Genomic DNA, 262,224 nt, shown 5'->3' with positions numbered 1-262,224 from the left:
CCAGTTGCTTTTCTTCTCTTGAGGGGTAAAATTCAGTTCTGCTTAAGAATAGAGCTGCTTGCTTAGTAGCATTTAAGGTTTGAATCAATCACCATGTTTAGTTAATTACCATTCAAGTTCCAGTTATTGATTTCATGGGATTTCCTTATTACTCCATTCCCGAGGAACTTCTCCAGAGCTCTCTGGCCTCAGTGATAGCAGCTTCCTGAGCCCATCTGCTTGTTGTGACTGTATTTCTCCATGGCTCCCCAAACTCTCAACTTTAACCCAAATAGCTTCAGTGTTTCTAATCAGTACATAGTGGGATCTCTAAAGTAGAAGTCAGATGCTTGGATATTTTTTTTCTGAAAAAGCACATCAGAGCAATATCTGGCTTCCTTTTTTTTTCCCCCTGGAGAAACGTTCTAAGCCCATGTTTAGAACATGGGCTTAGAACATGGGCTTTCCATGTTTCTTCATGTTTCTACACTTGAAAGAAATGGAAGTACAGATAAATGGTTTTAGCAGTCAGCCTCACTATGGGCAGGGAAATGTGGAGTGGAGGGGACTGGCAGGTGGAGAGGTTATGTACTATGTAAAGGCAGCATTTATTACAGAACTGGTGTGGGTCCAGTGTGGTCATTTCTCCTACTTTTTCAATAGAAACTGGAAGTCAGAATGTTTATATGAATTAAACCTATTGTGTTATAAAAAACATTAGGCATATACTGTTTGTGGTGTTTCACAAGCACAGAGTTCTGGTGGACCCAGGATGCATGGGAGTTTAGTAAGGGTCACAGCAAGTACAAGCCTTTGTTTTAAAGTCTATTTCATCTGGGGAGAGAGAAGTTGGTGGCCAAGTAGGTGGAAGTTGAGTCCACTTGCTCTTGCCTCCAACTGAGATAATCCTATGACAAATAGTGGAACATTCAATGGAATATTAGCTGATAGGAAGTTTGGAAGCCAAGGAGTGTATAAGATGTTTCACAAAGGGTGCATACCAGATGTGGCAACGGCAAGGTCACTATGTAATACCTAAGGGAGAAGTCCAACAAGAGGATATGACCCTGGTAAACACATATGCGCCCAACATAGGAGGACCTAAATATATAAAGAAAATCGTGGAGGACTTCAAGAAATATATTGACACAGTCACTGCGGGGGATTTTAACACCCACTGTCAAAAATAGATCTTCCAAGCAAAGAATCAACAAAGATATTGTGGCACTGGGCACTCTAGATCAAATGGACTTAATTGATATACACAGAACCTTTCACCTGAAACAAAATATACATTTGTTTGAAATGCACGTGGAACATTTTCTAAGACACCATGGGGTAAGAAGACACAAAACAAGCCTCAACAAATTCAAGAAAATTTAAATCATATCAAAGAGGTACTCAGATTACAATGGATTTTAATCCATATTTCAAAACTAGAAACCAACCTCAAGGAAAAAACTCAAAAACATTAAAATACATGTTGACTGAATAACATGTTACTAAATTATGAATGGGTCAACAATGAGATCAAGGAAGAAGTCAAAAAGTATCATAAAACAAATGAAAGTGAACACACAGCAACCTATAACCTATGGGACAGAGTGAAGGCAGTCCTGAGAGGTAAGTTTATAGCAGTACAGTTCTACCTAAAGAAAATAGAAAAATCTCAAACAACCTAACCCTATAAGAAGTAGAGGAACAACAATAAGCAAAGCTCAGAGTGAGTAGAAAGAAGGAACTAATCAAGTTCAGAGCAGAATTAAATGACATAGAGACTAGAAAAACAATTCAAAGGATCAATAAATCCAGGAGCTGGTTCTTTGAAAAGATAGCACACAATTGATGAACCTTTAACCAGATTTATCAAGAAAAAAGGACAAAAATAAAATCAGAAATGAAAGAGAAGTCACAACTGATACCACAAAAATACAATGGATTGTAAGAAATTACTATGAACAACTATATGCCAAGAAATTGGACAACCTGGGCAAAATGGGCAAATTCCTACAAATATACAATCTTTCAAAACTGAATCAAGGAGAAGCAGAAAGCCCCAATAGACTGATAACAACTAGTGAAAATGAAGCAGTAATTAAAAGCAAACAAACAAGCAAACAAACAACTCCTGGTACACAAAAGCCCTGGGCTAGATGGCTTCACAGGTGAATTGTATCAAATGTTTAAGTAAGAGCTAACTCCTATCTTTCTCCAGCTGTTACAAGAAATTCAAGAAGAGGGAATACTCCCAAACTCTTTTTACAAGGCCAGTATCACTCCAATTCCAAAAACCAGGTAAAGACATAACCTAAAGAAAGAAAACTACCCGCCAATATCTGATGAACACAGATGCTAAAATCCTCAACAAAATATTAGCAGTCCAGACTCAACAATATGTTAAAAATATCACACACCATGATCAAGTGGAATTTACTCCAGGGATGCAAGGATGGTACAATATTTGTAAATCAATAAACATAATACATCACATAAACAAAAGGAAGGACAAAAATCACATGATTACATCAATAGATACTGAAAAAGCATGTGATAAAATCCAGCACCCATTTATGATAAAAACAGTCAGCAAAGTGGGAACAGAGGGAGTGTACCTCAACATGATAAAAGCCATATATGTGAAACCTGCCACCACTATACTCAACGGGCAAAAACTAAAAGCTTTCCCCTTAAGTTCAAGGGTGTCTGCTTTCACCACTTCTATTCAACATAGTACAGGAAGTTCTAACCACAGTTTTAAAGAAGTGAAACTGTCATTATTTGCAGAAGACATGATAGTGTACATAGAAACTCCTATAGTCTCCACCAAAATACTACTTGACCTAGTAAGTGAATTTGGCAAAATAGTGGGATACTAAGTCAATATTCAGAAATCGATGGCATTTTTTGTACACCAAAAATGAAACATCAGAAACTAGGAAATAAATCCCATTTACTATAGCAAAAGAAAAACTAAAGTACTTAGGGATAAATTTAACCAAGGAGGTAAAAGACCTGTACTCAGAAAACTGCTAAACACTGAAGAGAGGAATAAAGGAAGATACAAACAAATGGAAGCATATACCATGTTCATGGATTGGAAGAATTAACACCATTAAAGTGTCCATACTATCCAAAGCAATCTATAGATTCAACACAATTTTTATTAAAATACTAAAGGCATACTTCACAGATCGAAAACAAACATTTCAAAAATTTATGTTAGAACCCACCCTGCAAAAAAACTCTAAATAGCCTCAGCAATCTTGAGAAAGAAAAATGAAGTAGGAGGGATCACAATACCCAATGTCAAACTATACTACAAGGCCACTGTAATCAAAACAGTCTGGTATTGGCATTAGAACAAACACACAGATCAATGGAACAGAATAGAGAACCTAAAAATAAACCCAAATCTCTATGGTCAGTTAATGTTTGACAAAGGGGGCATGAGCATAACATGGATTAAAAAAAATAGCCTCCTCAATAAATGGTGTTGAAAGAACTAGACTGGTATGTGCAAAAAAACAAAAACAAAAAAACCCACCTGAAACTAGACCACCAACTTACACCATACACCAGAATAAACTCAAAATGGTTAAAGGACTTAAATATAAGTCATAATGCCATGAAAGTTCTATAAGAAAACTTAAGAAATTTTCAGGTATCATATTTTTGCCTGAAAAAGAGGCAATATTTTTGCAAATATATATCATAATAAAAAACTTAACCAAGTAAAATAATCAGGAATTTTGAGTCTTTAAACCTTCATAGAATCAGTACCAGAGGAGTTCAGGTTCAGGTGTGAAGTTGCATGCAGTCTTGCCCACACGTTTCTCTAGAGACTGCTTTAGAACAACCTGCTTCTGACTTTATTTGCTCTGTGTCATGTCCTTCATGTCATGCTCTCCGGGAGACCTCTCGGCAGTTTTGGTCTGGATACTCTTTATCACTGATAATTGTGAGGGCTATTGTCATGAAACTTATTAGGCTACTGCAAACTGGTGTGTAATTAAAACGAAAATCAATTTTGGTAAATCAAACCATTTAAGTCACCCAAGTTTACCAATTGAAAAGAACCTTCAATGAATTCTAGTTTAAGGCAGAGGAATCATACCCTCTTTGTTTTATAAATAGATGCTGTTTTTGAAGAATGAGACGAGACTTTCTTGATGTGAAAGACACAATGTGGATGTGATCTAGGTCTGTCCTCTGTTGATGCCTGAAGAATTAACATGCTGGGCAGTACTTGTCTTTGTTGTAGGACAGCAGACAAGCACAAGCTACCTGGTAATTGAGCAGATGGAGCTCATTAATAGAAACACTTCTCCTCTTGGGGGTAGAATGCATTCATGGTTTTCATTTAAGAAGGCCTTCTCTCAAATTACAAGTATTTTTATTGCAAGTAAAATTTCTGTCTCATGTTGGCTGTGGTAATGTACTTCTTGCTCATGCTATTTTAAAATGTGGATTTTACTATTATAAGGGTATGGCAAGGCCAACAGATTAGAAGAATTACCACTGAAAATATAGTTTGTTACTCAGAGATTCCAAGAAAAGAGGAGGGGGTATGTCACACAGGGAAGCACCAGAAGTGGTCAGGAGGAAAAGGGGGATGGGGGAGCTGTTGGCAACAGCCTTCATTGTGTTGCCACAGGGAGGAACAGGTGAGGCAGGGTGAGCAAGTTTAGGATTGGACTGGTTGAATAATTTCAGTGGGCTCTGGGATGCAGAGGCTGGCCCTAGGCTGATTAGGTCAGGGGGACAGTGGCCCAGAATGTGAGAACCCCACAGAGGACGTTGGGGGGTGTGTCTTCTGCATTGTCTGGTTTGTTTGTACAAGCAAGACATGCTCAAAGGCAATTGTTTACTATCTCTAGGAATTGGCTAACCCTCGGAGAAGTGGTCCGTCCAAAGTCAGCAAGGTCCCAAGATGTCTAAGCATTAAATACAGAAACTAGAAGATGTAATTATGACACATACTACCCCTATGAATCCTTGCTCTTTGTTATCTCTTGCTGAGGGCATAGAGAACACCAAAAATGTTGTGTGTCTTTATGCTTCATGCAAAAAACCCTTCTAACAGAAACAAAACTCTGCATACATATAGATGCTCCTTTTTTAATACTCACCCGAGGACATTTTTTCATTGCTTTTTAGAGAGAGAGGTAGAGTGAGAGAGAGGGAGACAGAAATGTTCACATGAGAGAGAAACATCAATTGGTTGTCTTCTCCTACCACACCAACTGAGTACTGAACTCACAACCTGGGTATGTGCCCTGCCTGGGAATTGAACCCATGACATTTTGGTCTTGGGATGACACTCCAACCAAGGGAGATCCTCTGGCTAGGGCTAGATGTTACTTTTTCTTAACTAAAATGTATAATATTACTCCAAAAATCAAAATGATTTAGAAGTATCACTCCTGTCCCTGTCCCTATCCTATCCTGCTCAACACTAATTAGTTCTAGTGTATCTTTCCAACATTTTGAGCAAATAGCAAACAAATATGAGCATATACATTTTAGACAATAACTAAAAAAATTTCTCTATATAATTGAGCTTTCAGGTCAATAATAATGTGTCTTGAAGCATTTCAGAAATAGGTGATCTACTAAAACTTGGTAAGTTTTGCTTCTAATTAAAAAGTATGAGTGAATGTCTAAAGGGCTTGGCTGATGTGCAGTGTATAAAATCTTAGACATGTTTAATTTTTTTTAGGTTTCTGAGCTAAGTGTTCAAATTTCTATTATTCGCACCAGTCTCTCTTGGGAGTGGGTATGAGGGTAGGGATAGTGGGAGCTGGCAGAGTGTTATGAATTTGCCACAAACTGGGATATGTTCTTGATGTACCAGCACTAAATTCTGAGAGCAAATCCTTCTGTGGGATACTCACATTAAACAACCTTGAGGCAAAGGTCTATGAACCATAATTCCTGGCCAGTCATTTATTTACAATACCAACACGTAAATCAGGAATCAGAATACTTAGAAGTGTGGCTGGCCAGTGCAAGTGGGAAAAGTTGAGTAATGATCTAAAGCCGGCTCGTGAATGCGAAAATTAGAAAATGGAATCAATTAGATTAATCAGGGAATAGCATTGTTACCAAAACTAGAGTCTTATGGAAGGTGTTTGGACATCACAAAAAGTCAACAAATTAACAGTTTTTAATTTTGGGAACAGTATTCCAAAAAAACATATGGGGGGAAGGAAGTGGCTACTCTGTGTTTTGTCTCATTTCTCTGTGGACAGGTGAAAATTTGTTATAAACAGGCAACCAGTTTATTGGAGACCTGAATTGATTGACGGGACAACAGGGTTGATCTCACCAGTGGAAATCCATGCAGTAACGCGTCCAAAGTCAGGGTGGTGCAAAGGAGGACCTTCTTCTTGGTCTTACAGCTTCTCCAAGAGGAGTGTGTTGGTGGGGGAATGGGGAACATGCTTCCATCCTCTATGTCCTTTTGGATGGAACAGTTACGGCTTACTACTGGACCAAGCACTCAAAGTTGGTTGGGATGGTAGGATACTCCACAGGGTGGTGCTTGATGGGCACTGAACAAGTCTGCAATGCTGACTCCTCTTTTCCTAGACACATTTTTTTTCTGCGGACACTTCAGACACATTCAGACATATCTTACAGTCACGTCCTGGAATCCATTCTTTCTATTCAAAGAAAATTTGCATATCTCAGTTGTAATCAATTACATGCTGAGTTTGGAGTATGACTCACAGTGACAATCTTTTATTATCATTTTATTTAGGGGGCAGGTATTGTTTGCACATGTTACAAAATTTTTTTTAAAAGACAAAAGAGATATACCTTGAAAAGTAAGTTTCTGCTCCTCCTTGTCCTCTAGCTACCCAGTTCCCCAACATAATCATTATGATCAGTTTCCTGAGTACACTCCAGAAGCAAATATGCATGTAATTTTTCTGAATGTATGCACCTGGAATTTTCACTTAATGATTTAGCTTGGAGATTGTTCATAGAACTGTCTCATTCTTTTGACCTAAATGCATTTATTTAGCTTAGAAACTTTTTCCTTTTTATTTTTCCATAAACTCAATTTCTCTTCCCCTTTCAATTTAATTTTGTAAACAGATACACTATTCACAATTTCAAAATATTATCATTCTATTTATCCACATGCTCTTAATCTAAGAAATACTGAGAGTCCACTATATGCCACTATCCTACATGCTAGAGATACTGCAGCAAGTGATGAAACTTATTTCTAGTGGAGGAAGCTATCAATATACAAAGTAAGTGAATTATATGGAGTGTTAGAAGGTATACTGGGGGACCTGGAGAAAAATAAGCAGAGATGAATAGTTTGAGTATGATAGAAGGTGGCCAGGAACGTGCACCCAAGAAGGTGAAATTTGAACAAAGGTAAGGGGGTAGGTCACGTGGAAATCTTGGGTTGTGATCATGAGGACCTTGGAGGTCATTCTATAAGGCATTAGCTTTACTCTGAGATGGGAACCACTGGAGGGTTTTGAGCAGAAGAATGACAGGATGTGATGTATGTAAGGGTCATTCTGGTAAGTGGAGAATAGCCTGGAGGAGCCAGAGTGGAAGCAGGGAGACTAGTAGGAAGGTGTAGTAATCCAGGCAGCAGATGATGGCAGACTATGGTGGTAACACTGGAATGGTGGTTGGATTACTGTAGGGTGTGGGAGGACAGGGCTCAAGGGTGAATAGATTTTAGGCCTGAGTGCCAGATCATTTTGATTTCTCTGAACTGAAATGCTGAAAGCAGGGCAAGTTTTGGAAAGGAGAACTGGAAATTTATTTCGGACATGTTAAATTTGAGGTGACTGTCACTGTTATTTGGGTTTGGAGTTCAGGAGAGAGAATAGATTTGAGCATGGAGATTTTGGAATTTTTTAAATAAAAGAGACACTAAAAGTAATGGGATTGGATTTGATCACCACAGATTGGGTATAGACAGAAAAGAGTTCTGAAGATTGATGGAGCCCTGGGGGCTGTCTGACATTGAGAGAGAGAAGGAAAGGAGCCAGCAAAGGAGAGTGAGAAGGGCCATTGAGGTCAAAGAGAAACCAAGAGCATGTGGAGTCCAGGGAGCAGAACAGAGAAAGTGTTTCAAGGAGCAGAAAAAGGTCAAGCATGTCTGATAACTAAGTACAGTGAAGATGGAGAAAAGAACGTTGCATTTTAGCACAGCAGAAGTCACTGTTTACCTTGACAGGAGCAATTTTGAGGAAATGAGGGCAAAGACTGGAATTTGGAATAAAAGGTATAGTAAGAGTTTTGCTTCCTGCTCTTGCCAATCAGATGCCATTTCCCTGAGTTGCACCCCCACCCTAAGTAACCACTTTTATTTTTTTGTGTGCAGATCAAGAGTTTTTATGCAGATATAAGTATACATGTTTATATGTATGTGTGTTTCCTTATTCTCCACCTCTTTAACACAAAAGGTAGCATACTTTGCACACTTCTCTACACCTTTTAATACAAAAATGTATCATACTTTGCACATTTCTCTACACATTTCTTTTTCACTTAAGATATCTTGAGTATCTTTGTCTGTCTGTCTTGAAGGAGCTTCCTCATTCTTGATTGGCTTCCACATGACATTACATTGTGGAGGTTCCCTGACCAGTCCTAGGTGAATAGACATGTGGGTTGTTCCTAACCTTTTGTTATTACAAATAATACTGCAGAGAATAACTGTTTTACAATAGTCATGTAGGTGTATCTGTAGGACAATTCCCCCAAAGTGAGGTTGCTGGGTTGAAGAGTAAATTAATTTATAATTTGGTAGATATTGCCAAATTGCCTTCCAGAGGTGTCATATGAGTTTGCATACCCATCAACAAAATGTGACGATAGCCACGCCTCTTTTGATAGATCAGATTGTTTCAAATGTTTTGCCACTGCAAAATAAGCAAAGTGTGTACCTGAACATACAAATACTCTCACAAATAAGTATGTATTAATACAATTGGGCCCTTATTGATTTGCAGGAGCTTTTTATATGTGAAAGATATGTAGTTCTTTTTATGTTGGAAATTAGCTTTTGTATCACTGAACTTTTGCCACATAACAGAAGCTCCAAACTTAGTGACTGAAGAGCTATTTATCAAGCTCCTACTTATGTGGATTAGCAGTATCACACTGCTCACTGGGACCAGGCTTGGCCAATCTTGGCTGGGCTCATGGGGCAGAGCTGGTATAGGAGAGCTCAGTGGATGGCTCATCATCTGTTTCATGTGCCCTCTCCTGCTCCAGCTGGCTAGTCTGGGCTTCTTTTCACACTGCAGCTCATGACTCCAAAGGCAGGAAAAGGACAAGCCCCAGTGTGCAAGTGCTTTTCAAGTCTGTTTCCATCACATCTGTTACACTGGCTTAAGCAACTGGCTTGAGTCAATGTGGGAAGACACTATGAAGAGCTTGGGCACATGGAGGTATAAAAAATTGGGGGCCATTATTGCAATCAATCCACCACATTCCCTAAATGCCTAATTCTCCGTTTTAAGTATTTGGGGTTATCACTCTAGTCCCTTTTACTGGTTAAGCAAAGTACTGTGCTAGGGTGGGAGATAAGTTATGGTCTCCAGACCCTTGATTGAGATTGAAGCAGCTGGTCACACAGTTTCAGGTCCAGGCTATGAGCTGCTTTCTACCTAAGCTCAATTTTTTTTCTGGAGAGAGATAGGTATAGTGAGATTCTTGGAGCCTGTGAGACCCATGGTAGGGGGAAGGCTACCCCCCAATGTGGGATAAATCTCATTTTTGTTGTTTTAAAATTGCATTTTTATTTTGTGAACAGTTCTGCCTTCCTTCACTTAAAAGGAACTGAATGGCCAGGTATCCTGGTATTCCACAGGATCCAGCAGGAAGAGTTTGATTTTTTGACAATTTTAGCTGCTAATGTTTTTAAATGGAAACAGAAAACATTAAAACTAGGGCTTTCAGAAAGGCACTGCAACAATTGGCTGATTGGATTAAAAAGTTCCCCAGTGGCTTGAAATTTTAATTCACTGAGAATAATCTTGAACCTTATGCCCCACCTAATTTATTTTTGTAAATGAAATTGACTTGATTGAGTAGGCCCAAGAGCCTGCTATTTTGTGGAGGGAAGCCTGCAATAAAATCGTGCAATTTTACTCTGAGAGTTTAGGCAGACAGCTAACAATGACTTCCCAGGCACTAAGGTGTGAATGTTACTGTGATATGACTATTGTGACCCATATCCAGACCTGAGAAACTACCAAGTGCTCTTAGAAGGGGCCAGGAAAAGGAGGAGAAATAGAAGTAATGTTTATGGAGCATCTACTATGTCCCAGACACTGATCAAGGCACTGTGTATAGAGATGAATAACATGTCTCAGTCCTGAGTAGACATCAGTAGTATGTGAAAAAAACAAAAGAAAGCCTGAAGGGAAAAAAAAGGGAAAAGAAAGAAGAGATAGGTAGCAAGAAAAAGCAGAAGAAAGAAAAGTAATTATGGTAAAGTAAGGATAAACAGAAGAAATGTTAAGAACCAGCTACCTGTAAGGGCATTTGAAAGTTTCCCGTAACTACTGTAGAAAGAACTTCTGACTATTTGAGTCACTGGTTACTGGTTAGCTTCAAGATAGTCACCAGCTCATGAACGGTGTGAGCTTTAAGTTCAAGTGTGTGACAGGATACACAAACCCATGTGGTCTTTATCCTGGAGTCTTCTGCTCTCTGTCCCAGATCAGATTTTATTTTTTAAAATATATTTTATTGATTATGCCATTACAGTTGTCCCATTTCCCCCCTTCATTCCCCTTCACCCTGCACACCCCTCCCCCCACATTACCCCTCTTTAGTTCATGTCCACGTGTCATAAGTTCTTTAGCTTCTACATTTCCCAAACTACTCTTGCCTTCCCCCTATTTTCTCCCCACCGTCTATGCTACTTATTCTCCATACCTTCTCCCCCTTCTCCTCCTCCCACTCCCCTGTTGCTAACCCTCCATGTGATCTCCATTTCTGTGGCTCTGCTCCTGATCTAGGTGTTCACTTAGTTTGTTTTTGTTTTAGGTGTGGTTGTTAATAATTGTGCATTTGCTGTCTTTCACCGTTCATATTTTTTATCTTCTTTTTCTTAGATAAGTCCCTTTAACATTTCATATTAAAAGGGCTTGGTGATGATGAACTCCTTGAACTTGATCTTATCTGAGAGGCACTTTATCTGTCCTTCCATTATAAGTGAAAGCTTTGCTGGATAGAGCAATCTTGGTTGTAAGTCTTTGGATTTCATGACTTGAAATATTTCCAGCCCCTTCTTGCCTGTAAGGTGTCTTTTGAGAAATCAGCTGACAGTCTGATGGGAACTCCTTTGTAGGTGACTGTCCCCTATTTCTTGCTGCTTCTAGAATTCTCTCCTTCATTTTAATCTTGGGAAATGTAATGATGTGTCTTGGTGCGTTCCTTCTTGGGTCAAATTTCTTTGGGACTCTGAGCTTCCTGGATGTCCTGGAAGTCTATTTCCTTTGCCAGATTGGGGAAGTTCTCTTCATTATTTGTTCAAACAAGTTTTCTACTTGTTGCTCTTCCTCTTCCCCTTCTGGTACCCCTATAATTCGGATGTTGGAATGTTTAAAAATGTCCTGGAGGTTCCTAAGCCTCTCTTTCATTTTTTTGAATTCTTGTTTCTTCCTTCTTTTCTGTTTAGTTGTTTCTTTCTTCCTTCTGGTCCACCCCTTTGATTTGAGTCCCAGTTTTCTTTCCATCACTATTGGTTCCCTGTGCATTTTCCTTCATTTCACTTAGTGCAGCCTTCATATTTTAAATCTAATTTGAAACCAAAATCAACCAATTCTGTGAGCATCCTGATCACCAGTGCTTTGAACTGTGCATCTGATAGGTTGGCTATCAGTTGGTCATCTAAAAGTATTGGCTCTGGGGCTTTGATTTGTTCTTCTGTTTGAGCCATTTTTGGTCAGGTTGCACCTGTTATGTATGAGGGGTAGAGCCTTAGGTGTTCACCAGGGCAGGGCAACTTAGTGGCTCGGTTGTGACACTGTATTTGGGGGCAGGGTCAGAGAGGGAACAATGGCACTTGCTCCACTCTCTCTCAGATTTCCATCCCCTCTGCTGCTTCTCACAAGCAAATTGGGCCCTTCTGGTGCTGGTTCCTAGGTGTGTGGGCTTGTGTACACTCTAGGACCCTGTGGGTCTCTCCAGCAAACTCTCCTGTGAGGCTGGGAGCCTCTTCTGGCACCTCAACCCCTGCAAGTTTTTTCAACTGGTGCTTTTAGGCTTTATTTTCTATCACTGGGGCCCTGGGTTGTGTGGTTTGTCTCACTGCCCATTTCTTGCCTCATTTATCTGAGTGTGAATGTGTGTCTGCGGTCAGCCAACCTCCTCACTGGGTGCCTCACTGGGTTTGCTCATTCCCTCCCCACACCTGGGTCTGCTAACCACCACCTTCTCCCGTGGGGACCCCTTTCCACTGGCAACCGACTCCACCCCTCTTATAGGTCTGGATGAATGGTTCCTTGTTGTCGGACTTTGGAACAGTTCAATTTTCTGTCTGTTTTGGTTGTGTTTTTGTTTCTAAATCTTTGTTGTCCTTAAGTTTGGTTGTGTGAGGAGGTACAGTATTTCCACCTACACCTCCATCTTGGCTGGAATTCTCCCAGCTCAGATTTTAGAGTTAGAGTTTGGTGGTCTAGGAGCTTCTTGCTTTTTATTTTTTAAATTTATTTTAAGTATTTTTTATTGATTATGCTATTATAGTTGTCCATTTTTTCTCCTCTTTGTTCCCCTCCCTGATGCACCACCCTTCCCTCCAGTATTTTCATCCCACTTAGTTCATGTCCATGGGTCATATATATACGTTCTTTGTCTTCTCCACTTTCTATACTATTCTTAACCTCCCCCTGTCTATTTTGTACCTACCATTTATGCTTCTGATTTCCTATACCTTTGCATGTGCTCTCCCCCTTCCCACTCCTCGCTGATAACGAGGAGTGGGAAGGGGGATCTCCATGTGATCTCCATTTCTGTGATTCTGTTCCTGTTCTAGTTGTTTGCTTCATTTGTTTTTGTTTATAGGTTCAGTTGTTGATAGTTATGAGGTTTTGGTCATTCCGCTGCTCATATTTTTTATCTTCTTCTTTTTCCTAGATAAGTCCCTTTAACATTTCATATAATAATGGCTTGGTTATGATGAACTCCTTTAACTTGACCTTATCTGGGAAGCACTTTATCTGCCTTTTCATTCTAAATGAGAGCTTTGCTGAATAGAGTATTCTTGGATGTACATCCTTGGCTTCAGGACTTTGAAACTTCTTGCTAGCCCCTTTTTGCCTGCAAGGTTTCTTTTGAGAAATCGGCTGATAGTCTTATGGGAATTCCTTTGTAGGCAACTGCCTCCTTTTCTCTTGCTGCTTTTAAGAGTCTCTCCTGCCCTGGCTGGTGTGGCTCAGTAGATTGAGCAGCAGCCTTCGAACCAAACGGTCACCGATTTGATTCCCATTCAGGACACAGGCCTGGGTTGCGGGCCAGGTCCCCTGTTGGGAGTGTGTGAAAGGCAGCCANCAGGCTAACTACCAACAGGGGATGCACAAAAGGCAACCATGCATTGATGTTTCTCTCCCTCTCTCCTTCCCCTCTAAAAATAAATAAATAAATAAAATCTTTAAAAAAATGTATTTTAAGTATTTTTTATTGATTATGCTATTATAGTTGTCCATTTTTTCTCCTCTTTGTTCCCCTCCCTGTTCCCCTTCCCTCCAGTATTTTCATCCCACTTAGTTCATGTCCATGGGTCATATATATACGTTCCTTGGCTTCTCCATTTCCTATACTATTCTTAACCTCCCCCTGTGTCTATTTTGTACTTACTATTTATACTTCTGATTTCCTATACCTTTTCATGTGTTCTCCCCCTTCCCGCTACTGGCTGATAGCCCTCCATGTGATCTCTATTTCTGTGATTCTGTTCCTGTTCTAGTTGATTGCCTGGTTTGTTTTGGTTTCTAGGTTAAGTTGTTCATAGTTGCGAGTTTGTCATTTTACTGTTCATAGTTTTGATCTGCTTCTTTTTCTTACATGTGTCTCATTAACATTTCATATAATAATGGCTTGGTTATGATGAACTCCTTTAACTTGACCTTATCTGGGAAGCACTTTATCTGCCTTTTCATTCTAAATGAGAGCTTTGCTGAATAGTGTATTCTTGGATGTACATCCTTGCCTTCAGGACTTTGAAACTTCTTGCTAGCCCCTTTTTGCCTGCAAGGTTTCTTTTGAGAAATCGGCTGATAGTCTTATGGGAATTCCTTTGTAGGCAACTGCCTCCTTTTCTCTTGCTGCTTTTAAGAGTCTCTCCTGCCCTGGCTGGTGTGGCTCAGTAGATTGAGCAGCAGCCTTCGAACCAAACGGTCACCGATTTGATTCCCATTCAGGACACAGGCCTGGGTTGCGGGCCAGGTCCCCTGTTGGGAGTGTGTGAAAGGCAGCCACACACTGACGTTTCTCTCCCTCTCTTTTTCCCTCCCTTCCCCTCTGTCTATAAGTGAATAAATAAATAAGTCTTTAAAAATGTTTTTTTAAAAAGGGTCTCTCCTTTAATCTTGGGTAATGTAATTACGATGTACCTTGGTGTGTGCCTGCTTGGGTCCAACTTCTTTGGGACTCTCTGAGCTTCCTGGACTTCCTGGAAGTCTATTTCCTCTGCCAGATTACTGAAATTCTCCTTCATTATGTTTTCAAATAAGTTTTCAATTTCTTGCTCTTCCTCCTTTCCTTCTGGCACCCCTATGATTTGGATGGTGGAACACTTGAAGTTGTCCCAGATGTTCTTCAACCTCTCCTCATTGTTTTTGAATTCTTATTTCTTTATTCTGTTCTGGTTGAATATTTCTTCTTTCTGCTCCAAATCATTGATTCAAGTCCTGGTTTTCTTCCCTTTACTGTTGGTTCCCTGTCTATTTTTCTTTATTTCACTTCACGGAGGCCTCACTTATTCCTCTATTTTGTGACCTACTCAACCATTTCTGTGAGCATCCTGATTACCACTATTTTGAACTCTGCATCTGATAGGCTGTTTACCTCTTCATTGCTTCACTGTTTTTCTGGTATTTTGATATATTCTTTCATTTGGGCTATATTTCTTTGTCTTGGAACACCTGTTACATAGTAAGGAGTGGAGCCTTAGGTATTCACCAGGGCAGGACAACCCACTTTCTTTTGTTGTGGCGCTGTATGTAAGGGAGGGGTCAGAGATGGAACAATGCTGCTTACTTGGCCCTCAGCAGCTTTCAATCACTTCCACCACTACCCTTAAGCAACTTGGGCCCTTCTGGTTTAGATTCCCAGGTGGGTGCATTTGTGTTCATTCTAGGACCCTGTGGGTCTCTCTAGCAAACTCTCCTGTGAGGCTGGGAGTTTCTCCCACTGCTGCAACTCTCACAGGTTTTTACAGTTAGAGGTTTTGGGGCTTTCTTTTCCCACGCTGGGACCCAGTTGCGCAGTTTGTCTCACTCCTCTGTTTTTCCTCCCAGTTGATCTGTTTGTAAATGTGGGACCACCAGCCGCTCCCTTGCCCGCCCATCCTCCAACCACTGCCTTGCTACTTGTCCTCTTGCCCCTGGCTGCCAGTCTCTGCCCCATCTACCAGTTTGGATGAATGTTTCTTCTTTATCTCCTTGGTTGTTAGACTTCCATACAGTTCAGTTTCCTGGCAGTTCTGGTTGTTTTTTGTTTTTAAATTTGTTGTTATCATCTTTTGGTTGTGACACGAGGCAAAGTGTATTTACCTATGCCTTCATCTTGGCTGGAAGTCCTATTTTTAATTTAAATATTTTTATTGTTTATGCTTTTACAGTTATCCCAATTCCCCCCCCCCTTTTCCCCCTCCTCCCAGTGCCTCCACTTTCACAGTGTCAATCCCTGCACTGTTGTCCATGGCCATCTGTCAAGCATATATATTCTTTGACTAATCCCTTTACCTTCTTTCAGCCAGTCCCCACCTCCCCCTTCCCCTCTTGCAGCTGTCAGTTTGTTCCATGTTTCCTTGCCTGTGGTCCTATTTCGCTCATTATTTTGTTCATTAGATTCCACTTATAAGAGATCATATGGTATTTGTCTTTCACTGATTGGCTTATTTCATTTAGCATTATAGTCTCCAGTTCTATCCATGCTGTCACAAATGATAAGAATTCTTTCTTTTCTACTGCTACATAGTATTCCATTGTGTAAATGTACCACAGTTTTTTTTTAATCCATTCATCAACTGATGGGCACTTTTCTCTTTCCAAATGTTGGTTATTGTAAATAATACTGCTATAAACATAGGGGTACATATATTCTTTTCAAGTGGTGTTTTGGGATTTTTAGGGTATATTCCCAGAAGTGGAATTGCTGGGTCAGATGGCAGTTCTGTTTTTAATTTTGTGAGGAAATGCCACACTGTTTTCCACAGTTGCTGCACTAGACTGCATTCCAGTACAGTGCATTAGGGTTCCCTTTTCTCCACACCCTTGCCAATACTTATTGTTTGTTGATTTATTGATAAGCATTTCAACAGGTGTGAGGTGATATTTCATTGTGGCTTTAATTTGCATTTGTTTGATGATTAGTGACACTGAACACCTTTTCATATGTATTGGCCATCTGTATGTCCTCTTTGAAAAAGTGCCTATTTAGGTCCTTGGTTCATTTTTGAGTTGGTCATTTTTTTGGTGTTGAAATAAAAAAGTTCTCTATAAATTTTGTATAGTAACCCCATATCATATATATCATTGATGAATAAGTTCTCCCATTCAGTAGGTTGTCTTTATTTTGTTGATAGTTTCCTTCAGTGTGAAAAAAGATTTTAGTTTGATGTAGTCTTATTTGTTTATTTTTTGTTTTGTTTCCCTTACCCAAGGATATATGTCACAGGAGCTACCACTATCAGAAATGCCTGAGATTTTACTGTCTATATTTTCTTCTAGGATTTTTATGATATCAAGTCTTACATTTAAGTCTTTAATCATTTTTACTTTACTCTTGTGTATGGTGTAAAATGTGATCTAGTTTCATTTTTTGCCTATATCTGCCAAATTTTCCAAACACTATTTATTGAATAAACTGTGTCTACTGTATTGTATGTTCTTACCTCCTTTGTCAAATATTTATTGACCTTATAGGCATGGATTTACTTCTGGGTTCTTTACTCTGTTCCATTGACCTATATGTGTCTTTCTTTCTATTTTCCTTTCTTTCTTTCTTCCTTCCTTCCTTCTTTTCTTTCCTTCCTTCCTTCCTTCCTTCCTTCCTTCCTTCCTTCCTTCCTTCCTCTTCTTTCTCTCTTTCTTTGCCAGTACCATGCTCTTTTGATTACTGTGGCTGTGTACTATAGTTTAAGATCATGTAGCATAATTCCTCCATCTTTGTTTTTCTTTCTCAAGATTGCAATGGCTATCTGGGGTCTTTTGTGGTTCCATATAAAGTTTTGGATTATTTGCTCTAGTTTTGTGAAATATGCCATTGGCATTTGGATGGGAATTGTATTCTGGGATATTGGTACAATATCAGCAAATCAGTGAAAGTGATATACCACATAAACAAAATGATAGATAAAAATCATGTGGTCATCTTAACAGATGCTGAAAAAGCATTTGACAACATTTAGCACCTATCCATGAAGAAAAAACCTCAGATCTGTCTTGAAAACACTTTCTCTGAGTCTGTGGCTCTTGTTAAAACTTGTTAGAAGACTGACATTCACAAAAATGTCCTCCTCTCCTCTCTCTCTTGATACTCCTTCTATCAGAGGCTTTTCTCTCTTCCTCCAGGTAGAGCCTGGTGAGTCCCCACCTCGAGGGCTTATGTTCTCTGTTTGAGAGAGTCCCATTCTAGGCAGGCAAATGATATGACAGTGACTGTGGCCTAACCTGGCTGCCTCAGACCAAGAGGACTCCACCTGACCTGACTTTGAATGTAACAAGGGTTCTCCCCTTCATCCCCACTTAGCAGAGCCCCCTCACAGAAGCTGGTTGTGTGGGGTGTGTGTGGGCTGGGGGCTAGCACAGGGCCAGGACAGAGATCACTGCTGAAAGACCTCTGTGGTTTGGGTGCTGTGGTCTGCCCCGAGGCCTCGAGCCTGATGCTTTGACCTTCTGGCACTTTTCATGAGGCCCCTTGTAAGGTCCCTTCTTATCACCCACACTCAAGTAGGTCCTGCTGTGGTAACTGAGATCTTCACCTGGATAGAGCACAGTCACAGTGGTCCTATGACTATCTGAGCCTCCACAAACCTGCTTTCCTGACAGAGAGGAATGGGCTCCATGCTTTGAAGAAGAGGTAGCAGGTCAGAATGTGCAGGCCCACAGCCTCCAGGGTCCTGGATGGCAGGGCCAGGCTGCACAGCTCAGTGATGGGGCAGAGTGAGGCTGGTGTAAGGTAGGAGTACGAGAGTGGGTGGTGTTGCATGGGGCAGGTCATGGGCAGGATGGATGGGGAACTTCCAGCTGGGCATGGTCACATTCCCAGGTACTTTCATCTCTTCTGATTGCAGCCCTCCTCCTCCTTCCTTTTCTGAGGCCTCAGCCACAGGTCTCGGCACCCTGGCACCCCTACTTTCCCAAAATGAGGCTCAAAGTGAGTAAGGTGACCTGAGATGTAGGGCTCTGCCTGCAACACCTTAAAATCATGTTTACATTAGGCAGAGAATCTCCACTTCTAGAGACCTGTCCTAAACAAAGATTTATGGACCCAGAAGTTCCCTTTGGCATGATGATGGGAGCGAAAAATTGGAAATGGCTCATGTTCCAAAGCAGGGGCTGCACAAATTCTGATGTGGGGACCCTGAAAATGACGAGGAGGAACGGACTGACTGGCAGTGTCCACCCCTAGGGGAATAGGCTCCAATGGTCTCACACCCAGGAATCCTCTCTGCCCCAAATTCCAACTGTGCATATGTGACCAAGCACAAGCATCCACACATGCTTGTGTGAGTGTGGGAATGCAGGCACACACATGTGTCTAATGAACACAACGTGCACACACGGGGAAAGGACTGGAACAACGGACACCCCTGTCAGAATTCCCCTCCCTCAAAGTGCTTTCTTCTTCTCTTGATTCTGAATTGCTTTAAAATTCATTATTGTACTACAATAAAGCTTTATTTTGGTAACAAATCCTTTAAAAATTAAAAGCTAAATAATGTGCTTTACTCCAAAAATGAGTGATAAGTGGATAACATTGGACATATGACTTTAATATTTTTAGAACTATAAGCATCATACATGCATTATTAAAAAATCTAGACACCACCACAAGAAGATATTTGCAAATCCCACCACAGAGATGACCATCACAAGTGGCTTGGTGGGCATCTCTCAGGCTCCACTTCTCTCATTCTGTTTCTGTCTCTGTCACAGGAAACATAATTTTTACATATGTTTTCCTACCTGTTGAAATCACATGTACGTGGTCTAACATTTGAGATCCTGGATATACATGGTTGGTCCATATGTCTCATGTGAAAGGACCCCTGAACTCTCTATGTTATCAGCACAGAGACCTCTGCACCCATGTTAGCAGCTTCTCAGTTTCTTTCATCCTTGTGGGCAAGGATTGGTGAATCCCATCCCCCCTCCATGGACATTAAAGTTTTTTTCCAATTGCTGGTGATTTCATCAGTCTTCTGATGGGTAGTCTGAAAATACATCTTTGAAAAACTGTGCAAGAATTTCTGTGGGTAACCTCTTAGGATGAGCACTGCCCGGTGAAGGTGTGCACCTGTGGAACTCTGGCAGATCCTGCACCCTGTTCTCCCAGAGGAGGTGGGAGGGGAGGTGCTGGGCATATGTTTCCTCACTTTGTCTTCGAGACTGGTTGTTTCCAGATGGTGACAGTGCTCTGGCCGCAGTGTTGACAGTGCATGTTTCCATCAGGGAGCTCAGGCCTCTCTGACACGTAGAGACATGTGCACTGTTTCTCATTGGAAGTGCCTGTGCTTGCCCTGCATCCCTTTAGAAAACACGGACTTTCAAGGGTTTGCTACGCCACAGAGATGTTAAACCTCTCTGTAGCCTTGGGTTGTGAGGAATGCTTTCCAGCTTGTGGCTTGTCTTTACAGACTTCTGCATTTTTCACTTTTTTATTTTGGGCACAGGAAGAGCCAGCCATTGCCTGACTGGCTTCTGGCTCTGTGGTCACACTTAGCACAGCAGTCTCTACCCTGAGATTATGCACACAAGTACCAAAAGGGCTTCATTTTTATATCAGATTTTTAATCCATCTAGGATTTTCCTTTCAAGTAATAACTATGTGAGCAAACACAAAAAAGCACCTATTGTAAGATTCCAGAATAGGTAGAGAGAGAGAGTAAGAGAGAGCACAGCAGGGAATACCAGAGTTGGGAGGAGTGGAGGGTGAGTACTTTTGGTGCAAGGTTTCCTTTTAGGAGATGGAACATCCTGCAATTAGACACTGGTGCTACTTACACAGCTTCATGAAAGTACAACATGCTCAGAAATGGCACAATTTACAATATAAACAATAACCTTTATTTAATGCTTAAACTTAATCACACCCTGAAGAAAAGAAAAATATAAAGAAAATAAAAGGAAAAGGTCAAATGGGAGAAGGATAAAACAAATTCTGGTGGGAGGGAAAGAGCTGGTTGAATAATAATTGTCTCTATAACTGGCCCTGGTGCATTTTCTAGAGGCAGCTCCTCCTCCGTGGCAGGAGCCAGAGCAGTCGTGAGGGAAGACTCTTCAGACAGGTGTGGTAGGGCATCAGTCAGGTCAGGAGATGTTGCACAAGCTAGCCAGGGCTCCAGAGCTGCAGCTGGAGCAGCTGCAACTGAAGGTGGCATGATCAGTGGAGATGCGTATACCTCCTGTTCTGGAGAGGAGGCCTGGTCTGACCCTGCACTGAGCTCCTCCAGATGTATGACAGGTGTTGAAGCAAGAGCAGGCTCCACCTCCCCAGCTCATACTTGAGTTGCAAAAGGAGAAAAGATCTTCTGTGTGTGCGCATTTCTGTGGGATCCCTATAGACAGAACACAGCCAGAGCCTTCTAGAGAAGCCTCAACCAAGCACCAGCACCACAGGACATCCTCCTTGCTAAAAGTCCAGCAGATGTGTGGTCTGAGGCTGGTCTTTGCTCCTGGTCAGAACCTGTGGGTGTTCCCTGTGTGTCTGGCACCAACTCTTCCCCATAAGCTCACCTTCCACCCCACCCCCACCTCCCCTATCTTCTCACCCTTGGGTTCTGCCTCTGTGGGCTCCAGTTTCTCTGGCTTGGTTTGTTTAGTATGGGCCTGGTGCTTCGGACAGGAGTCAGAAATCTTGAGCTACCTGTGGAGCCTGGCTGGCTTCAGAGCAGGAGTCTTTTTTCTGCCATCCATGGGCCGTGGTTCCTTAGACCCCTGGGTATCCACAGGGACTCCAGGCCTGCTGTGGCCCTCAGTGGTATGGCACACCTGCTCCTCCTTGGTGGAGATGGGCAAGGGTCTTTGTCAACCACTAGTCACTTTTCTATGACCTGGATTGGGCTCTGCAATGACAGTGACTAGCACCCAGTCCAGAGGCCTCAAGCCCTGCCAGGCCATAGTTGTTGTTGGTTTTGCCCACTGTACCTTCCACTCCAGGGATCAGGCCCACCATTGTGTCTGCATAGACCTTCACCAAGGGGGAATGAGATTAAGTTTCAGGCCTCAGGATAAACCTAGGGCAGAGGAAGTCACCCATACTCCATGTATACCAAGCCAGCCTTGGCCTGGTGTGTGAACACGACCAGCCAGCCAGGCTTCTCACCCTCCTCAGCTTGTTCCTGCTTATGGAAGGCCCTCTTCATGAGAATCCCCTTATACACACACACAGGTGGATGACAGGGGGTGCTCATGTGGGATCAGAGTGGTGGCCTGACCTGAACAAAACCACTCTGGGCTTCCCTTTGTGTTACTTCCAGTTCTGCCATGAAAAGAGCTATAGGTGTCTGAGCTGAGTCAGGACCCAGAGGCAGTTGCCGTGGAACACAATATCACTGCTCCTTCCTTTGAGGCTACAGCCTTGCGTCATGTGTAGAAAACAAGAAAACATTCTGCTGGTTCTAATGTCTCTAGCCAAGTGAGCTAGGTGAGGGCTGTTTTAGAATATGGCTGCCTGGTTATCAGGGCCCCAAGTTCAGTGGGGCTCTATCTTCAGGTAGCAAGGTCACACTGCCTCTGTCCCCTACCCAGAGCATCTCCTCAGACAAGAGCAGTGATTTCACTTCCTGACAAGAGCCGTCATCCCAAAGAACCTATCCCCAAACCTGCCCTAGTTCCTGCCACAGCTGAGGAGCTGCCTCTGGAACATGTCTCAGGGCTGCTTGTTGAATCTGTACTCCCTCTCCTACCAGAATTGGTTTCCTTTCACCTCTATGAGCTTTTAAAATTTTTGTTTCCCTTTATTTTCTTGATGGTGTGATTTTTGTAAGTTATAAATAAAAGTTACTGTTTATATTTTAAGTTGTGTCATTCCTGAGCATGATGTACATTCAAGATGCTGTGCAAGCATCACCACTATCTAGTCGCAGGGTGTCCCATGACCTCAAAGGAAACCCTGCACCAAAAGTACTAATTCCCCACTCCTCCCAGCCCTAGCAGTGTGCTTTCTGTCTCTGCTCCTTTACCTACTCTGGACATTTCCTATGAATGGAATCTTATGAAAGGTGCCTTTTTGTGTGTGGTCACATATTTTTGTTTTTATCAGAAATAGCATTTTTGCTATTTTAAAGGGAAATCCCAGATAGACTAGGAAGCAGGCATAAAATAGTGAAGTCTTTTTAGTAAGTGTGTACATAATCTTGGGGTAGAGACTACTGTGCTAAGTATTACTTCAGGGCCAGGAGCTGGTCAAGACTATTCCAAAAACTTTGCCCCAATTGGTGTGGCTCACTTGGTTGTGTGCCATCCCTCAAAGCAAAGCATTGCTGGTTTGATTCTTGGTCAGGGCACATGCCTGGGTTGTGGGCCTGGTCCCCAGATGGGGTGCATGTGAGAGGCAACTGATTGCTGTTTCTCTCACGCATTCATGTTTCCCTCCCTCCTTTCTCTCTCCTTCCTGCTCTCTCTAAAAAGAAATAAATAAAATATTTAAAAAGAAGACTATTCCCCAAGATGCAAGAGGATGGGAGATTCCCAAGCTCATATGAGTCCAGCCTTATCCTAACTCTAAACCAGGTAAAGTCAAGACAAAGAAAAGACTACAGGCCAATATTTCTGATGAACATAGATGCTAAAACCCTAAAAAAAATATTAGTGAATGGGATCTAGCATTACATTAAAAAATCATGTGCCCTGACCAAGTGGGATTTATTCTGAAGATGCAAGGTTGGTAACATATTCACAAATCAATAAATGTGATACACTACATAAACAAAATCAAGGATAAAAGTCAAATGATCATTTCAATGGATGTGGAAAAAGAATTTGATAAAATCCAGCACTGCTTTATGATAAAAACTCTCAGCAAGGTGGAAATAGATGGAATGTACTTCAGCAAAATAAAGGCCATATATGAAAAACTCACAGCCAACATCATACTCAATGGGCAAAAACTAAAAGCATTTCCCGTAAAATCAGGAACAAGTCAGGGGTGTCTGTTTTTACCACTGTTACTCAACATAATACTAGAAGTCCTGGCCACAGCTATCAGAGAAGAAAAAGTAAAAGGTATCCAAATTGGAAAGGAGGAAGTAAAATTGTCATTATTTGCAAATGGCATGATACTATATATAGAGAACTGTAAGGATTCTACCTAGAAACTACTAGAATTGATACCTGGTTCCAGTGAAGTAACAGGATACAAAACAAATATTCAGAAATCAGTTGCATTTTCATATACCAATAATGACATAGCAGAAAGGGAAACTAAGAAAACAATCCCTTCTGCAATTGCATTAAAAAATGCCTAGGGCCCTGGCTGGTGTAGCTCAGTGGATTGAGCTCGGGCCTGTGAACCAGAGGATTGAGGTTCGATTCCCAGTCAGGGCACATGCCTGGGTTGCAGGCCAGTTCCTGGCAGGGGATGCACCGAGAGGCAACCATACATTGATATTTCTCTCCCTCTCTCCTTCCCTTCCCCTCTAAAGATAAATAAATGAAATAAAAAAAAGAAGTGGTCAACATAAAAAAATGCCTAGGGGTAAATTTAACGAAAAAGGGGGACCATTTTTCTCAGTCTATTGAAATCTTGCTTCCAGATGTACCTCTGTTTGGCTCAAATAAATTTTTATAAAAACTCAAAAAATATTAACCAAGTAAGTAAAACACTTGTACTCAGATAATTAAGACACTGGGAAAAGAAATTGAAAAAGATACAAATAAATAGAAGCTTATGCTGGGCCCATGGATAGGAAGAAACATAGTTAAAATGCCCATGGATAACCAAAGTGATCTATAGATTCAAAACACTGTTTTTAGCATCTTAAATTCAGAAACAGTGAAAGAAGACAATTGGTCCGAATAGCTATTTCCTACCAGAAAGAAGTTATCATGTATTAAAATGACTAAAATTCTGTGAACCATTCATTTAGCACATAATTACATCATAGCTAGTATCTACCAAGACCAGTAATACATACAAAAAAAAAAGGAAAAATTACTTGCTCTCTTTTCACTGTCTGTGAGCAAGAAATGTAGACAAATAAGTGTACTTCAGTGACAGCATAATGTAGGAAGAAATCTATTCTATTTTAGACTCAGTGAAGATCCAAAGAAGGGTTAATATTTGAACTGATTTTGAAGGTTGAACATAAGTTCTCTTTATGGACAAATCAGGAAAGAGAATCTAGCCACAGGGATAGTATGCAAAAGGTCATGGATACATAAAATAGAATGATCAATTTCAGTTAAAGTAATAAAAACGTTATTATCTTTAATATAGTGATTACAATATAATGTATCTGTATTACATTATATTAATATCTATCTATAATATAGTGATTATAATAGTTCTCTATCTGTAGTTGGTAGTATAATCTTCATATGCAGACTTTTCTTTCAAACTATTGACCCTGCCTTCTGGCACCTTAATTCTTAGAGTCACATTCACATTCTGAAAATAACCACCTTAGCCTTAGCTGAATTTTTTGATACATTTCTGCATGGCCACCTTAATTTTATTGCCATTTTCCTTTCCTCACTCTATACTGCCATCGTGGGGAACTTTGTGCACTCTTACCTTAAATGATCTGCTTCTTGCTCCAAGTTTTGCACGCACAAAAAGATAGTCACTTAGCTCCCATCTATGAAAAATTGTGAAAGTTTGTCCCCATATACAGGACACCAATGACAATGCCCCTTACTTTCAAAAATAGTTTATTTTAATACCATGCTTGTCTTTTGACTTAAAAATTACAAGTGGAGGTATAGTCTATTTTTTGTCTTTACTAACTTGATGAACCAACAGGAGAATTTGTAGAGAAAACTTATGAAGTATTTGAGTTTTATGTGAAATTCTTATTATGAAATGTTTGTATTTTACAAAATTTACAAATTCAAAATAATAAATAGCACTAACAGAAAGTTAACTGTTTTCATTTGTTTAAAGTGTTGATCCACATTTTTTGTTATTTATCATAATTTCTTCAGCAAAGAGATAAAGGGTAGAGAAAAGAGGGACTTTGTTAGGGCCATTGCGCAATTTATCCATTTATCACTGTAATTAACAAATAAAATATTAGTAATGATATTACATATGGACATACTAACATTATCATGCAACCAGTGAACTATGTATTATTTCAATGTAAGCATTTTCAAAACTAACTTATCAGCTCATTAAATATCACTGTTCTGTTCAAATTCCATTGGATACATTTGAAAAATGTGCAAATATGAATAAACTGAATACAAGTTACATTCTGATATTAAGAGGAGAGATAGAAACATCAAGTTTCTTCACTCTGTTGCCTTATGTTACTGAGTCAATATGTCTATTTGGAGAGGAAAGATAAGCTTAAAATCGATTGGGGTAGAGTGGAATTAAGAGTGGTATAAGAATAGGAAACATATGCAACTGCATGAAATATAATTAGAATTAATGGGAAACAGAAAAGTAAATATAAATAGAGAATCCAATGAAAAGGAAATAATTATAACACTTTTCTACCATTTTTTTATTTTAGTAGAACTGAATTTCTCTGAAAGCCAAAATGCTAAGAGAGAAAGGATTTGTGCATAGAAACAAAACATTTAGAAATATTGCCCCCAAAATAGTAGTTGATGATTTTTTTATTATTTTCTTCTGTGCCTCAGAGTTGAAAAAAAAGTTAATTCAGAAAGATCAATTCCATGTACAATTCTGTTGCTTTCATGAAAGGTGCTTGAGAAAAAAATCATTGTTATTAAGGGTAGCATTTGAGATAAAGGGGCACATCTGGACCCCTGTGATAGTGACCATTGTTATATGTCTCTAAAGTGAGTTAGTAATTGGGTCCTGGCCCTATGTGGATTCAAGATCCCAAACAGTCAAGAAATTCCTTTTCTCTTCCCAAAATATTTTGCAGAATAAAGCCAAGCGAAATAGTAAGAGTTGTCTGAAAAAAGTGCAACTTCAGCATAGGGCCATATGCACCCTGATCAGGGTGCTCAGTGGTCCTGAGAAGGTATGAAGTCTCATGCTAGAACAGGTAATGGGAATTCCCCCTTCTCTGTTAGATGTTTTTAATGCAAAGGCAATTTGACCCGTTAGACAAACAAACGCTCTATAGATTTTATTTATAAGATAAATCAAGGAGTACCTGATGGTGCCATAGTGTAAATTGCTGTGACAATAGTTTCAGTCTGCAGAGCTACAAACTTTAGCTGATCTGGGGCACAAATAAATGCCAGATTAAAACTAGTGGGTTTTTTTTTCTGTCTCTCTAAAAAACAGACAACCGAATGAGAATGCTTGCGTTACATGAAGTGTATGTTAGTGTGTGCCGGCAGGGGGCGGGGAGTAGGGAGTATAGCCATGGGAAAAGGAATGCTGTGGAAATCCAAAGCTAAAGCAACCCTTCCACCTAATAATATTGGCAGCTTCCCCTTCCCTTGTTCTAAACCCTACACTCTGTACATTGGTCATCGTGACACTTATTAATGTTGTTCACAGACATTTGATTCAAATTCACTTGAGGAACTTAGATGACTGAACTCCTAGATCCCTCAGTTTTACCCAATGGGTGGAGTGGAGTGATGTGACAGGACTGTTTGTCTTCCTGATGTTGGCTTGTATAAGTGCTTTGTATATTTTGGAGATCAAACCCTTGTCTGATGTATTGTTGGCAAGTATCTTCTCCCATACAGTGACTTACTTCCCTATTCATTTTGATGATGGTTTTTTTTTAGCTATGCAAAAGGTTTTTAATTTGATGTAGTCCTGTGATGCGGACACCAGCCTGCAGTGTCCATGGCGTTGTGGCCGAGATAAGACAAATTCTCACAGACTACCGAGTCTTGTGGATGAAAAGGGATGGCACAGCCACTGTCTCCAGGGGACAGTGCCTCAGAGCCCCTCGACCATTCTCTCAAGAGAAGAGCACCCTGACTCTTCCCTTAACAAGTTTTTATTGCTTTTCTGGGCACATTACACTGAGGATGGTACTCATTTACTATGCAAAGGTTTGCTTTAGGTGGTTACCTTTTGCAGAAAACAAAGGAGAGGATGTTGCTAATTACATCAAAAAAGAAGGATATTTGCAAATGCAAAGAGAAAAGTGGTTGAACTGGTTACACTCATCCTTGGAAGGTTTAGCATAGATTTTAGGAAGTTACTTTAAAGACATGCAGTAAACCTTTACTGCCTCAATTCAGGGTGAGGGAGTTTTAGCAAAAAGCAAGTCTCAGAATGGCCTAGGTACAATACCTGCCTGATTCCCCATGGGAGAAACTATCCATGGGTGTGTGTCCTGTGTACCAGACCTCACTTTCCACTGACCTTTGCGAGTGGGAGCTGGGCCCACACCATGCAGAACAGTCTCGCATAGTCCCATTTGTGTATTGTTTCTTTGTTTCCTTTACCTTATGAGATAGATCAGCAAAAATATTGCATTGTGAGATATCTGAGATTGTACTGCCTATGTTTTCCTCTAGGATTTTTATGGTATCATGACTTATATTAAGTCCTTTATTCATTTTGAATTTGCTCTGATGTATTGAAGAGCCTATCTTTACTCCATTGCATGCTCTTCCCTCCTTTGTCAAATATTAATTGACCGTAAAGATGTGGGTTTACTTTGGGGCTCTCTTTTCTGTTTCATTGATCTCTGTATCTGTTCTTATGCCAATAATAGGCTGTTCTGATTACAGTGGCCTTGTAGGATAGTTTGATGTCAGGTACTGTGATCCCTCCAACTTCATTCTTCTTTCTCAAGATTGTTGAGGCTATTCAGTGTCTGGTGTTGTTCCACATAATTTTTTGAATATTTGTTCTACACCTGTGAAATATGCCATGGGTATTTTAATAGGAATTACATTGAATCTATACATTGCTTTAGGTAGTATGGACATTTCAATGATGTTTATTCTTCCAGTCCATAAACACAGTATATGCTTCTACTTATTTGTATCTTCCTAAATTTCTTTCTTCAATGTGCTGTAGTTATCTGAATTCAAGACTTTAACCTCCTTGGTTAAATGTATTCCTAGGGGCTTTATTTGTTATTGTTGTTGTTGCAGTAGTAAGTGGGATTATTTTCTTAGTTTCACTTTCTGAGAGTTTATTATTGGTGTATAAAATGACATCAATTTCTAAGTATTGACTTTGTACCCTGCAACTTTGCTGAATTCATTTATTAGGTCTAGTGGTTTTTTGGTGGAGCCTATAGGGATTTCTATGTATACTCCCATACCATCTGCAAACAATGACAGTTTTACTTCCTCCTTTCCAATTTGAATGTCTTATTTCTTCTTTTCTGATCACTGTGGCTAGTACTTCCAGTATGATGGTTGAACAACAATGGTGAAAGTGGACATTCTGACGTCCACATTCTTGTTTCTGATCTTGAGAGAAAGTCTTTTAGTTTTTGCCCGTTGACTATCACATTGGCTGTAGGTTTTTCATATATGGCCTTGATTATGTTGAAATATGATCCCCCTATACCCATTTTATTGAGGTTTTTATCATAAATGGGTGCTGGATTTTATGAAATGCTTTTCTGCATAATATGATCATGTGATTTTATCTTTCATTTTGTTTTCATGATGCATGACATTTATTGATTTGCAAATATTGTACCAATGTGCATTCCCAGAATAAATTCTGCTTGATCAAGCTGTATGATATGTTTAATGTATTGCTGGGTCCAGTTTGTTAATATTTTATTGAGGATTTTAGCATCTATGTTCATCAGAAATATTAGCCTGTAATTTTCTTTCTTTCTTATATCTTTACCTGATTCTGGAATTAGGATAAAACTGACCTTGTCAAAAGAGCTTGGGAGTCTTCCCTCTTTTTTTTTTAATAGTTTGAGAACAATAGGTGTTAGTTCTTGTTGGAATGACTGGTGAAATTTGCCTGTGAAGTCATCTGGTCCAGGAATTTTGTTTGCTGGGAGATTTTAATTACTGCTTCAGTTTCATTAGTTGTTATTGGTCTATTCAGGTTTTCTGCTACTTCCTGATTCAGCTTTGGAACATTGAATGGTTTCAGAAATACATTATTTTGCGCAAGTTGTCCAGTTTCATGGCATATAGTTGTTCATAGTATTTTCCTACAATCCTTTGTTTTTTTATGGTATCAATTGTTACTTCTCCCTTTTTACTTTGTTTATTTGGTTCCTCTTTCTTTTTTCTTTTTTTAAAATATATTTTATTGATTATGCCATTACAGTTGTCCCATTCCCTCCCTTCACTCCCCTCCACCCTGCACATCCCTCCCCCACCATTCCCACCCTTTCGTTCATGTCCACGTGTCACAAGTTCTTTAGATTCTGTATTCCCCATAGTATTTCTGCCCTCCCCCCTGTCTATTTTCTACCTACTGTCTATGCTACTTATTCTCTGTACCTTCTCCCCCCTTTTCCTCCTCCCACTCCCCTAACCCTCCATGTGATCTCCATTTCTATGTTTCCACTCCCGATCTAGCTGTCCTCTTAGTTTGCTTTTGTTTTCGGTGTGGTTGTTAATAACTGTGAGTTTGCTGTCCTTTCACTGTTCATATTTTTTATCTTCTTTTTCTTAGACAAGTCCCTTTAACATTTCATATTAAAAGGGCTTGGTGATGATGAACTCCTTGAATTTGACCTTATCTGAGAAGCACTTTATCTGCCCTTCCATTCTAAATGAAAGCTTTGCTGGATAGAGCAATCTTGGATATAGGTCTTTGGATTTTATTACTTGGAATACTACTTTCCAGCCCCTTCTTGCCTATAAGGTCTCTTTTGAGAAATCTGCTGACAGTCTGATGGGAAGTCCTTTGTAGGTGACTGTCCCCTTATCTCTTGCTGCTTCTAGGATTCTCTCCTTCATTTTAATCTTGGCTAATGTAATTATGATGTGCCTTGGTGTGTTCCTTCTTGGGTCCAACTTCTTTGAGACTCTCTGAGCTTCCTGGATTTCCTGGAAGTCTATTTCCTTTGCCAAACTGGGGAAGTTCTCCTTTATTATTTGTTCAAATAAGTTTTCCACTTGTGGCTATTTCTCTTCCCCTTCTGGTACCCCTATAATTCGGATGTTGGAACGTTTAAAGATGTCCTGGAGGCTCCTAAGCCTCTCCTCATTTTTTTCAATTCTTGTTTCTTCCTTCTTTTCTGTTTGGTTGTTTCTTTCTTCCTTCTGGTCCACCCCTTTGATTTGAGTCCCAGTTTCCTTTCCATCACTATTGGTTTCTTGTGCATTTCCCTTCATTTCAATCAGTTTAGCCTTTATATGTTCCTCTAATTTGTGGCTAAAATCAACCAATTCTGTGAGCACCCTGATCACCAGTATTTTGAACTGTGCATCTGAAAGGCTGGCTATTTCTTGGACACTTAGAATTATAGGCTCTGGGGCTTTGAGCTGTTCTTGAGTCATAATGTTTTGTCTGTTCCCACTTGTTATGTATGAGGGGCAGAGCCTTAGGTGTTCACCAGGATGGGGCAACTCAGTCTCTGGGTTGTGACACTGTATGTGAGGGCGGGGTCAGAGAGGGAACAATGGCACTTGCTCCACTCTCTCTCAGATTTCCATCCCCTCTGCCACTTCCCACAAGCAAATTGGGCCCTTCTGGTGCTGGTTCCTAGGTGTGTGGGCTTGTGTACATTCTAGGACCCTGTGGGTCTCTCCAATGAACTCTCTGGGAGCCTGGGAGCCTCTCCTGGCCCCTCGACTCTGAGAAAGTCTTTCCAGTTGGTGTTTTCAGGCTCTAATTCCCAATGGGGCCCTAGCCTGAGCCATCTGTCTCACTGTTCACTCCTTCACTTGGTTTATCTGTGCGCAAATGTGTGACCGCAGTCAGCCAGCCACTCTGAGCCCTCACTGGGTCCGCCCGTTGCCACCCCACGTCTGGGATCCACCAACCGCCTCCGCTTCCACTCCTGGGTGGGTCAGACCTGAATGGGCTTTTCAGCCTGACCCCGCTCCACTGCTTACTCTGCCCCTATTACCGTTTGGCTGAAAGGTTTGTTGTTGTCGGACTTCGGTACAGTTCATTTTTCACTGTTTTGGCTGAGTTTTTGTTTCTAAAACTTATCTGTCTTTAAATTTAGTTGTGGGAGGGGGCACAGTATTTCCACCTATGCCTCCATCTTGGCCAGAAGTCCTCGTTGTTTCTTTCTTTTTTTCTTGATGAGTTGGTTAAAGGATCACTAATTTTGTTTATCTTTTCAAAGAACCAGCTCCTGGATTCATTGATCTTTTGAAGTGCTTGTTTAGTTTCTACATCACTTATTTCTGCTCTGGTTTTGATTGTTTCCTTCTTTCTACTCACTCTGCTCTATTGATTGTTGTTGTTTACTTGTTCTTTTAGGTGCAGAGTTAAATTGTTCACTTGAGCTTTTTCTATCTTCTTTAGGTTACACTGTATTGCTATGAACCTCCCTCTCTGGACTTAGTTCACTCTTTCCCATAGGTTTTGGGTTGTTATGTGTTCATTTTAACCTCTTTCCAAATAATTTTAAATTTATCCTTTGATCTCATTATTAACCCATTTATTATTTAATAACATGTTGGTTAGCCTCCACGTACTTGAATGTTTTTGTGCTTTTTTATTGAAGTTGATTCCTAGTTTCAAGCCATTGTGATCCAAGAAAATGCTTAATATGATTTCAATTTTCTTGAACTTGTTAAGACTTATTTTGTGTCCTGTCATGTGGTCTATCTTTGAGAATGATCCATGTGCACTTCAGTAGAATGTGTATTCTGTTGCTTTCGGGTAAAATGTTCTGTAAATGTCAATTAAATCCACTCAGTCATGTGTACTGTTTAAAGTAGCTGTTTCCATGCTGGCTTTTTGTCTGGAAGGTTTATCCATTGGTGACTATGTGGTGTTAAAATCCCCTACCTTAGCTTCTATGTATTGCTGTCAATCTCTCCCTTAAAGTTCTCCGCAATTTTCTTTATATATTTAGGTGTTCATATATTGGGTCAATATAGTTTACAAGGGTTATATCCTCATGTTGGATATATGAGGATATATGTTGGATTAGTAATATGTAGTGATCTTTATCTCTTGTCATGGCCATTGTTTTGAAGTCTATTTTGACTGATATATTTATTGCTAATTCAGTTTTTTTGTCTCTATTGACATGGAATATTTTTTCCATCTCTTCACTTTCAGCCTGTGAAAATCTTTTGTCCTTAGGTAAATAGCACATACATAAGTTGTGATTTTGTAAATCCATTCAGCTATCCTACTATGTCTTTTGATTGGAGCATTTAATCCATTTACATTTAAAGTTATCATTGATAGATATTTATGAATTGCCAATTTTCCCATTGTACTTGTCTTTCTCTTTTTCTCTATTTCTTCTTCTTAAAGCAGTCCCTTTAACATCTTTTGCAATGCTGGTTTGGTGAACATGTACTCCTTTAGCCTTTTTTTTTAATTTATTTAACTTTTGTTCAAGTACAGTTTTCTTTCTTGTATTCCCAGCCCTGCACCCAGATCGGAGNTCTCCGCCCCCCGTCTTAGTTATTGTCCATGTGTCTTTCATACTTATTCATGTGAGTTCCTTTAGCCTTTTTTTCTTTTTGTCTGGGAAGCTCTTTATATTTCCTTCAATTTTAAATGAAAGTCTTGTGGGATAGAGTAGTTTCAGTTGCAGATTCTTGCTTTTCATTACTTTGAATACACGATGCCACTCCCCTCTGGCCTGTAGTGTTTCTGTTCAGCAATCAGCTGACAGCCTTATTGGAGCTCCTTTATAGTTAACTATTTGTCTCTGGTTGCCTTTAAGATTCTCTCTTTGTCTTTAAATTTTGGCATTTTAATTGTGATGTGTCTTGGTGTGGGTCTCTTTTGGTGCATCTTGATTGGGACTCTCTGTGCTTCCTGAACTTGTGTGACTTTTTCCTTCACTGAGTTATGGAAGTTTTCTGTAATTATTTCTTCAAACAGGGTTTCTATCCTTTGCTCACTTTCTTATCCTTCTGGTATCCCTATCATGTGGATATTATTACATTTCATATTGTCCCAAAGCTCCCCTAAGCCATCCTCGTTCTTTTCTGAGTCTTTTTCTTTTTGCTGCTTTTACTGGGTGTTTTTTTTCTACCTTGTTTTCCTAATTACTGATTTGACCCTCTGCTTCATGTAGCCTGATTTTAATTCCTTCTAGTGTATTCTTCATTTCAGATATTGTATTCCTCATTTCCTCCTGGTTATTATTCATATTTTCTATATCCTTTTTCATGCTGATCTAATTCCCACTAAGTCCCTTGTAATTCTCACTAAGTTCCTTCAGCACCCTTAAATCTATTACTTTGAACTTTATGTCTGGTAAATTGCTTGCCTCAATTTCATTTAGCTCTTTTTCTGAGGACTTTTCTTTATCTTTAATTTGGCGGAGCTTTTTTTTCTCCCCATTTCAGTTGTCTCTTTTTGCTTATTTCTAGGTATTAGATAGACTCTCTTTGGCTCTCTGTCTTCATGGGGTGGCCTTCTGTGGTAGGAGTCCTTTGGGACCCAGTGGTGTAATTTCTTTGATCTCCTGAGCTGGATGCTCTAAGAATGCCCTTTGCATTAGTTATAGGGGCTCTCGTGTTGTATTTGAGTCTTCATTGTTGTTGGCTCAACCATTTGGCGGGATCTCTCCTCCAGTTGGCTGACTGATAGGCTCCANTTCCCACTAAGTTCCTTGTAATTCTCACTAAGTTCCTTGAGCACCCTTAAATCTATTACTTTGAACTTTATGTCTGGTAAATTGCTTGCCTCAATTTCATTTAGCTTTTTTCTGAGGACTCTTCTTTTTCTTTAATTTGGCGGTGCTTTCTTTTTCTCCTATTTTAAGTTGTCTCTTTTTTATTATTTCTAGGTATTAGATAGACTCTCTTTGGCTCTCTGTCTTCATGGGGTGGCCTTCTGTGGTAGGAGTCCTTTGGGACCCAGTGGTGTAATTTCTTTGATCTCCTGAGCTGGATGCTCTAAGAATGCCCTTTGCATTAGTTATAGGGGCTCTCGTGTTGTATTTGAGTCTTGATTGTTGTTGGCTCAACCATTTGGCGGGATCTCTCCTCCAGTTGGCTGACTGATAGGCTCCACCCCCACTACTTCTTGTGTGTTCTTGTACAGGTGCTGTCAGACAACACAAAAAGCCAAACCAAAACAAGCCCCCCCCACACCACAACAGCAAAATCAATGAAAAAAGAGAAAAGAATAGTGCAAGTTGACAGGAGAAATAGAATAGTATAATAAAAAAGAAAATATATATGAGAAGACCAAAGGAAAGAAAAATGCTTATGAGGACAAAAAGAAGAGAAATAATAAAAGTAAAGGTTAAAATGAAGAGAAATGGGGAGAAGACCAAATGGAAAAAAAGCATATCCAAAATAAGAAAAGGAAAAAAGGAAAAAATGGAGTGAGAAAAGGCAACAGTAATTTAGAGATATGAAAAGAAAAATACTGGTGTAGCTCAGTGGTTTGAGCTTGGGCCTATGAACCAGATGATTTCAGTTTGATTCCCAGTCAAGGCACATGCCTGGGTTGCAGGCCAGTTCCCAGCAGGGGCCAGTTCCTAGCAGGGGATGCACGAGAAGCAACCATACATTGATGTTTCTCTTCCTCTCTCCTTCCCTTCTCCTCTAAAGATAAATAAATAAAATATTTAAAAAAGAAAAATAGAGACACAAAAATGGAAGAAAAAGAAAAAACAATAACAAAAACACTTTGTTAAAGAAAAACAATTAAAATAAGGAAAAAGAACAAAGTGGAATTCATCTCAGCAGAGTTTAGGGCCTGTCTGCTGAGTTTTCCCTTTGGTTATGGCTCTGATATTGTCTGCAGCTGGTGTAAGCCCATGTCAGGTGCCATTCATATCTAGCCCCCACAGCCTATTCAAAGCTACAAGTAATCCACAGTTCGTGGCTGACTATTCTGGACTTGGCTGTGCACAGGGTGTGCCTGGCTATGCTGCAAGGCAGGCTTTTATCAGCACTGGGCCCAGGGGTGGGTCAGCAATTAAATGCTTCGGCCCGTTGGCCTGCTGTCAGCCTTAGACTAGTTGCAACATGCCTGTTTCTGACATGGCTTCTGGCAGAAGCAGGGGGATGGGATCCCTGGATCTCTTATGGGAAGTAATGCTCAGACTTCAGGGGGGACACTGGGAGTGCTTTCTCCCATCCCCATGCCACATGTCTAACTCTATCCCAGATTATCTCACTGAACTTGGCAGGGCAGTGTCCCTGTTAGGCAAATGGGTGGGGCCTCCAGAGCCCAGAGTTTGGATCTGCTGAAAACCAGGGCAGTGTTTTTATGGCTCTCCTGTGAGGAATGAGCACCAGTCTGGTCCCTAGGAAAGTGTATGGAATGGCTGCACCCTAAAGCCAGTCTCTAACACCTCCTGTGTCTGTGTGTGTTGCTGTCTCCTCAGCAGCAGTTAAGATGCAGGATGGGGAAAAATAAGAAGCAAAGAAAAGGATGCAGGGCAGGGAAAGCAGGATTCCAGAGGGTGGGGTGAACAGTATCACACAGGTTGGGGTAATGGTTTCTCCCAGGGAGAGGCTTGCTCTTTTCAAGAAAGATGATGGCTAAGGTATCGAAGTATGTCCAGGCACAGAAATCCTCACAGCCAGTCCCCCATGTCTTTCCTCAATGCCTCTCACTCCACACTCTCCTCGGTGACTCCAGTCCATACTGCCTTCATGTCACTGGAGCCCAAGGTCAGTTTGCTGTGAATGAGTAATCTGTGCTTTGGTCCCTTTGAGAAGAAAAATAATGCACTCAGTGCATCTTTGCTTGTATATGGCAATATTACCATTATTAGTCATTATTACTTTGAATCTAAGTTCTTTGCCCCTTGAACAAAACAGAAATTTATGCCTGCAGATAGGAATCAAAGAAAATACAAATAAAAATATTCAATTACTGCAACCAGGATTAGCTAGCCTTTACAGTCCAGTGGTTGAACTGTAAATTGATGAAGCCTTTATGACTTGGTAATACATATCAACTTGAAGTATGCATAATCTTTAACACTGTTGTCTCCGTGTTAAGAACTCATCACAGAGATAATTAGAAAAGATGTCTGTATAATATTTATGTGGTTCAGGGTCCAGTCAGAGAAATACAAGTGCACGAGATAGTTTAAACATAAATAACTTAATTAATACAGATGTTTGGAGAAACAACTGGGAAGAAGGGCAGGTGATAAGGACTGGCCAATGAATGGAAGAGCCCTGTCAACATCAACCATCATTAGTAGTAGGGGTGGCCTGGCTCTTGTGAGGGGGCAGTGAAGCTAGTGCACAGAACATCTAAAGAAGCTCTAGTGTCTCTAATTGGAAGTACCTAACAGGAAGTCATCTACTGAGGCAGTATGGAAAATATAATTTGCAAATTTGTAGCTCTGGGATCTCAGAGCAGATTGCAGGATAAGCTAAAAGCTAGGAGATAGTAGGTTAAATAATGAGCACCAGGATGTTTATGACTTGTTGTTGTTGGGTTTTTTTTTTTGACTTGTTGTTGTTGTTGTTGTTAAGGTTTACATAAAAAATAAAAAGACCATCCGAATGCTGGTCAGTACTAGACTGGGTATATTGGTTGTCTTATAGCATACACTCTGTGGTAAAGAGCAATATGACCATTAAAAATAGAGTTTAGCACCTGACAGTATGAGTTCTCTACAACATTGTTAGGTAAGGAGATGTTTCCAAATGATATTTTTATCTCCATTTATTTAATGTATGTATGTTTGTATGTAGATATGTATGTATGTATAGAGAAACTTTAGAAGGATGTTCACCAACATGTTAACAAGTAATTATGTCAAGGTAGTGGAACTTTGAGATTTATTTTTGTTTTTAATGTATTTTTTGGTTTTGTTTGCATTTTATATATGTTTCTGATTATCACTGGAAGAAGGGAGAAACTTGAATTTGAAAGAAGAAAATAAATTTAATGAGGGAATTCAATTTGAAAAGGATTCTTTTCTAATAGAAACATTTTTTCGCTTTATTTTTTTTATAATTTCTTAAATTTTAATTGTTGTTCAAGTACACTTTTCTGTCTTTTCCACCAATCCCAGCCCACCGACCTACCCAACCATCCCCCGCTCCCTCCCATGTCCACCCCCCACCTAGTTTTTGTCCATGTCTTTTATACTTATTCCTATAAACCTTACCCCTTTTACCCTGAAATTTCCCTAAAGTTCCCTTGAAACTTTCTCTTCTCTTCCCTCTGGACACTGCCAGCCTGTTCTCTATTTCAGTTTCTTTGGTTATATTTTGCTTGTTTGTTTGTTTTGTTGTTTAGGTTCCTGATAAAGGTGAGATCATATGGTATTTGTCTTTCACCAGCTGGCTTATTTCACTTGGCATAATGCTTTCCAGTTTGATCCATGCTGTCACAAAGGGTAGGAGCTCCTTCTCTCTTTTTGCTGCATAGGATTCCATTGTGTAAATATAACATAGTTGTTTGATCCATTCATTTACTGATGGGCACCTAGGCTGCTTCCAGCACTTGGCTGTTGTAAGTTGTGCTGCTATGACCATTCAGGTGCATAAGTCCTTTTGGATTGGTGTTTCAGGGTTTTTAGGGTATAATCCTAGCAGTGGAATTGCTGGGTCAAAAGACAGATTCATTTTTAGTTTTCTGAGAAAATCCCATACTGTTTTTTATAGTGGTTGTACCAGTCTGCAATCCCACCAACAGTGATCTAGGGGTCCCTTTTCTCCACAACCTGTCCAATACTTGTTGTTTATTGCTTTGTTCATGATGGCCATTCTGACCAGTGTACAGTGGTATCTCATCGTGGTTTTACTTTGCATCTTTTTGATAGCTAGCAATATTGAGCATCTTTGCATGCGTCTCTGGATCCTCTGTATACTCTCCTTGGAGAAGTGTCTGTTCAAGTTCTTTTCGAATTTTTTAATTGGATTACTTGTCTTCTTAGAGTGAAGTCATGTAAATTCTTTATATATTTTGGAGATTAAACCCTTGTCTGAGGCATCATTGGCAAATATGGTTTCCCATATGGTTGGTTGTCTTTTTATTTTAATACTCTTTTCTTTAGCCATGCAGAAGCTTTTAATTTTGATGAGATCCCATTTGTTTATTCTTTCCTTTGTGTCCTTTACTCCAGGGGACGTATCAGTATAAGTGTTGCTGTGTGAAATATCTGAGATTTTCCTGCTAGGTTCTCCTCTAGGACTTTAATGGTGTCATGGTTTATATGTAAATATTTTATCCACCTTGAATTTATTTGGCTGTATGGTGTAAGTTGCTGCTTGAGTTTCATTTTTTTTGCACATAGCTGTCCAGTTTTCCCAACACCATTTGTTGAAGAGGCTATTTTTACTCCATGTTATGTTGCTGCCCCTTTTGTCGAATATTAACTGACCATAGAGATTTGAATTTATTTCTGGGCTCTTGTTTTGTTCCACTGGTCCATGTCTCTGTTTTTATACCAGTACCAGGCTATTTTGATTACAGTGGCCTTGTAATACAGTTTGGTATCAGGTATTGTGATCCCTTCTATTTTGCTCATCTTTCTTAAAATTGCAGCAGCTATTCAGGGCCATTTATGGTTCCATACACATTTTTGAAGTGTTTGATCTATGTCTGTGAAATATGCCATTGGTACTTTAATAGGTATTGTATTGAATCTGTAAATTGATTTGGGTAGTATGGACATTTTGATGATGTTAATTCTTCCAACCCTGAACATGGTACATCTTTCCATTTGCTTGTGTTTTCCTTGACTTCTTTCTTCATTGTTGTGTAGTTTTGCACATAGCTCCTTTCTTAGGTTTATTCCTAGGTATTTTCTTTTTGCTATTTCAAATGAGATTTACGTCTTGATTTCTGCTTCTGCTGTTTCATTGTTGATATACAAAAATGCCTTTGATTTCTGGATATTGAATTTGTATCCTGCTGTCTTTCAGAATTCATTTATTAGTTCAAGCAGTTTTGGGGTGGAGTTTATAGGATTTTCTATGTGCACTATCATGCCATCCACAAACAATGACAGTTTTGTTTCCTCCTTTTCAACTTGGATGCCTTTTATTTCCTTTTCTTGTCTGATTGCTGTGGCTAAGACTTCCAATACTATATTGAATAGAAGTGGTGAAAGTGGACAACTTTGTCTTGTTCCTGATCTTAGTGGAAAAGATTTTAGTTTTTGAGTACGATATTGAGTATGATGTTGGCTGTAGGTCTCCTATATGTGGCCTTTATTATGTTGAGGAATGCTCCTTCTATTCCCACTTTGCTGAGTGGTTTTATCATAAATGGGTGTTGTACCTTATCAAAGGCTTTTCCCACACCCATTGATATGATTATGTGATTTTTGTCTTTGCTTTTGGTTATGTGATGTATTACATTTACTGGTTTGTGAATGTTGAAATAGCCTTGCATCCCTGGGATGAATCCCACTTGGTTATGGTGTATGATCTTTTTAATATATTGTTGGATTCAGTTTGCTAATATTTTGCTGAGGATTTTGGTGTCTATGTTCATCAGCAATATTGGCCTGAAGTTTTCTTTCTTTGTTGTGTCTTTATCTGGTTTTGGGATTAGGATGATGTTGGCTTCATAAAAAGAGTTTGGGAGTGTTCCATCATTTTGAATTTTTTGGAATAGTCTGTGAAGAATAGGGGTTAGCTCTTCCTTAAAAGCTTTGTAGAATTCTCCTGTGAAACCATCTGGTCCAGGGCTTTTGTGTGTTGGGAGTTTTTTGATTACTGCTTCAATTTCATTTGCTGTTATTGGTCTGTTCAGGCTTCCTGCTTCTTCTTCATTGAGTTTTGGAAGATTATATTTTTTCTGGAAATTTGCCCATTTCACCTAGGTTTTCAAATTTCTTGGCATACATTTCTTCATAGTAATTTCTTACAATCCTTTGTATTTCTGTGGTGTCAATTGTAATCTCTCTTCTTTCATTTCTGATTGTGTTTATTGGGTTCTCTCTTTTTTCTTGATGAGCCTCCTTTCTGTGGTGTCAATTGTAATCTCTCTTCTTTCATTTCTGATTGTGTTTATTTGGGTTCTCTCTTTTTTCTTGATGAGCCTCCTTACGGGCTTTTCGATTTTGTTTGTCTCTTCAAAGAACCATCTCCTGGATTCATTGATCCTTAGAATTGTGCTTTTAGTCTCTATGTCATTTAATTCTGCTCTTCTCTTGGTTATTTCCTTCCTTCTATTTTCTCTGGGCTCTTAGTCATTGTTCCTTGAATTCTTGTAGACATAGGGTTAGGTTTTTTGTTTGAAATATTTCTATTTTCTTAGGTAGGCCTGTATCACTATGACCTTCCCTCTCGGGACTGCCTTTGCTGTGCCCCATAAATTTTGAGTTGTCATGAGTTTATTTTCATTTGTTTCCAGGAACTCTGAGTTCTTCTCTAATGTCATTCTTGACCCATTCATTGTTTAATATTATGCTATTCAATCTCCATGATTTTGAGTGAGTGGGTTTTTTTTTCCCTTGGGGTTGATTTCTGGTTTCAGTCCCTTGTGGTCAGAGAAAATGCTTAGTATGATTTCAATTTTCTTGAATTTGTTGAGGCTTGTTTTGTGTCCTATCATGTGGTCTATCTTTGAAAATGTTCCATGTGCATTTGAAAAGAATGTATATTTAGCTTCTTTGGGATGAAGGGCTTCATATATATCAGTTAAGTCCATTTCATCTAGGGTGTTGTTCAATGCCACAATATTTTTGTTGATATTTTGTTTGGAAGATCTGTCCATTTTTGACAGTTGGGTGTTGAAATCCCCTACTATAATTGTGTTGCTTTCAATATCTATTTTTTCTTTTTTATTTAAAGAGAGGGAGAGAGACATCAATGTGTGGTTGCCTCTCACACATCCCCCACTGAGGACCTGGCCCACAACCCAGGAATGTGCCCTGACTGGCAGTTGAACCAGCAACCCTTTTGTTCACAGGCTGGCACTCAATCCCCTGAGCCACACCAGCCAGGGCTCAATATCTTTCTTGAGGTCCTCTAAGATTTTCTTTATGTGTTTGGGTTCTTCTATGTTGGGTGCATATATATTTACAATGTTTGTGTCTTCTTGGTGGATTCTTCCTTTGAATGTTGTGAAGTGAGTTTCTGGGTCTCTTCTTATGGCCCTTTAAAAAAAATCTATTTTGTCTGATGTGAGTATTGCTACCCCAGCTTTTTTTTCCTGTCCATCTGCTTGTAAAATTTGTTTCCAGCTTTTTACTTTCAGTCTGTGTAGGTCTTTTGTCCTGAGGTGGGTGTCTTGGAAGCAGCATAAGTGTGGGTCATGCTTTCTTATCCATTTAGGTCTTCTATATCTTATGATTGAAGCATTTAATCCTTTAATGTTTAGGTTATTATTGATAGGTACTTATTCATTGTCATTTTTGTACCTGTGTTCCTCTCTCTCTCTCTTCCTTCCTTTCGTTAAAGCAATCTCTTTAGCATGTCTTGCAGAGCTGATTTGTTGGAGATGTATTCTTTTAGACTTCTTTTGTCTGGAAAGCTCCTTATTTGACCTTCTGTCTTGATTGAGAGCCTTGCTGGGTAAAGTAGCCTTGGTTGAAGGCCTCTGGTTCTCATTAGTTGGAATATTTCTTGGCATTCTCTTCTGACTTGTAGTGTTTCCATTGAGAAATCAGCTGCTAACCTTATCAGGGCTCCCTTGTACGTTATTTTCTTTTTCTTCCTTGCTGCCTTGAAGATTCTCTTTGTCTTGGAATTTTGCCATTTTAATGATGATGTGTCTTGAAGTGGGCCTCTTTGGGTTCCTCTTGATTGGGATTGTCTGTGCTTCCTGGATTTGTGTGACTTTTTCTCTAATCAAATTAGGGAAGATTTTCATCATTACTTTTTCAAATAGGTTTTCTATCCCTTTCTCTTCTTCTTCTCCTTCTGGTATCTCTATTATTTGGATATTATTACAATTCACATTGTCTTGTATTTCTCTGAATTCCTCTTCATTCTTTCTGAGCCTCTTTTCCTTTTCTTACTTACTCTTTCTGGGTGGTTTTTTCTACTTTGTCCCCCAGCTTGCTGATCCAATCTTCTGCTTCATCTATCCTGGTTTTGATTCCTTCTACTGTGTTCTGCAGTTCAGATATTTAATTCTTCACTTCCTCTTGGCCCTTGTTGATAGTTTCTATTTCCTTTTTCATGTTGATATAGTTTTCAGTGAGTTCATTGTAGTTTCCCTGTAGTTTCTGGTAATTCTCTGTGAACTTGCGGAGTTTCCTGATAACCACTGCTTTGAACTCAGTATCTGATAGTTGAGTTGCCTCTATTTCATTTAACATTCATTCTGAGGAATGTTAAATTCCTCAGAATTCCTCTTCTCCTTTCATTTGGGGATTGTTTATTTGTCTTACCATTGTTTGTGAGATTCTTCTTGTTAGCCTAAGCTTTTTACATTGATCTGTTCTGACTCCCTGGGTTTATGGTGTGAACTTCTGTGGTAGAATACCTGTGAGATTCAATGGTGCAGTCTCCTTCGGATATCCTGGTGGTCACCGCTTCCACCTACTCTTTTTGTGATCAGTTGGAGGGGTAAAGCAAAATTGACTTAAGACAGCAAGAGAGTATTCTATACTATTTACAGTAGCAGCTGGTAAGGAAGAGATAGGAGATCCTTTGGCTATAGTGTTAACCTTGATCTTCTGCCAAACTAGCCACCTTTTAGAATGGATGGAAAAAAGGTAAGACTCTTATTAGGGAGGGAAGGATTGTGAATTGGATCTAGAAAGCAGCGAGGTTGTGGGGGGTCAGATTCTGTGGTACTGTGAGAGTAAAGGATAGTAAATAGGTGTTTTGTGTGAAAGAATAGAGTTAACCATTACAGTAAGAGCATTCAGGAAGCCACGAAATGGGTTAAGATCTTGGAGGGGTGTTGTGTAGTATTTACAATAGTATGGCAGCTATTATTTACAATAATATCAGAGCAACAATCATATGCCAGAATTTATGAGATCTAGATAACAAGAAAAGGGAGTATAGGACCTTCAGTAGGGTGATAATGGAACACAGGTGAAGTGAAGGACAGTAAATTAACAATACACTATGAATGAAAGAACAGGGGAAACCTGTCAAATGATACAATATAACCAGCCAAGGAAATAAGACTAAACAGAAGAGGAATACAAAAATATTATTCTAATAAAAGATGTAAGAATAATGAAAAAATGATAATACAAATATGCGATATCTTTCAGCTTCTCTGTAATAACAAAGTAAAATTTGTCTCTGTCTCAGCTGTTGGGATGCCCCCTCTTCGGGTCTAAGTCTGGTGTTTTCACATTCCGGGTTTTTTTGTCTTACTTGTGGATATTTAAAAAAAAGTAGACTAAGGAAGGAAGAAGAGATAAAATTGGAAAGGAAGGAAGAAGGAATAAAACTAGAAAGAAAGAAAGAGAAGCAAAACAAATTGAGAGATAAAAAATAATAAAAATTAAAAAAATACTTTTAAAAATCAAACAAACAAAAAATAAAAGTAAAAAAAACCCTGTTGCTCGTTTCAAACTGGCCAAAGAGGTTTTTCTGTTCTTGCTGGCTTCAGCAGGCTGAGGGGCAACTGGTATGCTTTTCTCCCTTCCTGTTCAGCACTCAGCCTCTCGTGCACGTTCCCCTGAGCTAGCCTGGTGCCCCTCAGCAGGGCCCTGGGTGTGGGCTCTGGGTCTCCTGAGGCTCACGTGCTCTGTCCGGGTCCAGGGGTATGAGCTACAGGCATTCCACAAAGCTCTCCCTCCCAGGGTTGTGGGCATACGCCCCCAGCCAGGCTACCTCCAGTTGCACAGGCTCGGGTACAAACTCTTCCCAGGGTTATGTGTGGGTACTCACAGCCCCTGTGTTTGCCACTTAGTCCTTACTCCCCTCTCTGCGACTTCAAGCAACCAAGTTGCTCCCTGTGGTGCTCAAATCCTGCTTGGCTGGGGAGGGAGCGCCAACCTGGCTCTTTCCCAAGAGCACTGTGGCTGGCCCAGCAGGTGCTAGGCCTGGGGCTGCAGCCTTCCTGGTCCCCGCGATGATCCCTGGGCCCTTATTGTCCTGAAGCCCTCTCCTTACCATCTGGTTTTACAATGTCCGCTACAATTTTTGATCTCCTATTTTTATATATGCTGTGGTACTGATTGCTGTCTGCTCTATTCCTCCATAGATCGGCCAGGTTTTTCTCCTGTGTGTAGAGGATAGTGGAATTCACTCCATGTTACCTAGCTGCCATCTTTCCTCTCCTTCAAATAGAAACTTTATAGCAAAAGCAGTCAGAAGGTAATTGTTTTTGCTTACCTCTTGCTAACTTCTAAGACTGCTTTGTACTTTAGGATTTTTTAAATTTTTTCATTATTGCTATGGTTTAGTTTTGTTTTCTGTTTAAATTAGTACATAAAACATTGAATGAGCTTAAAATTTCTCATAATATCTTTTTAAAAGTATAATTTGTATACAGTATTATATTAGTTTCAAGTGTACAACATAGTGATTATACATTTATATACCTAGTATATGCTAACCGCAGTAAGTCTAGAAACCATCTGTCACTGTGCAAAGTTTTCACACTATTACTGATTATATTTATCCTCACCTTTTCACCTATTCCTAGGTAGTAGAAAGAATAGGCCAGGTGCAGAGGGCTAGGTAGGTGTCTAGCAACAGGCAAAACTATTAGCCCTCGCACGACCACTACCTTAAGCATTAACGCATGGGAAGAGGACATCTATGCTGCAGCTGTGCTTAAGCTCAACGTCCAGAGAAGCAGAAAATCAGACAGAGTGATGCCATGGCTGGCATCAGGACCAGCTGCCTTGACTAATGACCCTCTGGTGCTATTCAATCAGTGGAGACCACAGGGGCCATACCTGTGTTCTATTGGATTTCTTCACTTCTTCCCTAAGGCTTCCAGATAAAAGCACTTGGTATAGGCCCCTCTGCCCTCTCTCATCTCTTCTCTCTCAGGCTGAAGCCTTTCCCTACCCTCTTGCCCCAGGCATGTTTTCCTTGCCTCTCTCTTTCTCCTAAGATCCAAAGGCCCTTCTTTTGCTTCTATAACGAATTTCCTGAGTCCATTTCTTCTATGACTCACTTCTTCTACCTCTGTGACTTTTTACATAAACTTTTGCTTGTATTTGAGTCTTGGCTCTGAATTCTTTCTTAGCCAGAACTCAAGTATTGAGGTTGTTGAACTGAAGTCTGGCCTGACCCGTTGCTAACACTTGTTTTTCCACTGACAACACCTCCACTTCTCTGCTCCTCTGGCAACCATCAGTTCTTTGTTTCTATGAATTTATGTGTTTTTATTTTGCTCATTTGATTTTTTTGAACATTTCTCATATAAGTGACTCCACATGACATTTTTCTTTCTCTGTATGACTTATTTCACTTAGCATAATATCCTCTAGGTCTATCTTTGTTGTCACAAATGGCAGACTTACATTCTGTCTTACTGCTGAATAATATTCCAGTATGTATGGCATAAAATCTTTATCCATTTTTTTCATTGATAGAAGACTAGGTTGCTTCCATGTATTGGCTCTTGCAGATGATGCTGCACGTACCTATCAGAGAATGTGTTTTTGCTTTCTTTGCATGAGTACACAGAATAGAATCGCTGAGTCATATGGTAGATACATTTTAAGTTTTTGGTGGGATCTCCATACTGTCTTCCATAGCAGCTGCATGAATTTGCAGTCCCACTAAGAGTGCCTAAGGGTTGCTTTTCTGTACATCCTTGCTAGCACTTATTAGATGATATTTTGGTGACACCTAATATGACCTTTGAGAGGTGATATTTCATTGTGATTTTGATTAGTGTTGTTGAGCATCTTCTCAAATGTGTGAAGTCCATCTGTCTGTCTTCTTTGGGGAAATGTCTCTTCACACACATTATCTGCCATTTTTTGTTCATATTGTTTATTTTTTGTTAATGGGTTGCATGAGTTCCTTATCTCACACTATCTTAGACAATCCCAAGCAGAGTTGCTTCTTACTTGCGTGTAGCCTTTAATTTTTCTCTGGACAACTGAGAAAAGAGATTCTGGTGTTTATGTTGTACAAGATGATGTGTGAGAAATAGGTCTTACCTGAGGAGTTTAGTTACTGAAGTAACCAGAAAATAATAATTTCTTATTTCCTAAACAAGCCATGAACTGTAGACTAAACAATAGCATTTTGGTGAGGTTCTAATTGTTTTTTACATATTTTATTAAAATTTTCAAACACATATAGTAGACAGAATACTATCATGAATTCCCATGTATCCACCAACAAACCTATAAATGAGTAACTTACAGCTACTTTACTTGCATTTATAATTCTACTCACTCTCCCTGTTCCCCTTATATTGGAAAGACAACCCCAGACTCACTATACCATTTCATTTATCCATCTAAGTATCTCTAAAGACAAAAACTCTTAAAAATCAATTATAATACCTTCATCACACACACAGTTAAGAGTAGTTGGTCAATGTTAATAGTATCCAATTAATTTTCTGAAAAGTGTAGTAAATTTTTAAATAGCTTTTTTGAATCAGGATCCAAGTGAGGTTTCCACATTGTTACCGGTAGACATGTCTCCTAAGCGCCTTGTCTCTCATAGGCTCCCCCTCCAGTTCTCCTTCTCTGTGTGTTTGCTAAAGAAACCAGGTGGTTAAACTTGCAGAGTTTCACAGGGACAGATTTTTGCAAGTTGCTTGGTTTTGAGGCACTTGATCAGTGTTTATATTTTCTGTGAAGTGATAGATGTGTCTGGATGCCTGATTGAATTCTGGTTTTATTTTTTTCTTGTTCCAAGGCCACTTTAGAGGAGGTAGTATGCTGTTCTATCAGGAGGCACATGATATCTGGTTATTTTCCTTTTTATGATGTTAGCAGCTGATGACACCTACTAATCAATGGTGACATTCTATTCTGTCATTTCTTCATCACTTGTTAGCTGAATACTCTTATAAAGGGGACTTTCTCATGTATCCTTTGGGCTTCCAGTGTTGTGTTGATTTTGGAAAGGCAGGATAAATGCTTAATCTCCTATGTTATTGAACACTGTTCAGAGTAAAGTGCAACTTTACTAGCTACCTCCAAATGTGGCAACTTAATTTTTTGTCCTTTACAGGTAGCATTATAAATGCATGCACTTGTGTTTCAGTCAATTACAGATATCACTGTCAGTGATGCTCAGATTCTCTTACCTACACCTGTTGGGGACCACCCTGCCTGATTTAAGGAGCTTAAACTCCCCACAGCTAAGGCGGAGTGATCGACTTTTGGACCATAAGCCACTAAGGAAACAAAGCTTATCTCCCTGGCAGGAGCACCACTTCGGTTCCTTTTTCCATAACTGGCCTCCACATGCTTGATCAGTTAGCCAGTGGTGGGTAAGATTCCCCAAGGGGGGAATCACCTAAGACAGGCATGATCACATGGAGTCCCCAGGGAAGAACGTGGGGGGCTATGGAGAAAGGGGATGATGGACCCTCGGCCCCAGCTTTGACAAAGTCTGTGTCCTTTGTCTGTCTTCGAGAAGTCTCTGAGAATTCTTTGGCTATTTGCCTCCTCTGCCTGACTTAAGCCTGAAAACAATGACAAAGGGTGGTGCAGCCTAGTGCTTGGAATGGCAGGTTCCCTGGGGGTAATCAGGCATAAGAAAGAATTCCTAAAAGTCCTGTGGAACCTGCTTTGCTAAGAGTGCTTTCATTCATATGATAAGGGTCCAAGCAGGAAGTGAGTATGTCTCCCAAAGTTTCTGCAACCCCCTTTCCTGACAATGACTAGACTAAGTCCCCAGATCTCTTTGAAATGTTATCTACTGTTTGATCCTTGCCACCCTGTATTCCTGTGTATTACAACCCAATAAAGGCCCCTGGAGGAAGGGGCTCCTGGCCCTTCCCCTTTGAGGGATTGGCCACCTTTCCTCCCCAAGCAGATCATGTCTTGGTAGTGTTTACTTTCATACGTGGTGGACAGAGGGACTTGCGGGCAAAGTCATCCCCACATACACCCAGGAGCCCCTGTGTGTTGACCCCCAAGTCCCTTTGCACAAATTCACTAATCTTTGTAATCCTTTGCAATCTTGTATGACAAGATGTTCTAGGTCCATCCTAACCTGGAATCAGACATTTCCCTAAGGAGCCCTGGTTCCACTCGGTGGGAATGGTATTGAGAAATCACAGCTTGTGAGTCCTGTGGAGGACTAGTTGCTAGTGTGTGGCTCACTTTTGTAGGGTGACTTAGTTGACACAGCTACAGGAAGTTATTTGGAAGATAAAATACACTGTTTACATTGGTTATTCCAGCTGAAATTTATGAATATAGGGTTTTTCTTTATTGACCCTTTTCAGTTTTATATTTGTATCACTTTCCCATGCTAAGAAAACACAGGATGATAAACTATGATCCTATGAACTCATTTAAATTATCCCATGATAAGCTTTTAGTGCCCTGGCTAGTGTGGCTAATGGATTGAGCACCAGCCTTGGAAGCAAAGGGTCGCTGGTTTGATTCCCAGTCAGAGTACATACCTGGGTTGTACGCCAGGTACTCAGTACAGGGTATGTAACAGGCAAATACATATGGATGTTTCTCTCCCTCCCTTCTCCTCTCTAAAAATAAAATCTTTAAAAATAAATAAAATTTCCCACGATAACTGTGTTAAGTCTCAGAATAGCGACACTAGTAACGTTATTCCTAAACACATTTACTTGTTTAGGCAATTCTCTTTTCTATTTAAGGTACATCATATTATGATTGTTTTACAGTCAAATTTCTGTGTTTTATAGTTACTTGGAATGATATTTCTTTGTGTAATGCTGCCACCAAATAGATATTTATTTTAAAGATACCACCAAATACATACATATTTTTAAAAGGTTACTCTTTCAAAATTTAATTTTATTTCTTAATTACATGAACCATTCACTGATTTTAAAGACAAGTCTAAATGCTCCACTCAAGTTTTTTAGAAATTGAATTTGTCAACTGTCCCTGGACTCATGCCCACTGGCCAGGGCTGGCTTCTGGCCCTTCAGGAAGAGCAGCCTCCTCACTGAGGGAGCCTGTGGGTCCATGGAGGCCAGGCTCAGTGCTGCCCCTTACAGGACAGTCCAGGCGCAGATCCTGCTGCCGTGGGCTCTATACTCAGGGCCTTGGCAACTCCATGGGCTATGTGGTGCTTTCTGCTGCAGATGCTTCTCAGGACCCCACAGGGGCCAGTGCTGTCTTACTGCCTCCAGAGAATGGAGGCGGGCAAGGGTGGCAGTGGAGAGAGGATAACAGGGTGCACTGAGGTGCCTTTCCAGGTGGGGTGGCTGGGAAAACAAGCCCCTCTCAGGAGATGCTTGGGCCATGAAGGAGCCTGGAGTTTTGGGGGACTTAACCCCATGGTAGGTTTGAAGATCAGGGAGCAGCAAGTGAGGCCATGCCCCCAGAGCTTGGGGGCCCCCCTGCAGGGGTGCAGCAAGCACCTGGGTAGAGCATCAGTTAGGGAAGCGGGTCCATAAGAAGCACCGTGCTCAGCTGGCCACCTTCCCACGGGACTAGCAGAGGCTACACACCCATCTCAACCCTCCAGTCCACTTCCGGCCTCCCTCCTTCCTCTGGAGGCAGTGGGCCTCCCCTGGTCACCTGCATGAAAAGTGCCATCCTGAGTCCTCATCCATTTTCCCCTCTTTTCTCTTCTTGGGGGCACCTGCTGCTGCTTCCTCACCTGGCCTGCTCTGCAGGGGGAGGGACTGTGTGGGCCTAACAGAAAGTTTTTCACCAGGATGTTCTGGACCAGGATGACAGGGAGGCACTGGTCTAAGTGGTAGGGGACTTAAGGGTTGGAAGATTTTAGTCTAAGGTAAATAGTTATAGGCCTAGTAATACATATGTTAAAGCTTTGTTTCAGATCATACAGATAAGGCCCATCCTGGCTCCTGGGGAAAACGGCCAACCTCCTGGGGCACTGCGAGAGATTACCCACTGGGGACAAGTGGAGGCATCTAGGCCTTTGTGTTCCAGGGAGAGGCAGATGACCCCCCACCCCTGGGAACAGCTAACTGACCAGGACAAGAATGCTGTTGTCTCTTTCACCTAATTCTCCCTGAATTTCAAAACCCCTCACTGCACCTTATTCAATTCCCTGTTATAAAAAGTCTGGCCTGGAAAGAAAATGTGAGATTGTCTGTTAGGGTATGAACCCACCAACTTCTCAGATCACCGGCCATTTGAATAAAGCACCCATAGAGATTCAGTCTCTGTCTCTGCTTTTTTGGTTTGGGAGTAACAGGCAGCCCAAATGCTAGTGTATTTTCCAGTTTCACAAGTGCTGGGACTTGAGGTGCAGGGGCCTCTTCCTCACCCTCCAGGACCCTTCCAGTGGAGCAGGTTTTCTCAGGCTGTTGAGAGCCCCAGCCTCCAGTGGGAGGCTGGCCTGAGGCCACTTGCAGCCTCACTGCTGCAGATCTTTTGGAGCTGGCCAAGGACCCCCATCTCAGACTCTGTCTCCACCACCCTGGCTGAATGCCCAACCCCAAGGATGCGTACTGACACATACTCCAGGTATGTCTGGCTGTCTGCTCCTCACTTGAACCAGAAGTGGATGTCTACTTCCTGCCACCCTGGAAGACCCAGCGTGGATGACAAAAAGCAGTAGACAACAGCCAAAATGTGCTCTTAGAAAAATTCCTCAGGGAACTAAACCCATGAGAAAGAATCTTTGAATACTTTTTAACATCATTCATATTTTGTGCATTTTATCCTGAAGGGACAATGTAGGGCTCTACACAGCATGATGTGGCAAGGTTTTCTAAAAGTCCGCCTGTAGCTGCTGTGAAATATCACTCAGCCCCTCGCCCACACCCTCAAATGCTCTGCGGTCTCCCTCTTGACATGTCCTTTTCTTTCTGGATGACCTATGCTTCCCCACTGGCCAGATGGGGCCACGGATCCCTCCCAGCTGCACTCTCTGGGCCATACTAGGGGCCCAGAGGTCACAGGGCTCTTGTGACCCCACAGAATAATAGACACAGAACATCTCCAGAAACATAGCCTCTGGTTCTGACAGTAACCTGCACAAAGAATACCCCAGGGAAGATTTCTGTCAAGTAAAAGCATCGGCTCATCACACCAGCCCAATTTGCTTTTCTTATATTACCCTGCATTCTTCAAGGAAGAGCACCTGGTGCTGACCCAGGTTTTCGTCTCAGACTGATGGGTCTTCTGATGAGTCCATGTGCATTATAAGAAAGCCCCAGACTTGTTTCCAAAGCTGCTCCTCCCAGGTGATGTCCTGGGCCACACTCCAGATCTTGGCCTCAGCCAACTTCAGCATGGCTGCAGGCTGCCCCTGGTCCCTGGTTGCTGTGGTGGGTGGATTCCCCTTCCGATTCCTCAGCCCTCTGGGCCAGAGATCAGAGGGGGAGCTGTTTCCCACAGCTGCATTGTGGCTGTGGCCTGGCTGGACTCTGCAGGGGTTCTCTGGATTCCCTTGTGGAGGGTCTTTTTCCCACTCCACCCCAGCCCCAGCCCGGCCACCTCTGCTACCAACAGTGGCACTAGGAAATGCAGCCTTCCCAGGCTGTGGGAAGGAGGCCCATGGATAGCCTTGCTCCCCTTTTATGTCTTGCAGGTGGACAGCTGTGGCAGGTGCCAGAGACAGGTCCTCCCAGAACCTGTGACCAGCAGGGTGAACAGACCTTGTCTCCTGGCCTTTATAGGAAAAATGGCTGGTCGAAACCCATCCACATCTACCAGCTGGTATCCTGGGGAGTGTTCCTAATCTTGACCTTAGCCATGTATTCCATCTTCATTCCCATGCTTCCCAGTGAGGGAAAGCACATCACTCATGGAATATCCATTTACTGGGGCAGCACCTGCGTGTTGTCCTGAGTGGGAAGGGCCTCAGAAGGACTCCTCTGCCAGAGCAGCTCCAGATACATACTGGGGATGCTCTTGCTCTGAGCTCTGTCCTCTACACCGAGTCAACCTCAGACATCATCTCCCCATCCCAAGTCCTCATGCCACGCACCTTCCATTCTCAAGGTGTCCAGTCCCCCCCAACCCCACACTCTCTCTCATTCTCTGTGAGGCTCAGTACTTCAGTGTCCGGAATAGAGTGCAGATGCTTACACAGGAGCACCTGCCCTCACCTGCAGCGAGTGCAGAGAGAGGGCACCTGGCTTCATGGGTTGCCAGGGGGCCCCAGGGAGCACCAGATTGGGGCCAGAGAGCTGTGGAGACAGGAAGGAGGTGAGACCTGGACCACCGCAGCTTTCTCAATGATGCAAGGAGTCAATCTTTTTACCCAATAAAGAAGAGTGACCCAGCTTTAAAAATGCCATAGCTTTTCAATGTGCAGCTGGAGATTGCCCTCCCCAAATTGCAGGACCCAGAGGTCCTGCAGAGCCTCTGGGCTGGCCAGGGGGCTCCTGGTTGGTATGAAAGTGTGACCAGCAGCCCCCTTCCTTTTTCTCTTTATAATTAGCTGGGGCCTAAAATAAAATTACCTCTGAAAGTAAAAGCAGGGAACTTGACAAAGTGACCTTTCCACTCCAGGGGCTCAGCCCACCCTCAGTGAAGGCCATTGAATGAGACTGGCAAGGTCATCTTGGGCAAAATGTGTCCAGCTTTCCCTCAGCCCTTGTTCCTGTGGGTGACCAGCATGTCGAGCGGCCAACTTGGACCTGGTTGAGTGCTGACTGCTGGCTGAGACATTTGGTCAGACAAGTAGGTGCTTCTCCTCCATACATAAGTGCAAGCTGTGCTTATGCTTGTCCTTGTTTTGGACAGCTTCAGGTCCAAGGGGGCTGTGTGAGCCAAGTCCACTTCCTGTGGGTGGGACACTGCCCTAAAACCCTGCTTGTTCCAAAGGGACAAGTTCCAGGAGACATCATGTCCACAGCACTGCAGGTCTGGGAGGGCGTGCGAAACTGGCCACAGGCAGGTGTACAGAGCTGACCAGGCACCAGGCCAGGTGCCCTGGAATCTCCAGTTTTAAGCTCAGGGCCTGAGTGTAGGGAATGCTGTTCCCACACTCCCTGGACAGTTCTGTCATGGGAGCCAAGTATGAAGGCAGGAGCAATGGTTTGAGCCACACATCTCAGTTCCAGCCTCCCCCACTACACTGGAGCAGGTCCCATCTAGCCAACCCACCTGTCCCTCACCTGTGATGCCGGTTACCCCTCCCCCACACAACCCTCACTTGGAGAGCAGCTTGGTGCTCACCTGTGCACAGAGGCCTTTCCCTTAGTAAAGCACTGGGAGCCACACCCTTAGGTTCAAAACTCTTTGCCTCTTGTGGAACCTGGGCTCCCATTGAAAGCCTCCCCCTAGCAAGCTCTGCCTTGTCCTTCCTGGAGGGAGAAAGGAAGGGCAAGAGGGGCTGTCCACAGTCCCTGCCACTAGGTGGGCCCCCATCTCCAGGTCAGAGAACCAGAGCCAGTACACCTTGCTAGGTGCTGACTGGCCCCGGGGCTGAGTTTTTCCTTGACACACTCCCCCACAGATTACTGGCACAATTTTATTGTGCCAGGTAATAAGTTATATTGGCTGTGTTTCCATTGACCCTGCAGAGGAGGCTGTGAGGAAGAAATTTTTATGTCAGCAGCCACTTTCCACCTTTCACAGATCTGAACAACAGCGAGTCACCAATGATCTGTACTGCTCTCTGTGTGAGGTCTCCGTGTGAGTGCTGGGACTTGGGGCCTCTGCCCACTGGGTGGGTTCCCAGATGTAACTCACCAGCCACTTGTGTAGGGGCAGCATGGTGCTGTTTCACCACAGAAGCAGGGGCTGCTTTCATGTAGCTCACTGGTGCAGTGACCCTCTCACACACATCCCCTCTGCAGCCCTGAGCAGATCTAGGAGCAGGAGAGCACTGTCTTTCTTGGGGTTCCTCAGATGAGCCCCTGCCCCTACCAAATCACAGGGCTGGTCAGGTACATGGGGTCTTCAGTGGCCCTGGGGACATAGTGATGGCATGGGAGAATAGCCCAGTGGCTCAGGGCTGGATCCTAGTATGATCTCCTGTCCTCCAGGGCTGTATGTGGCAGGTGGGGCTGAGAGAGGTCACCCCCACCACAGGGACACAGGTCCTCTGTGACTTTGGCAGCTGCTGCCTGTTTTTTCCACTCTACACTGAGTCTTAACCTGCACAGCTTAGCATCAGGATGGATGTCCACCCAAAAGTTTCCTTCCAGGAGCATGAAAGCCAAACATTGCAGGGTGCGCAACAAATGTACCCCTAGTTCTACAGGGCAACAACTGCATTGGAAGCAGGAAATCCTGGCAAAATGGCTAGAAGGGGTGAAGTGGAGGGGTAGGGTAACAACGTAGGGGATCGGTAGGCTGGAGAACTTGTGGGTCAGAGCTGGGAGGCATGGGAAATGGGGGCTGTGCCCCTCACCCAGCACAGCAGTGCTCAGTGTCCCTCTTGTCTCCTAGTCTGGTTCTGAAACATGTTTAAATGGAGCTATCCCTGGACATGGCATGTCAAGCCCATCCTCACAAGTTAACTGGCTGGAGACTCTCAGTAGGATTTGTGAGGGTTCAACCGCTGTCCACAAGATGCAAACTAGAATTATGAGTCCTTCACCTTCTGGGCTGGGTCCCACTACTCTCTGGCCACCAAGGCAGTCAGGCCCTGAGTGCAGAGGATGTGGGCTGAAGTGTGCACAAGAGGCATTTGCTCTGTGAGATCAGAGTGCAGGGCCCTGATGTGCACAAGAGCCTCAGAAGTGCATTCCATCTGCAGGCATAGACTGGTCCAGGTTTTCCAGTGTGGCCTGTGGGTACTGAGACCAGCTGTGAACCTGCACCTTGGCTGGATCCCTTCCAGGGCACACCCCTGGCTTTTGAGTCCCTCCTGGGGCTCTTGCTGGTATCACAGCACTGAGGAGCCCCACCTGCTCTCACAGGGGTTCTGTTCAACTGCAATGGTCACTGCCCGACTCCAGGCTGAGCCCAAAAGGCTCATTTCCCATGATGCCAGAGCTGAAGGGGGGTGAGTTGGGGACTGAGAAGGTCCTGGTAGGAATAAGTGGGAGCATGGAAAAAGCTGGCCTGTGGCTGGCAGGCTGAGGATGCCATGAAATCTTGCACTGACGATTAGGTGGGCCCAGGCTGCTTGGGTGGGCCCAGGCTGCTTGGGCAAGTAACGCCCCATCTCTGGGTCAGTTTACCTTTGTGAGTTGAGGATGGTTCCCTCCTTAGAGCCCCTTGTGGGGATTCAATGAAGTCACATTTCAATGTTGTAAGGTGATATAAGACTGCAGTTGTGGTCACCAGTGTGGTCAGTGGTGGCCCCACATCAGTGGTGTCACCTCGAACACTGGGATGAACTCTCAAGGGACAGAGAGCAGTAGAGCAAAGGGATACACTTCACGGTACAACCAGAGCAGAGTTCAGGGTACGCAGGGTACTCAGGGTACCCATGCTGTGGGGACGCTGAGGCACTTGTCCTGGGTGCCCTGGCCCCTTACACTGTGGGGACATGCAGGTGCTGGTCGCTGTGTTCTCAGGGCTTCTGTCACTAGCTCTGGCCATGTCTGCCCTCCCCACAGGTGGTTCTTCAGCCTCATGGCCTCCACAATAGCCTGGTTGCTGAGTGAAATTTCCGTCATCCTATACCTTGTTCATTCAGCACCAGGTTGACCCATGTGTGCTCTGCATGGATCCCAGCTGTGGAGGTGTGAGCTGCTCCTTCTGGTTTGCTTCCCCTCTGGTTTCTCTTGTGTCTTAGTCTCACCATCCATCTGTCTTCTGAGTCAGAGTCTTCATTCCAGTGTGTTTGCCCAGCTTTCCCCAGGCTGAATGAGAGCAGTGGGGTGCCAGAGCAGGAGGGTGCTCAACCCCAGGACCAGGGGCCCAGTGTCCACACTGCAGCCCAGCAGCTTCCCAAGTACACAGGAGGCAGGTTTAAGGTCTGGAGGATCAGGCATCAGAGAGTGCGTCCCCTTTGGTCATGGATGGGAGCAGGATGGGACAGGAGGGCTGTCTGGAAACTGGGCCTGGGTCATGTGTGACTGCAGGCTCCGTGGGTGTCAACACAGCCTTCTGCTCAGACTCTACCCTGGGTGCTGCCCCCAGCCACACAGTACGGCCGTTCGTGACTATCACCTTTGGATTCCACACTGGGGACTGGGCTCAAGCCCTTTTCTACAGAGAGAGANGTCCTGGGTGCTCTGGCCCCTTACACTGTGGGGACATGCAGGTGCTGGTCGCTGTGTTCTCAGGGCTTGTGTCACTAGCTCTGGCCATGTCTGCCCTCCCCACAGGTGGTTCTTCAGCCTCATGGCCTCCACAATAGCCTGGTTGCTGAGTGAAATTTCCATCATCCTATACCTTTTTCATTCAGCACCAGCTTGACCTGTATGTGCTCCATATGGATCCCAGCTGTGGAGGTGTGAGCTGCTCCTTCTGGTTTGCTTCCCCTCTGGTTTCTCTTGTGTCTTAGTCTCACCATCCATCTGTCTTCTGAGTCAGAGTCTTCATTCCAGTGTGTTTGCCCAGCTTTCCCCAGGCTGAATGAGAGCAGTGGGGTGCCAGAGCAGGAGGGTGCTCAACCCCAGGACCAGGGGCCCAGTGTCCACACTGCAGCCCAGCAGCTTCCCAAGTACACAGGAGGCAGGTTTAAGGTCTGGAGGATCAGGCATCAGAGAGTGCGTCCCCTTTGGTCATGGATGGGAGCAGGATGGGACAGGAGGGCTGTCTGGAGACTGGGCCTGGGTCATGTGTGACTGCAGGCTCCGTGGGTGTCAACACAGCCTTCTGCTCAGACTCTACCCTGGGTGCTGCCCCCAGCCACACAGTACGGCCGTTCGTGACCATCACCTTTGGGTTCCACACTGGGGACTGGGCTCAAGCCCTTTTCTACAGAGAGAGAGAGAGCGAGAGAGGGAAAATGTTATACAAAAATGGGAAACTGAAGAAGGTCTGTAATCTAACTGACAAGGTCATATCACTGTCGATTTTCTGATTTGATATTGTACTGCAATTACACAAGATGTCACCACTGGTAGTGGATGGTGAGGGGCTCATGGGAGTCTGTGTACTGTTTTGCAACTTTGTGTCTATAATTACTTCTAAGAACGGGTTTCCAAAGCAAAAAAGTAAATTATATTCATATGAATACCAACCAAAAAGTTTAGAAATACATTTACATCGAAAAACACAAACTACCTAGGAATTAATCTCACAAAAAGTATATGTTTACAGAGAAAATCATTAAGTTTTACTGACAGAAATAAGGAAAACTTGCATAACTGCAAAGATATCATGCTCATGTATATTTAGAAGTTTAAACAACTGTAAAGAGAACAAATCTTCCCACTCTGATTATGGAGTCAGTACACTTCTAATTAATACCTGGTTCCCATTTTTAAAAAACATGACAATAGGACTTCCGCCAAGATGGAGGCGTAGGTGGAAACACTGTGCCTTCTCCCACAAGCAAGTTTGAATACAACAAAGGTTTGGAGGACAAAGACGCAGCCAAAAAACAGAAAATTGAACTATACGGAAGTCCAACAAAAAGGAACCTTCCTACCATACCGGTAAAAGGGGCGGAGCCAGCAGCGGAGCAGGGTAGGGCAGGAAGGATCCCTCCACGCCAGGCGCCCAGGAATCCGGGTAGCGTCAGGCGGACCCAGTGAGGGCTTGGGACATCGGGAGTGAGAAGTGAGACGGACTGCACAGGCGCCAGCAATGAACCCAGCAGCGGCTGACCACTGTCGCACATTCTCGAACAGTGGGACGAATCGCGCAGCCTGCAGTGGCAGCAGGAGGAAGCCAAGGGTGCTGACCATTGCTTTCCTTTGGCCCCGCCCCCACATATAGCGTCACAACTGAGGGACCAGGTCACCCAGCCCTGGTGAACACCTAGGGCTCTGCTCCTTATATGTAACAGGCACGAACAATCCAAAATGTGGCTCAAGAAGAACTCAAAGCCCCAGAGCCGATAACTCAAAGTGACCAGGAAATAGAGAACCTCTCAGATGCACAATTCAAGACACTGGTGATCAGGATGCTCACAGAAATGGTTGATTTTAGTCACAAATTACATGAAAAAATGAAGGCTACACTAAGTGAAATGAAGGTAAATGCACAGGAAACCAATAGTGATGTAAAGGAAACTGGGACTCAAATCAAGGGGGGGGACCAGAAGGAAGAAAGAAATGCCCAAACAGGAAAAAGTGAAGTTACAAGAATTCAAAAAAATGAGGAGAGGATTAGGAACCTCCAGGACATCTTTAAACATTCCAACATCCGAATTATAGGGGTACCAGAAGGGGAAAAGAAACAGCCACNTATAGAATCTAAAGAACTTGAGACACGTGGACATAAAGTAAAGGTGAGAGGGGAATGAAGGGGGAAATAGAACAACTGTAATGGTATAGTCAATAAAATATATTTTAGAAAAAAAAAAAGACACTGGTAATCAGGATACTCACAGAATTGGTTGATTTTAGCCACAAATTGGAGAAACATATGAAGGCTAAACTAATTGAAGTGAAAGGAAATGCACAGGAAACCAATAGTGATGGAAAGGAAACTGGGACTCAAATCAAGGGGGGGGGGGACCAGAAGGAAGAAAGAAATGCCCAAACAGGAAAAAGTGAAGTTACAAGAATTCAAAAAAATGAGGAGAGGATTAGGAACCTCCAAGACATCTTTAAATGTTCCAACATCCGAATTATAGGGGTAGCAGAAGGGAAAAAGAAACAGCCACAGGTGGAAAATTTATTTGGACAAATCATACAGGAGAACTTCCCCAGTCTGGCAAAGGAAATAGACTTCCAGGAAATCCAGGAAGCTCAGAGAGTCCCAAAGAAGTTGGACCCAGGAAAGAACTCACCAAGGCACATCATAATTACATTAACCAAGATTAAAATGAAGGAGAAAATCCTAGAAGCAGCAAGAGATAAGGGGACAGTTACCTACAAAGGAGTTCCCATCAGACTGCCAGCGGATTTCTCAAGAGACATTACAGGCAAGAAGGGGCTGGAAAGAAGTATTCCAAGTCATGAAATCCAAAGACCTACATCCAAGACTGCTCTATCCAGCAAAGCTTTCATTTAGAATGGAAGGGCAGATAAAGTGCTTCTCAGATAAGATCAAATTCAAGGAGTTCATCATCCCCAAGCCCTTGTTATATGAAATGTTAAAGGGACTTATCTAAGAAAAAGAAGATAAAAAATATGAACAGTGAAAGGACAGCAAACTCACAGTTATTAACAACCACACCTAAAACAAAAGCAAACTAAGAGCACAGCTAGATTGGGAGCAGAACCATAGAAATGAAGAACACATGGAGGGTTAGCAACAAGGCAGTGGGAGGAGGAGAAGGGGGGAGAAGATACAGAAAATAAGTAGCATAGATGGTAGGTAAAAAATAGATAGGGGGAGGGAAAGAATAGTAGGGGAAATATAGAATCTAAAGAACTTGAGACACGTGGACATAAAGTAAAGGTGAGAGGGGAATGAAGGGGGAAATAGAACAACTGTAATGGTATAATCAATAAAATATATTTAAAAATTAAAAAAATAAAACTAACCCTAATGCTAAAGCTAACCCAAACTCTAGCTCTAACCCTAAACCTAACCCTAAACCTAGACTTAGCCCTAAAACATAATCCTAACCATAATTCTCACCATTCTTGCCCTAGCCCTAACTCTAACCCTAGTCCTAGAACTAGCTCTAACCCTATCCCTACACCTAATCCTAACCCTAACCCTAACCCTAAACCTAAACCTAAACCTAACCCTGACCCTGACCCTAACCCTAACACTAGCCCTTGCCCTAAACCCAACCCTAGCCCTAACCCTAGCCCTAGCCCTAACCTTAATTGTAAGCCTAACCCCAATCCTAGTCCTAGTCATAGCCCTGGCAGAAAACATAACCCTATCCCTATCTCTAAGCCTTAGCCTAACCCTAAAATAACCCTAACCATATCCCTACCTCTAAACCTAACACTAACAATAACACTAACCCTAACCCTAACCCCAGACCTAACAATAACATTAGCCCTAGTTCTAGCCCTAGCCCCAACCCTTACCCTAACCCTAACACTAGCCCTCACCCTTACCCTAACCCTAACACTAACCCTAGCCCTAATCTTAACCCTAAACCTAAACATAACCCTAATTCTAGCCCTAAACCTAAACCTAGCTCTTCCCCTCCCCTCCCCCTAACCCTACCGCTAAAGTTAAACATAACCCTAAACATAATCCTAGCCCTAAGCCTAACACTAGTCCTAAGCCTATCCCTAACCCTACACTTACCCCTATTTGAAACCCTAACCCTATCTCAAAACCTAACCCTAGCCTGAACCCTAACACTGAACCTAACACTAGCCCTAGCACCAACCCTAACCCTAACCCTAATCTTAGCCCCAACCCTAACCCTAACACTAGCCCTAACCTTAACCCTAAACCTAAACCTATCTCAACACCTACCCCTAACCTGAGCTCTAACCCTAACCCTTGCTCTAGTTATAGCCCTATCCCTAACCCTCACTCTAGCCCTGGCCCTAGCCCTAAACCTAACCTTAACCCTAGCCCTAACGCTAACGCTACACATTAACTCTAAGCCAAAGCCTAACCCTAACCCTAGCACTAACACTAACTCTTGCCCTAGCCCTAATCCTAATTTTAACCATAATGCTATCCCTTGTTGTAGCCCCATTCCTAACTGTAACCCATGCCCTAGCCTTATCCCAGACACTAATCCTAACCCTAACCAAATCCCTAACACTAAGCCTAGACCTTCCCTAGCTTTAGATGTAAACATAATCCTAACAATAACCCTAACCTTAAACTTATCCCAAACCGTAGCCCCAGCCCAAACCCAAACCCTAGCCCTAGCCCTAGCCCTAGTCATACCCCTAGCCCTAACCCCAACCCTAACCTTAGCCCTAACACTAACCCAATACCTAACCCTAACCTTAAAGCTAGCCCTAACCCTAATACTAACCCTAACTCTAGTACTTAGCCTAAGCCTAAAACTAACCCTAATCCTAAGCCTAGGCCTAACCCTTACCCTAGACTTAGCCCTAATGCTAACCCTAACCCTAATTCTAACCATTACCCTTGTGCTAGCCCTAACCCTAACCCTAGCCCTAACCCTAACCCTAGCCCTAACCCTAACCCCAAACCTAAAATTAACCCTAACCCTAAACATACCCATTGCTCTAACCCTAACCCTACTCCTAACCTTAACCGTAGCCCTAACCCTAAGCCTAACCCTAGTCCTAGTCATGGCCCTAGCCATGCGGATAACCCTAGCCCCAACCCTAGCTGTAGCCCTCCTAACTCTAACCCTATTTCTAAGCCTTACACTAACCCTGACCATAATCCTAACTCTAACTTTAGCCCTAAACTTAACGGTAGCCATTGCACTAACCCTAAACCTAACCCTAATTCTAATAACCCTAGCCCTAGTCCTAACCTTAACTCAAGCCATGGCCCTTACACTAACCCTAACCCTAACCCTATCCCTAGCTCTAACCCTAACCCTAACCCTAACCCTAACCCTAAACATAACCTCAACCCTAGCCCTAAACCTAAACCTACCCCTACCTCACCACTACCCCTATCCGTTTCTGTACTTTTAACCCTCACCCTAAACCTAGCCCTAGCCCCAAACCTAGCCCTACCCCTACCCCTAATTCTTACCCTAACATTATCCCTAACCCCAACACAACTCCACACCCTTACCTTAACCCAAACCCTAGCCCTAGCCCTAGCCCTAGCCCTAAACCGAACCCAATCACTAGCCCTAGTTGTACACCTAGCCCTAATCCTAACCAAAACTCTAAACATAACCCTAGCCCTAGCCCTAGTCAAAACCCTAGCCCTTATCCTAACCGTTACCTTAGCCCTAGCCCTAATCCAACCCCTATTTCTAATGCTACCCTAACCCTATACCAAACACTAAGCCAGAACCTAACTCTAACCCTAACACTAGCCTTAAACCAAATCCTAACCCTAACTCTAGCCCCTACCCTCACCCTAACCCTTGCCCTAAGCCTAATCCTAACCCTAGTTCAAGTCATAGTCCTAGCAGAAACCCTAACCCTAATCCTATCTCTAAGCCTTACCCTAACCCTAAATGTAACCCTAACCGTAACCCTAGCTCTAAACCTAACACTAGCCATAACACTAAGTCTAAGCCTAACCCCAATTCTAACAATAACCCTAGCTTTAGTTCTAGACCTATCGCTAACCCTAACCCAAGTCCTCGCCCTACTCTAACCCTAACCCAAGCCCTAGCCCTAACCCAAGCCCTAGCCCTAATCCTAACCCTAACACTAAATGTAACCCCTATTCTAGCCCTAAACCTAAACATAACCCTACACCTACTCCTAAAGTTAGCGCGAGGCATACCCCTAACCCTCACCCTAAATCTAGCCCTAGCCCTGCTTCTACCCCTACCACTAACCGTAACCCTATGCCTAAAGCTAAACCTAGCACTAAACCTAAACTTAGACCTAGCCCTAAGCCCAACACTAACCCTAACCCTACCACTACCCATACTCTTAACCCTAAACCTATCCCCAAACCTAGCCCTACCCCAAGGCCTTACCTTAAACCTAACACTAGCCCTAGCTGTAACCCTAACCTGAGCCCTAACCTTAACCCTAGCCCTAGTCATAGCCCTTTTCCTAACCCTCACTGTAGCCCTGGCCCTAGCTCTAAGCCTAACATTAACTCTAGCCCTAACACTAATGCTGCACTCTAAGCCTAAACTTAACTCTAAGCCTAACCTTAACCCTAGCACTAACTCTAACACTTGCCCTAGCCCTAACCCGAACCCTAATTCTAACCATAATCCTCTCTATCCCTGTCCTAGCCATATGCCCAACTCCAATCCAAGCCCTAGTCTTAACCCTGACACTAATTCTAACTTTAACCGAATCCCTATCACTAACCCTAGACTTAACTCTAGCTTTAGCCATAACCATAACCCTAACAATAACCCTCACCCTAAACCTAACCTTAAACATCCCTAACTGTAGGCCTAGCCCAAATCTTAACCATAGCCCTAGACCTACATGTACCCCTAGCTGAAATGCAAACCCCAATCTTAGCCCTAGTCCTAACACTACCCATATTTCTGACCCTAGCACTAACCCTAAACCTGACCCTAACCCTAACCCTAACTTATGCCCTAACCCTGCCCCCTAATGCTAGCCCTAACCCTAATCCTGACCCTACCCCTACACCTAAATTTATCCCTAGCCCTAACCCTGCCCTAGTCATAACCCTATTCCTAACACTAACCTTAGCCCTAGCCCTAGGCCTAAACCCAACCTTAAACATACCCCTAACCCTAACTCAAACCCCAACTCTAAGCCTAACCATAACCCTAACCATAAACCTATCACTAACACTAACCCTAGACCCAGCCCTAACCCTACCCATAACCCTAAACCTAAACCTAACTTAGCCCTAACGCTAACCCTACCCTACTTCTAACCCTAGCCCTAGCTCCAACTCTAAACTTAGCCGAAGTCATAGCCCTATCCCAAACCCTTTCCCTAGCCATAAATCTTAACTTAAGCCTAGCCCTAACCCTAATGCTACATTCTAACTCTACGCCTAAGCCAAAGCCTAAGCTTAACCCTAGCACTAACACTACTCCTTGCCCTACCCCTAAACCAAACCCTAACCTTAATTCTAACCATAACCCTATCCCTTGTCCTAGCCCTATTCTTAACTCTAACCCAAGCTCTACCCTTAACACTGACCCTAATCCTTACCCTAGCTCAATCCCTAACATCCTAGACCTAGTCCTAACTCTAACCCTAGCCCTATCCCCAGTCATACCCCTAGCGCTAAGCCTAACCCAAGCCCTAACCCTAACCCTAACCCTGGCCCTACACCTATCCCTAACCCTAACGCTAACCCTAAACCTAGCCATAGCCCTAAACCTCACCCTGACTCTAACCGTAAAGCTAACCCCAAATCTATTTCTAACCTTAAGCCAGGCCTTAACCCTAACCCTATCAATAACCCTAATCCTTACCCTAACCCTAGTCCTAGTCATAGCCCTAGCCATAATCCTAACCCTAGCCCTAGCTGTAGCCTGAACCCTAACCCTAATTTTAGACATAACCCTAACCATATCTCTAAGCCTTACCCTAACCCTGACCCAAACCCTAGCCCTATATTTTTTTCTCTACAAAAGAACAGAAGCTGAAATTCATGGACTGTGTAGTACCTGCGTGGAAAAAAAAAAAACCTGTTTTGTGAATGTCCAAATGATTATGATGCTAACAGTCTACTTTTTGTGACCAAGTGCATAATCCATGAGATATGCACTTTGTGGTCACTTTTTGTGACCTCTCTGATATAACAGTAATAAGTTCTTTGAATTCTTTCAAATCACTGAGGAATGAACATGCTTTGTAAGAAGTGTGTTTTAAGCTAACTCTGTGTGCTGCATTTATGATGTTCTGTCAAAGTACTCCTCTAAGGCAAAGTTGAAATGCATGATGTTTCTTGTAATACACACTGTTTTAACCCCTCGTGTTGAAGTATTTTTCTGAAATGTCACTTCTGTTATAGGTTGTTATCAAAAGAGCTCTTGAATTACCTTTTTGTCAGCCAGTGAGTGAACTAACAGGCAGAAATATATCCTCTATAAAACACAGTCAGCAACTATACCACAGTTTTCCAAAAGTGTTCTTATAGGAGGAATGTGTAGCCTAAGTAACTAATGCATGTAGATGGTGCTGTGTAAGCTTGAACAGGATTGCAATAGTCTAAGTGAACATGAAAGTAAAGTAACAACCTTAAGACCTTTCCAGCATCAAACACTGATAATACAGTAGTGAGGAATCTAAACTTTTCTAAGTTACCCAGAAATGAAAACATTTCATATGAAGCAGGATTTCAACCAACAATATATACACTGTTTGGCACCTTATGAGTGGGCTCACTTTACTAGAAGATGAACTGAGTGGTGTCTCAGAGTATATGTGCCACTTTCAGCACTCTGTTGAAGTATCTTTCAGAAAAATGTTTTAAAAAATGTGTTTTGCTGTAAGATTGATACTGAAGGGCTTTTGAACATACCGTTCTCTCATCAAATAATTGAATAGCTTCTTAAAACTGAAGCGTATATTCAGTGAATTACCGTATGCGATAAACTTTCCACCAAAGTATTTTTTCTCTACAAAAGAATATAGAAGCTGAGATTCATGGATTGTGTAGTACCTGCATAAAAAACAAACTGTTTTGTCATGTCAAAATGAATATGACGCTAACAGTCCACTATTTGTCACCAAGTGCATTTCTCTCTGATTTAACGGTAATGAATTCTTTGAAGTGTTTTCAAATCACTGGGAAGTGAACATGTTTCATAAGAATTGTGTTTTAAGCAAGCTCTGTCTGCAGCGTTTATAATGCTCTGTCAATGTACTCCTCTAAGGAAAAGTTGAAATGCATGGTGTCTCATGTAATAAATGCTGTTTTTACCTCTCTTTTTGAAGTATTTTTTTTGTGAAATTCACTTTTGTGGTAGGTTGTTAGAGAAACAGCTGCTGAACGACCTTCCTGTCAGCCAATGAGTGAACTATCAGGCAGAAATATATCCTCTATGCAACACAGTCATCAACTATATCATAGTTTTCTCAAAAGTTTTATTATAGGAGGAAAGCGTAGCCTAAATAAGAAATGCAAGTACACGGTAACAAGTAGGTTTGGACAGAACTGCAATAGTGTAAGTGAATATTAAACTAAAATAACAATCTTAAGACCTTTACAGCATCACACTCTGATAATATGGTGGTAAGGTATTTAAACTTTTCTGATTTACCCAGAAATGAAAACATTTTGTATGAAGTGGGCTTTCAACAAAAGATATCTACACTACTTAGCGCCTTGTGAATGGGCTCACCTTACTAGAAGATGAAATGAGTGGTTTCTCAGAGTGTATGTACATTTTTCAGGACTTTGTTGAAGTATCTTTCAGAAATATGTGTTTTGTGGTAAGATTGATAGTGAAAGGCTTTTGAACATACTGTTTTGTCATCAAATAAGTTAATAGATTCCAGAAACTGTAGCATATTTTAAATGAATAATATTATGCAAGGCACTTTACACCTAAGTAATTTTTTCTGTACAAAAGAGCAGAGAAGCTAAGATTTTTGGACTGTGTAGTACCTGAGTAAAAAAGAAACTGTTTTGTGAGTGTCAAAATGAATATGACATTAATAGTCCACTTTTTGTCAACAAGTGCATTTCTTTCTCATGTAACAGTAATGAGCCCTGGCTGGTGCAGCTCAGTGGATGTAGCGCGGGCCTGTGAACTCAGGTATCATGGTTCAGTTCCAGACAGGGCAATTGCCTGGGTTGCGGGCCGGTTCCCAGCAGGGGACACACGAGAGGCAACCACACATGGATGTTTTTCTCCCTCTCTCCTTCCCTTCCCCGCTGGAGATAAATGAATAAAATCTTTAAAAAAAAAACACTAATGAATCTTTGAATTCTTTCAAATCACCGGGGAATGAACATGTTTTGTAAGATGTGTGTTTTAAGGCATTTCTGTCTGCAGCATTTATTTCATTCGGTCAATGTACTCCTCTCAGGAAACGTGGAAATGCATGGTGTCTCTAGTAATACATACTGTTTCTACCCCTCCTGTTGATGTATTATCTGAAATGTCACTCTTAGATATGTTTAGTAGCGAAAGACCTGCTGAATGACCTTTCTTTGAGCTAATGAGTGAAAGCGGGCACAGAAAAATGTCATCTCTGATATACAGTGAGCAACTATACCTGAGTTTTCCAAAGAGTATTTTTCTAGGAGGAAACCATCAGGTAACTGAAAAATGTGTGTAGAATGTACTATGTGACTTTGAACAGAATTGCGAAGGTCTAAGTTAATATGAAACTAAAAGAACAATTTTGGGAATTTCAGAGCATTACACTCTGATAATACAGCAGGAAATTGTTTGAGCTTTTCTAAGTTGCTCAGAAATGGAGACGTTTCCTATGAAGTTGGTTTTGAACCAGAGATATGTACACTATTTATCACCTTATGACTGTACTCACTGTAGTAGAAGATTAAATGAGCAGTATCTCATGGATTATGTACTGTTTTCAGCACTCTGTTGATTTCTCTCTCTTAAATACCAATTCTCAGGTGTGTGCGATAGGAAAAAAGAGCTGCGGAAATTATTTTCTGTCAGCAAATGTGAGAACGCTAATCTAGAACTATGTCTTCTTTGCAGTAGAATGCACTTTCAGTGTACAGTGCTTTTCCTGAGTATCTTTTTCACCAGAAATACATAGCCCCACTCAGACATGTAGGTACAGCATAATACCTGATTTGCACCAGTTTCCTTACTGTCAAAATGCATATGATACTCACAGTTCACTTCCTGTCATTGAGTGCATTTCTCTATGATAAAATAGGAATGAATCTGCAAACCTTATAAATCCCCCAGAATGACACTGTTCTTTTTTCAAAGCCACTTTAATTCATACACGTTCTGTAGTATTTATAACCACAGGACTAGGAACTCATTTGAATAGAAGTTTAAATGAAAGTTGACTTTGGTAATACGTACTGTTTTCATCACTTCTATTGAAGTATCTTTCAGAAATATGTGTTTTGAGGAAGCTTTGAGAGCGAAGGCTTTGGAAAATACTGTTCTGTCACCAAATAAGAGAGCACATTCATTAAACTGTAGCATATTTTAAGTAGAATAATCTTGTACTGTACAGTTTCCTCCATAGTTTTTTTTTCTGTACAAAAGGACATAGAAGCTAAGATTCATGGACTGTGTAGTATCTGACTTGAAGATAACAGTTTTGTGAATATCAAAATAAATGTGAAGCTAACAGTCCACTTTTTGTCACTAAGTGCCTTTCTCTCTGATATAGCAGTAATGAATTCTTTGAACCCTTTCAATCACTCGGGAATGAACATGATTTGTAAAGTGAGTTTTAAGCAAACTGTGTCTGCAGAGTTCATTTTGATCAGTTAGTGTACTCCTCTAAGGAAAAGTTGAAATGCATGTTGTCTCTAGTAATACATACAGTTTTAACCCCTTGTGTTGAAGTATTTATCTGAAATGTCACTTTTGTGTAGGTTCAGTAGAGAAAGAGCTGCTGAATGACCTTTCTGTCAGCCAATGAATGAACTAACAGGCAGAAATATATCCTCTATGCAACACAGTCAGCAACTGTACTACAGTTTTCCCAAAAGTATTTTTATAGGAGGACAGCGTAGCCTAATAAGAAATGAATGTACATGTTACCATGTAAGTCTGAACAGAATTACAATACTCTAAGTGAATATGAAACTAAAATAACTATTTTTAAGACCTTTACAGCATCACACTCTGATAATACAGTACTGAGGAATTTAAACTCTTTAAGTTACATTAGAATGGAAACATTCCATAAGAAGCAAGTTTTCACTAAAAGATATCTACATGGTTTAGAGCCTTATGAGTGTGCTCACTTTACTAGAAGATGAAATGAGTGGTGTCTCAGAGTGTACGTACTGTTTTCAGCACTCTGTTCAAGTATCTTTCAGAAATATGTATTTTTCGGTAGGATTGATAGCGAGAGGCTCTTGAACACATTGTTCTGTCATAAAATATGGGAATAGATTCTTAAAATTCTAACATACTTTAACTGAATGATTTTATCTGGTATAGATTCCTCCAAAGTATATTTTCCTATACAAAAGTACTGAGAATCTAAGATTTATGGACTGTGTAATACCTGTCTTGAAAATAACTGTTTTTTGAATGTCAAAATGAACGTGAAGCTAACAGTCTCCTTTTTGTCACCAAGTGCATTTCTCTCTGATATAACAGTAATGAATTCTTTGAATTCTTTCAAATCACTGGGGAATGAACATGCTTTGTAGGAAGTGTGTTATAAGCCAACTTTGTGTGCAAAGTTTATAAGGCTTTGTCAATGTACTCCTGTAAAGAAAAGTTGAGATTCCTGGTGTTTCTAGTAATGCATACTCTTTTTTACCCCTCCCGTTGAAGTATTTTTTTTGAAATGTCACTTTGGGAATAGGCTTTTAGCAAAAGAGCTGCTGTATGACCTCTCTGTCACCCAATGAGTGAACTAACAGACAGAAATATATGCTCTATGAAAACTGTCAGCAACTATACCACAAGTTTCCCAATAGTATTATTACAGGAGGAAAGTGTAGCCTAACTAAGAAATGCATGTAGATGCTACCATGTAACTGTGAACAGAATTGCAATAGTGTAAGTGAACATGAAACTAAAATAACTATTTTGAGACACTCTGATAAAGCAGTAGTAAGGAATTTAAACTTTTCAGAGTTCATGGGAATACAAACCTACCATAACCTTAACTCTAACCCTAACCCTAACCCTAAGCCTAACCCAAAGCCTAAACATTATCCCTAACCATAGCCTGAGCTCTAGCCTTAATCCTAATTACAAGCCAAACCCTAGACAGAACCCTAGCCCTGACCCTAGCCCTAGTCCTAAACCTAGATCTACCCTTAGCCCTAACCAAAACCCTAACCCTAACAGTAACCCTAATCCTATCTCTAACCTAAACCCTAACCTTAACCATAACCCTAAACCTAGCCCTAACACTAACCGCAGCCCTCGGTCTATGCCTACCCTAAACCTAATCGTTAGACAAGCCCCAAACCTATACCTAACCTTAACACTAGACCTAGCCCTAGCCCTAAACTAATCCTAAACCTAGCCCTAGCCATAGGCCTAACACTAACTCTATCCCTAAACCAACCGTAAAACTAACATTACTCCAAACCCTAAACCTAACCCTAATGCTATGCCTAAGCCTAAGGCTAACCCTAGCCCTACCCCTAACCCTAAAACTAGCGCTAGCCCTAACCCTATCCCTAAATCTAAACATAACCCTAGCACAAGCACTAGCCCTAACCCTAACCCTAACACAAGCCAGGGCCCTCACTTGACCCTAAACAGAATCCTAACCCTAGCCCTATCCTAAACCTATCCCTACCTCTAACCCTAACAATAAATGTAACACTACACCTAACCATAGCCCTAACCCTAGCCCTATCCCAACCCTAACAATAACCATGACCCTAACCCAAAATATCTACCTAACCATCACCCTAGCCGCAGCCTTAACCCGAGTCATAGAACTAGACACAGCCCTAGCCCTAGCTGTAAACCGAGTCCTTCTCTAATCATAAACATAACCCTACCCTAGCCCAAACACTGGCCCTAGTTCTAACAAAAAGCCTAACTCGAGCACTAGCCAAAACCCTAACCCTAATCCCTAACCAAAACTCTAAATCTAGTCTTAACCATATCCCCAATTACAGCACTAATACTAATCCTAGCCCTACCCCAAGACTAGCCCTAGCCCTAAACCTAGTCTTAAACCTTACAATAACCCTAGCCCTACACCAAGCCCTAGACCTAATCCTAATCTGAACCTTAGACCTAATCCAAAAACTAACCCTTACCCTACCCCTAGCCGTAACTGTAGCCCTAGCCCGAACTGTAGCCCTAGCCCTAACCCTAGAACTAGCACTAACTGTAACGCTAGTCCTAGCCCGGGCCCTCGCCCTAACCCTAACTGTAACCATAACTCTAACCCTAGCACTATCCCTAACCCTAAACCTAATTCTAGCCATAATTCTGGCCCTAGTCATAACCCTAAACACAGCCCTAAACCTGACCCCAGCCCTCACCCAAACCCTAACCCTAAACATATCCTAAGCCTTACACTGACCCTAACCTTAAACCTAACCCTGAAGCTAGCCCCAACCCTAACCCTAGCCTTAGCCCTGACCCTGATTCTAACCTTAACCCTAACCCAAGACCTAACCCTAACACTAACCCTAGCCAAGCTCTTGCTGAGCCCAAACCCTAACACTAACCCTAGTCCTACCCCTAACCCTAACCCTAATCAAAACCCTAATCCTAGACCTAACCCTAACACTAATCCTAAACCTAGCTCTATCCCTAGCCCTAGCCCTACACATAACCCTATCCCTAATCCTAACCCTAAACCTAAACTAACCCTAACTCTAACCCTAACACTATACTTAGCCCCACCCTAAACTTATTCATACCCCTAAACCTAACAATAAACCTAACCATAGTCCTAATTCTAGCCCTATCCCTAACGCTAACAATAACCATAACCCTAACCCCAAATATCAACCTAACCATCACCCTGTTCCTAACATTAGACCTAAGCCTAACACTAACCCTGGCCCTAGCCCTAACCCTAACCTTAACTGAAACTTTAACCCAAACTCTAGCCCTACCCTAGCCTTAACCCTTACCCTAACCCTAGCCCTAGCCCTTAAGATACCACTAGCCCTAACCCTAACACTAAACTTGACCAAAACCCTAACCCTAACCCTAACCCTAACCCTAACCCTAACCCTGACACTAAAATTAACACTTGCCTAACCCTAAATCAAACCCTAACCTTTACCCTACCAATAACCCTATTTCTAGCCCTACTCCTGAACTTAACCATTACCATAGACCTTGCCCTGATTCTAACCCTAACCCTAACCCTAGTGCTAAACCTAATGATGTACTGATTTCTTACCCTTAACAATAAAATTTACCCTAGACCTAGCCCGAGCCCTAACCCTAAACCTAATCCTAACCCTGACAATAACCATAGCCCAAGCCCTAACACTAACCCTAACCCTAGACCTAACATTGGCAATAACCATAGCCCTGGATCTAGCCCTAGCCTAAACCCTAATCCTAACTCTAACCCTATTAATAAGCATAGCTCAAACCCTAACCCTAAACCTAAACCTAAATTTATCACTAACACTAGCTGTAGCCCTAACCCCAGACCTAATGGTAACCTTAACCCTAACCCTAGACCTAACCCTAAAATGAACCCTAGCCCTAGCGATAGCCCTAGCCCAACCCCACCCTAACCCTAGCTCTAACCCCAAACCTACCCCTAACCTTAACCAAAACCCTAACCCTAACCCTAGCCTTAGCCACAACCACAACCATGACGAAAAACCTAGCCCTAGCACAAGCCCTAGCCCTAACTCCTCCTCTAACCCTAAACCTAACCCTACACCCAAACCAAAACCAAAACCTACTCCTAAGCCTCAATCACACCCTAGTCCTAACCCTATCCCTATCCCTGTGCAAAACCTCACCCTAGGATTAACCATTGACCAAGCCCTAACTCTAACCCTAACTCTAAACCTAAATCTAACCCCAGCCCCAGCACTAACCTTATCCCTAACCCTAGCCCTAGCCCTAACCCTAACTCTAGAGCCATTCCTAGGCCTAACCTAACCCTAGTCCTAGTCCTAATCCTAAACTTAACCCTAACACATACCCTACTTCTAACCCTATCCCTAACGCTAACCCTAAATAATACCTAACCCCAAACCTAGCGCTATCCCTAATCCTAGTCCTAAACCTAACCCTCAATCTCACCCTAGCTGAAATCTAGCCCTAACCCTAACTGTGGCCTTAACCATAAACCTATCCATACCCCTAATCCTAGCCCTAAACCTAACCCTAAGCCTAACCGCACATCTAACCCTAACAGAAATCAGAACACTAGCTCTTGATCTAGCCCTAACCCTGACAATAGCCCTAGGCCTAACCCAAATGCTAGCCCTAACCGTAACCCTAAACCTAGACCTAACCCTAAAATGAACCCAAACACTAGCTCTAGCCCTATCTCTAACCCTAAAAACAACCCAACCACCACCCTGAAACCCAACACTAACCCTAGCCCTAACCCTAACCCTAATGCTTAACATAGCCGTAACCCTAGCCCTAGCCCTAACCATAACCCAAGCCCTAGACCTATCCCTAACCCAAGACATAAACATAACCATAGGTGTAGCCCTAACCCTAACCCAAAACCTAGACTTAACCCTTACACTAAACCTAGCCTTAGCCCAAGTTGTAGACCTAACCCTATCCCTATCCCTAGCCCTAACCCTAACCCTAGATCAAAACATAAAAGTAACCCTGTTCCTACCACTAGCCCTACCCTATCCCTAACCCTAGCCCTAAACCTATCCCTAATCCTAACCCTAACCCTAACACTAAAACTAACCCTAGCTCTAACCCTACCCCTAACCCTAGCCCTAAACCTTACCATGTCCTAGCCCTACTCTAGCCCCACATCTAACGCTAGCCTTAAGACAAAGCCTAACCCTAACCCAAACCCTAGACCTAACAATAACACTAACCCCAGCCCTAGCCCTAACCATAGCCCTTATCCTAACCCTTAAACTAACACTAATTCTAATCCTAACCCTAAACCTAGCCCTAAACCGAACCCAATCCCTAACTGTATCCCTAGTCCTAGCCCTGGCCCTTGTCCTAACCCTAACCATTACAATAACTCTAAACTTGGTTCTAGCCCTAACAGTAACTCTAATCCTAACCCTAAAACTAATTATAGCTCTAGATCTGGCCTTAGCCCTAACCCTAACCCTAGCCCCAACCCTAACCCTAACCCTAACCCCAACCTTAACCCTAACCCTATCATAAACCTAACCCTAACCTTACACCTAGGCCTAACCCTAGCTCTACCGACTATCCTAGCCTTAGCCCTAACCCTAATCCTAAACCTAGCCCTAATCCTAACTGGAACCCTAGACCTAACCCTAAAACTAAATCTATCCCTAGACCAAACCCTAACACTAACCCTAATTCTTGCTTCAGCCCTAACCCTATCTCTAACCCTCACCCTAGCCCTAGCTGAAATTCTACCCCTACACTTAAGCGTAACTCTAACCCTAAGTGAAACCTTAACCCTAACCCTAACCTTAGCCCAAACCCTAACCCTAGCCTTAACCCTAATCCTACACCTAACCCTCACCAAAATCTTGACCTAACCTTAAAACTAATCCAAACCCTCCTCTAGCTCTAGCCCTAACCCAAAGGGTATACCAAGTCCTAACCATAACCCTAGCCCTAACCCTAACCCTAGCCATAAACCTAACCCTAGCTCTACACCTACACCTAGCCCTTACCCTAACCATAGACAAAAACCTAACCCTGACCCTAACTCTTGCCTTAGCCCTAACACTAGCCCTAAACCTAACCCTAACCCTAACCCTCACCCTAGCCCTAGCTGAAACTCGAGCCCTAAACTTAACCTTAACACTAACCCTAAACAAAACCTTAAACCTAATCCTAGTGCTAGCCCAAACCCTAACCCCAGCCCTAACCCTAACCCTAACCCTAAACCTAATCTTAGCCCTAACCTTAACCCTAGACCTAACAGTAACAGTAACACTAACCCTAACTCTTGCTCTAGCACTAACTCTAGGCCTAACCCTAAACCTCACCCTAGCCCTAGCTTAAACTCTATCCTTCAACTTAACCCGAACCTTAATTAAACCTTAACCGTAACCCTAGCCCTAGCCAAAACCCTAACCCTATCCCTAGCCGTAACCCTAGCCCTAACACTAAACCTAACCCTAACCCTTGACCTAACCCTAAAACTAATCCAAACCCTAGCTCTAGCTCTAGTCCTACCCTGAAAATAACCCTAGCCTTAACCCTAACCATAACCTTAGCCCTAAACCTAACCCTAGCCCTATACCTAAGGCAAACCCTAGCCATAACCCTAACCCTAGCCCTAGCCATAAACTTAACCTTAGCCCTACACCTAACCCTAGCTCTTACCCTAGCCCTAGACTTAACCCCAACCTTAAACTCAAGCCTAATCATAATCCTAACCCTAACATACACATAGCCCTAAACATATCTCTGTGGATACACATAGCCTTAACCCTAACCCTAACCCAAACCATAGACCTAACCTAAATAATAATCCCTACCCTAGCTCTAGCTCTAGCCCTATCCCCCAAAATAACCCAAGCCCTAACCCTAAGTCTAACCATACACCTAACCCAAACCTTAGCCCTAACCCTAACCCCAACCTGAGCTTTAACCTAACCTTAGTCCTACACCCAATCCTAGCACTTACCCTAACGCTACACTTAACTCCAACCTAAGCCTAACCCTAATCATAATCCTAACACTAACCTTACACCTAGCCCTAACCCTAGCTTTACCGAATATCCTAGCCTTAACCCTAACCCTAACTCTAACCATAGACCTAACCGTAACGATAATCCAAAACCTAGCTCTGGTTCTAGCCCCAACCCTAACAACAACCCTAGCCCTAATCCTAAACCTAGCCCTAACCCAAACCAGAAACCTAGACCAAACCCTAAAACTAACCCTAGCCCTAACCCTAACACTAACCCTAGCCATAAACCTAACCGTAGCCCTATGCCTACTCCTACAATTTACCCTATCACTAGCTCAAACGATAACACTAACCCTAACTCTTGCTCTGTCCCAAACCCTAGCCCTAACCCTAACCCTCAACCTAGCCCTAGCTAAAACTCTACCTCTAAACTTAACCCTAACCCTAACCCTAAACAAAACCTTAATCTTAACCCTAGTGTTAGTCAAAACCCTGACCCAAGACCCAAATCCAACCCTAAACCTAATCCTAGCCCTAACCAAAACCCTAACCCTAGACCTAACCCTAACGATAATCTGAACCCTAGATCTAGCTCTACCCCTAACCCCAACAATAACCCTAGCCCTAACCCTAACCGTATCCCTAACCCTAAACCAAACCATAGACCTAACGCTAAAACTAACCCTAGCCCTAGCCCAAAACATCACCCTGACCCTAGCCACAAACCTAACCCTAGCCCTACACCATCTTAGCCCTTACCCTAACACTAGACCTAACCCCAACACTAACCCTAACTCTTATTCTAGCCCTATACCTAACCTTAGACCCAACCCTAACCCTAGCCCTACCTGAAATACTAGCCCTGAACATAACCCTAACACTAAACTTAATTAAACCTTAACCCTAAAACTAGTCGTAGCCCAAACCCTAACCTGAACCCTAACCTTAACCCTAACCCTAATCATAATCATACACCTATCCTTACACCTAGCCCTAACCCTAGCCCTACACCCAATCCTAGCCCTAAACCTAACCCTAACCATAACCCTTAACCTAACACTACCACTAATCCAAACCCTAACTCTAGCCCTGACCCTAAACCTAGCCCTACCCCTAACCCGAACTCTAGACATAACCCTAAAACTAACCCTGGCCCAAGCCCTAACCCTAATCCTAACCCTGGCCGTAAACCTAACCTTAGCCCTACACCTAATCCTAGCCCTTATCCTAACCCTGGATCTACCCCTAACACTAACCCTAGCCCTAATCCTAACCTTAAACCTAACCAAAACTCTCACCCTAAACCTAACACTAACACTGTACTTAACCCTTGACCTAACCTTAAACATAACCCTAACCCTTACCCATTCAATAAGCCTACCCCTACCCATAATCTGAACAATAACCATAGCCTTAGACCTTACCCTGATTCTAACCCTAACCCTAAACCTAACCGTGGCCTTATCCCTAACCCTAACCCTAAAACTTACCAAAACCTAGCCCTAGCCCTAACCCTACAACTAACTCTATACCTAATCCTAACCCCAACCCTAGACCTAACCCTAACACTAACCCTAAACCTAGCTATAGCTCTAGGTCTAGGCCTAACCATAAAACTAACCATATACCTAGCCCTGGCTGGTGTAGCTCAGTGGATTGAGCACGGGCCTGGGAACCAGAGGATCGAGGTTCGATTCCCAGTCAGGGCACATGTCTGGGTTGCAGGCTGGTTCCCTGCAGGCCAGCTCCCAGCAGGGGATGCACAAAAGGCAACCATACATTGATGTTTCTCTCCCTCTCTCCTTCCCTTCTAAAAAGATAAATAAATAAATAAAATCTTTTAAAAAGTCATACCTTAAAAAAAATAAAACTAACCATATACTTAATCCTAACCCTAACCCTAGACCTAACCCTAACACCTATCCTGCCCCTAGCCCTAACTGTAATCCCAACCCTAACTAAAAACTTAACCAATCCTCTAGCCCTGGCCCTAGCCTATAACCCTTACCCTCATCCTAACACTAGTCCTAACCATAGTCCTCGCCCTAAACCTAGCCTTAACCCTAAACCTAACCCTAGATCAAAACCAAACATTAACCCGAACACTTGTTCCAGATCTATTCCTATATCTAACACTAACCCTGGCCCTAAAGGTTACCCTAACCCTAACCTTAACCAAAGCCCTAACACTAACCCTAAACTTATCCCTAACCTTGGCCCTACACCTAACCCTAAACCTGAAGCTAATTCTAGGCCTAACCCTAACCCTAGTCCTAATCCTAATCTTAATATTATCGCTAACACTAACCCTACTACTAACACTATCGCTAACAATAACATTAATGCAATCCTAACCCTAATCCTAGGCACAGCCCTAATCCTAACCTTAAACTTAGCCCTAGACCTAACCCTAACACTAACCCGAGCCCTAGCCCTAAACTAACCTTAACCCTAACCCTAGACTTAAACCTTACACTAACCTAGCACTAACCCAAGCCATAGACCTAACCCTAAACCTAACCCTAAACATTAGCCTAAAATTAATTGTAGCGCTAGCCCTAGCCTTAATTAACCCTTACCCTAACACTAACCCTAACCCTAGACCTAACCATAGCCATAACCTGGGCTATAAACCTAAACCTAACTGTAACCCTAACCTTAAACCTAATACTAACCCTAACAGTAAACCGAACCCTAGATCTAGCTCAAGCCCTAACCATAAAATTAACCCTAACCCTAAACCTAACCCTAGCCCTAACCTTAGCCTTAACCATAACCCTGACTCTAACACTAGCCCTAGCCTTTATCCTAACCCTAACTCTAATCCTAACCCTAAACCTAATTCGAGCCATAGTTCTGGCCCTAGCCCTAACCCTAATTTTAACCTTAACCCTAAATCTACCCCTAACCCAAACCCTAAACCTAAACAAACCCTAACCTTAACCCTACCCCTAACCATAAACTTAACTTAACACTAACCCTAGCCCTAGGTTTTGCTCTAGCCTAACCCAAACACTAACCTTAACCCTAATCCTAGCCCTAACCAAAACCCTAACCCTAGCCCTAACCTTAAATCTAACCCTAGACCAAACCCTAACACTAGCCCTAAACCTAGCTCTAGCCCTAGACCTGGCCCAAGCCCTAACCCTAGCTGTAATCCTAACCCTAAGTCTAACCCTAGACCTAACCCTAACACTGACCCTAAGTCTAGCTCTAGCTCTAGCCCTAACTCTAAACTAACCCTATACCTAATCCTAATCCTAATCCTAAACCTAAACCTAATCCTAATACTAACCCGAGCCTAACCATAGCCCTAATCCTGTCCTTAACCCTAGAACTAACCCTAACACCTACACTGGCCCTAGCCCTAAGCCTAACCCTAAAACTAGCCCTGACCCAAACCCTAATCCTAAACGTATCCTGAACCTTATCCTAACCCTAACCTTAAACTTAACCCTGAACCTACCCCTAAACCTAACACTAAACCTGTCTTTATCCCTAAAACTAAACCTAAACCAAACCCTGGCCTTAGCCCTGACCCTGATACTAACACCAAACCTGGAGCTAACCCTAACCCTAACCCTAACACTAACCCTAACCATAACCATAACCCTGGACCTAACCCTAGCACTAAGCTTAACCCGTGCCCTAACCCTAAACATAACCCTAACACTTACCCTATCAATAACCCTATTCCTAGCCCTAATCCTAATCCTAACCACAACCTTAGACCTTACCCTGATTATAACCCTAACTATAACCCTAACCCTAAACCGTAATCATTGCCTTATTTCTAACCCTACACCTAAACCTTACCCTGGCACTAGCCCTAGCCTCAACTCTAAACTTAACCCTTACCCAAACAATAAATATAGCCCAAGCCCCAACCCTAACCCTAGACCACACTTTAGCACAAACAATAACCCCAGACCTAGCCCTAACCATAACTCTAAACCTAACTTTACACCTTTCACTAGCGCTCACCGTAACTCTGCATCTAACACTTATCCTAGCTCTAACCCTAATTCTATCTGTAGCCCTAACCCCAGTTATAAACCTAACCTTAACCCTGGACCTAACCCTAACACTAGCCCTAACCGTAGCCCTAACCCTAACCCCAGCCCTTACCCTAGACTTAACCTTAGCCCTAAACTTACTCATAATTCTAACCTTAGCCCTAACCCTAGACCTAAACCAAACACTAGTCCTAACCCTAGCTCAAGCTCTAGTCTTAACTCTAACACTAACCCTAGCCCTAAACCTTTCACTAACCCTAAAATTAGACCTGACCCGAACAATAACCCTAGCCCTAGTCACAACCCTATCCCTAACCCTAACACTAAGGCTAACTCTAATTCCAATCCCAATCCTAAACCTAAGCCTAGCTGTAGCCCCAAGCCTAACCCTAACCTTCAACCTAACCCTAACACTGACCCTATATCTAACCCTAACCTTAAACCTAATCGAAACGCTTAACCCAAGCACTAACACTAAACTTAAACCTTGCACTAACCCTAAATGTAACCCTAACTCTTACCCTATTAATAACCCTATACCTATACCTACTCTGAACCATAACCATAGCCTTAGACCTTACCCTGATTCTAACCTTGACCCTAAACCAAGCACTAAAACTAACTGTAGCATTATCTCTAACCCTAACCCTAAAACTTACCCTAGACCTAGCCCTAGCCCCAACCATAACCTAACCCTAACCATAAACCTAGCCCTCACCCAAACCCTAACCCTAAACATATCCTAAAACTTATCCTAACCCTAACCTTAAACCTAACCCTGAACCAAGCCCTAACCCTAGACCTACCCCAAATTCTACTCTAATCCCAAACCTAATCCTAGACCTAACCCTAACCAGAACCCTAGACCTAACCCTAACACTACCCTGAACCCTATCTCTAGCCCTAGCCCTAGCTCTAGCCCAAACCCTAAACCTAACCACAGCCCTACCACAAACCTTATCCCTAATGCTAGCCCTGGCAATCGCCGTAACCCTAAAGCTATACCTAGGCCTGACCCTAACCCTAGCCCTAGTCCTAATCCTAACCCTAGAACTAATTCTACACTTAACCCTATCCCTAACCCTAAATGATATCCTAACCCTAGCCCTAGACCTAGCCGTAAGTCTTACTTTAACCCTAACACTAATCATAATTCTAACCCTAACTGAAGCCAAGGCAATAACCCTAGACCTAAACCTAACCCTCAACCTCGCCCTAGCTGAAACTCTAGAACTAACTCTACCCCTTACCCTAATCCTAACCCTGGTCCTAACCCTAAACCTAGCCCTACCCCTAATGCTAGCCCTAACCTAAAACCTAACCCTGACAGTAACCCAAACCCTGGCTCTAGCTCTAGCCCTAACCCTAACAATAACCCTAGCCCTAGCCCTAACCACAGCCCTAAGCCTAGCCCTAACCCTTGCCTTAAACCTACTCCTAACCCTAAATCTAGACCTAACCCTAGCCCTAAACCTAACTCTAGCCCTAACCCAAAACCTAGACCTAACCCTAACCCTAGATCTAACCCTAGCCCTCACCGTAACCCTACCCCTCACTTTAACCAAAGTCCTAGCCCTAACCCTAGCCCTAGCCATAAACATAACCATAACACAAAACTTAGCCCTAACCCTAGCCATAACCCAAAACTTATCCCTAACCCTGGCCCTAACCCTAACCCTAAACCTAAAGCTAACTCTAGGCCTAACCCTAACCTTGGCCCTAGTCCTAAACTTAACATTAACCCAAACACTAACCCTACTACTAACCCTATCCCTAACGCTAACTTTAATGAAATCCTAACCCTAATCCTAGCCCTAGCTCTGACCCTATTCTTAACCCTAACCCTAGACCTAACACTAGCCCTAGCCCTAACATTAACCCTAAGCCTAGACTAAAATTGTACACTACCCTAGCCCTAGCCCAAGCCCTATATATAAGCCTAAGCCTAACCCTAGACATTAACCTAAAATTAACCTTAGCACAAGCCCTAGCCCTAGACCCTAAACTAACCCTAGCAATAATCTTAGAAACTAGCCCTGACCCTAGCCCTCGTTCTAAACCTAACCCTAGCCCTAACCCTAGACCTAAACCTAGCCATAACCCTGGCTCTAATCCTAAACCTAACTGTAACACTAACCGTAAACCTAAAAATAACCCTAACAGTAATCTGACCTCTACCTCTAGCTCTAGCCTTAACCCTAAAAATAACCCTAGCCCTAACACTAACCCTAGCCCTATCACTAATCCTAGCCACAGCCCTAATCCTAGCCCTAACCCTAGCCTTACTCTTAACCCTAGCTCTAACCCTAACCCAAGCCCAGACTAAAACCTAAAAATAACCCTCACCATAGCTCTAGCCCTAGCCCTAATCCTAACACAAACCCTGGCCCCAAACCTGATGCAAACCCAAAACCTAAGCAAAATCCTGACCCTATCCCTAACACTAAACATAAACCATGCCCTAACCCTAAACATAATCCTAACACTTATAATATCAATAACCCTATTCCTAGCCTTAATCGTAATCCTAACCATACCTTTAGACTTTACCCTGATTCTAATCCTAACCATAAACCTAGCCCTAACCCCTAACCATAGTCTTATTTCTGACCCTAAACCTAAACATTACCCTGGCACTAGCCCTAGACTTAACTCTAAACCTAACCCTAACACAAACAATAACAGTAGCCCAAGCCCTAACCCTAACCCTAGACCAAACTTTAGCATAAACGATAACCCCAGACCTAGCCCTAACCATAACCCTAACCCTAACTTTACACCTCGACTTAGGCCTCATTCTAACTCTACACCTACCACTTATCCTAGCTCTAACCCTAACTATCTGTAGCTCTAACTCCAGCCATAAACCTAACCTTAACACTAGAACTAACCCTACCACTAGCCCTAGCCCTAGTCCTAGCCCTAACCGACACCCTAATTCTAGACTTAAACCTTACACTACCCTAGCCTTAGCCCAAGCCCTAGAACTAAACCTAAACCTAACCCTAACCAAAGCCTAGAACTAACCCCTAGCACTACCCCTAAACCTTACCCTAACCCTAGTCATAAGTGTGGCCCAGGGCCTAACCCTACCCCTAGCGTTAACCCCAACCCTAGACCTAACCCCAGCCCTAAACTTAGCCCTCATCCTAACACTAACCATAACACTAGACCTAACCCTAACACTACCCTAAAACCTAGCTCTAGCTCTACCCAAATCCTAAAAATAATCCTACCCCTAACCCTAAACATAACTCTAACCCAAACCCTAACAATAACCCTAACCCTAAACCTAAAGACAAGCCTAACAATAGTTCTAACCTTACACTAAAGTTGAACCTAACACTAACCCTAACACTAGCTCTAGACTTAGCCCTAGCTCAAGCCCTATCCCTAGGTCTAATCCTAACCCTAACCCTCACCCTGGACCTAACCTTACAATAACCTTGTCTTTAAACAGAAACCTAAACCTAACCCTAACCCTAGCCTTAGCCCTAACCTTGATACTAACCCCTACCCTTGAGCTACCCCAAACATGAAACCCAACCCTAAACCTCACCCTAATCCTAGAACTAACCCTAACCCTAACCCTAGCACTTGCACTAACCATAACCCAGGCACTAACAATGATCCTAACCCTAAGCCTAACCCTAAAACTCATAAAGCCTTACCCGAGTTCTAACCTAAACACTAACCCTAGACCTAACCCTAACACTAGCCATAATCCTAGCTCTAGATCTAGCCGTAACCCTAAAGCTAACCCTATTTCTACCCTAACCCTATCCCGGGTCCTACCTTTAGCTCAAACCATTCCCTAAACCTAATTTTAATTGAAAACTTACCCCAAGTTCTAGCCCTAGCCCTAGCATTAACCCTAACCCTAACTATCGCCCTATCCCTGGCCCTCTCCCTAGCTCTAAGCCTAGCTCTAGCCCTAAACCTAACCCTAGACCTAAACCAAACACTAACCCTAATACTAGTTCAAGCTCTATTCATAATTCTAACACTAACCCTAGCCCTAAAACTTACACTAACCCTAATATTAGACCTAACCCTAATACTAACCCTAGCTCAAGTCATAACCCTATCCCTAACCCTAACACTAAGGCAAACTCTAATTCTAATCCTAATCCTAAACCTAAGCCTAGCCATAGCCCAAAGCATAGCCCTAAACCTAACCTTAACACTAACCCTAATCCTACCTATAGCCATTCCCCTAACCCTAACACTAACCCTAACATTAAACTTCACCCTTGCCCTAACCATGAACATAAAACCCCAACAATTAGCCTATTAATAACCATATCCAAAGCCCTAGTCCCAACCATAACCATAGCCTTATACCTTACCCTGATTCTCAACTTAAGCCTAAACCAAGCACTAAAGCTCAACGTAGCCTAATCACTAAACCTAACCCTAAACTTACCATAGACCTAGACGTAGCCCCAGCCCGAACCCTAACCCTAACCATAACACTAACCCCAAACCTAGCCCTCACACAAACCCTAACCCTATAAATATCCTAAACCTTACCCTAAGGGTAACCTTAAACCTAACCCTGAACCTAGGACGAAACCTAACCCTAACCCTGCCTTTAACCCTAACCCTAAACCTAAACCTAACCGTAGCCTTAGCCCTGACCCTGATACTAACCCCAAAACTGGACCTAACCCTAACCCTAACCCTAATGATAACCCTAGACCTAACCCTAACACTAAACAAGAAACCTAGCTCGAGCTCTAGCCCTAAACCTAACACTAATCATAGCCCTAAACCTAACACTAAAACTAACTCTAACGCTAGCCATAAACCTAACCCTAGACCTACACCTAATCCTAGCCATTACCCTAATTCTAGACATAACTGTGGCACAAATCTGAACTCTTCTTCTAGCCCCAGCCCTAACCCTAGCTCATTAGGGCCAGTACAGTCTACAAAGTACTTTGGAAAAAACAGTTTTGTGACGGTCCAAAGGAATATGAACCGAACAGTCGAATTTTCCTCACCCAGTTCATTTTCCTTAAAGAAAATAGAAAAGAATTGTTTCAACCCTTGAAAATCACGCTGGAAAGACACTGTTTCTACACCACTGCTTGAGAGCAAACAACTTTTGCAGTGTTTACACGTCCAGGAGAATAGTCTCATTTCAGAAAAGCTGAAGGGAATGATGTTTCTATTCCCACAGAGTGCATTTATCACTTCTGCTGAAGTGTTCTAGAAATGTCAATTTCTGGGTAAGTTGGGGAGTGAAAGAACAACTGAAATCACTTTTGCTTCCTGAAATGTACCAACGGATGCCTAAGAATACGCCACCTATAAAGTAGAACAGCTTCCATGGGACAGTTTCCTCCAAAGGGTTCTTTCTTGTAGGACATAACGAGGAAGATGAGACATGCATGTAGTGTACATTAGCTGACTTTGACACGTTGGGAATGTCAAAATGGACAAGAGACCAGTAGTCCATCTAAATCAACCACGCGAATTTCTCTTTGTTGGAACCATTATGAATTGTTGCAATCCATTGGAATCACTTGGAAATAAGTGTCTTTCTAAATAGCTTGTTTCAAACTAACTCTTTTGTGTGTTCAAAGAAAAGGTAAGTAACTCTTTGAAGTAGAAAAGAAACTCAATGCTATTTCCAGTAACATAGACATTCCTAGCGATTCAATTGGAATGTTTTTCTGCAGTGTCAACTCCCAGTAAATATTATAGCAATAACTACCAAATTTCTTGTTTTCTCATATATGAATGCTTGCATAGGCCTATGCCATCTGTAAAAGAGAGGAACTGTCTAGGCATAGGTTCCTCGAATATATTCTTCCAGGAGAAAATCGTAGCCTAACAAAGAAATGTAAGTATGCTGTACTCTACAAATTGCCCACGGTGAAATCGTGAGTGTTAAGTGAATGTAAAAGTAAAGAAACACGTTGGGGGCTCCATGTGCACTCCATCACATGACACAGTAGTGTTGAGCTTTCAGTTGACAGATCACAGGAGGAAACCGTACTTTGTACGCAGCCGGTTTCCTCCAGAAGCCATCTACACAGTTCATCATATCTGTGTTCTCGTTTGAGTAGAAGATGAAATGAGAGGTGTCTCAGAAGTGCCATCTCTGTCCAGCACTCAGTCGCAGAATCTGCCTCATATGCCTATTTAATGAAGTGTGTGAGAGAATCAACTACTGACTTTCTGTATTGTTAGCCAATATCTAAAAGCTACAATACGACAGTATGATAGATGAAAGACAAGGTACTCTTAGGGTAGACTTCTCCCATGTGTTTCTTTTCCAAGAGAAAAACATATCCCATCAAAACATGCCAGTACAGTCTACAAAGTGCTTTGAAAAAAAAACAGTTTTGTGACGGTCCAAATGAATATGAAACAAACATTCGAAATTTCCTCACCCAGTTCATTTTCCTTTAAGAAAATAGAAAAGAATCATTTCAATCTTTAAAATCATGCTGGAAAGACACTGTTTCTACACCGCTGATTGAGAGCAAACAACTCTTGCAGTGTTTATACGTCCAGGAGAATAATCTAATTTCAAAAAACCTGAAGGGAATTTTGTTTTTATTTCCACAGAGTGCATTTATCACCTCTGCGGAAGTGTTCCAGAAATGTCACTTTCCTGGTAAGTTGGGGAGTGAGAGAACAACTGAAATCACTTTTGCTTCCTGAAATGTACCAACGGATGCATACCACCATGCCACCTATAAAGTAGAATAGCTCCCATGGGACAGTTTCCTTCAAAGTGTTCTTTCTTGTAGGACATAAACAAGACAATGAGACATTCATGCAGTGTGCATTAGATGACATGGACATCATGCTTTGAAAATGTCAAAATGAACAGGAGATGAACCGTCCACATGATTGATCCAAGTGATTTTCTCTTTGTTGGAACTATTATGAATTGTTGGAATCCTTTAAAATCACTTGGAAATGAGCGTCTTTCTCAAAAAGCTTGTTTCATGCTAACTCATTTGTGTGTCTAAGGGAAATAAATGCAAAGGACTCTTTGAAGTAGAACAGAACTCAGTGCTATTTCCAGTAACATAGACATTCCTAGCGATTCTATTGAAATGTTTCCATGCAGCTTCACTTCCCTGGTGAATAATAAAGCAAAAACTATCAAAATTCTTGTGTTCCCACATAGGAATGCTTGCGTAGGCCTATGCTATTTGTAAAAATGAGTAAATGTCTAAGCATAGGTTCCTCCAGTGTGTTCTTCTAGGAGAAAATCGTAGCCTAACAAAGAAGTGTAAGTATGCTATGCCCTATAAATTGTCCTCATTGAATTTGTGAGTGTTCAGTGATTGTAAAGGTAAAGAAACACGTTGGGGGCTCCATGTGCATTCCATCTAATGACACAGTAGTATTGAGCTTTCAGTCCACAGATCACAAGAGGAAACAATGCTTTGCACACAGCCGCTTTTCACCAAATGCCATCTATACTGTTCATCATCATGATAGTGTTGTCATTTGAGTAGAAGATGAAATAAGAGGTGTCTTAGAAGTGCCATTTCCGTGCAGCACTGGGTCAAAGAATCTCCCTCATATGCCTGTTTAATGGAGTGTGTGAGAGAATCAACTACTGACTTTCTCTTTTGTTAGCCAATTGCTTTACATTACCATACAACAGTGTGGTATTTGAATGACAAAGAACTCTTAGGGTAGACTTTTATCATGTGATTCTTTTCCAAGACAAAAGCATATCCCAATTAAAACGTGCAAGTACAGTGGATGAAAGGCTTTGGAGAAAACCGTTTTGTGACAGTCCAAATGAATGTGAAGGGAACAGTCGAATTTGCCTCACCAAGTTCACTTTGCCAGGAGCAAACAAAAAAGAATTGTTTGAACCCATATAAATCACGCTGGAAATACACTCTTTATACATAACTGGTTCAGAGCAAATAACTTTTGCAGTGTTTATACATCCAGGAAAATAGTCTCATTTCAGAAAAGCTGAAGGGAGTGATGTTTCTATTCACACCGAGTGGGTTTGTCACTTCTGCTGAAGTATTGTCACTTTCCTGGTAAGTTGGGGAGTGAAAGAACAACTCAAATCCCTTTTTCTTTCTGAAATGTTTCAACAGATGCATAAGACCATGTCACCTTTAAAGTGGAATAGCTTCCACGGTAAAGTTTCCTCCAAAGAATTCTCTCTTGTAGGGATAAAGTAGGAAGATAAGACATGTGTGTACTGTGCATTACCTGATTTGGACATCACATTTGGGAATGTCGAAATGAACAGGAGATGAATGGTCCACCTAAATTAGACCAAGTGAATTTCCCTTTGTTGGTACCATTATGAGTCGTTGAAAACCTTTGAAATCACTTCAAAATGAGCTTTTGTCTTAAGAAGCTTGTTTCAAGCTAAATCTTTTGTGTATCCAAATAATCGACAAGGAACTCTATGCAGTAGAACAGAAACTCAGTGCTGTTTCCAGTAACATAGACATTCCTAGCGATTCTATTGGAATGTTTTTTTCACAGATTCACTTCGCTGGTGAATATTACAGAAAAATAACTACCAAATCCAAAGTGTTCCCACATATGAATGCTTGCATAGGTGTATGCTATTTGTGAAAGAGAGAAAACATCTAGGATTTTCGAAGAGGAAGATGGCCGGCAGAGTAGGACAAAGGATTTCGCTTTCCTCCACTCGCTGGAGAAAAACCAGGCCAATTGGGAGAGGAGCGCAGTGGATACTCGGCAGGGACCCAGCATAGAGGAAGGCAGGACTCCAGAAAGTGTAGTGGACACTGAATGACCAAAGGTTGAGGAGAGGAGACGACTGCAGATCAACAAGATACGAGGGAACAGCGCAGAGGCTGCAGGCCGTCAGCTGGGCTGCGCCAGGGCCCTGGCCGTGCCGCCTTGATCTCTGAGAGCCGAGGCCAGGCAAAAACAACCCTGAGAGAGAACTAGTCACCAGTACTCTCCCTATCCAGCAGGGCACAGATTGGAAAGCACCAGGAGAGATTGGTTTGCCTGTAGTGGCAGAGAGAGGAGCGGGCACTGGGAAGCAAACCAGAGAGCTTTGATAACTCGTGGAGTCAGGCTGTGGTTGCCGGCCTGGGGAACTGAGAGTCCCCCGTGTGTTCCCGGTAGCACAAGGGACCTGAGCTGGCACTCCCACAATCTCGGGGAGCTGCGGGCTCCTGGCAGGGCCCTGGAAGAGAACCAGTCGCCAGCTCCCTCCCTACCAAGCCAGCACAGACTGAGAAGCACCGGGAGTCAGGCTGTGGCTGCTGGCTTGGAAGAATTCTGAGTTGCCCTGTGTGTTCAGCCACAGCACTGGGAAAGGTCCAAGCCCAAGCCTGCAAGAACAGGAAAGCCTGGCTGGGAGCATGCACCCTCACGCTAGGCCAGGGCTGGGAAGCCTGGGGAAAAACCTGCTCTCAGTGGGGCGCGGGAGAGCAGCGCCAGTCTGGATCTTGGAAGGGCACTGGTGAGACCAGGTGAGTTCACTGAGAGAAGACAAAGGCCACACTAATAGCCCCTCAGGCTGCTGCAGCTAGTGAGACCAGAAGAAAAGGTTTGACCAGCTGGAAAAACAACAAGAGGAGTAGGTGGAAGCGGAAAACACCAAGATACCTCCAACAGACTGCGCCACTGAATTTCACAGGCATCCTACCACAGAAATTCACACCATAAACCCAGGGAACAAGAACATATCAATTTAAGAAGCTGAGGCCAACAAGAAGAGCAACACAAACAATGGAAAGACAAAGAAACAATCCCCAAATGAAAGAAAAGGAGGAAGTCGCAGAAAGAATGTTAGATGAAATAGAGGCAAGTCAACTATCGGATATTGATATCTCCAAGAATAAACAAATGGGAACTCATCAAAATTAAAAGCTTCTGCATGGCTAAGGAAAACAGTATCAAGATAAAAAGAGAAGCAACAGCTTGGGAAAACATAGTTGCCAATGATACCTCAGACAAAGGTTTAATCTCCAAAATATACAAAGAACTCACATGACTTCACTCTAAGAAGACAACTAACCCAATTAAAAAATGGGGAAAGGACTTGAACAGACACTTCTCCAAGGAGGACATACAGAGGATCCAGAGACACATGAAGAGATGCTCAATATCGCTAGCTATCAGAGAGATGCAAATTAAAACCACAATGAGATACCACTTTACACCGGTGAGAATGGCTATCATAAACAAAGCAATAAACAACAAATGTTGGAGAGGGCGTGGGGAAAAGGGGACTCTGGTCCACTGTTGGTGGGACTGCAGACTGGTTACAACCATTATGGAAAACAGTATGGAATTTTCTCAGAAAACTAAAATTGGACCTGCCTTTTGACCCAGCAATTCCACTGCTAGGATTGTATCCTAAGAACCCTAAAACACCAATCCCAAAGAACCTATGCACCCCAATGTTCATAGCAGCACAATTTACAATAGCCAAGAGTTGGAAGCAACCTAGGTGACTGTCAGTAAATGAATAGATCAAAAAACTATGGTACATATACACAATGGAATTCTGTGCAGCAGAAAGAAAGAAGAAGCTTCTAGCTTTTGCAACAGCATGGATGGAACTGGAAAGCATTATGCTGAGTGAAATAAGCCAGGTGTTGAAGGACAAATACCATATGATCTCACCTTTAACAGGAAGCTAAACAACAAAACAAACAAGCAAGCAAAATATAACCAAAGACACTGAAATAGAGAACAGGCTGACAGCGACCAGATGGGAGAGGGGAGGGAATTTCAGGGGAAATAGGGGAAGGATTTAGAGGAACATGTATAAAGGCTACATGGACAACAAATGAGAAGGGTGGAAATGGGATGGAGGGGGGGGCACGGGGGGTGGGATGGAATGGGAGTAATAGACAGAAAACTGTACTTGAAAAATAATTAAATAAATTTAAAAAATAAAATAAAATTGTTAGAAATGGGGAAAAATAAAATAAAATAAAATAAAATGCTACTTTCTTGGTCATTTGGACAGTGAAAGACCCACTGAAATCACTTTCTTTTTTCAAATCAGTCAACGGATGCAGAAGACAATGTTACCTTGAGCTCAGAATAACCTTCCACAGTACAATTTAATCCAAAGTATTCTATCCTCTATAAAAGCACATGGAAGCTAACGCATGCATGTAATGTGTAGTACATGACTTAAACAAAATAGTTTAATGAATGTCTAAATGAAAATCAAGCGAACACTGCTCTTTCTGCAACCAAGTGAATTTCTCTCAGATAGAACATTTATGAATTCTTTAAACCTTTCCAAATCACTTGAAAATTAGTTTGTTTCTACAAACACAGATTTAGGTGAACTCTTTCACTGGTATTTGTCAGGGTAAGGTAATAAACTCATTTCACTAGAACAAAAACTCAAAGGCATTTCTATAACACATACTTTCTCAGCACAGTGTTGAAGCATTTTTCTGAAATGTCTCTTTCATGATAAGTATTATACCAAAATAGCTACTGAATTACACTTGTCCCAACACATGAGTGAATGCATGCATAGGACTATGTCATCTATGAAATAGGGGAAGGTTCTAACCTATAGCTTCCTCCAGTGAATTCTTTCTAGGAGGAAATTATAGCCTAACCAAGAAATGGATGGATGTTATACTACATAAGCTGGCTTCTACAGATAACTGAGTGGTAAGTTAATGTAAAACTAAAGGGACACTTTGGTGGCTATATGTCCATTCCACCCTGATTACACAATAGTGAAGAGTTTACAATCCTCTGAATCACTAGGGAAAGAAAATATTTCATAGAAAGTGTGTTCTCAACCAAAGCCCTCCACACTGTTGATCGCTATATCAATATACTCATTTCAGTAGAAGATGAAATGAGAGGGGTCTCAGATATGCCTACAGTTTAAGGCATTCTGATGAAGAACCTTCCTGAAATATCAATTCCATAGAGTGTGGGGGAGAGAGTCAGCTATTGAATTTATTTTTATACAGAGGGTGAATGATAGCATAGGACCATGTGATATTGAGATGGTAATAACCTTCTTTGGTAGAATTTTCTTGAGAATATTATTTCCAGGAGAAAAGTCTAGCCCACCTGTGACAGGAATGTACATTGTATGTCCTTCTTTAGATGAAGCAGTTTTATTAATATCAAAATGAATATGAAATAAACACTCCACTTTCTGTCACCGAGGGCATTTTCCTTAGATAGGAAAGAAAGGAATTGTTTGAACCCTTCCAAATCACATGGGAATGCACTGTTTTCTACCATTCTGCTTCTAAACAACCACTTCTGGCAGTGTGTGTAAGTCCAGAAGAATGGACTCATTTCAGAAAAGATGAAAGGAATGATGTCTTTACTTACATGTATACTTTTCCCCACTTTTGTTGAAGTATCTTTCTGAAATACCATGTCCTGTGTAATTTTGAAAGTAAAACACCCACTGAAATAACTCTTTTTTTTCCCCAAACCATTCAATGGGTGCAGAAAACCATGTTACCTTGAAAGCAGAAAAGCTTTCACAGTACAGTTTGATCCAAAATGTTCTTTCCATGCTCGCTTCGGCAGCACATATACTAAAATTGGAACGACACAGAGAAGATTAGCATGGCCCCTGCGCAAGGATGACAGGCAAATTCATGAAGCGTTCCATATTTTTTTCCTTTCTTTCCAAACTTATCGCTTTTTCCTCCCTTCTCCTGCCTTTCTTTTTTCTTTTTTCTTTTTTCTTTTACCCACAAGCGACACAAACAACTTGGAACTGCAAAAGACCAGAGTTGGACCCAAAGAAGAGGCTTCCCAACAGTAGTGACAGAGAGACAAATTTCACTGCTATAGCAAAAAAGTTACAAGTTGCTGCATATCTGTTTTATTATTAATTTTCTCATTATTCTTACTTCGTTTATATTTTAATAGTATCTTTGTACTCCTCCTCTTTCTGTATAGACTTCTTTGCCTTGGCTGGTTATATTGTATCACCTGACAGGTTTCCCCTTTTCTCTCTTCCACAGAGTATTGCCAATTTTCTACACTTCACACCACTTGTTTTCATTTAGCACACTACCCAAAATTCTATATCTCCTATTCATGTTATCCAGATCACATAGGGCCTGTCATATGATTGTTGCTCTAACATTATTGTAAATAATAGCTGGTCTATACAACTGTAAATACTTCACAACACATCTCCCAGATCTTAGTCCACTTCACAGTTTTCTGAATTCTATTACTGGAGCAATTAACTCTATTTGCTCGTACACTACACCCATTAACTACCCTTTAATATCACCTTACCCCAGAATCGGACAGACTGCAACCTCACTGCTTTCTAGATCCAACTCACTAGCCTTCCCTCTCCAACAAGATACTTATCTTATACCCATCCTCTCTTAAAGGTGGCAAGTTGGGTTGAAGATTGCAGTTAACACTATATATAGCCTAAAGACCTTCTATCTCTTCTCTACCAGACATGACTGTAAATATCATAAAATACTCTCTTGCTGTCATAAACCATTTTGCCTCCCCCTCCAACTGATCACACACACACAAAAAAGAAAAGCAGGTGGAAGCAGAGAACACCAGGATAACCGAAGGAGTCTGCACCACTGAATTTCACAGGCATTCCACCACAGAAGTTCACATTGTAAACCCAGGAGTCGGAACAGATCAATTTAAGAAGCTTAGGCTAACAAGAAGAGGCTCACAAACAATGGGAAGAAAAAAAAAAAGATCCCCAAATGAAAGGAAAGGAGGAAGCCTCAGAAAAATGTGAGATGAAATAGAGGCAAGTGAACTACCAGATATTGAATTCAAAGCACTGGTTATCAGGACGTTCAAAGAGCTCACAATGAGCTACCAGAAACTACAGGGGAGCTACAATGAATTCACTGCAAACTATATCAACATGAAAAAGGAAATAGAAACTATCAGCAAAAGCCAAGAGGAAATGAAGAATACAATTTCCAAATTGAAGAACATAGTAGAAGGTATGAAAAGTAGAATCGATGAAGCAGAAGATCGGATCAGTGAGTTGGAGAACATGGTAGAAAAAACTCACGAAAAAAGCACGAAAAAGAAAACAGGCTCAGAAAAATTAAGAGGGATTAAGAGAAATATGAAACGTAATGACATCGGAATAATAGAGATACCAGAAGGAGAAGAAGAAGAACAAGGGATAAAAAAATATTCGAAAAAGTAATGATGAAAAACTTCTGTTTTTTATACATATATTTTATTGATTATGACATTACAGTTATTCTATTCCCCTCCTTCATTCCCCTCCACCCTGCACACCTCCTCCAGCACCATTCCCTCCCCTTTAGTTTATGACCGCATGGATCAAGTTCTTTAGATTCTATATTTCCCCTACTATTCTTGCCCTCCACCCTATCTATTTTCTACCTACCATCTATGCTACTTATTCTCTGTACCTTCTCCCCCCTTCTTCTCCTTCCACTACCCTGTTGCTAACCCTCCAGGTGTTCTTCATTTCTATGGGTCCTCTTCTGATCTAGCTGTCCTCTCAGTTTGCTTTTGTTTTAAGTGTGGTTTTTAACAACTGTGAGTTTGTTGTCCTTTCACTGTTCATATTTTTTATCTTTTTTCTTGGATAAGTCCCTTTAACATTTTATATAATAAGGGCTTGGTGATAATGAACTTTTTGAATTTGATCTTCTCTGAGAAGCACTTTCTCTGCCCTTCCATTCTAAATGAAAGCTCTGTTGGATAGAGCAATCTTGGGTGTAGGTCCTTGCCTTTCAGGACTTTGAATACTTCTTTCCAGCCCCTTCTTGCCTGTAAGGTCTCTTTTGAGAAATCCGCTGACAGTCTGATCAGAACTCCTTTGTAGGTGACTGTCCCCTTATCTCTTGCTGCTTCTAGGATTCTCTCCTTCATTTTCATCTTGGCTAATGTAATTACGATGTGCCTTGGTGTGTTCCTCCTTCGGTCCAACTTCTTTGGGACTCTCTGAGCTTCCTGGATTTCTTGGAAGTCTATTTCCTTTGCCAGACTGGGGAAGTTCTCCTTTATTATTTGTTTGAATAAGTTTTTCACTCGTTGCTGTTCCTGTTCCCCTTCTGCTACCCCTATAATATGAATGTTGAAATGTTTAAAAAGATGTCTTGGAGATTCCTAAGCTTCTCCTGATTCTTTTGAATTCTTGTTTCTTCCTTCTTTTCTGTTTGGTTATTTCTTTCTTCCTTCCGGTCTACTCCCTTCATTTGAGTCCCAGTTTCCTTTCCATCACTATTGGTTTCCTGTGCATTTCCCTTCATTTCAGTTAGTTTAACCTTCATTTATTCCTCTAATTTGTGACTTAACTCAACCAGGTCTGTGAGCATCCTGATCACCAGTGTTTTGAAATGTGCATCTGGTAGGTTCGCTATTTCCTGGTCATTTAGAGTTATCGGCTCGGGGGCTTTAAGATCTTGAGCCAGGGTTTGGTCTGTTCATTCCTGTTACATATGAGGAGCAGAGCCCTAGGTGTTCAACAGGGTGGGGCAACTCAGTTGCTGGGTATTGACTTTGTATGTGGGGGTGGGATCAAAGAGGGGCAATGGCGATCCCCTCTGCTGATTCCCACCGCTGGGGCCTGTGTGTTCTGTTTCACTGCTCGCTCCTTCACTGGTTTATTGGCCTGGCTGAATGGTTGGTTTTTGTCGGACTTCCATATAGTTCAATTTTCTGTGCTTTGGCCGCATTTTTGTTTACTAAAACTTTGTTGTTTTTAACCTTGGCAGTGGGAGAAGGCATGGTGCTTCTACCTATTCCTCCATCTGGGAGAAGTCCCAAAAACTTCTCTGATTTGATGAGAGAGAAAAATCACGCAAATCCAGGAATCACAGAGAGTCCCATTCAAGAGGAACCCAAAGAGGCCCACTTGAATACACAGCATCATTAAAATGGCAAAATTCCAAGACAAACAGAAAATCATAGAGGCAGCAAAGGAGAAAAAGGAAGTAACGTACAAGGGAGCCCCAATAAGGTTAGCTACTGACTTCTCAATGGAAACACTTCAAACAAGAAGAGAATGGCAAGAAATATTTCAAGTAATTAGAAATAGAGATCTGCAACCAAGGCTACTTTACCCAGCAAGGCTCTCAATCAAGATAGAAGGCCAAATAAAGAGCTTCCAAGCCAAAAGAAGTCTAAAAGAATATGCCTCCCCCAAACCAGCTCTGCAAGAGATGCTAAAAGAACTGCTCCAACTAAAAGAAAGGGAAAGAGAGAGAGAGAGAGGAACACAGGTACAAAAATGGCAATGAATAAATACTTATTAATAATAACATCAAATGTAAATGGATTAAATGCTCCAACCAAAAGACATAGAATAGCTGAATGGATAAGAAAGCATGACTCACACATATAGTGTCTACAAGAGACCCACCTCAGGACAAAAGCCCTACAGAGATTAAAAGTGAAGGACTAGCCCTGGCTGGTGTAGCTGACTGGATTGAGCCCGGGCCTGCGAACCACACGATTGTGGTTCGATTCCCAGTCAGGGCACATGCCTTGGTGGCAGGCCAGTTCCCAGAAGGGGACTCAAGAGAGGCAACCATACATTGATATTTCTCCCCTTCTCTCCTTCCCTTCCCCTCTAAAGATAAAAAAATAAAATATTTTTTTTAAAAAGTGAAAGACTAGAAACAAATTTTCCCAGCAAACAAACAAGAAAAACAAAAGCTGGGGTAGCAATACTCATATACTCATTTCACAAAAAAATAGACTTCAAAAAAGGGGCCATAGAGAGAGTCCCAGAAGGTCACTTCATAATACTCAAGGGAAGAATCCACCAAGAAGAGATAAACATCATAAATATATATGCACCCAACATAGGCACCCAAAGATATAAAGAAAATCTTAGAGGATTTCAAAAAAGATATTGACAGCAACACAATTATAGTAGAGAAATATAATTACCCACTGTCAAAAATGGACAGACCTTCCAAAAAAATATCAACAAAGATATAGCTGCACTAAACAACACCCTAGATGAAATGGACTTGACTGATATATGTAGAGCCCTTCATCCCAACGAAGCTAAATACACCTTCTTTTTAAATACACACAGAACATTTTCAAAGATAGTCGACATGATAGGGCACAAAACGAGTGTCAACAAATCCAAGAAAATTGAAATCATACCAAACATTTTCTCTGACCACAAGGGACTAAAATTGGAAACCAACCCCAAAGAAAAAAACCCTAACACCCCAAATCATGGAGACTGAATGGCATGCTATTAGACAACGAATGGGTCGAGAATGAAATTAGGGAAGAAATCAAAAAGTTTCTGGAAAGAAATGAAAATGAACTCACAACAACCCAAAATTTATGGGACATGGCGAAGGCAGTCCTGAGAGGGAAGTTCATAGCAATACAGGCTTACCTAAAGAAGATAGAAGCATTTCAAACAAACAACCTAACCCTACACCTGCAAGAACTCAAGGAACAACAACAAAGACAGGCCAGAGCAAGTACAAGGAAGGGAATAACCAAGATCAGAGCAGAATTAAATGACATAGAGACTAAAAGCACAATTCTAAGGATCGATGCATCCAGGAGCTGTTTTTTTTTGAAAAGAAACAAAATATGCAAGACATTAAGTAGGCTCATCCAGAAAAGATGAGAGAGGACAGAAATAAACACAATCAGAAATGAAAGAGGAGAGATTACAACTGATACCACAGAAATAGAAAGGATTGTAAGAAATTACTATGAAGAACTGTATGTCAAGAAATTTGAAAAGCCTGAACTGACCAGTAACAGCAGATGAAATTGAAGCAGGAATCAAAAAACTCCTGTCACACAAAAGCCCTGGACCAGATGGTTTCACAGGAGAATTCTACAAAGCATTTAAGGAAGAACTAACCCCGATTCGTCACAGACTATTCCAAAAAATCCAAAATGATGGGAAACTCCCAAATTCTTCTTATGAAGCCAGCCTTATGAAGCCTTCTTATCACCCTAATTCTAAAACCAGATAAAGACACAACAAAGAAAGAAAACTTCAAGCCAATATCGCTGATGAGCATACATGCTAAAATCCTCAACAAAATATTGGCAAATCACATCCAACAACCCATTAAAAAGATCATGCAACACGACCAAGTGGGATTGATCCCATGGATGCAAGGATGGTTCAATATTCATAAATCAGTAAATGCAATACATCACATAAACAAAAGCAAAGACAAAAACCACATGATCATATCAATAGATGCAGGAAAAGCTTTTGATAAGGACAACACCCATTTATGATAAGTCACTCAGAAAAATGGGAACAGAGGGAGCATTCTTCATTATAATAAAGGCCATATGTGAAAGACCTACAGCAAACATCATACTCAATGGGCAAAAACTAAAAGCTTTTCCACTAAGATCAGGAACAAGACAAGGTTGTCCCCTTTCACCGCTTCTATTCAATATAGTATTGGAAGTTCTAGCCATAGCGATCAGACAAGAAAAAGAAATAAAAGGCATCCAAATTGGAAAGGAGGAAACAAAACTGGCATTGTTTGCAAATGATGTGATAGTGTATATGGAAAATCCTATAGACTCTACCCAAACACTGCTCAAACTAATATATGAATTTGGCAAACAGCGGGATACAAAGTCAATATTCATAAAGCAAAGGCATTTTTATATACTAACAATGAAAAAGCAGAAGCAGAAATCAAGACAAAAATCCCATTCGATATAGCAAAACAAAAATAAAATATTTGGAAATAAACCTAACCAAGGAGGTAAAAGACCTCCAAGGAGGTAAAAGGAGGTATGCAGAAATCTACATAACACTGAAGAAAGAAATCAAGGAAGACACAAACAAATGGAAACATATACCGTGTCTATGGATTGGCAGAATTAATATCATCAAAATGTCCACACTACCCAAAGCAATTTACAAATTCAATGCAATACCTATTAAAGTACCAGTGGCATATTTCACAGACATAGAACAAACACTTCAAAAATTTATGTGGAAGCAAAAACGACCCCGAATAGTAGTTGCAATTTTGAGAAAGAAGAACAAAGTAGGAGGGATCACAATTCCTGACATCAAACTGTATTACAAGGCCACTGTAATCAAAACAGCCTGGTACTGGCATAGAAACAGGCACATAGACCAGTGGAACAGAACAGAGAACCCAGAAATAAATCCAACTCTCTACAGTCAATTAATATTCAACAAAGGGGGCAGTGACATAAAATGGAGTAAAACTAGCCTCTTCAACAAATCTTGTTGAGAGAGCTGGACAGCTACGTGCAAGAAAATGACACTTGAGCACCAATTTACACCATACACCAAAATAAATTCAAGGTGGATAAGACTTAAACAAAAGCCATGATGCCATTAAAGTCCTCGAGGAGGACAAGAAAATCTCAGACATTTCACGCAGCAACTCTTTTACTGATATGTCCCCTAGAGCAAGGGACATAAAGGAAAGAATAAACGAATGGGATCTCATGAAAATTAAAAGCTCCTGCACAGCTAAAGAAAACAGTATTAAGATATAAAGAGAACCAACTGTATGGGAAAACATATTTGCCAATGCTACCTCAGGCAAAGGTTTTATCTCCAAAATGCACAAAAAACTTACTCGTTTCCACTCCAAAAAGACAACTAACTCAATTAAAAAATGGGCAAAGGACTTGAACAGACACTTCTGCAAGGAGGACATACAGAGGATCCAGAGACACATGAAAAGATGCTCAATATCGCTAGCTATCAGAGAAATGCAAATTAAAACCACAATTAGATACCACCTTACACCGGTTAGAATGGCCATCATAAACAAAGCAACAAACAACAAGTCTTGGAGAGGATTTGGGATAAAGGGGTCTAGTTCACTGTCGGTGGGATTTCATACTGGTACAACCACTATGGAAAACAGTATGGAATCTTCTAAGAAAACTAAAAATGGACCTACCTTTTGACCCAACAATTCCACAGCTAGGATTATATCCTAAGAATCCTAAAACACCAATCCAAAAGAACCTCTGCACCCCAATGTTCATAGCAGCACAATTTACAATAGCCAAGAGTTGGAAGCAACCTAGGTGCCCATCCATAAATGAATGGATCAAAAAACTATGGTACATTTACATAATGGAATTCTATGCAACAGAAAGAAAGAAGGAGCTCCTACCCTTTGCAACATCATGGATGAAACTGGAAAGCATTATGCTGAGTGAAATAAGCCAGGCAGTGAAAGACAAATACCATATGATCTCACCTTTAACAGGAAGCTAAACAACAAAACAAACAAGCAAGCAAAATATGACCAAAGACACTGAAATATGGAACAGGCTGACAGGGACCAGAGGGGAGGGTGGAGAGAATCACAGGGAAAAAAAAAAGAAGGATTCACAGGAACAAATAGCACACACGGACACATGTACAATAACTAAGGTGGGGGGTGGAAATAGGAGGGAGTTCGGTACCATGGGGGGGGTGGGGTGGGATGGGAGTGGGGGACGAAAAACTTTACTTGAACAATAACTTTTTATAAAAGAAAGAGGTGTCACTTGTATCTGTGGTACTAACCATTCAATGTACAATAACCATGTACATGTTTACCTCTCTGTTCAAGTATCTGGCATTGCATACCACACAGTATATCATGGACCAGCTTTTCACGAGGTGATTACTGGCTTTCTCCACAGCATAAGGTGACTGTGTCTACCTTTATCTGCCATCTTTGGAATACTCATAATTTCTTTGAGCCTTTATTTACTTCCCTGAAAGAGAATAGTTAAATAAGATTTGTGTAATTTTTAGTGGGGTTAATTGTATCAACCATGGCCAGTGCATACCTGGTGCTTTGTTGTGCATAACACACTGTTGAAACTACAGTGACTCTTGGTATTTATAACTTTTCACTTTCACATAAGCAGTTCTGTGCCCTTTTCCACACTGGCCTGTGATCATTCAGACTTTGGAAAAGCACCTGAAAAGCAGGTTAAGAAATTTTATATGCTGCTTTTCTCATCATGGTTTTTGTTCTTGTTGTGGCCAGATTAAGAATCTCTGGGGGCTGGAAGGAACCCCCAGACTAACTCAGATATTTTGTACAATGTTGGATGGTGTTTATTTGTGTGTGTGTGTGTATATATAGTGTGTGTATATATAGTGTGTGTACATATAGTGTGTGTATATATATAGTGTGTGTATACACACACACACGAATGATTATGCTGGCTACAGGTGCTTTCTGTGACACAGCATAACCCATGAAAAAATTGCAGACAATTCTGGAGTTTCCATTTCAGTAAAAACTTAGAGAAAATAGGCACCATATGGTTCTCTTCTCCAGGAAGCACAGACGGTATCTTTAGAGCCTTTTATGCATCTGGAGTTATGTTCCCAGCACTGCACATAATGATGGATCACAGAAACATTTAACAATGTGAATAATCTTTGACTTTAGAAAAAGGGCGTCACATTGCCACAGAGCATGTGTTGGAAAGAAAAGCCTTGCATCATGAGTGAGGATGTCCTAGCCAAAGTCTGGATTCTGTCCAAGCCTATCTTATGGTGTGGACTGTTTTTCTCTTTCTCATTGTAGCTCATGGCTTTTTTTCTTGTGCCCTTCAAACACAAATTCTTCATTACCAGCCTGTGCCAACCAGTTTGTGAGTCCAGAGTCTCTGAAGTTCACCTCCAAAAGAGAGTTGTACAAGGCATTATGAGATCCCTGAGAAGAATACTCTTATCTTCCCAATACTTTCTGCACTCTTTGAGTTTTTCTGCTGCAGTTTAAGAAAGATATTGAGGAATACTATGGCCAGGATTTTCACATGAGAATCTTGAAACTGCCACAGAGTACAGAAGTAGCATTTTGCCTCTTTCTTCTCTAATAATGTGATTTTAAAAAGCACTTATCTCAAAGGGCTGTTTTGAGAGTTAATTTGGAATAAAATGGATAGATAATAATAGTATTATCTTAAAGTACTGAGTTTGAAAAATATTACCAAGATAATAATAGCCAGGATTGTAGAAAACTAGAATCAGCTCTATTTTTTAAAAAAGGAAAATTCAAACATAATTGCTATTACCACAAACTATGTGTTCCAGAAAACCCCAAAATTGTAAACAAAATAAGTTATGGACATAACTTAAAAAGAATTCCCGTGCCTTTTTACCCATTCATATACTGAAGGTCTCTAAGTCTCCCTACAAATATTGGCTAATGTAAATCACATTTCAATAAATAGGGCTGTTACCGAATGGCACTTTGGGCTCTGCTATCCACTGCCACTCACCAGAGGCAAAAATTTCAGACCCAAAGTCCTCTTTTTGAAAGCAGATACTAAAGTCCGTCATGTCACCACTTTAATCACTTAAGCCCATCAATTAAGGCTAAACTCTAACACCTGAGTTATCCTAGCTTTTCCCTGTTAGTTTCAATAGTTTTCTTGTTTCTGTAGGGTTTGCTTACAAAATAAAAACAAATTGATATACAAAATCTCCACAATTCTGGAAGAATTGCAGGCTTCTGCCTCAGAACCTGTCCCCTTCAGAATACCAAAAAATAAACCTGTTACCCTCTGATAGGCCAGCCTGACCCAAGGCTTTGCCGCAAGTTCCTGCCCATAGAGAATGCAATCCGTTAGGAAATTCAGGCAGTTTCATAACAATCATCCAGTCCTCATTCTGAGAGAATAGCTTGAAAGTTCAAGACAGAAAGCCCACTTCACAACCTGGAGAGTTCTAGTGAGCCTCAGAGCATCCCAGTTAGAGAGAGCCAGCACTCTTTTTTCCCACTGGCTCAAGAAACTTTCAACTTCTTGGACAATCCCATCCTAGACTGCACAATATTGTCTAGGCAAACTCTTCCTATATCCCCTCTTTAGTTCCCCCAATGATCCGAGTTATGTTAATCAGATCTATATGTATCAGGAGTGCATATATTTTCTCTAATTAGTGTTTTGAGTTTCTTCACATGAAATTCCAGAAGCGGAAATGCTGGGTCATCAGGCAATTTAATTTTTAATACTTTGAAGAAGCTAACTAGCATTTTCTATGGTTGCTGCAGTAATTTACATTCTCAAAATAGTGCACAAGGCTCTGGCTGGTGAGGCTCAGTTGTTTGGGCACAAGCCTGTGAACCAAAGGGTTCTGCCTCAATTCCCAGTCAGGGCACATGCCTGGACTGCTGAACACAATCCTGGTTGGCAGTGCGTGACAGGTAGCCACACATTAAGGTTTCTCTTCTCTTTCTCTCTGCCTTCTCTCTCCCTAAAGATAACTAAAAACTTTTTAAAAAGCAGTGCATGAAAAAATTTACAAAATTCAATACTCCTGAATCATAAAAAAGAAATCTTTTGTAGTGGCATCGGTGGACGTAGGGTGTATTATGTTAACTGAAATAAGACTGAGAAATAAAAAGACCACATGCATTCATTTATATATAAAATATAATGAACAAAAAAACAAGCAAGTTACAATTATAAAAACTAAGAGAGACTGACAGGTGTCAGAAGAGATGAGTTTGAAAGCTCTTCAGAAATAGTAAAAAAATTTTAAAAACCTCATAGAAAAGGAGAATGTGTGATGATCAAAGAAAAGAAGCATGTAGAATAGGGAAATAAGCATTGATTGAAATGTGTGATGATCAAAGAAAAGAATCATGTAGAATAGGGAAATAAGCATTGATAGCATTGACAGTCTTGACTTTGGATAATGAAAACACAATGTAGACCAATAATGTCTAATAAAGTTGTATACTTGAAACCTTTATTGATTTATTATGCCACATCACTTCTATAAATTCAATACACAATAAATAAACAAACACTCCTCCACATGTTTCATTGGTTCTTGTCCTGGAATTCGAAAACCAAAGCCTGAGGTAAAATAGCTATACCCAAAACCACATTGTCTTCAAAAACAAACAAATAAACAAACTACCCTGGAACTCTTGAGAATAAGTGTCATCACCAGCGAGTTGAAGTCAGAAATCTCCAAGGGCAATTCCTACAATTCTGCCACCTTTGAGAAGAGGAGGCATTTCCTTTGTATCCCCCACTGGGCTTCTCAGGCTAATCACTTCTGAGCAGCCACAACTGCCCCTAAACGAGAGCAGCACCAATCCTCTCAGAAACCCAGGTATCATGGATTCATGGAGGTCTTCCAGTCCCCTGGAAGTTTATTTGGGGAAATAGAATGCATTGCTATTTCTCAAATACGTGTCGAGAATGTTTGCTTATCTTCCACTTGGACTTAGAAGTCTGTAGTATATTGGTGCACTGTCCAATGTTTGGACGTGTGCTTGTCAACAAATTAGGACTCCACCTCAGTCTAGTGTAGACACTGCCCTGAATCTACTACTCCACATTGTCTTTTTGGTTAACCTAATTACCTCAGTTTTTGGCCATATATTGCATTTGTGGTGGGAAAATGCCCCCAGGTTGCAAACAGTTTATTTTTAATTGTTATATGTATTGTGATTTATCTTTAATTAGTATTAAACTAGTTTATACTTATATTGGGGCAGTTCCTCTGAGATCTCTCATTTGGATCCAAAACCTAAACAGTGCTTTATTTGGAAGATGAAGTACTGTCATTGCTGTTTCTGTTCTCCGTATTTAAGAAGCAGAAGCAACATCAACAGGATCAAGACCTCATATCTTCTTTCAGCCTCAAATATAGAGGGGAAATTTTTCATCTACGTTTCTTTTCTGTACTCCTTAACTGAATGTGAGTATAACTTCCACTATGTGTGATATGCCTGTAGGCAATTAAATAAACCCATAGAATGGAAAGCTCAGTCTATCAAATTTCTGAATCAGAAACAGAATCTCTGCCACAGTGGTTAATTTTTTTGTATTTAGAAACAGCCATTAGCACACAGAGATAATCTTTGGATAGCTGCCTGTATATCGACTTAAAATATTTGAGATAGAACAGAAAAGGTATGTTTAATCATATGTCATAGAAAAAATAAAGAAGATGTCGGTAAAACAACAATTATGAGGGAATACCTGTGCAAGATACTGGGGAGTGTGACTGGCTATCATTTTAATTAAACAATGTTAAATACACTTTTAGCCAGTTGATCTTCATTGCTCTAGTTTGCTACTGGTTAAAAACAAAACAAGCAAGCAAAATATGACCAATGACACTCAAATACAGAACAGGCTGACAGAGTCCAGAGGGGAGAGGGGAGAGAATCATAGGGGGAAAGGGGATGGATTCACATGAACAAGTATAAAGGACACATGGACAATAACTAAGGTGGGGGGCGGAAATAGGAGGGAGGTGGGGAGCACTGGGGGGGGGGGCAGGGCTGGGAATATAAGACAGAAAACTGTACTTGAACAAGAATTAAATTAAAATAAATAAATAAATAAAAGCACATTTCCATGAAAAAAAAAAGAGTGTGTAAAAGCTGTATATCATAAAATCTCCAGATGAGAGTTTTGATGTATTTCCCTCAGTCGGACAGTATGGGATAAAAGATATAGATCTGGATTCTTATTTATTCTAATATTTGTGTCTTTCAGTGTTTATTTTACATAAGATTGAAGAAGGACAGCACCCAAGATACAGAGCGGAGCAGAATCAGAAACCTAGAGGTTTTGGCAAAAGTTTTGGAACAAACAAACAAAAAAACAGCAATCGTTCTCAGCAGCTTTCATCATTTTTCTCCCTTTTATTTTTCCTATGGGATTCATTCACTTTTAGCTGCAACAGATACTTTTCTATTCTTTATTGTTCTTGCTTTTGAAGTTCTTTAGGATATGACATGGGTGAGAATTTTGTCCGGGACACACAGGCTATGCAGTGATATGATACATCATTTGAATCATTTGTAAAATGGATTGGCATTCGAAGAAGCTGCTAACTTACAGTTTTTTCTGACACTCAGGGGAAAAAAAGCACATCCCTGCACAGAAGCAACACTCTGGCACTACAGTTCTGGTTTTGCAAGGCTCTGTGCTCTGCATGCAATGGTGCTACAAGAGCCTACAAATTGTCAACGTGAAGACTAGGTACAAGACAATTCTGCTGCCTTCCCACACTTGGACATCATGCAGAAACTGTGATGACCCTAGAAAAATTCTTCTTATACACCTTGTTATAGGACCAGAGGAAAGCATTTCTAAAAAACTACACAAAGGGAAGTGATACTTTAACACTACAAACAGTATCCATCAATAAGAAAAAAAAAATTAGGCTCTATTGTCCATGCTGGAATGTTACAAACACCTGAAATTTAAAATGAGAAAGGCATCTTTATTTCCACCTACAGGCAGTTGAGATTATGTAATTGGGGAGGGGTGCAAGTCCATAGTGAGGGTAAAGCTTTAGGATCCTGGAATGCACATCTTGCATTAAAGGAAGACCAAAGCTGATAGGTATAGCCATCATATAAAAATTTTTCACAAAAAGTTTGGGAGTGGGGGATGGAAAACTGTACTTGAACAATAATTAAATTTAAAAAACATTTTAAAAAGTTTTTTATTTCCATGTGGTATGTTTCCACTTATTTCCTCAATAATTGTTGCCAAGCCACAAGCCACACAGGTTTTCTGATAGCACTATAAGTCCCAAACAATAGATGCCCTCTCTAAGTTCTGAAGAACAAAACAAATAGACTTCTCATGACAAACATGAGTCCCCATGCTGTTAACAATGATTGTGTTGCTAGGCAATTTCCAGGACTGTAATGAAAGCAAGGAAACAAGAACAGCTTAGAAAACTCTGGTTTTCCTGTGAACTTTTGGGGCAATGCTTTTATTACAAACTCTTAATATAGCTAAAAAATTCCTAATAATCATAATTGGATAATCCTCTTCCACCCACAAAAGTCAAATTATACATTTAAAACTCAATCCTTTTAACCTGTGTCAATCTATCCCTCCACACATGTTCTGAAAGCCTGTCAGTTTTGGGGTGACTTCAAGATGCTAATTCTTTGGTGGTTGATGGTGATGTTAATTACAATAGATCCCTCCCAGATTCACTGAGTGTGAAAATGACAATCGCTTGTCCCTAAGGAGGGTTCTGCCCTCCAGGGTCCACCAGAAATGTTTCACACCATCTATGGTACTGAGTTTCCATGTGGAACTATTGACATGACTAGCTATCTAATCATCTGCATGGCATTCAATACCATTCAACATATCCTAGTGCAACGTTTTGCTATGAAAACACTGGGCACCTTCTCAACAAAAACTGACTCTGCTCACCTCCAGATTGTGTGTTTGGCATATCCTGTCATTACCATGGGCTTTCATTGGCTTATATGAAAAGGAGATACAGTAAATTAATGTAGAATAACACCAGCCATGACAGGTTAATTCTCTGGTGTTTAGTTCTCCAGAAGATTGGACCCACTGTCACTGTGCAGGTCTATGAATTTCTACTCACACTTGAAAAGCCATCTGTCTGTTTCTTCACAGGCCAATTAACACTATGATCTGGAAATGCACATTGAAAGCTACCTGTCATGTATTCTGAGATTTCATCCATGGGATCCTCTTTCTTCTCCTACTTGTGGCCAAATTAGGGATCTCTGAAAGTGGTAACGAAGCTCTAGGCCAAGTCATATGTTGGGGACCGCTCTGCCTGGTTTCGGGAATTGTAACTACCCCCCATGGCTAAGACTGAGTGAATGACCTCCAGAATGTGAGCCACATAGGAGACAAAGCTCGTCTCTGGTAGCAAACACTGCCTCAGCTTACTCCCCTGCACCCAAAGCATGGTCAGCTATTCAGAGATGGGTAAGACTCCTCACAGAGATGGGCAACCTAAGCCAGACATAATCACTTGGGAGACCATCATGGAAGGACTTGGGGAGCTGCAACAAAGAGGGCGAAGTGGACCCTTGCCCCCCCCCCCCGCTATTCTGAGATAACCCGAGTCCTCATACCCCCTGGGAGAAGAACTTCCTGGCTCTAATCCACTTAAGCCTGAAAACCTATGATGGGGGAGGTGGTGCAGCTCCTTGCCTTGCTAGAGCGGCGGTATCCGGGGTAAATCTGGCATAAGAAAGAATTCCTAAAAGTCCTGTGAAACCTGCTTTGCTAAGAGTGCTTTCATTCATGTTAAGGGTCCGAGCAGAAAATGAGTATGTCTCCTGAAGTTTTTGCAACCCCCTTTCCTGACAGACACTGACTCAAACTAAGCCCTCAGATTTGTTTGAAATGTGATCTACTGTTTGATCCTTGCTGCCCTGTATTCCTGTGTATTACAACCCAATAAAAGCCCCTGGAGGAAGGGGCTCCTGGCTTTGGCCACCTCTCCTCCCCAAGCAGATCATGTCTTGGTAGTGCTACCTTCATCGTGGTGGACAGGGGGACTTAAGGGCAAAGTCGCCTCCACAGTCATATATTTGGGATAAATTTGAATTAATTCCTCTTGCAAGAATGCATATGATATGCCTGTTACCTCCAGGCTTGTTTTGAGTCATTTGGCATAACACAGTGAAACAAATGGCCATGCCCTGCGCTTTAGTTTTAGTCAGTGTCAGTCACCTTAGACGTCATTGAAGTCTCCTTTTTATGTCACAAATGGTATCCTCATAGCCTTCTGTGCATCTGGATGCATTTCCAAATGCTGACCTGAAAGATGGGTCATAAGACCATGTACAAAATTAAATCATTTTGTATCCATAATAAATTCTTCGTATGTCATATGGAGGATGGATTTGAAGAGAGCATGTAAATGTGAATGAGAAGGGCCTGGCATAACCCTGCACTTGGACTGAGCCATTCTGAAGGTGTGACTTTTTTTCTTTCCCACTGAAGCTGTTGGCCTAGATCTGCTGTCCTCCATCTTCAAATCTACCATCACTGAGCTGTGCCATACAGACAACTTACGGCCAGAATTTATGAAGTGAACTCCACACAGTTAGTTGTACAAAGACTGATGAAAGAACCCTGATGAGAACACCCCATTTCCTATTATTGGGATATTTTTTTACTCTCTCTGAACTTAACTGCTACACCATTGGGAAATATGAAACACTGGTGGGCAGAGGATTTCACATTCAAACTTGAATCTGCCCCTGATAAGGAATGAAAAATTAATATTCAGAAGTTGTTTGTATTCTCATTTGTAAGAACATGATTTAAAAACACTTTCCTCAAAAACTCATTTTTCTACATTTTTATTTAAATGTGTTGATGTGTCATTCCTTATTAAAATTATAAATGTTTCAAGTGTATAGTGCTATAATAACGCATATGTATATTGTGCTGTGCCCATCACACAAAGTGAAGTCACTTAATGTTTCCCATCAAAGTTAAATATGGTATGAGTTGCTTCTTAACGTTATTTTTTTTTACTTTTTTACATTTTTTTTTACTGTTGGGCAAGTACAGTTTTTATTTTTAAAATACTGTAATGTGAGCCATTTAAGAGCTCCCCTTGGACAAGTGGCCCAATTGGTTTAAGTGTTGCACCAAAAGATTGTGAGGTCCATTGGTCAGGATACATACCTATTTTGCATGTTTGATCCCCACTCAAGGTACACAGGAAATACAACTGATTGATGTTTGTCTCTCAAATCAAAATTTTTCTTCAAGTCTCTCTCTCTCCCTCTCTCCCTCTCTCCACCTTCCCCCTCTGTTTCCCTTCATCACTTGCTAAAATGAATAAAAAATATTTTTTCAGTTGAGAGTAAGTAATATTTTAAATGATACTGATGACCTAATATGCAACATTGGACCAGACTGATACTGAAGATTCTTATAGGCCATTTTAAAAAAAAAAACATTTTATGCATATTTTTTGTGTACATGGAACATTTTCTAATATGAATCTCATACTAGGCAACAAGTCCACTCCCAATAAGTTTAAGACACATAAAATGATACATACCATATTATCTGACCCTAATTGTTAGAAACCAGAAATCAAATATCAAAAAAAAGCAGAAACAACACAACTAATTTAAGATTAACCAAAACTTTTTTAAACCAATAAAGATACCAACAAAAAATACAGAATCTACTGAGACATATGAAAATAGGAAAACAACTTAACTAAATCTGGTGGATGACAAAAGCATTTATTGAAGTAAATTTCTACTTTTCAAGACTACCTCAACAGAAGAAGATATGAAAGAATTTTTTCAATTTATTCCTGAAGAAACCAGATGAAATAACATACAATTCATTTTGAAGAATATATATAAAATATATCAAAGCACAAATACATAAAATTGGAATAGAAAAGACATGCTAATAAAAGTGCCAACTCTTTGAGAAAATGTTTAAAATTTATAAGCTTCTTGTAACTTGTCAATCTGGACAAGACAAATAAATTAAACTTCATAAAAAGTTTTTAAAATGTATTTAATTATTGTTCAAGTACACTTTTCTGTCTTTTACTCCCATCCCAGCCCACACACCCCCCCAGTGCTCCCCACCTCTCTCCCATTTCCACCCCTCTTACTTTTTGTCCATGTGTCCTTTATACTTGTTCCTGTGAATCCTTCCCCTTTTCCCCTGAAATTCCCTTTTCTCTGCACTCTGGTCCCTGTCAGCCTGTTCTCTATTTCAGTGCCTTTGGTTATATATTCCTTGCTTGTTTGATTTGTTGTTTAACTTCCTGTTAAAGGTGAGATCATACGGTATTTGTCTTTCACAACCTGGCTTATTTCACTCAGCATAATGCTTTCCAGTTCCATCCACGCTGCTGCAAAGGGTAGGAGCTCCTTCTTTCTTTCTGTTGCATAGAATTCCATTGTGTAAATGTACCATAGCTTTTTGATCCAGTCATTTACGGATGGGCACCTAGGTTGCTTCCAACCTTGGCTATTGTAAATTGTGCTGCTATGAACATTGGGGTGCAGAGGTTCTTTTGGATTGGTGTTTCAGGATTCTAAGGATATAATCCTAGCACTGGAATTGTTGGGTCAAAAGGTAGGTCCATTTTTAGTTCTCTTAGAAGATTCCACACTGTTTTCCATAGTGGTTGTACCAGTATGAAATCCCACCGACAATGAACTAGGGCCCTTTTTCTCCACAACCTCTCCAACACTTGTTTTTGTTGCTTCGTTTATGATAGCCATTCTGACCACTGTAAAGTTGTATTTCATTGTGGTTTTAATTTGCATCTCTCTGATAGCTAGCGATATTGAGCATCTTTTCAAGTGTCTATGGATACTCTGTATGTCCTCCTTGGAGAAATGTCTGTTCAAGTCCTTTGCCAACCTTTTAATTGGGTTGCTTCTCTTCTTAGAGTGGAGTCATATAAGTTCTTTGTATATTTTGGAGATTAAACCTTGTTTGAGGCATCATTACTGAATATATTTTTCATATAGTTGGTTCTCTTTTTAACTTAATACTGTTTTATTTAGCCATGCAGAAGCTTTTAATTTTGATGAGATCCCATTCGTTTATTCTTTCCTTTGTATTCCTTGCTCTAGGGGACATATTAGTAAAAATGTTGTTGCATGAAATATCTGAGATTTTCCTGCCAATGTTCTCCTCAAGGACTTTAATGGTGTCATGGCTTATATTTAAGTCTTTTATCCACCTTAAATTTTTTTTGGTGTATGGTGTAAGTTGGTGCTCAAGTTTCATTTTCTTGCACGTAGCTGTCCAGCTCTCTCAACAAGATTTGTTGAAGAGGCTATTTTTACTCCATGTTACATTACTGCCCACTTTGTCGAATATTAATTGACTGTAGACAGTTGGGTTTATTTCTGGGCTCTCTGTTTTGTTCCATTGGTCTATGTACCTGTTTTTATGCCAGTACCAGGCTGTTTTGATTACAGTGGCCTTGTAATACAGTTTGATATCAGGTACTGTGACCCCTTCTACTTTGTTCTTCTTTCTCAAAATTGCAACTACTATTCGGGGTCGTTTTTGCTTCCACATAAATTTTTGAAGTGTTTGTTCTATGTCTGTGAAATATGCCACTGGTACTTTAATAGGTATTGCATTGAATCTGTAAATTGCTTTGGGTAGTATGGACATTTTGATGATATTAATTCTTCTAATCCATGAACATGGTATATGTTTCCATTTGTTTATGTCTTCCTTGATGTCTTTCTTCAGTGTTATGTAGTTTTCTGCATACAGGTCTTTTCCCTCCTTGGTTAGGTTTATTCCCAGATATTTTATTTTTGTTTTTGCTATACCAAATGGGATGTTTTTCTTGATTTCTTCTGCTTTTTCATTGTTAGTATATAAAAATGCCTTTAATTTCTGGATATTGACTTTGTAACCTGCTGTTTTGCCAAATTCATTTATTAAGTTGAGCAGTTTTTTTGTAGAGTCTATAGGATTTTCCATGTACCCTATCATGTCATCTGCAAACAATGACAGTTCTGTTTCCTCCCTTTTGATTTGGATGCCTTTTATTTCCTTCTCTTGTCTGATTGTTGTGGCTAAAACTTCCAATACTATATTGGATAGAAGTGGTGAAAGTGGACAACCTTGTTGTTGTAGACCGCCCTGCTTGCTTCTAGGAATTGTATCTCTACCCCTTGTGGCTAAGAACAAGGGACGACCTTTGGAAGGCAAGCCACAGGAGACAAAGCTTCTCTCTGGTAGCAAACGCTGCCTCAGTTTCCTCTCTCTGCCCCCAAAGCTTGGTCAGAAGTCAATGAGGAGTAAGACCCCTCACAGCTGGGGGCAACCTAAGCCAGGCTCGATTACTTGGGAGGCCTTCATGGAAGGACTCAGGAGGCTGCAACAAAGAGCAATGGACTCTCACCCCCTGGTTTTGACATAGCCCGAGTCTCCATGTTCTCTGGGAGAAGGGATTCCTTTCTCTAATCCCCTTAAGCCTGAATACCTGTTGAAGAGAGGTGCAACTCCTTGCCTTGCTAGAGCATGTCCCAAGGAAAAATCTGGCATCACAAAGACTTCCTGATAAACCTGTGAAATATGCTCTGCTAAGAGTGCTTTCATTCATATGTTAAGGGTTTGAGCAAAAAACCCTAAAACTCCGTTCTTGACAGACTCTGACTCATACCAAACCCTCAGATTTCTTTGAGTTGTTATCTACAGTTTGATCCTTGCTGCCCTGTGTCCCTGTGTATTGCAACCCAATAAAAGGCCCTGGAGTAGGGGGCTCAAGGCCTTTTTCACCTTGGAGAAACTGGCCGTTGCTGGTCTTTATTCCCTGAGAAACTGGCCACCACTCATGGCTTTTTTCCTCCGGGAAAATGGCCACTTCTCCACCCTAAGCATATCATATCATGTAGCAGTCATATTTACTCTCATCCGTGGCACACAGGGGGACTTTCGAAGAAAGTAGCCCCACACTTTGTCTTGTTCCTGATCTTAGTGGAAAAGCTTTTAGTTTTTGCACATTGAGTATGATGTTGGTTGTAGATCTTTCATATATGGCCTTTATTTTGTTGAGGAATTCTCCCTCTATTCCCACTTTGCCGAGTGTTTTTATCATAAATGGGTGCTGTACCTTATCAAAAGCTTTCTCTGCATCTACTGATATGATCATGTGATTTTTGTCTTTGCTTTTGTTTCTATGATATATTACATTTACTGATTTGCAAATATTGACCCATCCTTGCATCCCTGGGATGAATCCCACTTGGTCATGGTGAATGATCTTTTTAAGGTATTGTTGAATGCAGTTTACCAATATTTTGTTGATGATTTTAAAAAATATTTTATTTATTTATCTTTGGAGGGGAAGGGAAGGAGAGAGGAAGGAAACATCAATGTATGGTTTCTTCTCGTGCATCCCCTGCAGAGAACTGGCCCCTGCCAAAAACTGGCCTGCAAGCCAAGCATGTGCCCTGACTGGGAATTGAACCACGATAGACTGGTTCGCAGGCCCGCGCTCAATCCACTGAGCTACACCAGCCGGGGCTTGTTGAGGATTTTACGGTCTGTGTTAATCAGCAATATCGGCCTGAAGTTTTCTATCTTTGTTGTATCTTTATCTGGTTTTGGTATTAGAATGATGCTGGCTTCATAAAATGAGTTTGGGAGTCTTCCATCATTTTGGATTTTTTGGAATAGCCTGTGAAAAATGGGAGTAAGCTCTTCCTTAAATGCTTTGTAGAATTCTCCTGTGAAACCATCTTCCCCAGGGCTTTTGTGTGTCAGGAATTTTTTTATTACTGCTTCAATTTTGTCTGCTGTTATTGGTCTGTTCAGGCTTTCTGCTTCTTCTTCATTGAGTTTTGGAAGACTATATTGTTCTATAAATTTGTCCATCTCACCTAGGTTTTCAAATTTCTTGGTGTACAGTTCTTTATAGTAATTTCTAACAATCCTTTGTATTTCTGTGGGGTCATTTGTAATCTCTCCTCTATCATTTCTGATTGTGTTTATTTGTGTCCTCTCCCTTTTTCTCTGGATAAGCCTGCTTAAATGCTTGTCTATTTTGTTTAACTTTTCAAAAAACCGGCTCCTGGATTCATTGATTTTTACAATTGTGCTTTTAGACTCTATGTCATTTAATTCTGCTCTGATCTTGGTTATTTCCTGCCTTCTACTTGCTCTGGGCTGTCTTTGTTGTTGTTCCTTGAGTTCTTGTAGATGTAGGGTTAGGTTGTTTGTTTGAAATGTTTCCATCTTTTTTAGGTAGGCCTGTATTGCTATGAACTTCCCTCTCAGGACTGCCTTCGCTGTGTCCAATAACTTTTGGGTTGTCGTGAGTTCATTTTCATTTGTTTCCAGAAACCTTTTGATTTCTTTCCTAATTTCATTCTTGACCCATTTGTTGTTTAATAGCATGCTATTCAATCTCCATGATTTTGGGTGCTTGGGCTTGTTTCCCTTGGGGTTGGTTTCCAGTTTCAGTTCCTTGTGATCGGAGAAAATGCTAGGTATGATTTCAATTTTCTTGAATGTGTTGAGGCTTGTTTTGTGTCCTATCATGTGGTCTACCTTTGAAAATGTTCCATGTGTATTTGAAAAGAATGTGTATTTAGCTTCTTAGGCATGAAGGGCACTATATATGTATCAGTTAAGTCCATTTCATTTAGGGTGTTGTTCAATGCCACAATATCTTTGTTGACATTTTGTTTTGAAGATCTGTCTATTTCTGGCAGTGGGATGTTAAAATCCCCAACTATAATTGTGTTGCTGTCAATATCTTTCTTGAAGTCCTCTAAGATTTTCTTTATATATTTGGGTGCTCCTATGTTGGGTGCATATATATTTACAATTTTTATGTCTTCTTGGTGGATTCTTCCCTTAAGCATTATGAAGTGACCTTCTGGGTCTCTCTTTATGGCCCTTTTTTGAAGTCTATTTTGTCTGATATGAATATTGCTACCCTGGCTTTTTTTCCCTGTTTGTTTGCTTGGGAAATTTGTTTCCAGCCCTTCACTTTTAGTCTGTGTAGGTCTTTTGTCCTGAGGTGGGTCTCTTGTAGGCAGCATATGTGTGGGTCATGCTTTCTTATCCATTCAGGTATTCTATGTGTTTTGATTAGAGCATTTAGTCCATTTATGTTTAAGGTTACTATTGATAGGTACTTATTCATTGTCATTTGTTTACCTGTGTTCCTCTCTGTCTCTCTCTTTTCCTTCCTTTCCTTAAAGCAGTCCCTTTAGCATCTCCTGCAGAGCTGGTTTGGTAGAGGCATATTCTTTTAGACTTCTTTTGCCTTGGAAGCTCTTTATTTGGCCTTCTATCTTGATTGAGAGCTTTGCTGGGTAAAGTAGCCTTGGTCGCAGGCCTCTGGCTCTCATCACTTGGAATATTTCTTGCCATTCTCTTCTTGCTTGGAGCATTTCCATTGAGGAGTCAGCAGCTAACATCATTGGGGCTCCCTTGTATGTTACTTCCTTTTTCTCCCTTGCTGCCTTTGAGATTCTCTCTTTGTCTTAGAATTTTGCCATTTTAATGATGATGTGTCTTGAAGTGGGCCCCTTTGGGTTCCTCTTGATTGGGACTCTCTGTGTCTCCTGGATTTGTGTGACTTTTTCTCTCATCAAATTAGAGAAGGTTTTTTTTTTCTCATTACTTTTTCAAATAGGTTTTCTATCTCTTGCTCTTCTTCTGTTCCTTCTGGTATCCCTATTGTTCCAATATTATTATGTTTCGTATTGTCTTGCATTTCTTTTAATCCCTCTTCATTCTTTCTGAGCCTCTTTTCCTGTTCTTGCTCTTTCTGGGAGTTCTTTTCTACTTTGTCCTCCAACTCGCTGTTCCAATCTTCTCCCTCATCGATCCTGCTTTTGATTCCTTCTACTGTGTTCTTCAGTTCAGAAATTGTATTCTTCATTTCCTCTTGACCCTTGCTGATAGTTTCCATTTCCTTTTTCATGTTGATATATATTGCAGTGAGTTTATTCTAGCTCCTCTGTATTTTCTGGTAGTTCATTGTGAGCCCTTTGACAGGGCTCCTGATAACCAATGCTTTGAATTGAATATCTAATAGCTGACTTGCCTTTATTTTATCTAGCATTCTTTCTGAGGTTTCCTTCTTTCCTTTCATTGGGGGATTGTTTCTTTCTTTTCCCACTGTTTGCAAGATTCTTCTTGTTAGCTTCAGCTTTTTTCACTGATTTGTTCTGGCTTCCTGGATTCATGTTGTGAACTTCTGTGGTATAATACTTGTGAGATTCAGTGGTGTAGTCTCGTTGATCTCCCCAGTTCGCTGGTCTTGGGCTGTCCTTTACGTTGACTCTGAGTTTGTCTTTGGGTTTTTGTTGTTTCTGGGTCTTTCTTTTGTAGGTCCTTCCACAGAAAAAAGTGAACTGGTGAACTGATGGTTTCCTTGTCTACTACCTGTTTTAATTTGTTGTGCTGGTGATGGCGGGTTGCATTAAAGCTAGTTCTTCTGCATGTACAAGATTTTGAGGATTCTCTTTTGCTCTAGTTCAGTTGTTTGCCGTGGGCAGTTTTTCTGCTGTTTAGTTGTATTTCCAGATAGGTCTTGGGTTGAGGCTACTGTGGTTTTTACTACCTCCTTCATCTTCCTCTGTTGTTATCTGTTGGTAGTGTTTTTGTAGTTGGGTTTCCTCTTCCTTTGGGCATCCTGGGGTTCACTGCTTCCACCTACTCTTTTTTGGCGGGCAATAAGTGGAGGGTAAGGCAAACTGGTTTATGACAGCAGGAGAGTATTCTATGATATTTACAGTAGGAAGTGGTAGAGAAGAGATAGGCGATCCCCTGACTATGTACAGCAATAACCATAATCTTCAAATCAACTACCCACTTTTTATAAAGAATGGAAGAAAGATAAGGCTCTTGTTGGGGAGAAAAGGTTTGTGATTTGGATGTAGAAAGAAGTGAGTTAGAGAGAGGTCAGATTCTGAGGTAAGGTTAGAATAAAGGATTGTAAATAGGTGTAGTGTGAGAAAGAATAGAGTTAACCACTACAGTATTATAGTTCAGGAACCAATGAAGTGGGCTAAGATGGCGGGGGGGGGGGTGTCGTGTAGTATTTACAATAGTATGTAACAGCTATTATTTACAATAATATTAGCACAACAATCATATGGCAGACTCTATGAGATACCAAGATCAGGGAGTATCGGACCTTCAATAGTGTGCTAATGGAGCAAGGGGAAGTAAAGGACAGTAAATTAGCAATACACTATGATTGAGGGGACAAGGGAAACCTGTCAAGTGATACAGTATATCCAGCCAAGGTAAAGAAGACTATACAGAAAGAGGAGGAATACAAAGATACTATTAAAATAAAAGATGTAAGACTAATGACAAAAAATTTTTAAAAATCCAAATATGCAGTAACTTGTAGTTTTTCCGTTATAGCAAAATGAATTTTGTCTCTCTGTCTCAGTTGTTGGGATGCCCCCTCTTTGGGTCCAACTCTGGTCCCTTTCACAGTTCCACGTTTTTTGTCTCACTTGTGGGTATATATCTTAAAAAGGCAGAAGAAGGGAGGCAGAAGAGATAAAACTGGAAAGAAAGGAAGGAGGAATAAAAAAGAAAGAAGGAAAGAGAGGAAAAAGGTATTGAAAGATAAAACAATTCTAAAAACTAAAAAAATAAAGGATTACTTAAAAAAAAAAAAACCAAAACTCCTCCTGTTGGTTTCAAACTGGCCAAACTGGTTTTTCTTGTCTTCCTGGATTCAGTAGGCTGAGGGGGGATTGATGTGTCCTTTCTCCTTTCTCGATGTGTACTTAGCCAGTCTTGCAAGCAGTGTCCGAAGACCTAGTCTGGTGCCTCCTCTGGGCACCTTACGTAGGTGATCCAGGTCTTCCTCAGAGTGCTGTTTCCCAGAGGGTTATTGCTGTGGGCTGGGGTGCAGGTGCACACATGCACCCCTGGGCCAGACTGTCTGAGTGCCACAGTTTGGATGTGAACCCTTCCCAGTGCTATGGGGGAACTCAGGGCCTTCTGTGCAACCTCGGGATTAATGCCCAACTGGGTGGGGGAGGAAGCTGAGGGGCTGTCCCAGGAGAATGCCCCAAACAGTTTTACTTTTTCAGAAATTCCTCTTACTCAAGCTGCTGCTCAATATAGCCCAATTCTCCAGCCAGACTGGTGACTATCAGGATCAGTGTGTGTCACTGCAGGGCTCTCAACTCTCTCAGGCCGGTGACCACAGACTCCAAGGGTGATCATGGCCCTTGTGTGTTTGCCTCTTTGTCCTAATTCCCCTCTCTGCAACTTCAAGCAACCAGGTTACTCCTGGTGCTGTTCAAACCCTGCTTGGCCGGGGAGAGAGGGAGCAGTTTACCCAGCTCTTACTGAACAACTCTGTGGCAGGCCTGAGGCTCCCAAAGAGTTTGTGGTAGATCCAGCATCAGCACCAGGTGCTGGGCCTGGTGCTACAGCTGTGCTCCCTGAACTGGTCCCTGGGACGTTATTGTCCTGAAGCAGTCTTCTTACCTTCTGGTTTTTGAGTGTCCACTATAATTTTTGGTCTCTTATTTTCATATATGCTAAGGTACTGTTGGCTCTTTGCTCTCTTCCTCTGTAGATTGGCCAGGTTTCTCTCCCATGTGTAGAGGGAAGTGGATGTAAGAATAAAAGATGAATAACAGGGAATCTGTTCCCTCCTACTCCATCGCTATCTTCCGAGTGATCTTTAATGATTCTTATATGTGGTGTCAGTTAAAAACCTTTTTGGAGGAGGGTAAGATGGTGATGGAGTAGGACGGAGCAGACTCCATTTCCCCTATACACATGGGAGAAAATCCTGGCCAATCTATGGAGGAACAGAGCAAACCACCAACAGTTCCCCAGCATATATGAAAATAAGAGACCAGAAATTGTAGGGGACACTAAAAAAAAATCCGTTATAGCAAATTGAATTTTGTCTCTCTGTCTCTACTGTTGAGATGCCCCCTCTTTGAGTCCAACTATGGTCTTTTTGCCATTCCAAGTCTTTTGTCTCACTTGGTGGGGGAGGAGGGTGAAAAGAAAGAAAGAAAAAAGGCAGCAGAAGGAAGGAAAAAGTGGTAGATTTGGAAAGAAAGGAAGAAGGAATAAAACAAGAAAGAAGAAGAAAGANAAAAAAAAACAACAGTAAGGAGATGGCTGTTTTTGGGTAGAACTGTTGGTCCCTTTGGTCTCAGGGACCAAAGCAGAGACAGGAGTGGTGGCAGTCTTGGCTTGTGCCTGGCACCCGGTGGGTCTACCGTGGACTCTTTGGGAGCCCTGGGCCTGCAGGGTCCTTTGGAGAGAGCTGGGTCATCAGCTCCCTCTCTCCCTGGCCAAGCAAGGTTTGGGCAACACTGGGAGAGACCTGTTTGCTTGAGGTTGCAGAGAGGGTAATAAGATAAAGGGCCACGATCAACCACGGAATCTGTTGTCGCCAGCTTGGGAGAATTGAGAGGTGCAGTGTCAGGCTCTGACGCCAATAGTCACCAGTCTGGCTAGGGGATTGGGCTGTGTTGAGTGTCAGGCTTTCTTAAGGACAGTGTTTTTGCAAAGTAAACTGAAGGATTCTCCTGTAACAGCCGCTTGGCCTGTTCCCCACCCAGTGGTCCTGAGGTTGGGCAGAAGGCCTTGTGTCCCCCCAGAGAACTGTAAAGGGTCCTGAACCTGCAGGACCCAGGCAGCCTAGCTGGCATGCCCATCTGCCCCCTAGCCCACAGCAATGACCCCCGGGGAAATAGTGCTCTGAGAGGACCTAGATCCCTTTCGTCTGGGGCGCTGGGGAGAGGTGCCAGATTAGCTCTTGGGAGAGTGCTTGCAGAAAGACTACACTACTTCCCCCTCAGCCTGCTGCAGCCAGAAAAACCGACTTGGCTAGTTTGAAAGAAACAAGAGATTTTTTTAAAGTAATCTTTAATTTTTCAAATTTTATTATTGTTTTATCTTTCCATACCTTTTTCCTCTCTTTTCTTCTTTCCTGTTTTATTCCTCCTTCCTTTCTTTCCAAACTTATCACTTCTTCCTCTCTTCTCCTGCCTTTTTTTTTCTTTTACCCACAAGTGACACAAATGGCTTGGAACTGTGAAAAGACCAGAGTTGGACCCAAAGAGGGGGCATCCCATCCCATCAGTAGAGACAGAGAGACAAATTTCACTTTGCTATAGTAGAGAAGCCACAAGTTGCTGCATATTTGTAATATTACTTTTTTTCAATATTCTCACATCTTGTATATTTTAATAGTATCTTTGTATTCCTCCTCTTTCTGTATAGGCTTCTTTGCTTGGCTGGTTATATTGTATCATTTGAATGTTTCTCCTGTTTTCTCTTCCACAGTGTATTCCTAATTTACTATCCTTCACCTCACCTGTGCTCCTTTAGCACATTACTCAAAGTTCCATACACCCTATTTATGTTATCCAGATCACATAGATTCTGACATATGATTGTTGCTCTAATATTATTGTAAATAATAGCTGTTCTATACAATTGTAAATACTTCACAACACCCCTCCCAGATCTTAGCCTGCTTCACAGTTTCCTGAACTCTATTACTGTATTGGTTAACTCTATTCTCTCACACATTACACCTAGTTACTATCCTTTACTCTCACCTTACCTCAGAATCTGACCTCCCACAACCTAACTTCTTTCTAGATCCAGCTCACAAGCCTTCCCTCCCCAACAAGAGTCTTATCTTCTGTCCATCCTCTCTTAAAAGTGGCTAGTTGGGTTGAAGATTCTGGTTAACACTATATATAGCCTAAGTATCTCCTGTCTCTTCTCTACCTGCTGCTACTGTAAATATTGTAGAATACTCTCCAGCTGTCATAAACCATTTTGCCTTCCCCTCCAACTGATCACAAAAATAAAAAATAAAAAAGGGAGTACGTGGAAGGATACCCACTGGAAGAGGAAATCCAACAGCAAAGGCACCACCAACAGATAACAACAGAAGAAGCTGAAGGAGGGAGTGGAAACCACACAAACCTCAATCCAGGGCCAATTTTGAAATACAACTAAATAGTGGAGAAACTACCCAGTGCAAACAACTAAACACGGGCAAGAGAGAATCCTCAAAACCATGTACACATGGAAGAACCAGCTTCAATAAAACCTGCCCTCACCAGCCCAACAAAATACAAGAGAGAGTGGAGAGAGTGATGATCAGTTAACCAACTAGTGGGAAGGATCCACTCAACAAAGACCCCCAAACAGAGGTCTTTTGGGGAAGATGGTGACGGAGTAGGACAAAGGATTTCGCTTCCCCCCCCCCCAACTGAAGAAAAACCAGGCTGATCTGTGGAGGAGCGCAGCGGATAGGCAACAGGGACCCAGCATATAGGAAGGTAGGACTCCAGAAATTGGAGCAGACTCTGAATGACCAGACGGTGAGGAGAGGAGATGACTGCAGGTCAGTAAGGTTTGAGGGAATAGTGCAGAGGCCACAGGCCATCCGCCGGGCCACGCCAGGGCCTGGGCAGGTCTGCCTCGGTCTCTGGGAGCCGAGGGCTGGCAGCAAGGACCTTGGGAGAGAGCCAAGTCATCAGCTCCCTTTCTACTCGGCCGGGTGCAGGTTGAAAAATGCCAGGAGAGATCTGTTTGCTTGGAGTGTCAGAGAGAGGAGTGGGCATTAGGAAGCAAACCAGAGAGCTTTGATCACCCATGGAGTCAGTCTGTGGTTGCCGGCTTGGGAGAATTGAGAGTCGCCTGTGCAATCCCCCAGAGCACTGGGAAAGGTTCGTGCCCAAGCCTGCAAGACAAGGGAAGCCTGGCCGGGAGTGCGCACCCACAGCCCAGGCCAGGACTGTGAATCCTGGGGAAAATCTGCTCTCAGTGGGGCGCTGGGGAGAAGTGCCTTGGTCTGGATCTTGGTAGAGTACTGGTGAGACCAGCTGAGTTCACCGAGAAGGGAGAAAGGCCCCACCAATTGCCTCTCAGACTGCTGCAGCTAGTGTGGTCAGAAGAAAAGGTTTGACCAGCTGGAAACCAACAAGATGGGGTTTTTTTTGTTTAATAATTTTTTATTTTTTTTAACTTTATGATCGTTTTATCTTTCAATACTTATACCCTCTTTCTTCTTCTTTCTTGTTTTATTCCTTCTTCCTTTCTTTCCAAATCTACCACTTTTTCCTTCCTTCTGCTGCCTTTTTTCTTTCTTTCTTTTCACCCTCCTCCCCCACCAAGTGAGACAAAAGACTTGGAATGGCAAAAAGACCATAGTTGGACTCAAAGAGGGGGCATCTCAACAGTAGAGACAGAGAGACAAAATTCATTTTGCTATAACGGAAAAACTACAAGTTACTGCATATTTGGATTTTTAAAATTTTTTTGTCATTAGTCTTACATCTTTTATTTTAATAGTATCTTTGTATTCCTCCTCTTTCTGTATAGTCTTCTTTACCTTGGCTGGATATACTGTATCACTTGACAGGTTTCCCTTGTCCCCTCAATCNACCCAAAAGTTATTGGACACAGCGAAGGCAGTCCTGAGAGGGAAGTTCATAGCAATACAGGCCTACCTAAAAAAGATGGAAACATTTCAAACAAACAACCTAACCCTACATCTACAAGAACTCAAGGAACAACAACAAAGACAGCCCAGAGCAAGTAGAAGGCAGGAAATAACCAAGATCAGAGCAGAATTAAATGACATAGAGTCTAAAAGCACAATTGTAAAAATCAATGAATCCAGGAGCCGATTTTTTGAAAAGTTAAACAAAATAGACAAGCATTTAAGCAGGCTTATCCAGAGAAAAAGGGAGAGGACACAAATAAACACAATCAGAAATGATAGAGGAGAGATTACAAATGACCCCACAGAAATACAAAGGATTGTTAGAAATTACTATAAAGAACTGTACACCAAGAAATTTGAAAACCTAGGTGAGATGGACAAATTTATAGAACAATATAGTCTTCCAAAACTCAATGAAGAAGAAGCAGAAAGCCTGAACAGACCAATAACAGCAGACAAAATTGAAGCAGTAATAAAAAAATTCCTGACACACAAAAGCCCTGGGGAAGATGGTTTCACAGGAGAATTCTACAAAGCATTTAAGGAAGAGCTTACTCCCATTTTTCACAGGCTATTCCAAAAAATCCAAAATGATGGAAGACTCCCAAACTCATTTTATGAAGCCAGCATCATTCTAATACCAAAACCAGATAAAGATACAACAAAGATAGAAAACTTCAGGCCGATATTGCTGATTAACACAGACCGTAAAATCCTCAACAAGCCCCGGCTGGTGTAGCTCAGTGGATTGAGCGCGGGCCTGCGAACCAGTCTATCGTGGTTCAATTCCCAGTCAGGGCACATGCTTGGCTTGCAGGCCAGTTTTTGGCAGGGGCCAGTTCTCTGCAGGGGATGCACGAGAAGAAACCATACATTGATGTTTCCTTCCTCTCTCCTTCCCTTCCCCTCCAAAGATAAATAAATAAAATATTTTTTAAAATCATCAACAAAATATTGGTAAACTGCATTCAACAATACCTTAAAAAGATCATTCACCATGACCAAGTGGGATTCATCCCAGGGATGCAAGGATGGGTCAATATTTGCAAATCAGTAAATGTAATATATCATAGAAACAAAAGCAAAGACAAAAATCACATGATCATATCAGTAGATGCAGAGAAAGCTTTTGATAAGGTACAGCACCCATTTATGATAAAAACACTCGGCAAAGTGGGAATAGAGGGAGAATTCCTCAACAAAATAAAGGCCATATATGAAAGATCTACAACCAACATCATACTCAATGTGCAAAAACTAAAAGCTTTTCCACTAAGATCAGGAACAAGACAAAGTGTGGGGCTACTTTCTTCGAAAGTCCCCCTGTGTGCCACGGATGAGAGTAAATATGACTGCTACATGATATGATATGCTTAGGGTGGAGAAGTGGCCATTTTCCCGGAGGAAAAAAGCCATGAGTGGTGGCCAGTTTCTCAGGGAATAAAGACCAGCAACGGCCAGTTTCTCCAAGGTGAAAAAGGCCTTGAGCCCCCTACTCCAGGGCCTTTTATTGGGTTGCAATACACAGGGACACAGGGCAGCAAGGATCAAACTGTAGATAACAACTCAAAGAAATCTGAGGGTTTGGTATGAGTCAGAGTCTGTCAAGAACGGAGTTTTAGGGTTTTTTGCTCAAACCCTTAACATATGAATGAAAGCACTCTTAGCAGAGCATATTTCACAGGTTTATCAGGAAGTCTTTGTGATGCCAGATTTTTCCTTGGGACATGCTCTAGCAAGGCAAGGAGTTGCACCTCTCTTCAACAGGTATTCAGGCTTAAGGGGATTAGAGAAAGGAATCCCTTCTCCCAGAGAACATGGAGACTCGGGCTATGTCAAAACCAGGGGGTGAGAGTCCATTGCTCTTTGTTGCAGCCTCCTGAGTCCTTCCATGAAGGCCTCCCAAGTAATCGAGCCTGGCTTAGGTTGCCCCCAGCTGTGAGGGGTCTTACTCCTCATTGACTTCTGACCAAGCTTTGGGGGCAGAGAGAGGAAACTGAGGCAGCGTTTGCTACCAGAGAGAAGCTTTGTCTCCTGTGGCTTGCCTTCCAAAGGTCGTCCCTTGTTCTTAGCCACAAGGGGTAGAGATACAATTCCTAGAAGCAAGCAGGGCGGTCTACAACAACAAGGTTGTCCACTTTCACCACTTCTATCCAATATAGTATTGGAAGTTTTAGCCACAACAATCAGACAAGAGAAGGAAATAAAAGGCATCCAAATCAAAAGGGAGGAAACAGAACTGTCATTGTTTGCAGATGACATGATAGGGTACATGGAAAATCCTATAGACTCTACAAAAAAACTGCTCAACTTAATAAATGAATTTGGCAAAACAGCAGGTTACAAAGTCAATATCCAGAAATTAAAGGCATTTTTATATACTAACAATGAAAAAGCAGAAGAAATCAAGAAAAACATCCCATTTGGTATAGCAAAAACAAAAATAAAATATCTGGGAATAAACCTAACCAAGGAGGGAAAAGACCTGTATGCAGAAAACTACATAACACTGAAGAAAGACATCAAGGAAGACATAAACAAATGGAAACATATACCATGTTCATGGATTAGAAGAATTAATATCATCAAAATGTCCATACTACCCAAAGCAATTTACAGATTCAATGCAATACCTATTAAAGTACCAGTGGCATATTTCACAGACATAGAACAAACACTTCAAAAATTTATGTGGAAGCAAAAACGACCCCGAATAGTAGTTGCAATTTTGAGAAAGAAGAACAAAGTAGAAGGGGTCACAGTACCTGATATCAAACTGTATTACAAGGCCACTGTAATCAAAACAGCCTGGTACTGGCATAAAAACAGGTACATAGACCAATGGAACAAAACAGAGAGCCCAGAAATAAACCCAACTGTCTACAGTCAATTAATATTCGACAAAGTGGGCAGTAATGTAACATGGAGTAAAAATAGCCTCTTCAACAAATCTTGTTGAGAGAGCTGGACAGCTACGTGCAAGAAAATGAAACTTGAGCACCAACTTACACCATACACCAAAAAAAATTTAAGGTGGATAAAAGACTTAAATATAAGCCATGACACCATTAAAGTCCTTGAGGAGAACATTGGCAGGAAAATCTCAGATATTTCATGCAACAACATTTTTACTAATATGTCCCCTAGAGCAAGGAATACAAAGGAAAGAATAAACAAATGGGATCTCATCAAAATTAAAAGCTTCTGCATGGCTAAATAAAACAGTATTAAGATAAAAAAGAGAACCAACTATATGAAAAATATATTCAGTAATGATGCCTCAAACAAGGTTTAATCTCCAAAATATACAAAGAACTTATATGACTCCACTCTAAGAAGAGAAGCAACCCAATTAAAAGGTTGGCAAAGGACTTGAACAGACACTTCTCCAAGAAGGACATACAGAGGATCCAGAGACACATGAAAAGATGCTCAATATCTCTTGCTATCAGAGAGATGCAAATTAAAACCACAATGAGATCTCACCACTTTACACCGGTGAGAATGGCTATCATAAACAAAGCAACAACAAGTGTTGGAGAGGTTGTGGAGAAAAGGGGACCCTAATCCATTGTTGGTGGGATTGCATACTGGTACAACCACTGTGGAAAACAGTATGGAATTCTCTCAGAAAACTAAAAATGGACCTGCCTTTTGACCCAACAATTCCACTGCTAGGATTATATCCTAAGAATCCTAAAACACCAATCCAAAAGAACCTATGCACCCCAATGTTCATAGCAGCACAATTTACAATAGCCAAGAGTTGGAAGCAACCTCTGTGCCCATCAGTAAATGAATGGATAAAAAATTATGGTACACATATGTAACGGAATTTTATGCAGCTGAAAAAAAGAAAGAGCTCCTACCCTTTGCAGCAGCATGGATGGAAATGGAAAACATTATGCTGAGTGAAATAAGCCAGGTGTTGAAAGACAAATACCATATGATCTCACCTTTAACGGAAAGCTAAACAACAAAACATATAAGCAAGCAAACTATAACCAAAGACACTGACATAGAGAACAGGCTGACAGGGACCAGAGGGAAAAGGGGAGGGAATTTCAGTGGAAAAAGGGGAAGGGTTTACAGGAACTAGTATAAAGGACACATGGACAACAACTAAGGGAGGTGGAAATAGGAGGGAGGTGAAGAGCACTGTGGAGGGGTGGGCTGGGGTGGGAGTAAAAGACAGAAAACTGTACTTGAACAACAATTAAATAAATAAATTTTTTTAAAAAGAAGTAAATTTAAGAAAAGTTTACAAAAATGAAAATAAAAATAAAAATAAGTAAAATCTTTTTTTAAAGAACAATCTAACAATAACCAGAGGGGAGGTAGGAGAGGATAATGGGGGGAAGGATTTTCAGGAATTAAGATGAAGAGCACATGGACAAAACCAAGGGGTGGGTGGAAGCAAGGGAGGGAGGTGGGTTTGGCTGTGGTGGGGGTGTTGTGGGAAGGAAATGCAGACAACTGCAATTGAATAATGATAAAATATTTTTTAAAGAAATATAAAAAGAGAAAAAACCACATGTGTGTGAAGATTAAGCAACATGCTACCAAACAATAGCTCAAAGAGGAAAACAAATAGAAAACTAAATCTGCCTTGAGACACACAGATTGCAAAACAACCTAACAAAATCTAGCATGAAGAAAAAGCAGTTACAAAAGAAAACAATATAGCTATCTATGAAGAAACCTTCTATAGCTATTCAAGAAACCACAGAAATAAAAAGAGACAAAAAATAAGTAGAAAAAAATTTATAACAAAGATCTGAGTACAATTAAGTAAAATAAGAATACAAGATAAAAGGTGAATAAAATAAAGGCTGATGTAATAAAAAACAAATAAAATAGACAACCCGCCCTGGCTGGTGTAGCTCAGTGGATTGAGCGCGGGCCTATGAAACAAAGGATCACGGTTCGATTCCCAGTCAGGGCACATGCCTGGGTTGCAGGCTAGTTCCCAGCAGGGGACCCACGAGAGGCAACCACACATTGATATTTCTCTCCTTCCCTTCCCCTCTCTCTGAAAATAAATAAATAAAATATATTTAAAAAAATAAATAAAATAAAATAGACAACCCAATAGTCAGATGTTGGGAACTGCCCTGCCCGGTTTCAGAAACTGTACCCCGCCCCCACCACCATCATGGCTAAGGCTAAGTGAGAGACCTTGAGACCATAAGCCATTAAGGAGACAAAGCTTATCTCCCTGGCAGGGGCACGGCCACTGCCCCTTTTACTTCACCCTGCTTGGGCCCAAGCCTAACCAGTTAGCCAACAATGGATAAGATTCCTCAAAGGAGGGATGACATAAGACAGGCATGGTCATGAAGGGGCCCCCAAGGAAAGAGTTGGGGGAGCTATAGCAAAATGGGGTGATGGACCCTCACCCCTCAGCTTTGACATAACCTGAGTCTTCATTCTGTCTGCCAGAAGTCTCCTAATCTCTTGGCTGCCTTACTTCCCCTGCCTGACTTAAGCCTGAAACAATGACAGAGGGTGGTGCAGCCCTGTGCTGAGAAGGGTGAGTTCCCCAGGGCAATCAGGCCTGAGAAAGAATACATAAAATCCTGTGAAACCTACTTTGCTGAGAACATCCTCAATTCTCTGATAAGGGTTCACGCATAAAATGAGTTTGTTTCCCAAAGTTTTATAGTCCTTTAGCTAACTGACCCTGACTCAGAATAAGCCTTCATAGTTCTTTGTATGTTATCAATGGTTTGATCCTTACTGCCTGGCAATGATTGATGAGCTTTACCTGTATTCCTGTGCAAATTGAACGCAATAAAATTTCATTGAGGAAAAGATTCTTTTTCTCCTTTGAGAGATCAGCCACCTTTCCTCCCCAAGCAGATCATGTCTTAGTAGACTTATTCTCATCTGTGGCAGACAAAGGGCTCTGTGGGCAAAGCTACCCCACAGTCAGGATCATCAAAAAGGGAAGAAAGACCTGACTGGTGTAGCTCAGTAGATTGAGCGCGGGCCTGCGAACCAGATGATCGGGGTTCGATTCCCAGTCAGGGCACATGCTTGGGTTGCAGGACAGTTTCCTGCAGGGGCCAGTTCCCTGCAGGGGATGCACAAGAAGCAACCATACATTGAAGTTTCCTTCCTCTCTCCTTCCTTTCCCCTCTGAAGATAAATAAATAATAAAATATTTTTTAAAAAAGGGAAGAAAGAGGGAACAAAAATGCATAAAATCAAAAGGAAAAGGAAACTCCCAACTGATGTGATAGATTTTAAAAATCATTAAAACATATTTTGAGCAATGACATAACAACACATTTGACAATCTATATAATATGGATTTTCATCAAAAACAGAGCTTCCCACCCTGGCTGGTGTAGCTCAGTGGATTGAGTGCAGGCCTGCAAATCAGAGGATCGCAATTCGATCCCCAGTTAGGGTACATGCCTGGGTTGCAGGCCAGTTCCCAGCAGGGGATGCACGAGAGGCAACCATACATTGATATTTCTCTCCCTCTCTCCTTCCCTTCCCCTCTAAAGATATAAAATAAAATTTTTTAAAAAAAACAGAGCTTCCCAAAGCTCAACTAGAGAGAACAAATAATCTCTATAGATCAATTCCTATCAGTGAAACTGAAACAGTAATCAAAACTCCCAATAAAACAGAACCAGGTGGCTTACAGGTGAAGTCTACCAAATATTTAAATAATAATTAGTACCTTTTCTCTTCAAACTATTATAAAACCACAGAATAACACTCAAATTCATATTCTGAGGTCTGCATTAATCTGATAGCAAAACCAAACAAAGACACAACAAAGAAAATGGTTTACAGGTCAATATCCCTAACAAACAGAGATGCCACAATTCTTAACAGAATAATAGCAAACTGAATTGATCAGTATGCTCATAGAATTATACATTACTATCAAGTAGGAATCATACCAAAAATACGTCTTCAAAACTTTAATGTCACTTGCAAGTCAACAAAATCAAGAATTACAGCCATGTGAATACTTAAAAAGATGCAGAAAAAGCACTTGGCAAAATTCAATATCAATTTATGATTTAAAGACTTTCAACAAAAAGAATATACATTGAAAATCTCTTAACTTGCTAATGACTACAGTGGACAAGCCCACAACTATTACTATACTCAATTGTGGAAAAAGAGGAGCTGTTTTTTTAAGATCAGAAAAAAGAAAATAATGGACTTCTGGCCAAGATGGAGGTGTAGGTAGACATACTGTGCCTCCTTACACAACCAAAAAAAGGACAACAACAAAAACAAATTTCAAATAAAAAACAACCAGAACTGACAAAATTGAACTGTATCAAAGTCCAAAAGTCAAAGAGTTAAAGAAGAAAGATTCATCCAGACTGGTAAACTGCATGGAAAGGACTCACAGCTAGGTGGCTGCTGGAAGTTTGGGTGAGACAGTGGCTAGTTGAGTGACAGCTCCCACATTTGTGTGTGATAAACTGAGAGGAACACCTGAAAAGTGAGACAGACCATACACTCCAGGGTTCCAGTGAAGTAAAATAAAGCTTCAACACATCTGACTGGAAACACCTGTAAGGGTTTTGGTCGCTGGAGAAACTCACAGCTTCATAGGAGAGTTCATTGGAAAGATCTGCAGGGTCCTGGAACATACACAAAGCCACAGACCTAGGGAATCAGCACCAGAGGGGCCTAATTTGCTACTGGGTAGCTATGGAGGTTATTGAAAGCTGACAGAGAGCTGAACAGGCAGCGCTGGTTCTTCTCAGACCCCTCCCCTCCATACAGTGCCACAACACAACAAGTGGATTGTCCAACCCTGGAGAATACCTAAGGCTCTATCCCTTACTATAACAAAAATACAATGACCCAAATGAAAGTTCCCATAAAACTATGAGCTGATTTCTCAAAAGAGACCTTGCAGGCAAGAAGGGGCTGAAAAAAAAGAATTTGAAGTCATGTAAGGCAAGGACCTACATCCAAGATTACTCTATCCAGCAAAGCTATCATTTAGAGTGAAAGGGCAGATAAAGTGCTTCCTAGATAAGGTCAAGTTAAAGGAGCTCATCATCACCAAGACCTTATTATATGAAATGTTAAAGTAACTTATTTAAGAAAAAGAAGATAAAAAATATAAACAGTAAAATGACAAACTTACAACTATCTACAACTGAACCCAAAAAGAAACCAAACCAAGAAAATAATTACAACAGGAACAGAATCACAGAAATGGAGATCACAGGGAGGGTTATCAGTGGGGAAGGGGAGGGGGAGAATGGGGGAAAAGGTACAGGGAATAAATAGCATAAATAGTAGGTACAAAATATGCTGGGTGAGGTTAAGAATAATATAGGAAATGTTGAACCCAAAGAACTTGTGTGTATGACCCATAGGAAAGTTCAATAATAGAACAGCTATGTATGTGTAAAGCCATTTACATAAGCTATGTTCAGTGAAACAGTGTAGGACTCAAAATGGATTGGAAGATAAAATTCTGGTTATTTACAAACCTAAGAATATTAATAGACAGACAATGGTGTTGGCAGCATAAGTCTTCTCTTAAGCTTTAGAACATGGCTAAAATTAATGACTGCACTTCACTTCACATAGAGTTATTTCTCTTCATGTCTTCCAAACTGCAGTTACACCAAAGCATATGGTTCAGTGTGCTGTGTAGGTAATACACAGGAAAGAAAATGATGACAGAAACAAGAATTTGGGGGATGATGGTTTTTTTGATGTGGTCTTAAGTTTTCTAGATAGTGTGGAAACGTTGATACTTGTAGAGTTGTGAGAAGTGCAGAAATAAATGTCCCTTTTGATGTCAGATATGGTTAACCTCAGGTCTCTTAAGCATGATGTTATCAAACTGGGTAAACCCTGTTTTTTCATGCAGAACAAGTAAGTTATGGAAACTTCTCTACCAAATTGTTAAACACAACCTGCATAACAACTTTATACCTGAATGGCCAGATATATATTTACATTTTTGTGAAAGAAACCTTTTGTCCACCAGATTGAGCAAAGGCCTTGGGGACATGAGCCACTAAGAAGATAGATCATTTCCTCCTGGCAGGAGTGCAGCCCCTGCCTCCCTCACTTCCCCCTGCTTGGCCCAGGCTGATGCCTGGTTAGCCAGTGATGGGTTAAGATCCTTCAAAAGAGGAGGGGAAACCTAAGAAAGACACAGTCACAATGGGCCATCAGGGAAGGACTTAAGGGTCTTCAGAAAAGGGGCAGAAAGATCCTCACCCCTTGGTTTTGTCATAGCCTGAGTCCTCAGTCTTTCTGCAAAAATCTCCTAGTCTCTTGGCTGTTTGCTCTCCCCACCTGACTCAGCCTGGGAACTATGCCAGCAGCAGCTGCAAGCTTGTAATGGAATAGATGGCTCCCAGGGGCAAATATGGCCAGAGAAAGAATATACATTGTTTCCTTAGAGACTTGCTCTGCTTGTGTTCCTACAATGTATTTAAGACCACCTAATGGCATCTAAGGGACAATCAAGTCTCAGTTTAAATTGTCTTTAGTATTTCATGTCAAATGTCTAGTGGAAAAATGCAGACAGGGTAGTATGCACTCCAATCTTCAGATTCTGGTAAAAAAAAAAAATCACTGGCATTCATTTTGCTTAGACTTCTTCCTTTTGATAGCATGGAAACTGTAGTTATACCTGCGTTTAAGTTTAACTTGAGATGAAGTTAACACTGGGTTGGTTATTAGGTCAGAATCAGACGTAGGCTTATAGAATGAACAAGTGGTGCTCTAATGACCATATGGACTTCCGTATTACACTGCAATTAGCAGCAGGTTTGTGGAGAAAGCACAAAATACTGTTACCTCTGAAAACACCATCAGTATAGCATTACGTCTCTTCTGTAGACAATGGCAAATGAATGTAAACAGAGCTTTGAGCACTAGGCACAAGTAAGTATTGAAGAGTTCTAAAGAAATACTAAGTCCTCAGATATATACTAATGCATTACTTTTTGTCTCCTGGTAATTCTTCTTCATCATGAGAATACCTGTTCTATGTAGTTAGTCTAATGGTTCAGGATCCCTTACGGCTGAGATTCAAATGATTGTGAGGCTAAAAAGCCAAAGTAAGGCTTGGATAGCAACTACACACTGCTCTAACTTTTGGACATATTCCATAGTGAAATATAGTAAGCAGGACATTAGTGAGTAGATCTTAGTGTGGTTTTTCAGTTGAAATCATGTTAGCATTATGTTTCCTAAGAATGTTCAGGCAGAGCAAGGAAAATCCTGTTCTTCCAGAGTCTAGAAAGAAAGAAAAGCATTTCTCCTTAATGCCACCTAGAACTTCAGTTGTCTTACATGTAGAACGGTAAAGGTAATGATATTAGGAAGGCAATTTTCAAAAGAAAGAAGTATATTTGTCTATATACTGAGCAAAGTATGCTTTCATGCAAAGAATCATTTTTAACCAGGAAAGTTTATTTGCTCACTACCTGACTACTGCACCCCAGGAGGAAAATAGATATGGAGGCATAAAGTGAATGTTCTGCATCTCTTTCATTGTAGAACACACAAAAAAATTGAACAATCTAGTTCAATTTGTACCGAGGAGTATTTGGGAATATGTAGCATTGTATGTAATCACTTTATGCTAACACTAATCATCATGTAATCACCACAGAGACTTCATAGATATTAAACCATGTTGTTTGGAAAGATATTTCCTTCATGTCCCTTAAACTTTTTAAAAATACATTTTATTGATTATGACATTACAGTTGTCCTATTTCCCCCGCCTTCATTCCCCTCCACCCCGCACACTCCTCCCCGACCATTCTCCCCTTTCATTTATGTCCATGTGTCACAAGTTCTTCAGATTCTGTATTTCCCATACTATTCTTGCCCTGCCCCTTGTCTATTTTCTACCCATCATCTATGCTACTTATTTTCTGTACCTTCTCCCCCCTTCTCGTCCTCCCACTCCCCTGTTGCTAACCCTCCATGTGATCTCTATTTCTACAGTTCTGCTCCTGATCTAGCTGTCCTCTTAGTTTGCTTTTGTTTTAGGTGTGGTTTTTAATACCTGTGAGTTTGCTGTCCTTTCACTGTTCATATCTTTTATCTTCTTTTTCTTAATTAAGCCCCTTTAACATTTCATATAATAAGGGCTTGGTGATGATAAACTCCTTGAATTTGACCTTGTCTGAGAAGCACTTTATCTGTCCTTCCATTCTAAATGAACACTTTGCTGGATAGAACAATCTTGAATGTAGGTCTCTGGATTTCATGAGTTGGAATACTTCTTTTCAGCCCCTTCTTGCCTGTAAGGTCTCTTTTAAGAAGTCATCTGACAGTCTGATGGGCACTCCTTTGTAGGTGACTGTCCCCTTATCTCTTGCTGCTTCTAGGATTCTCTTGTTATCTTTAATCTTGGCTAATGTAATTATGATGTGCCTTGGTGTGTTCCTCTTTGAGTCCACTTTCTTTGGTATTCTCTGAGCTTCCTGGACTTCCTGGAAGTCTATTTCCTTTGCTAGATTGGAGAAGTTTTCCTTTATTATTTGTTCAAATAAGTTTTCCACTTGTTGCTCTTCCTATTCTCCTCCTGGTACCCTGAAAATTCAGCTGTTAGAACATTTAAAGATATCCTGGAGGTTCCTAAGCTTCTCTTCACTTTTTTCAATTCTTGTTTCTTCATTCCTTTCTGATTGGATGTTTATTTATTCCTCCTGGTCCACTCCATTGATTTGAGTAACAGTTTCCTTCCCATCACTATTGGTTTCTTGTACATTTTCCTTTATTTCACTTAGCGTAGCCTTCATTTTTCATCTAATTTGCAACCACATTCAACCAGTTCTGTGAGCATCCTGATCACCAGTGCTTTGAACTGTGCATCTGATAAATTGGCTATCTCTTCATTGCTTAGTTGTATTTGTTCTGGAGCTTTGATCTGTTCTTTCATTTGGGCCATTTTTTTGTCTTGTCTCACTTGTTACAAGTGAGGGGCAGAGCCTTAGGTGTTCTCCAGAGCGGGGCAACCCAGTTGCTGGGTTGTGACCCTGTTTGTGGGGGAGGGGTCAGAGAGAGAACAGTGGCGCTTGCTCTGCTCTCTCTCGGATTTCAGTCCCCTCCACCACTTCCCCCAAGCAAACTGGGCCCTTCTGGTGCTAATTTCTGTGTAGGTGCGCTTGTGTACATTCTAGGGCCCTATGGGTCTCTCCATTGAACTCTCCTGTGAGGCCGGGAGTTTCTCCCTCTGCCTTAACCCCCACAGGTGTTTTCAATCAGCATTTTGAGGCATTATTTTCCTGTGCTGGAGCCCTGGATTGTACAGTGTGTCTCACTCCCCAGTTTCTCCTGTTTTGTCTCTGCTCAACTGCGACCAGGGACACCTTGGTCAGCCAGCAACCAACCTTGCATGCCTCACTAGGTCTGCCTACTGCCACCGTATGCCCAGGGTTGCCAGCCACCACCTGCATGCCCAGTGTCTGCCCACTACTATCTTGCATGCCCAGAATCCGCAAGCCACTGCTTTCTTTTGTCAGGACCCGTCTCCACCAGGGACTTGACTCCGCTCTTCCTACGGTCTGTATGAACGTGTCTATTTTAACTTCTTGGTCGCCGGACTTCTGTACAGTTCAATTTTGTCAGTTCTGGTTATTTTTTAAAAATATTTATTTATCTTTAGAGAGGGAGGGAAGGAGAGAAATATCAATGTATGGCTGCCTCTTGGGAGTCCCCTTCTGGGAACTGGCCTGCAACCCAGGCATGTGCCCTGACTGGGAATCGAACTGTGATCCTGTGGTTCGCAGGCCCGCGCTCAATCCACTGAGCTACACCAGCCAGGGCATTTCTGGTTATTTTTTTGTTTCTAAATTGTCTACCTATTCCTCCATATTGGCAGGAAGTCCCCATTAGTTCAGTTCTTAACTTGAAATCAGGTTAGCATTATGTTTCCTAAGTGTGTTCGTGCAGAGCAAGGAAAACCCTGTTCTGCCAGAGTATAGAAAAGAAGAAAAGTATTTCTCCCTCATGCCAGTGAAACTTCCATTGTTCTATCTGTAGAACTGTAAAAGTAATGATATTAGGAAGCTGGTTTTCAAAAGAAAGGAGCATATTTATCTGTGTTCTGAGCAATGTATGCTTTCATGGAGAGAATCTTCTTTAACCAGCAAAAGCATAAAGAGCTCATTACCTGACTACTGCTGCCCAAGATTCTCAAATCCGGGAGGATAATAGGAATGGAGGAGTAAAGTGAGGGTTCTGCATCTGTCTTTCACTATAAAACACAAAAAAAGTTTGTTTAAACAATCTAGTTTAATCCATACCAAACAATATTTGGAAAAATGCAGCATTTTTCCAAAATGTATGTAACACATTGTATGTAATTGCTTAATGCTAGCACTAATCACGTAATCACTACAGAGACTTCATAGCTATTATACTGTGTTGTTTTGAAAGATATTTTCCCTGACCTCCACTGAACTTTTAATATAGAAAGTAGGTTTGAGTTCATGCAATGCATTTAACACTAGCTAATGGCATAGCAGGGACACTCAAGTCTCAGTTAACATGCTGTTTAGTATTTTACATCAGATGTCTAGGCGAAAAATGCAGACAGGGTTAGTTTGCACTTTCAGCTTCTGATATTGGTGAAAAGTTTCACAGGCATTCAACTTGCTTAGACTTCTTCATTTTCATATCAAGAAAATTGTAGTTACATTTGTGTGTAGGTTTAACTCTGAGTTGAAGTTAACATTTGGTCGGATATTGTGGTCAGAATCAGAAGTAGGCTTATAGAATGAGCAAGTGACACTGTAATGACCATAGGAATTTCTGCATTATGCTGCAATTAGTGGCTGGTTTGTTCAGTGAATGAAAAATAGTGTTACTTCTGAAGTCAACATCAGTATGGCATTAAGTTTCTTTCATAGGAAAGGGCAAACTAATGTAAACAGTTCTTTGAGCATTAAATGCAAGTAAGTATTGAAAAGTTCCAAAGAACTAGTAAGACCCCAAGGTTATACTAATGTGTTACATTTTATCTCTTGTTATTTCTTCTTCTACAAGAGAATAGCTGTCTAATGTTTGCATTATTGTGCAGTAGTTATATTGTGAGCAGGACATTGGTGAGTAGACGTTAGTTTGGATTTTCGGTTGAAATCAGGTTAGCATTACGTTTCCTTAAGTATGTTTGGGCAGAGCAAGAAAAACCTTGTTCTCCAGCATATAAAAAAGAAGAAAAGCCCTGGTTGGTGTAGCTCAGTGGATTGAGTGCGGGCCTGTGAACCAGAGGATCGTGGTTCTATTCCCAGTCAGGGCACATGCCTGGGTTGCAGGCCAGTTCCTGGCAGGGGATGCAGTTCCCGGCAGAGGGCACACAAGAGCCAACCATACATTGGTGTTTCTCTCCCTCTCTCCTTCCCTTCCTCTCTAAAGATAAATAAATAAAATCTTTATAAAAAAAAAAGAAGAAAAGCATTTTTCCATCATGCCACCATAATCTTCAGTTGTTCTATCTGCAGAACTATAAATATAATATTAGGAAAACACTTTTTGACAGTAGTACATTCACACAATGGAATACTATGCAGCAAAAAGAAGAAAGAACTCCTTCCATTTGGAAATGCATGGATGGAACTAGAGAGTACTATGACAATGAAATAAGCAAGGTGGTGAAAGAGAAATACAATATGATATTCCCTATAAATGGAACCTAATCAACAAAATAAATTAGCAATCAAAATATAACCAAAGACACAGAAGTAAGGAACAAACTGACAGTGACTCGAGGGGAGGGAGAAGGGGGATAATGGGGTAAAAAGGGAAAGGTTGATAGACTTCTGTCCAAGATGGAGATGTAGGTAGATACACTATGTCTCCTCACACAGCCAAGAAAGGACAATAACAGAGCCCTGGCTGGTGTAGCTCAGTGGATTGAGCCCGAGCCTGTGAACCACAAGAAAGGACAATAACAAATTTCAAAACAAAAACAACCAGAACTGCCATAAAATCAAGCTCTATGGAAGTCCTACAACCAAGGAGTTGAACAAACATTCATCCAGACCAATAGGAGGGATAGAGACAGGGAGATGGGGCAGAGTACTCATGTCAAGACATTACCTGGAGGACCAAGGCTGTAGTTGGCTGACCATATGAGGCAGCAGCTGGCTGAGTAGGCAGTCCCACATTTGTGTGTGGATAAACCCAGAGAAAAAACAGGGAAGGGAGACAGACCATGCAACCCTGGGTCCTAGTACAGGGAAATAAAGCCTCAAAACCTCTGACTGAAAATGCCTGTGGGTTTGTGGCAGCAAGAGAAACTTCCAGCCTTACAGAAGAGTTTGTTGGTGAGATCCACAGGGTACTAGAACCTACACAAACACACCCTCCTGAGAATCAGCACCTGAAAGGCCCAATTTTCTTATGGGCAGCAGGGGAAGTGACTGAAAGCTGGCCTAGAGCCAAGCAGGTGGTATTGTTCCCTCTCAGTCCCCTCCGCTAAAGACAGTGCCACAACACAATGTAGGTTTCCTGCCCTGGCAATACCTAAGGCTCTGCCCCTTACTACGTAACAGGCATACATAAACAAAACAAAACAAAACAGAACAAAAGCGCCCAAAATAAAGAAGAGATCAGAGCTACAGGAAAAAATACAAGTAATGATGAGATAGCCAACCTATCAGATTCACAGTTCAAAACACTGGTAATTAGGATGCACACAGACTTGGTTACGTGTGGTCGCAAAATAGAGGAAAAAGTGAAGGCTATGAAAAGTGAAATAAAATAAAATGGACTTCTGGCCAAAATGGAGGTGTAGGTGGAAACACTGTGCCCCCTCCACCAACTAAATTTAAAGACAGTTAAGCTTTAGAAACAAAAACGCAGCCAAGACAATGAAAATTGAACTGTATGGAAGTCCAACAACAGCCAACAACTCAGCCAGACCGGTAAGAGGGGCGCAGTGAGCAGCAGAGTGGGGATGGGCAGGAAAGATCAATCAGTCCGACAGACCCAGGAGTGGAGGCAGAGGCAGTTGGTGGATCCCAGGTGTGGGGTGGTGATGGGTGGACCCAGTGAGGGCACAGGGTGGCTGGCTGACTGCAGTCACACATTCGCGCACAGATAAACCAAGTGAAGGAGCGAACAGTGAGACAGACCACTCAGGCTAGGGCCCCAGCGATGGAAATTAGAGCCTGAAAGCACCAACTGGAAAGACTTTCTCTGGATTGAGGGGCCGGGAGAGGCTCCCAGGCTCACAGAGAGTTCGCTGGAGAGACCCACAGGGTCCTGGAGAGTACATGGGCCCACACACCTGGGAACCAGCACCAGAGGGGCCCAATTTGCTTGTGGGAAGCTGCAGAGGGGACAGAAATCTGACAGAGAGCAGAGCAGAGCAAAGTGCCATTTTTCTTCCCTCTCTGACCCCACCCCTACATACAGCATCACAACCCAGTGACTGGGTTGCCCAGCCCTGGTGAACACCTAAGGCTCCACCTCTCATACATAACAGGTTCAAACAGACCAAACATTATGACTCAAGAACTGCTTAAAGCCCCAGAGCCTATAACTCTAAGTGACCAAGAAATAGCCAACCTTTCAAATGCACAGTTCAAAATACTGGTGATCAGGATGCTCAGAGAATTGGTTGATTTTAGCCACAAATAAGAGGAACATATGAAAGCTAAACTGATTGAAATGAAAGGAAATACACAGGAAACCAATCATCAAGGGAGTGGACCAGAAGGAAGAAAGAAATGACCAAACAGAAAAGAATGAAGAAACAAGAATTCAAAAAAATGAGGAGAGGATTAGGAACCTCCAGGACATCTTAAACATTCCAACATCCTAACTATAGGGGTAGCAGAAGGGGAACAGGAACGGCCATGAGTGGAAAACTTGTTTGAACAAATAATAAAGGAGAACTTCCCCAGTTTGGCAAAGGAAATAGACTTCCAGGAAATCCAGGAAGCTCAGAGAGTCCCAAGAAGTTGGACCCAAGAAGGAACACACCAAGGCACATCATACTTACATTAGCCAAGATGAAAATGAAGGAGAGAATTCTAGAAGCAGGAAGAGATAAGGGGACATTCACCTACAAAGGAGTTCCCATCAGACTGTCAGCTGGTTCCTCAAAAGAGACCTTACAGGCAAGAAGGGGCTGAAAAGAAGTATTTCAAGTCATGCAATCCAAAGACCTACAGTCAAGATTGCTCTATCCCCAAAGGTTTCATTTAGAATGGAAGGGCAGAAAAAGTGCTTCTCAGATAAGGTCAAATAAAAGGAGTTCATCATCACCAAGCCCTTGTTATATGAAATGTTAAAGGGGCTTATCTAAGAAAAAGAAGATAAAAAATATGAACAGCAAAAGGACAGCAAACTCACAGTTATTAACAACCACACCTAAAACAAAAGCAAACCAAGAAGACAGATAGATCAGGAGTGAAAACATAGAAATGGAGATCACATGGAGGGTTAGCAACAGGGGAGTGAGAGGAGAAGAAGGGGGAAAAAGGTACAGAGAATAAGTAGCATAGATGGTAGGTAGAAAATAGACAAGGGGGAGGGCAGGAATACTATGGGAAATACAGAATCTAAAGAACTTGTGACACATGGACATGAACGAAGGGGGGGGAATGGGGAAAGGGGAGTGCAGGGTGGAAGGGAGTGAAGGGAGAAAAGGGAACAACTGTAATGGCATAATCAATAAAATATATTCTAAAAAAATGAAAAACAAATTGTACAGGGAACCAAGAGTGACAGGAAGGAAACCGCGACTCAAATCATCAGTTTGGACCACAGGGAAGAAACATTCAACTAGAATAGAATGAAGAAACAAGAATTTTTTTTTAAATGAGGAAATGCTTAGGAACCTCTGGGACAACTTTAAACATTCCAATATCCAAATCATAGGGGCGCCAAAAAGAGAAGAACAACAGCAAGAAATCAAAAACTTATTTCAACAAATAATGAAGGAAAACTTCCCCAAGCTGGCAAAGGAAATAGACTTCCAGGAAGTCCAGGAAGCTTACAGTCCCAAAGAAGTTTTACCCAAAGAGGAACACACCAAGGCACATCATCATTACGTTACCCAAGATTAAAGACAAACAGAAAATCTTAAGAGCAGCAAGAAAAAAGGAGACAGTTACCTACAAAGGAGTTCCCATCAGACTGTCAACTGATTTCTCAAAAGAGACCTTACAGGGAAGAAGGGGCTGGAAAGAAGTATTCCAAGTCATGAAAGGCAAGGACCTACATCCAAGATTACTCTATCCACCAAAGTTTTGATTTAGAATGGAAGGGCAGAGAAAGTGCTTCCCAGATAAGGTCAAGTTAAAGGAGTTCATCTCACCAAGCCATTATTATATGAAATGTTAAAGGGATTTATCTAAGAAAAAGATCAAAAATATAAACAATAAAATTACAAAGAACTCACAACTATTAACAAATGGACCTAAAAGAAAAGAAAAACAATGAAAACAAAATATAAGCAAACAACTAGAATAGGAACAGAATCAGAGAAATGGATGTCACGCAGAGGGAGTTCAGTGAGGAGACGGGAGGGAGGAATAGGGAGGAAAGGTACAGGAAAGAAGCATAATTAGTAGGCATAAAATAGACAGTGAAAGATAAAAATAGCATGGGAGAGCTCTGGCTGGTGTAGCTCAGTGGATTGAGCGCAGGCCTGAGAATCACACGATTGTGGTTCGATTCCCAGTCAGGGCACATGCCTGGGTTGCAGGCAAGTTCCTAGCAGGGGACTCAAGGGAGGCAACCATACATTGATATTTCTCTCCTTCTCTCTTTCCCTTCCCCTCTAAAGATAAATAAATAAATTTTAAAAAATATTTTTAAAAAATAGTATGGGAAACAAAGGACTCAACCTATACCTATAACCCAGGGACATGAACTAAGGCAGGGGATGCTGGAGAGAGATGCTGGGGGGCAGGGTGGAGGGGGGATGAAGGAGAACAACTGTAATAGCATAATCAATAAAAATACTTTTAAAATGAAAAAGAAAATACTCATAAAGGAGACAATCATAAGGATGATGTCATGGGGAATGGATAGATCAACAGCAGTGACAGAGCTGGCACTTTGCTTATAATGAGGATAAAGTCCATGGTTGTTTAGTGCTAGTGTTGACAGCAGAAATGAGGAAATGGTGGTGGGAAACAGTGGAGGCCCACTGCATGGGAGTGGGAGAACAATATCTTCTCAGGATTTTCATAGGGTGCAGAAAAATGACCATTGTGAGGGGCTCCATACTATGTGCCCAATAAGTAGATGACAGCTTTTATTATTGTTTTCCTTAAGTAGCATTGTTATAGCTGATTCCTAGTGCACAAATTACAGACTCTCAGCCTATGCACCATCTAATTGATAATATATGTTTTATTTGTCTTGTTATCAATTAATTTTTATTTAGTTGCCAACAGTTGAATAATTCAGAGATTTCACATAAAAATACAGATTTCGGTCTCTAGAAGAATGAAATACTGGGCACCTTGGCCCACCTGGGTACTCATCGCCACGTGGTAGCATTTGTCCGAAACTCTGGATGAAATATGGGATCTCTGATTTGCCAGTCTCCATCACTTCCTACTGTTCATCCCTCACCTTGAGTTTGGGGCTCCTATTCTAGTCTTACTTCTGTGAGTAGGTGCCCTTCAGTGGCACTTGGTGCTCACTTGGCCTTCCTTGTGGCACCTTCTGAGCCATAGGACCACTGCATGAAACAGCTCCTTAAGGGAGGGACCTTGGTGTAATTATATTTGCATTTTGGTTGGCCAGTAACAAACTTAAATGTTATCTTGTAAAGTGTAGAAAAGTTTATTTTATCTGCTGGCACTATAACTCCTCTGAGGGAGAGAAGTGTCTTATTTGAAGAATCTGGAGGCAGAAAACTGTACTTGAACAACAATTAAAATAAAATAAAATTTTTAAAAAAGAATCTAGTACATGGGGTAGAAGTGGGACCCCAGATTTTGCAGGCATCTGATGTCAGCACCAGGAAGTCATTTCCATGAGAAATGGAGTGATTTGATGTTTTGTTTCTGAAGAAGAGGGGTAGGGAGGAAGTAAAGGGGAGAGAAACTATTGCAGAAGAGAAAGGATAGGGCCAGGTGAGCCCAGATGGCCTCAGAGCCAGAGTGGTCAAAGGCAATAATATTGGGAATGAAGTGTCTTTCAGTATATGTCTGTTGCCAAGATGACCAACGCTCTCTTCAGTACCTCCTGTCTATTCACTGCTGTGTTACAAGAGTTTTCTCTCTTGAATTTGGAGAGGGACTGAATATTGTTGTGTAATTGGTGTGGGCTGTCTAATGTGGCCCATGTGGAAAGGAGGTGGTAGTCAATAGGGCAGGGTTTGAGGAACTGATACCCTAGGACCTAGCAGGCCCTGGGGAAGGGCTCTGGATATTCAGATTGTGGAATTGGGGGTGGGTAGTTAGAAGGAAGTTGGACAGCCCATTTTACTAGAAACTTGGGGGACAAACACCAATTGATATCTAGTCATAAAAAAATAAACCCAGGTTTCCAGGAGAAGCTAAGAGGGAAAGCAATCTCTGAGCTTGGATAAAATGGCTGAGCAGTTTATTTTTTGTTACAGGTGGTTCTGGCTGATCAAGGCTGGTAGAATCTGGGGCAGCTCAGGTCCTGGCTGCCTGGCCCAAGGGTGACCCTGGGAGCCTAGGCTCATTCCAGGGATTCTGTGGCAGTGCACAGCAGACCTGCCAGGAGAGCCAGGCCTATTGTGACCACAACAACCAGTGCCACATCCCACCAGATCTCTGGGTAGGCCTGTAGCTGCCAGCCGCAGTTGCCCAGCTCATAGCCTATGAGTTGGTCCAGTTGGTGGATGGTGGCAAGGCCAGGGCTGGCACAGTGGACATGTGCCAGGGCCTCGGGTGTACGGTCCTCCAGCCAGAGGCACAGGTAGGTGAGGCTGCAGTCACACTGCCAGGGGTTCTGTGTCACGTCGAGTGTCTGCAGCTGGAGCAGGTTGTCGAGGGCGCCAGGGGGCATGGAACGAAGGCTGTTGTTGGCCAGTAGGAGGTGGCGGGTGTGGGCTGGCAGGGAAGGCAAGGATGTGAGCCCTTGCCCCCTGCAGTCCACCCACAGCCCCATGGTTTCCAGAGCCTGGCAGGTGCATGGTGCAGGGCAGTCCTTGGTGGCCTCTGTGGTAGCCCAGAGCAGAAACAGGGCTGCCCAGATAGGCATTGTGCAGGCTGGCTGTGGGGAGAGTGGCAGTGAAATGAGGGAGTGCCCGGCAGCCTGCACCCCATCCCAAGAACCAGTGGGTACCATGGACACAATGGTATCTGACCTGGGTCAAGGAACCATTACCTTCTCAGGCCTCAGCTTTCTTGCCTGTGAAATTTTGGTGGTGGAGACTGAAGGAAGTGAAGTTGCCCAATCAGGATCTGACTGACCCAGAAGGCAGGACTGAATCCTCAGAAGATAGGACAGTGAGGGTGGCTGAGGTGGGGAAGGGAGCAGGGGTAACTTCTAAAGAGGGCAGGGCCTCAGGAGATGGGGGGAGCAGGTCCCTGCTACATGATTTACAGTCCTGTCATTTGGTTGCTAGAGCTGGGAAAGCCTGCTTCCAGCCTCCCTGCCTAAGCCTGGGGTTAGGCCAATGGTATGGACTTCACATGCCCCACCTCATCCCATTAGTTTCTAACAGCTTGCCATGGCTAAGTGAACTCTTTTACATGATAATCAATGCAGAAGAGAGCACAACAAGGATCCTGAGGAGGGGCAGCAAAGGAATACCAGGAGTGGCTTCCTCTGGAGAAACAATTATCCAGGCTTGGGGAATTGAGGCCCAGAGACAAAGAGTGATTTGTACAGAGCACCCAGTTGTCTATACCAGAAACCAAACTCGAACTCAGGTCTCATGAGCCCATTTTCTGCCAATTCACTGCCTCTTCTCTATAACTGTTTCCCCCCTAAGACAAGCTCTCCCAACCTCCTGCCCCTCCTCACCCTAGGGCAAGCTTCCGATGGATTTTCACTGAATAAACCAATGAATCGACTTAGCCAAAGAGCAGATGTCTCAGAATGAATGCTCCAACCAGCCCCATCTTCTACAAGGGAGAGCAAAAGGAGGCACAGGAAAGGACTTGACAGCTGGCCTCCTCTTAACCTGGGAGGGGTCCCTGGGGTGGGAGGTACTATTGAGTAATAAGGAGGGTCACTTACCTTTGAGTATTACAGTCAGGTTTCCCTTTCTGTGGCCTGAACTGTCCTGGTTAAGGCTGAAGTGGGAGGTCTATGTAAAGCCGTTGACGATGGTCACTGCTTAAGAGGGAGGAAGGAAGTGATAAAAATAGCATGGCTTATCCACCAAATGCAGCCCTGGAGGGCCTATCTCCAAAGGCAGGGGGCCCTGGCGTCCCAGTACCTTGGGTACAGAAGTTTAGTTTAACCTGAGTTTACAGAAGCAGGCCAATAGTTCATGTCACTGAATCACCAGTGCCTGGATGAACCTCAGTTTAGTGTGTGTGGGAAGATGAAAAATGCCCTGCATCTGGACCCAGGTGTAGAGGAGAATTTCTAGGAGGAGGCGGCCCCAGAGATGAATGGCTTTGCTAGTTGCTTCTCCAGATCTGTTTTCATTAACTGGAAAATGAGAACAATAATCCCTAACCTGCTTGCCTCACAGAGATGTGAGTTGGGCAGCAACCATGGTCAGGCCAAGAATTGTACTGGGGAGGGTGATTTAGTTTTCAATTTTCTTTGGCCCTGAATAGGTCAAGGAAGAAGCCTTTTTTTGCTGCCATTGCATCATTAGCATGTTCTAACACTTCCTGATCGCATTTTTAAAATACAGACATATAGGCCCAAGGTTCAGAGTGCCTATCAGATACTACTCTCTAGGTGGAATGTAAGGCTATTGTTTGATTTGCATTATATTTATTTCTATAGCTACATTCTACTTAGGGAAGTGACATCAGTTTTCCATTTGAAGTGAACTAAAGTTCCCCTTAAAAGAGAAATGTATTTTTTATTTAATTATATCTCTAAATGTTTTTTAATTGTATTTTTTATTTTTATTGTCTCTGTTAGTACAGTTGTTCCTGCTTTTCCTCCCTTTCCCCACCTCCACTCATGGCCCACCTTCTTCCTGGCCTAAGTCAATCCCCATGTGTCCATGGGTTGTGCATAAATGTTGTTTGGTTAATCACTTCACCATCTTTCATACTGCCCCAATTTCTTTTCTGGCAACTGTCAGTTTCATGTATCTAAGCTTCTGTTATTACTTCATTTGTTAAGTTATTGTGTTCATTAAATTCCAAATATAAATGAAATCGGACTTCCGCCAAGATGGAGGCATAGGTGGAAACACTGTGCCTTCTCCCACAACCAAGTTTGAACACAACAAAGGTTTGGAGAACTAGGACACCCCTAAAGACCAGAAAACGGAATTATAAGGAAGTCCGACAACTATGAACCGTTCAACGGGACGGTAAGAGAGGTGGAGCCAGCAGTGGAGCTGGGTCGGGCAGGACAGAACCCCCGACCTAGGCGAGAAGGCAGCCCGGAACCAGTCGGGGTGTGGGGCAGACTGACCGCGGTCGCACATTCGCGCACAGTGAGACGGACCACACAGGCCCCAGGGGGCAAACCCAGTGGTGGAGGGCTGACGGTGGTGGCACACTCGAGTGCAGAGGAACGAAACACGTGGGCCTGGTGACGGTGGTGGCTGCGGCGCTGGGGTCGCGACGGCAGGCGGCAGAGGGAAGCCATTGTCCCTCTTTGACCCCGCCCCCACATAAACGTCACAACCCAGCGACTGAGTTGCCCTGCTCTGGTGAACACTTTAGGGCTCTGATCCTGCTATGGAACAGGCACGAACAGCCCAAAAGATGGTGCAAGAAGAACTCAAAGTCCCAGAGCCAATAACTCTAAGCGACCGAGAAATTGCCAGCCTCTCAGAAGCACAATTCAAGACACTATTTATCAGGATGCTCACAGAACTGGTAGATTATAGTCACAAATTAGAGGAACATAGTCACAAATTAGAGGAACATATGAAGGCTAAACTAATTGAAATGAAGGGAGATGCACAGGAAACCAATAGTGATGGAAAGGAAACTGGGACTCAAATCAATGGAATGGACCAGAAGGAAGAACAAAACATCCCACCAGAAAGGAATGAAGAAATGAGAATTCAAAAAAATGAGGAGAGGCTTAGGAACCTCCAGGACATCTTTAAACGTTCCAACATCCGGATTATAGGGGTACCAGAAGGGGGAAAGAAACAGCCACGAGTGGAAAACTTATTTGAACAAATAATAAAGGAGAACTTCCCCAGTCTGGCAAAGGAAATAGACTTCCAGGAAATCCAGGAAGCTCAGAGAGTGCCAAAGAAGTTGGACCCAAGAAGGAACACACCAAGGCACATCATAATTACATTAGCCAAGACCAAAATGAAGGAGAGAATCCTAGAAGCAGCAAGGGATAAGGGGACAGTCACCTACAAAGGAGTACCCATCAGACTGTCAGCGGATTTCTCAAAAGAGACCTTACAGGCAAGAAGGGGCTGGAAAGAAGTATTCCAAGTCATGAAATCCAAAGACCTACAGCCAAGATTGCTTTATCCAGCAAAACTTTCATTTAGAATGGAAGGACAGATAAAGTGCTTCTCAGATAAGGTCAAGTTCAAGGAGTTCATCATCACCAAGCCCTTATTATATGAAATGCTAAAGGGACTTATCTAAGAAAAAGAAGATGAAAAATATGAACAGTGAAAGGACAGCAAACACACAGTTATTAACAACCACACCTAAAACAAAAGCAAACCAAGAGGACAGCTAGATCAGGAGTGGAACCATAGAAATGAAGAACACATGGAGGGTTAGAAACAGGGGGGTGGGTGGGGGAGAAGGGGGGAAAAGGCACAGAAAATAGCATAGATGGTAGGTAGAAAATAGATAGGGGGAGGGCAAGAATAGTGGGGGAAATATAGAATCTAAAGAACTTGAGACACGTGGTTATAAACTAAGGGGGGGAGAAGGGTGGGGGAGGGAGTGGGCAGGGTGGAGGGGAATGAAGGGGGGAATAGAACAGCTGTAATGGTATAATCAATAAAATATATTTTTAAAAAGTATACTTATAATATATATATATATATATATATATATATATATATATGAAATCATATGGTATTTGTCTTTTACTGGCTAGCTTGTTTCACTTAGCATAATATTCTCGAGGTCCATCCATACTGTTGCAAAATGTGAGTTTCTTCTTTTTTACTACTGCATAACATTCCACTGTGTAAATGTACCACTGCTTTTTTATCCACTCATCTACTAATAGGCACTTAGGCTGTTTCCAAATCTTGGCTGTTGTACATAGTGCTGCTACGAACATAGGAGTGCATATATATTTTTTGTCTTGGTGTTCCAGTATCCTCAGGATATATTCCCAGAAGTAAAATTGTTGGGTCAAAGAAAGTTCCAATTTTTAATTTTTAAAGGATACTCCATACTGTTTTCCAGAGTGGCTGCACCCGACTGCATTCCCACCAACAGTGCACTGGATTCCCTTTTCTCCTTATCCTTACCAAAAATTGTTGTTTGTAAATTTATTGATAGCCATTCTGACAACTATAAGGTGATATCTCAGAGGTTTCAGTGTTCTTTTCTCTGTTGACTAGTGATGTTGAACAGCTGTTTTGCCCATTTCTTAATAGGGTTGTTTGTTGTCCTGGTATAGAGTTGTATTGGTTCTTTGTATATTTTGGAGATTGAACAGTTATCAGATGTATCATTAGTGAAATGTTCTCCCACATAGTGGGTTCCTTATTCATCTTGCTGATGGTTACTTTAGCTGTGTAGAAGCTTTTAAATTTAATATAGTCCTATTTATTTTTTTCCTTTGTTTCGTGTTTTAGGAAATATATTGGCAAAAATAAAGCAACATGGGATATCTGAAATTTCACTGCCTACGTTTTCTTTTAAAATTTTTATGGTTTTGGACTTCTGCCAAGATGGAGGCATAGGTAGAAACACTGTGCCTTCTCCCACAACCAAGTTTGAATACAACAAAGGTTTGGAGAACAAAGACACAGCCAAAGAACAGAAAATTGAATTATATGGAAGTCCAACAACAACGAACCGTTCTAACAGATGGGTAAGAGGGGTGGAGCCAGCAGAGGAGCAGGGTTGGGCAGGAAAGATCGCCTGACCCCAGGGGCCCAGGCATCCAGGGTAGCATTGGGCAGACCCAGTAAGGGCTCGAGACTGTGGGAGTGAGAAGTGAGATGGACAGCGCAGCCCCCAGCAACAAACCCAGCAGCAGCTGACCACGGTCGCACATTCGCGAGCAGTGGGACGAATGGCGAGGCCCGCAGTGGCAGCAGGAGGAAGCAAAGGCTGCCCGCCATTGCTTTCCTTTGGCCCCGCCCCCACATACAGCATACAACCCAGCAATGTGGGTTGCCCCACCCTGGTGAACACCTAGGGCTCTGCTCCTCATATGTAAAAGTCACCAACAGACCAAAATATAGCTCAAGAAGAACTCAAAGCCCCAGAGCCTATAATTCTAAGTGACCAGGAAATAGCGAACCTCTCAGATGCACAATTCAAGACACTGTTAATCAGGATACTCACAGAACTGGTTGATTTTAGCCACAAATTAGAGGAACATATGAAGGCTAAACTAATTGAAACAAAGGGAAATACACAGGAAACCAATAGTGATGGAAAGGAAACTGGGACTCAAATCAAGGGGGTGGACCAAAAGGAAGAAACAAATGACCAAACAGAAAAGAATGAAGAAACAAGAATTCAAAAAAAATGAGGAGAGGATTAGGAACCTCCAGGACATCTTTAAACGTTCCAACATTCCAATTATAGGGGTACCAGAAGGGGAAAAGAAACAGCCATGAGTGGAAAACTTATTTGAACAAATAATAAAGGAGAACTTCCCCAGGCTAGCAAAGGAAATAGACTTCCAGGAAATCCAGGCAGCTCAGAGAGTCCCAAAGAAGTTGGACCCGAGAAGGAACACACCAAGGCACATCATAATTACATTAGCCAAGATGAAAATGAAGGAGAGAATTCTAGAAGCAGCAAGAGATAAGGGGACAGTTACGTACAAAGGAGCTCCCATCAGACTGTCAGTGGATTTCTCAAGAGAGACCTTACAGGGAAGAAGGAGCTGGAAGGAAGCATTCCAAGTCATGAAATCCAAAGACCTACATCCAAGACTGCTCTATCCAGCAAAGTTTTCATTTAGAATGGAAGGGCAGATAAAGTGCTTCTCAGATAAGATCAAATTCAAGGAGTTCATCATCAACAAGCCCTTATTATATGAAATGTTAAAGGGACTTATCTAAGAAAAAGAAGATAAAAAATATGAACAGTGAAAGGACAGCAAACTCACAATTACTAACAACCACACCTAAAACAAAAGCAAACCAAGAGGACAGCTAGATCAGGAGCGGAACCATAGAAATGAAGAACACATGGAGGGTTAGCAACAAGGGAGTGGGAGGAGGAGAAGGGGGGAGAAGATACAGAAAATAAGTAGCATAGATGGTAGGTAAAAAATAGATAGGGAAAGGGCAAGAATAGTAGGAGAAATATAGAATCTAAAGAACTTGAGACACGTGGACATAAACTAAAGGGGGGGAAGAGTGGGGGAGTGGTGTGGAGGGTGGAGGGGAATGAAGGGGGAAATAGAACAACTTTAATGGTATAATCAATAAAATATATTTAAAAATTTTTAAAAATGAAATAAAATTTTTATGGTTTCATGACTTACATTTAAGTCTTTTATCCATTTCGAGTTTTTTTTGTGTGTCTGGTGTAAGTTGGTAGTGTAGTACCTCTTTTTTGGTTTTTTTTGGATGTATTGTACCTATTCAGTTTTCCCACTCCATTTATTGAAGATACTGTATTTGCTCCATTGTATGCTCTTGCTACCTCTGTTGAATATCAATTGTTCACACAGGCATGAGTTTACTCCTGGGCTCTCTGTCCTGCTCCACTGATATTTATGTCTTTTCTTATAACACTAGCAGGGTGTCTTTATAACAGTGACCTTATAGTACACTTAACAAACCAGAATTGTGATACATCCAGCTTTGTTCTTTCTCCACAATATTGCCAGATTATTTGGGGTCTTATTTGTTTCAAATAAAATTTTCCCCTTTTTATTTTATTTTCTTTTTTATATTTTTTATTTAATTGTTGTTCAAGAACAGTTTTCTGTCTTTTACTCCCATCCCAGCCCACACCGCAAGTGCTTCCGCGACCTCCCTCCTATTTTCACCCCCTTAGTTGTTTTCCATGTGTCTTTGATACATGTTCCTGTAAACCCTTCCCCTTTTCCCCTGAAATTCCCTCCCCTCTCCCCTCTTGTCACTCTCAGCCTGTTCTCTATTTCAGTGTCTTTGGATATATTTTGCTTGCCTGTCTGTTTTGTTCTTTAGCTTCCTGTTAAAAGTGAGATCATACGGTATTTTACTTATTTCACTCAGCATAATGCTTTCCAGATCCATCCACGCTGTTGCAAAGGGTAGTAGCTGCTTCTTTCTTTCTGCTGCATAGAATTCCATTGTGTATATGTACCATAATTTTTTGATCCATTCATTTACTGATGGGCACATAGGCTGCTTCCAGCTCTAGACTATTGTAAATTGTCCTGCTATGAACATTGGAGTGCATAGATTCTTTTAGATTGGTGTTTTAGGGTTCTTAGGATATAATCCCAGCAGTGGCATTGCTGGGTCAAAAGGCAGGCCCATTTTTAGTTTTCTGAGAAAATTCCATACTGTTTTCCATAGTGGTTGTACCAGTCTGCAATTCCACCAACAATGGATTAGGGTCCCCTCTTCTCCACATCCTCTCCAACACTTGTTGTTTGTTGCTTTGTTTATGATGGCCATTCTGACCAGTGTAAGGTGGTATCTCATTGTGGTTTTAATTTGCATTTCTCTGATAGCTAGCTATATTGAGCATCTTTTCATGTGTCTCTGGATCCTCTGCATGTCCTCCCCAGAGAAATGTCTGTTAGAGTCCTTTGCCAGTTTTTAATTGGGTTGCTTGTCTTCTTGGAGTGGAGTCATGCAAGTTTGTTGCATATTTTGGAAATTAAACCCTTATCTGAGGTATCATTGGCAAATATGTTTTCCCACAAAGTTGGTTGTCTTTTTATTTTAATACTGTTTTCTTTTTTTTAAGATTTTATTTATTTATTTATATTTAGAGGGGAAGGAGAGAGGGAGAGAAACATCAATGTATGGTTGCCTTTCATGCATCTCCTGCTGGTAGTTGGCCTGCAAGGAACCGGCCTGCAACCCAGGCATGTGCCCTAACTGGGAATCAAACCGTGATCCTCTGGTTCGCAGGCCTGAGCTCAATCCACTGAGTTACACCAGCCGGGCTTAATACTGTTTTCTTTAGCTGTGCAAAACCTTTTAATTTTGATGAGATCCCATTTGTTTATTTTTTCCTTTATGTCCCTTCCTCTAGAGGACATATCAGTAAAAATGTTGCTGCGTGAAATATCTGAGATTTTCTTGCCAATGTTCTCCTCTAGAACTTTAATGGTTTCATGGCTTTCATTTAAGTCTTTTATTCACCTTGAATTTATTTTGGTATATGGTGTAAGTTGGTGATGGAGTTTCATTTTTTGCATGTAGCTGTCCAGTTCTCCCAACACCATTTGTTGAAAAGGCTGTCTTTACTCCATTTTATGTTATTGCCCCCTATGTCGAATATTAATTTACTGTAGAGATTTGGGCTTATTTTGGGGCTCTCTGTTCTCTTCCATTGGTCTATGTGCCTGTTTTTATGCCAGTACCAGGCTGTTTTGATTACAGTGGCCTTGTAATACAGTTTGATATCAGGTACTGTGATCCCTCCTACTTTGTCCTTCTTTCTCAAAATTGCAGCTGCTATTCGGTGTCGTTTATAGTTCCATATAAATTTTTGAACTATTTGTTCTATGTCTGTGAAGTATGTCATTGGTACTTTAATAGGTATTGCATTGAATCTGTAAATTGCTTTGGGTAGTATGGACATTTTGATGATCTTCATTCTTCCAATCCATGAACACGGTATATGTTTCCATTTGTTTGTGTCTTCCTTAATTTCTTTCTTCACTGTTGTGTAGTTTTCTGCATACAGGTCTTTTACATCTTTGGTTAAGTTTATTCCTAGATATTTTATTTTTCTTTTTGCTATATCAAATGGGATGTTTTTCTTGATTTCTGCTTCTGCTTTTTCATTGTTGGTATACAAAAATGCCATTGATTTCTAGATATTGACTTTGTATCCTGCTGTTTTGCCAAATTCATTTATTAGGTTGAGCAGTTCTTAGGTAGAGTCTATAGGATTTTCCATGTACACTATCATGTCATTTGCAAACAGTGACAGCTTTGTTTCCTCCTTTGAGATTTGGATGCCTTTTATTTTCTTTCCTTGTCTGATTGCTGTGGCTAAAACTTCACATACTATATTGAATAGAAGTGGTGAAAGTGGACAACCTTGTCTTGTTCCTGATCTTAGTGGAAAAGCTTTCAGTTTTTGTCCATTGAGTATGATGTTGGCTGTAGGTCTCTCATATATGGCCTTTATTATATTGAGGAATGCTCCCTGTATTCCCACTTTGCCGAGTGTTTTTACCATAAATGGGTGTTGTACCTTATCAAAAGCTTTTTCCGCACCTACTGATATGATCATATGATTTCTGTCTTTGCTTTTGTTTATATGATGTATTACATTTTCTGATTTGTGAATATTGAACCATCCTTGCATCCCTGGGATGAATCCCACTTAGTCATGGTGAATGATCTTTTTAATGTATTGTTGGATGCTTTTTGCCAATATTTTGTTGAGGATTTTAGAGTCTATGTTCATTAGCGATATTGGCCTGAAGTTTTCTTTCTTTGTTGTATCCTTATCTGGTTATGGGATTAGGATGATGCTGGCTTCATAAAAAAAGTTTGGGTCTCATTCATCATTTTGGGTTTTTTGGAATAGCCTGTGAAGAATGGGAGTAAGCTCTTCCTTAAATGCTTTGTAGAATTCTCCTGTGAAACCATCTTCCCCAGGGCTTTTGTGTGTCAGGAATTTTTTGATTACTGCTTCAATTTCATCTGCTGTTATTGGTCTATTCAGGCTTTCTACTTCTTTCTTCATTGAGTTTTGGAAGACTATATTTTTCTGGAAATTTTTCCATTTCACCCAGGTTTCAAATTTCTTGACATACAATCCTTCATAATAATTTCTTACAATCCCTTCTATTTCTGTGGTGTCCGTTGTAATCTCTCCTCTTTCATTTTTGATTGTGTTTATTTGTGTCCTCTCTCTTCTTTTCTTGATGAGCCTACTTAAAGGCTTCTCTATTTTGTTTATCTTTTCAAAACGACCAGCTCCTGGATTCATTGATTTTTACAATTGTGCTTTCAGACTCTATGTCATTTAATTCTGCTCTGATCTTGGTTATTTCCTACCTTCTACTTGCTCTGGGTTGTCTTTGTTGTTCCTTGAGTTCTTGTAGATGTAGGGGTTAGGTTGTTTGTTTGAAATGTTTCCATTTTTTTTAGGTAGGCCTGTATTGCTATGAACTTCCCTTTCAGGACTGCCTTCACTGTGTCCAATAACTTTTGGGTTGTTGTGAATTCATTTTCATTTGTTTGCAGAAACATTTTGATTGCTTCCCTAATTTCATTCTTGACCTATTTGTTGTTTCATAGCACGCTATTCAATCTCCATGATTTTGAATGTTTTGGGTTTTTTCTCTTGGGGTTGGTTTCCAGTTTCAGTCCCTTGTGATCAGAGAAAATGCTCAGGATAATTTCAATTTTCTTAAATTTGTTGAGGCTTGTTTTCTGACCTATCACGTGGTCTATCTTTGAAAGTGTTCTATGTGCATTTGAAAAGAATGTGTATTTAGCTTCTTTGGGATGAAGGGCACTATATATATCAGGTAAGTCCATTTCATCTGGTACATTGTTCAATGCCACAATATCTTTGTTGATATTTTGTTTGGAAGATCTGTCCATTTTTGACAGTGCGGTGTTAAAATCCCCAACTATAATTGTGTTGCTACCAATATCTTTCTTGAAGTCCTCTAAGATTTTCTTTATATATTTGGGTGCTCCTATGTTGGGTGCTTATATATTTACAATATTTATGTCTTTTGGTAGATTCTTCCCTTGAGTATTATAAAGTGACCTTCTGGGTCTCTCTTTATGGCCCATTTTTTCAAGTCTATTTTGTCTGATATTAGTAGAGTATTGCTACCCCAGCTTTTTTTCCAGGCCATTTGCTTGGAAAAATTGTTTCCAGGCCCTCACTTTTAGCCTGTGTAGGTCTTTTGTCCTGAGGTGGGTCTCTTGTAGGCAGCTAATGTGTGGGTCATGCTTTCTTATCCATTCAGCTATTCTATGTCTTTTGATTGGAGCATTTAATCAATTTACATTTAAGTTTATTATTGATAGGTACTTATTCATTGTCATTTTTATACCTGTGCTTCTCATTGTCTTTCTCTTTTCCTTCCTTTCCTTAAAGCAGACCTTTTAGTATTTCTTGCAGAGCTGGTTTGGTGGAGGCATATTCTTTTAGAATTCTTTTGTCTTGGAAGCTCTTTATTTGGCCTTGTATTTTGATTGAGAGCCTTGCTGGATAAAGTAGCCTTGGTTGAAGGCCTCTGGCTCTCATTACTTGGAGTATTTATGCCATTCTCTTGTTGCTTGGAGTGCTTCCATTGAGAAGTCAGCAGCTAACATTATTGGGGCTCCCTCGTATGTCACTTCTTTTTTCTCCCTTACTGCCTTTAAAATTCTCTCTTTATCTTAGAATTTTGCCATTTTAATGATGATGTGTCTTGAAGTGGGCCTCTTTGGATTCCTCTTGATTGGGACTGTGATTCCTGGATTTGTGTGAGTTCTTCTCTCATCAAATTAGGAAAATTTTCCATCATTACTTTTTCAAATAGATTTTCTATCCCTTGCTCTTCTTCTCCTTCTGGTATCCCTATTGCTCCGATATTATTATGTTTCATATTGTCTTGCATTTCTGTTAATCCTTCTTCATTGTTTCTATTCCTCTTTTCTTTTTCTTGCTCTTTCTGTGAGTTTTTTTCTACTTTGTCCTCCAACTCGCTGATCCGATCTTCTGCCTCATCAATCCTGCTTTTGATTCCTTCCACTGTGCTCCTCAGTTCAGAAATTGTATTTTTCATTTCCTCATGGCCCTGCTGATAGTTTCTATTTCCTTTCTCATTTTGATATATATTGCAGTGAGTTCATTGTAGCTCCCCCATAGTTTCTGGTAGCTCATTGTGAGCTCTTTGAACTTCCTGATAACCAGTGGTTGGAATTCAATATATGATAGCTGACTTGCCTCTATTTCGTTTAGCATTCTTTCTGAGGTTTTCTCCTTTCCTTTCATTGGGGGGTGGTTTCTTTGTCTTCCCATTGTTTGTGACGCTCTTCTTGTTAGCTTCAGCTTCTTAAATTGATTTGTTTTGGCTTCCTGGGTTTATGGTGTGAACTTCTGTGGTATAGTACCTGTGAGATTCAGTAGTGTAGTCTCCTTGATCTCCCCAGCTCACTGGTCTTGGGCTGTCCTTTACGTTGTCTCTGAGTTTGTCTTTCGGTTTTGGTTGTTTTTGGCTCTTTCTTTTGTGGGTCCTTCTCACCAGCTGGTGAACTGATGGTCCCTCTGTCCACTACCCATTTTAATTTGTTTTGCTCATGAGGGCAGGTTGTGTTGAAGCTAGTTCTTCTGTATGTACATGGCTTTGAGGATTCTCTTTTGCTGTTGTTCAGTTGTTTGCCTTAGGTAGTCTCTCCACTGTTTAGTTGTATTTTCAGATATGTCTTTAATTGAGGTTTTTATGGTTTTCACTCTCTCCTTCACCTTCTTCTCTTATTATCTGTTGGTGGTTCCTTTCTTGTTGGGTTTCCTCTTCCAGTGGATATGCTGGTGCTCACCATTTCCACCTACTTTTTTTTTTTTATCAGTTGGAGGGGAAGGCAAAGTGGTGTATGACAGCAGGAGAGAATTCTATGATATTTACAGTAGTGGCCAGTAGAGACAAGATAGGTGATCATTTGGCTATGTATAGTGATAACTGTAATCTTCAACCCACTAGCCACTTTTAGAAAGGATGGAAAAAAGATAAGGCTGTTTTGGAGGAAGGAACGTTCGTGAGTTGGATCTAAAAAGCAGTAAGGTTCAGGGAGGTCAGATTATGAGGTAAGGTTAGAATAAAGGATGGTAAATAGGTGTAGTGTGAGAAAGAATAGAGTTAACCACTACAGTATTATAGTTCAGGAACCAATGAAGTGGGCTAAGATGGCGGGGGGGGGGGTGTCGTGTAGTATTTACAATAGTATGTAACAGCTATTATTTACAATAATATTAGCACAACAATCATATGGCAGACTCTATGAGATACCAAGATCAGGGAGTATCGGACCTTCAATAGTGTGCTAATGGAGCAAGGGGAAGTAAAGGACAGTAAATTAGCAATACACTATGATTGAGGGGACAAGGGAAACCTGTCAAGTGATACAGTATATCCAGCCAAGGTAAAGAAGACTATACAGAAAGAGGAGGAATACAAAGATACTATTAAAATAAAAGATGTAAGACTAATGACAAAAAAATTTTAAAAATCCAAATATGCAGTAACTTGTAGTTTTTCCGTTATAGCAAAATGAATTTTGTCTCTCTGTCTCTACTGTTGAGATGCCCCCTCTTTGAGTCCAACTATGGTCTTTTTGCCATTCCAAGTCTTTTGTCTCACTTGGTGGGGGAGGAGGGTGAAAAGAAAGAAAGAAAAAAGGCAGCAGAAGGAAGGAAAAAGTGGTAGATTTGGAAAGAAAGGAAGAAGGAATAAAACAAGAAAGAAGAAGAAAGAGGGTATAAGTATTGAAAGATAAAACGATCATAAAGTTAAAAAAAATAAAAAATTATTAAACAAAAAAAACCCCATCTTGTTGGTTTCCAGCTGGTCAAACCTTTTCTTCTGACCACACTAGCTGCAGCAGTCTGAGAGGCAATTGGTGGGGCCTTTCTCCCTTCTCGGTGAACTCAGCTGGTCTCACCAGTACTCTACCAAGATCCAGACCAAGGCACTTCTCCCCAGCGCCCCACTGAGAGCAGATTTTCCCCAGGATTCACAGTCCTGGCCTGGGCTGTGGGTGCGCACTCCCGGCCAGGCTTCCCTTGTCTTGCAGGCTTGGGCACGAACCTTTCCCAGTGCTCTGGGGGATTGCACAGGCGACTCTCAATTCTCCCAAGCCGGCAACCACAGACTGACTCCATGGGTGATCAAAGCTCTCTGGTTTGCTTCCTAATGCCCACTCCTCTCTCTGACACTCCAAGCAAACAGATCTCTCCTGGCATTTTTCAACCTGCACCCGGCCGAGTAGAAAGGGAGCTGATGACTTGGCTCTCTCCCAAGGTCCTTGCTGCCAGCCCTAGTCTCCCACAGATTTTGTGGCAGACTGGGCCCAGGCCCTGGTGTGGCGGAGGTGGCAGCCCTGGACTGTGGCCTCTGCGCTGTTCCCTCGGACCTTATTGACCTGTAGCTGTCTCCTCACCATCTGGTCCTTCAGTGTCCACTACAATTTTTGGACTCCTATTTTCCTATATGCTGGGTCCCTATTGGCTATTTGCTATGTTCCTCTACATGTTGGCCCGGTTTTTCTCCCATGAGTGGAAGGAAGCGGAATCCTTTGTCCTACTCCACCACCATCTTCTCTTCCACACCCCTTTTATTTATAAATGTTTACTCTATTTTTTTCCATTACTATTTATCCCTGTTATAACCTCTTCTACCTCCATTCACCCCCTCCCCCAGGGAATCACCACACTGTTGTCCATGTTTATGAGTAATTTTTCTTTTTGGCTTGAACCCTCCATCCCCTCATTCCCCCACCCCTAAAGAGATGTCAACCTACTCCTTATCTATGGGTCTGTCTCTGTTTTACTTGTTAGTTCACATGGTTCATTAGATTCCACATATAAGTGAAATCATATGGTATTTATCTTCTTTTTTAAAGATTTTACTCAGCCCTGGCTGGTGTAGCTCAGTGGATTGAGCGTGGGACTGCGAATCAGATGATCGCTGTTTGATTCCCAGTCAGGGCACATGCCTGGGTTGCAGGCCAGTTCCCAGCAGGGGATGCATGAGAAGCAACCATACATTGATGTTTCTCTTCCTCTCTTCCCTTCCCCTCTAAAGATAAAGAAATAAATAAATATTTCTTAAAAGATTTTATTTATTTATTTTTAGAGGGGAAGGGAAGGAGAGAGGGAGAGAGAAATATCAGTGTATGGTTGCTTCTTGTGGGTTCCCTCCTGGGAACTGGCCTGCAACCTAGGCATGTGCCCTGACTGGGAATCGAACCACGGTTACTTGGTCTGTAAGCCCACGCTCAATCCACTGAGCTAAACCCGCCAGGGCAAATTATATGGTATTTTCTTTCTCTGACTGGTTTATTTCACATAACATAATGTTCTCCAGGTCCACCCATAATGTTTTAAAGGGTAAAAATCATTTCTCTCTTTTTTTATGGCTGAGTAGTATTCCACACTGGCGATGTACCATAGTTGTTTTATCCATTTATCTACTTATAACACTTGGGCTGCTTCCAAATCTTGGCAATTGTAAACAATATTGTAATGAACATAGAGGTGCCTATACTCTTTCAAATTCACACTTCTTTGGTTTAATTCCAAGAAGGGAATTGCTCAGAAAAGAACAATTTAATTTTTAATTTTTTCATACACCCTTCAACAGTTGCTGTACCAATCTGCATTCCTGCCCACAATGTAAGATGGTCCCCCTTTTCCCACATCCTCACCAGCAACTGTTGTTTGTTGATTTATTGATGATGGCCATTCTGAAAAGGGTGAGGTGATATCTTGTAACAGGGTGCAGCTGGGGTGGTGGCCCAAATAGGGATTAGTAATGTGGTCCAGAACTCGGTGTCCAAGAAATATTTATATATATATAATGTCCTCACCCCCACAAGTCTGAGCTGAGGGATGGGACACATGGAACAGGGCCATTGAGAGTTGTTTTGAATAGCAATACTTTTGCAGATGACCTCTAGGACAGTCATTTCACATATCTATAACTTTTAACTGGTTTCATAAATATGTTGAACAGCTGTGGCCATGCTTTGAGCCAGGGGAATGGGAGTGACTTCAACGCATGATGTAACTGAGAGGCGACTCCCACTGGTTACAAATCCTGCATAAAAACTTAGAGATGATTGGCTCCACACCACAGGGCCACACCTTCCCAGACTTACTATGGCAGCCCAGTAGAGCTGGAAAAATATGGGAATGCTGGCAGCTGTGGCAAATTGTGAGAGGAGTCAGAAACGGTGCAACAGAGGAAGATTGGTGCTGGGATTTAAACACAGGCACGGCAGCCATGTGGAGTCTTTTGGGACCACTTGGCTTGGACAGAGAAGAATCACAGACTTCTATTTCTTTTATTGAGGTACTGTACCCCAGACTGTGCAAAAGGAAAGAAAGGACTGTGCATTTGTGGGTATTCTTAAGGACTTTGGGATATTGATGAAGACATTAAATCATTACTCTTAAGTTTGTATAACACTTTAAATAAATAATCCCTTTCTTTTTCACCAATCTATGGCATTGAGAGATGTCTTTCCCTGGCAGCAGGCAAGGAAAACCTAGTACAAAGTCAGGGGGACCTCTAGAGCACAAGGGTGAGTCCATTTGGCAATAGTATATTGTTCATCCCACCCAGGTCTGTTCTGTACAATCTCATTGTGTTTTTTGTATTTCTCTGATGATTAATAACAATGAGCATCTTTTCATATGTTTATTGAACATCTGTATGATCTTTTTGGATGAGTGCCTATACAGACCATACAACCCAAGCTTCCAGCACAGGAACAGAAAGCCTCAAAACCACTGGCTGTAAAAATCTGTGGGGGCTGTGGAAGCAGGAAAAAATCCCAGACTCACAGGAGAGTTCATTGCAAAGGCCCACCGCATTCTAGAAAGTACACAAACCCATCACCGGGAATTAGCAACAGAAGGGCCCAATGTGCTTTTACGTAGCAGGATAAGTGACTGAAAGACAGCAGAGAACAGAGAAAGCAGCATGGTTCCCTATCTGACCCCTGCCCCCCAGACAGCACCACAAAGCAGCAAGATGGGTTGCCCTGCTTTGGTGAATACTTAAGTCTCCACCCCTTACAACAAAACAGTTGTGCCAACATGAAGTAATATGACCCAAATGAAAGAAAAGATCAGAGTTCCAAAAATAGAAATAAACAATGAACAGATAGCCAACCTATTGTTACAGAAAAATGAAGCGACCAGACATCGAAGGTTCAGGAGCACGATCTTTACTTACGTGCATGGGCCCAGAGGAGGGTGATCTCCAAATTCTGAGCCCTGAACAAAGGGTTCTTGGGGTTTATATAGCCTGCAGGACCTTCCTGTCTATGTAGCAAGTGAGTCACAGAAGCGGAATGCGGAAGTTAGTTCTATTTCCTTATTTGGGAATATCTGAGGTGCTGTGGCTCTCTTTGCGCGGCAGAAGCAGGTTACAGAAGCAGAATGCGGAAGTTAGACTCTCCCACGGGGCATTCTTAGGCTAGCGGAAAAGGGGCTTTTCTCTATCCCTATCAGATGCACAGTTCAAAACACAGGTAATCAGGATGCTTACAGAAATGGTTAAGTGGTTGCAAAATGGAAGAAAAAGTAAAGGCTATGCAAAGTGAAATAAAGAAAAATTTACAGGGAACCAAAAGTGAAGAGAAGGGAACGGGGACTCAAATCAACAATTTGGAGCATTAGGAAGAAATAAACATTCAATCGGAACAGAATAAAGAAACAAGAATTTAAAAAATGAAGAGAGGTTTAGGAACTTTCACGACAATAAATGTTCTAACATCAAAATCATAGGGGTGCCAGAATGAGAAGAGGAAGACCAACAAGTGGAAAATTTATTTGAGCAAGTAATAAAGGAACATTTTCCCAATCAGGTGAAGGAAATAGACTTCCAGGAAGCCCAGGAAGCTCAAAGAGTCCCAACAAAGTTAGACCCAAGGAAGCACACACCAAGGCATGTCATAATGGCAATACCCAACATTAAAGATAAGGAGAGAATCTTAAGAGTAGCAAAAACAAATAAGAGAGTTACTTACAAAGGAGTTCCCATAAGACTGTCAGCTGATTTCTCAAAAGAAACCTAAAGATAAGAAGAGGCTGGAAAGAAGTATTCAAAGTCATGAAAAGCAAGGACCTACATCTGAGATTACTTTATCCAGCAAAGTTATCATTTAGAATGGAGGATCAGATAAAGTACTTCCCAGATAAGGTCAAGTTAAAGGAGTTAATCATTCCCAAGCCCTTATTATATGAAATGTTAAAGGGACTTACCTAAAAAGAAGAAAATAATCAGTAAAACATAATATGGGACCTCCAGCCAATACAGAGGTATGGGTAGACACACTGTGCCTCCTAACAAAAACCAAAAGAAGGACAACAACAATTTTAAAACAAAAAACAACCAGAAGTGAAAGAAAATTAAACTGTATGGAAGTCCGACAACCAAGGAGTTAAAGAAGAAACATTCATCCAGACTGGTAGGAGGGGTGGCGAAAGGCAGCCAGGCAGGGAATACACACAGTAAGGTGGTGGCTGGAGAACCACAGTGGGCAAGGTTGCAGCTGGCAGGCATGGTGGTGGCTGGTGGACTCGGCAAGGTGGCAGATTGTGGACTGAGTGGTCCGACATTCATCTGCAGATAAACCAGGAGGAACCAGTGAGGAGGAAGACAGACTGCACAACCCAGAGTTTCAACATGGGGAAATAAAGCCTCAAACCTCTGATTGAAAATACCTGTTGGGGTGCAGGGGGCAGGGGGAAAAACTCCCAGCCTCACAGGAGCGTTCATTGGAGAGATGCACAGGGTCCTAGAATATACACAAAACCACCCACACAGAAATCAGCATCAGAAGGGCCCAATTTGATTGTGGGTAGCAGGGGAAGTGACTGAAAAGCAGCAGAGAGTGAAGCAAGCACCACTATTCCCTCTTGAACCCCTCCATCACATACAGCATCACAACACAGCGACATGAGTTGCCCTGCTCTGGTGAACACCTAAGGCTCTGCCCCTTACTAGGTAACAGGAGTGCCAAGAGGAAAAAATGGCCCAAACAAAAGAACAGATCAAAGCTCCAGAAAAAATATAAACTAAGAGATAAACAAATAGCCAACCTATCAGAGGCATGGTTCAAAACACTGGTAATCAAGATGCTCACAGAATTGGTTGAATATGGTCACAAATTAGATGAAAAAATATAGGCCACGGTAAGTGAGATAAAGGAAAATGTACAGGGAACCAACAGTGATGGGAAGGAAATCAGGGCTCAAATCAATGGTGTAGACCAGGAAAAAAAAAGAAACATCCAGTCAGAAAAGAATGAAGAAACAACAATTCAAAACAAATTACGAGAGGCTTAAGAATCTCTGGGACATCTTTAAATGTGCCAACATCTGAATTATAGCAATGTCAGAAGAAGAGGAAGAGCAACAAGTGGAAAAGTTATTTGAACTTATAATAACAAGGAACTTCCCCAATCTAGAAAAGAAAATAGACTTCCAGGAAGTCCAGGAAGCTCAGAGAGTCCCAAAGAAGTTGGGCCCAAGGAGGACTACACCAAGGCACATCATGATTAAGTTACCCAAGATTAAAGATAAGAAGAGAATATTTTTTAAAAATATTTTATTTATTTATCTTTAGAGGGGGAGGGAAGAAGAGAAATATCAATGTATGGTTGCCTCTCGTGAGTCCCCTGCTGGGAACTGGCCTGCAACCCAGGCATGTGCCCTGACTGGGAATCGAACCACAATCGTGTGGTTTGCAGGCCCGAGCTCAATCCACTGAGCTACACCAGCCAGGGCAGAAGAGAATCTTAAAAGCAGCAAGAGAAAAGGAGACAGTTACCTACAAAGGAGTTCCCATCAGACTGTCAGCTGATTTCTCAAAAGAGACCTTGCCAGCAAGAAAGGGCTGGAAAGAAGTATTCCAAGTCATGAAAGGACAGGACCTACATCCAAGATTGGTCTATCCAGCAAAGCTTTCATTTAGAATGGAAGGGCAGATAAAGTGCTTCCCAGATAAAGTTGAGTTAAAGGAGTTCATCATTACCAAGCCCTTATTATATGAAATGTTAAAAGAACTTCCCTAAGAAAAACACAATGATCAAAAATATGAACAATAAAATGGCAACAAACAGTTATTAACATCCGAACTTAAAACAAAAACAAACTAAACAAAGAGCTAAAACAGAAACAGAATCACAAAATAGAGATAACATGGAGGGTTAGAATCAGGGGAGTGGGTGGAGGGAAAGGTACAGAGAATAAATAGCATACATGGTAGATAGAAGACAGACAGGGTGAGGACAAGAATAGTATAAGGAATAGTATAGTATAGAATAGTATAGTATAGAATAGTATAAGGAAATGTAGAAGGCAAGGTACTTACATATATGACACTGAACTAAATGAACTATATAAATGACCTAAAGGGGGGAGACATGCAGGTGGGAGACACTGCACAGGGCAGAGGGGAATAAAGGGGGAAATGGAACAACTATAATAGCATAATCAATAATATATATTTTAAAAAATTTATATAGAATGATAAATAACCCCAAAGAGCCACAGCAATTTTGAGAAAGAAGAACAAAGTAGGAGAGGTCATAATACCTGATATCAAACTATATTACAAGACCACTGTAATAAAAAAAAAAAACACCTGATACTTGCATAAGAACAGACACATAGACCAATGGGACAGAACAGAGTGCCCAGAAATAAACCTATATCTCTATGGTCAATTAATATTTAAAAAAAGAGGGCAGTAGCATAACATGAAGTAAAAATAGCCTCTTCAACAAATGGTATTGGGAGATCTGTACAGCTAACATGCACAAAAATGAAACTCAAGCAACAGTTACCCCATATGCAAAAATAAACTCAAGATGGATAAAAGACTTATATATAAGTCACGAAACCATAAAGGTCTTAAAGGAAAACATAGGCAGGAAAATCTCAGATATCCCACACAGCAATATTTTCACTGATATGTCCCCTGGAGCAAGGGACATAAAGGATAAACAAATGGGACTACATCCAAATAAAAAGCTTCTGCATGGGTAAAGAAAACATTAGCAAAATGAAAAAGAAATCAACCATATGTCAAAATATATTTGCCAATGACACCTCAGACAAGGGTTTGATCTCCAAAATATACAAAGACCCCACATGACTCCACTCCAGGAAGACAGAGAATACAATTAAAAACTATGCAAAGGACCTGAACAGACACTTCTCCAAGGAGGACATACAGAGCCCAAAGACATATGAAAGGATGTTATCTTCACTAGCCTTCAGAGAGATGCAAATTAAAACCACAATGAGATTCCCCTTCATGGTGGCCAGAGTGGCTATCATAAACAAATCAACAAACAAGAAGTGCTGGTGAGGTTGTAGAGAAAAGGGAACCCTATTACCCTTTGATGGTGGGAATGCAGACTGGTGTATCAAGTGTGGAAAAGTGTGGGATTTCCTTAAAAATCTAAAAATGGAATTCTCTTTTGACCCTGCAATTCCACTGCTGAAATTATATGCTAAGAATCCCTAAACACGAATTTAAAAGAGCCTATGCACCAAGTCTTCCAGCCAAGATGGAGACGTAGGTAGACACATTGTGCCTCCTCGCACAACCAAAAGAAAGACAACAACACATTTAATAACAAAAAACAACCATAGCTGCCAAAAAATTGAACTAAACAGAAGTCCGACAACCAAGGAGTTGAACAAGATGCATTCATCCAGACGGGTAGAAGGAGCAGAGTCCGGCAGCCGGGACAGAGAGGGCCTGAGTCAAAGCTACAACTGGTGAACTCAGTGAAGCAGAAGATTGTGGAGCTAGACTCAGCGCGCAAAGCAGCTGGCGAACCAGGCAGCCCCACATTCACATGCAGATAAACCAGGGGAAACTGGGGAGCAGGTTGTACTGCATAACCCAGGGCCCCAACTCAGAGAAATAAAGCCTCAAATCACTGATTGAAAACACCTGTGAGAGCTCAGGCGGCAGCAGGAGAAACTCTCAGTCTCACAGGAGGGTTCATTGAAGAGACCCACAGAGTCCTAGAATGTACACAAAACCACCCTCATGGGAATCAGCACCAGAAGGGCCCAATTTGATTGTGGAAAGGGGCGGGGGGGAAGTGAGTGAACTCCAGCAGAGAGCAAAGCAAGCACCATTGTTCCCTCTCAGACCCCTGCCCCACATACAGCGTTACAACCCAGCAACTGGCTTGCCTCGCCCTGGTGAACACCTAAGGCTCTGTCCCTTACTATGTGACAGGCACACCAAGACAAAAAAAAAAAGGCCCAAATGAAAGAACAGATCAAAGCTCCAGAAAAAATACAACTAAGCGACGAAGAGATAGCCAGCCTATCAGATGCACAGTTCAAAGCACTGGTGATCAGGATACTCACAGAATTGGTTGAATTTGGTCACAAATTAGAGGAAAGAATGAAGGCTACACTAAGTGAAACAAAGGAAAATGTACAGGGAACCAATAGTGATGGGAGAGAAACTGGGACTCTAATCAACAGTGTGGGCCACACAAAAAAGAAATAAACATTCAATCAGAAAAGAATGAAGAAATAAGAATTCAAAAAATGAAGAGAGGCTTGGGAACCTCCAGGACATCTTCAAATGTTCCACCATGCAAATTATAGGGGTATCGGAAGGAGAAGAAGAACAACAAGTGGAAAAGTTGTAATAATAATAATGAAGAACTATAATATGAACTAATAATGAATGAGCAAATAATAATGAAGAACTTCCCCAATCTGGCAAAGGAAACAGACTTCCAGGAAGTCCAGGAAGCTCAGACAGTCCCAAAGAAGTTGAACCCAAGGAGGAACACACCAAGGCACATCATAATTACATTAGCCAAGATTAAACATAAGAGAATTTTATTATTTTTTTAAATAATTTTTTATTTAATTCTTGTTCAAGTACAGCTTTCTGTCTTATATTCCCAACCCTGCCCACCCCCCGCCCCATGCTCCCCGCCTCCCTCCCATTTCCGCCCCCCACCCTTAGTTATTGTTAAAGATAAGAAGAGAATTTTAAAAGCAGCAAGACAAAAGGAGAGAGTTATCTATAACTGAGTGCCCACAGGCTGTCAGCTGATTTCTCAAAAGAGATCTTACAGGCAAAAAGGGGCTGGAAAGAAGTATTCCAAGTCATGAAATCCAAAGACCTGGATAGAGCCAAGATTGCTCTATCCAGCAAAGCTTTCATTTAGAATGGAAGGGCAGATAAAGTGCTTCTCAGATAAGGTCCAGTTAAAGGAGTTCATCATTACCAAACCCTTATTACATGAAGTGTTAAAGGGACTTACCTTAGAAAAAGAAGATAAAAAACATGTACAGTAAAATGACAACAAACTCACAGTTATTAACAACCACACCTAAAACATAAACAAAAACAAACTAAACAAACAACTAGAACAGAACAGAACCACAGAAATGGAGACCACATGGAGGGTTATCAACAGGAGAGTGAGAGGGGCAGGGATATAGTACAGAGAATAAGTAGCATAGGTGGTAGGTAGAAAACAGACAGGTGGAGGGTAAGAATAGTATGGGAAATGTAGAAGCCAAAGAACTTATATGTATGACACATGGACATGAACTAAAGAGGGGGAATGTGGGTAGGAGGGGGTGTGCAGGGTGCAGGGGAGTAAAGGGGGTAAAATGGGACAACTGTAATAGCATAATTCGTAAAATATATATATTTAAGCAAAAAAGAACCTATGTATCCCAATGGTCATAGCAGCACAATTTACAATAGCCAAGTGCTGGAAACAGCTTAAGCTCCCATCAGTAAATGAGTGGATCAAAAAACTATGGTATATTTACACTATGGAACACTACACAGCAGAAAGGAAAAAGAAACTCCTACCCTTCGTGACAGCATGGATGCAACTAGAGAGCATTATGCTAAGTGAAATAAGCCAGGCAGTGAAAGAAAAAATACCATATGATTTCACCTAGAACTGGAACCTAATCAACAAAACAAGCAAGCAAAATATAACCAGCAATGTGGAAATAAAGAACAAACTGACAGTAACCAGAGGGGAAAGGGTAGGAAGATAGGAGGGGGAAGAATTTGAAGAACTGTCAAGGAACATGTATAAAGAATCCATGGATAAAGACAATGAGGGGTAAAGATTGAATGTGGGAGGTGGGTTGTGAGTAAGGCGAAGGAGAGTAATATGGGGAAAATGGAGACAACTGTAATTAAACAATTAAAAATATTTTTTAAACTTTTTAAAAATTGTTCACAATTGTTCATAGTATTTAAATTTTATGCCTCCTATTCATTCACGATCTTAGTAATTTGCACCTTGCTTCTTACTATCCTTGGTCATTCTAAGTGAAAATTTGTCAATACTATTGATTTTTTTCGAAGACTTACTTTTAGTCTCACTGATTTTCTCTATTGGTTTTCTAATCTATTTATTTCTGCTCTAATCTTTGTTCTTTCTTCTGTTTGCTTTGGGTTTAGCCTCTTTGTTTTCTAATTTCTTAGGGTGAAAGCATAGGTTATTGATTTGATATCTTTCTTCTTTTTAAATATAGGTGATTATATCTACCAATTTGCTTGGAAGCACTGCTTTAGCTGCATCCCCTAAGTTTTAGTATATTGTTTTTATTTTCATTCAGGTATGCTCTAACTTCCCTTGTGATTTCTCAAGTCAGAAGTTATTTAGGAGCATGTTTTTTCATTTCCATATATGTGTAAATTTCCCAAATCTTCATCTGTTATTGACTTCTAATTTCATTCCATGTAATCAGACAACATATTTTGTATAATTTCAATCTTTTTAAACTTACCGAGGCTTGTTTTATAACCAAATATAAAATTTAAACATATGCATATAAGGAAAAAAACACAAACAAGGTAAAAAAGACAATTTCCCCCCAAGTTAGGGGGGAAATTGCAACTTATATCACAGACAGAGTGTTAATATGATAGAATAGGCATGCTCTTACATTCCTGGAGGGAATGCAAAATGATACGATCCATGCAAAGGGGAATTTACCAATACCAAGAAAAATTACATCTGCACTTTTTCTCTTAGCCAACTCTCTGGCTTTAAAAAATTTTTATGCCAAAGAGACAATAGCAAATGTGCAAAATGATGTCTATACAACACAATTCATTGCAGCATTATTGCCAAGGAAGCAATCCAAATGTTCATTTACAGAAAACTGGCTAAGCCCCCAAGTGAAAGCTCTGGAGCAGTGCAGTGAAGGCTTCGCTTTGACCATTAAGAGTGTTTATGGAAGAGGGACAGGCCCACACCTCTCCTGCCTTCTACCACACCCTCAGGTCACACTGTCATGGACTATCCTGATACCCTTTCATAGTCTCCATGAATCCATAAATACTGATGGTGTGGACAGAACCTGCAAGAAGGTGTCCCACCTCCATTTTCCCATCCTCCCAGGGGAAACCCACCCTGTACCTTCCTATTGCAGAATTTGGGCAAGGCAGAGGTGATGAGGTGTCAGCCCTGGAAAGGGCAGAAACAGGGTCAGACACATGCACACAGGAAGACAGACTGACTTTTAGAAAAACACCTGAGGGTCTCTAGAGAGTATGAGATCAGAGATTAAAGCCAGAGATTGTATTTTGCCAACTTCTGGGGAATATCTGTGCAAAGCAGTTCAGAGGCTTGGTTGTTTTAAATGAATGTCTTGTCAAAAAACCTTAGTCAAGATTTAGGCTCTTTTTTTATTTTAAGATTCTTGGCAGGAGTTTCTTTACAAAACGTTACTATGCTGGCAGAAGCCACAGAATGTCTCAGATTTCCCTGGATCTCACATAAAAAGTCATTTCTCCTTTTCTTCTCTTTAAACAAGTAATTTATACTCTGATGATGTTCTGAAATGTGCATTCCCCACTTAAATATTCTTCTGTGTTGGCACATGATAATACAGCACATCCTTTTTGATGGTAGCACTGTGTTCTCACTGAATGACACCTAGGGCATTTTTAGTTCTTTTTATTCTTTGTGCTGCACTGAACATCCCTGTGTGTACATTTCTGCACACCTAGGAACTACATCTCCTGGTTAAATTCTACTATACATCTCCATGGCACATTCTGGACATACCGCTGACCCCTGTGGACACACCAGTACATGCAGGGTGGTCCCTGAGACATGCCAGCTACCAACCCTCAAAAAGGCTATTCTCCCAAGTTATTTCTGGCAGAGGTCACCACTACTGCCACTGCCCAAGAAGTAATCTAAAGCAGGGACACACAGCTATGCCTGACTACAAAACTAGCTCCTCATGCCACTGCAATGACGAGGGCTAGGGGTTGGGGTTTAAGATATGGGGGGACTGGGAATGTGAGCCAGGTGGACACCAGCCAGCTGGGAACTGGGGCCTGGCCTTACCACTGTCCTCAGCTGCCTGCACTCCTGCATGGGCACCCTGACAGGCAGCTGGTTTTCTATTCCAAGTCTCCCCTAGGTCAATAGGGAGCTGTAGTGGAGGATACATAGAGAAGAAAGGAAAAGGGGAAGGAGGAGAGTAAATCCAGACAACAAAATAAAAGGTACAGTGGGGCAGGTGAAAAGGAGGGAAAAGTTGAGTGTTGACATTGAGAAGCTCCCAGAACGGTCTCTAAAATTTTGTTACTAACTTTATGGAGAAAGTCTTGCTGTGCTTCATTTCAGAGCCTTCTGTTTGCTAATTGAGGTAAGCCTCCCATTCATCAGTTTGATTTTAGAGCTGGCTTTTCCTATTGTGTGCAAAAAATAGTAATTTAAGTGTCAAAGAACTCCACTTCAGCCATCTTCACTTACAGTAAAACCTTACCATTTCTGTAAGTACTTGCAAGTAAAGACTCCCTATGAATTGTACATTGCAGGAGCATTTATGGGGGTTGGAAGCTTGTTGGCCTTGGAAGCATCTTTTGAGATCGGCAGAGTCTGAACATATTTCTAAGTGTATTGTATACTAGATTGAAGTTTGCTGTTTACTGGTTGAGGTCCGAGGTTGTCACGACCAGTTGCTCCAACCCTCTTACATGACTCAGTTTCTCTCCCCAGCTGCCTGATACACCATGAGGATGCAGAGCACTAGACAATCAGCCATTATGTATGCATTCCCAGGTGAGTTAATTATTTGATTACAGTTGTGCTGGAATTCCTTATGGGGTCCTGTTAGTCCTCAGGGATAACCTTGGAAACCTCCATATAGATTCTTAGTCACCCAGAATACCCAAAATTCGAGCTGGAGGGAGTAAATGTCCCTAATCTTTAGAGCTGAACAAGTTCAGACTCTCATTTATGTAGCAAAGGGTTTGGTTCAGACTCTCGGTAGGCAATTCCCATCAAGAAGCCAAAACAAAAAACAGCCACCCCAATTTTTTTATTTGCATTTGTATAGTTAATTAAATAACTTGAATTCAATGGGTACAATTGGAAACAGCTTTCTAGTTTTTTTTTAAATTGTCATTCTGTTACAGTTGCCCCAATCTTCCCCCTTTTCCCTCCTCTACCCATCCCACCCCCAGCACCCACCATCAATTCCCACACTGCTGCCCATGTCCATGGGTCATTCATACATGTTCTTTGACTAGTCCCTTCCTCTTCTTTCCACCTTCATCCCTCTCCCCCCTCCCTTCCGGTCACTGTCAGTCTGTTCCATGTTTCCATGCCTCTGGTTCTATTTTCCTCATTAGTTATTTTTGTTCATTAGGTTCCTCTTGTACATGAGATCATATCATATTTGTCTTTCACTGACTGGCTTATTTCACTTAGCATAATATTTTTCCTGTCCCTGGATTATCTCATTTGATCCTTGGCCTCAGCTGGGTTATCTCAATGCTTATCTTTGCAGAGGTGTCCAGCCCATAGCTTGTGCAGGCCACACTCGGCCCAGGATGGCTATGAATGTGGCCCAACACAAAATCGTAAATTCACTTAATACTTTTTTTTGGCTTATCAGTTTTTGTTAGTGTTTGCGTGTTCAATGTGTGGCCCAAGATAACTCTTCCAGTGAGGCCAGAGATGCCAAAAGGTTGGACACCCCTGCTAGTGCCACCTTGAGGATTTGCTTTTAAGTACAGCTCCAAGAAAGTCAGGGCCTAATCAGGTAGATTCAGAATTCCCAGAAAAACTCACTCAAGTTCACTTGATGCAAAGTAAAGAACCTGGGGGCACAAAAGGCCCCTGTTGGGACCTAGCACCCAGTCCAGGTCCACAGGGTGGTCCTGGGTGGCCCTCATTGGAACCCTGCTCAGTGTGCAAAGTAAATATTGATATAAGAAATGTCCAGTAGATTGAGCACGGGCCTGCGAATCAAAGGATCCCAGTTCGATTCCCAATCAGAGCACCAGTTCCCACCAAGGGACACACAAGAGGAAACCATACACTAATATTTCTCTCCCTCTCTCCTTCCCTTCCCCTCTAAAGATAAATAAATTTAATTTTAAAAAAAGAAAAAAGAAATATCCAAACCAATAGAGAGTTTTTATGAGTTTATTTGAGCCAAATTGGCAATCACTGGAAAGCAAAATCTCAACAGATTGAGAAAATATTCTGGAGAATGGCAGTTTTGCAGCTTACTTTATATGTTACAATAAAAGGAGAGTTAGTTACATTGGGTAAATTAAGAGGGCAGGAGAAAGCAAAGCAGAAAAATCTCTGTGATTGGAGAAAAAGTAAAATGACGAGACACAAACTTCTCTTGGGTGACAGTTAATAATTAACATTTACAGCACACAAAGATGGTATGCAGGGGACAAGATAACAATGAGGGGTTCTGTGCTCTCCAGCTCTGGTGCCTACATTGTACCCTGAGGAAACTAGAAAAGAAAAGATTACCCTGACATTTCAAAGGTATGTTATCTTAGATGCAAAAAGACAATAGACATGCTCACTTAAGGTAAACACTGACCTTTATCAAAGAAGCTGCAGGCCTAAGAAATAACTACCTGCCACAGTTTACTTTCAGTTAGGAATTTTTTTTATGTTCAGACCATCCTATGTGGTTACTTTCAGTCTCTGAATTTGTAAGGTCCACCATGCAGGCCTCCCCTGAGCTTGTCAGGTTTAGTATGTGGCCCTGTTTTTGGCCACATAAGGCTGCCACTGATATTCCTGTGCATAGAAGTTTTATTGTTTTTATAATTCATTCCTTGGATAGATTCCCCACAAGGAGTGCCATTTTAAGAAAGATCCACTTAGAATCATGTTCTTGTTGTCAAATCTAAACCTAAGTACATGGTCATCATTGCTACAGCCACAATCTCACCCACAAAACCCAAGGTTCCCTCATAAGATTTCAAGGGTTTAAGGCATTATTCCCCAGCCTCATGTCCAGAGTTCAGATCTTATCTCTACCACTGGCATTATGAGGCAAGGTGCTTAAACTCTCTTGTGAAGTAGTATAGAAACTTCTCAATAAATATCAGACTCTATCATCTCAGATTGGCTGGTACCATTTCACAGAAGTTTGAAGATCCTATATGTGGAAATTGGGCAGCCTTTACCCTACTGTCTGCTAACCCCTGATGATGTGCCATATTTGGGTCAATATATGAATCTACATGTTTTCTGGGAAAAGGGGGGTTGTATACAGCTTGAAGTGGTCAGGTATCCAGAAAAAAACAAAAACCCCTATCACAGATGACAATTCAAATGTTGTCAGATAGGGTTGGTTTTTTGAATGAAAGAAGACTGTGTGTTAGGTTGACCCAGGGAATTCCACGGACTGTTGCCATGGGCCCTGTCTCTATCTTGGTCAAAAAGCAAAACACCAGACCTTTGTCCTTGAGGTCCCCAAGTCTGCATTTATACAAAAGTAAAAAAATACTTCCACTGAGGTAAACAGGCAAGATCTTTTAGGATTTCTTTAGGAAAAACCTAAAAAATTCTGAAATGTTAAGGCCTGCCCTTAGACCACCCTGGTGGGATGGGCAGGCTGTGTAGACCAGTGTTCCACAAATTGTAACATGCATACAAACCCATGGAGATCCTACTAAAATTCAGATTCTGACTCAGGAATCCTAAGGTAGATGCTGAAATTCTATTTTTTCCACAAGCTCCTAGATGCCAGCTACTGGCCTCTGAACCTCACTTTAAACAGAAAGCTAGAGCATGCTGGCCCCACTCAACAAGCTCCCAGGAGCTAATCTGTGGGCCTCTTGAAACTTCCTCTCCTGATATCCTCTCCCAAGTCCCTGCTTCCTGATGTCCACTCATATCCTGAGTCCCCTCAGCCCAGCACACAGACCCTCCAGCTCACCGGTAGATACCAGTATCACTGTGATGAAGAAGAGCAGCTTTGAATTTGACATGGAAGGGAAACCTCCATATTTGCAGCTTCTTGTTCCCTGGGCTCCATGTACTGAGATGATGGTTGCATTGGAACATGAGGTTTGGAATCACATCAGGGGAGAGTCCCAAAACACACAGCCCAGGTGTGGGAGGGCTGGGACTAGTTCCCAGCTCTGTCTGGGAGCTGAGCTCGGTGGGCAGAGCCATCCTTACTGTGCCCCCTGGCAACCTGTGTGAAAGTCACGTGTCCAGGAAGCACCAGTTGGATCCAAACCCACCATCCAAGCTGAGTCTTTTCTTTTCAGTGGGGAGAAATGACACTGTAACCTCTAGGACAGTGGCAGGGGGCCTCCCCATTCTCAGAGGGGTCCTGGGAATGTCTGGGAGTATTAGAACCAGGAAGTTGTCCTTTGGATCGGGGTCCTATCTGGGGCTGTTTGTGAACAGGAAGTCCTGGAGCTTGAAGAAACCCATTACACAACAGGGAGTTTGGTCGGGGATGCTCTGCCTGCCTGGAAGCAGCACAGTCTGGAAATGGCAGAGTGGTATGTGGCTATGGGTGGCAAGTGTCAGGGGGAATGCATTCAGGCCATGGGTGGTTCTGGGGGACCCTCTTGAAGGAGACTGAGAGCAGCAGGGAGCTGTCCAGAGGTCTGAGCAAGTGGGTGACCTGGTTAGTTGTGACGTACAGTCAGGTGTGGAGATTGGAGGCATGAGTCAGGTCAGGCAGAGGCTTGGTGGAGTGGGGAGGAGCTGCATGGAGGTGACAGGAGACCTGTGAGGATGAGGAGAGGGGACATAACTGGGTAGGGATACCCTGTGTCCTGGCTTCTCTGAAGGAAGTTCTGATGATCCCCAACCCCTAGCCAAGCTCCTGGGCAAATGTGAGCAGGGTGCTGAGAGGGGTTGAGATTGGAGCTCTGGGAGTGGAGCCCTGGTGGCAGAACAGATCAGAGCTCTGGGACCCAGCACCCAGGCCAGGCCTGGTCTGAGAGCTGGATGGCTCAGGAGTGAATTCAGTGGGGGCTTAGAGCAGGGATTCTCTGGATCCCTGATCTGTTTCCCTGTTTTAAAGTCTATGACTGGACCTGTGGGTTTTCCCCAGAGTCTGGGTAGTCCCTGGTGTGGGCAGAGGAAAGGTAGGGCCTTTGGGACAGCCTGGCTCACATCAGAGCCTCTGGGATGGATATGTGGTACCCAGCTCAGATGGACCCAGTTATGGGTTTTTCTTTCAAGGGGTACATGTGGGTTTGGGGCTGCCTTGTATTTGATGAGAGCAGAAAATTCAAGCAGGTATTTCTTCTCTATGGGAAAGGTGGTTGGCAAGTGTCTGGAGTGTGGTGGCCCATCTGGAATTTCCAGGGCTCCTGGCCTTCCTCATTCAATCAGTGGAATTCAGCAGCTTTCTCAACCACCTGGGACAGAGACAAAAACAGGAGCCCCCTGTCCTGCTCTGGCCCTTCAGTTTACAAAGATCCTGCCACTCAGGATGTCATCGTGGCTTCCCTGGGTGCTCACAGAACAGGAATTAGTGTTGAAGAAACTGAGGCACTGAGTGGAGAAATGACTTGCCCAAGATAACGCAACTACTCAGGGCAGGCCTGGAATTTCAATGGAGGTTGGTCTAAGCCCCATGATGTTACTTTGTCTCCGAACTAGTCTTAACAGGGCAGATACAATACTACCTGGCCATGCTATGCTCTCTTCATCTCACCATTCAGGCAGAGGCCTCCTTTTAAAAAATATATATTTTTATTTTTAGAGAGAGGGAAAAAGAGAAAAAAGAGAGGGAGAGAAATATCAGTGTGTGAGAAAAATATGGATTGGCTGCCTCTTGCATGCCCCCAACCGTGGACTGACCTGCAACAACCTTTTGGTTTGCGGGATGATGCCCAACCCATTGAGCCACACCATTCAGGGCAGGAAGCGGCCTCTTTTTGTGAGTGTCCAAAGCAGACTCAATTATCTTGGTGGTCTGCGGATTCATGGGCTTCCTAATGTCAGGAGCAGGTTCAGGCACTCAGTTCTTTGAGCACCTATGTGCCTAGATCCATTCTCTGCACCTGGAATATAGCAGTAAACAAAAGCAGTCTTGCCCTCATGAGAGTTCTAGATTTTGACTTGGAATAAGAGCTCTACTTCCTTATGGCCGCAAGACTTGAAAAAGGAACTCTCAACCCAAGTCTGTTGACTCATCTGAAAAAGCAGACATTGGAAGGGTAGAAACCGACCTCCTTCAAAAGGTGGTAGAAGTATGAGGGATCCCTGGTGCCCCTGGAAATCACCAAACAGTATTCCCAACCTCTTCCCACAAAACCCAATTAAAGGAACCCGGGCCCAGAAAAACACCATGAGTCACCCAAAGTAGCACACCAGTATCCCTTGCAGAGAGGAGGCCCAACCCAAGCTCCTTCCTGCCCCTTAGACAGTTGACTACCTCTCTGCCCAGGGGATCCCACATTGGTCTGGAACAAAGTGATTTTAACAGGAGTCCAGGTAACAGGTAGTGGGCAGTGTGCAGGCTTATCTTCCACCCCAGACCTGGACACAAGTTGGGGAAAGCTAAGCAAGTGGGACCATTTGTGGGGATGTAGCTACCTAGGCTGGCTCTGGGCTCAAAAGTAACCAGACCAGGCTTGGGTGCCACTGGCTCATTAGAGAAAACTGCTTAATGGTTTAGGAATATGTACACTCTGGCTCTACTAAGTTTCCATAAAGGCAACTTTCCATGTTTTAAAAAATAGATTTGATATAAAGATTTATATGTACATAAACAGATAATGTGAAAATTCCCAAATACAAATGGCATCTTTGGGCTGGCTAAAGCCCTCTCCACTTTGAATAGTCCAGGCCAATAGGGCTGAGAGGACCCCTGAGGCCCCACACCTGGAAGCCCTTCTGGAGAAGAGTAACTGAATTCAATATGAATCGGGAGCTTCTTCCAGCTCCAACTCTACTGGAGCTTGTGCCTTTGGGATCAAAACCCATCGGGAGGACTGGGAACCACCTCTCTGAGGAAGAATCAGGATTTGTGTTCCTTCGCCCTCTGAGTCCAACTCCCATAACCATAATACATCAACTTCCTTCTTGTTCTCCCTCAGCCCATGTCACATCAGCCTCACCCAGAGCACAGACTACCTTCCTCCAGGCCTAAGCTGCCATGACACTTCCAGGCTCTCCTTTCGATGCCCCATCTCCCACACCTTGGTCCCTTACCCGACCTACTCCTATTTTTAGGTAATTTATTTAAAAAAGATTTAAGTGTTCCCTTGCCCCAGAGGCTGCTAGGAGAGGAAATGGAAGTGAGTCTTGTTTCCTGTCTCAAATAATTGCCCCATCTTCTCTCACCCTTTCACAGGACTAAAACCCACAGATGTAGAAAGGCCCCAGCCTGATGGGTCGCTGCAGAGTAGGGACCTCACAAGGCATGCAGTCAATAACACACTGTAGGCCAGGCCCTGAGCACTAGCATTTGTGTAAAGTTGAGGGCCAGAAAACATCTTTTGGAGTCTATAGGAAATAGGCCAGGAAGTTGGGGGAAAAAACTCACAGGCCAAGGGGTGGGGAAAGAACTCATTCTTGCTAGAGGGTACTATTAGCAAGAGATTAGCCTGGAGTGGAGCCAGTTCTCAGGAATGTCCAAATGGGTCATTTGTGGCATTGTAAGAGAACAAAAAGGGTAGGGTCAATAAATGGGGGGAGAACAGGAAGGTCCTGGAAAGAGGGTACTCCTGGGGAACAAGCAGGTACAGGAAAGAAACCAAGGTAGAGCTGTGAAGGTCTTGGACATTGGGTCAAGTGTGGACAACATTCCAAGTGCCCAAGGGCACCCTGGAAGGTGTTGGGGATGGGGTGGGGAGTGGCAGGACCGGAAGTGTCCTTTCATACTTGACACTTAGGCAACAGCAGGAGGATAGCTTGGGGCAGTGAAGGCTAGAAGCCCAGGAGCCAAGGTCAGTGAGATGTCCAGGTGAGAGGATGAGCCTGTGTGGAGTGGAGGGCACAGCACTGTGGAGGTAAGCCCACAGCACTGTGGTAGTGTGAGGAGCCCAAAGTGAGCCCCAATTTCTAGGCTAAACCTCTAGAGTGAGGCTGCTCCAGGTATGGAGGATGAGGTAGCAAGAGATCCACTCAGCCTAGTATTTGACATCTTGGGATTTTGAAGGGGAGGAAGCAAAGTGTTTCCTTGATTTATAAGTAAAGCAAGAAGTTACCAGTGAGAAGAAACCTCCCTGGTCCCAGGCTAGGCCCACTGTTCTTTTCCCCTCCTAAGCCAAACTTTGCAGGGTTTCAGGCCTTCTTGCCTATGGGGAGAGGGGGAGAGAGGAGGAGATGGCTCACATTCTAAGGTAACAAATGAGCCCATCACCAGCTAGCTACCTGTTCCAGTACCTACGCTGGATCCTTATGCCAGCCAAGGATGCCCATATGAAAGACAGGTAGAGAGGCCTCTCTCCTTCCCTAAGCTCTGCGAGGCCAGTGGGTAGAGTGGTCTGACAGCTACCTGTGCTCTCAGCTAGAACTAGGGCTGCAAGTCAATCACAGGAATGCAGGCCACCTCTGCTACAAGACCCTTTGCATGTACCCTCACCTTCCCGAAGCAGCAGGTGGGGCTTCATAAGAATTATCTTCCAGCTGGAAACCAAGTTCAATGCCCAGCCCTGCCCAAATATTAGTCCCTAGCAGAGAGGTCATGAGGCTGGAGAATCTTTGCCCTTGGCCTCAATGGAACCCTCTTTAGGAAACCCCTCAGTCACAGGTACTTTCTACTTTGCAGGTGGAACCCAGGCACAGAAATGGAGCAGCCAAGAAGACACCAACCCTCAATGCCAGCAACTGGGCCTTATCCATCAGTAAAGCCACTGAAGACAGAATGCAGGCAGCTTTCCTGCTCCCTGCTCCCACCCCACCCCAGCTAACAATGGGCTGATTCCCTTCAGTGTAGACCCCTGGCCCAACCAGACCAACATCCTTTTCCTCCAGAACCAGGCTCAGCAGTTCTATGGCTGCCTCCCTGTTGCAAAGGGAGTCACTGATCCAGCATGTCTCAGACTCAGCCATCCATATCTCACCAGACTGCTGTAGGGCTACTACAAAAGGTCTGCCTTCTTGCTCTGCAGCCAAGCTTGCCTGAGAGGGGGGGCAACACAGACCAAAGTGCTTGGAGCAGAAGGTAAGGGAAATCTGAGCTGGAATGCCACAGTCTGCCTTGGGGACTGAGACTGAACCTGGGGTGCCGCCTGATAAGCTTTGGGCTACCTCTCTATGATATGGCCAAGCTCATGGCCCTAAGAGCAGTTTATTTCCAAAGGTCCCACAACAAGGGGCCAAAAGAGCTGGACTTGGCTGACATGGAGGAATTGGGATTGGCTTAGGAAGTTCACCTAAATCCAATCCCTGCAATCTTCTGAGCTACACCACAGAATCCAGTGCTACTTCAAAGACTCCAATAATCTCAGCCCTGGCCTGCCTTCTTACCCAAGTACCCTGAGCACATTGAGGCTACTAAGGACAGGTGGGCCCAGGGTGGGTGAAACAGCCCAATCCAGAACTACCAAGGCCTTATCTTTTTTGTTTGAGAAACTCTATAAGATAGACTAGGAATGGTGGGGGAGCTGATGCTGTAAACATGGCAGGAAAGATTTCTGCACATAGGTAAGACTGGGTCCTGAGGGACACTCTCAGACCTGATCCTCAGAGATGCAAGATTTTATTTTTCCCTTAAATATCCAGGTTCCTATCTCATCTCCTCCAGCCCCAAGTTTCTGAGACCCCGGTACTAAAGAATTAGCTAGTTTTGCAACCTGAGTGACAAAACTTTGGGCCCCCAAGCAAGCAAACAGTACCCACTTGGGTATGGGCAATGACCCTACACTTTTGTGGATAAAAACAAGCAGCTATGTGGAAAACCAGAAAACTTGAGAGGTCTTGCTAAGGCAGCAAGCTGGACTCCATGGTGTCTATGAGCTTAGAGTTGGCAGTGAAAAAATAAGTTTCTTCGCCTGGAAAGAGTTAGGACTTCCCTGGGACTATGCTCAGAAACCAGCCTATTGGGCTGGTTGCTTTCACTCTCTGCAGCTGCATATTGAAGCCTTGTAATGACCTGAGCACAACCCACATCCTTGGAAAGCGGCAACCTGCTGCCACAGCTTTAGCAGACACAAGCTGTGAAATGGTCAGAACTAGTATGTATAGAACTAGGGAAGCACATTCCTGGCCCCTCCACAGCTGCAGTCCACACTTATGAGCCTGGGCCTGTCCTAGGACAAGAAGAACATGGAGGGAACAGCTGCTGACTGGCAGGATGGGCCCCACACTGTACCCTGTATGAATAGGCCTCTTGCCAGAGGAATCCTGTTTCTCCCTTCCATGGGGTAGCTTTTCTATCAAGCATCCAGGCCATGGGATGAATAATTCCAGGACTTTATCAAGCTTCTCTAGAATCACTGGTACCATAGAGGGCCAGCTCTGAAGGGTTGGGCTTGGCAGACCAGAGCGAGGAGATGGCGAGGCCCCTGCCTGCCTGCCTGTCTGCCTGCCCTGTACCCCAGTCAGCACCCACAGCCCCAGCTTTCTCCAATGTCCTTGCTATCCAGCTGGATGTGGTCGGTGCTCTTCTCACTGAGCAGAGGACCCCCATGCCTCATGACCAGCTCTGTGGCTACCCTTATGAAGGCCTCTTCCACGTTGCTTGAGTCCTTGGCAGACGTCTCAATGGCACACAGGATGTCGTAGTGCTCTGCTAGGCTCTGTGCCTCAGCCAAAGGGACCTCTCGGAGCGCACCAAGGTCTGACTTGTTCCCTGCAGGGAAAGGCCAGGAGCAACTTGGTGAGGCCAATTGGTGTAAGGAAAGCCCTGTCCTACTTGGCAATCCAAACTGAGAAACCCAGTTGTGTACAGTACTCTATCATTTTTTTAAAAAGAAAACCTTTAGGGAGCAGAGAGACTGAGGAAAAAAGGAAAAAGTACTCATGGACAGGGACAACAGTGTCATGATTGTTATGGGTGGGGGTGGGGGGAAGGGGGCAGGGTCTAAAGGGACTAAATGGTAATGGGGAAAAACACAATGAAGATAAAAAGATTAAATCAAATAAATAAATAACCCTTTTTATTTTCAAGCTGTTATTTTATCCTTTAGTTTCTCATTTTTAAAAAAATCATTCTCAAAGGTTTATATATTTTATTACTTCTTTCTAAGAAATAAAAGCAGTAAAGTTTAAGTTAAAGAATACAATACTTTAAAGATAGAAGAAAACCTAGGTAGAAACTCTGGCTTCCTATCACTTAGGAAAGTTACTTCATCTGAGTCTCAATTTCCTGGTCTGTGATGCTACTTTCAGCAGAGTAGATTAAATGATACAACAAATATGAAAATAATTGGCACTTGGTAGGTACTCTATAAATGTGGAAGAAATCTGGTACTGCTAAATTTTGTTTTTCTTAAAATTTCATTATGCTTATTGTTTATTGTCTCCTATTTTCCTTTGAAGTATTTTTATTCTCTGTAAGACAGTGGTTTTTGGTTATTTTGCTTTTCTTTTTTTTAAAATATAGTTTATTGATTATACCATTACAGTTGTTCTATTCCCCCCTTCATTCCCCTCCACCCTGCACACTCCCTCCCCCACCCTTCTCCCCCCTTAGTTTATAACCACATGTCTCAAGTTCTTTAGATTCTATATTTCCCCCGCTATTCTCGCCCTCCCCCCTATCTATTTTCTACCTACCATCTATGCTATTTTCTGTGCCTTCTCCCCCCTTCTCCTCCTCCCACCCCCGTTTCTAACCCTCCATGTGTTTTTCATTTCTATGGTTCCACTCCTGATCTAGCTGTCTTCTTGGTTTGCTTTTATTTTAGGTGTGGTTGTTAATAACTGTGTGTTTGCTGTCCTTTCACTGTTGATATTTTTCATCATCTCTTTCTTATATAAGTCCCTTTAGCATTTCATATAATAAGGGCTTGGTGATGATGAACTCCTTGAATTTGACTTTGTCTGAGAAGCACTTTATCTGTCCTTCCATTCTAAATGAAAGCTTTGCTGGATAAAGCAATCTTGGCCGTAGGTCTTTGGATTTCATGACTTGGAATACTTCTTTCCAGCCTCTTCTTGCCTGTAAGGTCTCTTTTGAGAAACCCGCTGACAGTCTGATGGGAACTCCTTTGTAGGTGACTGTCCCCTTATCCCTTGCTGCTTCTAGGATTCTCTCCTTCATTTTAGTCTTGGCTAATGTAATGATGATGTGCCTTGGTGTGTTCCTTCTTGGGTCCAACTTCTTTGGGACTCTCTGAGCTTCCTGGACTTCCTGGAAGTCTATTTCCTTTGCCAGACTGGGGAAGTTCTCCTTTATTATTTGTTCAAATACATTTTCCACTTGTGGCTGTTCCTCTTCCCCTTCTGCTACCCCTATAATCCGGATGTTGGAACGTTTAAAGATGTCCTGGAGGTTCCTAAGCCTCTCCTCATTTTTTTGAATTCTTGTTTCTTTACTATTTTCTGGTTGGATGTTTTGTTCTTCCTTCTGATCTACTCCCTTGATTTGAGTCCCATTTTCCTTTCCATCGCTATTGGTTTCCTGGACCTCTGCCTTCATTTCAATTAGTTTAGCCTTCATATGTTCCTCTAATTTGTGACTAAGTTCCTCTAATTTATGACTGTACTCTACCAATTCTGTGAGCATCCTGATAAATAGTGTTTTAAATTGGGCTTCTGAGAGGCTGGCAATCTGTTGGTCGCTTAGAGTTATTGTCTCTGGGACTTTGAGTTCTTGCACCATCTTTTGGGCTGTTCATGCCTGTTAAGTAGCAGGAACGGAGCCCTAGGTTTTCACCAGAGCAGGGCAACTCAGTCACTGGGTTGTGACGTTGTACGTGGGGGCGGGGTCAAAGAGGGACAATGACTTCCCTCCGGCGCCCGCCTCCGAGACCCCCACCAGCACCGCAGCCACCACCGTCACCAGGGCCACGCGCCCCGCTCCACTGCACAAGAGTGTGCCACCGCTGTCAGCCCTCCACCACTGGGTTCGCCCCCTGGGGCCTGCGTGGTCCGTCTCACTGCGCGCGAATGTGCGACCTTGGTCAGTCTGCCCCGCACCCCGACTAGGTCCGGGCTGCCTGCGCTCCTAGGTCTGTCTTTCCCGACCCTGCTCCGCTGCTGACTCTGCCTCTCTTACCGTCCCCATTGAACGGTTCATAGCTGTCGGACTTCCGTATAATTCGGTTTTCTGGTCTCTGGGTGTGTCTTAGTTCTCCAAAACTTTTGTTGTATCCAAACTTGGTTGTGGGAGAAGGCACAGTGTTTCCACCTATGCCTCCATCTTGGCGGAAGTCCCTATTTTGCTTTTCTAATGATAAGAACACAGACTACCACTTTACCTGAGAATATACCTTTAGCTTCTCCTACAGGGGTGAGATATTTCAGTACATTCTAAATCATGTGGTAAACTGCTCCTTGATCCAATCACTAACAGAATTTTTTAAAGTTTCTAAGTGGTTGACTTTTGTAATGTGATTATAAAGAGAACAAAAAAAGATAAATAACTGTCTATAAATACCTAAAATTTCTTTGGTAACTTTAAATGATGCAGCAACCAATTTCAATGTGTAAAACATCCTAATTTCAATAAACTAAAAAAATAGCACATATTATTTATGAGAAATTATAAATCTAAACATAGCTACTTTATTTTATTCAGGACATGTCAGTATTTTTAGATATGAAAGTGATATTGTTTTTATATATTTTTATCTTTTATTGATTAATGGTGGAATATTTACAGATGAAAAAGTAGGAGTTAGAAATTACCTGAAAAATAATATAAGGGAGGAAGGGGATGAGGGTGGAGATGAAGTAAGGCATAAATTTCTAAGTGTTGAAGCTGGGTAATAGGTATCTGAGGTTCATTACACTATTTTATTTTTGTATTTGTGTAAACTACTTGATAATAAAATGTTGTATTTTAAATGTCCTGGATAAAAAGGAAGTGTAAGGCTATAGAAGGAAAGCTCTGTTACTGCCCAAGTAGTCAAGCTTTGCTGAGTACTTCTACACCCCAGTCCAGGAAGGCTATGTGAAAGGCAGGTATGGAGCCAAATGCCACCCTTTTCCCAGCTGGAGACACATCCTGGCCCATCTGTACAATCTCTAAAAAATCAGCGTGACTGTTGGGGTGAGGACCCCAGGGGCCACACAAATGGTCCAAAGCTTCTTGAGTCCAGGTCTAGGAAGTTTATGAAGGAGGAAAAGGGAAAATGCTGCATCCCCCTGCAGCACCAGCAACATGGACGTCACAGGCATAACCTGGGAACTTGTTAGAAATGTACATTCAATAGGCCCCATCTAGACCTCCCGAATCAGATGCTCTGAAGGTGGTGCCCAGCATCTTTAAGGCTTTGGAGGCATGCAAACATTTAAGGAGCTTTGCTCCACTGAATTACAATTAGTAGAACTGAACTCAAATCTCACGTGTACTCGTATATGCTCAGGCTATGTGAACTGGGGGAGAGTATTCACTTCTCTTAGCCTCACCTCCATGCTTTAACAAATAAGGAGTAGCTAGATTATAGGAACTAAATGCAAATACACCTGTGAAAATTTAACCAGTGTTAACCACCGTATGGACATGCACACTACAAAGCAAATGTTAACTTCCTTTCTTCCTTCTTTTAATTCCAATTCTGAATATAACTTTACAAGTGATTAGCAGAATCAGAGTTTGCAAGATCATGGTTCAAGTTCTAGCTCCATTCCCACCAGAACAAGCTCAGTCCCTCTCTGCATTCTGGCTTGCCCTTTGCTTAAAAAGGAAAGAGAAACTGAGAGGAACAGATGGGATCTGTGGCCCCAAGGAACCCTGCCCACCGCCACCCCACTCCCCCCCAGCTCACCAATCAGCAGCTGCACAATATTGGAGCCTGCATACTTCCTCACATCCTCGATCCAATGAGGCACTGACAGGAAGGAGCTTCTCTTGGTGATGTCATAAGCAAGAATGGCCCCGTTGGCACTGCGGTAGTAGCTCTGAGTAATGGTGCGGAATCGCTCCTGGCCAGCTGTGTCCCAGATCTGCAGCTAAAAAAATAGGGAGCTTCCCATGAACCTGGTAATATGGTCTAACATGGGGGACAAGGAGGGCAACCCCACACACCCATTATGAAAGTGCTGGTTCCAAATGGCAGGCCATCAGCCCACACCTTGACTGGAATCACACAGAAGGTCTAGAAGGTAGACAGAGAGAGAGAGAGTGGGCCTTCTGAGCCCTGAGAAAGTAACTCAGTGGCAACCTGGTTGGGTAGCTAGGTTGGTTGGAGCATCATTCCATACACCAAAAGGTGGCAGTTCAATCCCTGGTCAGAGCACATACCTAGATTGTGGGTTTGATCCCCAGTCAAGGTGTGTAAAGGAGGGAATCAATTGATGTCTGTCTGTCTGTCTCTCTCTCTCTCTATCCCCCTCTCTACCCTCCTTCCCCTCTCGAAAGAAAGAAAGAAGAAAAAGAAAAGAAAAGAAAAAAACTCTGGCCCAACTTCAAGGATGATAGGAGGATGCAAAGGGAATGTGGGCAGCCCCATCTCTGCCCTCTAGAGTCTCCAGGAAAGAAAGGTGGTGAGGGAAAGAAAGGTGGTGAGGAACAAGGAATGTACTCTGTAATGCAACAGGAACTTCACTCCACCCAAGGTTCTATGCATGCCCTCTCTCCTAAACACTGGGCTTGCTATGACCCAGAAGGGCTTCAGGAGCTCATAGTCAGGTAAGCTGGGTCCAGGTATGCCGTGATGCTGGCTATATGGATGTCAGGATTCTTCACCTCTCCAGGATTATAAATGTACTGCTATACCTTACACAGTAAGGCTCCCAAAGAACTACAGTTTTCTACTTCTGCCTCAGCAACACACATGAAGATGCTCACAACCTGGTAGTAAGAAGGCCTGGGTTGTGGCAATGAGGGCCTAGGGAAAGCAAAAGGCAGAGCTCTGCCAGGGGGCTTTACCATTAGCTGACTCAGATTGGCTTTAGGCAAGAAGGCTGGGATCTTTTCCCACCCACGTGCCCACCTAACAAGCACCCTTTAGTGCCCACTACCCAGCCTTCCTAGATATTGACCATGGAGAAGCAGGAGCTTCCCTGGCTTTCTGTAGAAGCAGCAATATGGCAGAATACACAAGAGATATAGCAGGAGAAGGGGCTGGAGCAAGGGCAGACCTGGACCTACACTGTGCCCGAGCTAGGAGGCCTCCCACTCCAGGAAGAGATCACCAGCTCTAGGACTGAGAGAGAGATTTTGAACAAGTATCAGAGCATGCAGGTACAGGGCTCTCAAAGGCTCAGGGATTGCCTTCTTTGCTCTATAAATCATAGGTTCTCAGGGCTCTCTGAGGATGAACACAAGCCTTTGGTCCACACTGAGCTACAGGTCTAGCCATCTTCCTTCACTGGTACAAGCACTGTCAGTGGCCCTCTATCTAGTTCTCAAGGTGTCTGAAGCCCCCTAGTCTGTCTGGGGTGGGAACACACACCTCAAAATTCTCAGCAAGTTCCTGAGGTCAAGAATAATCACCCTTGCACTGTGGAGGTGACAACCTTTCTCCCAAACCTCACCAAGAAAAGTCCGAGATTTAACAACTTCTAGGCTACAACATGCCAATTAGAATCCTCCAGTCCTGAGACTTCCTATTTATTCCTCGGTTGTAAGAGGCTCCAAGGAAACCAGGCTCATGGTATCTCCTAGATTACCCATGGGTTAAAGTAAAAGGTGTGAACTTTGGCACTATATTGTACAACCTGGGATCCAAATGACCAAGAACTCATCTCCATACCCCAGAGGAGAGTATATAACACTAAAGACAGAGACCAAACAAACATGGGGAAAAAAGCAACTTGGACGAAACATAAACTATGCAAAAGCAAAAACCTCAAAAACAATCATCAGTAGTTTTAGAGATAGAAAAGATCCATGAAACAATAATAAAACACATCTTTTAAAGCAGAGGGAGCACTCAGAAAGAAATAAAAAGAGCTCTTGGAAATTAAATATATAACATAAATGAAAAATACAACATAAGGGTTAGGAGATAAAATTAAAGAAATCCCTCCACAATAAAGAAAAATACAAAGAAAGAGAAAAGAAAATTATAGAATTAGCCTAAGAGGAACAATTTGCAATAATAAGAGGTTTGGAGAGGGAGGAGTAAAATCAAAGAAATACTTCAGGAAAATCCCTCAGAACTGATTTAAAAGGCCCACTAAGCATTCACACAATGCGGGAAAACAGATCCATACAAAACACATGAATGAGAGAATTCCAGAACAACAGGAAAGAAGACACTAAAAACTTCCAGAGAGTAAAAACAAGTTTCAAGGTTTCAAGCAAAAGGTTCACATGGCATTAGATATACAATCAAACAATGCCCCGAATTATAAGGAAAAATTATTTCCAACCTAGAATTCTCTACTCAGTCTATCGGTCAGGTGCAACGGTTCATTAAGGCATTTTCAGGCATGCAAGCCTCAAAAAATTTCCCTTTCTGCCACCCTTTTTCAGGAAACTACAGAAGGCTCCTGTACCTAAAGAAATCAATCAATATTAAGAAAATGTAGGCTCCTGAGAACAGAAAATTCAAAAGAGAGGTAAAGGGAATCTCTAAGACGGTGGTAGAGGGAAATCCCAAGATCACAACCAAGCACTGAACATGGATGTTAACCCATCCAGAGCAGACCTCAGGGCACCAGGGCAACTTCCAGTTCTGGCACAGCAATCAACAGCAGACAAGCTTTCACTCTCCATAAACAACCATTAGACTGAAAAAAAAATAAGAGAAGCTGCCATTTTTAAGATGTAAACAAGTGCAAAACTGTAATCCTCAAAGAAGGAAAACTCTTGAAATGTACTTCATGATCACAACTCTCTGAAAGGGCAGTTTCCTAACCACAGGACAATGAAATAGAATCTAAGCAGAGCATGGGGGAACAATGCAGGGGGTAGGAGGGCTGAAAAGTCTATGTGAAGGAGTGCCCAGTGAGGACTATATACACAGGATAAGACTACCAGAATCTTGCCAGAGAGTGGCTTCTACAGGATTGAGAAGAGCAGTGCTAAGGAATGCTGAAGTTTCAACCCAGCCACAGTGATGAAGCCTCATTAGCACATTGTTAATGACCCAAATATTATGCTGAGACTTCAGGAAGGCTGTACCCTTTGAGTGAGGACCCTGATTAGAAGAAGGCCTCCATAAACCTGCCCTAACAAAGCCTAAAACCAAGACCGGACATAAGTCTCAGGTTTAGAGACTGAGTTCTATAAAGTAACAGAGGCAAAGAAACATCCTTGAACACAAACAAAACATAAAAACAAACATACATGGGTTCAAGGTAATCAGCCAGTAACTTAAATGACTACTAAGAAGAAGATAACAGAATACAGAGTCTCTACAAGATATCAACCACTATCTCCAGTATACAATCAAAAATTGCTAAACAGGAAAATCTGACCTATAGACAGAGGGAAAAAAAGCAGTCAATAAAAAATAACGCCAAAAAATTATGCAAAAAGGGGCGGTCCAAGATGGCTGAGTGGGTGGAAATAGTACTCACCTACTCCCATGACCACATCAAAATTATAACTAAATTATAGAAAAATCAACCTAGATAACCATCTGAAGAGTAGCTGAACAGATGTCCAATAACTAAGGATATAAATAAGAAGGCACAACAAAGTTGGTAGGAAGGACAGAGACATGATGTGGGCTGGCCCCACACCCACCTGCTGCAGTTGAGAATCCTGAGGTATATCTTAGCTGCACAAGTCACCCCTGATGAGTGAGGGGTCTCACCCCATGTGGAGCTCCCCAGCCAGTGCCCTTGGCAAAGAAGCCCATATAACATCTGGCTATGAAAATCAGCAGGGATTCTGTCCACTAGGGGAAATGTAATGCTGTTGGAAATGCAGGCAGCATCCTCTTAAAGACCCAACGCAAAAACTCTCACTCTAGGCACTCACCCTAGGCTCAAGCAGAGGGATGGTGGCACAGGGGATGCCAGAGTCATACAGGGAGAGACACAGTCATGTGGCTTTGGGACAAGGGCTGGGGGGATAGCCTCCAAAGTTCATGTGATGAGTCCTCTCACTGCATGGCCCAGGAAGCACCATCTTTCATGGTTTAACCCCTCTCCACACAGAACAGTGGCCTGATAAACTACACTGGCTCCACCCTGACTCAGACTCCACCCTAACCAGCTTGCACACAGCCAGAGAAACTGTCAGCAACAACCAGCCTAGGCCCATGATTCTTGAAAAACTCTTTCAAGGAATTCCAGTCAAGCTCAGGGAGTGCCAGAGACAAACAAGGAGAAACTGAGTTATGTGGCTTTAAGGCAAGGGTCATCTTTTATCAGTGGCGACTACAGCCTGGGCCTGCTTTGCAATCTTTCTTAAGGAACCAGCCAGGAATTCCCGTCAAATTCCCATCTTGAGGGGTGCTAGAGACACACAGGGAGAAACTGAATTGTCTGGTTTCAGGGCAAGAGCTGTCTTCTCTCACAACCTTCAGGTACCACATTTCCTGTGTTAATCCCTCCCTCCACAGAGACAAATCAATAATCTGATTTAGCCTGATGAACTCTACTAGCTCCATCCTGACAACTTCCTGAGACCCCACCCCACATCAAAGGTACCAAGGCCCTAGGCAAGTGACAACTGGCTTTGGTGTACCCTAAGACTTTTGCTGAGTGGCCTCAAGGTTCTAATACACCAAGAGGGCACACATAACCCACACAAGCTCAGGGAGTGCCAGAGACAAACAGGAAGAAACTGAGTTTTGTGGCTTTAAGGTAAGGGTCATCTTTTATCTGGGAGTACTCAGCTCAGGTGATCAAAGAGATTGTATCACTGGGCCCCACAGGACATCTACCACATAAGGCCACCATACCAAGAATAGTAGACATAGCAAATCTCCATTATACACTGAAACAAACACAGAGAGACAGCCAAATGAAAGACAAAGAAACACGCACCAAAACAAAGAACAAGAGAAATATCCAGGAAAAAAAAAGCTAAATGAAATAGAGGAAAACAAAACAGTGGTTATAAAGATGCCCAAAGAACTTAAGAAAATTTCAACAATATAAAAAAGTACACAGAAACCATTTTAAAAAGTCAGAAATAAAGAATACCAGAACCCAAAGGAAGAATACACTAGGAGTCAACAGCAGTTATATGAACCAGACAATCAAACCAGCAATTTGAAAGACAAGGTAACAGAAAACAAACAATCAGAGCAGTAAAGAGAAAAACAGAACTAAAAAATGAGGATAGCTGAAGGGACCTCTGGGACAACATCAAGTGTCATAACATCCACATCATAGAAATACCAAAAGAAAAAGAGAGAAAGTAATTGAGAGCCTATCTGAAGAAATAATGACTGAAAATTTGTCTAATATGGTGAAGGAAAATGTCACACAAATCTAGGAAGCTCAGAAAGTCCCAAACAAAATGAAGCTGAAGAGGCCCACCCCAAAACACATCATAATTTAAATGGCAAAGGTTTAAGAAAAAGAGAGAATCTTAAAAGTCACAAGAGAAAGATAGTCACCTATAAGGGAGCTCCCATAAGACTGTCAGCAGATTTCTTAATAGGAACTTTTCAGGCCTGAAGGGACTGGAATAAAATATTCAAAATGATGAAAAGCAAACACCTACAATCAAGACTACCCTACCTAGCAGGGCTATCATTTAAAATTGAAGGAGAAATAAAGTGCTTACCAGGCAAGAAAAGCTCAAGTAGTTTATCACCACCAAACAAGTGTTACTAAAATTTTAAGGGAATTCTTTAACAAGAAGAATGGGGGAAAAAAGAACATAAATATGAATAATAAAATGGCAATGACTATGTACTAATCAATATAAATGTAAATCTATTAAATGCTCTAGTCAAAAGACATAGGGTAGCTGAATGGATAGGGAAAAAAGGTCCAAATATATACTGTATACAAGAGACCCACTTCAGACTGAAAGACACAGACAAACTAGAGGTGAAAAAAAGATAATTCCTGCAAATGAAAAAAAAAGCTGGCCCAGCCAAACCTATTTCACTCATATAGATTTTAACAGAAAGGCTATTTAAAAAGACAAAGAATAATATATAATGATAAAAGGATCAATCCAACAAGAGGATATATATAACCTTTGTAAACATTTATGCATTCAACATAGGAGTACATAAACATATAAAGTAAATATTGATGAATACAGGGAGAAATTAATAGCAATACAGTCACAGTAGGGGACTTTAACACCCCATTAACATCACTGCATAGATTTTCCAAACAGAACCAACAAGGAAACACCAGTCTTAAATGACACAAAAGACCAGATAAATTTAATGGATAGTTTTAGACCATTTCAACCTAAAGCAAAAGAATATATACTTTTCAAGAGTGCACAGGGAGTTCAGGAAGTGATGCACATGGGAGCTGTGCCCACTTACTCATGCACCCAACTGGTACACCTAGCCGATCTTCTGAAGAACAGAATGAACAGCCAAAAGAATCCCAGCTGATAGGAAGTTTGGAAGCCAAAGTGCAGAGGATGCTTAAAAACAGGCAGTAAGGAGATTTTATAGGCTGATGGGAAGGTCCCCAGGCCTTGTGCAGAGAATGCAGCTATCAACAAGGAGCTTTGGAGGAGGGCGGTGTTCAGTGATAGCAACCTAGCAACTGCCTCTCTCCTGGAGTGGAGAAGTCCCACCCACAAGCCAGGAGAGACTTCAATGGGTAAAGTTGCTGGGGAGATAAAAAGGCAGCAAGTGACACACAGCCAGCAGCATACCCTGGCTGGGGCGGCAGTTGCTGGTTGGGACAGTACCAGAGAATTTGGGGAGCTGGGTGACACCTGGAGCTGGGGGAAGAGATGGGCTGACTAGCCTGTGACCCAGATAGACTCTGGACTGGTCAGAGTTAGACTGTTTGGAATGCCAGGCAGTGGCTAAGAGTCGCAATGGCACCCAAGGGGACTTTTTTCAAAAGGGGAACTGAGCTGCCGAGCAGGGACCTCACACACACAGCAGCCAAGCCAGTGAAGAGGGAGGAGTGTGTGTGTGCAATTTGCTCTACTCAGGGAGCCTCAAATTGATCAAAGAAGGGCAGCAGGGGCTCAGAGAGGCAGCAGTGCCCAGAGAGATTTTTTCAAAAGCGGAACTAAGCTACTGTGCAGGGATCTTGTGCCCACGCAGCAGCCAGGCCAACACTGAGGGAGGAGTATGGGTGCTATTTGCTCCCACTTAGTGTACCCTCACAGACTGAGCAAAGCGGTGCAAAAGGAGGTGGATTACTGGTGCTGGTGCAGCACAAATGCAGAGTGAACAGTAAAGGCCACACAGTGCTCTGAGGGCGTGGGCAGGAAACTGGGCACCTGTGATTACTACTGTAGTCCACACTGAGCCACCATCCCTGTGGAACCACAGGAAAGGAAAAAAACGGAGCCCTGTCTGCCTTTGACTGAAAGATCCAGGAAGATCTCCAAAACCAGCAGGGCAGGTTTAAAATCAGCAGGTCTTTTGTTTTGTTTTCTTTTGTTTTGCTTTGTTTTTTCAAGAGTAAGGCAATATGACCTGGAGCTGTGAGAAAACCGGAGACAGATTCAGAAAGAAGTCAGAAGGCAAACAGAAACAGCTAAGACAAATTTTACTTTGCTCTTCTTCAGAACTTGCATTTTTTTATTTCTCCTTTCTGTTTATTCAGGGTTTTTGTTTTGTATGTTTACTTTTATTATTTATTTTTTTATTCTCCCTTTCACATTGCATTTTAAATTTTCTTCTTTCACTTCATTCATATTCCAAATAACACAGTACTCTTAATTTTTATTCTTTTTAATCAGGTTATATACTTCTTATCATACTATTGTTATTCCAAATCACACACAGCACCCTTTGCCACCTTCCTAAGCTTTATTATTGTCATGGTTAACTTCATTTTCTCTCATACTACCAAGTTTCTATCACTTACTCTCACTATTTCTCCTCCACCTAACCTTGCATAAGCGCTCTTCTTTCTTAAGTCAGTTCACATTCTTTTTCCCCTCAAATAAGAGTCTTATTTCTTTTCCACCTTAAATAAACAGTGGCTAGTAGGGTAAAATACTACAGTTATTGCTGTACTTCTCCAAAGGAAGTCCTACTTGTTCTCTACTTGTTTGTACTTTAAATCCCATAGAATACTCTGCCACTGCCTTACTCATTTTGCCTTCACCCTGCCCCTAATAAGTTAAGTGAGGGATTTTACTTCATTGTTTTCTCTCTCCCTTCTTTTTTCTATTTTCCCCCTCTCTGAACCTGGCTTTACTCCTTATTCTTATTAGTTTCTTTCCCCCATCACCGCAAAATCATTTTTTCTTTACTGTAGACATTTCATACTCATTTTTCACTTTTCTACAATATTCTTATTGCCATTCCACCTTTATTAAACTTTATACAGCTGTCATTGCTATCGATTCTGCTGTGGGTTTTCTGCAGTTTTGCTCCTGTTGGTCCAGTACCTTTTCAATTCTACTTCAAACCTCACAGAATACTCTTTCCCCTTCTAACCCCATTGTTTCCATCACCATTTCATGTTTTACTTACATTGTAAATTGTGCTCTCTCCCTTTCTTGGCCTTGGTTCTCCCCCAACTCTTATCAATTCTCCCTCTTACTACACAACAAAATGTTCCTCACTTTTAGTCATCTCATGTTCCCTTTCTCATATCTTATAATATCTGCAATCTCTCTTCACCTTTATTAATCTTAGGTCAATAGCAGTAGAGACTGCTGATGTTGCAGGGGGTTTCTTTTTCCTGGCATAGGTTTGGTTATCTGGTAATACTGCTTTCTTTACCAACACCTGTACAACAGTATACAAGACAAGGTGGGAGTTGCAAATACCAGTAAATCCATTGGAGGGGATAAGCTACCAACAGGTAAAGCCTAAGTACAACAAGAAAGCCCACACAAATGGAAAAAAGCCCACACAAATGGAAAAAAGAGCAACTGTAGAATATCCAGACAAGGAGATAAAAGAGACTGTACCACTGATTTGTACAGGACCCCTACCACACATGTTTACCTCAAGGAGACAGCTGGCAAAGCAGAGCATCTGGAATCATAGGAACAAACAAAAAAGGTCACCTAAAATGGGGAGACAAAGAAAGAATCCACAATCAAAAGGAATGGAAGACCACCACCAGAAGAGCTAAATGTAATAGAGGTTAGCAAACTATCAGATACAGAATTCAACATAATGGTTATAAGGATGCTCAAGGAACTCTGTGACAACTACAACGAACTGGGTGGGAACTACAACAGCATGTGACAAGGAATAGAAACTATAGGAGAGATAGTTTCTATTTCTCAAAAACCAAGAGATATGAAGAATACAATATTGGAAATGAAAAAATACACTAGAAAGAATTGCAATCAGGCTGGATGAAGCACAAGACTGAGTTAGTGAGCTGGAAGACAAGGTAGAAAGAAATACCTAGATAGAGCAGCTACACATAAAAAAAAACTCAAATAATATGAAGACTGTTCAAGGGAACCGCAGGACAACATGAAACAGCACATTCAAACCATAGGAATACCAAAAGGAGAAGAAAAAGAGCAAGGGATAGAAACTTCTTTGAAAAAATAATGACAGAAAACATCCTTAACCTAGAGAGGGCAAAAGCCATACATGTTCAAGAAGCACAGAGGGTCCCAACCAAAATAAACCCAAAGACCTACTATGAGACATATCATAATTAAAATGTCAAATTTTAAAGATTATCTTAAAGGCAACAAGGGAGAAACACAAAGTAACAGACAAGAGCCTAGATAAGGCTAGCAGCTGATTTCTCAACAGAAACAACACAGGCCAGAAGGGAATGGCTAGAAATGTCGCAAGTAATAAAAAGCAAAAACCTGCAACCAAGACCACTCTACCAGCAATGCTCCGAATTCAAATGGAAGAAGAAATAAGAAGTTTCCCAGACAAAGGAGGTTAAAGGAATACACCTCCACCAGATTAGCACTGCAAGCAAGACATGCTCAAGGGACTGATTTAATAAGAGGAAGAAAAAGAATGAGAGAGAGGAACACAGGTACAAAGGGGTAGAAATGAATAAGTACCTACCAAAAATAACCTTAAATGTAAATGAATTAAATGGCCCAATCAAAAGACACAGGGTAGCTGAATGGATAGGAAACAAGACCTACACATAGGTAGCTGCCTACAAGAGACTCACCTCAGAACAAAAGACCTACACAGACTGAAAGTGAACGTTTGGGAAAAATATTCCAAGGAAATGGACTGGAAAAAAAAAGCCGGGGTAGCTATACTTACATCAGAAAAAATACACTTCAAAACAAAGGCCATGAAAGAGACACAAAACGATATTTCATAGAACACAAAGGAAAAATCAATCAAGGAACATAAATATTAATAATATATAAGTACCCAAAATAGGATCACCTCAAAAAATAAGGAAAATCTCGGAGGACTTCAGGAAAGATATGGACAGCACACACTTATACTATGTGGTTTTAACACCCCACTATCAAAAATGGATAGATCTTCCAATCAAAATATCAACTAGAATATTCTGACAAAGAACAATGTCCTAGATGAAATGGACTTAACTGATATATGGAACCTTTCATCCCAAAGAAGCAAAACATTCTTTTCAAATGCGCATGGTACATTTTCAAACATATACCACATGATAGAACACAAAACAAGCCTCAACAAATTCAAAAAAACTGAAATCATATCAGGCATTTTCTCAGACCACAAGGGCATGAAACTAGAAACCAACCTCAAGGAAAAAAACTCAAAAAAACTCAAATTCATGGAGACTAAATAGCATCCAATTAAACAATGAATGGGTTAACAATGAGAAGAAGGAAGAAATCAAAAGTTTCTGGAAACAAATGAATATAAACATACCACAGTCCAAACCTATGGGACACAGCAAAGGTAGTCCCAAGAGAAAAGTACATGGTGATACAGGCCTACCTAAAAAAGATAGAAATATTTCAAATAAACAATCTAACCCTACATCTTCAATAACTGGGGAAACAACAACAAACAAAGCCCAGAGCAAGTAAAAACAAGAAAATAACCAAAACAGAGCAAAATTAAACGACATAAGAGCCTAAAAGAAAAATGCAAACAACCAATAAATCCAGGAGCTGGTTATTTGAAAAGATAAACAAAATCAACAAGCAGTTTGACTAATCAGAAGAAAAAGGGAAAGTCATCAAGAAAAAAAGGGAGAGGACCCAAATTTAAAAAAAAATAGATTGAAAGAGGAGAGATTAGAATTAATACCACAGAAATACAAAGGATTATAAGAAATTACTATGAACAAATATATACCAAGAAATTTTAATACCTGGGTGAAATGGACAAATTTCTAAAAAAACATAATCTTCCAAAACAGAATGAAGAAGCAGAAAGCCTGAACAGACTAATAACAGCTCGTGAAACTGAATCAGTAATCTAAAAAACTCCCAGCACACAGCAGCCCTGGACTGGACGGTTTCACAGGAGAATTTTAAAAAACACTTAAGGAAGAGCTAACCCCTAATCTTCTCAGACTATTGCTAAAAATCCAAGAAGAGAGAACACTCCCATACCCTTTTTATGAAGCCAGCATCATCCTAATTCCCAAACCAGATAAAAACACAACAAAAAAAGAAAAATAGCCCTGGCTGGTGTAGCTCAGTGGATTGAGCGCGGGCCTGCAAACCACATGATCGTGGTTCAATACCCAGTCAGGGCACACGCCTGGGTTGCAGGCCAGTTCCCAGCAGGGGACTCACAAGAGGCAACCATACATTGATATTCTCTCCTCTCTCCTTCCCTTCCACTCTAAAGATAAATAAATAAAATATTTTTTAAAATCTTAAAAAAAAACCTACAGGAAAATACTGATAAACAGAGGGTAAAATCCTAAACAAAATATTGGCAAACCACAACCAGCAATACATTACAAAGATCACATACCATGATCACATGGGACTCATACCAGGAATGGAAGGATGAGACAATATTTGCTAATCAATTAACAGACTACATCACATAAACAAAATGAAAGACAAAAATCACATGATCATAACAATGATCCAGAAAAAGCATTTGATAAGGTACAGCACCCATTTATGATAAAAACACTCAGCAAAGTGGGAGTAGGGGGGAAAAACTCAACACAATAAAAGCCATATATAAGAAAGCTGCAATCAACATCATACTCAATGGGCAAATTCTAAAAGCTTACCCACTAAGATCAGGAACAAGACAAGGATGCCCACTTTCACCACTTTTATTCAACACAGTACTGGACGTCCTAGCCACAGCAATCAGACAAGAAAAAGAAATAAAAGGCATCCAAATTGAAAAGGAGAATACAAAACTGTCATTGTCTGATGATATCAAAGTGAACACAGAACACCCTATACATTCCAACAAAAAACTACTCGACCTAATAAGTGAATTTGGCAAAACAGCAGGAAACAAAGTTAATATTCAGTAATTGAAGGCATTTTGAACACCAACAATGAAATATCAGAAACAGAAATTAGGGAAAAAAATCCCACTTGATATAGCAACAAGAAAAATAAGGAACCTAGGGATAAACCTAACCAAGAAGGTAAAAGGTCTGTACTCAGAAAACTACAGAACACTAGAGAAAGAAATTAAGAAAGACACTGGGGGGCAGGGTCAAAGAGGAGAAATGCTGGTCCCGTCTGCCACCTCCCGCCACGGCCTCCACAGGTGCTGCAGCTGCCACCATCACTGAGACCCACGCGTTTCGTCCCACTGCACACGAATGTGCCACCATGGACAACCCTCCACCACTGGGTTCGCCCCCTGGGGCCTGCGTGGTCCGTCTCACTGTGCGCGAATGTGCAACCGCAGTCAGTCTGTCCTGCACCCTGACTGGTTCCGGGCTACTTGCGCACCTAGGTCTGCGGATCTTTCCTGCCCGACCCTGCTCCGCTGCTGGCTCCGCCCCTCTTACCGCCCCAGTTGAACGGTTTGTTGTTGTCGGACTTCCATATAATTCAATTTTCTGTTCTTTGGCTGTGTCTTTGTTCTCCAAACCTTTGTTGTATTCAACCTTGGTTGTGGGAGAAGGCACAGTGTTTCCACCTATGCCTCCATCTTGGCGGAAGTCCAGAAATACAAAGGGTTTTAAGATAATATTATAAATGACAAGCGGGACAATCTGAATAGATAAATTCCTAGAAAAAAAAAAGACTGGAGGAACTTCCAGCCAAGGAGGAGGCATAGATAGACATACTGTGCATCCTCGCACAATCAAAATAAAGACAACAAAAATTTAGAAACAAAAAAACAACCCAAATGGACAGAAAATTGAACTGTATGGAAGTCTGACAACCAAGGAGTTAAAATAGACAAATTCATCCAGACCAGTAAGAGGGGTGGAGTAGGGGAGCCAGGCAGGGAGGGGTTGTGGCAAACAAAAGCGGTGGATGATGGATCCCAGGCATAGGGTGGCAGCGGACAGACCCACCAAGATAGCAGATTGTGGATGGCGCGGCATGCTAGGGGGCTGCCTGACGGGGCAGTCTCATATTTGCATACAGATAAACCATGGGAAACTGGGGAGCAAGACAAACTGCGCAACCCAGGGTGCCAGTACAGGGAAATAAAGCCTGAAAACACAGATTGAAAACAACCTGTGGGGGTTGAGGTGCCAGTAGACACTCTCAACCTCACAGGAGAGTTTGTTGGAGAGACCACAGAGTCCTAGAACGTACACTAACCCACCCACATGGGAATGTGCACCAGAAGGGCCGAATTTGCTTGGGGAGAGCTGCGGAAGGGACTGAAATCCAGCACAGAGCAGAGCAAGGACCATTATTCCCTCTCGAAACCCTCCCCCACAAAGTGTCACAACACAGCAACTGGGTTGTCCCACCCTGCTGACCACCTGAGGCTCCGCCCCTTGCTACATAACAGGTGAGAACAGACTAAAACATTATGGCTCAAGAAGAACAGCTCAAAGCCCCAGAGCCAATACTTCTAAGCAACCAAGAGATAGCCAACCTATCAGATGCACAGTTTAAAACACTGGTGATCAGGATGCTCACAGAACTGGTTGAATTTGGTCACAAATTAGATGAAAAAATGAAGGCTACACTAAGTGAAATAAAGGAAAATGCACAGGGAACTAATAATGATGGAAAGGAAATGAGGACTCAAATCAATGGAGTAGACCAGAAGGAAGAAAGAAACAACAAAACAGGAAAGAATGAAGAAACAAGAATTCAAAAAAATGAGGAGAGGCTTAGGAACCTCCAGGACATCTTTCAACGCTACAACATCCAAATTATAGGGGTACCAGAAGGAGAAGAGGAAGAGCAGCAGTAGAAAACTTATTTGAACAAATAATAAAGGAGAACTTCCCCAATCTGGCAAAGGAAATAGACTTTCAGGATGTCCAGGAAGCTCAGAGACTTTCAGGAAGTCCAAACAAGTTGGATCCAAGTAGGAACACACCAAGGCACATCATAATTACATTACCCAAGATGAAAATGAAGGAGAGAATCCTAGAAGCAGCAAGGGAAAAGGAGACAGTTACCTACAAAGGAGTTCCCATCAGACTCTCAGCTGATTTCTCAAAAGAGACCTTACAGCCCTGGCTGGTGTAGCTCAGTGGATTGAGCGTGGGCCTGCGAATCACAGGATCGCGGTTCGATTCCCAGTCAGGGCACATGCCTGGGTTGCAGGCCAGTTCCCAGCAGGGGACTCACGAGAGGGAACCATACATCAATACTTCTCTCCTTCTCTCCTTCCCTTCCCCTCTAAAGATAAATAAATTTAAAAAATCTTTTTAAAAAAAAAGAGAGAGACCTTTCCAGCAAGAAGGGCCTGGAAAGAAGTATTCCAAGTCATGAAATCCAAAGACCTACATCCAAAATGCTGTATCCAGCAAAGCTTTCATTTAGAATGGAAGGGCAGATAAAGTGCTCTCAGATAAGGTCAAGTTCAAGGAGTTCATCATCACCAATCTTTTATTATATGAAATGTTAAAGGGATTTATCTAAGAAAAAGAACATAAAAAACATGTACAGTAACATGACAGCAAACTCACAATTATTAACAACCACACTTAAAACAAAAACAAAAACATATTAAGCAAACAACTACAAAAGAAACAGAACCACAGAAATAGAGATCACATGGAGGGTTAGCAACACGGAAGTGGGAGGAAAAGAAAGGGGGGAAAGGTACAGAGAATAAGTAGCATAGATGGTAGGTAAAAAATAGACAGGTGGAGGGTAAGAATAGTATCGGAAATGTAGAAGCTAAAGAACTTATGACACATGGGTATGAACTAAAGGGGGGGATGTGGGCGGAAGAGGGTATGCAGGGTGGAAAGGAGTGAAGGGGGGAAATGGGACAACTATAATAACATAATCAATAAAATATTTTTTTTTAAATCCTAGCCCTGGCTGGTGTGGCTCAGTGGATTGAGTGATGGCCTGTGAACCAAAGGGTCACCAGTTCAAACCCCAGTCAGGGCACATGCCTGGGTTATGGGCCAGGTCCCCAGTTGGAGGGCATACAAGAGGCAACCACACATTGATGTTTCTTTCCCTCTCTTTCTCCCTCCTTTCCCCTCTATCTAAAAATAAATAAAATCTTTTTTAAAATCCTAGAAAAATACAATCTTCTAAAACTGAACCTAGAGGAAACAGAATATATAAATAGACAGATCACTACTAACAAAATTTATTCAATAATCAAAACTCCCAATGAACAAAAGTCCTGGATCAGACGAATTTTACCAAACATTCAGAGAATAATCAATACACATCCTTTTTAAACTATTCCAAAAACTTCAAGGAGAGTTCAGACTCCCAGTTAACTTTATGAGGCCAGCATTACCTGAACAGAATGAAGATACAATAATTCAAAAAAGTGAGGAGACACTTAGGAACCTCAGGAACAACTTTAAACATTTCAACTTCTAAATCATAGGGGACCAGAAGGAGAAAAGAAAGAGCAACAAGTGGAAAACTTACTTGAAAAATAATGAAGGAGAACTTACCCAATCTAGCAAAGGAAATAGTCTTCCAGGAAGTCCAGGAAGCTCAAAAAGTCCCAAAGGAGTTGGACCCAAGTAAGCACACACCAAGGCACATCATAGTTACAATACCCAAGATTAAAGAAAAGGAGAGAATCTTAAAAGCTGCAAGAGAAAAAGAGACAGTAACTTACAAAGAAATTCCCATAAGTCTATCAGCTGATTTCTCAAAAGACACCTTACAGGCAAGAAGGGGCTGGAAAGAAGTATAAAAAGTCCTGAAAGGCAAGGACCTACATCAAGATTACTCTATCCAGCAAAGCTCTCATTTAGAATGGAGGGCACATAAAGTGCTTCCCAGATAAGGTCAAGTTCAAGGAGTTCATCATCACCAAGCCCTTTTATATGAAATGTTAGAGGGACTTACCTAAGAAAAAGAAGACAGTAAAAAACAGAAACAGTAAAATAACAAACTCACAACTATCAACAACTGAACCTAAAAAAACAAAAACAAAAACAAACTAAACAAACAGCTAGAACAGGAACAGAATCACAGAAATGGAGATCACATGGAGAGTTATCAGCAGCAAGGGAGGAGAATTGGGAAAAAAGTACAGGGAATAAGAAGCACAACTGGCAGGTACAAAACAGAGAGGAGGAGGTTAAAAATACTATAGAAAACATAGAAGCCAAAGAACTTATATGTATGACCCATGGACATGAACTAAAGAGGGGTAATGATGATGGAAGAGAGGGTGCAGGGTAGAAGGGAATGAAGAGAGGAATATGGGACAACTATACTAACATAATTAATAAAATACATTTTTTAAAAAACTAAGGAAACCTAAATGAAGTATGCAGTTTATTTAACAGTAATAATTTTTAATAATTTGTCAATATTGGATTCATTGATTGTAAGAAACATACCACAGTGATGTAAGCTATTAATAATAGTGGAAACTGGTTGTTGAGTACATGGGAACTCTGCACTATTTTGATATTGTTCTGTAAATCTGAAACTATTAAAAAAATAAAGTTTTTTTCTACAAAATTAGTTAAAAAAACGAACAATTGGGTAAGAAATCTCATCTACTGTAGCAACAAAAAAAATAAAATATGAATAAACATAAACATGTAGGTAAAAGACCGGTACTCAGAAAACTACACAACACTGACGAAAGAGATTAAGGAAGATGCAAATAAATGGAAGTATTTATCATGTTCATGGATTGGAAGAATTAACATCATCAAAATGTACATACTACCCAAAGCAATTTAGAGATTCAACACAATCCCTATTAAAATACCAATGACATATTTCACAGATAGAACAAAGATTTCAAAAATTTATATGAAAGCATAAACCAAACAGCCTCAGCAATTTTGAGAACAAAGTAGGAAGAATCACAATACCTATGTTACAAGGCCTCTATAATCAGAACAGCCTGGATCTGGCGTAAGAAAAGACACATTCACCAATGGAATAGAATAGGGAGCCCAGAAAAAAAAACCCGTGTCAGTTAATTAACAGTCAGTTAATAGGGCGGAATACAGGGCAGGAATACAGGGCAGGAATACAAAATGGAGTAAAAATAGGCTCTTCAACAGATGGTGTTGGGAGATCTGGACAAATACACGTTCAAAAAAAAAAGAAACTCAACTACCAGCTAACACCATACACAAAAATAAACCCCAGATGCATAGAAAACTTAAATATAAGTCAGCACACCATAAAAGTCCTAGAGGAAAACATAGGCAGGAAATTTTCAGATATCCGAAGCAGCTATATTTTCAACTATACACCCTCTTGGGCAAGGGACATAAGGAAAAGAACAAACAGATGGGACAACGTCAAACTAAAAAGCATCTGCACAGCTAAAAAAAAAAAAAGTCAACAAAATGGAGAGGGAACTAACCGAATGGGAAAATATATTTGCCAATGATACCTCGGACAAGGGTTTGATTTCCAAAACACATAAAGAACTCACACAACACCACACCAGGAAGGTAAGCAATCCAATTTAAAAAGGGGGAAAGGACCTGAACAGACACTTCTCCAAGAAGGACATACAGAGGGCCCATAGACACATGAAAAAATGCATAACACAACTAGCCATTAGAGTGACACAAATTAAAACCACAATGAGATAACACTTCACACTGATCAGAATGGCCATCATTAACTGATCAACAAACAACAAGTGCTGGCGAGGTGGTGGAGAAAAGGGAGTGAAATCAAAGTACACTGTTGGTGGGAATGCAGACTGGTGTAGAAACTGTGGAAAACAGTACAGAATTTTCTAAAAACACTAAAGACGGAACTGCCTCTCTTTCCATCTAGCAATGCGACTGCTGGGACTATACCCTATGAAACCTGAATCATCAAATGAATTTATGCATTACAATGTTCATAGCAGCATTATTTACAATAGTCAAGTCCTAGAAAGAGCCTAAGTGCCCATCAATAAATGAGTGGTTCAAAAAACTGTTACATTTACTCAATGGAATACTATGTAGCATTAAAAAAGAAGGAATTCCTACACCTTCATGTGTCACAAGTTCTTTAGCATGGATAGAGCTGGAAAGCATTATGCTAAGTGAAATGAGACAGGTGGTGAAAGACAAATACCATATAATCTCACCTATAAGTGGAACCTAATCAACAAAACAAATGAGCAACCAGACACTTGGAAATAAAGAACAAACTGACAATGAACATAGGGGAGTGGGGAGGGAGATAATGTGGTCAAGAAGCAGAATCCACAAGCAAAGGAACATGAATAGAGGACTCACAGTAACATACAATGGGGGAGGTTTGACTGTGGCAGTTGTCGGAGGATGTGTTTGGGGTAAGCAATGGGGTAAATGCAGGACAGCTGTTACTGAATAATAATAAATAAATAAAATCAAAAAATCAAAAAAGAAAATGAACATAATAAGAGATATGATTTAAAAGTAAATCAGCGAGCCCTGGCTGGTGTAGCTCTCTGGACTGAGTGCAGGCCTGTGAATCAAAGAGATGCTGGTTTCATTCCCAGTCAGAGTACACACCTGGGTTGCAGGCCAGGTCGCCAGTAGGGGGCAGGTGAGAGGCAACCACACATTGATTCTTCTCTCTCTCTCTTTCTGCTCCCCTCCCTTCTCTCTAAAAACAAATGAATAAAATCTTTTTCTTTTTCTTTCTTTTTTAAAATTATATTTTATTGATTATGCCATTACAGTTGTCCTATTTCCCCCCTTCATTCCCCTCCACCCTGCACACCCCTCACCCACCATTCCCCTCCTTTTGTTCATGTCCACATGTCACAAGTTCTTTAGATTCTGTATTTCCCATAGTATGCCTGCCCTCCCCCCTGTCTATTTTCTACCCACCACCTTTGCTACTTATTCTCTGTACCTTCTCCCCCCTTCTCCCATTCCCCTGTTGCTAACCCTTCATGTGATCTCCATTTCTATGGGTCTGCTCCCAATCTAGCTGTGCTCTTAGTTTGCTTTTGTTTTAGGTGTGGTTGTTAATAACTGTGAGTTTGTTGTCCTTTCAATGTTCATATTTTTCTCTTCTTTTTCTTAGATTAAGTCCCTTTAACATTTCATATAATAAGGGCTTGGTGATGATGAACTCCTTGAATTTGACCTTATCTGAGAAGTACTTGATCTGCCCTTCCATTCTAAATGAAAGCTTTGCTGGATAGAGCAATCTTGGCTGTAGGCCTTTGGATTTCATGACTTGGAATACTTCTTTCCAGCCTCTTCTTGCCTGTAAGGTCTCTTTTGAGAAATCCGCTGACAGTCTGATCAGAACTCCTTTGTAGGTGACTGTCCCCCTTATCTCTTGCTGCTCCTAGGATTCTCTCCTTCATTTTAGTCTTGGCTAATGTAATTATGATGTGCCTTGGTGTGTTCCTTCTTGGGTCCAACTTCTTTGGGACTCTCTGAGCTTCCTGGATTTCCTGGGAGTCTATTTCCTTTGCCAGACTGGGGAAGTTCTCCTTTATTATTTGTTCAAATACATTTTCCACTCGTGGCTGTTCCTCTTCCCCTTCTGCTACCCCTATAATTGGAATGTTGGAACGTTTAAAGATGTCCTGGAGATTCCTAAGCCTCTCCTCATTTTTTTTGAATTCTTCTTTGTTTCTTTTCTGTTTGGTCATTTTTTCTTCTTTCTGGCCCAATCCCTTGATTTGAGTCCCAGTTTCCCTTCCATCACTATTGGTTTCCTGTGCATTTTCCTTCATTTCTATCAGTTTGGCCTTCATATGTTCCTCTAATTTGTGGCTAAATTCAACCAATTCTGTGAGCATCCTGATCACCAGTATTTTGAACTGTGCACCTGAAAGGTTGGCTATTTCTTGGTCACTTAGAATTATAGGCTCTGGGGCTTTGAGCTGTTCTTGAGTCATAATGTTTGGTCTGTTCGAACCTGTTATGTATGAGGAGCACAGCCTTAGGTGTTCACCAGGGCGGGGCAACTGTCGCTGGGTTGTGATGCTGTATGTGGTGGGGGGGCGGTCAGAGAGGGGGGAAATGGCACTTTGCTCCACTCTCTCTCAGATCTCTGTCCCCTCTGCAGCTTCCCACAAGCAAATTGGTCCCTTCTGGTGCTGGTTCCTGGGTGTGTGGGCCTGTGTACTCTCCAGGACCCTGTGGGTCTCTCCAATGAACTCTCTATGAGCCTGGGAGCCTCTCCCCGCCCCTCGACCCTGAGAAAGTCTTTCCAGTTGGTGCTTTCAGGCTCTAATTCCCGTCTCTGGGGCCCTAGCCTGAGTGGTCTGTCTCACTGTTCGCTCCTCCGCTTGGTTTATCTGCACGCGAATGTGTGACTGTGGTCAGCCAGCTGCCCTGCACCCTCACTGGGTCTGCCCATTGCCACCCCATGCCTGGGATCCCCTAACCACCACCAACAATGCTCCTGGGTCGGTCTGACCAAACTCCACCCCTCTTACTGGTCTGGGCGAATGGTTTCTTGTTGTCGGATTTCCGTACAGTTCAATTTTCTGTGTTTTGGCTGTATTTTTGTTAGTAAAACTTTGTTGTTTTTAAATTTAGTTGTGTGAGGAGGCACAGTGTTTCCACCATGTTGGAAACTCCATGTTGGCCAGAAGTCCCCAAATCTTTTTTTTTTAAGTAAATCAGTGAGCTGGAAGGTGGAGCCCAGGTGTTATCCAGAACACAGAATAACAGAATAAGCTTCAATACTGAGGGAAAAGTAAGAGATATAGAGGACAGAACCTAAGTTCCACCTCCTGTCCTATGCAATCAATCTCCAAAAGAGAGAACAGGGAGAATGACAAAGAACAAAAAGAAAACAAAACAAAACAAAAAGCTAATTGAAGAAATAAAATTCCTTAGAGCTTTAAAACCACAGGAATTTTCATAATGATTATAATTAATGAGTTCAGAGCAAGATGAATGAAAAATATTCCACAACCTAGACACACTATAGGAGGATTTCAGAATATAAGAAATATTTTGTTAAAAAACCTAAATTCTTACAAAAAAGACAAACTGAGTTTGACTATAAGCAAACAACTACTCAGCTAGACTCAGACTTCTCAAGTACAGCGCTGGGTGTTTTCAGATAGTGCAATATCTTCACAGTTCTGAGGAAATTATTTTATAAGTAGATTTCTATCTAGCCAAGCTAACATTTAAGTTGGGGGAGAAGAAAAGTTAATTTTGGATATGTGGTTACTTAACATTTATCACAAACTTTCTGTAAGAAACACCTGAGGAACAATTCAGACAGAATGAAAATGAATAAATATAGAACAGTAAACCAAAAATAAGTAAAACTTAAAATTAAGTCTAAGTAACTGTTGACAAAATATCAAAAAAATTAATAATGATCTACAATTCAGGCCCTGGCTGGCATAGCTTGGTGGATTGAGTGTGGGCCTGCGAATCAAAGGATCGTGGTTCGATTCCCAGTCAGGGCACATGCCTGGGTCGCAGGCCAGTTCCCAGCAGGGGACGCATGAGAGGCAAGCATACATTGATATTTCTCTCCCTCTCTCCTTCCCTTCCTCTTTAAAGATAACTAAATAAAATCTTAAAACAAAAAAAAGCTGGGAAACAATTTCAAAAAAAAAGTGATCCACAATTCAAATCCTAGATGATTTTAATGTTGAAGTTGTGGGTGTGAAGGCAATGAGGAGGGAAGCAAAGTGTGCCAGGGTTCTTGTCTTCTTCAGGCCAAAGAAACAGATACTAATTCTAGACTCTGGATAGGAAAATATAAGTATGTATATGCATTTAAAATTTAAAAAGGTAAGTGCCAGCCACCATGGTTCAGTTGGTTGGGTGTTGTCCCTCGAACTAAATGGTATCTGGTTCTATTGCTGGTTGGGAAACATGTTTGAGTTGCAGGTTCAGTCCCCAGGACATATACGGAAGGCAACCAATTGATGTTTCTCTGACACATCGATGTTTCTCACCCTCTCTTCCGCCCTCCCTTCCCTTCTCTCTGAAATAAAAAATAAAATAATAAAATTTAACTAGGTAAGTAAAAATGGCATATATATATTTACTATATATTGCTAGAGGGTGACATGGAATAGAAACAGCTAATCAATCCAACAGAAGATAAAATGTACTTTGTTAAGTGAAAAAAGAATCAGTCACTGTACAGTAAGGGCAGAGGCTTCACTCATTCAACAAACTAGGAAGTCACAGGGTTAGGTGTACAGGCATAATAAGCTCACATTCCCTCCTGGGCCTGGGAGCAAAGATGCAAGCATGACTTAGAGTGGTATACTGGGAAGGAAAAACAAAGCAGGGCAAAAGAGATAAAAAGTAACTTGGTCTTAAAACCATCACATTTGGTGAAAGAAGCTAGACACAAGAAAACCCATAATATTGTGTGGCTCAGTTTATATATAATGCCCAGAACAGGCAACTCTATACAGACAAAAAGCAGAAAAGTGGTTGCCAGGGACTAGGGACAGAATAGAGTATGAGTGACTGTTAATGGGTACCAGGTTCCTTTGGGTGTGATAGAAATATCCTGAAATTGTGGGGAGGGCTGCACAACTCTGTAAGGATATAAAACAAAACAAAAACAAAATTACTAAACTGTATACATTAAATAGAGGAATTTACAGTATCTGGATTGTATCTCAATAAAAAATTTTTTAAGGAATTTGGTAGAGTGCTACATTAAACAAAATAATCAGGTAAGGCCAATTTATGTAAGGCAAAATAAAATCTGTTGATGTACACATACATGAATACGCATGCAGAGCAAACTTCTCCAAAGTATCATAACATACCAGGGCCTTCCATCCATTACCACTCTCCCTCCCAGTGGCAGATGAACCCCTGAGTTCACATGAGGTCTCCCTTTTTTAGCTCACATTCATCTCCTGCTCTGTGCCCAGTGACCTGCAGCTCTTGCATGAACCCCACTCTGCAAGCAAAGCTTCCAGATCCCCTGACACTCTTTCCTGCTCAGATGTGGCTTTTCCTTTGCTCTTGCTCACTTGCTTATTCATTCATTCAATACTCACCAAGGGCTTATGCTGGAGAAAATAACCCCCCAAAAACTGCAGTGTCAGAGTTTATACTGAGCTACCTACCTTTATGATTTCAATAATAAAGTTGATTTTCCATGTATTTCATTTATAAGGTAAACATGACAAACAATAACAATTCACACCTGGCAAATTGAAATTTATTTGGATAACTATGATCCATTTGTTCATCATAAAATCATCCAGTATATGTATACCCATTACAAAGTTAAAGCCCAAGAGTAAATTTAAACCAAAATCCGCCCCCCCCCGAATTCCAGGGGCCAAGATGGAGACGTAGGTGGAAACACTGTGCCCCCTCCCACAACTAAGTTTAAAGACAGCAAAGTTTTAGTAACAAAAACCCAGTCAAAACAGTGAAAATTGAACTGTACGGAAGTCCGACAACAAGAAACCATTCGGCCAGACCAGTAAGAGGGGTGGAGTTTGGTCAGACCGACCCAGGAGCATTGTTGGTGGTGGTTAGGGGATCCCAGGCATGGGGTGGCAATGGGCAGACCCAGTGAGGGTGCAGGGCAGCTGGCTGACCACAGTCACACATTCGCGTGCAGATAAACCAAGCGGAGGAGCGAACAGTGAGACAGACCACTCAGGCTAGGGCCCCAGAGACGGGAATTAGAGCCTGAAAGCACCAACTGGAAAGACTTTCTCAGGGTCGAGGGGCGGGGAGAGGCTCCCAGGCTCATAGAGAGTTCATTGGAGAGACCCACAGGGTCCTGGAGAGTACACAGGCCCACACACCCAGGAACCAGCACCAGAAGGGACCAATTTGCTTGTGGGAAGCTGCAGAGGGGACAGAGATCTGAGAGAGAGTGGAGCAAAGTGCCATTTCCCCCCTCTCTGACCGCCCCCCCACCACATACAGCATCACAACCCAGCGACAGTTGCCCCGCCCTGGTGAACACCTAAGGCTGTGCTCCTCATACATAACAGGTTCGAACAGACCAAACATTATGACTCAAGAACAGCTCAAAGCCCCAGAGCCTATAATTCTAAGTGACCAAGAAATAGCCAACCTTTCAGGTGCACAGTTCAAAATACTGGTGATCAGGATGCTCACAGAATTGGTTGAATTTAGCCACAAATTAGAGGAACATATGAAGGCCAAACTGATAGAAATGAAGGAAAATGCACAGGAAACCAATAGTGATGGAAGGGAAACTGGGACTCAAATCAAGGGATTGGGCCAGAAAGAAGAAAAAATGACCAAACAGAAAAGAAACAAAGAAGAATTCAAAAAAAATGAGGAGAGGCTTAGGAATCTCCAGGACATCTTTAAACGTTCCAACATTCCAATTATAGGGGTAGCAGAAGGGGAAGAGGAACAGCCACGAGTGGAAAATGTATTTGAACAAATAATAAAGGAGAACTTCCCCAGTCTGGCAAAGGAAATAGACTCCCAGGAAATCCAGGAAGCTCAGAGAGTCCCAAAGAAGTTGGACCCAAGAAGGAACACACCAAGGCACATCATAATTACATTAGCCAAGACTAAAATGAAGGAGAGAATCCTAGGAGCAGCAAGAGATAAGGGGGACAGTCACCTACAAAGGAGTTCTGATCAGACTGTCAGCGGATTTCTCAAAAGAGACCTTACAGGCAAGAAGAGGCTGGAAAGAAGTATTCCAAGTCATGAAATCCAAAGGCCTACAGCCAAGATTGCTCTATCCAGCAAAGCTTTCATTTAGAATGGAAGGGCAGATCAAGTACTTCTCAGATAAGGTCAAATTCAAGGAGTTCATCATCACAAGCCCTTATTATATGAAATGTTAAAGGGACTTATCTAAGAAAAAGAAGAGAAAAATATGAACATTGAAAGGACAACAAACTCACAGTTATTAACAACCACACCTAAAACAAAAGCAAACTAAGAGCACAGCTAGATTGGGAGCAGAACATAAAAATGAAGAATACATGGAGGGTTAGGAACAGGGGAGTGGGAGGAGAAGGGGGAAGAAGGTACAGAGAATAAGTAGCATAGGCAGTAGGTAGAAAATAGCAGGGAGGGCAGGCATACTATGTGAAATACAGAATCTAAAGAACTTGTGACATGTGGACATGAACAAAAGGAGGGGAATGGTGGGTGAGGGGTGTGCAGGGTGGAGGGGAATGAAGGGGGTGAATGGGACAACTGTAATGGCATAATCAATAAAATATATTTATATAAATAAATAAATAAAACCTTCAAGTATCCTCAAAAAAAAAACCCAAAGTTTTTATTTAAAAATGTAAATAGAGTATTTCGATTTTTAAAATATCTGATTTTTATACTTCTTAGGCATAAAAATAAGAGGTAGGTACTACCTGGCTTAAATTTACAAGGAATTTTTCTCAGTGAATGATAAATCCTTCAAAGATAGCATACTCCAACATCATGTAATGGACAAGATAACTGATTCAGGGAGGAAGAATGACCCACTCTCTATCAACTAGGAGGGAAAATCAACTTTGTATTCCTCTCAAATAAACATGAAACTTGTCCCCTTAAAGAGTAGTCACCTCAGGAGGCAGCACAGATACCAACAACCTGTCACTGCCCAAAAGATACCACAATTGCCCTCAGGGTCCTTGGGCAAGCTCCCTTGGCCTATAGAAAACAAGAATTGTGATTTCGTATTCAGAACTCATTTTGGACCTGCTAATACTGTGATAGGCTCAGGTAGCCTGCTATTAGTCATCAAATCCACCCCAGAAAGACTTGCCAAAAGAGTGAGCTGCAGGTTCTGAAGATTTTCAGTAGCAATCTTCACAACTGATTGAACATTTGGGAAATATGTATATAATCTCTCAAGAAGACTACTTTGAAAGAGATATCACCTATTTGCACATTTAAGTTCTAGGCTGTTATTTTTAAAAATCAGTCATATTACTTTTTAGTCACACTTCATAGTTTGGATGGTCTCTCCTCAATCACTCATGAACATGTGTGAAAACCTCGAAGAGCTGATGATGCTCACACACCTCACTCAGAATTAAATTTGCCCTTTTCTAATCCAGGAAAATGAGATTTACAAAGCAAAGCAGTACAAGTAATATTACAGAAGGATATATTTTTAATTGCATAGAGTTGGAGCTATTGATGAGAAACGGTCCTTATTTACTAATCTGTCAAAGCAGGTTAGAGAGGCTGTCTATCAAATAGCACTTGGCTTGGTTTCTATTGTTACATATTCAATAAAGCAGTCACAAGGCATTCTAGATCACGGGCTTTTTCTTTTGTTTGCACTGACCATACACACCATTTCTCCCAATTAATCTGAATTAATAAGGATGTTTAATAAGCACCTACCATTAAGATGTTCATATGATACTCCTAATCAAAATGTAAAACATAAGTGATATATGATAGCCTGCATATTAAACTGGTTCCAAACCTTTTCAGGCTTGTGTGTGTATTGGTAGTGGAAGAAAGCATAATACCACAATGAGATAAAAGCCCCAACTACGAGCTGGATGGCTAGGTTCTGTTTCACACTTGACACACATAGACCTTCATTTCTCCCTCTGTAAAATGGGGGGGGGGGGGGGGGCGGGGTTCTCTCTCACAGGGCCACAAAGAGGATCAAGTGGAACAATGAACGAGGGCAATAAATAGTGTAAACAGAAGTTTTGGTACATGTGGGAGCAAGGGCTGCACAAAAGCCTTGAAAGAAAACCATTCAGCACTGGGACTCAGCAAAAGCCTACCATAGGCCTATCACTACACAAAGGCCAATGGATGATAAAGAAACCTTGAAAGGGCTTAATGACAAAAGAGATGAGCCCTAGCCACATGGCTCACTTGGCTGGAGTATCATCCAGGTTACACCAGATTACAGGGTTCAATTCCCGATCAAGGCACATACATGGGTTGCAGGTTCGATCCCCTGTTGGGGTGCGTAAGGGCAGCAACTGATCAATGTTTCTCTCACATTGATCTCTCTCTCCCCACCCTCTCTCTCCTCCTCTACCTCTCCCCCTTCCTCTCTCTCTAAAATCAATAAAAACATATCCTAGGGTGAGGATTAAACAAAGAGGTGAAAGTAAGGAAAGGAAACAGACATGTTGACACACTAGCTGTGATGAGGACCTGGCAAGGTGCCAAAGGCCTTCTGCAACTTGTGGAATCTCTGCATATATCTACCCCAGGGGTCAGGTCCTTACCTTTTCTTACACAGAAAACTCTGTATAGGTAAGTAAGACAAGGATTCTTTTCTTCATTTCACTGAAAGAGTAAAAGATTGGTGAAGTACTTTGCACAAGGCCAGTTGGACAGCCCCACACTTCCTGTCTCCACGTCTATCAGGTGATTTCCACACCAATATCAGTTCCCATCTATTTATAATCCACTATACATCAGGTCCTTAAAGCTAGAGGGTGTGTAGGTGAAGCAGATTAAAAGCAATGACATATGTTCTGGACAGGTAGCTCAGCTGGTTGGAGCAAATGTTGCAGGTTCAATTCCTGATCAAGAATATATCTAGGTTGTGGGTTTGATCCCTGGTTGGGACACATGTGGGACACAACCAACTGATGTTTCTCACATCAATGTCTCTCTCTCTCTTGAAAATCAATAAATATATCCTCAGGTGAAAATCAAAAAAAGAAGAGATAACACACCCTGGCTGGTGTGGCTCAGTAGGTTGGATCACTGTTCTATTATCAAAAGTTTGGGGGTTCAATTCCAGGTCAGGATACATACCTAGGTTGCAGGTTTGATCCCTGGTCTGAGCAACTAATTGATGTTTCTCTTTCATATGATGTTTCTCTCTCTCCCTTCCTCTCTCTCTAAAAATCTATGAAACCTGCCCTGGCTGGCGTAGCTCAGTGGATTGAGTGCGGGCCTGCGAACCAGACGATCGCGGTTCGATTCCCAGTCAGGGCACATGCCTGGGTTGCAGGCTGGTTCCTTGCAGGCTAACTACCAGCAGGGGACGCACGAAAGGCAACCATACATTGATGTTTCTCTCCCTCTCTCCTTCCCCTCTAAAGATAAATAAATAAATAAAATCTTTAAAAAAAACTAAGACCAGGCCCTGGCTGGTGTGGCTCAGTGGGTCGAGCGCGGACTGTGAATCAAAAGGTCTCTGGTTTGATTCCCAGTCTGGGCACGTGCCTGGGCCAGACCCCCTGGTTGGGGGCTTGTGACAGCCAATTGGTGTTGCTCTCGAACGTCAGTGTTTCTCTCCCTCTCCTTCTCCCTTCCTTCCACTATCTCTAAAAATAAATAAATAAAATCTTAAAAAAAAATCTATAAAACCTGGCTAGTGTGGCTCGGTGGACTGAGCACTGGCCTGTGAACAGAAAAGTCACCAGTACAATTCCAGATCAGGGCACACACCTAGGCTGCAGGTTCACTACCTGGTCTGAACAACCAACTGATGTTTCTCTTCCATGTGATGTTTCTCTCTCTCCCTTCCTCTCTTTCTAAAAACAATGAGCCCTGGCTAGTGCAGTTCTGTGGATCAAGCACGAGCCTTAGAACCAAAAGGTGGTCAGTTTGATTCCCAGTCAGCATGCCCCACTGGCATGCAAGAGGCAACCAATTAATGTTTCTCTTACACATCAATGTTTCTTTCCCTCTTTCTCCCTCCCCTTCCCCTCTCTCTAAAAAAATTAACAAATTTTTTTCTAAAAAGCAATGAAAAATATGTCTTCAGGTATGGAAAAATAATAATAATAAATAAATAAATGCAGTGTGACATCACCTGCCCAAGGCCCTATGTAGCAAAGCCAAGATTTTTTAAAAGATTTATTTATTTTTATTTTTTTGACTGAGGGGAAGAGAGGGAGAAAGAGAGGGAGAGAAACATCATGTGCCCTGACTGGGAATCAAACCAGCAACCCTCTGCTTCGTAGTCCGGCGCTCAATCCACTGAGCCACACCAGCCAGGGCCAAAGCCAAGATTTTAATCTGATTCCCCTGGGTTCTAACACTGGCCTTCTTTCTGCTTAATGCGCTGCCTCAGGACTTTCAGAAAACTTGGGAGCCAAGGCTTATTTTGCAATGAGGATAGTTGTCACTGGTATCAAGAACAAATTTCCTCTGACAACCAATATGACCTAGAACTTCTCTCTTACACAGTCCTTTTGCTATTTCTGCTCAGAACTGAAAAATTCAAACCAATTTGATGTAAATAAGAAAAGCACACACATTTCTGGCCACAATGGAGGCATAGGTAGATATACTTTGTCTCCCTGCATAACCAAAAGGACAAGAACAAGTAAAAAAAAATAACCAGAACTGCCAGAAAATCAAACTGTATGGATGTCCGACAAGCAAGGAGTTAAAGAAGAAAGATTCATCCAGATGGTAGGACGGGCAGAGAGGACTTGCAGCAAGGCAGTGGCTGGAGGACCCGGCAATCCCACATTTGCATTCAGATAAACCAGGAGGAACAACAGACCATACAAACTAGGGGTCCAGTGCAGGGAAATAAAGCCTCAGAACCTTGGCTGTGAAAATCTGTGGGGGCTGCAGCAGGAGAAACTCCCAGCCTCACGGGAGAGACAAACAGGATCAGAGAATGTACACAAGCCCACTCACCCAGGACTCAGCACGAGAAGAGCCTGAAAGGATTTGCTTGTGAGTAGCAGGGGAAGTAACTGAAAGCTGGCAGAGAGTGGACCAGGTGGTACTGTTCCCTCTGACCCCTCCCTCACATACAGCACCACAATACAGGGAGTGGGTTGCCTCACCCTGGTGAATACCTAGGGCTCCGCCCCTTACTACATAACAGGCACTTCCAGACCAAAAAACATGGCCCAACTGAAAGGATAGATCAAAACTACAGAAAAAGAACTAAGCAATGAGAGAGCCAACTTATCAGATGCACAGTTCAAAACACTGATAACCAGGATGCTCACAGCAATGGTTGAGTATGGGCACAAAATGGAGGAAAAAGGGAAGGGTACGCTAAGTGAATTAAAGGAAAATACACAGAGAACCAACAGTGAAGGGAAGGAAACTGGGATTCAAATCAATGATTTGGAGCAGAAGGAAGAAATAAACAGTCAACCAGAAAAGAATAAAGAAAGAAGAATTCAAAAACATGAGAAGACAGTTAGGAACCTCCGGCACAACTTTAAACATTCCATTATCTGAATGACAGGGGTACCAGAATGAGAAGGGGAAGAGCAAGAAATAGAAAACTTATTTGAAAAAATAATGAAGGAGAACTTCCCCAATTTAGCAAAGGAAATAAACTTCTAGGAAGTCCAGGAAGCTCAGAGAGTCCCAAAGGAGCACACACCAAAGCACATCATCATTACAGTACCCAAGATTAAAGGAGAGAATCTTAAAAGCAGCAAAAGAAACAGAGGGAGTTACCAACAAAGGAATTCCCATAAGACTATCAGCTGATTTCTCAAAAGAAATGTTACAGGCAAGAAGGGGCTGGAAAGAAGTATTCCAAGTCATGAAAGGCAAGGACCTACATCCAAGATTGCTCTATCCAGCAAAGCTTTCATTTAGAATGGAAGGGCAGATAAAGTGCTTCCTAGATAAGGTCAAGTTAAAGGAGTTCATCATCACCAAGCCCTTATTATATAAAATGTTAGAGGGATTTATCTAAGAAAAAGAAGATCAAAACTATGAACTGTAAAATGACAACAAACCCACAACTATCAACAACTGAACCTAAACAAGAAAAACAAACTAAGCAAACAACTAGAACAGCAACAGAATCACAGAAATGTAAATCACATGGAGGGTTATCAGAGGGGAGGAGGAGCAGGGAGAATGGAGGAAAGGGTAAAGGGAATAAGAAGCATAAACGATAAGTACAAAATAGACAGGGGGAAGTTGACAACAGTATAGGAGCCCTGGCTGGTGTAGCTCAGTGGATTGAGTGCAAGCCTGCAAACCATAAGATCGCCAATTTGATTCCTAGTCACACGCCTGGGTTGCAGGCCAGGTCCCCAGTAGGGGGTGCATGAGAGGCAACCACACATTGATGTTCCTCTCCCTTTCTCCTTCCCTTCCCTTCTATAAATAAATAAGTAAGTAAGTATGTAAGTAAAATAGAAAATGGAAAAGCCAAAGAATTTATATGTAGAACCCATGGATAGGGAGAGGCAGGGAGAGGAAGCTGGTGGGAGGATGGGTGCAAGTAGGGGGGTGCAAGGCAGAGCAGAATAAAGGGCAGGGGAAAATGGGACAACTGTAATAGCATACTCAATAAAATATACTTATAAAAAATAAGAGAAAAATTTAAATTAAAAAAAGAACTTTTTCTATTCTAAAGAGGGAAATGGTAACAACTGCAATAAAATAATTCCTTTTATTTGTGATTCCTTGGTTTTATTTAAAACAGTACTTTCAGGATAGACAAGAAATGGGTTAATACTGATTGCCTCTTTCTTTTTAATATCCTTTTGAATTTTTAAAAGATTTTATTTTTTTATTTTTAGAGAGAGGAAGAGAGAAGGAGAGAAACATAGATCAGTTGCCTTACACACCAGCAATCCAGGCATTGCCCTAACTAGGAATCAAACCAGCAACCTTTCCGTTTAAGAGATGATGACCCACTGAGCCACACCAGTCAGAGCTGAATGCCTCTTATTAGAGGGCTCTGAGTAGGTTGGGGGACAAATGTGGAAAAAGTACTGTTTGCCATTTCACATCTTGAAAACTTCGAAATTCTGAACCATGTGGATGATATCTACTCAAAATACATAAAGAGAATTATAAACTACTTTAGAGGACTTCCGCCAAGATGGAGGCATAGGTGGAAACACTGTGCCTTCTCCCACAACCAAGTTTGAATAAAACAAAGGATTGGAGAAACAAAGACACAACCAAAGGACAGAAAATTGAATTATACGGAAGTCCGACTACATCTAACCGTTCAACGGGGACGGTAAGAGGGGCGGAGCCAGCAGTGAGCGGGGTCGGGCAGGACAGGGCCCCCGACCCAGGCGCGCAGGCGGACGAGAACCAGCTGGGGTGCGGGGCAGACCGCGGGCGCATATTCGCGCACAGTGAGACAGACCACGCAGGCCCCAGGGGGCGAGGGCTGACGGCGGTGGCGCACTCGCGAGCAGTGGGACGAAACGCGTGGGCCAGGTGACGGCAGCAACTGCGGCACCGGTGAGGGCCGTGGCAGCAGGCGGCGGACAGGACGCCATAGTCCCTCTTTGACCCCGCCCCCACATACAGCGTCACAACCCAGCGACTTAGTTGCCCTTCGGCACCCGTGAGGGCCGGGGCGGCAGGCGGCAGACGGGACGCCAGAGTCCCTCTTTGGCCCCGCCCCCACATACAGCGTCACAACCCAGCGACTTAGTTTCCCTGCAATACCGGTGAGAGCCATTGTTGCTCTTTGACTCCGCCCCCACATACAACGACACAAACCAGCGATTTAGTTGCCCCGTTCTAGTGAACATTTTAGGGCTCTGATCCTGCTATGGAACAGGCAAGAACAACCCGAAAGATGGCACAAGAACTCAAAGTCCAAGAGCCAATAACTCTCAGCGACCAAGAAATTGCCAGCCTCTCAGAAGCACAATTCAGGACACTATTTATCAGGATGCTCACAGAACTGGTAGATTATAGTCACAAATTAGAGGAACAAAGTCACAAATTAGTGAAACAAAGTCACAAATTAGTGGAATATATGGCTAAACTAAATGAAAAGAAGGGAGATGCACAGGAAACCAATAGTGATGGAAAGGAAACTGGGACGCAAATCAAGGGGGTGGGCCAGAAGGAAGAACAAAACATCCCACCAGAAAGGAATGAAGAAATGAGAATTCAAAAAAATGAGGAGAGGCTTAGGAACCTCCAGGACATCTTGAAACGTTCCAACATCCGAATTATAGGGGTACCAGAAGGGGGAAAGAAACAACCACGAGTGGAAAACATATTTGAACAAATAATAAAGGAGAACTTCCCCAGTCTGGCAAAGGAAATAGACTTCCAGGAAATCCAGGAAGCTCAGAGAGTGCCAAAGAAGTTGGACCCAAGAAGGAACACACCAAGGCACATCATAATTACATTAGCCAAGACCAAAATGAAGGAGAGAATCCTAGAAGCATCAAGGGATAAGGGGACAGTCACCTACAAAGGAGTACCCATCAGACTGTCAGCGGATTTCTCAAAAGAGACCTTCCAGGCAAGAAGGGGCTGGAAAGAAGTATTCCAAGTCATGAAATCCAAAGACCTACAGCCAAGAATGCTTTATCCAGCAAAACTTTCATTTAGAATGGAAGGACAGATAAAGTGCTTCTCAGATAAGGTCAAGTTCAAGGAGTTCATTATTACCAAGCCCTTATTATATGAAATGCTAAAGGGACTTATTTAAGAAAAAGAAGATGAAAAATATGAACAGTGAAAGGACAGCAAACTCACAGCTATTAACAACCACACCTAAAACAAAAGCAAACCAAGAGGACAGCTAGATCAGGAGTGGAACCATAGAAATGAAGAACACATGGAGGGTTAGAAACAGGGGAGTGGGAGGGGGAGAAGGGGGGAGAAGGCACAGAAAATAGCATAGATGGTAGGTAGAAAATAGGTAGTGGGGAGGGTGAGAATAGTGGGGGAAATATAGAATCCAAAGAACTTGAGACACGTGGTTATAAACTAAGGGGGGCAGAATGGTGGGGGAGGGAGGGTGCGGGTGGAAGGGATTGAAGGGAGGAATAGAACAACTGTAATGGTATAATCAATAAAATATATTTAAAAAAAAAATAAATAAAAATAAAATGAAAAAAAAAAAAATAAACTACTTTAAGCATGTGTATAGTTTTCCAGCCAGACTAAGTAGGCCGAATGAAGATAATCAGTCCCAATTTACAAATGAGGAAGCCTGGAGCTTCAAAAAGAGAAAAGGAACCACCCACTGTTGTGGCAGGGTTGGACAAAAAAAAACAGACCTTCAGACTCCTAATCCAGTGTTTTCTTTCAGAGACTCTACAATTTGAAAGACTAGAAGCACCCAGGTTCTCTCTTTTTTCTTTCTAAAGATTTTATTTTTTATTTATTTTTAGAGAGAGAGGAAGGGAGGGAGAAAGAGAGGGAGAGAAATACCGACGAGTGGTTGCCTCTCACACAGCCCCTTCTGGGGACCTGGCCTGCAACCCTGGCATGTGCCCCAACTGGGAATCGAACTGGTGACCCCTTGGTTCACAGCCTGCTCTCAAGCCACTGAGCTACACCGGCTGGGGCCCAGGTTCTCTCTTGAGGTTCAATCTGCATAGCTAAGGCAAAAGGAATCCATATGGTATAGGGTACAGAAACCAATCACCACATACAGAGCTTTACTAACCAGCACAGCAGGTTATGTGAGCTGCTTGAAACTAGCTAGATGCTGTTAGCTGAACATCTATTTACTATGAAATTCTTTGGGGTTTCAATCCTTATAATTGAAATCTATAAAATACCCAAGTCTATTCTCTTCTCTCACAGTGCAGTGGCCACAGCTGCACTTTCCCTAGATTCATTAACTTGCAAGATCTCAGGGTCACCATTATGAACTCAGCTACTCAGAAACATAAAAAAAAAAAAAAATTTTTTTAATTAAAAAAAAAGCACTGCTTCAGAAGCCAGGCTGACTGGGTTCAAATCCTGGTTTTGTCATTGACGTGCATGTGTCCTGGGTGTGTTAGTCACTTCACTTATTTTGGCCTCTGCTTCCTCTCTATAAATAAAAATTAATTAATAGACATGTACTAAACAGCCCTGACACTGATACAGATGCAGGAATTCACGGATAACACAAGGTGGCCTGAATCTCTGAGCTTTCATGGAGCTAAAATTATATAGAGAACAACAAACAAAGTAATTTCAAGTCTTGGTAAGTGCTATGTGCTTACCCTTGAATGTATTCAATATGGGAAAAGGGTCTGGGAGGCCAAAGAAGTCCTCTCTGAGGAGGTGGTATTCTCAGCAGATCCCAAAGGATGATGCAGTGGTCCCAAGCAGGTACCCTTGGGATAGAGTATGGACAGCCAGGGGCAAAAATACAAAGGGCCCGAGGCAAACATATTTAAAGGACTGAAAAAGCTAGTAAGGCTAGAAAGTACTGAGTGAGAGGCACAGAAAGAAAGATGATGTTGGCAAGGCAGGCAGGGTCCATTTCTTCAGGTAAGAAGTTTGGATGTTATTCTGGTTGCAAAAGAAAGTGACCGCAGGAATAAAGGGGTTTAATTAGATCTATGATGTTTCAAACTTTTTATTTATTTATTTTTTCTGATTTTTTAAATACTTTTTAAAAATATTTTATTTATTTATTTACCTTTAGAGGGGAAGGGGAGAGGGAGAGAAACATCAATGTATGGTTGCCTTTTGTGCATCCCCTGCTGGGAGTTGGCCTGCAGGGAACCGGCCTGCAACCCAGGCATGTGCCCTGACTGAGAATCAAACCGCGATCCTCTGGTTCGAAGGCCTGTGCTCAATCCACTGAGCTACACCAGCCAGGGCTCAAACTTTTTATCTTTTAGCAGAACTTTTCAGTCAGATAAAAACAAGTGGAACCACATATAAAACTAAGTAAAAGTAGTATTGTTTTGGCTTCCTGAGAAGCTGCTGGCTCTTCTGAATCTGTGGTCTCTTGGTCTTCCCCCTACACCCCACCAATGTCCCCAACCACTGGAGCTCAGAAGAACTGGAAAACCACCAGGTGATCTATTTCTAAGGTTCCTTAAGCTCTAACAAAAGCCAGCATTATAGGGAAAGGAAGTTAGGAGATCATACTGGATACCTGTTGGACCCTGGACAGACCCTGGAGAGATTTCAAAGGTTTTAAACTAAATCTGTGAACATGCTTCTGCAGAAACAACAATAAAATCTGGCTCATCAAAGGTTCCAAGAAAAATCACATTACTGAAACTATAGTGACAGAACACAGATCAGTGATTGCTAGGGGCTAAAGTGAAGAGAGGACAAGGGAGGACAATAACACAAAACGATACAAGGGAATTATCTGGGTTGACGGAAGTATTTTATACCTTGATTGTGGTAGTGGTTACAGGTCTGTATACATTGGTCAAAGTTCATGGAACTGTACACCTAAAAATGGGTAAGATTTACTACATGTGAATTAAACCTCATAACCCTCTGTTTTTTAATTACATTGCTGGAAGATACCTCAAAGTTATTTTACTAATGATAAAAGAGTCTCTGAGAGCCCTGGCTGTTGCAGCTCAGTGGATTGAGCTCAGGCCTGTGAACCACACGATGGCGGTTCACTTCCCAGTCAGGGCACATGCCTGGGTGGCCAGTTCCCAGCAGGGGACTCACGAGAGGCAACCATACATTGATATTTCTCTCCTTCTCTCCCTTCCTCTCTAGAGATAAATAAATAAAATCTTTAAAAAAAAAGTCTCTGGGAGAGAAAAAAAATCACTTGCTCTTGATAAGTCAGTAGAGCCCAGAAGTCCTGACTTAGAGACAGTCCTTGTCCCACTGCTGCTCAGGTTTAATTCAGAGTCTCCTCAGTGCACTGGGCTTAAGGTTTCTCCAACTGCAAAATGAGGAGGTAAATAACAGCCAAAAGGCTTTCCCACTCCAAACAATCAGATTCTGAGGAGGAGGGAAAAGGCGTCAATACTTCAGAGTCAGAAAAAACGGAAGAAAAATTTCCACCTCTGTCACTCACTAGCCGTGTGCTCTGGTGCAAACCTGTCCTGTGTGAAAGGGAGTTAATAATAACACATCCGTAAAATAGCTGGCACACAACAGACTCTCAAGAAGGGCAATGATTATAACCATTAAAGGCTTTACCATACCTACACTGTTCTCCCATTTCCAGTCCTACCCAGCTGCCTCCTAAGAACAATCTGGATGTCATCATAAAGAAAAGAAATAAGAACTGCCTGGGAGATCGGGGAAGATGGCGACGGAATAGGACAAAGGATTTCGCTTCTCTCCACGCGCGGGAGAAGGACCTGGCTGATCTGCGGAAGAACACAGCAGATGCTAAACTGGGACTCAGCATATAAGAAGACAGGACTCCAGAGACTGTAGCGGACACTGAATGACCAGAGGTTGAGGAGAGGAGACGACCACAGATCAACAAGGTACGAGGGAGCAGCACAGAGGCGGTGGCAGGGCCCCCTGCCAGGCCAAGCCAGGGCCCGGGCCGGCTGCCCCGGTCTCTGAGAGCCGAGGGTGGGCAACACCGTCTCTGGGAGAGAACTGGTCACCGGCACCACCCCTGTCTGGCAGGGCGCAGATTGGAAAACACCATAAGAGATCGGTCTTCCAGTAGTGGCAGAGAGAGGAGTGAGCATTCGGAAGCAAGCTCCGATAACCCGTGGAGTCAGGTTGCTGGCTTGGGAGAACTGAGAGTTGCCAGAGCACTCCCTGCTTCGAGGGGCCCGTGCCTGCCTGCGAGCAGTCCCGGGGAATCTCGGACTGCTGTCAGGGACTCCAGAAGTGGGTCAGTTTTGAGCTCCATCCCTACTCAGCAGGCACAGATCAGCTCCATGCCTGCTCACCGGTGGCGAGGCTGCCCAGAACGCCTGCATCCTTGCTCAGCTGGCGCAGACTAGGAGACACTGTGAGTCAAGCATTGATCTTCAGCTTGACCAGCTGCAAGTCGCTCACGCCTCCCCGGTCCCCGAGTGGCCCGCGCCATCGCCGGCGCGGGCTCCTTCAGCCGAGCGGGCGCCCCCCGGGCCCCCGGTTTCCTGGACCTTGGGTAGCGCGAACCTCCCCGGCACCCGGGTGACCCGCGCCATCGCTGGCGCCGGCTCCTTCAGCCACGCGCACCTTCCCGGCCCCCCAGCTTCATCGGCCTTGGGTCTCGAGTGCCTTCCCGGTCCCGAGGGGCCCCGAGCAGGCCGTCTACTCGGGGAACTGCCAGTCGCCCGTGCTTTTCCGGTGGGGCGGGGTCTGTGCCGACCCTCGGCTTGGGGAATTGAGAGTCGCTCAGGTGATCCCTGTGGCACAGGACCTGCACTGGCTGGCGAATAAATTCGGGGAGTCTCTGGCTGCTGGCTGGGCCCCTGGAAGAGAGCCAGTCACCAACTTCACCCCTACTCAGTCGGCGCAGACAGGGAAACACAGGGAGTCGGGCTGTTGCTCTTGGTTTGAGAATTGTGAGTTGCCCTGTGTATTCAGCCACAACACAGGGAAAGGTCCACACCCAAGCCTACGAGAACAAGAAAGCCAGGCTGGGAGCGTGCACCCTCATGTCAGACCAGGGCTGGGAAGCCTGGGAGAAAATCTGCTCTCAGTAGGGTGCGGGTGAGAGGCGCCAGTCTGGATCTTGGGGGGTACTGGCAAGACCAGTTGAGTGTACCAAGGCGCGAGAAGAGCCACAATAACAGCCCCTCAGGCTGCTGCAGTTAGTGAGACCAAACGGGTTGACTCGCTGGACACCAACCGGAGGAGTAGAGAGAGCAGAGAAGACCAAGATACCTACAGGAGACTGCACCACTGAATTCCACAGGTATCCTACCACAGGAGTTCACGCCATAAACTCAGGGTACCAGAACAGATCAATCTAAGAAGCTGAGGCCAACGAGAAGAGCAGCACAAACAATGGGGAGACAAAGAAACAATCCCCAAATGAAAGAAAAGGAGGAAGCCACAGAAAGAATGTTAGATGAAATAGAGGCCAGTCAACTATCAGATGTGGAATTCAAAGCACTGGTTATCAGGAAATTCAAAGAGCTTACAACGAACTACCAGAAACTACAGGGGAGCTACAATGAACTCTCCACAAATTATACCAGCATGAAAAAGGAAATAGAAGCCATCAGCAAAGGCCAAGAGGAAATGAAAAATACAATTTCTGAATTGAAGAACACAGTAGAAGGTATGAAGAGTAGGATTGATGAGGCGGAGGACCGCATAAGCGAGCTCGAAGACAAGGTGGAAAGAATCTCCCAGACAGACGAGGTAATGGAAAAGAGAATCAGAAAAAATGAGGAGAGTCTAAGAGAAATACAAGACAATATGAAACGTAATAATATCCGAATAATAGGAATACCAGAAGGGGAAGAAGAAGAACAAGGGATAGAAAACCTACTTGAAAGAGTAATAACAGAAAATTTTCCTAAGATGAGGGGAGAGAAAGTCACACGAATCCAGGAATCGCAGAGAGTCCCAGGCAGGTGGAACCCAAAGAGGCCTACTGCAAGACACATCATCATTAAAATGGCAAAACTCCAGGACAAAGAGAGAATCCTAAAGGCAGCAAGGGAGAAAAAGGAAGTAACATACAAGGGGGTCCCAATAAGGTTGGCTAATGACTTCTCAACGGAAACATTCCAAGCAAGAAAAGAATGGCAGGAAATATTCCAAGTAATGAGAAACAGAGGCCTACAACCGAGACTGCTTTATCCAGCAAGGCTCTCAATCAAGATAGAAGGCCAAATAAAGAGCTTCCAAGACAAAAGAAGTCTAAAAGAATACGCCTCCACAAAACCTGCTCTACAAGAATTACTAAAAGGGCTGCTTTAAGGAAAGGAAGGAAAAGAGAGAGACAGAGAGGAACACAGGTACATAAATGGCAATGAATAAGTACCTTTCGATAATAACTTTAAACGTAAATGGATTAAATGCACCAATTAAGAGACATAGAATAGCTGAATGGATAAGAAAGCATGACCCACACATATGCTGCCTACAAGAGACTCACCTGAGGACAAAAGACCACCACAGACTGAAAGTGAAAGGATGGAAACAAATTTTCCAAGCAAATGGACATGAAAAAAAAGCCGGGGTAGCAATCCTCATATCAGACAAAATAGACTTCAAAAAAAAGGCTATAAAGAGAGACCCAGAAGGTCACTTCATAATACTCAAGGGAAGAATCCACCAAGAAGACATTAACATCATAAATATATATGCACCCAACACAGGAGCACCCAAATATATAAAGAAAATCCTAGAGGACCTCAAGAAAGATATTGACAGCAACACAATTATAGTAGGGGATTTTAACACCCCACTGTCAAAAATGGACAGATCTTCCAAACAAAATATCAACAAAGATATAGCAGCATTAAACGACACTCTAGAAGAAATGGACCTAATTGATATATATAGAGCCATCCATCCCAAAGAAACTAAATACACTTTCTTTTCAAACGCACATGGAACATTTTCAAAGATAGATCACATGATAGGACACAAAACCAGTCTCAACAACTTCAGGAAAATAGAAATCATACCAAGCATCTTCTCTGATCACAAGGGACTGAAATTGGAAACCAACCCCACAGGAAAAAACCCAAAACACCCAAAATCATGGAGACTGAATGGTAGGCTATTGAACAATGAATGGGTCAAGATTGAAATTAGGGAGGAAATCAAAAAACTCCTTGAAACAAATGAAAATGAACTCACCACAACCCAAAATTTATGGGACACAGTGAAGGCAGTCCTGAGAGGGAAGTTCATAGCGATACAGGCTCACCTAAAGAGGATAGAAACATTTCAAACAAACAACCTAACCCAACGCCTGCAAGAACTCGAGGAACAACAACAAAGACAGCCCAGAGCAAGTAGAAGGAAGGAAATAACCAAGATCAAAGCAGAATTAAATGACATAGAGACTAAAAGCACAATTCTAAAGATCAATGAATCCAGGAGTTGGTTTTTTGAAAAGATAAACAAAATAGACAAACCTTTAAGTAGGCTCATTAAGAAAAGAAGAGAGAGGACACAAATAAACACAATCAGAAATGAAAGAGGAGAGATTACAACTGATACCACAGAAATAGAAAGGATTGTAAGAAATTACTATGCGGAACTGTATGCCAAGAAATTTGAAAACCTGGGTGAAATGGACAAATTTCTAGAAAAATATAATCTTCCAAAACTCAATGAAAAAGAAGCAGAAAACCTGAACAGGCCAATAACAGCAAATGAAATTGAAGAAGTAATCAAAAAACTCCCATCACACAAAAGCCCTGGGCCAGATGGTTTCACAGGAGAATTCTACAAAGCTTTTAAGGAAGAGCTAACCCCTATTCTTCACAGACTATTCCAAAAAATCCAAAAGGAGGGAAAACTCCCCAACTCTTTCTATGAAGCCAGCATCACCCTAATCCCAAAGCCAGATAGAGACACAACAAAGAAAGAAAATTACAGACCAATATCACTGATGAACATAGATGCTAAAATCCTCAACAAAATATTGGCAAATCGCATCCAACAATATATCAAAAAGATCATACACCACGACCAAGTGGGATTCATCCCGGGGATGCAAGGATGGTTCAATATACGCAAATCAATAAATGTAATACACGAAATAAACAAAAGCAAAGACAAAAACCACATGGTCATATCAATAGATGCGGAAAAAGCTTTTGATAAGGTACAACACCCATTTATGATAAAGGTACTCAGCAAGGTGGGAATAGAGGGAACATTCCTCAATATAATAAAGGCCATATATGAAAGACCTACAGCCAACATCATACTCAATGGGCAAAAACTAAAAGCTTTTCCACTAAGATCAGGTACAAGACAAGGTTGCCCACTTTCACCACTTCTATTCAATATAGTATTAGAAGTTCTAGCTGCAGCGATCAGACAAGAAAAGGAAATAAAAGGCATCCAAATCGGAAAGGAGGAAACAAAACTGGCATTGTTTGCAGATGACATGATAGTGTACATGGAAAACCCTATAGCCTCTACCAAAAAACTGCTGGAACTAATAAATGAATTTGGCATAACAGCGGGATACAAAGTTAATATCCAGAAATCAAAGGCATTTTTGTATACCAACAATGAAGCAGCAGAAGCAGAAATCAGGAAAAAAATCCCATTCGATATAGCAAAAAGAAAAATAAAATATCTGGGAATAAACCTAACCAAGGAGGTAAAAGACCTGTATGCAGAAAACTACACAACACTGAAGAAAGAAATCAAGGAAGACACAAATAAATGGAAACATATACCGTGTTCATGGATTGGAAGAATTAACATCATCAAAATGTCCATACTACCCAAAGCAATTTACAGATTCAATGCAATACCTATTAAAGTACCAATGGCGTATTTCACAGACATAGAACAAACACTTCAAAAATTTATATGGAACCAGAAAAGACCCCGAATAGCTGCTGCAATTTTGAGAAAGAAGAACAAAGTAGGAGGGATCACAATACCTGATATCAAACTGTATTACAAGGCCACTGTAATCAAAACAGCCTGGTACTGGCACAAAAACAGGCACATAGACCAATGGAATAGAACAGAGAGCCCAGAAATAAACCCAACTCTCTACAGTCAATTAATATTCGACAAAGGGGGCAATAACATAAAATGGAGTAAAGACAGCCTTTTCAACAAATGGTGTTGGGAGAACTGGACAGCTACATGCAAAAAAATGAAACTTGAGCACCAACTTACACCATACACCAAAATAAATTCAAGGTGGATAAAAGACTTAAATATAAGCCGTGAAACCATTAAAGCCCTAGAGGAGAGCATTGGCAAGAAAATCTCAGATATTCCACGCAGCAATATTTTTACTGATACGTCCCCTAGAGCAAGGGATATAAAGGAAAGAATAAACAAATGGGATCTCATCAAAATTAAAAGCTTCTGCATGGCTAAGGAAAACAGTATCAAGATAAAAAGAGAAGCAACTGTTTGGGAAAACATATTTGCCAATGATACCTCAGACAAAGGTTTAATCTCCAAAATATACAAAGAACTCACTCGACTCCACTCAAAGAAGACAAGCAACCCGATTAAAAAATGGGCAGAGGACTTGAACAGACATTTCTCCAAGGAGGACATACAGAGGATCCAGAGACACATGAAAAGATGCTCGATATCGCTAGCTATCAGAGAGATGCAAATTAAAACCACAATGAGATACCACTTAACACCAGTCAGAATGGCTATCATAAACAAAGAAACAAACAACAAGTGCTGGAGAGGTTGTGGGGAAAAGGGGACCCTAGTTCACTGTTGGTGGGATTGCAGACTGGTACAACCACTATGGAAAACAGTATGGAATTTTCTAAGAAAACTAAAAATGAACGTGCCTTTTGACCCAGCAATTCCACTCTTAGGAGTATATCCTAAGAACCCTGAAACACCAATCCAAAAGAACCTATGCACCCCGATGTTCATAGCAGCACAATTTACGATAGCCAAGAGTTGGAAGCAACCTAGATGCCCATTGGTAAATGACTGGATCAAAAAGCTATGGTACATTTACACAATGGAATTCTATGCTGCAGAAAGGAAGAAGGAACTACTACCCTTTGCAACATCATGGATGGAACTGGAAAGCATTATGCTGAGCGAAATAAGCCAGGCGGTGAAAGACAAATACCATATGATATCACCATTAACAGGAATCTAAACAAACCAAACAAGCAAGCAAAATACGACCAATGACACTCAAATATGGAACAGGCTGACAGGGCCCAGAGGGGAGAGGGGAGAGAATCACAGGGGAAAAGGGAATGGACTCACATGAACAAGTATAAAGGACACAAGGACAATAACTAAGGGTGGGGGAGCAGAAATGGGAGGGAGGCGGGGAGCATGGGGCGGGGGGCGGGCAGGGTTAAGAATATAAGACAGAAACCTGTACTTGAACAAGAATTAAATAAAAATTATATTTAAAAAAAAAAAAAGAACTGCCTGCTCTGCCATAACCTGCCATAACAACCTATAGTCAGGTACACATTATGTCCTAGGCTTCAAAAGGGCACAGGTTGTTATCTCATCAGATAAACAGAAACACCCTACCCCCCCCCCCTTGACCACTGTCAGCATGGGCCACCACAAACACTGGAGTGGAAACAGGCTGAGCTTGCAAGAGTGCCACTGCTGAGTATCCCTATATTTTTATACTCCACTATTCCTGTAGCTTCTGACATCATCACAGGGAAGAAATTCGCCCATGGATATTACTATTCCACCCATCCCACAAGCCCTCCCTGGCTATGTGTTCTAAAAGAGGTGGTTCCAAATAATGATTCAGTGCTACTTACCACACCTTGCTCTTTTTTCTACCCCAAGGAGACCAAAAACACACAGAAACCAAAAAAACTATTTAAAAACAAAAACCTTCAGCCAGGTAGTTTCTGCTTCTACCATCTCATCTACTCTAGATGCACTGTGGTCATGTAAAGACTGTTGGCTTACTTTTTGTCCATGAAGAGGCAGGAGTCAACACAGAAATTATCCAACTTCTGCAGGAACAAAGAGCTAAGTATCCCAGCCAAAGGCAACTATGAGCAGGCTACAGCAGACCAAGGAGGCAAAGCCTTACAACAACTCCAATTGCCCTGGCTCACCTTCTTAAAAACACGGAGACAACGCTTGCCTTGTACTGCACCTGCCCAGTGTTCTTAAGAGTTGCCCTGGAGATCATGTGAACTCAAAACCATAAACGAACGAAAAGGATTTCTGTACAATGCAGTTAAGCAAAGTTACTGAAAAAAACCAATACTGTGTGCGGGTATTGTTGGTCTCTGTTAGAGAGAGCTCACACCCAGGTTAAAAAATTCTGATTCATTAATCACAAATATTATTTATCAAACCACTGCCAAAACACTGTGGCAACTACATCCTGCTGTTTCTATTCGGAGCCATTGCCAAAAGATCGGTTGTCTCCCCTACCTTCCGGTATCCGTGAAATTTTCAGTTTCTATCAAATTCCAGCTGGGGGATGGGACCCAGTGCTGGCCTTAGAAAAAGTTCCACCACCAGGTCCACAAAACCACTGCAGAGAAGCGTAGCCAAGACCAGAAATTCTGACTTAAGTTTGGGCTCTCGGGTCCTAGAAGCAACTACTTCCTGATCGCTCCCAGTCGCGGGGCGGATGGTTTTTCTGGCTGGGTTCCCCACCTGAGGGCCGTGCTTGAGGAAGGGTCCGGCCGGCCAGGCGTCCCTCTATCTCCGGCACTCTGAGGCGCTCGGCTGCCTTCCACTTATCTGGGAGCAAAGTAAAGGGTATGAGCTACAGAGAGCAGAGCCTCCTCACCACCTCCAAAGCGCCCACACATACACATACACACTCAAGACCGGCGCTTTGCAGACTGAACCTGGCTCAGATCCCAAGGCCCAGGCCTGCTCCGACGGGAGGAAGGGAAAGGGAAAGCAAAAGGGGTCTGCTAGACACCTCTGAAAAATCCTGGACTTCAACTACGGAGGGAACAGAACAATCCCCGCCCCCGCTAAGCGAGATCCTTCCAGGGGCCCTGGTACCCCCTAGTGCACGTCAGAGCTTGGGCTGCGCAGTGTCCAAAGAGAGCAGCCACCCCGGCCCTAGGTCCCCAGGCCGGGCCTCCCACCTTGACTCGCTTGCCCTGAATCTCCAGCGTCTTCATGGTAAAGTCTACGCCAATGGTGCTGCTCTGGCGCTCCGAGAAAGCGCCGGTCTTGAAGCGCTGCACCACGCACGTCTTGCCCACGCTCGCGTCGCCCACGAGCACCAGTTTGAACAGGAAATCGTAATGCTCGTCTGGGTCTCCCGGACCTGGACCAGCCATGTCTTTGCGGGAACCGCAGGCCGGCTCCGGGCGCTGGGAACCGCCTGAGCTCTTGGGAGCCGCAGCCGCCAGGCGACGTGGAGCCTCCCGAACACCTGAAGCTGCAGCGCCACCGGTCGTCGGCCTTGGCTCAACCCCTGCAGGTCCTCCGCCCCTCCTCGGGACACCCTGAAGCTCTTTGCCTGGGCTCCGCCCTGACTTCACTGTCCAGCCCTCCGCGAAACTCGCCAGGGGCCCTCAGTTCCGCGCCAGACCAGTCCAACCCTCCAGTCCCCAGTAAGTCCCGCCCACAGCATCTCCCCCGCCCAATTCCACCCTAGGAACCGCCCGTAGTACCGCCCACAACTCGACTCCGCCCCACACACATCGTTTAGCACTGCCCACATTCCTATTCTTCCTCAGCACCACCCCCAGTACTCGCCTCGCCCCTTCCGCTTATTTCTTCCGGCCTCTGTACTGCCCCAAAACCACTGCCCACCTCAGACCCTTCTTCAACTAAGCTGCTCTCCATCCCGGACCCCAGGTGCTGCCTACCCCTTCCAGTGCCGCCTCCCCCTTCCCCAAGCATGGCCAACCTGCCTGGGCTCGCCTACATACTGCTCTTCCAGACCCACAGTCAGAAGCAGGCTTGTGGGAATGGTTGGGTCTCTGGGCCTGCAGGCCTAGGAGCCTGTTAACCCAGTACTTGGACCCAGAATGTCCTCGTCTAGAGTGGATCATTGGAGAAGGGGACGACCAGAGCAGTGTCACCTTAGTGCTCTCACTAACAGGGCCAACGATGCAGAATCCCTCTAAAAGTTTGTGATAGTTGACATTTTCTCACACTAAAGAAAGGAAAGGCCTGGTGGCACACTGTAAGGAAAAAGGAAGTCTATAGTGAGGTCAGAAGTTAAAACTGGGGAGAATGCCACAATCTTTATGAAGAGGCACCTGAAAGCTGTTGCTCAACATGGCCTCCCAGGACTCCATGGAGAGGAGAATTTAAGGGGCCCTATTTGGCAGAACGCTAAGCCAGAAAGAGGAGTTGGGAGATCACAACCCCAAAAGGGAGCCTAGCAATTGAAGCAGCTACCCAAATGTCTCAGAATAGGCTGGTTCAGTTGGTGTTGTGGGTCCAGTTGGGGAAACTAACCCAGATGAAAAGCATCAAAGATTGGCCTGAGCAGAGAAATAAGGGAGAACTGCTTGTGCGCCGTTCTGTAGGACAGATCAGTTCCCAAGATGGCCCAGTAAATCAGGGAGCCTCAGAAAAAATGATATTCAAACACCTATAATAAACTTAAAATAGATCAAATAGAACCTATTTCCCAAGGGGCTTTCCAGCTATCAAAATGGAAGGGAACTGAAAACACTCCTGCCCTCTTTATGCAGCACCCTTACAAGAGGGCTACAGCACTCCAATTCTATTTAATTCATTGTTTGATTAATGCCTGCTAGGGGGCACTAACCAAACAATAAATCAGGAATTGTTCTACGGTCTTGGAATACATCAGTGAACAAAGTAGACAAGAATCAATACCCTCCCCAGTAGGAAAGGGAGGAGGGGTCTCCTTGTAGCTTAAGGAGACCATTGAAAGCAAGTTCACCAGGACCAGTACTCTCACCAGTTTTACTGGCCAAGTGGGGAAGAGACTGGAGGAGGAGGCAAAAGTAGACCCATGCCTGGTAAAGGTGGAAGTTATTTGTTCTGGAAGAGTTTGAATCCCACTGCTATGGGAAATATTCAACAGTACTAGACAGGTAACCCCAAAGTGCCATGGAAAAGCAGTTCTGGGAAAAGCAATTCACCTTCAGTATGTCAGACAGGAGCAGACAGCTGGAGCAGCAGGAAAGTGTCCATTTGAAAGGAGTAGCAGATGAGATGGATGGTGTCGGCTCTGGGAAGGTGGGGCAGTCAAAACCCAGAATCCAGACAACATCTGCCTCCAGCTCAGAGTGTATACCCAAAGTACAAGGTGAAGAGAGGGAAGGGGAAAATGAGTCTAGGAGCCAGAATGAACCAAGTTGTCACTAACTGGAGTCATGAGGTAAGGAAGAAGGAAACTGGCCTTCACATTGGCCTTGCGTGGCATTAGTTTGGGATGGCCTAGTGCAATTTGGTCTTGGCATGAATTTTGCCAGAGACCAGCCACCACTTGTATTTGTGGGGTGATGGAAACATTCTAAAACGGGACTGTCATAGGTGTTGTATGACTCAGGACATCTATCAGAATCCTTATATTGTATATTTAGAATAAGTGAATTTTATGGTATGCAAATTATACCTCAGTAAAACTGTTTCTAAAAAAACCCTACATTCCCTCTTTTACTAGTAAATTCCTGAATAGCACAGTGAAATTGAATTACCGTCTGTTTCAAATAGTGATTCAAAATATTTGTGATGTCTCACTTAATGCCCAAAGTTTGAAATAACACACATTTCAATTTTTAAATAATGTATCAAGAATTTAATATTCTTAAAGCTACTGGCTGGTAGGCAGAGTGAATTTAAACTGTTTGTGCTATTGCCACACAGATGGCACTATCCTGGCTGTAACATCTGTAGTTTGTGATGTAACCACAATGTTCTGTTGATTAGAACTCCAGTGGTTAGAGACAAGTGCCATCTTTCTCCTCCTTCCTTTCTCCCACTCTCCTTTCCTTCCCTCTGTCTTTATTTTCTCACCTTTTTCTTTATTTCTACAGTCACCATTATTATAGCCTCTAGCAATAGCATCCACATTTTTTTTTAATTTGGCAGTGCCCAGACTAGTACTCATAATGTGTCCCCAGTTAGGAAAAAAGGTGAAAAACACCATGAAGAAGGCCAAACACCAAACATATCTGTATTCTTAATAAGAGTACTTGATTAATATTTTAATATTAGATAATTAAAAGCAGCAACAAAGCAATATGCCATAGCAGTTGTAGGCTTAGGTGCCCTGGGCTAATGCTGGCTGAGGTCTGGGAAGCCTCCCTCCCAGGCAGTCCTTGGCTGACCTGGTGGTTCCCAAAACTGCAGCCATCCCACTCTCCCATCCTAGAAATCCAAAATGTCATAAACACAAGCCTAATGAACACCAGCCCTCCCTGTTTCTGTTGATGGTAACCACCTCACACTTGAGGCTGACTGAAAATATGGGGTTATCTGGCTCTCAGCACCCCTACTTAAACCTCTCACAACTCCATGGTGCCTTCCCACCCCCACTGCTACCCTCAGAACCAGAGCAGTACTCCTCCACCCCCCATCCCGAGGACTGCCCTGGCTTCCTCCCTTCTCAACTTCTAGTTGGTTCCATATCCTCCCACCAAATGGGCCTGCTAGAATTGCTCTTACCTGGCTATCCCCATGCTCACACTTCAGTGACAAGCCCAGACCCTCCAAAACACCAACACATTCAAGGCCTGCCTTACCTCTTCTTGCCCCCAAATCATCTGGTCACCTACCACGAAGCCCCTCTCCTTATTTCCCAACCCTTCAAATTTGCCAGTGTAGGGGGTTCAGAATGATCCACCCCAAGATGTGACTTAGTTGTATTCAATTACTTTGAGCAAAAATTTTAGCGTTAGGTTCAGACACTTCTGCCCCTTCTTTTAACTACCTAAAACTTGAAACAGGGGCCTTGCCCATAAGAGATTATCAGACATAAATTCTTTTGACCCATCTGTAGATCAGGGTAAACTTTTGTTTACTAAATATCTGTTCTTTTTATCATCCTACAATGACCCACTGAAGCTCCCAAAGCACCTTACTTTATCCTTAGCTCAGGATGCCTTATATACTCATATCTCCTTTTGTTCTCTAAACCTCTCCGGCATATGCGGTCCCTCTATCATGTATGCAAGGTTCCTATACATATGTATGTATTAAATTTGGTCATTTTATGTTGCTGCCTCATGTCTATTTGATTATTAGACCACCCAGAAGAATCTTGAGGGTAGCGAAAAATTTGTTCCTTCCACAACGGTTTTCACAGAATCCTACATGGCCCCAGCCAGAGAGACCTGATCTGCCTTCCCCACTCATCTTAATAAGGTAGAAACACAGGATTGGTGACTTTCAGAAAAGTACCCAGTGCAGGGTCAGCTCTACAGAAGACATTACCTCCATGATTTGTTTGTTTGTTTGTTTCTTTTTTTTTTTTTTGCAGGGGGGTGGTGTGCTGCAGGTGAGGCGGGGGTGGGGCATTTAAAGCGGGAAAGAAGATGTGAAAATGCCTGAGGGCCAGGGGGCCAATTCTAGTCTCCCAATGGGCATGGGCCTGTGACACTAGCTAGGTAGTGACTGCTAGGAGTTAGAATAGGCCTGATGACACCAGGTGGGATCCTGCTGCATTAATGTGAGCAGGGGTGAGAACTCTACCCCATCCTCTCTTAGGGCTTTGGGAGAAAGCAATAAGATGAGAATAGGGTGAAGCAGTGGATCAGGCAACAAAACCAGCCCTTTGCTTCTCCATGGCAGGCCTGTCCTTCTTGCAGTAGCCCAGGGTATAGAGAAAAGAAAAAGGTTTTAATCTCTTCCTTGTTTATCAATTGCCCAAAGCAGGAGGAACATGTGAAGTCAGGAGGAAGAGTGCAAGAGGTTAAGTGTATAGGGGAAAAAGGGCAGTCTAACATCTGGATGGGGCTAGTACGACAAATCTTAAAACAAGAGGAATATTGATGTTTTAAATTCATAGGTGGACCAGTGGGTTAAGAAAAGCGGTGAGAAGTCCATGGAAATGTATACATGCAAAGATGACATTTTGGAAACTGTACAGAACCAAAGCTAATGCAAACCGTGAAACAGGTTTGATCAAAGAATCCTGACACTTGTTCAGTTACCTCTGAACAATGAGCTTCGCCTAAGTGACCACATCACCACCAGTGATCCTACCCACCAAGCTAACTCAGATGTTCCTGCTGTTCGATGGCTGGGATGGGAGCCCTACAGAGATCTCATTTCTGGGGTCTCTGGCAGACAAGTAGCCAGTACCTGCGGGACAAGAAGAGGCCTAGAGTTGGGTACAATCTCTATCAGAAAAAACACCAAATGCTGGGTCAGGTGCTGGAACTGAGGCCCTATAACAAGGGCCTCAGTTCCCTCAGATGTGGGACACTAATTCCTGTTCTGTGTGCACCCAGGGAAGCCACGATGACATCCTGAGTGGCAGGATCTTTGTAAACTGAAGGGCCAGAGCAGGACAGGGGGCTCCTGTTTTTGTCTCTGTCCCAGGTGGTTGAGAAAGCTGCTGAATTCCACTGATTGAATGAGGAAGGCCAGGAGCCCTGGAAATTCCAGATGGGCCACCACACTCCAGACACTTGCCAACCACCTTTCCCATAGAGAAGAAATACCTGCTTGAATTTTCTGCTCTCATCAAATACAAGGCAGCCCCAAACCCACATGTACCCCTTGAAAGAAAAACCCATAACTGGGTCCATCTGAGCTGGGTACCACATATCCATCCCAGAGGCTCTGATGTGAGCCAGGCTGTCCCAAAGGCCCTACCTTTCCTCTGCCCACACCAGGGACTACCCAGACTCTGGGGAAAACCCACAGGTCCAGTCATAGACTTTAAAACAGGGAAACAGATCAGGGATCCAGAGAATCCCTGCTCTAAGCCCCCACTGAATTCACTCCTGAGCCATCCAGCTCTCAGACCAGGCCTGGCCTGGGTGCTGGGTCCCAGAGCTCTGATCTGTTCTGCCACCAGGGCTCCACTCCCAGAGCTCCAATCTCAACCCCTCTCAGCACCCTGCTCACATTTGCCCAGGAGCTTGGCTAGGGGTTGGGGATCATCAGAACTTCCTTCAGAGAAGCCAGGACACAGGGTATCCCTGCCCAGTTATGTCCCCTCTCCTCATCCTCACAGGTCTCCTGTCACCTCCATGCAGCTCCTCCCCACTCCACCAAGCCTCTGCCTGACCTGACTCATGCCTCCAATCTCCACACCTGACTGTACGTCACAACTAACCAGGTCACCCACTTGCTCAGACCTCTGGACAGCTCCCTGCTGCTCTCAGTCTCCTTCAAGAGGGTCCCCCAGAACCACCCATGGCCTGAATGCATTCCCCCTGACACTTGCCACCCATAGCCACATACCACTCTGCCATTTCCAGACTGTGCTGCTTCCAGGCAGGCAGAGCATCCCCGACCAAACTCCCTGTTGTGTAATGGGTTTCTTCAAGCTCCAGGACTTCCTGTTCACAAACAGCCCCAGATAGGACCCCGATCCAAAGGACAACTTCCTGGTTCTAATACTCCCAGACATTCCCAGGACCCCTCTGAGAATGGGGAGGCCCCCTGCCACTGTCCTAGAGGTTACAGTGTCATTTCTCCCCACTGAAAAGAAAAGACTCAGCTTGGATGGTGGGTTTGGATCCAACTGGTGCTTCCTGGACACGTGACTTTCACACAGGTTGCCAGGGGGCACAGTAAGGATGGCTCTGCCCACCGAGCTCAGCTCCCAGACAGAGCTGGGAACTAGTCCCAGCCCTCCCACACCTGGGCTGTGTGTTTTGGGACTCTTCCCTGATGTGATTCCAAACCTCATGTTCCAATGCAACCATCATCTCAGTACACGGAGCCCAGGGAACAAGAAGCTACAGATATGGAGGTCTCTCTCATAAAAAAAGCTTTAATAAAAATAGCTCTCTACAGAACCAGTCATAAAACAGAAGTAAACTTAATTTCCTGCCATCTGGGCAGGAGGGAATCACACAGGCTGAGTAGGCCACAGAGACCTCTGCCAGGCTCAAAACATATAGCTCTGGCTGGCTACTGACATATGGGATGTGAGCTCAGGATTGACACATTTCACTTTTCAAGAGGAGTTACAAATAATGTCTTTTTAGGAAAACTGTATTTTTTAATGGTAGTAATTAATCACCCTCCCCACCAAATGATAGTAGAAAGCTAAATAAAACACAGGCAGCCAGTTAACAGCCTGTTTTACACATTCAAGATAAAAATAAGTGGGTTCATACAGTATCAAAATATTTGTACAAAGGTGACAACTGAACTGCTGGCATGTAGAAAACCTGCTAGGGAAGGATGGGGCAAACTCCCTTGTCTGAGACCAGCAGATGAGGTAACAAAAAGTAAGAGAAAAATGAACAGTAAGAAAGAGCAGGAAGCCTCACAGCACTAGCCTACCAGTCTGCAGTCCAAGGACAGCAGAGCCAGTGGGTTAATGCAAGTTCCAATGGGGCTGAAGAACTCCCAACAGATTTCCAGACCCCAAGGAGAGCCCTCGCTCAGCCCTAATATCCCATGAGTCTTTTGGCCTCTTCACTCTGGGCCTGCAGAGTCTCACTCGCATACTTCTGAAGGAGTTCCATCTTCTTCCTCTGCACAAGTGCCTCCTCAATCTGTGAATAACAAGAGTAAAGGGCTCATGCAACACTCTTCAATAAGGCCCTCTCTTCCCTGCCGAACCCCAGGTAAGAGGGAGTCTCTCTGAGAGTGGCCGTTGAGCAGCTCAATACCTAGAGCAGTTGTGAAGGTACCCTTCTTTCCCATTGGAAGCATGTGAACTACAGAATGTTCATCAATTTCCTTTAAAGCAGATGAAATCCTGCCTTCTCTGGATTCCACACCCTGTTATGAGCACAGTGAACAGTGTCATGTAGTCAGGAGTCAGAGCTGCCCAAATGGACAGACAAGGAAAAAAAACAGTAGAGCACTAAATGGAGTCTTCTTTAGAAGTGAGGTCCCTGGCACTTGGGAAGGTCCACCTGCAAGGGTAGCTTACAGCCTCTACCCTACCTCTTGCTGTGATGGTACAGGGACATGAGCGATGAACTTCTGCTGCCCGTCTTCCCCTCCATGCTCCTGGCTGCCTTCTTCATCAGACTAGAAACAGAGAACAACCAAAAGTCCATAAATAGGAGGAGAATTTATTTATTTACATGAAATAAATGTTATTTGTGCTATAATATATGCTACTCTGCAGCTGCTTAACAGGAGGGAAAAGGAATGAGGAAGTTCTGTACTTATACAGAAACATCACCAAGATATCATTAAGTACAAAAATTAACAGAACATTGTGTACATTATGCTAACTTTCGTATTAGCAAAGTAAGAATAGAAACTAGTGACAGCAGTGAGAACTAGGTTGATGGAGGGCAGAAAACCTCTGTTGACTATCTTTATATACTGTTTGGTTCTTGACTTGTGACTATATTACCTTTTTTTTTTTAATTAAAGTACAGACAAAATGGTGGAGTGGGTCCCTGGCCAGTGTGGGTCACTTGTTTAGAACATCATCACATAGACCAAAAAGGTCATGAGTTCAATTCCTGGTCAGGACACACGCCTAGGTTGTGGGTTCGGTTCCCAGTTGGGGCATGTACAAAAGGCAACTAATTGATGTTTCTCTCCCTCTCTTTCTCCCTTTCTTCCCCTTACTCTAAACCCTCTTTCCCTTCCTCTTTCTCTAAAAGGAATGAAAAAATGTCCTCGGGTGATGGTTAACAAAAAATGGTGGAGTAGGTAAACCCTGTGCTGTCCTCCTCCCACAACCACACAAAAATAAAAACTAAATTACAAAATTACTGTCATGAGAACCACCTAAAGACCACCTGAACAAAAGTTCTATAACTAATCTATAGAGAAGAAGTCATGTGGAGACTGGTAGGAGGGGCAGAGATGCTAAATGGACAGGCCTCACACTCACAGTATGGCAATTAAGAATTGGGAGGGATATTTCTGTTGCAGAGGTCCCCTCTGAGGAACAAGGGGCCCTATCCCCACACCAGAATCCCCAGCCCAGAGCACCAGTGCCAAGCTGTGGCAACAAGCAGAGAATGCATCCAAGTGAGACAGACGGCTGCTGGCAACACAGAATCAAACTCATTTGCTCTGGACTCACAAACACATTTGTTCTGGGCTCCAGCACTGGGGCGGCAGCTCAAAACGTGCCAGATACATGTGTGAGAAACTAAATTGATGAGATTCAGGACAAGTGCTTGTGGGGCAGGAGTCGGGACAGAAGTGTTGGCAGGTGGCACTGTTCCACTGTTCCTTCCTTTTGCAATTGTTGAGCCCTCCTCCCACCCAGTCAGCAAGAGCAGTTGGGCACTGAATCTGAGATCTCTATTAACTTGACTAACAAGGTTCTCCCTGCCCTGATGATTTCCTGAGACTCCACCCCACTCAACTCAATCACTGGGCCTGAGCTTCTAGCAGCTGCTCCACACAAGCAGACTTTCCTAAAATGTCTGAAAGGTATACAAACCCCAGAGAAGCAGCAGCTGGCCTCAGCATGCCTTGTACCTCTATGTAAACTGCCCCAGGCCAGGCATAAGCAGTCTCAACAACTTGCAATGTAACATCTATAAGGTGGCTCCAAGGTTGGCATAAACAGTGGCCAGCTGCAGCTTGAAACACAGCTTCAAATAAGTGCCATAAGCCTAACACAACTGGTAGCTGGCCTCAGCTTCATATCACAGTGCCCACCAAAGGGTCCAAAGCCCAATAGTGGCAGCTGGACTCAGTTCACAGCATAGCCTCTCCCAAATGTCTCCAAGAAGAAACCAACAGATCACTTTGTAGTTCCTACCAGGAGGTATCAAGCAAGGCAAAAGGCAGTAGCTGAACTTGACTGCACTGAAACCCTTCCCAAAAGGTCCAGGCTTCACAGCTCAGAGCCAAAATTAGTGAGCACCAGGGAGACCCTCATTGCCCCCAGTACCTCCTCCTCGGTAACAGCATAGATGTTAATCTCTTCCTCCTCTTCTTCCTCCTCTTCCTTTTCTCCTCTTGCCAGCCGAGCCTCTCTCTCTACTTTCCACTTTTCCACCAATTTGGCTCTGACTAAAGACAAGGAACAGCAGGTGTTACTTTGGGCTATGAATAAGCTTTAAATACTATGCAGGGCAAGGCCAAGATGTTCCCTCAGGAAAGGGACATCCTTCGTTCTGCCCTGGTGAGAGAATAAGATGTGAGTGGCAATCTAGTCTCACAACTGCTTTGGCTTTGTCACTACAAAGCAGAGTTTTAGGGAACATCCTCATATCCTCCCCAGCTCAATCTGGGTGGCTTCCTGACATGCCCACACAAAAAGAGATGCAGTTGTACACCATGCTGGCAGAGCTCCAACTCCTGACCACCTGCTTCCAAAGCCCTAGCTCAATGAACCTCATGGGGAGCAGCACTAACTTATTCTCCAGAGTTGTTATAACACTTCAAAAGAATGTCTATAAAAGGTACAGCATAGTTCTTGCATGGAGGAAGCTCTCAGAAAGAGACCCATCCTGCTCTACACAGACAAACCATTAGCTGTGTTTAAAACAGTTCTAAATCTCCTTAAGTGGGCACTATTTCATGATTTCAAGAAAGGCCAGTCTCGGAAGGAATCTAGATGGAAAACCCAGGTGGAAGGGACCAGGTCGGATGCCACTCTGTAGCTTCCCCAACATGCTCCTTCTGGCCCAGCACCATGCTAATTGCCTCACAATTACTGGAGGTTAAGTCATTTGCAGATCATTTCCTCTGAAGACCATTAGCAACAAAGAAAACTCCTTTCTGACAAAAAAAACAAGTATTTAAAAAGCCAGTTTCAAAACAAAGAATGGAAACCAGATGCCACCTATAATGAAATGAAATGCCTGTACACCTACGTTTCTTTTCATATTCCTGTTCCAAAGGCACAATAACACCATCATCCTCATCAAGGTAACCGTAGTATTCAAAATCTATTGCCTTCATGAGCTCAGCACGTGTTTTTCTTGGAGGAGGAAGAGCTAAAAGAAAAAGCACAAACTTAGCTGAAGTTCCCATCATTATCACACTCAATTCTTCTTCCTGCACAATGTTACACAGGCACATGTGCCTGTCAGATATATGTGCTCATGAAAATATGAAATAGATGGTAGTATCCATGCAAGCATCCAGGAGAAGGGACTGCAAGAGAGGCTCATGGAATGATAAGGCCGTGTACAGAGATTTTAAAAGTGGCAACAAATAAAAGTGTCAGTATCTTTAGTTCAGCATCCTTGGCTATGGAGTATGTTAATTTACTTTTACCTGAGAATCCTCTACAAGAACCATTTCAAAATGCTTGGAACTGTATGTTGGACAATTATACAAAATTTCAGATTTAACATGGAAATCCCTGATAGTTCATAAGGCCCTTTGTTTCTTGTTTTGTTTGGCTGGGTTTCTGTTTCAACTTATACCTCACAAGATAATGTACAAAATTCAAAAGGATAAACCAGAACCTGGAGAAAGTCAATGAAAATGTTTTGAAGTACTTTTCTTTAATCACTTTGGTATCCAGGTTCCTTTGATTTGTGGAACTTCTTATTTTACAGAGTATTTCAATTGCCAAGATGGTATATGCTGTTGGCAAGATGCTTTAATTGTGTGGTGACTGAGGACACCTGGCACTATTTCCTACATAGGCTCTTACACCACAAGAAAATATATAAATATATAAATATTCAGAATATGTAAGTAATTCTGGAAAATCAAAAGAGAAATGACAACCCAACAGATAGGTCAAAGAATATAAGCTGATGCCAACTGATGTGACTCAGTGGGTTGGATGTCATCCTGCAAACTGAAAGGTCACCAGTTCAATTCCTGGTCAGGGCACATGCCTTGGTTGTGGGCCAGGTCCCCAGTTAGGGGCACGTGAGAGGCAACCGATGGATGTTTCTCTCATACATCCATGTTTCTCTCCCTCTCTTCCCCCTTCTCTAAAAATAAAGAAATAAAATCCTTTTTTTTAAAAAGAATAAAGGCTGATAATTGAAGAAGAAAAAATTCATAAGTATAAAATTTTAAATTTGTAATTGAATTAAATTATGAATTTTATCAGTAATAAAAGAAATATAAAATAAAGGTAGTATATCTTCAACCACCAAATCAGTAAAAATATTATAATTATGAAAATCTGGAAATAACTAGGAGTCTACCAAAGCAGGAATGGTTTCATTAAGTAATGTTAGTCCATTTCATGATATTCTTTAATACTTCCCATCCATTAATAGAGTTCTAAGTAGAACTGTGGGAACATATCAATGGATATCATACCACAACAGGTATGAGAGAGCCACTGTATTTTGTCAGGCCACCAACTATCGCCCTAATGTAGGTAATGGCAACTCTGTCCACCTGTCCACCACTCTCAGTCCAGGTGTCATGAGTGGTGGTCACCATGCTGACTGCATGCAGGACAGCGTACAGGACTAAAACCTGGCTGGCTCAGAGCACTGCAACATGAAGAAATGGGAATCAGCCATTCCTAAAGGTCAACTACCTAGGGCACAGGTGATAAACACAAGGCCCACGGGCCGAATCTGGCCCTCCACCTTGTTTTATCTGGTCTGGTACCTTGTTTCTACCCAGCGGCAGCACCAAGCTCTCGCGTAAGGAGTAGTTATATTTATACAGTCCTAAAATTACATTCAGCCCTTTGAAGGCAACCATGAGACTGATGTGCAACCCCCTCCCCAATGAAAATGAGTTTGACACCCCTGACTTAAGGGCTTTTCAGTGATGTGAGCCAATAAATTAAGGCTTTATGCCAAAAGTAAATTGTAGTTGAGCCACCTGTCACCTTTACTGATGAAATTTAACTGAAGAAATAACCATGGAAGTGCATGTAAAAGGCCTGGAAGGGAACATACCAAATAGATAATAATGGTTAACATTTTTCTCTGGCAGAGGCACTGAGATTAGGGGGAGAAGGGGTTATAAGGACTATACTGCTAGTTAAAATATACTCATCAAGACTAACTTAAGCATTTTCTTATTTAAAAAGTATTTATGACTAGAATAAATGAAAATTAACTTATAAAAATATAAATGCCAAAAAAGTAATACATTTAACATAACCTAAATTTAGGAGCCCCTTCCTCCACTGCAACTCTTAAAAAAATAGAAACATGCCCTGACACATTAACAATCGCCATGTACAAGTTGTAAAAATGCAGGCTTTCCCCCCGCTGATTTTTGGTGTTTTACAAATTCTCTGTATAAAATTGCATTACTTTTATAATGAATGACAGGATATTTAAATTCTGAACTTTATTTAAGCAATGTTCATGACATATGCAAAAGCAGTTTTGGCATAATGAATTTTAAAATAAAGAGAGTTTAATAAAGGTAGAATTCAAATTTTAAACAAATAGCCCTGGCTGGTGTAGCTCAGTGGATTGAGCGCAGGCCTGTGAACCACACGATCGCGGTTCGATTCCCAGTCAGGCCACATGCCTGGGCTGTAGGCCAGTTCCCAGCAGGGGACTCACAAGAAGCAACCATACATTGATATTTCTCTCTTTCTCTCCTTCCCTTCCCCTCTAAAGATAAATAAAATATTAAATAATAATAATAATAATAAAATAAAATTTTAAACAAATAGAAAAACTGACTAGAAGGAATAGAATGCCAACAGTCCTGAGAACACCAGTATCATTCTTCTCTGCATTTCACACTTTTTCTATAAAGTGTTTAGACTACTTTTCTAAAATACAGGCTTAACACATTTCATTGGAATTCACTTAAGTGTGCTTCACAAATACTGCATTTTTTTAAAAATTGAAGGTTTGTGGCAACTCTGCTTCAAGCAAGTCTCCCAGTGACACTTTTTTTTTTAAATCCTCACTCCAGGATATGTTTATTGATTTTAGAGACAGAAAAGAAGAGAAAGAGAAACAAAGATCCCTCCCATTTGCGCCCCGACCAGGCAGGGATCAAACTCAAAACCTAGGTATGTGCCTTGACTGGGGATAGAACCTGCAACTTTTTGCTGTACAGGACAATGCTTATAGCTGAACCACCTGACCAGGGCAACAGGCCCCACTTTTGCAATAGCATTAGTTCACTTTGTGTCTTTGTGACATTTTGGTAATTCTCCAAGTATTACTTAAAACATTTTCATTCCTATATTTGTTATAGTGATCACTGATCTTTGATGTCACTATTGTAATTGTTTTGGGCTGCTACAAACCATACCCACCCATATAACATGGAAATAATAGATAAATGTATGTGTGTTGTCACTACTTCACCAACCAGCCATTCCCCAACTCTCTCCTTCTCTTTGGGCCTCCCTGTTCCTCGAGACAAAACAATATTGAAATCAGGCCAATAACAACCCAACAATGGCCTCTAAGTGTTGAAGTGAAAGAAAGAATTGCATGTCTCTCACTTTAAATCAAAAGCTAGAAATGATTAAGCTTAGTGAGGAGGGCATCTTGAAAGCCAAGATAGGTCAAAAGCTCAGCTTCTTGTGCCAGCCAACTTGTAAATGCAAAGAAGTTCTGGAAGGATGGTCAATAAGAACAAACACCTTACAAAAAGCAGCAAAAAGGGAGCCAAGAAGAAAGTGGTTGTTCCATTTTCTAAGAAAGACTTGTATGATGTGAAAACACCAGCTATATTGAATATAAGAAATATTAGAAAGACACAAGTCACAAGAATTCAAGGAACCAAAATTGCACCTGATGGTCTCAAGGATCATGTTTTTGAAACGAGCCTAACTATTCTGAGAATGATGGAAGTTGCATTTAGAAAATTCAAGCTAATTACTGAGGGTGTTAAGGGCAAAAACTGCCTGCTTAATCTTCACAGCATTGATCCCAACCCATGACAAAATGTTTCATGTTAAAAAAATAGTAGCCCATGACTGAAGCTCACGTTGCCATGAAGACTACTGACTGTTATTTGCTTCATCTATTCTGTATTGGATTTACTAAAAAACGTAGCAGTCAGGTTCAGGAGACCTCTTAGGCTCAGTATCAACAGTCTGCCAAATCTGGAAGATGAAGGAAATCTTGACCCAGGAGTACAGATAAATGACTTGAAAGAGGCAGTCAATAAATTGACTCCAGATAGCACCAGAAAGGCAGAGAAAAGCTTGCCGATCTATTTATCCACTCCATGATGTCTCTTGAAGAAAAGTGAAAAAACTGAAGAAGCCCAAGTTTGAATTGGGAAAACTCATGGAGCTTCATGGTGAAGGTAGTAATTTTAGAAAAACTCCTGTAAGCAAGACAAGTACTAAAGTTGAACAAGCTGCTGGAAATGAAGCCCCAGTCCAAGTATCTATTTAAAATTCAGACATTTAATGGTAACAAATAAAAGCCTATGCATAATGTTTAAAAAAAATTGAAGCTAAAACCCATTCAAACATTAATTACTCACGTTCTTTTTCAAATAACTCTCTAACACCAGGCAAATCTTTCGCTGCTCCAAAGTATTTGTAGCCCCGATTTCCTGGGACTTCTTTTCCTTCATGATCCAGCATTTTAGGGCCAACTTTCTTATTGGGAAGAAAAAAAGAATTATGAATCTAATCCTTAAACCCACTATTTCCATGTTTGTAAATATATTTTAAGATAATCTTTAACATGAAAAATATTTATGTACACAGAAAAATATTTACGTACCTCTTTATTCCTTAAAAATCAACCTAAACACCTAAAAGTAGGAGGATGATTTAAGTAAATTATAGCAAACTCATGACAGAATATATACTATACCTTATCAATGATGGTTCTTTTATTCTTTTTTTTAACAATGATGGCTCTTATATTGACTTTGAAAATGCTTATGATATGATGTTAAGTGACAAAAGCTTAAAAAAATTTGCAAACCACCTAAATAACAAGTAGAAGACAAATGAAATATCCAGAAAATGCAGTTCAATTCATTAAAATGATGTCAACAACTACATGCATTAAGTGACTTTGGGTTAGGCCCCATACTAGAGGGGGAAATGCTACATAGGACATTATTGGGACAATCAATGAATCAGCCACATAGATTAGATAAAATGATTGCATCAGAGTTAAATGTCAAACTTGGTAACTCTACCATGGTTATATAAGAGAACACACATAAGTATTAGGTATAAAGGAGTGTCATTTAGTTAAGCTTCAAATGGTTCAGAAAAATAAATCTCAAGGTACACATAGAAAATCATAAAGCTGGCCCTGGCCAGTCAGCTCAGTTGGTTAGAGCATCATCCCTATCTACCAAGGTTGTAGGTTTGATCTCTGGTCAGGGCAACCAATGAATGCATAAATAAGTGGAATACAAATCAATATTTCTCTTTCTCTCTCTAAAATCAATAAATAAAAATGTTAAAAAAAACTGGTAAATGTGCCTAAGGGGTATATAAGAATTTGCTGTATATTTTTCCAACTTTCTGTTAGCTCAAAAATGCTTTTTAAAATGATGATACAAATGATTATTTATTTGTATGAAAATCTGCTCCCGATACACTATTATACAAACAGAGTACATTTGATTCACAATGGTTAAATGTGAATCAATTTCTGTAAATATAAGCATAATATGCACAGAAAAATTCTAGAAAATGGTAATAGTTATTTCTGCATGGAAGGAAAATATGCAATATATCCTATATGTATAAATTTTTTAAACTTTACAATTTTTATATACTTCTTTATATTTTTTGCAGAAAAGTATATACACTATTAATATCAACAAAGTCACCATTTTGAAAAGAACAAAACCTGGAACCAAAATTGTACATATAGAGAGTATGATCTCAATTATGGCATTCATAGAAAAACAATAGAAGAAAATATTAAAGTACTGAGCAGGTAATGGGACTGTAACCAAATGTTGTTCAGCTTCTTTATACTTCTATGAACTTGATGATAATGTATTTTCTTTTTTTATTGTGGTACAATACACGTATCACAAAATTTACCAACTTAATCATTCTTTTTTTAAAAAATATATTCCATTCATTATACTATTACAGTTGTCCCGTTTTTTTCTCCCCTTAAATCCCCTCTGCACTGCACTACCACAAGCATTCCCCTCCTTAGTTCATGTCCATGAGTCATATATGTAAGTTCTTTGGTTTCTCCATCTCCTATACTGTTACTAAGCTCTGCCTATTTTGTGCCTACCATTTACACTTCTTATTCCCCTCCCTTTTCCCCTCCCCCTTCCCATCGATAAATCACAATGCTACCTCCATTTCTGTGATTCTATTCCTGTTCTACTTGTTTGTTTAGTTTTTTTTTTATATTTTATTTATTTATCTTTAGAGGGGAAGGGAAGGAGAGAAGGAGAGAAATATAAATATATGGTTGCCTCTCGTGAGTCCCCTGCTGGAAATTGGCCTGCAACCCAGGCATGTGGCCTGACTGGGAATCGAACCACGATCGTGTGGTTCACAGGCCCGAGCTCAATCCACTGAGCTATGCCAGCCAGGTGTTTGTTTAGTTTTTGAAGGTTCAATTGTTCATAGTTGTGGGTTTGATGCCATTTTCTTATTCACAGTTTTGATCATCTTTTTCTAACATAAGCCCCTCTAACATTTCATATAATAAGGACTTGGTGATGATGAACTCCTTTAACTTTACATTATCTGGGTAAAGCACTTCATCTGCCCTTCCATTCTAAATGAAAACTTCGCTGGATAGAGTAATCTTGGATGTAGGTACTTGCCTTTCATGACTTTGAATACTCCTTTCCAACCCCTTTTTGCCTACAAGGTTTCTTTTAAGAAATCAGCTGACAGTCTGAGGGGAACTCATTTGTAGGTAACTCTTTCCATTCCCTTGCTGTTTTTAAGATTATCTCCTTCTCTTTAATCCTGGGCATTCTAATTACGACATGCCTTGGTGTGTTCCTCCTTGGGTCCAACTTCTTTGGGATGCTCTGAGCTTCCCAAACTTCTTGGAAGTCTGTTTCCTTTGCTAGATTGGGGAAGTTCTCCTTTATTATTTTTTCAAATAAGTTTTCCATTTCTTGCTCTTCTTCTTCTCCTTCCAGTACCCCTATGATTTGGATGTTGGAAAGTTTAAAGTTGTCCAGGAAGTTCCTAAGCCTCTCCTCTTGTTGGATTCTTGTTTCTTCATTCTGTTCTGGATGAACGTTTATTTATTCCTTCTGCACCCAGTTTTCTTTCCTTCATTGTTCGTTCCCTGTATATTTTTCTTTATTTCATTTTGCATAGCCTTCACTTTTTCCTCCATTTTGCAGCCATACTCAACCATTGCTGTGAGCATCCTGATTACCAGGGTTTTGAACTTTGCATCTGATAGGTTGGCTATCTATCACTTATCTCTATTTTTGGAGCTTTGATCTGTTCTGTCATTTGTACCACATTTCTTTTTTTCAGCCCACCTGCTCGGCCCACCAGTAGTAAGGGGCAGAGCCTTAAGTATTCACCAAGGTGGGACAACCACATCCCTGTGTTGTGGTGCTATGTGTGAGGGAGCAGTCAGAGAGGGAACAATGCTACTTGCTCAGCTCTGGGCTGGCTTTTAGTCACTTCTCCCGGTACCCATAAGCAAATTGGGCCGTACTGGTGCTGATTCCCAGATGGGTGGGTTTGTGTACATATTAGAATCCTGCAAATCTCTCCAACGAACTCTGCTATGAATGTGGGAGTTTCTCTTGCCACTGCAACCCCCACAGATTTTTATAGGCAAAGGTTTTGAGGCTTTTTTTCTCCATACTGGAACCCTGAGTTATGCGGTTTGCTTTGCTCCCCAGTTTTTCTTTCCAGTTTATCTGTATGGAAATGTGGGGCTACCGAGTCCACCACATGTATTGCCCACCTGGTCCTCCAGCTGCCGCCTAGCCACACATCCTCTCTGCCTCAGCTGCCCATCTCTGCCCCTCCTACCAGTCTGAATGAATGTTTCTTCTTTAACTCCTTGGTTGTCAGGCTTCCATACAGTTTGATTTTCTGGCAGTTCTGCCTCTTTTTAAAAAAGATTTTATTTAATTATCTTTAGAGGGGAAGGGAAGGAGAGAGGGGGAGAGATATCAATGTATGGTTGCCTCTCATACGGCACCCACTGGGAACTGGCCTGCAACCCAGGCACATGCCCTGACCAGGACTCAAACCATGGTTGTTTGGTTCGCAGGCCCGAGTTCAATCCACTGAGCTACACCAGCCAAGGCCTGCTTTTTTTTTTGTTTTTTTTTTTGTTTTTTTATCAATTTGTTCTTGTCCTTCTGGTTGTGCAAGGAGGGAAAGTGTGTCTACCTACCCATTCGTCTTGGCCAGAAGTCTTAACCATTCTTATATGTACATAAAAATGGTAATACGTATATTTATAATGTCATGTAACCATCAACACCATCCATCATCATAAGTCTTTTCATCTTATAAAACTGAAGCTCTAGGGCCTGCGAACCACACAATCACGGTTTGATTACCAGTCAGGGCACATGCCTGGGCTGCAGGCCAGTTCCCAGCAGGGGACTCACAAGAAGCAACCATACATTGATATTTCTCTCCTTCTCTCCTTCCCTACCCCTCTAAAGATAAATAAATCAAATCTTAAAAAAAAAATGAAGCTCTAAATGTATCACCTTTTTAAAAATTTTTATTTATTTTTAGAGAGAGGAGAAAGGAGGGAGAAAGAGGGAGAGAACATGAATGTGTGAGAGAAACATTAATCCATTGCCTCTTCAATGCCCCCAACTGGGTATCTGGCCCTCTAAACCAGGCACATGCCCTGACCAGGAATTGAACCCACGACCTTTTGGCTTGTGGGATGACACCCAACCCACTCAGCCAGGGCATAAATTTATTAGTTTTATACATAATAAATGAAAACAAAATTCTTAAGCATTAAAAAATTCTGAAAGGAAATATATAAAAACAATGTTGCTTTTGAATGGTGAACTTAAGAATTATATTTTAATTTTGTAATGCTTCTGACATTTTCTATGAGGACTGGTAAATTTCTGCATTACTTTAATAAAGTCTGACAGGAAACAAAATACATCATAACAGACCTGGTAAAGAAGTTGAATGAAAGTTCCTAATGCATTGCCTAGAACACAACAGATGTTCAAGAAATGTGAATGCCTTTCTTTTTGCTATGGGAAGAAGAAATGCTTCATTTACATTCCAGGTACTAAAGTGCAAATTATGGCTGCATTAGATCTTCACAAATGTGAAAATACCGTGATGTAGAAAGACTGTCATGTATTTCTTACATAGTATATATAGCCCACTAATTAGATACTACTGGTTCAAATGATCTGAGGCAGATCTTTTCACAAGCTCTGGGAACAATATTTTTCAAAGTTGAAACCAGTAGCAAGACATGAAATCAATTAAGTGGGTCACAATCATCAATTTTTTTAATCAAAATAGAACAGAATAGAAAATAACAAAGTGCATAAACACATACTAAGTATTTCTTCAGCACATTTTTGTGTTCACTGGGTTGTGATATAAAGTGTGTGTGTATACACAAATGTGTGCACATATTTATAACGACTCATGGTCCTAAAAGCTTGAAAGCCACTGTTTAAGAGTACTGCATTTTTAAGAGTCCAAAGAAAGGAAAAAATGGAATGTTCCACAGCCCCCTCAAGTAAAAATCCAACAATGGTTGCCCTAATTCCCAAGGAGCGAGACCCAGAGAGATTAAGTGGCTTACTTAGGAACATGTGACTGGTAAATGCCTGTGCCCTATCTGCTCTAAGACCTGTACTATAGAGCTTTTAAGCATTATTTGACCTACACTTTTCATGGTTTCCTGTCTGCCTGCAACAGGGACTTCTTCAAGCCTTCTTTCATTTCTTGAGTGACTGCCCTCTAATAGGCATGGGCTGAGAGATGCAGGCTCCTAGGTAAGACCCACCCAGCCTGCCCCAAAGCTTACAAGCTTACGCCTAACAGCCACTGGGGATAAGTAAGCTGCTTACTTACTACATAATCAGGACCGCCCAGCTCCTTTATCCGGACCTCCCAGTGTCCTTTCTCTCTTAGCAATTTGTTAATTTCATCATTCAGGTCACGAATTCGGAATTCACCTAAGCCAGCTAGAAAACAGAAACATTTATATCATTTCTTCAAAATACCATTCAAAGTCATACCCATAAAAATGAATGTCAACATCTACAAAGACATACAAGATAAAAATACTCATTTTAAATTCATTTTAAATACCATCAATACCCAAATAAATGAAAGAGCAAGGATTATGATGGAAAAAAATCCTTGAAAAACACTTCATCCTTATTAGCAACCAAAGAAATATAAACTGAAGTAATCCTGCATTTCTATTTACATAACTATTAAAATAGCAAAATCTTACTGGTGGGGCAATTTAGCATTCAATCTAGCAAACATGCAGTGAGGCTGGTAGCATTCTGTACTGACTTAGTATTTTCAAGAAAAACAATGTGTTGTTAATGGTCTGAGAATTAAGCCTAAGGGACTGATTTAAAAGTATGTGCACAAAGGAGTTGGCTGAGGGTGTTGTGTGTATTGGCCAAGAGCAGGGAGTAGCTAGAGCACCTTACCACAGAAAAGAAGGGAAAATGGTTATTTCATTTTAAGAATGGTAACCATTATTTCAATGGCTAATTAACCATTGAAATAAAATGTCTTACGGCTGTTCCAAGGGAGAGTCCCTCCCTTTCTCCATTGAATTGCTTTGAATCTTTGTCAAAATTCATCATAAATGTGTGGCTCTACTTATGGACTTGTTATTCTGTTCCACTGGTCTATGTGTCTATTGTTCACCAATACGACATTACTTTGAATATTGTAGTTCACATTAAACCTGGAAACTCAGTAGTATATATGCTCCAATTTTGTGCTTTTTCAAAACTGTTTTGATTATTCTAGTTCTCCTACCTATAGGTTTAAATTTAGAACCATTTGTCAACACATAAAACAAAATCCTGTTAGGATTTTGATTGTGATAGTATTTGGAAAAAAATTTGGTATGTTTCCTATATTGAGTCTTCCCCTCCACACTTTATATCTCTTTTATTTGGGTCTTCTTTGATTTCTTTGATCACTGTTTCACAGTTTTTAGCATATTAATCACACATATATTTTGTCAGACTGATATCTAAGTCTTTCTTTTTTTTAAGATTTTACTTATTTATTGTTAGAGAGGGGAAGGGAGAGAAAAAGAGAGGAAGAGAAACACTAATGTGTAGTTGCCTCTCGAGTGCCCCCTACCAGGGACCTGGACAGCAACCCAGGCATGTGCGCTGACTGGGAATCAAACTGACAGCCCTTTGTCTCACAGGCTGCTGCTCAATCCACCGAGCTACACCAGCCAGGGCTATATCTAAGTCTTTCTTGTGTTTTGATGCATTTGTAAATAGCACTATAAAAATGTTATAGTTCCAAATATTCATGTAGTATATACAAAAATTGTTTACTGACCTTCTATTGTGTGACATTGCTAAATGCCTATATTCATTTTAGAAATCTTTCTGTAGATTCCTTGGGATTTTCTACATAGAAAACATCTGAGAATACAGAACTTTATTACTTCCTTCTCAATCTGTGAGCCTTATATTTATATTACCTTTTCTTCCTCCACTGCAGTGGCTAGGAATTCCACTATGATATTGAATGGAAGTGATAAGAATGAATATCTCTAATTTCTTTCTCATCTTAGGAAAAAGGTGTTCAAATTTCCATTAATAAGTATGATGATGGGATAGGTTTTTTTCATAGAAGTGCTTGATCCAGGTAAAAAGTTCCCTTTTATTCCTAGTTAGTTAGTAGTTTCTAACATGAAGAAATATTAAACTTTGTCAAATACTATTCCTGCATCTACTCAGGAATCCCCAGATAGAGGAAACCCCAGAACAAAAGAAAGGAGGAATCCCCAGATACAATGCTAAATGAACTTGATATAACCAAACGATCAGACATTTTGAGTTCAAAATAATGGTTATAAAGACACTCATGGAGCTCAGTGAGAACTACAAAAAACTCCAGGGAAGCTACAAGGAACTTATGGCGAACTATATCAGCATGAAAAAGACATAGAAACTATCAATGAGGACCAGGAGGAAATGAAGAATACAATTTCTGAACTGAAAAACACAGTAGAAGAAATGAAAATCAGGCTAGATGAAGCAGAGGACAGAATCAGGGAGCTGGATGATAAGGTAGAAAAAAAATCCCAGAAAGAGCAAGAAAAGACAAACAGACTCAAAAAGAATAAAGAAGGTTTAAGGGAGCTACAGGACAACATGAAACATAATAATATCCATATCATAGGGAAACCAGAAGGAGAAGAGAGGAGAAATGGATAGAAAACCTGTTTGAAAAAGTTATGACATAAAATTTCCCTAACTTGATAAGAAAAAAGTCACACAAGTCCAGGAAGCATAGGATTGCAACTGAGATGAACCCAAAGAGGCCCACTCCAAAACACATCATAATTAAAATGGCAAATTTGGGCCTGGCTGGTGTAGCTCAGTGGATTGCACACAGGCCTGCGAACCACACGATCGCGGTTCGATTCCCAGTCAGGCCACATGCCTGAGTTGCAGGCCAGTTCCCAGCAGGGGACTCACAAGAAGCAACCATACATTGATATTTCTCTCCTTCTCTCCTTTCCTTCCTCTCTAAAGACAAATAAATAAAATATTTTAAAAAAATAAATAAAAAATAAAATGGCAAATTTAAAGACAAAGAGATCATCTTAAAGGCAGTAAAGGAGAAACAGGTAGTAACATACAAGAGAGCTCCAATAAGGGTATCACTGATTTCTAAACAGAAACACTACAAGCCAGAAGGGAATGGCAAGAAATATTCCAAGTACTGAAAAGCAAAGGCTTACAACCAACACTATGCTATACAGCAAGACTGTCAATTAAAATGGAAGGTGAGGGATTTCCAGCCAAGATGGAGGCATAGGTAAAAACCCTTCGCGTCCCTGAACAACCAAAAGGAGGATAACAACCAATGTAAAATCAATAAACAACCAAAAATGCCAGAAAATCAAACTGGATGGAACTCCAACAACCAAAGAATTAAGAAAAAATCAACCAGAATAACCAGATCGGTAAGGCAGAACATACAGGCCAACTCAGAAAAACCAAGGCAAGGTGTCTGTGGGGCGGGGCTGACTGCCAAGCTCAGCAGAGCTACATGGGAGGGGCTAACTTAAGGGGAAAACTGGGACTGGTAGCTGACTGTGGGCTACGGCCGGTGTTGCTGCAGTGGGAGATACTTCCAGTCTGACACGGAAGTCTGTTGGAAAGTGTACTAGAGACAAGAAGTCGAGCTGCATTATTCCCTCTCTGACCCCTCCCACACTGGCAATAGAGCAAACAGGGTTGCCCTGCCTTGTTGAATACTGAAGGCCCCGCCCCTTACAACTTAGCAGGTGCACCAACACAAAAAAATATGGCCCAAGCGAAAGAACACAGAAAAACCTCAGAACTAACCAATAAGGACATTGCCAACCTAACTGATAGAAAATTTAAAGCCCTGGTAATCAAAATGCTCACAGAACTGATTGAGCTTGGTCGAAAAATGAAAGAACGAATGAAAGATACCTAAAATGAAATAAAGCAAATATTCAGGAAACCAACAGTGACAAGAAGAAAACCAGGATTAAATGCAACAATTTGGAACAAAAGAAAGAAATAAACATCCAACTGGATCAGAATGAATAAACAAGAATCCAAAAAAAATATGAAGAGAGACTGAGGATTCTCTGGGACAACCTGAACCATTCCAATATCCAAATTATAGGGGTGCCAGAGGGAGAAGAACAACAGCAAGAAACTGAGAACTTATTTGAACAAATAATAAAGGAAAACTTCCCCAATCTGGCAAAGGAAATAGAGTTCCAGAAAGTCCAGGAAGCCCAGAGAGTCCCAAAGAATTTGGACCCAAAGAGGAACACACCAAGGCACATCATCATTAAGTTACCCAAGATTAAAGACAAACAGAAAATCCTAAGAGCAGCAAGAGAAAAGGAGACAGTTACCTACAAAGGAGTTCCCATTAGACTATCAGCTGATTTCTCAAAAGAAACCTTACAGGGAAGAAGGGGCTGGAAAGAAGTATTCCAAGTCATGAAATCCAAAGACCTACATCTAAGATTACTCTATCCAGCAAAGTTTTCATTTAGAATGGAATGGCAGAGAAAGTGCTTCCAAGATGAAGTCAAGTTAAAGGAGTCCATCATCACCAAGCCCTTATTATATGAAATGTTAAAGGAATTTATCTAAGAAAAAGACAAAAAAATATGAACAATAAAATGATAACAAACTCACTATTAACAAACAAGCTATTAACAAATGAACCTAAAAGAAAAGAAAAACAATGAAAACAAAAACTAAGCCAACAACCAGAACAGGAACAGAATCAGAGAAATGGACATCACACAGAGAGAAGTCATTGGGGAGGGGGAAGGGAGGAATGGGGGTAAAGGTACAGGGAAGAAGCAGCATAATTAGTAGGCATAATATAAATGGAGAAAGATAAAAAACGGTATAGGAAAAAGAGGACTCAAAGAACTTATACATAGAACCCATGGACATGAACTAAGGTGTAGGGAGAATGCTGGAAGTTCGGGGGGCCAGGGTGGAGAGGGGATCAAGGGAAAAAATGGGAACACTGTAATAGCATAATCAATAAAAAATATTCTTTAAAAAAATGGAAGGTGAAATAAGCAGTTTCCCAGACAAAAGGCTGAAGGAATACACCTCTACCAAATCAGCAGTCTAAGACATGCTAAAGGGGCTGCTTTAAGAAGAAGAAATAAAGAGTGAGAGAGAGGAACACAGATACGAAGGGGTAAAATGGCAATGAATAAGTATCTATCAATAATAACTTTAAATGTAAATAGACTAAATCCTCCAACAAAAGACACAGGGTAGCTGAATGGATAAGAAAACATGACCCACATATATGCTTACAAGAAAAGCACCTCAAAACAAAAGACCTACACAGACTGAAAATGAAGGGCTGAAAAAAATATTACAAGCAAATGGACAGGAGAAAAAAGCAGTTTAGCAATGCTTACATCAGACAAGACAGACTTCAAAACAAAGGCCATAAAAAAAGACACAGAAGAACACTTGATAATGCTCAAGGGAAGAATCCATCAACAAGACATACACAATGTGAACATTTATGTACCCAACATAGGAGCACCCAAATACATGAGGAAAATCTTGAAAGACTTCAACATAGATAGCAGCACATTTATAGAATGGAATTTTAACACTCCAGTGTCAACAATGGATACATCTTCCCAACAAAATATCAATAAGGATATTGCGGAACTGAACACCACCCTGATCAAAAAGACTTAACTGATATTTATATTTGTCCGTTTATATATATTTATATACATACATATATATATATATAAAACCTTTCATCCCAAAATATACATTCTTTTCAAATGCACATGGAACATTTTCATATATACACCACTTGATATGACACAACAAGCCTCAACAAATTCAAGAAAACTGTAATTATATCAAGCATTTTCTTGGAGCACAAGAGCTTGAAACTAAAAACCAACCTCAAGGAAAAAATTCAAGAACATTCAAATTCATGGAGACTGAACATGCAATTAAACAGTGAATGGGTTAATAATGATATTAAGGAAGAAATCAGCCCTGGCTGGCATAGCTCAGTGAACTGAGCATGAGCTGCAAACCAAAGTGTCACCGAATCAATTTCTAGTCAGGGCACATGTCTGGGTTGCAGGCCAGGTCCCCAGTGAGGCCCATGTGAGAGGCAACCACACATTGATATTTCTCTCACTCTCTTTCTCCCTCCCTTTCCCTCTCTAAAAATAAATAAATAAAATCATAAAAAAATCAAAACATTTCTGGAAACTAATGAAAATGAACGCACAACAGTCTAATACCTACGGGATGCAGCAAAGGCAATCTTGAAAGGGAAGTTCACGGCAATACAAGCCTACCTAAAAAAGACACAAATCTCTCAAATAAATAACCTAACCCTAGACTACAAAAACTGTGGAGAAACAACAACAAAGCCCAGAGCCATGTAGGAGGAAGGAAATAGTCAAGATCAGAGCAGAATTAAATGACAAGATACTAAAAGAACAATTCAAAGGTTCGATAAATCCAGGAGTGGGTTCTTTGAAAAGATAAACAAAATCAACAAGCTTTTACCCAGAACTCATCAAGGAAAAAGGGAGAGGACCCAAATAAATAAAACAGATTGAAAGAAGAGAGATTACAACTGATACCACAGAAATATAAAGGATTATAAGAAATTACTATGAACAAATATAAGCCAAGAAATTTAAATACCTGAGTGAAACGGACAAATTTCTAGAAACACATAATCTTCCAAAACTGAATCAAGAAGAAGCACAAAACCTGGACAGACTGATAACATCTCGTGAAACTGAATTAGTAATTAAAATACTCTCAGCACACAGCAGCCCTGGACTAGACAGTTTCACAGGAAAATTTTACAAAACATTTAAGGAAGAACTAGACCCTATCCTTCTTAGACTATTCCAAAAAATCCAAGAAGGGGGAAGACTCAAACTCTTTTTGAGACCAGTATCATTTTGATCCCAAAACCAGATAAAGACACAACAAAGAAACAAAACCACAGGACAATATCACTGATGAATCTAGGTGCAAAAATCCTCACAAAATATTGTCAAACCACATTTAGCAATACATTAAAAATATCATACTCCAGCCCTGGCTGGCATAGCTCAGTGGACTGAGCGCGGGCCTGCGAACCACACGATCGCAGTTCGATTCCCAGTCAGGGCACATGCCTGGGTTGCTGGCCAGTTCCCAGCAGGGGACTCACGAGAGGCAACCATACATTGATACTTCTCTCCTTCTCTCCTTCCCTTCCCCTCTAAAGATAAATAAATAAAATCTTTAAAAAATATATATATATCATACTCCATGATCAAGTGGGTCTCATCACAGGGATGCAAGGATGGTACACATCTGTAAATCAAAAAACGTAATACATCACATAAACAAAAGGAAAGACAAAAATCACACGATCATATCAGTGGATGCAGAAATAGCATTTGATAAGGTACAGCACCCATTTATGATAAAAACACTCAGCAGAGTGGGAGTAGAGGGAGCATACCTCAACATAATTCAAGGCCATATACAAGAAACCTATAGCCATCATCATTCTCAATGGGCAAAAACTAATAGCTTTCCCACTAAGAGTAAGGAACAAGACAAGGGTGCCCACTTTTGCCACTTCTATTCAACATAGTATTGGAAGTTCTATCCACAGCAATCAGACAAGAAAAAGAAATAAAAGGTACCCAAATTGGAAATGGGGAAGTAAAATTGTCATTGTTTGCAGATGATATGATAGTGTACATAGAAGACCCTATAGACTCCCTCAAAAAACTTCTTGACCTACCAAGTGAATCTGGCAAAACAGCAAGATACAAAGTCAATATTTTGAAATTGAAGGCATTTTTGTATACGAACAATGAAATATCAAAAAAAGAAATCAGGAGAAAAAAATCCCACTGATTATAGCCACAAGAAAGATAAAACCACCTAGGAAAAAAGTACCTGTATTCAGAAAATTACACAAATTTGAAGAAAGAAATTAAGGAAGACACAAATAAATGGAAGCATATATGCTGTTCATGGATTGGAAGAATTAACATTATGAAAATGTACATACTGCCCAAAGTAACTTATAGATTCAACACAATTCCTATTAAATGCCAATGACATATAATAGAATAAACATTTCAAAAATTTATATGGAATCATATATTACCCCGAACAGCATCAGTAGACGCTGTAGAAGAACAAATTTTGAGTAGAAGAACAAAGTAGGAGAGATTATGATACCTGATATCACACTATATTACAAAGCTATGTAATCAAAACACTCTGGCATTGGCATAAGAACAGACACATAGATCAATGGAATAAAATAGAGAGCCCAGAAATAAACCCATGTCTCTATGGCCAATTAATATTCTAAAAAGGGGGCAGAACCATAACATGGAATAAAACTAGCCTCTTTACCAGATGGTGTTACATCTGGACAGCTACATGTAAAAAAAATGAAACTTGACCACCAACTTACACCATACAGAAAAATAAACTCAAGATGAATAAAAGACTTAAATATAAGTCAGGACACCATACAAGTCCTAGAGGAGAACATAGGCAGGAAAATTTCAGATATTCAACACAATATTTTCACCACACGTCTCCCAGAGCAAAGGACGTAAGGAAAGAATAAACCACCCTGGCTGGAGTAGCTCAGTGGATTGAGCGCGGGCCTGCATAACAGACGATTGCGGTTCGATTCCCAGTCGGGGCACATGCTTGGGTTGCAGGCCAGTTTCCAGCAGGGGCCAGTTCCCTGTAGGGGATGCATGAGAAGCAACCATACATTGATGTTTCCTTCCTCTCTCTTTCCCTTCTCCTCTAAAGATAAATAAATAAAATGTTTTAAAAAAATAAAGTTATTTAAAAAAAAAGGAAAGAATAAACCAATGGGACTACAACAAAATAGAAAGCTTCTACACAGCCAAAGAAAACATCAGCAAAATGAAAAGGGAATCAACTGTATGGAAAAATATATTTGCCAATGATACTTCAGACAAGGGTTTGATCTCCAAAATATATAAAGACCTCACACAACTCGACACCAGGAAGACAAACAATCCAATTAAAAAATGGTCAAAGTACCTGAACAGACACTTTTCCCAGGAGACATACAGAGTGTCCAGAGACATATGAAAGGATGCTCAGCATCACTACCCATCAGAGAGATGCAAATTAAAACCCAATGAGCTACCACTTCACAGTGGTTAGAATGGCCATTATAAACAAATCAACAAAAAACAAGTGCTGGAAAAGTTATGGAGTAAAGGGAACCCTACTACAACGTTTATGGGAATGCAGACTAGTATAGCCACCTTGGAAAACAGTATGGAATTTCCTCAAAAAACTGAAAAAGGAACTGCCTTTTGATCCAGGGATGCCCCTTCTCAGATTATACCCTAAGAATCCTGAAACACCAATTCAGAAGAACCTACCCACCCCAATGTTCACAGCAGCATTAATAATAGTCAAGTGCTGGGAAGAGCCTATGTGCCCATCAGTATATGAATGGATCAAAAACCTGGGGTACATTACAGAATGGAATATTATGCAGCAGAAAGAAAGGAATTCCTACCTTTTGCAACGGCATGAATGAAACTAGAGAGTATTATGCTAAGTGAAGCAAGCCAGCCAGTGAAAGACAAATACCATATGATGTCATCTGTAACAGGAACCTAATGAACAAAACAAACCAACGGAAAAAACAGAATCAGAGGCATGGAAACAAGGAACAGACTGATAATAACCAGGGGTGCAGGGGGAGGCAGAGGAGTGGGTAAGAGAGGAGAAGGATCTAGTCAAGAAACATGCATGGATGACCCATGGACAACAGGGTAGGGATTGATTGTGGGAGCGGGGTGTGGGCAGGGCAGGGGAGAGCAACAGGGGAAAACTGTGACAACTTTAATAGTAAAGAAAATTTTTTTAAGATTTTATTGATTTATTTTGATAGAGAGGTGAAATGCAGGACAAAAAGAAGGTAAGCTACATTGATGTGTGACAGAAACATCATTTGCCTGGCTCTGGCACACCCCCAACCAGGCACCTGGCTTGCAACCCAGGCATCTGCCCTGAAGCAGAAATCAGATCAGCAACCTTTCAGTTTGTGGGACGACACCCAACCCACTGAGTCGCACCAGTCATGGCCCAATTTTACTTGTGATACTTGTAATTTTGTGTTTTTTCACAGGCAGGCACAAAATCTGAGTTCTTCATTAACCTGGCTAATAGAATTCATCTCATCCTGGTTGATTCCCTGACACCCAACCACAGCCAACTAATACTGTATTTGTAGATGACAGAATACTACCATATAGAGAGAACCCTAAAGATTCCACCCAAACTATTAAAACTAATCAATGAATTCAGTAAAGAAGCAGAATAATTAATATTCAGAAATTGGCTGCATTGTTATATACCAGTAACAAAGTATCAGAAAGGAAGTTGAGACAATAACTATATTTACAACTGCATCAAAAAAGGATAAAATACCTAGGAATAAATTTGACCAAGACTGTAAAAGACCTATAACTATTAGACAATGGAAAAAGAAACTGAAGAAATACAAATAAATGTAAGCATATACCATGCTCATGGATAGGGAGAATTAACATCATTAAAATGTCCATACTACCCAAAGCAATCTATGGATTAATGCAATCCTTATCAAAATGCCAATAGCATTTTTCATAAAATTCAAACTAAAAAAATCCAAATAATACTAATACAAAACCAAAAAAGATCCCAGATAGTCAGACTTCCGCCAAGATGGAGGCACAGGTGGAAATACTGTGCCTTCTCCCACAACCAAGTTTGAATACAACAAACTTGAATACAAGTTTGAATACAAGTTTGAATAAAGGTTTGGAGAACAAAGACACAGCCAAAGAACAGAAAACTGAATTATACGGAAGTCCGACAACCACTAACCGTTCAACAGGGACGGTAAGAGGGGCGGAGCCAGCAGCGGAGCTGAGTCGAGCAGGACAGATCCCCTGACCTAGGTGCGCAAGTGGCCCAGACCCAGGGGGTGGGGCAGACTGACCGTGGTTTCACATTCGCGCACAGTGAAAAGGACCATGCAGGCCTCAGGGGGCGAGGGCTGACGGCGGTGGCACACTTGCATGCAGTGGGACAAAACACGCGGGCCCCGGTGACGATGGCAGCTGCCGTACCTGTGGGGGCCGCAGCAGCAGGCGGCAGACAGGACGCCATTGCTCCTCGTTGACCCCGCCCCCAGATACAGCGTCACAACCCAGCGACTGAGTTGCCCTGCTCTGGTGAACGCCTAGGGATCCGATCCTACTGATCCTGCTACATAACAGGCACGAGCAGCCCAAAAG

At 41.9% G+C, this 262,224-nt stretch overlaps 3 protein-coding genes, 2 long non-coding RNA genes, 1 other non-coding gene and 1 pseudogene across 9 annotated transcripts; 3 read left to right on the top strand and 4 right to left on the bottom strand.

Moving 5' to 3' along the window:
• The first annotated feature begins 91,978 nt into the window (after positions 1–91,978).
• On the top strand, positions 91,979–92,085 carry LOC118986490 (U6 spliceosomal RNA). The gene has a single exon (XR_005066386.1). It is a non-coding gene; the product is annotated as a U6 spliceosomal RNA (small nuclear RNA).
• Positions 92,086–137,573: 45,488 nt separating this feature from the next.
• LOC118986407 (uncharacterized) lies at positions 137,574–163,631 on the top strand. Its single transcript, XR_005066374.1, has 4 exons — positions 137,574–137,584; positions 144,414–144,419; positions 157,031–157,043; positions 163,532–163,631. It is a non-coding gene; the product is annotated as an uncharacterized LOC118986407 (long non-coding RNA).
• On the bottom strand, positions 141,600–144,755 carry GP9 (glycoprotein IX platelet). Its single transcript, XM_037045332.1, has 2 exons — positions 144,352–144,755; positions 141,600–143,379 (listed from the first exon to the last, which is right to left on the bottom strand). Exon 2 carries the CDS (start codon positions 143,365–143,367, stop codon positions 142,843–142,845), a length of 525 nt encoding a protein of 174 aa, XP_036901227.1. The 5' UTR covers positions 143,368–143,379; positions 144,352–144,755; the 3' UTR covers positions 141,600–142,842.
• On the bottom strand, positions 154,688–174,552 carry LOC118986406 (uncharacterized). The gene is made up of 3 exons (XR_005066373.1): positions 173,128–174,552; positions 157,142–157,146; positions 154,688–154,699 (listed from the first exon to the last, which is right to left on the bottom strand). It is a non-coding gene; the product is annotated as an uncharacterized LOC118986406 (long non-coding RNA).
• A 7-nt stretch (positions 174,553–174,559) lies between these two features.
• Positions 174,560–230,844, bottom strand: RAB43 (RAB43, member RAS oncogene family). 4 transcript variants are annotated; one of them, XM_037045329.1, is made up of 4 exons: positions 230,368–230,844; positions 184,462–184,645; positions 180,241–180,377; positions 174,560–174,990 (listed from the first exon to the last, which is right to left on the bottom strand). In XM_037045329.1, the coding sequence occupies exons 1-4, from the start codon at positions 230,563–230,565 to the stop codon at positions 174,961–174,963; spliced, it is 549 nt and encodes a 182-aa protein (XP_036901224.1). In that variant the 5' UTR covers positions 230,566–230,844; the 3' UTR covers positions 174,560–174,960. The 4 variants fall into 4 exon arrangements, with proteins under 4 accessions (XP_036901224.1, XP_036901226.1, XP_036901222.1 ...); XM_037045331.1 differs by lacking the exon at positions 174,560–174,990 and adding an exon at positions 175,424–175,638 and having other exon boundaries at positions 230,368–230,843; XM_037045327.1 differs by lacking the exon at positions 174,560–174,990 and having other exon boundaries at positions 175,703–180,377; positions 230,368–230,788; positions 230,820–230,826.
• Positions 230,845–237,148: 6,304 nt separating this feature from the next.
• Positions 237,149–254,812, bottom strand: ISY1 (ISY1 spliceosome associated protein; the record flags this gene model as incomplete). Its single annotated transcript, XM_037045427.1, has 7 exons — positions 237,149–237,897; positions 238,295–238,381; positions 240,222–240,343; positions 241,150–241,272; positions 245,681–245,798; positions 251,202–251,314; positions 254,765–254,812. Coding segments are annotated over 7 exons (719 nt in total), but the record flags the coding sequence as incomplete, so codon positions are not given.
• Positions 241,453–241,984, top strand: LOC118986454 (methylsterol monooxygenase 1-like; annotated as a pseudogene).
• Positions 254,813–262,224: the final 7,412 nt, after the last annotated feature.

The sequence above is a fragment of the Sturnira hondurensis genome, unplaced genomic scaffold, assembly GCF_014824575.4.
Source record: "Sturnira hondurensis isolate 20B ecotype Veracruz unplaced genomic scaffold, ASM1482457v3 Scaffold0004271, whole genome shotgun sequence".
Taxonomy (NCBI): domain Eukaryota; kingdom Metazoa; phylum Chordata; class Mammalia; order Chiroptera; family Phyllostomidae; genus Sturnira; species Sturnira hondurensis.
This window is presented reverse-complemented; position numbering and strand designations above follow the sequence as displayed.

Coding starts and splice junctions, on each gene's coding strand:
- GP9 (XM_037045332.1), bottom strand. CDS start 143,367: ATGCCTATCTGGGCAGCCCTGTTTCTGCTCTGGGCTACCACAGAGGCC.
- RAB43 (XM_037045327.1), bottom strand. CDS start 230,565: ATGGCTGGTCCAGGTCCGGGAGACCCAGACGAGCATTACGATTTCCTG. Junction 184,646..230,367: donor TTCAGGGCAAGCGAGTCAAG/GTGGGAGGCCCG, acceptor CTATTTTTTTAG/CTGCAGATCTGGGACACAGC. Junction 180,378..184,461: donor TATTGTGCAGCTGCTGATTG/GTGAGCTGGGGG, acceptor CTTTCCCTGCAG/GGAACAAGTCAGACCTTGGT.